Genomic DNA, 288358 nt, shown 5'->3' with positions numbered 1-288358 from the left:
AAACACAGAAAAGAATTCAGATCATGGGACGCTGTATAACACCCCTTCCTACTGCTCCCTTGAAGCTCATTCCACTTCGCATCTGGCCCCTAAGCTCCAGCCAAACATGTCATCTTCCATTATGGAACCCACTCAGTTCATTCCAACCTTTCTCCTTGTCACTTCTTCAGGCTGGAATCCATGTTCCCAGATGCTGTGCAGCTGACCCCCTTATCTCCTCTATCATTCCTCTAAAGGCCTTCCTTGACCTCCCAGCTTGGCCACACCCAGAGAATTGAGGCATTTACCATAATTCTCCTTCCTCTAGATGTAAATCGCTCAAGCATGCCTGTCTTGCCTTGTTCACCCCGTTCCCAACTGTGACTTGGCACATCAGATAAAGGTTTACTGAGTGAACAAATGGAGAAAAGGATGAGTCATGTCACTTCCTTGATTAAAACCAGTCAGTGACACACACTGGGAAGAAGCGCTCACTCTTTACCGTGGCAGGCAAAGCCCCCACCTCAACCCTGTCTACCTCACCACCTCATCCCCCACCCTTCCTATTTCCCACATTCTTGTACTTAGAAAAATACATGCTGGAGTTCCAGTCAAAATGGCAGAGTGGGTAAATGCTGTGCTCACCTTCTCTCACAACCACATCAAAATTACAACTAAACTACAAACAACCATCGTTGAGAATCACCTGAAATTTTGCTGAACCAAAGACTTACAACTAAGGACTTGCAAAAGAAGTCACCTCGAGGCTGCCAGGAAGGACAGAGATGGGGAAAGGGCTGATCCCACACCCACGTGTGACCATGAAAAATTGGGAGGGATATCTTGGCTGCGGAGGTCCCCACTGAAAGAGAAAGGGGTCCCAGTGTCAGAACAGGCTCCCCAGCCCAGTGTTCCAGTGCCAGGGAGAGAAGTCTCCATAATTTCTGGTTGTAAAAACAACCAGAGATTGTGGCTAAGTGAGACAAGAGTGGATGGAGTCCCAGTCATTACTCTTAAAGGGACCATGCATAAACTTGCTTACTGACAAAATCACTAGCTCGGAGCTCCAGTGCTGGGGCATCAGCTGGAGTGGTGTCAGGGACAAAACGGAGGTAACTGAGTTGTCTGCCTGTAGGATGAGGGCTGGAGAGGCAGCTTCCTCCTGGACAGAGGAGCTCATGAAAGCCATTAGTTCTTTGTTGAGCCGTTCCCCCTTCCCGGTGTGCAGAAGCAGGTGGCTGCCATATTGGAGTCTCCATCAAGCTGGCTGACACCATTCATTCACCAAGCCCTGGTGATTCTGAGGCCATACTCCACACTACTTTTGGGCACACCCAAGCCACTTCCAGTGGCCTTTTCATACAAACCATCTGCCTTGGCTCATGCTGCAAAGTTTCCTAGGGTCTCTCAAAAGTTCACAGAACCCAAAAAAGCAATTTGTGGCTTTATTGTGCTTAATACCTCTGGTTGACCAGTATTAAGCCCAGCACTAGCAGCAGCCAGCCTTGGTTTGCAGCTTGGCCTCTCAAGGCACTTCCAAATATGGTATGGGAGGTGACCATCTCAGATTGTTTTGTGGTTCCTGATAGGAGGACCTGGGTAGGGCACAGGCTGTGGTTGGATTTGGCCTGCAGTGGGTCCCCGTTCCAGTTTGTCCTGGGGCTGGCATGCCCAGTGGCCAACTTTGAAACAAGTTGGAGCATCACCCAGTTGCCTCCAAGAATGATACATGCAAGGGGCAGATCAGGTAGTCACCAGAGACCTGCTGAGGCAGATTTTGCTCTGTAGGGTGAGCCCTTGCACCACATCTCCTCCACTGTAGTCATGGCCAGTCCTCACAACCGATGAGTCCAAGGGTCAATCCCTCCTACTGATATGCAAACAGCACCCAAGGTTCAACTACAACAGGAGAGCACAAACAACCCACAAAAGGACACACTTGGTGTGCATGGCTAAAGTGACAAGGAAGACTGCACCACTGAGCTCCACAGCACATCTACTACATAAGGCCATTCTACTAAGACCAGGAGACATAGTAGCCCTACTTAATACATAGGAACAAATACAGGGATACAGCCAAAATGGGGAGAGAAAGAAATATGTTCCAAAACAAAAGAACAGAACAAAACTCCAGAAAAAAACTAAACAAAATGAAGACAAGCAATCCAGCAGACACAGAGTTCCAAACACTGGTTATAAGGATGCTCAATGATCTCTGGGAGAACTTCAACAATGAGATAGGAAACCTAAAAATGGAGATAGAAAATATGAAAAAAAGGATCTGTCAGAAATGAAGAATATAATAACCAAAATGAAGAATACATTAGAGGGCATCAATAGTAGATTAGATGAAGCAGGGGATCAAATCACTGATTTAGAACATAAGGTAGCAGAAAACACCCAATCAGAACAGTAAAAACAAAAAGAGAATCCAAAAAAAATGAGGAGAGTTCAAGGGTCCTTTGGAACAATATCAAGTGTACCAACATTCACATAATAGGGGTATCAGAAGGAGAAGTGAGAGCAAGGAACAGAAAACCTACTTGGAAAAATAATAACAGAAAACTTCCTTAATCTGGCAAAGAAAATAGGTATACAAGCCAGAAGTGCAGAGAGTCCCAAACAAGATGAACCCAAAGAGGCCCACATCAAGAAACATCATAATAAAAATGCCGAAGGTTAAAGACAAAGAGAGGATCTTAAAACAACAAGAGAAAAGCAGTTAGTTACCTGCAAGGGAGCTCCCATAAGACAATCAGCTGATTTCTCAACAGAAACTTTGCAGGCCAGGAGAGATTGGCATAAAATATTCAAAGTGATGAAAAGCAAGGACATACAAACAAGATTACTCTACCCAGCTAAGATATCATTTAGAATTGAAGGACAGATAAAAGCTTCCCAAACAAGAAAAAGCTAAAGGAGTTCATTACCACCAAACCAGTATTACAAGGAATCTTTGAGGGACTACTTTAAGACAAAAAAAAGAAAGAAAGAAAGAAAGAAAAAATATGAATAATAAAATTGAAATAACTACATGCCAATCAACAATTACCCTCAATGTAAATGGATTAAGTACGCCAATCAAAACATAGGGGAGCTGAATGGATAAGAAAACAAGACCCTTACAAGAGACCCTTACTGCCTGCAAGAGACTTACTTCAGATGGAAAGACACACAGAGACTGAAAATAAAGGGATGGAAAAAGATATTTCATGAAAGTAAAAACAAACAAACAAAAAAGCTGGGGTAGCAAACTTACACCAGACAAAATAGACTTTAAAACAAAGACTATAACAGGAGACAAAGAAAAACTTAGGAATCCCACTTCTGGATAATTATCCAAAGAAATCCATAATGCTACTTCAAGGGGACATGCTCTTCCATATGTTCATTGCAGCATTGTTTACATAAGCCAAGATATGAAGGCAGCCTGGGTGTCCCTGAATGGGTGAATGGATAAAGAGGAGGTGGTACGCATATACAATGGAATATTACTCAGCCGTAAAAAAAGAAGGAAATCTTGCCATCTGGGACAACATGGATGGACCTAGAGGTTATTGTATAACCTGAGTATAGTAAGTCAGACAATGAAAGACAAATGTCATATGATTTCACTTATATGTTGAATCTAAAGAACAAATAAACAAACAAAACAGAAATAAACTCATAGATACAGATAACATTTTGATGGTTGCCAGATGGGAGGCAGTTTGGGGATGGGTGAAAAAGGAGAAGAAATTAAAGAGTACAAATTGGTTGTTACATGTAGTCATGGGGATGTAGGGTATAGCATAAGGTATATAGTCAATAATATTGTAATAATTATGTATGGTGTCAGACGGGTAATAGGTCTATCAGGGTGATAGACGGGAGGGACAGGGTGAAAAAGGGGAAGGGTTTAAGAAGCACAAATGAGAAGTTACAAAATAGTCATGGGGATGTAGAGTAAAGCATAGGGAATATAATCAATAATATGGTAATAACTATGTATAGTGCCATATGGGTACAGATCAGGGGGATCACTTATTAAATTACATAAATGTCTAATCACTACGCTATACACCTGAAATCAGTATAAAATAATATTGAATGTAAACAGTAATTGAAAAGGTAAAAAAGGGTGGAAATGGTGAAGAGGAATAAGAGGTTCAAATTTCCAGGTATAAAATAAATAAGTCATGGGAACGTAATGCACAGCCTGGGGAATGTCGTCAATAATATTGTGATAGTGTGGTACAGTGTCAGATGGTGGCTGGACTTGTCATGGGGATCACTTCTTTAGCACAGGGAACTTAATCAATAATGTGGTAATAACTGTGTCTAGTGCCAGGTGGGTACTGTTGAATAACTATGATGTACACCTGAAACTAATATAATATTGTATGTATCTATATTCTAATAAAAGTCTTAAAATAATAGATGCCAAGTTTGGAAATAAGGCATAAAGATTTCTCGTGCCTTTCAATACCACACGAGCACAACTGCCTGGCAAGCCCATCTGAGGATCCCCTGATGTTCAGAGCAAAGTTGTTTTGTTTGACTTACTATTTCCTATTGATTAAAATTCAGACTCTGTGAAGTAGATGTTAACTTTAGAATATTGATAAGTTGTAAATGATTTTAATTTGGTAGAAATCTAAATGAATTTTGTCCAGTAGAAAAGGTAAAAGATGACCGTTTTATTGCTGTGTGGAACACTGACCAGTTTGGCATCTGATATAACAATCTATTTCAGCCTTCTCCTTTCACTGACAATACGCTTCAGGCTCTCATATTGGCCTTTGGACCAGCTTTACCATTCTTCTGGTTCCCTCTTTAATGTGTTACATCAATCTTGGACATGTGCTCACTGTATTTTGGGGGGTATTTTTGGATATTATGCTTTGACACTAAATTACTAACACACAACTGTTCCACGTTCTCACAGCTCTACAGTTTTTGGTTTTTTGCAACATGGCTTTTTTCAGTCCCACTGTCTATACCCACTGCCTTCATCCCCAAAGTCATTTCCCTCCAGGTTATCCCCTACTAATCCCTGTAGGCTATATTCAAATGCCAATTCCTTAGGAAGCCTTTACACACACACCCACACACCCACACACACACACACACACACACACAGAGCTAAAACACATAGAGTTATTCCAGGAAAAAAGAAAAAAAAACGATAGAATGGGGTAGGTCCGCCAAGCATGTGCAAAGGCTTAGTCTACCACGAATGCCCTTCAACTGTGAAAGAAGTAACCCAGCTCCTCGTGGGCTATTAGGGATCTGCTAGAAACAGAAATGCTCCTAGACAATCTCCACTCTTCAGAACCCAAGTGCATGGTCCAAAGGGTGGATCCATTGAGGACTTCTCTTCCACAGAAGCAGTCAGCTCATATGGCTCAGCGTAGCAGAGCAGCTGAGTGCACAGCCTCTGGAGCTGGCCTCCCCAGGTTCAAATGTTGGCTCTGCTGCTTATTAGTCGTGTCACCTTAAACAACTTACTTAGCCTCCCTGAGCCAGTTTTCCCCTCTGCAGAACAGAAATAATAATAATAATAATAATAATAATAATAGTATACTTGAGTCCTCATAGGCTACTGTAAGAATCAAACGGATTAATAGAGCTACAGTTGGTAGAAGAATACTGACATGCGAATACTACTTTGGTACTGTGGTTCTTATTCCAGTCTCATAAGCCCTGAGGGCTCACCTCTTCCCCCCAGTCTGCTGGAGCTGCACAGATGAGACCTGGGACACTGGGACTATAAGTGACTAAGTGGATAGGAGTTACTGCACCAGCAATGGAGATAAGGCCATATATTCCCATTCCAAACTTATTGTAACTGATTGAGAATCCTGAGTGCCTAAGAGCACCTGGCACAGAAAGTATTCGATAACTGCTGCGTCCTCCCCCTACCATCCTCTCCTACCTATTCCCAATCGCAACCTCAAATTTATAGGCAAGTAAAATTTGGGGTGCTTTCAATGCTTTTGTATAACAATGACTCAGGGCTAAAGGGCTGTTTCTGGCCATTATTCATCTTTTCATTACTGTCATGTATTTTATTGATTTTGCTTCAAAATATTTTTTTCAACATTTTAAAATGAGACTTTTGCTTCAGCTGATCTCAGATCCTAATATCTGGTGAAGCACAAACTGTTGCGTAGGTTTCTTTTTCTTCTTAATTTTAATTTTAAAAATCAATAAGCAGTTTGTGATGCCTTTAAAAGATATTAAATAACACAATCAACTTGAGTTTTATTATAAAGATGATATTTTCCACAGTATTTGCACAAAATCGCAGGATTTGTGAGAATCTGGGGTGCTGGGCTTTCTGGAAAACTTTCCATTAGGATCCAGAATAAAATTGAAAGAGCCCATGGAAAGCATCCAGGCCAGCAAAATTTTTGCATGACAACAAATTCAAGGAAAATTAACAGAGTTACTGGAAATCACTTTTGTTTTCCATTTAAATAAAAATAGCTGTTGAAATAGCTTTGGAATAATCCTATCTTTACCTACTATTTAATGAATAGCAGAACATCTGTCAGAACATGCTGCTTTTGGCCACTAAAATATTTAAATCTGGGCCATGCAAGAAGAAATGATGTGAAGATAGCTTTCTAATCATTCACCGTGGAAATGGATGGAGGCGTTATAGAGAAGCCAGGCCCTTGGAGAGCACGCAGCCCATGTGGGCAGGTAGGGAGGTGGTGTGAGGATATTGGGAAGTCTGAGGTTTGAGGCTTGGAGAAGCATGTGTCTCACCTGAATTTTTAAGCTTCTGGGGACAGGCAGAGGACAGACCCAGCCCTCCTGATTTCTTGCCTAGCACTCTTCCCATATCTATGCTAGAGATAAAAACCTCAGAAGCCCCATCATCTGCTGCCAGTAGAAATGGTGCTGTAAGCACCAGTGGGCTGACTGGGTGTGCACGTGGGGGTCAGGGCTGAGGACAGCAGTCCCCTGAACGCCCCTGAAAAAGACAAGTTGCCTCTGTAGCTTCAGAAGGTTCAGAAGGTTCATGACCAGCAATGAATTCAGTGGGCCCCTATGCTGCTGGCTGCTGGATTTGCAGGTAGGAGGAAAGATTACACACATACACTCAATTTGTGTTTCAATCGGGCTCTGCCAACTCACTGAACGACTCTTTCTGACCCTACAGCACTCTCAACCATGCACATGGCAGGATAATAAGTGGCCTTCCTATATCTCTTCCAACTTTGCTAACCCATCTCCCATATCAAATGTTGCCTAAGACCACTCACTAGCTTGCCCCAGTCCAGTGCCTTCTCCTTGTTGGAATTCCACCTTCACCCTACAGTTCACCTTCCCCCAGACCAGCCTGCAGCTTGGGAGCAATTTTGTCTAATGCTGTCAGTTTCTCTGAGCACCCAGCTCTGCCAGCGTCAGGCAAGGCGTGGGAGGGAGTCAAGGCCCTGGCCATTCCTCAGTAGCTGAGACAACACTGACATCTGGTGGTCTGGAATTTTGCCTGCCTCATGCATCCTGGGCCAAAGCCACCCCCAAGCCTGTCAAGAGGAGCCCTCCCCAGCCCTGCAGGTGAGAGTAGATCAGTCCTGTGCTTACGCACCTGCAGGGGGCTCATGGTCCAGCAGGACAACTAAGTAAGTAACCAACACTGTACCTCCAACAGGTAATGAGTCTGAGACAGCACCAGACCTGCCATACACACAGGCTCCAACCCAGTCAGCAAATAGTGTGCAATACCGTGGGCAGCTCCAGAACCAGGCAGCATGCAGACAATTACCACCCAATGAGCAAAGTGCCCATTAAGGTCAGTGAGAGCTCAGAGGAGGAAGGGACAAACACCCTGAGGATAAGCTAAGACTTCAGAAGCGACATTGGGTCAGAATCTCCAAGAATCCTTTGCAGTCATTAAGGAAGCAAGGTGAGGAATGAGCAAGTCAGAGTTTCTGAGCCTTGCAGAACAGATTGAATTTAGAGATGGAACACTAAGCTGGGAGATGGCTTTAAAAGTGGAGGATGCACGTGGTTTATTCAGGGAGAGGCAAGAGTGGGGGGCACAAAGAGAGAAAGAATAGAAGAATAGTGTGGGAAGAGAGTGCCTCGAATGCCAGAATAAAGAATTCAAATTGTATTCATTTGCTAGGAATCACATGATAAAGTTGTAACTAAGAAGAAATAATCGGGCAGAGATAAAGCGTGAACTATGTGCATAGAAAAACAACTGGAAAGATATTCACCATAATGTCAACAGTGGTTACTTCTAGGGCAGAGGACCACATGTATTTACTTGTGTCCTTTTTCTTTCTTTCTTTTCTTTTTCTTTCTTTCTTTCTTTCTTCCTTCCTTCCTTCCTTCCTTTCTAATTTTCTACTTTAATTAATTTTTTTGTAATGAAAGAAATAACAAAGCAAATTATTATATGAAACATATGAATGGTGAGATTTAGGGGGTACACACTGGCTCACTCTGTGATGGTCACTCTCATCCATGAGGAAACTCCTTATCCAAAGGGGGTAGGAGAAGGGATCATGTAGGACTCAGAATCCACCACACTGAAAGGAACCTTGGGAATCTACCCAGCTCCATACTTCAGACAAGGGAAGCAAGGTCAGCTGTAAGGGCAGTGGCCGGTCCAAAGACACACAGCCCATGCCGGATGTCGGGGTTCCAGCTCAGCTCCTGCTTCCCACCCCAGGGCCCCTCTTTCTTCCCCTCACACTCACCATCTCCCATGACCTGCATGGCCCGAAGCTCCAGGAGATCCCACAGGTAGCAGCCAAGCCCAGGTAGTGTCAGCAGGTCTGCCTTTTCACAGGCCAAGGTCAAGGCCCCCGCATCACACTAAGACATACTGTGAAGTCCCACCTGAAAAAAAGGAAACAATTGAATACTAGGACTTTCGTATGATTGCACCCAAAAGTTCTCAAAGTGTGGTGCAGGAACCCATGGAGATTCCCACAATCCTTTTGGTGGGTCCAGGAAGGCAAAACTATTTTCATAATAATACTAAGGTACAATTGGCTTCTTCACCCTCCTTCTTGTGTGAGCATACAGAGGATGTTTCCAGAGGCCACCTGACATATGATGTGGCAACAGATTGCATGGTGCTCCTGGGAATAATTGTCGATGATGAAAAGGCAGATGTGAACTGTACTCTATTGACTCTATTCAATTGCCTACGAAGGCAGAGAGGAGAACCCAACTCTCCTCTGTCCAGCTGGACATTAAAGAAAGGTGCAAAAATATGAAACAATGCCACTCATTTTATATTCTAATTTTTAATTAGAAAACATAGTTATTTTTAAATGTTATGTTTACAGCTTATTATTTTATTTCAATGAGTCCATAAATTAATATATTTAAATTTTTCTCATTTCTAATTTATAATATGGTAAAGATTGATACAACCCACATAAACTAAAACTCTTTGGGATCTCCACTAATCTTTAAGCATGTGAACAGGACCTGAGTCCAAAAAAATTGAGAACCCCTGATTTGACTTTCCAGTTTATCACACTACATACCCCTCTTCCCTCTTGGCTCTGACACCACCACCTGGCAGCTTCCCCCACCTACAAGAATAGTTCTCCTCTCTCATACCTTGCATTCTAAAAGGGATACCTGGCATATTTCCTCTCTCTCTCTCTGTCTCTCCATCCCTCCTCCCCACCCCTTGCTCTTCGATGTCCCCCTCCTTCTCCCCCTCCACCTCCCTCTCCCTCTCCCTCCCCCTTTCCCCATCTTTCCACCCCAAACCCCTGCAGGCTGTGCCCTTGGACCCAGGCAGGGCTGAGCTGACAGTATTCTGGGCACAGAGTGTCTTTCTTCCCTCTCTCCTGCTTTTCTGCCACCTTTTGCAGCTTTTGAGTCTGCATTCTGCTGGCTACCTGTCTTCCCTCCATCCAAGTGCTACTAAAATAGCACTTTTGCCCAGGAATTGCCCCCTGAACTTCATCAAGGGGATCACAGACTGAGGAACCTGATAGAATAAAGTTTACACCTGCCTTTTCATCATTCAGCAACCATTTCAGGAGCCCCAACTCCATGTCAGATTCTGAAGCTCCAAAGATGAGTAAGATATATTCCCTCACCCGGCTGACAGTTTCCAGGGAAATAAAGAAGGAGCTAATAGCTCTGTCTAGGAAAGCAAGGAAACGCTTCACAGAAGATGTGGTGTTTGATGTGGTTCATGCGAGATGAGGAGGAGTTTACTGGGTGAAGAACCAAAGACATTTTCCTGATGAGAGAAGAGTGCTTTCAAAGGTACACAAATGTAAAATATACGGCATGTGCAGGGGCTGAAAAGATCAATGTGGGTAGACTACAGTATGTGTGCATGTGTGTGTGTGTGTGTGCGCGCATGTGAGCATGTGTGCATGGCTGTGCATGCATATTTGTTTCTGTGCATGTGTGTGTGCCTGCATGCCTACACATGTGTGACCGTGTGTATGTGTGCATTGGCTGCATGTGTCTACATGTGTGTTTGCGTGTAAACATAGTGATAATGACAGGAGTGTTTCTTGGGAAGGAGAGAAGGTAGTGGGAGGAAAGGGAATTGTTCTAGATGGGGTCCACATGGTGTCTTAGTCCTCATCCTTGCACTCACCCTTCAACATGGGTGTTATCGTACCCATTCTACAGGAGGGATTAGTGAACTCAGTCCAAACCCTAACAAGCCCTGGCCACAGGGAAAGTCCAGAAGCCCAGCTCTTCCCATATGCCCACCTCTCAAGTGGAATCTCGCTGAATCCCTGAGGGCCTGACATTCCCTGAGAACCACAGTGGACCGTGTTTATTTTCCAGATAATCCCTCCAGCATGACCCAGGCCAACTCCGCAGGTCTGAGGCAGAAACGAATACTTGTCACAAAGCTTTTCTTGCAGTTCAGAGAGCCAATATGAAAACACAAAACCAGAATTCAGCCCTGGGGACTGGCCCGTTGGGGAATACTGTGAGAGGGCAAGGGTCTGAGGAAGCTGGGAAAGACCATCAAAGGCTCGACAGGGCTGCCGAGAGCTTGATTTTACTCGACACAGAAATGTCCAGAGGAGGTCAGCACTGGCAGGCTCGCTGGCGTGGGGCTCCTGCTGCCTCTGTTCACCCCGGTTCAGTGAACAGTGTTGACTCAGACTCAGTGCCGCCCCACAGCTGCTTCAGCTCAATGAAGAAGGAGGCGCCTCCTTCTGACAGGTGTGAGGATGCTTTTCTGCGCCAGACACTGTTCTGAGGCCTCAGATAGTCTCTCCCTTAAGCCATATACATTTTCTACAATCTAGACTATGCTTTTCACATCCATGATATGTAGACTAAAGTTGGATCTTATGTCACATATTACGTATTTCATGTACTTTTTGTATATTTAAATATTACATGTTATATATTCCCTGTTGCCCATTATGTAATTTATTTCTATTTTTAGTACAATCCTTTGAATTAGTTATTTGTTATCCTATTTTTCAGATGACAAAACTGAAGCCCAGAAGGCTTGGATAACTAGTAAGTGGCGAATAGAATTCAAACTTGCATCTTCCTACAACCCGGAATTTTGCCTTTTCCTCTGTCAGTTCTTTGGGTTGGTCTCATTCTCAGTCACAAAGAGGGTGTGTCCAGAGGCTACCAGGATGCCATGGCCCCACGTGTGGACGTCCTGTGCTGGGTCCTATGCCCGACTCAGCCAGGTCCAGCCACCAGGACACTTTATCACAGCCTGAGAGTGATCCAGCACTGTGAACATACTTTTAAAATCCTGGTCTCAAATCATTCAGCAACTCGTGGCTTGTCCAGAAATAGAATATTATGGAGCCCTAAAAAATGCATATTTATATAGTGTTTTTGTGGCCATGGAAATAAATGTTCAGATGTAAAATAATAATAATAATAATAGACACAAATTTGTATTCTTGGCACAAGATCAACAATGTTAAAAAAAATTTTCCGTAGAGGAAAAGTGAGAAAAGAGTCACCAAATACTAACAGTGGTTATTTCTGGATGCTGAGATTATGGGTGCCTTTTTTTCTTTCTTTTGACTTTTCTGTATTTCACAATTTTTCACAAGAGACATGCATCAGTTTACGATGAGGAGGGAAATATTTAAAACCTGACTATGGCTTGCAAACTGTGAGAGAGACCCCCTTTCCCATGTGCTTCAAAGGGCCCCAGTGCTGGAACACTCTGGAGAGCCTGCCAGAGCCTCTCAGGAAGCTCCCCATTGGGAGAACACAGCTGCCCACATGGGCATCTGGGTTTGATGTCTCTGCCCTCCTGTTCTCCATTCTCGCTTCACCTGGATTTTCCTGGAGAATCACAGACTGTAGCCTGAATCCTTCCTTCCCAGCCAGTCCGCGTTGCTCTGCCCGACAGCCTCCCAACCAGACACGGAGCCCTAAATGCTCTCTAAAATCAGCTTGCTGGGTCACAGACTCCACCGCTAGGGGCCTCGGAACGCCCCTAGCCCCCTTTCTGCATGTGTGCAGCCCTCTCAGAGGACAGACTGTCCCCTCCCTGCCTCCTTGTCCTTTGAGGTCACCCAGGACTACAGGTGAAGCTCTAGCAACTGCCCCGTCCACTCACTTCTTCCTTCCACAAAGATTTAATCAGTGCTTCCTGGGGGGAAGCTGAGCAGCCCCCTCCAGGAAGAGGTCAAGTTCCACGGGAGGAGAGACTGATGACCATACACTGGATTAGGGAGGGGTCTGCACCATGTCTAGTGGGCTGGCAGGGCCCAAGCAGCGCCTGTGTCAGGGAAGGCTGGCCCGGAGCAGCTGTGTCTGAGCTGGATTCCTGACACACAAGGAGTGACTGGACAGAAAACAGGTAGGTCAGCATTTTGAGCAAAGGAGCAGACACAAAATCGTAATGTTCGAGGACTTTGCAGGGAGGTAAGATGGTTAGAGCTGAACTACCAGCCTTGTCTGCAGTGCTGAGGAGATAGGAGTCCCTCCTTCTGGCAAATGGAGGCAGCAGGGTCGGTAAGCAGAAGGGCTACAGCCAGGCTTGCTCTTAGGGAGAAGACTGCGGCAGCACTGGTGAGAGCACCGGAGGCAGAACGCACGGGACATTGCATGGCACGTTTCGTCTGCCCAGACCCCTAGCACTGTAATGGACATTTGCCATGGAGTAAGAGTTGCGTATTTCCTCTGCCCTCATCCAGAAAGGAGAAATGACACAAACAGGGCACATTCCAGGCCCTTCTATGGTCCCAGCCCTGCTAGGGAAGCTGACCCGAGCTGGCTAGGGAGACCTATCCCTATGAACTTGTCATTGGGAAACTGAGAAGGTTAATTCCGTCTCCCTGGGGAGCCTGGTCTATGACTAGGAACATGAGAGAAGCTGTTGGTCTTATGTGTCAGGCAGACTGGAGCACAGAATAGCTATTCTGCAAGAAATGCTGCAAACAATAAGGGAGAAAGAGAAGAGAGGTCACAATTGAAGGCTGCATTGCCCAGTTTTTGTTTCCATTCCTGAGGCCAAAATTTAGCTCTTCCTTTGCTTTCCTGAGGTTGGTACTTTTTTTGTTGTTGTTGTAAAGGTTGCAAGTTTAATTTCTGTTACTTGCAACCAAAAACTCCTAATAAAGCTTAAAAAACAACAACAACAATTAAGCCTGAATTAGGCAGTGCAACGGGGCTGAAGAGAAAGGGGTTAATTGACGACTATTTAGATAATGAAGTCAACAGACAAGAGATTGGCTGCTTTGTCAACTGGCCAGGCTTAATTATGTAGAGAGGTCCTCCCTTGCACACCCTCCCAAGGCATCTGTGAGCTTCAAGAAGGGAGGGAGTGCATTGGCTCCAACTACCTAGAAAGAGTCCATCCAGAAGCAGGTGCCAAGGCAGCTCAGGAAAGACAGGCAGGGCCTCTTCTGCGTGAGAAGAGGACAGAGGGTTCTGGCGAGCACCTTGGCACCTGCACCCACAAAGAACATAGTTTGACAACTAGCACTGTTGAACCACCCCAGACTATGTTCTCTGGGGTCTGGGGATAAGATGACATCACTACCTTTGTGGGGTAGCAAATTGCCAGCAGCAAGCTAACACGCATGCAGACACCACCACTGCTGGAACAGAGGGAAAGATGACAGAAGCTCCAGGGCAGGATGGAGCTGCGTGTCTGCTCTGAAGACATCCGCCCATCCCCCACCCTTCTTCTATGTTAGTAAATGTCACTCAGAAGTCATTTACCCCTTCACTTAAAAATCGCTATAGTCACACTTTATCTGCTAAATTCAGTAGTTTTATTTTACAGTTTGGGAAGTTTTCCATATTAAAAAGTAAACTCTTGCCCAGATTTTTTTGTCTGTTCCAGATTTTCACATTTCAATGCAGCAGAATATTGGCTAGTCCCATAAAAGAGAACAGGAAGAGGTCTCAGCCAAGCTTAAGCCTGGCACAATTAAGCACCGGAGCCTTCTGGAAACAGGCTCCAAACTAAAGAAAAGGTGTAGTCTTTCCCAGGTGGTTGGAGTTCTGCCAATCCTGACCCAAATCTGCATCCCAGGTATGGTGGATGAACAGGGCAGCTGTGTGCACCTGGGAGCTGGGGTGGAGGGAAGGCTTTGAGAGAAGCCCATTCCTTCTCTGCAAAAGCTTGCCACAGTCCCAAGTCCCTCCAGAAATCTCCTTCAGAAATCTGGATTTCTGAACCAAAGCAGTCTCAATTTGAGCCAAGACAAGAATCCTACCTCACAGAACCACAGAATCAGACAACAGAGAGATAGCAGACTTTCTCCTTTTGGCACATTCTAAAGATTCAGCAAATATTTAAACATAAATGTCCTTCCTCCCTACGCTAGAAGTCTCTCTTGTGTCTTGTACAATGGAAGAGAAAGCTTCTTGTGTTCTCTCCTTTCCGGTTTCAGGTGGGTTAATCTATGAGACTCATTCTCCTAGTTTGTGCACAAATTCCTTCCTGGCCTGGGCTCCCAGTCCCTTTTCTATTAGTGTCCCACAGCCTTTCTTACAGAAGCAGCCTCAATAAGCTCAGAGCAGAAGTAAAGGCACTGGAAGGGTCCACACAGCTGCCAAGACAGCAGAGGGGGACGAGTTGCTGCCAGCCCCATGAAGATGGCCTCTTCCACTCTTGGAATTGTCCTCCTTATATTCTCGTGGGCATGTGTCATAAGCCCCTCAGGGTGGCTGCAGGCTGTGAATAGTCATGTCCTTTTCATCTCCTCTGACGAAGTCGCTCTTCTGTATATCGTCACCAAATGTTTATTGAGAACTTACTATGTACCTGATGCCTTTATCATTCCAACACACACAACAGTGTTTCTTCTTCCACTCCTAAGCAATCCAGAGTTTTCAGGACCTAAAGTGTCTTTTAGCCTTCTGACACCTCCAATGAGGAATACCACAGCAGGACTGGGAATACACGATGAATACATGTCTAGATTTGTCCAGAGGCAGCCAAATGGTCAGGCTTGTGGGGTCAGCCACAACCAGCCAAGAAAGAGAAGCTGAGGAGTCTGGCTGGACCTAGAGACTGGCTTGAAGTGAGTTGCTTCCCGAGAGCCCAGTTTCCTCTCTAGCCCCATGGCTGTTCCCACAGATAATTGCCTCCTTCTAGAAGCTCAGGGGACCCCAAGAAGATGTATTACAGCTCTTCCAACTCTCCAGGTGCTACAGCCTCTCCCCTGCACCACTGCCGGTCTCACGCTCACACTTGTAAGGCCTGAACCTAAAGAGCAGACCAGGCCTACCAGACAGAGGGCCGCCAAGGCTCTAAGATGACTTGTCACCTCCATGAGCGCCTTTCTCTACCCGCCTTCCTCCACTGGACACCAGGGAAGGACCAGGGCCTCTCCCTGTGACACTGGAGCAAGGGGACCCATGGGGCAAGAGCAGCACCCATTCCAGAAACACACAAGCCTGAGAGGAGCAGTCGGCTACTGAGAGTCAGGCTGAGGGAGGTTGAGCAGGTGACAGTGAGACCAGCCTCACCAGGGCCCAGAGGACACACAACTTCCAGCTGGGCCAGTTCCACAGAGCCTCTTCAACCCTTTGTTTTTTTATTTTTTTTTTTAGATTCATTCAATATTGTGAAAGAAGAAAGCAAAACAAATCCTTCATTAAGACAAACTGAATGTTTCTTTCTGTTCCAAATAAGAGGTTGCTTTTACATACAGAATATCACATAACATTTTAACAAATTTATGATTATCTCTCAATTCACAGCTTTTCTCACTTTTCTCAAAATCATTGGTTACACTCACAGAGGATGATAACTTACAAGGACACAGTTAGGAAATGTGGTTGAAGATGTATTTAAAAGTTGTTTTCTCTGGCATTTACCTCAGCAAAATAGTCCCTGTTATCTGTAGTTCTCGTTCTCTCCTTGGATGTTTATTTGTTTGTGGGGGTGTATCATTTTATGAAAGAGACACCCTCTCAAATTTAAAAATTAGGGAAAAAAATAACTCCCTTCTTCCTGGTTATCATGCATTCTTCGGTCTCAGGATTTCAGCTGACACTGACTACCAGCTTCAGGTTTCCATGTGTGTGTCACAAAATACACAGCAGAGACAGGCCAGCCCTGGCAGACACAAAGGGGAAAGGAGAGAGAATAGCTCTGTGTGGGGGGGAGAGGGGCTTGGACAGTGTGGGGCAGTGTAATGTGTGTGTTACGGGTGTGGGTGGACTGTGGTGTGCACATGGGTGTGGTGTATGCTATGTGTGTGCAGTGTGTGAGGTGTGTGTGTAGTGGGTGTGGTGTTTGTGGTGTGCGTTTGGTGTGTAGTGTGTGGTGTCTATGTAGTATGTAGTATGTATGTATGTGTAGTGTGTGTAATATGTGTGTGTCTGTGTAGTTCCTCCCTTGTGTGCTCTCCACTCTGAAAGCAGTGGGGCTAATCACCATTCAGTCTGCCTGGGAAAGCTGTTGTCTGACGTATTATGATCAGCTGCCCTGAGCATTCAGCCCCCTTGTAGCAGCTGTCCTGGGAGCTGCCCTGCAGGCTGACCGTGTGGGTCTCCCTGCCTGGTGGGCACCGCCTCCTGGGCAGAGAGTCCCACGCTGAGGCCGGGCTCACAAGAAAGCTGGAGCCGCCTGAAAACCCTAGCACCCTCCAAGCCCTCCTAGAGCTCACGGAGGGTGCATGGTGTCCTAGAGGAAAGGTCCTTGTTCCCTTGGATCAAATTTCCACACAGAGACCTGTGAGACTTTATCCCCATGCATCAAGGGGACTGCGCACTCTCCCAGGGACAAAGCCAATCCCACAGCATCTGGAGGAGGAAGCCTGCTGCCTGCAGACAGACTCTTGCCGTTTTAGCCTCCCAGGCCTCCACCGAGAAGCAGCATCTCTGGCTCAGGGCAGGAACCCTACACTGCACTTATTAGTTCTGTCCATGGACCCTCCCCGTGGGCCCCCAGCCTAGTCTCCACTCACCCCTACACCCAGGCCCCAATGCCTGCTGGTCCCTATGTTTTCTCCCCACGTACTCCAGGCAGTGACTGCGAGAGATGCATCCACATGTACAAACAGAGAGGGCAGCGCTTATCACAGTGATCGGTTCAGCTCCTGCTGCGAGACAAAAACAAGCAGAAGCCCCAGACACTTCCCGTACCTCCAGGCAAAAGAATGCCTGTCAGAAGGCAGCACTGTCTTCCAAGCATCACCCCAGTGAACTAGACAGAAGGTAGGCGGTGATACGAGGGCGGGCAAGGCTGGGTGCGCCTGCCTTCCCATGGCCTGACCTTTCAGAGGCACAGGCAGGGCAGAAAATCATGCCCTCTGCTTATGTAAATTCTTTCCCTCTCCCAAATACCATCCATGATCAACCAATTAAAGCAGGGGTCCACCAGGTGCCACAGATGTCTGCCCTGAGCCAGGCCTGTGGTAAGATGGAGCTGAGGGCTGGGACCAGTGCAGGAAGGAAGCTACTATGGGTGTCTCGGCCATGGAGAACCCAGGAGCGAAGACCTGACTTGTGGACCCAGGCTGGAGGCTCTCACCCTGCTCTGTCCTGCAAACCAAATAAGCTTTCACCCAACGCACTGGGGAAAGGATGCAAATGAAATAGGAACTGGCAATAAGGTTCCTAGTGGGGCGAGAGGCCAGTGTGCAGTCACACTGTCCCTCTCACACGGGGCCATGAAACCGGCAGCATAGGCCACCCTACCACTGAGACAATCTGGATTCAAACCCTTCCCCACCACTGAGGAACCAATTACAGGGAACGATGCTATGTCACAGAGAGGGCTGGGCTTGGGCTGGAAGCAACTGGTAAAATCGTGGCAGAATACACGTGGTGAGAAGATGAATGCTCACTGTGGAAGTATTTCATTGTTGCTGTATGTTTGAAAATTGTTATAATAAAATCTTGGGGGTGGCGGGGGGACATCGACACCTGCAAAGGACAGAGAGAATATAGCATGACGGCAGTACATGTGAAAACCACTGAGGTCCTCAGGCCCTGCTCCACGGCCCTTGCGACCAACAGATCAGCCCCTGGTCCTCAGAGGCCCTTCCTGCAAGCTCGGCCATCTGGTGGATGGACAGGCTTTGCCCTCCCAGACCCGTGAGTCCACAGCCCCCATGGTAACCGGGCTCCTGTAGAACCACCCTACGTTCTAAAACTGCACCTTTGATTTCGGCATTAAAATGTTATTCTTTCTGTTCAGTGATGGTGATAACAGATGATCGCCTTTTTTTAATGCTACACTTGGCAAAATTAAAGGTTGACGACCTTGGGTTGGTATCTAAAATTTATTTTGGAAATAGGACCGGCCTGTGAAAACCAGATCTGGGGACTTCTGACACAGGGGGGAACGTGTGTACTTGGAATCTTATAATCATGGCAAGGGGGCGTTTGTTCACCTCCAGGGGAGGGTTGGGGTGGCCTTGGTTCCCACACTATTACAAAAAAATTAGATGTTTCAATGCAAGAAAATTAGATCTTGATTTTTTTTTTAATAAAAAAGAAAAGACATTTCGGGGAATAACTGGGAACATTTGAGAATGGACTGAGTTTTAAACTATATTAGGGTATTGTTATTTCTCAGGTGTGAAAATACTATAGTAGCTACATGGGAGACGGTCCTTATTTTTAGGAGATATATGCTGAAGTATTTAGGAGTGAAGTTTTATGATATCTACAATTTCCTTTGAGATTAATTAGGGGGCGAGGTTGATAGAGCAAGAAGCCTATTCAGCAAAATGTTAACAATTGTTGAAGCTAGATGAGAGCTATATAGGTGTTCACTGTAGTATTCTCTTAAATTCTCTACAGTTTAAATGTTGGCATAATAAAAAGCTAAGGGAAAAGGCTTTAAAAACACCTCATTTACTGATTTGTTAGATTAAGTACAATGATGTATCAGAGAAATTCTTATGTGAGAAAAGTGTACAGAAGGGCAAACCTGCAACCTAGCCAGTGACCACTCTCAGGACCTCTGGCTTCCCCCACACCAATGAGATGGGCAGCAAAGAGGATCCTGATGAAAACCTGCCCAGGAGATTTATCACCTTCCAGGATATTCTTAATGTTCAGCTCCACCAATATGCTTAGCATTGTGTTTCTGGGATCCTAAATTATGTAAATTTTATGTATCTCTGGGGCAGGTTACCTGGACAAAAAGTCCAGGAAATAAAAAAGGACTTCTGAAGCAATTATGAGACAGAGATGGGCGGGGGTGGAGGGAGGGAAGGAAGGAAGGAGGAAATAAAAGGGGAGTGGGGAGAGAGAGAGACGAGCTTCAGAGTATACCTGAAAGTCATCGGAGACTTTTCTGAAGGCCAAATAATCTGATGAGGGCAGATTAAAAAATACCTCCCTCCTTAGCTTCACTACCAACTTTGCTTCTTGCTAATCCTTGTTGGTAACGCTCAGAAACCTCAGCCAAGTCATGGTCTCTGTGCAGAGCCCATTCTTCCCCCACCCTCAGCTCCCTCCCTTGGTAGCAGGACTCCACGAGCAGGGGTTGCTGAGTCAGAACTGGCTTCTCTTAACATCCCCCTCCACCTCAATGCCTGCCTTGGTCCCACCCTTCCGTTCTCGCCTCATTACCCCTAAAGCTGTCTGGGCCTGGAGCTCAGATAACAGGGGCCAGAATGCCTCTCCCTGCAGAGAAACCTCACCCTTCCTTTCTCTGTCCTTCCATTAACTCTGGTCCCTCCAGCTCCCAAGTTCCAAGTCTAAGTCATTCCAAGCCTAGCACAGACTCTGTGCTGAGAAGCAATTAAGGGAGAGGAGGAGTCTCTGGTTGTGGTCCCAGCATCTCCATAGCCCCACCTTAGAGGGGGACCCCCCAGAGATTGTGGTTCACCGCTCATTTCTAGTCAGTGCTTTCACTTCTCTGAAATGTCATGTTGGGCAATTTGTCTCCATTTGCATGTCCATGTCCCTAATTCAGGGACTGGCTCTCTTCTGAACTATCACTACAATGTGCCACTCCTTAACACACAGCTTCGTTAATAAGCCTGTGTTGAGTGGAGACTGCCGGCCAGGCCCTGTACCAGGCACGGGGGAAAACTGCATCTCCTGCCACCACAGACCAGAGAACAAGTGATACCACGTGGTTCTGTTGTCAGAGAATGGGCTCTTGGTTACGCCTCAGGAAAGAATTCAAAGGCACACCAAATAAGCCAAGCAAGTGGTGAATTTACTGAAAGAAAGAGGACAGGACAGTGTACTCCCAGAGTGGTGGGAGTGGGCAGGCTGGGAAAATAGCCACTGCGCCAAAGAGGGTTGGGACTTGGAAATGTATTATTTTTGAAATGAGGGCCTGAAATATTCAAGACTTAAGGGAAGCATTATAGGCATTCCTTGCTGGGTCTTGGCTGACCACTCCTTCCTGTCGGGAGAAGGGATTTTTTTTTTTCCCCTTATTTGGCCCTTGTTGGAACTGTCATGGCGACACAGAGGGTGGCGCTATTCCCTCCTTGTAATGCTAATAATAATACATCCATTACATTAGCTAAAGTTCTCCTTGAGGGGCAAGATGGCGTCCTGGGTCTGCTACTGGCCACCAAAATCAAGTCTGGCCAGTCAGGTGGCTGCACCTTTTCTTAAGAATGATCTCATCGTCTCCCTCATTTTCCCCTCTTCCTTCCTCTTTCCTTCCCCCCCCCCCCCGCCCTGTTCTTTCTGCCTATGGTAACAGTTCTTCCCAAAGATTAGCACTAAATTCTCACTTTCCCACTCAAAATTTCTAGGTGGCTCCATTTATCCCATGAAATAGCTCTGTACTGAAAGAAGTTACCAGGAAAGAAACTAGCTAGTGTCTGTATCTCCTTTCCCAATCCCCACACAGGACAGAGCCTGGCCTTGTTTCGGAAACCCCGAGCTGTCCTTCTGTTACCAGAAAACAGATTCTTCTTATCATCACAGGAAAGAATTCAAGGACGCATAGAATAAAGCAAGCAAGCACTGAATTTATGAAAGGAAAAGAAATAGTACATTCTCAAAATGGTGTAAGTGTGGGCAGGCCCAGAAGAAGAGCAACTGCCCCAAAGAACAAAGAAGCTTAGGATTTTATTCGAATAAGAGCATGAAGTATTCAAGATTTAGGGGTGACGTTGCAGGTGTTCCCAGGTGGGTCCTCACTGACCACTCCTTCCTGTTGGGAAGTGGGATTCCCTGTTCCTCCTTGGCCCTTGTCAGAACTGTCAATGGTGACATACAGGGGTGGAGATTTTTCCCTGCTCTCAATGCTAGTAGTGTTGTTACCCATTAGGATTAGCTGTAGCTGCACCTTTTTGAAGAATGATCTCATCTCCTCCTTCATTTCTGTACTTCATCCTTCCCTTCTTCCCGTCTCTCTCCCCAGGCCCTGTTCTTTCTGCCTACGGTAACACTTACCCTCACTTCTATACTCTTGGGGCAGCTGAGGAGTTTTGTATGAGTGGGTGAGTATGTATGTGAGCATGTGAGTAAATTGATGTGTGTTTGCATGTTTGAGGGATGTGCAGGTGTATCTGTGTGTGTGTATGTTTTAGGCCCATTAGAGAGAATTCATCTTTTGTTGGTTCCATAAGAGAAGAAGATGAAAGAGAGTTTTCAGGATAGAAGCAGAAGCCAACAGAGGAGGCATTTCCCTTTGAGAACAGGTACAGCTCCACAGCTGCATTAGCTGGGGGAACAGTGAGACCCCCAAGGGCAAGATGGACCTGCATCCTCTCCCAATTTTTCTGACACCAGATAAACTGGAGATCTTTGATGAAATCATGGAGGAGGGGATGAAGTCTCATTATAAGTGTTACTTGGTCTCCTGCCAGCCTGACAGGTGGGATTTCAGAGCAAATTAAATCTGATTAACAGACATAAAGGAACGTGACACAGTATATACCCTGTTGCTATGGACTGATTCTCACTACAGGTCAAATCCCCCTAGCAGAATGCTTACAACTCCCTGTGCTCAGATCCCAACCTGCATTTCTAGTCTAACCCATACCATCTACTACCTACCATCTATCACATACCATGTTGAAACATGCCCTGCGCTTTCTCACTTTTTACCTTTACAAATCTATTTCCCCTGCATGGAATGCTCTTCGTTCCTTTTCTACCTGTTGAGATTATACCCAGTTCTTCAAACTCACTGGGTACCAATTTTATGACATACGACTGGATGCTATGCCCACACAGAAGTAATACTCCCCTTGGTCTTACCCCAATCTATCTTTGTTGTACCACGATAACATCTGTCATGGTCTCTTTCATTACAGAGACCTGCACACTTGCCCCTCCTTCCCTACCAGCCTGAAAACCCCTTGAGGGAAGAATTAGTATGAATTTTATCTATATTAACTTTCAGTGCCAAGGGCAGTGTCCTGTACAACATAGATTCATAGTAAATATTTGTTCAATGTATCAATGAATGGAATGAACAGATGAATAGACGGATGGATGGATGGATGGATGGATGGATGGATGGATGGATGGATGGACAGATCGGAGGATAGATGGGTGGATGGATTGGTGGATGAATGGGGTGGTCTGACAATTCTATAAATGAGATAAAAATGGAGCTTAGTTTTGCATGGCCAAAACTTTGAGTTCAAAAAGACCTCCTTATGCAAGTGTGAAGCCCAGGGCTCAGAATATCTTATCTATGCATATGGGGGGAAATTGAAAAAAATATTTCTGCTCTTTCAGTTTGGGAAAACACAAGTTTGACATCATTTCTCACTTCATATGTTGACAGGCCTCTGACTTTTTGCCCAGGAAGGCTGTGTGAGAAAACAAAACAAAACAAAACAAAACAAAAAACTGTCTTTCTACAGGAGCGATAAATAAAACATGGGGACCCAGGCAGTAACCTTGCCAGACCTTCAGACACTGTCCATACACACAGAGCAAAGGGCACCTAGAACATAAGCCACAAACTGAGTGGATTTGTTTTGACATGTGGTCTTTCTGTACATGCTACAGTGTAATACTGCCAAATTCACTAAATCTCTAACAAAGTAAAGTAGCAATTTCTCAGGTTTTGTCTTGGAAATGCCACAAAGGCCCTGGAGCTGATTGTCCCCAGGGCTTGTAGCATTATTGTTTTAATCAAGAGCCATATCATTGTGTTTCATATGGTCCTGTTCAACATACGTAGAGGGAGAGGAGACTAAAAGGAGGGAATGAGATAAAGGAGTCAGAGAGAGGAAGTCAAGGGAAAATGAAACAGGAGGGAAGGGGCAGAGGGCAAGATGGCTTCACAGCAAGGAAAGCGGGAGGAAGAACTCCCCTCCTGAACCCCGCCAAGCACGTTTAGGGATGAAGGGACAAAAGAGATGGTGCCTTCATCTGTGTCTTCCAGAGCCAGGATAGTGTGCGTTGGGTGGGCTCACAAATGGGCACTACTTTATTCAGTAATTTTATTATTTTTATTCAATAATTCAAGTGGTAATCCATGTCAGGAAGAAAATGCACCGTATGAAGTAGGTATTATCATTTTTATATAGAGATAAGGAACTGGAATTTGATGAGGTCGGCTGATTTACCCAAGGTCACCCAACTACTAAGTGACAGTGTCAGAATCCATCTCCATTCTATCCCACTACAAACCACTACAGTGACAAACCAGGGCCACCTCATTATGTCCTAACCCATAAAGTAGGTTTGATGTGGGTTGGATAATTCCCTTTAGACTCAAACATTACAAATTTTTATGTTAAAAATAAGGATGGTATTTTGAAGCTACTAAATGATATGTTCAGGGAATTGGAGATGTCCAAGTCTTGCCCAACGCCAAGGATCCTTAAGAGCCAGACATGACAATAGAAAACAAGAACCAAAATATCACTTTGTTATTGGCAGGGACAGTGTCAAGAACCCACAGAGTGAAGCTTTAATAAATCTGGTTCCAAGATTTGGCTTAATGTTGAGCCCAAGCCTATCCTTCAATTCCTTCCTATGTCACAGAGCACAAATCTGGTCACCTTGTCACTGGTCACCACGTAGAGCTATGATCAGGACCCTGTAGTGATAGCGAGGAATTATTTGGAGTGGAATCAGAAAGTGTCAAAGGGGATTTTCCCACTACACGCATAACCATTATTAAATGATGACACTGGCCCTTAGAAAACTAGGCAAAATCAGTGTCTTTCCTCTTCCTCCCTCAAAGAAAACCAGAGAAGGTTATAAGCAGAAAGAAAGGCTTGGAACATGGGAAGGTAATCACGTGTTTCCCCAAACCCACTTTAATATTTACTTATTGTAATAGCATGAAAACTGGACTCAGAGACACACGACACATGTATAAATGGAAAGGAGCCCCAGAGAGGCAATACGGGGACAGTTTTGGTAGAAACAAGCTGGCAGTGTGAAACAGATAGTGTGTCTGTGAAATGGCTGAAGGACCACCATCCTATTTGTCCTACCTCTGAGAGCTGAATAGGTTTAACTCCCTTTAGTGAAATCAAGGAGCAAAAAATTGATTGAGGGAGTGAACCTACCTCCATACTCACTATAGTCACCAGCAGGGTGAGCTCTACTGCTCCCACAGGTGGATTCAGAAACACTCAGGGACCTGTGACCCAGCTAGAAGGATAAACCAGACAGGAATTGCCCAAGAGTTTTCAATATCTCAGATCCAGTGTGTTCCTTCTTTTTATTCTCAAATCAAACTTGTAAAATATATATATACACGGAGTCATTACACTCTCCAGAAACTCCTCCCAAACTGCAAACCAATTCCTCTCTCTCTCGTGATGGCCAGAAAATTAAAAACTCAGCCGCTGTTGTTGTGTATATTGTGGGGGAAAAGCAAAAGATTGTGTTGAAATCAATGAGACCTGGGGTTTTTCAGCATAAGAGAAAGTAGATACATGTATATATAAGTTGATCTAGTTAAGTAAAAACTCAACAACTCTGAATTAAATTGGAAGTAGCAGTATGAATTCATTGTGTATTTTATTTAAAAGCAAATACATATTTCCCAGCTATGTTTACCGAAAAATTCTAGAAACAGTAACCAACACAATATCAATGAGCATCCCTAGCACTTGGTCTCCAAATACCGTCATCCCATGAAAGGAGCTAGGGTTCCAAGGAGAAATGTGGATTCCAGATCAGGACATGAACAAGATGAGCCTGTTACATCTTGTTAAATCAGAAAGTAAGGGAGCTCTCAGTGACTAGTGGGTCATGTCTGCAGGACTCAGAAGCTAACTTGAATAGATGCTTCCAGGCAAAGATGAGACAATATGAGCATAACAAGGATAAGAGCTACAGTGGATTGAAATGAGTTCTATGATAATAGTCAACAGAAGAAAAAAACCTACCTTGTTCACCTTTAAAGAATATGATGGAATTAACTCACTGTTTCGAAAACATATAAGGGGAATAATCAAGCATATATTCTCCTTCCTATACAAACTATATTTCTAGGAATCCAATAGCCAATGAAGTGAAGTTTTTCTTTGTAGATGCTTTCCAGCTTAGAGATGAAGAAAAATGATAAAATTAAAATGACACCATGCTGCAACCCCTAAAGAATTAATGTGCCTAGCTTTGATCATCATGGCTGCTCATCAGGAAAAAGAAATAGCCAGATACTCCATGCCTCCTAAAGGAAGTCACAACACCTCCTAGGAAGTAGCCTTGCTAACAAATCTCTCCTAAATCGTGTCAAGCCTCTATCTAGATGTATTTGTAGGCAATAGAAAAAGGGGACAGGGACATGCAATCAATCCAGGAGGATGCTGTCATCCACACTGACTGTGGGGAACTCTACAGAAGCGACAACAATAAAATGCAACGAATGAAAAAGAGAGACTTAAAAGACATCAGCTAATCTCTAAATGTGGACCTTATTTGGATCCTGATTCCAATAAACTAAAAAGTCACATTTATTAAACTTTCAGGGATGTTTGAACATTGAAGTTGAAGGAATTATTGTTAAATTCTTGGATGTAATCATTATATTTTGATTATTTTTTAGAGTCTGTATCATTTATCAGGAATTTGCTTCAAAAGAATCCAGGAGAAAGAATGAACAAGGTTGGCCAAGGTTGATAATTATAGAACTAAGTAATAGATACAAAGAGAATAGGAGTTTCTTCTTTCTTCTTTTGTACATGTATCATTAGGTTGGTACAAAAGTAATTGCAGTTTAAAAGGTTAAAAATAATTGCAAAAACTGCAATTACTTTTGCACCAACCTAACAAATTTTTCATAATAAAATGTTTTTTAAAAGTAAAATAAAAAGACAGTCTCTTCCACTTTTTCATGTCTGCCTCTCTTAGTATATTGTTGACCTAGATACATTTGTCTGATTCAGTTGAATCTACATATTCTAATTCTACCCGTTAAAAAGCATAATGTACAACGTATCTCTAAACACAAACACCTGACAAGTTAAATTTTCCAATTATATTACCTAACCCAAAAGCTTCCTCTTATTTAAATTTCTTTTTTGATTAGCATCTCCCATCACCTCTCTCCCAACTGCTGTTACAGGTGTCTTTTGAATGTGTGATCATCCTGTAAAAAGGACCAGCTCTACTCCTGACAAATATCTCCCCATCTAGAAACACTGCAGCAGAAAGTGTGTCAGTGCTTCCTGAGTAAAAGGGATTGCTCATCACTGATCAGAAAGAGAAGCAGTGGGAGGCGGTGGCACCTCGCCTTTGCCCTCAGGTTGACCTGCATCTTCATTCTGTCTCTTGCCAGCTGTGTTCCTTGGGGAGGTAATTTTATCTCCCTTACCCTTCTGGAGATGATGTGTGCAAATATTAAAAAGAGGTCCAGACACAGAAAAAGTGTCCAGGGTAGGCAAGCCTCCTTCCCACTGGAAATAGAGGTCAGCAAAGCAAATGGGCGCCCAGTGGTGAGAAAGAAGCGGATCCAGAGACAAGGAGCCCCAGAGCCAGCATTGAAGACAGATACAGCGGCCAAGGTGACAGAAAAAGAAAGCTACTCAGGATATCATCAAGTAAATCTTAGTGGACCCACAAGGTAGGTCACCAGGTCCCAGGAGACAGGGTGGCCACCATAAGACGGGGTCGACTCAGGGAATAAGGGCCCACTGCTCATTCCCAACCTGCCGCTCACTTCATCCCCAGCCACCTTGGCACTGACCGCACACAGTTCAGACCCCAGCCAGCTCAGTCACTTCAGTGACCCAGCCTTTGGCCTTCTTCCCTCCCTAGCACTTGAAGACTCCAACTGGCATTTTTCCCTGGCACAACCTCTTAGTACCTAAAAATCGTATCCATGGTCTCAGGCAATAGAACAAAAGGCTTAGATAAACAAATTCAAAGGATCCATGGAATCCGCTTCTGAGGATGAAAAGCTACAGGCATAAATCACCCACACAGAGCCCAGCCCTCGCCACACACAAACCAGGACTGGGGTCAAGTCAGCTCCCTCCTCCCTCAGCAGAAGCCCCTCCCTACTCTGGGACGGATTCGCATAAAATATGCATAGGTTTCTAGACAAAGAGAAAAGCAGAAATGAAGAAACGAAGGCTAGATGGATGTCTTTTTCCAACTTACCCTGCAGGGACAAAGTGACCGCCAGTTAAAGCCTAGAGTTGCTTTCATGACCACTTATGAGGCTCCAGACGCAGGCAGGGCTGCCTCGGGCCGGGGGAAAAGGTGGCACAGAATGTGGCTCCATTTCTTCCTGGCACAGAGCCACTGTGATTCAGGAAGAGTGGAGCATGTGCAACACTGGAGAGCTCCATTTGGAGAGCATAGGGAGGTAGCAGCCAGAGGGAAACCAGGGCTCTGACAAAGCCAGGGACGAGCGGTGGGGTGACAGCCAGAAAGAACCCAACAAGGACACCAGAGCAAAAGAAAGTGAGGAGACTGGTGGAGATCATATCTGACATTCCCCACGGTCTCCAAGATTTCTAAGCACAGTTGCGAGACTGAGATCCTGCCTTCGCTGCGAGAGTAATCAGCCATCAGCATATGGATTTTTAACCTTGAAGTTCTCTTACTGTAATTGCATACTGGGGGCCATTCAGTTTACACACACACATAGGGTGAGTACTCTCTGGAGAGAGTCAAAGAAAAGAGCCACCGTCTTAGGCACAAAGCTGTGGTTCCAAGGACAGAGCTCCTTACAGGAAGGATAGAGTTTATATTTGACCAGGGAGACCAGTTATAACTACACACAGTGGCCCACGATCTAAGACAGAATGAATAACCCAGACAAGAAGAAATTTTAAATTCAGAAAAGTTCAAGGTCAGTGTGTCCTGGGGACTCCAGGGAGGCATCTCAGAAAAGAAACTGTTTGCCCTTTGCCTGCACATTTATGGAGCACCTCCCAGGAGTGTGCCAGGTGCTCCTCTGAGCTCTGGGGACACAGAGAGGAATCAGAGCGCCCTCAATAGGCTCAGAGCCTGGTAGGGAGATCCGGTTGTGGCCTTGTGACAATCTCTCTGGTGTAGGTCCCTAGTCCCTAGCAGGGCTGTAGGGGCACCCGAGGGCACCACTCATACTGCCCGGGTGGGAGGGAGGCACAAAGCCTTCACAAGCTGATGATTGCTCCAAGTTTAAAGCCAAGGAGCAGGGACAGTCCAGGCAGAGGGACCGAAGCAGCAGAGCTCCGAGATGTGATGGTCTGCTTATGCAGGTCTGTGGGTGAGGGGGCTGGGCTGGGGAGTAAAGGTGAGAGCGAGACCCCAAGGGTCTTTGAGCCCTGGTAAGGCAGAACACATCAGGAATGCCAGTGGAACTCCTGGCTCTGGGGAAAAGAGAGAATGAATCAGGTTCTTCAGTCAGAGGGAAGTGCTGGTGGAGTAGCCAGGGCATCAGGAATGAGAAGGCTCCATCTTTGCAGCCTCCAGCCAGTCTGCCACCATTTCCTGGGCTTCTGTCTCTTCCTCTGTTAAGCAGGAGACACCCTGCCCCTCCTCCTTCTCACCTCAAATATAAGAACCCAGTGAACTGTGGTTTGCGAGAGTCCCCGTACTAGTTCCAAGTACCTTGCAAGTGCTAGAGCCGCTCGCTGCTGTGAGCTTCAAGAGCCAACCCAATAAGTTGCGGGCAGCATCAAGCAACAAACAACCTGCTTAATAACCATCCACTCAGAACTGGGTCCAAGAGTGCCCGGCCACTCTTCTCTAGGTAGAAACCAAACCTAGCTGATTTATTTCAAGTGAGACTTACACAAGTCATCACTAAGCATGGAGTTAAGCTTTAAGAATTAATTAAAGGAAAAAATTGTAAATGTGCCCAAACCCCAGTCCAAATGATGCTTTGTCCTTGAACAATTGTCATCTGTGGGCCTGATAATGAAAAGGAGATGTTATCCAGCCCCTTCTCCAAATAATAAAAATTGATTTTTGACCAAGGCCAATCTATTGTTCCAGATCATTAACTTCAGAGAATAAATCATTTTCTGAGACAGTAAAACTGGTTTCTGGGGGTTTGACGTTTCAGGTGCCTAGTAAAGCAGAACTGAAAGCCTCTTTCAGCTGGAAGCAGCTCTGGGGAAAACAGAACAGCTTCCCTTTTCTGATTCTTTGGACTTCCTTTCAGGTATTTGAATTCCAGAGAGACCTGGGTGCTTTCAAAACAATGCCATTTAAGCCTTCTCATCCTCGGGCCTGAATTTCAGCTTTTCTTTCAGGAATGCCCTCTGCCCACCAGTCCTCCACGTCAGCCTCCGAATGTCCCAGCAGCTGCTGACCCATGGAGCCCTGGGCATGCCAACCTGACCCCCAGAGGTAAGCAGGGGACAGAAGGGTGCCCTCAGAGGCCAGGATCGTGGAGTGCATTCTGAACCACAAATCTGAGATGCCATAAGCAAACCCCATTATCATAAATAAGAAGTCAGAATTATAAGACATTTAGGAAAAAATACATTCTTCTCCTTCAACCGTGAGCATGCAGTGATATACTTCCATTTCTCATTCTAAATGACAAAGGTGTCGCTTCCCAGCAGGGGCACAGGAAACTAGTAGCAGGTATCAAACAATCAGCAAGTGACAGATGAAGTGCTAAAACAGACTAACCTGCCAGCTCACTTGATTCTCACAGTGATGCGATAAGAAGAATATTGTTGAATCTTTTGTACAGATTCAAACACCGAGGCTTAATGAGACTTGGTGACAATCTCCAGACTACACATCTATAGGTTCAGAGTCATAGTTCAAACCCAGGCATCTGGCACCCCAGCCTCTGCTCTTCCCACCAGCCCAGGTGGAATCCAGGAAGAAGGCACCTCTGTGCCCATCCATCTGGAGACTAGAGTGGGAGCAGGGAAGGTGCTCCAGGCACAGTGGGGTCAACCATGACAGGCTTCCTGGGGCCACTCCCAAGTGCCAACTTCTTGTCAGACTCAGCGTCACCTGGGTAAGACTGTATGAGACAGAGTCAGTGGCAGGGACCCATACACACTGTGAGAAGGCTGTGTTAGACCAGCTGCTAACGGGGAACATGGCTGAATAGTCATGCATCAACACTACACTCTCAGAAGACCTTGCCAGACTCCCACGTGACCCTGGGGTTGGCCAGCGTGTCTCCCTGGCTCTCGCTTTCTGAATAGCATCAACATTCAGAAAATAGAATCAACATTCACCCATAGAGGGGAATCCTGGTGAGCCATGCATGTGCATAGTAACCCTAACACATACACATATACTCGCACACTTAGCATCACACCAGGTGACAGCTGAAATAGTTAACCACCGGTATTACATAGGATCAATCAATCAGAACAGACAATGGCCAGGAAAACCAGGTCCCACCTCCCCAGGGCACTCACCAGCTGAACATGGCGCTGGGGGCACAGCTGGTTGCATGTGGTATGGACCCTGGAGTTAAGCTAAGCTGATGAGATTTTTGTCTCTAAAAATTCAGAATGTTGTTGAACCTTTTGTACAGACTGAAGAACTGAGTCACAGAACACGAATCTGGACCCTTAATGGAGAAGTGACCTGGAATCATGGACGACCAATATGTGACAACCAATGGGCCTGGAAGCAAACGAAGCCCAACTGCAGAGAGAGAATGGCCAGGCAGACAAGCGGAAGAAGGCAGAGGGCAGAGGCTCTTCTCAGGGCTTTGCACATCCTGGTTCCTATACACAGTTCAGCCCAGCTGCATTTCTCCCCTAAGAGTCCATAAAACAACACTTTACCCTTATTTTAAAGCAACAATTTCCCTTTGCTTAGGGTCAAAAATTACACCCTACAACTCAGATTTGAAAACAAAATAGCATTCTTATTTTCCATCTCTATCCTCATCTTCTTTGAAATCTCCCTTCTTGTTAATGAAGCAGCTCTTCCTGAGTCCCATACTTGTGCAGGTGTGGGCTGGGTGGGAGGAGGGGAAGGGCGGGGCATGGGGTGGGGGAGGAGGGGTTATACTTGCCAATCAAAGCTACATCAACCTCTATTGAGACAGAACAGTCTTTTTCAGATTAAATCTTAGGAGTAAACATTTAGCCTTGCAGTTTACCCCCTCCTCCTTCTCCTAGTCAGTCACCTGTGTTGGCCATTGGGGGACATATCAGGTGTGTACCTGTCCTCCAGGTCCTCATTGGTTTCTTCTATGGGGTGTTAAATGGCCTTTCCCTGTCCTTGACATCCTTGGATGATGCAATTTTTAATTCCATGAGCCTTTTGCCTCTTGGCTACATTAGGTGTTCCCAGCTTGGGAAGGCACTCTCATTGACCTCCCACACACCCGCACATGCTATGGGGATCCAAGTTCTGTCTCTGCCTAAGCATCGCATGCTGCCATTCTGTCCCTCTGCCACAACCAGCCCAGGTGGACCTGAGGTCACTTGGTTCCAGAATTTCAACTGTACTGTAACTACAAGCCTCAGCAGCCATGATTTCCTCTCTGCTCTACTCCACTACCCATCAGGCCAAGGAGAGTTTCTCAGGGCCCCAGTAGGATTTTCCCCAAACTCCCCCATCCTCACCACCATAGGGGAACAGAACAACCTTGCATCTTATCCTCCTTCCCACTCGGTGGGTGTCCTTGTCCTGGAACCCACACTTCATATTCACCAGACCTCTGAATCTTATGGTTCAGCCTTAGAGTCAGATTTCATGCAAGAGAAAAATTGCTTTATCCTAAGTGATGTTGCCAGAGGAGGCATTTAAAAATATCCCCACCCCCCACTCCAGATTTTCCAGTCAAGATGGCAGAGCAGGTAAATGCTGTACTTACTGTCTCTCACTAGCACATCAAAATTACAACTAAACTATAGAACAACCGTTAATAAGAATCACCTGAAGTCTAGCTGAACCAAAATTCTACAACTAAGGACATACAAAAGAAGCCACCTCGAGACTGGTAGGAAGGGCAGAGATGCAGAATAGCCTGGTCCCACACCCACGTGTGACCATTAAAAATCAGGAGAAACTGCTGTGAGTGGCCGACCAACGACTAGCGACTGACTGTCTCAGCCGGGGGAGCACAAGGCTCATAATACCAGCATGGGCCAGGGAGCTGTGTCCTACACAACTAGAAACAACTAGACTGAGAAACAATGGCTTGAACCAGAGTGGGGGTGGGGGAGGCCGAAGAAGAGGGGAAAAAATCAGGAGGGATATCGCAGTTGTGGAGGTACCCCCCTGAGGAGCAAGGGGTCCCAGCCCCTCCTCAACCAGAGTTCCAGTGCAAGGGAGAGAAGTCCCAATAATTTCTGATTGTGAAAAACAGTGGCGATTTTGTCTGAGTGAGACAAGAGTGGCTGCACTCCCAGGCACTCCTCTTAAAGGCCCCGCACATGGACTTACCTACAGAATCACTGCCTCTGAGTTCCAGTGGCTGGGTCAGCAGCTCAAAAGGCCCCAGAGACATACAGGGACGAACTGAATTGTCATGCATTAGAGCAAGAGCTAGAGGAACAGCTTTCTCCCAAAAAGAGGAGTGGGTGAAAGCTGTTGTTTCTTTGTTGAGCCCTCCTACTTCCCGATGTGCAGACACAGGCAGCCACTATATCCGAGTCTCCATCAAACTGGGTAACACTGTTGCTCACCCTGGTGATTCTGAGACAACACCCCACTGAATTTTGGGTAAATCCCAGCCACTTCCACTGTTTTGTTTTTTTTTTTCCTACAAACCACCTGCGTTGGCTCACGCTGCAGACTTTCCTAAAGTCTCTCAAATGTTCACAAAACCCAAACAAGCAGCACCTGGCTTCCACATGCCCTGTACCTCTGGCTAAGCAGCCCTAAACCCAGCACTAGCAGCAGCTGGCCGTAGTTTGTAGCTGGGCCTCTAAGGCACCTGCAAGCACAGCATGGGTGGTGACCATCTGCAGATTGCTTTATGGCTCATGCCATGTGGCCCCAGGCAGGTCACAGGCTACAGATGAACTTGCCGTACAACTGGTCCCCTCCCATGTGGCCCTAGGGCTGGCAGGCAAGTGACCTGCACGCCCAGTGGCCAGCTTCAAACTGAGTTGGAGCATTACCTAGCTGCCTCCAAGAACAACACACACAAAGGGCACACTGGGAAGCACCAGAACCCTGCTAAAGCAAATCCTGCTCCACAGGGTCAGCCCCTCCACAGCAGCTCCTTCACTGTAGTCATGGCCAGTCCTCACAACCAATCAACCTAAGGATCAATTCCTCCCATTGACATGAAAACAGCAACCAAGGCTCAACTACAACAGGAGGATACACACAACCCATACAAGGGATACACCTGGAGCACCTGGCTCTAGTGACCAAGGAGACTGTACCACTGCATCCCACAGGACATCTACTACATAGGCCGTTTTACTAAGACCAGGAAGCATAACAGCCCTACTTAATACATAGAAACAAACACAGGGAGGCAGCATAAGGGAGACAAGGAAATGTGTCCCAAATAAAAGAACAAAACAAAACTCCAGAAAAGAACTAAACAAAATGGAGACAAGCAATCCAGCAGATACAGAGTTCAAAACAGTGGTTATAAGGATGCTCAATAATTTCAGGGAGAATTTCAACAAAGAGATAAGAAACATAAAAATGGACGTAGAAAACATAAAAAAGAACCAGTCAGGAATAAAGAATACAATAAATGAAATGAAGAATACATAGAGGGAATTAACAATACATTAGATGGAACAGAGGATCAAATCGGTGATTTAGAAGATAAGGTGGCAGAAAACACCCAATCAGACCAGAAAAAAACAACAACAAAAAAAAAAAAAAAAAAAAAAAAAAAAACCAAAAGCATGAGGACAGTTTAAGCAGCTTCTGGGACATTATTTAGCACACAGACATTAGCATCATAAGGATACCAGAAGGAGAAGAGAGAGAACAAGGAATTGAAAACCTATTTGAAGAAACAATGACAAAAAACTTCCGTAACCTGGCGAAGGAAATAGACATACAAGTCCAAGAAGCACAGAAAATCCCAAATAAAATGAACCCACACAGGCTCATACCAAGACACATTATAATTAGAAGGCCACAGTTTAAAGACAAAAAAAGAATCTTAAAAGCAGTAAGACAAAAGCAGTTAGTTACCTACAAGGGAGCTCCCATAAGATTGTCAGCTGATTTCTCAACAGAAACTTTGCAGGCCAGAAGGGATTGGCACAAAATATTCAATGTGATGAAAAACAAGGACCTACAACCAAGATTTACTCTACCCAGCGAAGCTACCATTTAGAATTGAAAGACACATAAAGAGCTTCCCAGACAAGAAAAAGCTAGAAGAGTTCATCACCACCAAATCAGTATTGCAAGGAATGTTAGAAAGATTTTTTAAGATTAAGGAAAAAAGATCAAAAATATGAAAAATAAAATGGCAATAACTACATATTTATCAACAATTACTTTAAATGTAAACAGATTAAATGCTCCAATCAAAAGACATATGGTGACTGAATGGATAAGAAAACAAGACCCATACATATGCTGCCTACAAGAGACTCACTTCAAATCGAAAGACACATAGAGACTGAAAGTAAAGGGATGGAAATGGAAACAGACAAACAGAAAGCTGGGGTATAGCAATACTAGACCAGACAAAATAGACTTTAAAACAAAGACTATAACAAGAGAGAAGGAAGGACCTAGTAATCCCACTTCTGGGTTTTATCCAAACAAACACAAAATGCTACTTTGAGGGGACTGGTTGATCCATACGTTCATTGCAGCATTATTTACAATAGCCAAGATATGAAGGCAACCGGGGTGTCCCTGAATGGATGAATGAATAAAGAAGCAGTGGTACATATGTACAATGGAATATTACTCAGCCATTAGAAAAAATTAAATCTTGCCATCTGCAACAACATGGATGGACTTAGAGGGTATTTTACTGAGTGTACATAGTAAGTCAGACAATGAAAGACAAATGTCATATGATTTCACTTATATGTTGAATCTAAAGAACAAAATAAACAAGCAAATGTAACAGAAACAAACTCATAGATACAGAAAACATTTTGATTGCCAGATGGGAGGGGTGTTGGGAACGGGCGAAAAAGGGGAAGGGAATAAGAGTACAAATTGGTAGTTACAAAATAGTCATGGGGATGTAAAGTGTAGCATAACGAATATAGTCAATAATATTGTAATAACTATGTATGGTATCAGATGGGTACTAGATTTATTGGGTCGATAGATGGGAGGGGGTTTGGGGGCAGAGTGAAAAAGGTGAAGGGTTTAAGAAATACAAATTGGAAGTTATAGAATATTCAATGGGGTGTAAAATAAACCATAGGGAATATAATCAATAATATGGTAATAACTATGTATAGTGCAGGTGGATACTAGACTAGTCAGGGGGATCACTTCTTAAAGTATATAAATGTCTAAAGTATATAATGTACAGCATAGGTAATGTAGTCAATAATATTGTGATAACGTGGCACAGTGTCAAATGGTTGCTGGTGATAAAAGTGAACTGACATCTTAAGATGCTTAACCAGAGAAGACTATGGGTAGAGCTAGGCCCCTTGTTAACTCTCTAGTCCTGACTTCCTGTTAAACTTTGTGGTAACTTCCAGGGGAGGGATGCTAATAAATAAAATAGCATCTTGGACCCAGGGCTCTTATTCTTCACGTGGGCAGCTGGTTGGAGTGCTGGTGGGGATTGTGCATCCACACACTCCTGGGGTGACCTCGTTTCTTTTTCTGAATAAACCGTTCCTTTGGTGGGTTTTCTGGAGAGTTATTTTTTATCACTTCTTTAGGTATATAAATGTTGAATAACTGTGATGTACACCTGAAACTAATATAATATGGTACATTAACTATAGTTTAATAAAAATCTTAATAAATTAAAATAAATTAAATAAAAATATCACCCACCGCTCTTTTCATTTAAATGGGCTTGAGTCACTTTATTTTACTTGTAATAATTCTTAATGAGCACAGAACTGGAAAAGAAGTTCCTGATTGGTTCTTTCCAATGACAGTCCTTAAGGGCCCCAGCCTCTGAAGGCACCAGGATGAGGGGTGGAGGGACGGGTTTGACCTTTGATTCCATCTGACCAGTGTCTCCCAGGGCAGAGGGGTCCCTATATGCAAAGAGGAGGGTCTCTGCGCTGGCCTGTTATGCATGCTCCTTCGCAAGTGAGTAGGAAAATCAGGGAACCTGATCCTCTAGAGTTGACTAGACCCTGAACCCTGGATCTCTTTCTGCTTCCTGCACCCTGTTCCCTCAAGGGCAAAGTCCAGACTGTAGGTCCCAGAGTGTAGGTGCTGGTTGGGGGCTTTCCACCCTGCCCACCTGCCCAGTCCTCCCTGTCAGGATTAACCTTGTTCCTCATGAGCCACACCACCCACCACAGTGGCCCCTGCCTGCTCCATCGTCACAGACTTCATGGATTTTCACGCACCCACCTCTGGTCCCTCCCATCAGGACTGGGATGAGAACAGGATCAGGATTCGGCCCTGTCAGGCCTGTACCATCCACAGCTATGATGGGCTCTTTGGACACTGTCATTAGAAAGCTCACCCGTCTTCCCTCCGGGGTCAGGACTCTCTCCTGCTGCTACCTCAGGCTTGCTGCCAGGTCTGCTCACCCCAGCCCCAGCCATGGCCTCCCATGGCCATGCTATTCCCGGTCACGGAGGCCCCAGCAAGGCTCACATTTTCTAGGATGCAATGCTCCTGAGTGCCCTAAGAAGGACACCACCAAAGCTTCCCGCCTCCTCCCAGAAAGCCATTCTGGCCTCTGCCATTTGTGACTTGAGGGCACAGGAGCCAGGCCTAAAACTTGCTACAAGGTCCTCGGATCCCCCAAGTTCTCCCTCTCTCCCTGCAGGGTCTCTGTCCTTCCTCTTTGTGGCTTCACTTTGGCTAGGTAGGTTGAATCCACTTCTGCAAATTCCTGAGGCTTGCTCTGAGGAAGGGTAGAGGAGTGAGCAGGCAGGGAGGGCGTGGAGCAGCCGGAACACTGCACGCTGGCTCCCCAGAGGCATGTAGGGTCTCCAGCTGACTTCCCTGCACAAGCATCTCCTTCTGGGATTGAGAGTATTTGATTGAGTTTAATATCTAGACTCCACAATGCAGTACATTTATAAAGTCATCTTTAATAATTTCATACCATAATCTTCAAAATTTAATAAGTCCTCCAGAGATAGTTAATAAAAATGTGACCTAACTTGAAAAGTAAAATGTAGTGGTGTAATATCATTAGATAGTACAAGGCTGCTGTTCCCAGGTGTCCTGCCCCTGGACCTTTCCCCACCTTTCTGGGAACCTTGGCTTTTCTCAGCACTGCCCTGGGGGGAGGAAGGAGGGAAGATTCACAGCAGAACAAAGTGTTCAATTCTTACCTTTGAGTTCAATTCTAAGAGCTGGGTGCTTAAAAGGGAACTGGTTTTCCTTTGAATTTCAAAGGATGTATTTGGCTTGGATTATCTGGAGCCAGAGCTCTGAGAATGCAGCATGGAGCTGAAGTCCCGAGTGGAGGAAGTGAGTGAGAAGAAGGATCCAGGATAGGAGTAGAAACATTTCCCTGCCAAGACTGAGCTGAAGGCCATTAATAGGGTTTGGAAGTGGTGAGACCGAGAACGGGACTCTACCTGCCAAGGGACTGCGAGAACTGTTTTGTCGAGGCGGTCCTGAAAGAAGAGGACAGAAGGCTGCCTCATTTCCTGCCTGAAATTCTAGAATATTGTCACCTAGCTGCTTTACAGCAACATGGGAGACCCAGAGAGTAGAGCTGGTTGCACAGCATGTTTATTTACCAGGCAACATATTTACCAGAATTCTTGGTTTCAAACAAGAAGCCAATTCTGGCTAAATAATCAGAAGAAATGTTTGTTGGCAGGGTATCAGAAGGGATATGTGGCATGCAGGCCTCAGGTGAGAAGTCAGCTGGGTGATCTCTGGCCTTTGACCTCCGCCTTTGCAGTTGCCATGGCTAAGTGTCTGCAGCTGTTGACTTCGTGGTCTGTGCTGGCTGCATGAACTTGGCTTGTCTCTTTCTTGGTGGGTGGGGGCATCATTTTGATACTGCTGACCCTCTGAGACTCAGCCATGCCCAGCCTCAACCCCAGCTCACTCCTCAGTCCCAGGCAGGACTGTGCCCCACCTGACAGTAACTTCTAGCAGGCACACCATCTCAGAATCCCCAGGTACCGTCTGCATCCCTCTCCCCCAGGGGCAGAAATTGTTGTGGATTTTTTCCAGGATCTGTGGGAGCTGGGAGTGGTAGGGGAGGGGGTCAAAGGTTAGCTCAGGCCCTCTCTGGCTCCAGAAAATAGTTCTCATTTTGGCTACCCCGACTCCAAACATCTTTCCTATTTGGGGGAATCCCAAACAGTGGGAGGCCGCTCTGCTTTGAAGCCGGGGGATGGGGTGGAGTAGGTACTTCCTTTCCTCACCTGCTGGCCCATAGTGTGGGCATGTGACCCAAGTGTGGCCAACAGGACCTGCCGCCAGGTCTCGGCTCCTGAGCGACCCTTGGCTCAGGGTCAGGTAGCTGGTTTCCATGGTGGCCAAGGGGAATGAAGTCCAGCAACCTGACGGCTGCAGTGCCCGTGGCCGAGAGGAAGCAGACTCAGCTGTCAGCTGTCCACACCCACGGAGGGGCGGCTCCACGGTGGAGTCCTGCTGCACCCTGCCTCCAGGTACTTGTCTGAGCGCCGTCCTGCAGCCTTCCTCCAAATCCAGGACGACACAGAAACACACTGAGAAATTATTTCACCCCAGAGGTGAGTGAGGACAGGAGGAGGAAAATGTTCAGTCAGTTCTGATTTTGGCAGTATACTTAACCAAATCTACAGTGTCTTAAACCAGAAGAAACTGCATTACCAAGCTGAAAGTTGGTTGGCAGGTAGTGAGAGGGGGTCGTCCTGCCTTCAGTGGAAATGAGGGCTCCTGAGCATGTTCAGTTCAGTGACACAAAAAAACAAGACTGTATTATATCTGGTGTAGATAATGAGAATAAAAGTAAAAGTGTAGATAGCCTGCAAGCAGCGACCTAGAGAGAAGTCATTGCATATCTCGGTGGGAGGGTGTCTGCCAGCAGATCCATGGTGGGGACTCAGCCATGGTGGGGACTGGCCCACAAGCCTGGGACTATCCCCCAGGAGCAGAACGGATCCCTTGCTGTATCTCTAACAACAAACAACCTCCCCTGGAAGTTATAGAGGAAGCTTCCGCAGCAGCTGTCCCAGAGACAGATTGGGGCATGGAACCAGAGCAACACTTTTGCATTTTCTTGAGCTTTCTTGTCTTTTCCAACACCTCTGGGGGCTTCCCTGCTGCCTTGTACCCAGAATTGTACTTTTACCTGCCCTTGGGTTCTGCTGTTTTTTGCCCTGTGCCCTTGGACCACTCTCTTTAGTTCCATGCCCCACACTCCTGCTGTACTTACTCTGGGCCCACGCGCCAGGCATTTTCCTGACCCGTGAGCCCAGCCTGCCTGGAGAGGTGGTCAGACAAGTGGACGCCATCTCAGCAGTGATGAAGGAAGGAATGGGGCTCAGACCAAACCACACTGGACAATGACAGGAGCCCCAGGATAGCCAGAATGGGTGACTTCGACTCAGGAACGAGTATGGGTCCTTGAAAGTGAGAGAAAAGAGGACCAAACGGCTTCACAGGAGTCATCACCAGACTCCTACTCACCAGCAGACAGGAAAAGGGGACATGGGGCTGTGAACCTGATACCCTCGACTTGCGCTTCAGCAGAAGGTGTGGCCCAGGACAAAGGACTGCAGACTACCTAGGTACACCTCGGGTGGAGAGGATTCCAGTAGCTCTTGACTGATGTCCACAAATGCGCAGATGATGAGCACATGTGGGGATGAGGAGGGAGAGCAAGAAAACGGTGCTCTGTCCCCAGGCCCAGCCACCCCGACAGAGCACTGCCTCACTCCTGGGCAGGCCCCGCAGCTGGAGGTGACAAGGAAAGTGCAGTCCCTCTAGCAGCCCCGTAGGCGCCTGTCCCTGCCCTCCCACCATAAATGGGTACTGTTCAGTGACATTATTCCCTTTCCTGAGAATTCATGATTAGCGCCCCTGCTAAAAACATCTCCTATATTCCAAGGCGATGAAATTTGAATCAAGGTGGAGACTGAAGGTATAAATTTGGAATAAATGTTAATATCCAAAAGAGACCCATAGTTTCCAGAATCTTACTGAGAAGCTTCTCAGGACGGGGAACAGATGCGACAGAGCATGGATAGAAGTGACTGGGGAAAAATAAAACTGCACATGTGAACACCCCTCCGGGCTGAGTCTCTTCAACTACCAGTTACAGGGAGGCCTCAGCTCAGCCATCCACTCCCTGAAGCTCCTGACGGCCTGGTAAAGAGAATTTGCTCCCAAGTCATCATTTTCTTAAGGAACTGAAACCAGACACGTTCAGCCCCTTCCTTTTCCTATCTTCTGTGAAGGAGAGGGAGATGGAAAGAGGTGGGGAGAGGACAAGAATTCACATGGTGTTGAGCTTGGTGCTTCCTTATCCAGACAACCCGTTCAACAGGTGGCAAAACTGAGGCCCCAAGAAGTAAAGCAATCAGCCTAAATGTTCTTTCATTTGCATGCAGGTGTGTCTGACACAAAAGCCACACTCTTTCCTCTATGTCACAAGCAGTATGAGATTACACTGCCCCTGCCTGAAAACAAACCTCTCTCATTTTTCTCTTCTTTATTTTCCCCAGTTTGTACCACTCTGCACAGGACCTTTTTCCCTTCCTCTCCCCACCCTTCCCCCCCAAATTGTGACTTTAATAATCAGCAGCAATGCGTTTCCCAATATTTTCCTGGACATTGGAAATCATGCTGCGCATCCCAGAGTCTGATGCCGCTTCCCCGCCCCCACAGGCCCCCACAGGCCCCCACATCTGGCCTGCAGGGCAGATCTTTTTCATGAGCCACAACTCTGACCTCACTGGATGGTGCCTTTATTATTTGAAAACATGACAACTGAGAAAAAAAGCAAAGCAAAGTCTGCTCTATACAATGCCACTCAGTTTGTTTTCACAGGTACCACCCCACACTTGGTCAACCGGCCTAGGGACCATGGACCCCAGAGGGAATTTCCTCCACAATTACTAGGCCAAAACAGCTCATTTCCTTCCCAGAACTTTCTCCTGCCCTGTCTGCATAGGGCTCAGCTAACCAAGGAGCTGTGCTTCATCCATCCATCCATCCATCCATCCATCCGTCCATCCATCCATTAGACTAGTCTTTACTAAGCAAAAGGGGAGGTGGTGAGCCCAGAAGCTCAGGCTGGGGGAAATGGGAAAAGGACCTTGACCCATAAAGGGCCACAGCAGCCAGAGGCGAACATTCAAACTCAGTGGGCCGAGAAAGGACCCTGAGGAGGTGAGCTGTTGGCTGAGATTTGATGGACAACTGTAGTCAGCTAAGAAAGCGTCTGTGCGCCTGGTGCTTGAGCAGTGGTGGGTTGATGCATGTACTGGGGGTCGACTCTGTTCGACTTCAAACATGGTTCCTCCTGATTCTGGAAAAAATGGAGTAACAGGGACTGGATTTACACTCCTGCCTGAAACAACCAAAAATAAATAAACAGATAAAATGTATGAAACAATGGTTGTCAAGACACTGGCTATCTGGCTGTGAAGGACAGTGATCCCACAGGTGAGCTTCCTGCCTTGGGACAGCCCAAGCCAAGCCCACTGGGCTCTCTGAGTTGAGGAGACAACAGGGAGAGTCCAGGGAGACCAAGGCGGCTGGGGTTCACAGATAGAGTGCCGATCAGGGCAGAGCGGCACAGGGAGTGAACCCCAGAGGTGAGCAGTGGGTCCCCTCAGGTATTTAGCCGAGTCTGCTGGAATACGAAAAAAATCACATGATGCTCACAGAATCAAAGGGCAGGAGGTACACTCTGGACAGAGTATCAAAATTATAAACTTTGACAATTAAAATAATCAAACTATAGAAAACCACCATGAGAACACCACAGTAATAATTGCTTATGGATCAGACCCATCAGTGCATGCTAAAGATTAGTGGGCAAAACTTTCAGGAGAAACAGGGATATTTGCATAGCCTCACAGCATCTCCACCAACATATTACCATGGGGGTTTTAACATGTCCAGAAATTGTTTGGTACTCCTCCCTTCAGGTGGTGGAAGTTAATTCCCTGTTGAGTGTGGGCTGGACTTAATGACTCACTTTTAAAGAATAGACTATAGAAAGAGAAAAAAAGTAACTTTACAGTGGAGAAAACTGACAGCATCACCAGTAGCAAGTCATGTTGATATTATGTACCCCTGATATTATGTGGTAAGAAGGCCACTTCACCCTTCACTCTGTTGTACTCATAACCCCAGACTAATCATGAGGAAGTGTCAGACAAACCCAAATTCAGGGACATTCTACAAAACACTTGACCAATACTCTACAAAAGTGTCAAGCTCATGGAAAACAAGGAGACACTGAAAATAGTCAGATTTGAAGAGATTGAACAGATTGAAGGAGACTACAGAGACTAAATGCAAAGATATACCTTATATTGGATCCTGGAACATGAAAAGCACATTATTAAAAAACCTGGGGGAATCCAAATAAAGTCTGTACTTTAGGTAAAGGGGTGACCACCTGTCCTGAAGGGGCACTCTGGGCATAGGCCTTTCAGTTTTAAAATTAGGAAAGTTCCGGTTTGTCCAGAACTGGGGGCTTTCCTGGGATGCGATGCTTCCACTCCTAAAACCAGGAAAGTCTCAGGAAAACTTGCATGAATGGACACCCTACCAATGTTGGACCAAGGTTCACTTTTTCGTTTTGACTAGTGTATCATGGATGCACAGATGGTAACGTTAGGGGAAGCGGGTGAAGGGTGTACAAAATACTCCGTACCATCCTTCCAACTCTTTAACAACTCTAAAATTATCTCAGAATAAGAAGTTTAAAATAAAACAAAACAATTGAAATAGTAAAAATAGTGGGGAGGAGACAGAGGTGAGAGGAAGTATACACGTCCCAATATCCTCACTTTAAATGACAAAAAGTTGATAGATGCAGTCAAGGAGGGAACCAGAAATGGACAAGTCTAGCAGTAGACTCCCAGGTTACACGGTGAGATCTCCTTTCTCTCGGTCCTTTATCTCCCAGCTTTCCTCTCCCTGTGCCCACGGCCATCCCAGCACTCAGTACTAAGAGAATAGAGTCTCTGAGTCTTATTGTAAATTCAAGTTGAGCAAATTTGGGTCTTGTGTCCACTTCTGACTCAATCAGTTACAGCTGGGGCTGAGAGAAGGTGGGTGATACACAGGCAAAGGGTGACCAGGTCACAAATGTTGATAGTGGGGTGAAGTGAAAAAATACAAAGAATGTCATTGAGCACCTCACTGTTCACACCTCAGTTGCTTCTTGATAAATAAACAAAGCTGTTTGTTTTTTTCTTCTTTTTTAAAGTGCACAGTCATTACTGCTCAAAGCAAAGACCAGAGGCTGTCTAGCTCCCTGCCTGGATCACACAGAACCCCCTCCCATGGCAGACCCCCTTCTCGTTCCCCTCTCTATAGCCTAGGCCACCCTTCTCTCAGCTCCCAGGTGGCATGAGAGTGGTGGCCTCCTCCTTCCTCTGCTTTCTTTCCAATCGTATCACTGTATATAAATTCTGTACCCTGCTTCACTTGGATTAGTTCTTTTGAATCTTAAAGGCCTGTTTCGGGAATCAAATCATTGAAATTTGACTATTTCTTGCTGTTTTTCCTTCCACTTATCTTACTCATCCTAAAGACCACATGAGTGTCTTGATTATCTCGAGTTAGAGATTAGGAAATGCGTAAAAAGAAATGGCAGGGGAAATCATAAGTGTAACATTTCAAATTATTACTGTACACACCAAATATAATACTTGGAAAAAAAGTGTAATGTGAGAAAAACCTGCAATAGACCTATATATGTCAAGTGTGCGCAGAGATGGTTTCATCCTGGAGAGGAAAAATAAATATATTATGCAATCCCTAGTTACTTGTCTCAAAGATGCAAGATCTTTATCTCTTTTCCTCAATTTTGTTCTTTTTCTTCATAACCAAACTCATAGGCAACTGATTCAAGCCCAGTGAGAGTCTGATTCGGACAAGGGATTTACAACTTTGGTCACACCTAATGATTTCCATCCTTGATTCTATTGTTTTAAATTTATGAAACCTACACTTCCTATCTGCACTTTCATTTTTTCCCCCCATCTTTCCCTCATGTATATAAAAGAGGAACAACATGCCACAAAATTCTCAAGAAGCTGCATAAAGGTACACGGCTATATCGACAACGAGGCACTGGGGCCAAAATTGGACTGCTGGCCTGTGGTCAGTGCCAGCGGCACCAGCTGAAAGGGTCATTTATCAGCTGCTGGGCAAATGTGTAAGTCCAATAATGCCAAGTTTCTTCCCTTTCTTAAATATTGTATTAGAAATATTTAGTTTTACAAAAGTTTTATGTGCTCACTGTAAAAAGTTGGACAACAGAACTGTAGGAAGAAAAAGTTAATTCTCTCGTTCTCCCGCGTGCCCCTTCACCCCCAGTGCCATACCTAGAGATGAACAATGTTAATTGCTTGGTGTGTTTCTTTCCAAATCTTTTTCTACACAAACAAAAATGTATATAAGCATACATATGCAAAGATTACTTAATGCTTTGTAGTGTCATTTTAATCTCAATGGATTCATAAATTAAATCTGTAGAAATTACCTTGCAACCTGCATTTTTAGTGAATAGTACACAATGGACCACCTTCTGAATCTCTGCATAGAGATCTAGTTAATTTTACCTTATGCATAGTATTTCGTATTATGGATTTATCAAAATTTATTTAACCATTCCCCAAAGTGAAATTTCAGATTACTTCCAGTTTGTTGACACCACAATATATTGCCTTGTGTATTTACAGGAAAAAAAAGACCATATTATTTATGTAAGATAGCCAAAATTGGTTTTGCAGAGGATTTGTGTGTTATTTATATATTAAATATCACATATTATTATCCCAAAAGTTATAGAAATTCACACTCCCACGAGCAGTGTTTAATGCTGCTTATTTCTCACTATTAGAGTGTATTATCAATTGTTTTAACATTTGCCAATTTAATGAGTGAAGAATGATGTCTCATTGTTTTCATTTGCATGTATCTGCTTCATTAGAAAGATATACACCCTCGCGCGAGGGAACTAAGAGAAAGAATAAACATGTGGGATTATATCAAACTAAAAAGTTTTTTCACAGCAAAGGAAACCATCAATAAAACAAGAAGGGATCCTACTGAATGGGAAAAGATATTTGCCAGTGATATATCTGATAAGGGATTAATATCACAAATCTATGGAAAACTTACTCAACCCAACTCCAAAAAAACAAACGATCCAATTAAAAAATGGGCAGAGGACTTGAAGAGACATTTTTCTGAAAAGGACATTCAGATGGCAAACAGACATATGAAGAAATGCTCAACCTCACTAACCATCAGAGAAATGCAAATAAAAACCACAATGAGATACCACCTCACCCCAGTCAGAATGGCTATCATCAATAAATCAACAAACAACAAGTGCTGGCGCGGATGTGGAGAAAAGGGAACGCTTGTGCACTGTTGGTGGGATTGCAGACTGGTGCAGCCGCTATGGAAAACAGTATGGAGGTATCTCAAAATTCTGAAAATGGAACTACCTTATGATCCAGTAATTCCACTCCTAGGTATCTATCCGGAGAAATCCAGAACTTCAATTCAAAAATCTCTATGCACTCCTATGTTTATTGCAGCACTATACACAATAGCTAAGACATGGAAACAACCAAAATGCCCATCGGTAGATGATTGGATTAAGAAACTGTGGTACATTTATACAATGGAGTATTATGCAGCCATAAGGAAGAAAGAAATCTTACCATTTGCAACAACATGGACGGATCTAGAGAACATTATGTTAAGTGAAATAAGTCAGACAGAGAAAGATAAGTTCCATATGATCTCACTTATTTGCGGATTCTAAAGAAAAGAATAAGTGAATGAACTAATCAGAAACTGGGAGACAATGAGGAAAAACTGAGGGTTGCTAGATGGGCGGGGGGAGAGGGGGGTGGGGGGGAGGGTGAGGGGATTGGAGGGCAGTCGGTGACCACAGGATGGCCACGGGGTTTGAAAATTAATCTGGGGAACGTAATTTGGTGGTTACCAGAGCGTAAGGGGGTTGGGGGGTGGGGGATGAGGGTGAGGGGGATCAAATGTACGGTGATGGAAGGGGAGCTGTCTCTGGGTGGTGAACACACAGTGTGATTTATGGATGATGTGATTCAGAATTGCACAACTGAAATCTATGTAATTCTACTAACAATTGTCACCCCAATAAATTAAAAAAAAAAAAAATAAAAAAAAAAAATAAAATAAAATTTAGGCATTGCTTTAAAAAAAAAAAAAAAAAAAAAAAAAAGAAAGATTAAGCATCTCTTCAAATGTTAATTAGCTAATTCTATGAATTGTCTGGTCATATTTTTGGCCTGTTTTTCTATTGGGTTATTTGTCTTTTTCTTACTATATTAGTTTTCTATTGCTGTCATAATAAATTAACACAAACCTGGTAGCTTAAACAATACAAACTTATTACCTTACAGTGATGGAGGTCAGAAGTGAAAAACGGGTCGCACTGGGTTAAAATCAAGGTGTTGGTCAGATTGCGTTACTATCTGGAGATTGTAGGGGGAAATCTCCTTTTCCTTTTCCAGCTTCTAGAGGCAGCCCATAATTACTTGGTTCGTGGCCCCTTCCTCCATCTTCAAAGCCAGCAATAATAAGCCAAGTCCTTCTCACACTGCCATCTCTCTGCAGCCAGGAGGGGTTCTTTGCTTTTAAGGATGCAGTAGATTGAGCTCACCTGGATGATCCAGGCATAGCTCTCTACTGCAAGGTCCATTAATCACATCTGCAAAGCCCTTTTGCCACACAAAGCAACCTATTCATAGGTTCAGGGGATTAGGGTGTGGGTATCTTTGGAGGCCATGATTCTGCCTACCACTGTCATGCAGGGTGTCATGCGGGTTCTCTGGTCCTGCTCCCCGAACAAGAACACAGGATATGTGTCGTGCAGGGGACCCTGTTCGCTGCGCCATTTGTCATGCAGGGGGTCATGCAGTTCTCAGCTCCCGCTCCCCACATAAGAACACAGGACACGGTGAGGCCAAAAAGGCCCACTCCCAGAGCCATAGATAGGGAAGTCATACCACTATAGTCTCACTGGCGGCTGGGTTGGAAGCAGGAACCACACTATCCGCAGCCTGCTGTCTGCTTCTCTGCCAAGCAACCTCACTTGCTAACTGCAATCCGCCTCTCTGCAATCCACAATCCACAATCCGCTCTTGCTAGCTCAGCCACCATCTTCTCGCTAGCCCCCATTTGCTGCTACTGTAGCCACAGGCAGTTATATTAGTGGCCAATGGCTCACTGGTTACAGCTGACGGCCAACTAGCCACAGCTGATGACCATCCAATCACAGTTGATGGCCATTTACTACCCAATTGAGCACCTTTCCATGTGAGGGCGAGAGCCTGGAAACTGTACTCCTGACTCTGTCCCCACAACCACACTTAACAATGTATGGAAGTACTTCTTAAAAAAATGATATTAGCCCGTTGTCAGCATAAATGTTACACACATTCTTTAACCCTACCATTTGTTTGTTTTGTTTTTTTATATTGTTTATGACTCTGCTCTCTTCAGATTTGCAAATAACTTTCCATTTCACCCACGTTAAGGCTATATAATTATTGTGAAGTAATCAATAGTCTCCTGCAGTTTCCTGATTCAAAGCATAAGTAGCTTGAAGAGCCAGAGTCACAATGTAAGTTGAATTCACACACTCACCAGGCCTCTCGTGGGTAAGTCAGGGTAATAAATGGGATGGGCCTTGAGGATGGGGTCTTTGAGGTAAACTTAGATGAATCTGAACACCTAGAATTCCGAAATCCTTCTAAGTCATCCTTTGCCAAAAGACGTCTCCCTTCTCCCCTCAGTGCATGACTTTATAGATCTGACTTGCTTAATGATGCTTGACCTTAACTAGGATCAAAAGGATTCTAATTGAGAGAATAGTCTCATTCTCCTTAAGATCCGTCTCCACCAATTTGAAAATGTATTGCTAAGATCAGATACCAGCATAACCCACGGGTATGAGTCTAAATACGACACAATGTGGAGCTCTGCTAGTTTCAAGCTTGTAATTACTAAGAGAAAAACTATTCTGCCAGAGACACTGGGAACTGAGATTCCCACATAGCAATTTTGAGCGTCTTGTGCCATTAAACCAGCAAGTAATAGAGGGACTAACTACTCAGACTGGGTTACCTGATCCTGATTATCAAGGAGAAATAGGATTGCTGCTACCCAATGGAGACAAGGAGGAAAATGTCTGAAATGATGGAATAATATATGCAAAGAGCTAAAGGAAAATAACTGACAACTAAGAATTTTATACCAGCATAAAAATCTTTTATATCCTTCAAAATAAAGACAAAATATAGACTTTTTTTTTCAGATAACCAAAAACAAAACAGACCTGCATTAGATGAAACACTAAAGGAAATTCTTCAGAGAGAAGAAAAATAATTCTAGATGGATATCTGGATTTCCAAAAAGAGATGGAGAGAATTAGAAAGGATATACATGCACATAAACAGACAGATAGAGCTAAATCAATATTGATTTTGTAAAACAACAATAGTAATGACGTGATACAGGATTTAAAAATATATATGCAATTAAGATACATGAAGAAAATAGTGCAAAAGGAAGAGATACGTTAAGTTAAAGTATTCTATAGCCCTTGAATGATTGAGATGTGGAAGATAATTGGTTAGACTTTAGTAAATTAAGGATGCCTACTCTAATGTCTAAGGTAATCATTTAAAAAACTGTAAAAGAATACAAAGTCATCAAACTAATAGGGAAGGGAATAAATAAAAACTACTTGATGAATCTATAAGAAAGCAAAAAAAGGAAAGAGAGAGAAACAGAGAACTTCTAGAACCAATAGAAAAAAAGCCATTAAGGAGGGAGATCCAAGATGGCAGAGTAAATAAACACTGTGCCTGCTTCCTTCCATGAAAAAATTAAAATTATAACTAAATTATAGAACAGTCAACCTGGAGAACTATCTGAAGTCCGGCTGAATAGAAGTTTTATAACTTAAGGATATAAAAAAGAAGCCACATCGAGATTGGTAGGAAGAGCAGAGACGAGAACTGGCTAACCCCAAACCTCCAGGTGGTGGTTGGGAACCAGGGAGGATATCTCAGCAGTAGAGGTTTCCCCCAAGAGACCGAGGAACACCAGCCCCACATTGGCACTCCTAGTGCAGAGTACTAGTACCAGGAACAGGAGCCCCCACAACATCTGACTGTGAAAAACAGTGGGGATTCTGACGATCTGGGTAGGATGAAAGGCAAAGGGAAACCCAGGCATCCTCTTAAATGGCCCTTGCATGGATTCATTCGCTTGCAGGCACTCACCCTGGGCTCCAGCAGAGGGACAGTTACTCGAGGGGTGTTGGAGATATCTAGGGGGCAGATTGAGTTGTGTGGCTTCAAAACAAAGGCTGGAGGACAGTCAGCATTTTTCCTGTGAGAGATCCTTCTCCAGTGCAGCCAGCAGACAGCCACCATCTTTGATGTTTTGAGCCCTCCTCCCACACTTACGTCCAAATCTAAATCCGATTGGCTTGGTGAGCTCCAGGGATCCACCCTGCTGACTTACTGGAACCCCACCCCACCCAACTTCCCCAACACCGGAGGCACTTTTTCCAAGAGCAACTAGCCCCACCCACATTGCACTCTTTCTTGGAAAACTGTCAGAGTCTAACAGACCCCAGATGGGCAGTGACTGGCCTCAGTGTGCTCTGAGACTTTTGCTGAGTAGCTTCAGGCTCAGCACTGGCATCAAACCAGAATTTACAATAACCTGGTAATGACAACTCTTCTCACTCTAGTGACTCCCTAAGACCATGTGTCACGCAGGGTGTCAGGCGGGGTCTGTGGGGTCTCTGGTCTCGCTCCCCACATAAGAATGCAGGACATGGTGAGGCCAAAAAGGAACACCCACGGAGCCATAGGTAGGGGAGTCATACCACTATACTCTCGCTGGTGGCTGGGTTGGAGAAACAGGAAACAGGAGCCACACAATTCCCAACCCTCACTGCGCTGCTTGCAGGCTCAGCCACCATCTTCTTGCTAGCCCCCATTTTTCCTTTTTGCTGCTAGCCTAGCCACGGCAGTTATATTCATGGCTAATGGCTCACTGGTTACAGCTGACGGCCAACTAGCCACAGCTGCTGGCCATTTGATCACAGTCGATGGCCATTTACTACCTGAGCCAGCACCTTTCTATGTGAGGCCGAGAGCCTGGAAACTGCTTTTTGGGGCTCTGTCCCCACACTCCACCCCTACAGGGTCTCGCCTCACAATCTACGCGACAAGCGTCTTCCGCGAGGGGCCCTGTGCGAGGAGCCTGGAGGTGAATGCTATTTCCTGGACACAGCCAAGCTCTCTGGTCACAGCCAGGGTTTCTCAGGGCACCACCAGTACTTCTGGGCACAGCCAGACTTCCTGGACTTCTTAGGGTACCACTAGTCTCCCCAGGCACAGCCAGGGTTTCTCAGGGCACCACCAGTACTTCTGGGCACAGCCAGATTTCCTGGACTTCTTAGGGTACCACTAGTCTCCCTGGACACAGCCAGGGTTTCTCAGGGCACTACCAGTACTTCTGGGCACAGCCAGACTTCCTGGACTTCTTAGGGTACCACTAGTCTCCCCGGACACAGCCAGGGTTTCTCAGGGCACCACCAGTACTTCTGGGCACAGCCAGACTTCCTGGACTTCTTAGGGTACCACTGGTCTCCCCGGACACAGCCAGGGTTTCTCAGGGCACCACCAGTACTTTTGGGCATAGCCAGACTTCCTGGACTTCTTAGGGTACCACTAGTCTCCCCGGACATAGTGAGGGCCTCTCAGGGCACTGCCACTCTCTCTGGGCACAGCCAGACTTCCTGGGCTCGGCCAGGGCTTCTCAGGGCACTGCCACTCTCTCTGGGCACAGCCAGACTTCCTGGACTCGGCCAGGGCTTCTCAGGGCACTGCCACTCTCTCTGGGCACAGCCAGACTTCCTGGACACAGCCAGGGCTCTCAGGGCACTGCCACTCTCTCTGGGCACAGCCAGACTTCCTGGGCTCGGCCAGGGCTCTCAGGGCACTGCCACTCTCTCTGGGCTCAGCCAGACTTCCTGGGCTCGGCCAGGGCTTCTCAGGGCACTGCCACTCTCTCTGGGCACAGCCAGACTTCCTGGACTCAGCCAGGGCTTCTCAGGGCACTGCCACTCTCTCTGGGCACAGCCAGACTTCCTGGGCTCAGCCAGGGCTCTCAGGGCACTGCCACTCTCTCTGGGCCTCTCAGGGTACCGTGCTGGAGCAACAGCTGCTCACAGTCAAGGTGCTTACATATTCTCAATGGTGGCCAGTCAAGACACAATAGCAAACATCTGCCAGTTCCACTACATAGTGGTATGTTCCCAAACAAATAGTCAAGCTGTCCATTAAATTAGGGGTGGAAGGCAATTCCCCATAGTCCATAGTCATTTTCCAGGGCTGTCCTGGGGGTGAGGGATGACCTTGACCTCATCCTCAGCTCCCATGGAGGACTCAGCAAGACTTTCCTCCTGGGACTACAAGTCCTGCATCCGGGCTGCCTCAGCAAGCACTTCCCAGCCCACGGGGCCCAACGACCTTCGCTTTCTCTGGCCTCTGCTGGTTGGGGAACCGTCCAGGTCTTCCCACCCCTCCATGGGGTTCCAGCTCTCAGGCAGCTGCTCCTCCTGGTCTTCCTGCAACTGAGTGTTCATAGGCACAAACTGCTCCACTGCCCTTCGGGGAGCTTTGGCCGACACCGTACCCTGCTCGCTGCGCCATGTGTCATGCAGGGGATCCTGCCAACTACGCCATGTGTCACGCAGGGTGTCAGGCGGGGTCTGTGGGGTCTCTGGTCTCGCTCCCCACATAAGAATGCAGGACATGGTGAGGCCAAAAAGGAACACCCACGGAGCCATAGGTAGGGGAGTCACACCACTATACTCTCGCTGGCGGCTGGGTTGGAGAAACAGGAAACAGGAGCAACACAATTCCCAACCCTCACTGCGCCGCTTGCAGGCTCAGCCACCATCTTCTTGCTAGCTCCCCCTTTTTTTTTGCTAGCCTAGCCACGGCAGTTATATTCATGGCTAATGGCTCACTGGTTACAGCTGACGGCCAACTAGCCACAGCTGCTGGCCATTTGATCACAGTCGATGGCCATTTACTACCTGAGCCAGCACCTTTCTATGTGAGGCCGAGAGCCTGGAAACTGCTTTTTGGGGCTCTGTCCCCACACCATGCCTCACCCAACTTGCTTACCGCAGGAGGCTTTATCAGTGGCTGAACCTTATGGGAGTTGGCAGGTGGCAGCAGGCTTCAGGGTGTCCTGGCATTTTGTGGAGCTACCCAGGCCCAGTCCTGATAGCAGACATCCTTGGTTCACATTGTGGCCTCTCCCACATGCCTCCAGGTTAGCACAGGTAGAAAACAATAGTAGATCACTTTGTAGCTCTTACCAGGTGGTTTCCAACTGGTCACAGGCAGTGGGCGACCTGGGCCTGCACTGGAGCCCCTCCCAAGAAGACCCAGAACCAACATACTTGGAGGTTGCTTTCAGACTACAACAGAGCACTGCCCCATTCATCTCACAAGCAGCACATCCAACGGGCAGTCTCAATAGGCACCAGAGCCTACTGGGGTGACTCCCACTCAGTGGGGTAAGCCCCACACACAGTAGCCTGTAAGCTGTAGACATGGCAAAACCCCACAACCAATCAGCCTAAGGGTCAATCCCACTCACTGACATGCCAATCGCAACCTGTAACAGGAGAGCACACACAATTCACACAAAGGACACCTCTGCAGCACCCAGAGCAGGTGACCAGGGAAACTGTGCTACTGGGCCGCCTGGCCAAGACTGGGGGATGTAGCAGATCTGCCTAATACATAGAAAGAAACAGAGGGGCAGCCAAAATGAGAAAACAAAGAGATACATCCCAAATGAAAGAACAGGAGAAAACTTCAGAAAAAGACCTAAACAAAATGGAGGCAAGCAACCTACCAGAGACAGAGTTCAAAACAATGGTTATAAGGATGCTCAAAGAACTTAGTGAGAACTTCAACAAAGAGATAGCAAGCGTAAAAAAGGATATCGAAACAATAAAAAACAACCAGTCAGAAGTGAAGAATACAAGAACTGAAATGAAGAATGCACTAGAAGGAGTCACCAGCAGACTAGATGAAGCAGATTATCGAATCAGTGATTTGGAAGACAAGGTGGCAGAAAATATCCAGTCAGAACAGCAAAAAGAAAAAAGAATCCAAAAAATGAGGATAGCTTAGGAGGCCTCTGGGACAATGTCAAGCGTAACAATATTTGCATCATAGGGGTACCAGAAGAAGAGAGAAAACAAGAGATTGAGAACTTATTTGAAGAAATAATGACTGAAAACTTTCCTTACCTGGTGAAGGAAATAGACATACAAGTCCAGATAGTGCAGAGAATCCCAAACAGGATAAACCCAAACAGACTCACACCAAGTCCCACACTATAATTAGAATGGCAGAGGTTAAAGACAAAGAGAGAATCCTAAAAGCAGCAAGACAAAGGCAACCGGTAAATTATAAGGGAGCCCCCATAAGTTGTTAGCTGATTTCTCAACAGAAACTTTGCAGGCCAGAAGGGATTGGCACAAAATATTCAATGTGATTAAAAGCAAGGACCTACAACGAAGATTACTCTAGCCAGCAAAGCTATTATTTAAAATTGAAAAGCAGATATAGTGTTTCCCAGACAAGAAGCTAAAGGAGTTCATCACCACCAAATTAGTATCACAAGGAATGTTAGAGGGACTTTTTTAAAATGGGGGAAAGGGGAGATCAAAATTATGAATGATAAAATGGCAATAGCTACATATCTATCAACAATTACTTTCAATGTAAAGGGATTAAATGCTCCACTCAAAAGACACAGGAGGGCTGAATGGATAAGGAAACAAAACCTTACATATGCTGCCTACAAGAGAATCACTTCAGATTGAAAGACACACACAAGACTGGAAGTAAAGAAATGCAAAAAGATATTTCATGAAATGGAAATGAGAACAACAACAACAACAAAAACTGGCATAAAAATACTTATACCAGAAAAAACAGACTTTAAAACATAGACTGTAACAAGAGACAAAGAAGTGCCCAATAATCCCACTTCTAGGTATTTATCCGAAGAAACCCAAATGCTACTTTGATGGGACCTGTGCATCCATATGTTCATTGCAGCATTGTTTACAATGGCCAAGATGTGGAGGCAGCCTGGATGTCTGTCGATGGATGAATGGATAAAGAGGAGGTAGTACATACATACAATGGAATATTGCACAGCCAGGGAAGGGAATGAGTTCTTGCCATCTGAGGCAGCATGGATGGACCTGGAGGGAATTGTGCTGAGTGGAGTATGTCAGACAGAGAAAGACAGATGCAATGTGATTTCACTTATATGTGGAATCTAAAGAACAAAATAAACAAACAAAACAGAAACAAACTCATAGATACAGAGATCATTTTGATGGTTCTCAGATGGGAGGGCAGGTAGGGATGAGCAAAAAAGTGGAAAGGATTAACAACTACAAATTGGTTGTTACACAGTAATCATGGGGATATAAGGTATAGCATAAGGAATATAGTCAATTATATTGTAATAGCTATGTATGGTGTCGTATTAATACTTGAGCTGTTGGGGTGGTAAACAGGAGGGGATTGGGGGCAGGGTGAAGAAAGGTGAATGGATTAAGAAGTACAAATTGGTTGTTACATAATAGTCATGGGGATGTAATGTACAGCATGGGAAATACAGTCAATAATATTGTGATAGCACCATATGGTGTCAGGTGATTACTGAACTTATCATGGTGATCACTTCTTTAGGTACATAAATGTTGAATAACTATGGTGTATGCCTGAAATTAATACAATGTTGTATGTTAGCTATATTTTAATACAAATCATAAAAAATAAATTCAAAAAAAGCCATTAAGATGACAGATTTAAACCCAAATATTTCAATAATTGTATTAAAAATAAACAAGTTAAATACTCCAACTAATAAGAAAAAGTTACCATATTGATTAAAAATCAACTATTATATGCTTCTTACAAAATACATACTCAAAATATATAGATACAGAAATGATGGAAGTAAAAGATGGAAAAGAAAATGTGCCACACCAACACTAATAGAACTATCTGGTATAACCATAACAATATCAGACAAAATAAACATTAGGATCAATACATTATAAGTGATAATGTGGGATATTTCATAATGATGAAAGAGTCAATAATCAGTAAAATGGAAAAAAGTCTAAAGTTGCATGCACCTAATCTCATAGATTCAAAATATATAATTCAGTAATTGGCAAACCTAAAAGGAAAAAAAAAGGTATCCACAATTTTAGTGTGAAAAATTTTAATATACCTCTCTCCGTAAGTGAAAGAATAAGTAGACATAAATTCAGAAATAGAGACTATTTAGACTTACTTAGAACACTTTACCTAATCGACATATATAAAACACTATATACCAAACTGCAAAATATACTGTTATTTTCAAGTACACATAGAAAATTTACCAGTATCAACCATGTACGATTCACAAAGCAAGCATCAAAAATTTTAAGAGATCTACTACAGGCAAATAATATCTAGGCTTACTGAACAATGCCCATTCCTCCTTGAGTTCTGTATCATGTGCTGATATTCCATGAATGATAGACTAAACGGTAAAATTCAACATCATAACACACCCTCCTTCCATAAATTACAGAAGAAGCAAATTGAAAAAATAATATAATTAAAATAGACCATTCTATCTGTGACACTGCAAAGAGAAAACACCCACATTTAAACTTCCAAACAATTAACTTGCTTCTATCTAAAACAGTGCAATTAGTACAAACAAAAGTTCGCTATTCCTCGCCCCCAAAAGGGATGACCCAAAGCCCATAAGTTCCTGTATCTATGTTTGGATGATGTTTGTTCTACATATCATTTAGTGACAATTCCCCTTTGCTCTCCTGGGTAACTGAAAACTGTACTATAAGGTTAACTTCACCTAACACACATAATATAAGCTACTATGAAGAGAAGAGAGGAAAAAATAATTAACATGCAAAAATACATACATATCGAGGTAAGGAAGAATACGTAAAATCACTACAATCCTTAGTTCTCAACCAGATATGAAGCCATATTTAATGACTGAAATTTTGTTTCTACTACCCGTCCTATAATTTCTTTGCCTTCCGCCAGTCTTTGAGCCAATCATGGTTCTTTTCCTGGGTATTTTCCAGCCCTGCCTAACTCTGTCTAGCAGCACTCAGCAGGTGCTAAGAGAATGTTTGCTGGAAAAGAAGTCCTCAGTGAGTTGGGGAAGTATGAGACTGAACAGGTGGGATGTGGGGGACCAGCTCTGCCTGCTGCTGACACCTGCCCGCTGCATGCTCAGTCCTTCCCAGGGCCCAACCCCATTGGTTCAAGGCCTACACATTCCTGGAAGTACCCACTAGCACAGGAGGGAATCTGGTGGACTGCACACCAGTTCTGTGAAGCAGAAAACAGGTGTGGGCTTGGTCTGTTCTTTGTAAAATGGAAATAAAAATGGCAGCTCCTTTATAGAGCTGTTTAATCATGTGATTAAATGAGATAATGTACATAGTCTTTAGCATGATTCTGGGACATAGTAAATGCTCAATATAGTCAGTTACTATTAAATAGTATTGGGGCAGCCAGTTAGTTCAGCTGGTTAGAGCACCGTGCTCTTCACAACAAAGTTGCCAGTTCGATCCCCACATGGGCCACTGTGAGCTGCGCCCTCCACAACTAGATTGAAACAACTACTTGACTTGGAGCTGACGGGTCCTGGAAAAACACACTTAAAATAAATATTAATAGTATTTCTTTTTACCATTATGTGCACACAATAGAGTTTTCTTAACTTGATAAGTGAGCCTACATTCAGAAAGCCTGGGGTGCCTCCCTCAGCCTGGTGTGCTGAGGGCTCTCCCCAGGTCCCTGCCAATTCTATTTTGCTCCTAATAGAAGGTCTGGGTCTGAAGAGGATCCTTCCCCAGAACCCTGCCTACTGCCTTGGGCCCAGGTCACCTCCTCCGAGCTTCTGCATGTCCCAGTCTTGGCAAATTCTGGGTCTGGCAATCCTCCAAACGTGCCCAAGGCACAGAGAACTCCTATTGACTTAATCATCCATCTTACCACCACCCAGAGGCGCAGGCTTTTGGACCCTGTTTCCGACCCCCAGCTTTCCCTGCCCTAGCCCAGGCTGAGATGCAGGTGCTAGACCAAATGCCTCCTTCAGGCCCTTGTGTTCTGTGGACCTCTGGCTGGTCTCTCCTGATTGGCCATTCTCACTTCAGTCTCAGCGTACCTGAGGGCTAAGGTCATGCTAGGGAAGAAAATAGACCAATTCACTGAAAATTAGTTTGCCAAAGCCAATTTGTAAATGATTGAGTTACCCAATTATTGAAAATTAGTTTCAATTTTAGTTTTCTCATAGCTTTTTTGCAGCCATTTAACCACAGAGCAGCCTGCCCAGGTCAATTGAATATGGAATCCTTGTGTGTTTCACTCTGCAAAGGCCACATAAGTGGATGGCATTTAACTGGGAACAGCTGAACTTTCTCTTAAATCCAGGTTCCTATCCTCCTCATTTTTAAGGGTCTTTGCCTAACCCTTACCTTATCTTTTGAGTCTTCTTTATATGTGCTTCTTGATCTGACAGCAAGACGTCTGCAGCCCCCCATTCTAGCCGTGGTTTAGGCTTTGGCAGTTTTCAGTGAATTGGTCATTTAGTAACCTAATGATTCAGCAAATTTATTTTCAGCAAACTAACTTTTGGTGCATTGGCTTTTGGCAAATTAGCCGTTCAATAAATTAGCTTTCATTGAATTGACCTAGTTCCGTCGGCAATCTAAGATCCCAAGTGATATTTTAGAATAAAATGCCAAGTGGTAGCAAGGAAAGAGTCACATTTTTCTTACACGCTAAGGGAACTAGGGCTGACTAACTCTTAATCACTGTGTGTGCCAATATGCAAGTATAAACACATACACACAAATACACCCGTTTAACAAGCATGCAGTTGCCACATTACAGCAGCCAGAGTCTATCTGAACTGATCTGGCAGTCCTCAAGAGAAAGGAGGTGAAGAAGATGGAAGGGGGTCACTTGGCATGTTGCTACCTGGAAACAAGGGATTGTGGAACCCTGAATATACTCAAGAGTTAGTTGCTGGGAAAAAAAAAAGAAAGATTACCTGGTTGAGAATCCAGTTCAGTGGCTTCATCCTAGACAACTGAGTCTGATGATTACAACAGCCAAAATATACGAGCACTTTATAAGCAAGGCACCATCCTAACTTCCATTAACTTCCATTAACTCTATAAAGGAAGTACCATTATCATCCCCACAACACAGATGAAAAACCAAAGAACAGAAAAGTGGAGTAACTGGCTCAGTGTCACACAGCTAAGAGTGGTACAACCAGCACTTAAATCCTGAGCTTAAGCCACACTGTTTCTCAGGTGGTAGCCAAAGCTTGGTCTCAACTCAGATGGAGCGTTGGGAAAGATGGTGCCAGGGCCACAGTCCAACAGCACAAGGGTAGGAACAGGAGACCAGAGGGAAAGAGGAGAAAGAAGAAGAGGAACCAAAATGTACTCAGTTCCTGCTTTGTGCTAAGAATTATGGCCAGCATTTTCCTCCCAACTGTCCCAATGCTGAGGCACAGAGAAGAAAATGAAGTCCAGAGCAGGCGGCAGAATTATTCAGCGCCCACAGCTCTCAAGTGCTTGAGCCGGCCTTCGCATTTAAATAGATCTGACTGTAAAACCCACAAAAAGCTAAGAAGACAGAGAATGGGACCGTTATCTGTGACTAAGGCAGGCAAAGCCTGGTTCCATCAGAACCTCTTTTCCCAGAGGCAACATTTGAAGAAAACCCAAGACCAGAAAGCAATTATGACACTTGGAAGTGTTTCCCAAGGAGTCGAAGGATGTTCTAGAGACAGCCCCTGCCTCCTGGAAGCGGCCAGGCAGCCCTCTTATAAAGCCTCTCCCAGCCGTCAAACACAGCCCACCAAGCCATTTAATTTGGCAGAGCAAACATTGGTTATCAGTTAGCATATTTATCAAATGTCAATTAGTACTCTGCCGTAATTGATGTCTAATTAACATACTATCGGTTGTTGCTTGGTTGCCAATTAAATGCCTAAACATCCCTTTCTATTTTATTGCACCAACAAGACTGTAATTATACATTTCTCAGTTCAGTAACTTTGGAGTTAATTTTATTGCGAGCCTTTTGGAGTACCGAAAACCCAGAGAGAACTCTTAAGCAGATATTTAATTGATATGCTGCTTTGATATTGCTAAAGTCTACCTTATGTTCACTACCTTCTCAAGAAATCAAATTATTCCTTTCTGTAAAGGTCAAACTCCACTCAAGGTGTCAGTGTCATGCTTGGGTGAACACATGTGACAGGGAGGAGCTGGACAGGGTGAAGAGGGAAGGTGGGAAAGCATGGACTCCGCTCCCCTCCCTTCCTGCCTACACCCAATGTCTCTGGGAAGGGGACTGCTGACTGCCCCGGCCTCAGCAGTGGAACATGGGCCGTGGGTCACCGAGGAGGGATGTGGACAAGCCTGAGTCTCAGGCCCTGCACGCAGAGGACATCTTACATGTATTTCTCAGTTCGATTTGGAAAGAGACCTTGGCACGCCCCACCTGCACCCCATAAAAATGTAGCAATGGCTATGTGAAAAACTTAGGCATCGCATGGCTGCCCGAAAGTTGAGCCAAGCCCACCTGGCGTGTGAGAGGAAGTGTAAGAGGCATGTCCTGAAGTCTGAGTTACAAGGTATCATGCAGGGGTCTCAGCTCCCGCTCCCTGCACAAGAACGCAGGATATGGTGAGGCCAGAAATGAACACCCACAGAGCCACAGAGAGGGGAGTCATACCACTATATTGTCGATGGTGGCTGGTCAAGACACAAAAGCAAACTTCCACCAATACCCCGACAAGGGGTCTTCCTGCACCCCAGTCTCGCTGGCAGCCAAGTGACACACAGGAAATAGGATCAACACGATCCACAATGTAATTCGCTTGCTAACCGCACTTGCTAGCTGCAATCTGCTGTCCGCTTCTCTGCCAACCAACCCACCAACCCCCTTGCTAACCGCACTCCACACCTCCTAGCGTAGCCACAGCAGTTATTTCAATGGCCAATGGCTAACTAATCACAGCTGATGGCCGTCTACTACCCGAGCGAGCACCTTTCTGCGTGAGGCCGAGAGCCTGGAAACTGCTCTCCTGGCTCTGTCTCCACACAAGGGCTCGACCTTGGCCATGGGAAGATTTGCCAGTTATTAAGTGTTAATAATTGTCTTTTGCTCCCAACCCACACTTGTACGAGTATATCAGCTACGCTGTGCTGAAGTCAGAACCCAGGAAACCATGTTCCTGCTTTGCCAGCTGCTCCCCTTTGACTCTGCCAGTAGGGGCACTGGAGTGACACTGCGAGGCTGGGGGAGGGAGCAGTTCCTGCTCTCTCCTATTTACCTCCTGTTCCTCTGAGAGTCACCCCAGGAACACTGCTTCACCCTGGCTGAGGCAGTTTCTTCCTGCAGCAGCAGCTGAATTCAGTCTGCAGGTTTTTCATCCCATTCTACCCTCCCCCCATGCACTGCACAGACCCAGCATTGGCCAGTGTCTCCCCACCCCCGTCAGCAGGCTGAGTCCCAGCCCCATGAGGCTCTCTTCAAGCTTTGAGTCTTAATAATTCCGTTCTCTTCCCTATTCTTCTAGCCCCAGGAGTGGGTGCAGTTTCCTGCAGTCACTTCCTCTGTGATACCTAACAATCCACTTTGTACCCTTTCAGTTATGCAATTAACAACTTTAGATCTAGTACAGAGTTGTTTATATTATATGCCCTCTGCTCAAGTCACTGATGTGATTTCTGTATCCCAGTGGAATAGTGACTAATGTGGAAAAATGAACCAGAACTGGACGGACACCTTACAGAGAGCCCCCTGAAAGAACTTGTGCCAGAAGGAGAACAAATGAGGGGTGAATGTGGGTGGGGGTAGGGGTGGGGGATTGAGGAAACCTATGGCATTGAATCCAGCTCTGCCTCTTGTTCTCTGTGTGGCCTTGGGCAAGTTGCTTAGCCTCAGTTTACTCATCTGTAAAGTGGGAATGACACCAGTCCCAATCTCATAAATTTGCTTTGTATATTTAATGATATGTTATGTGAAAGCGTTTGGCAGAGAGCCTAGCATAGCAATGTGTAAAGCAGGCTGATTATTACTGTGATCATGATCGTGGTGACCCATCATCAGAGGTCGATAGGAAGGAGTAAGAAAAATGGTGCCCAGAAAGTACAATAGTTTGCCCAAGACCACATAGCCACCAACCTCCAGCTATCGCCTTGAGAGTCAAGGTTGTAATAAGAAAGTGATCTACTCAACCTGCCTGCTACTGAAGCCTGTGAGCAGGGGGAGCAGGGGCAGCCTTGGAGCATAACCCTGGCCAGCACTCCTAACTCCTCTCGGAGCCTGGGAGGTCCTCCTGCTGCCCCGTTCACCCCTCTGTCCTCAGGGCTTAGGGCTAAGTCTGTGGCCCGCGCTTCCTTCCCACATCCACAGGTTCCCCCAGTGGCATTTCCCACCTGGAACAGAGCCCTTGGGCAGAAACACTTGCTGATCACCCTCCCCAAGAAGCTGAGGGGTGCCCGGGCCAAGGAAACGCTCTTTCAAACAGCTGGAAGGAGTAGGGATAACGCAAACATGAGCATAGCAGGGGCCGCCAGCTCTGGGCAGTGTGGCCACCAATCGAGGGAAATTCTTGGGAAAGCCTGAGTGACATGGAGAAAGGAGCAGGGTAGTGTGGGGGGCCGCGTGGAGTGGACTCCTGTATGAAATGATGCAACGGTACATGAGATAAAGCAAGCAGCACACTGCCTGGCAGCTGTGATGCGTCAGCCCCCAGGAACTGGCCACTCTCGCTCCCTGAACTTGTGGGCATCGTGACCCTCTAGCAGGAGCCCACTGCAGCTCTCCCCCCGGGAACCACATGGTGCTTCTCAGCCTTTGCTGCACATTACACTTTCCTGGGAGTTAAAGAACTCCCTGTGCCCTGACTGACCTCAAAACTAAATTAGAATTTCAGGGAACAGGGTCCAGGTTTTAACACGTTCTGAAAGCTCCATCCCTGTCACCCCTCTCACCTCCACCTCGAGTGGTCTAATATGCAGCGAGGTCTGAGGACCATTGACCTAGGTTTCCCGCACAGCTAAAACTTCAGAATCCCCTGGGGAGCTTTGGGAAAACATCCCGACTTCTAGGCCCCACTCTCAGGGTCCACTCATGCACAGCTCCTCTGGCATGGGAAGAAGTGACCCCTTAGGCTGCTGAGGGAGCTGCTTATATAAATGCGCCAAGCTCGGCCTGGGTGTATTGGCCCTGAGGCTATTTATTTCTTCACTGCAGGCTGAGACCCCTTAGCTCAAAAGCCTGCCAGCACCAAACTCAAATTTTTATACATCCAATTAGTTTAAAAATAGTCCAAACAAGCATATTTTTAGCCTTTTAGAGACTACCTGCTTTGCATACCCTACCTCACCTAACAGCTGTTACCTAGATGGGGCCTGGCAGCGATAAGGCTCCAAACTGCGAAGGCCCTTCTGCTCTCAGAGCTCAGATGGCCCAGGATGCTTCTGAGCGCCTCCCCAGACACATAAGCCCCTCCCTGATTCCTCTCCCCCAGGGGGTTCCCTGCCCCTCCTCCCCTCTGAGTGGCGACCCTGAGCGGCCATAACCTCTGCACAGACCCCTGCACAACAGAACTTCTTTCCCCCACATGCAACCCCATCCAAGCGTCACCCAGCAAAGCTTGTTGTGTGTCCCTACCTCTTGTGGTCATACCTTTTTCCTGATTACGCCCAAATCCCTCACACCCCTACAGGACTGCAACCTCGTGGGCAGGAAGGGCAGGTGTGGACCCGTGGACCCACATCTGTCAGGAGCAGTGACCTGCCGTGACAGGCCCAAGAACCCTCTATTGAGGGGGCTGCAGGTAAGGAGCAGACTGGCCTGATGGGAATTGGAAATGAACTCTAGGAAAGCTCCCACGCCACAGAACCGGAGCTTGTTCTGGTGGATGGATGAGGCTGAACATCAACTCCTCTTGTTTTCCAAATAGTTTGCCAGAGGTTGTCACACCACCGGTCAGCTCATCGTTTTTCCACCGTATTTATATGCCATTTTTATTATGAACTAAATTCTGATATTACCCAAGAATATTTCTGCATTTAATATTGTCCATTAATATATCCATTTCCGTACCAGTACCATATTCTTTCAATTATTGTTGTCCCTTTATAATAGGATTAATAGCTAAAGGAAGTTTAATATCTGGAAATTTTTCATCTCAGGGTTTTCTTGGCTGTTCTATGTTCATTATATTAGATGAACTTTAGGAATAATTTGATTAAATGTTAAAAATAAATAAAACTCTGATAATATTTTAATTGACTGGAATTCTATTTATAGACAAACTCAGGGAGAGCTGCCAACTTTAGAGTGCTGAGTGTTCTGGTCCCTTCATTCACTGATTGAATTCATCATTACTGGGCCCTACTATGTGACAGGAGTATCGTAGGTGCTGGGACATTGGGCAAAGTCAGCTACGGTTGCTGCCCTCTCAAAGTTTATTTTGAACTTTATTCATTTAAAGGATCACTCACACAGAGGTAAGAGTTAAATTCTGGCTGCGCAGTGGCTGCAAGTGGGTCTTCCCTGATCAAGGACGTGATCTGGACTCAGGACGCCATTCCCACTTCTCCCGGGCTGAACACTGGAAGACAGAGCTGTTTGCTCACTGTGCCTGCAGAGCACCCAGGAGCCGCCCTCCCTCGAGTCTGTGTTCAAATGGAGAGATCCTGGGAGCCGGTTTAATGACTCAGAACAATAGCATGATAGGAAGAAATTAGAAATAAAATGTCTAACTGTGAGTCCCAAGGATTGTTGCAAATGGATTCACCTTGGGAAGGGGACAGATCCTGGCTTGTCCTGGCATACTTCTTACTGCCTCCCAAAGAGCTTCGGGACGCCTTTGGAATAACTTGTTAACAGAGTTAGCAAGACCCAGAGGCTCTTCGAGGAAGGTGGAGTTGAGAAGTTCCCTGGACTTAGCAGCCTCCCCACCCGCTTTGTCCTGGCCTCCTGGAGGCCACGAGCTCCTCGTTCTTCACGGGGTAGGCTGCTCCTGCTCAGCCCTTCCCTGACTTCTTCTCCCCTACCCTCTCCTCAACAGAGGCTTTCTGAAAGCACAGCCTTTGACCCACGGAGCAAATCCCTTCTCAGGGCCTCTGCTTCCATCGCCTTGTCCTGTCTGGCCATCACCTCCTTCCTCTCCACTCAGATTCTAGTCCCTAGAGCCTCATTTCTAGGCAGATCCATCTCCTGAACAGGCCCTGTGCTCATCCAGTCACGCACTCCCTTTCCAGCAAATGCTGGCCAAGGTTCAGCCTCGTGTCTGCACTGCGGGAGATTCAGGGACGTACAGATGGATAAGACATAGCCGAGTGTAACAGACAAAAGGTCAGCTCCAAGACACAGCGTGACAAAAAGCCATTGAGAAAACCAGCAACTCACAGAAGGGGAAACTTGACTGACCAACAAACATAGGAAAGAAGTCCAGCCTCATCAGTCGTGGGGAAAGGCAAATTAAACAGAACATCATTTCCTTCAAGTCAGAGTAACAAAACTTTAAAAGTTTTATAACAGTAAGTGTTGGTGAGGTTTGCGGGCAGCACGGAAGTGAAACACCTCGGGAACATGTAAACAGGTACAACACCCTGGCGAGAACTCAGGCAACACCTATGAAAGTTGAGGATGGCCAGGCCCTGCATACATATGAGCCAATAATTCCAGTGCTGGGTTATCTGCTGGTACCTGTGAGCTCAGGAGACACACATGAGAACACTTCCTGCAGCAGGTTTGTAATGTTGAAAAACCGAAAACAAATCCATTCATCAGGAGGGGAAAGGATAAGTAAACTACGGTTCATTTTTAACATCGAAAGCACCCCATTGCGGTTCAAATGAACAAATGACACAGATCAACACGGACAGTTTTCAAGAGCGTAAGGTTGAGTAGAGATTTCATCCAACTGCAGAAGACTGGGAGCAGAGGGAAAGGGGGTGGGGGAGTGGGGCTTTAGTTGTACTTTCTAATATTCATTTCTTCACAGAGAAAGTTAAAACAAAGGTGGCAAGCTGTTATTACCTACCAAGTCTGGATTGTGAAGAGCTGTTTGTTATTTTCTGTGGTTTTCCAATGTTTGAAACATTTCATAACAGAAAATGTAAAGAATATTTTATACCACAGTCCTTAAGGAGCTCCCGGCTCCGGGGGACATGAGACAAGAAGGAGGCTGTTAAACTGATAAGGAGTGAGCCAGCAAACAGAGAGCCGGGACATATGCAGACGAATGTCTGGGAGAATGTGGGGGAGGCAGCAAGGCATCTCGAGGGATGTAGAGGAGTTTTCTAGCTGCTTGGGCGGTGGGGGGCGGGGGGCTGAGCACCTCGGGCAGATGCATGTGCAAAGCACACGCATGGGAAAAGCATGATGTTTGAGGGACCTGGACCGGTCAGCGGAGGCCGGACAGGGAGGCAGAGGCCTCACCGGGAAAGGCTCTGTCGCCACACTAGGGCCTTGGGCCTCACACGCGGGAATGGGAGCCCCTGGGGTGTGGGAAGTGGAGTGTCTGCTCAGGTGTGTGTTCCTTAAAGGTTTCTCACACAACATGATTCAGGAGGGAAAAAAGAAAAAGGGGGGGGGGCACAGTAAGGCGGCAGCAACGCAGGCAGAAAAGGGGGCGGACCTAAGAGCTGTGTGGAAGGAAATCCCTCACTTGCGGAGCTACACTGATCTGCCTTCCTAAAACCTCCTCATGGGCTCTGGGCTGTCCCCTACTTCATCCAACTGGCCTCCCTGTCACCAAGATTATCGATGAATATGATACACAGACTTTTGGCAATGACTCATGGAAGGCCATTGTGTGGGGACCATGTGATTCAGGCGGAGTCCATGGCCCAGGTCTGGCTTAGCAGAAGCATTTTGAGGCACAGGGGTTGTTTTAGGGGTGAGCACACGGTCCAGTCAGAGCCAAAGGCAGGCAGTGACACTTTTACTGGGGGCCCTGGAAAAAGACTGTCCCTCTTTCCCCAGAGTCCAACAGGGGACTGCACTGCCAGGGGTAGAAGCCTGACTATGACAGGAGCCTGTGTGGAGGAGAATGGAGTGGAAAGAAATAAAAACTAGAAATGCTTCCGGTATGACTTCCTTTAAACCCAGATCAAGCCACACTTGAATCTGTTCTGCTTAAGCCACTTTGGATCTAGTTCTGTGTCATCCACTTGAATCAAACAACCCCAGGAGGCATCCCTTGCCTGCTTGCAGTCAGTTTCCCTGTCTTAACATCAAGTCCTGTGCTTGGCCCCTTTCGTCTCCTCCCCGGCCTGCTGGTGCCCAGGTTTGATCTGAGGGTCGCATCTCTCTAAGGACCTCCTTGGGTCGTCCCCAGGGACCCCTGCCCTAGGCCTAAAAGGCCAAAAGCCTGATGAGAGAAGACCAGAAGGATTGCTTGAGAGACTCCAGGGACGGGGGCTCAAGGGGGCACAAACACACTCTTCTCTAGGAAACACACTATCAGACGCTGTTCATCCTCCTTATTGAAATGCGGACTTCCATGTTGGCTACCTTGCAACAGGCATACTTCACATCACCCCTTTCAATCCGTGACAGCCACTCCTGCATTCTCGTCTCATCTCCATTAACATAGAAATGGCTCTGTAATGACACCAAGCCTTACCAAGCATCTCTCTCCGTTTATCTCATTATAAATGAAACTATCTTGTTATTTGGGTAAACTGGAAACAGAAACATTCTGTGTCAAATGTCACAGGGCAATTGTCTCTCATTATTTCATGACACCGAGAGGAGTTGAAGTGGTTGCTGAAAATCTGCTCCTGTTTTTAAGTTTTAAAAGCAACATTTCAGAAAACAAGCTTGGACAAATGCTGTGAAACCTACAGGGCCCCTGCATGAGGGCATGTTTTCTGACAACACCCGTTTTATTTTTTTTGGTCTTTGCATAAAACAGTGGCCCGGTAAGAGATGTGCGGTGCAGGGTGGGGAAAGGGTGGGACCGGGAGGGATGCGGAGCTGGTCAGAAACTCCCCCAGTCACCCACCATGTCCAAGTTGGCAGCAAGGGAGGACGAGGAGGCTGCAGTGTTGGCTACAGGCCAGATGTCAAGGCCCCAGATGCGGCTGACGGAGGGCTACGTATCTGTGAAACCAGAGGGTGGAATCTTGGAAACCTGCCTCACCTCCACTTTCTCTGAGTTCCAGCGAGTTCTCACGCTGAGTCTGCATGGGGTGCAGCCTGCTCACCACGCCTCTGCCTACTGTTCACTTAGTGGCTTTTCCTGGCTGATGACTAATTACTGTGGAATACCTGTCCTGGGTCCTCAGGTCCCCATCCACAGTGCTTTATGGCTCTCGGAAAGAAAACCACTTACCGGGTGTTTAAGCTCGAGGCGAACCGGGACCTTTACAACATGATGTTGTACTTAAATTACAGGCGGACCAGGAAGTCCATGATGCTTACAAACACTGATCTAACTGCGGCAGTACCTTCTGTGGCTTCAGAATGGAGAGGAGACAACTGCCCCATCTCTAGCCAACAGAGGAAAGAAAGCAAAATCAGAACCGATCTAAGGGTGTCAATCGTGCCGTAAGTGGAAGCTACAGGGCTGTGAGGCAGTGAATAATAATACTATATTATCAAGCTGAGCTTGTCTGTAGAGTCTCGGAGGAATTCCATCCCAGGGTGAGGCAGGGGGAAGCCGACCCCTCACCTTGCACGGCTGTGCAGGCTGTTTGCCTAAGCCTGACTGGAGATTATGTCCTCACCCCCGAAACACACACCCCCCGCATATAAACACACACATACCGGACACCTACACACACACTCACACCACACATGCACATCTTACATACCTCATACACACACACCACACATACATATCACACACACACACACACACACACACACACACACACACACACACACACCAAAAACTCCTCCACTTAGAAGGCCAATAGCAGTCTGGCCTGCATAAGCTTCAAAATATTACTGTCTCTATGATATCCTTTATGTTATGGAATTGGGCTGTAACTCATTCAGATCTGACTCAAAAAAAGGACACTAGTCAGTCAGCTTTGCTGGACGACCACCACAAACTCTCCATGGCATATGGCCATCAGCCTTCATTCTCATGCTTGAGTGGGACCCACTGAGGGTGCTGGTGGAGGCGGGCCTAGCAGGGCAGCCTTGCTTCATCTGTGATCTCTCCACTGGGCTCAGGCCTGTTCCACATGTTCCAGGGCCCAGGCTCAAGGGCAGCAGCGACCGGGAGAAGCTGGGCTCACGTCCGATCCCGAGTGCAGGAGGGCAGAGCCAATCCGTCACGCACATTACAAAGCCTCTGCTGACCTCACGCCTGCTAACCGTCCACTGGCCGAAGTCGGGGGCAGGAAGGCCGCTCTGCCACCATGAGGCCAAGGTGGAGTGGGATGTGGGCTCCTGTCACAGGCTGGTGAAGAATCAGGCCCGATCCTTCAGTCTACCTGGAGTGTCTTCTCAGAGTTTTCCTGGGTGAGAGCCTCAGATTTCTAAGCAGTCGGTTGGTAACTAGGTACTGTCACAAGAACACAGGGGACAATGTAGAAAATCAACTCTTTAATTGGGGTGACTTTTGGGGGACTTGGGCTCAAGAACTCAGACTCACAATGGGTCTTGGCAGGGTTAGGGGTGGGCACAGACAGCATGGGTTGTATATTAAGATGTGGGAGAAAACAGAGACCACACAACCAGCTCTGGGACTCTACACATATACTCAACAGAGTCTGGCTGCCCCGCTGGTGAGTTGTGGACGTGAGTGTGTGTGCACATGTGCGGGGCGGGCGTTGGGGGAAGGGGCAGAGCTGAGTGTACACTTGGGAGGCGTGGACAGACCTATCTGAATGGGGATCTGGGTCAGGCTGAGGCGGGGACAGGAGCCAAGGGGTTAACCTGGGCCCGTCTGACCCCTCCCAGCTGACTGCAGACTTTGCTCATGCCTGCCCCTTAAGCTCCCAGTGATGGACCTAGGCCAGGAGCTCAAGGAGAGATTGTGCTCCATGCAAATATCCTCCCAGATGGACGGGATGAGTCCCAGCTCTGTCACTGCTATAGACTGAATGTCTGTGTCCTCTCAAAATGTCTTGTATTGAAATCCTAATCCCCAGTGTGATGGCATTTGGAGGGGGTGCCTTTGGGAGGGGATTAGGCCGTGTGGGTGGAGCTCTTGTGAAGAGGATTAATGACCTTAAAAAAGAGAACCCAGGAGGTGCCCTCACCCCTTCTGCTCAGTGAGGTTACAGTGATTAGACAGCATTCCGTGAGAAAGTGGGCTCTCACCAGAACCCGAACATGCTGGCACCCCCTGATCTCAAACTTCCAGCCCCCAGAACTGTGAGAAATAAATGTCCGTTGTTTACAAGCTGCCCAGTCTGTGGTATTCTGTTCTGGCAGCCCAAACGGACTAAGACCGCCGCCCAGCATAAACCTCCCTCCCAGATAAAGAAAAACACGGTGAGACCTCCCCACAAAGGGCAGGAGGATGGTCTTCCTTGGGCTCTTTTACTTCTTCCCCACTTTTTCCTCATTTTCCAATTTTCTCTCTATTATGCCATCCTGCTCTCCTCCAGAGCCCAGGATGGGCCAGGACTGTGGCCAAGAGAAAGCAGGGTGCCCATGGAGCTTCCCTGATTATCCCTCAGCCTCCTTGCTAATACTGGCATCGGTGACTGTTGGAGGCCCCTCTAATTACCTTCCTCTCGGGAGCCCCAGGGAGTCGGGTGGAAAGCCTGGGCTTGGTGTCAGATGAGTCTGGGTTTGACCATAACCTGGTCTCACCCTGCTCAGCTGGTGGCCAGTCAACAATACTCATAGCACTTGCTTCAGCGACCTGCTGAGAGGATGCATGTGGACTGCAAACCCAGTGAAGCACAATTTCATGCCACCGGTGTCACTGTTCAGTGAGAGACGACTGCTAGAAGTTTGCATGCTTGCTGTTAAAATATCAACCAGTGGAGAAGAAGGACTTCCTTTGTTTAGGACATAGCACAACACCCCTCTGGTGACACCTGTGCCCACCCTCAGGAATGGGACAGTGGGAGAGGTCGTGTGGTTGGGATGAAGAGGAGGCAAAGCAGGGATGATGGTGGGACCAGCGAGTGCTGGGGGTACAGGGCTGCCCCTCAGGGGAGGCCGGGCCGGGGTGGTGGGGACAGAAGGTGCCCTGAGAGCCGATACCGTTCCTCCCCAGTTCCCCACACCAAAGTCATAGCCATCTAGAGACGAAGGAGAAAGGGGAAGAGCTCCCCCAGCCAACCAACAAAGGTATTCACACAAAGTGACTGCATTTAAATGAAAAGTCACTGATTTACCTCAGGTTGTCAAAGTGTCCGCTCTGTAGTGGAAATGGGGGCTGTGAGCCAAGTAGAATTTTGTTGCAGAGAAATAACGACTATTTCTGTACACCCAAGTCCATGAGGGTAAAATTCACATCTGTTGCTTCCTGTGGAGGAATTCAATGAGGAGAGCTGATGGTTGTACCTGAGCTGGGGAATCACTATATAGAGGGCGCCCAGGGTACCCCTCAGAGCCTGGACATAGGTGCAGGGACCAGAATGTCCAGGTGCTTTCCCTCTCGTGGGAAGGAGCTAAAGAGTTGGCAAATGAAAGCTAAAGGATCAGCAAAGAAGAAAACCAGCACCAGAATAAAGAGAAATGGGGATTTGCTCATCAGTGGAGCCTGAGCAGAGGAGGTGCTCATCAGGGACCAGCTCACGTGCCCGACCTGACAGATGGCAGTGTGGAGGGACCTCACCTGAGCCTATATGGGGTGTGAAAGGTCTGGGCCAGGCGGGAGGGGAGGGAGGAAGGGGACATTAGGGGCTAGAGGTGTCCCCCTGCTGCCCACGCCCTCACCTGTGGGCTCTGCCAACCTGCTCCCCCATCTTCCAGGCCTGCCAGATGTGCAGCCTCCCTGGGGTACAGAGCAGCATTTGGGGATGCTGGGGTCCTCTCTGTGGGAGGGAGGCCTGGCCCTTCCATCTGACCAAGGACCAACCAAAGGGACTGCACAGCTAAGCCAAGACTGATGTGGAGGTGGGCGACACCTAGAGGTCAAGACGGGAACTGACACCTGGAAAGCTGGGCCTGGAAGCCAAGGGCACAGAACCAAGGGCCCAACCTTTGCTCTAAGGGGTCAGGAGCCCACTGGCCTTCCACATGGCTGCCAACAAGTGAGGCCTGGAGTGCGGAGTGAAAAGCACTTTGGAGTCAATTGGACCTGATTTCAAATCTTAGCTCATTGCTTCCAGCCGTGTGATAGCAGATTAGGTACGCTTTCCTCCCAGGGGCCTCAATGTCCTTCTCTGTAAAATGGGATAACACGGGCCTATAGATATCGTCCCTGCCATACAAGTCACTCTGTGGCAGCACCTTGCACCCCTTCTCCTAGGAGCAGCCCTCTCCTGGCTGGTCACAAGCAGAGCCGTCCCTTGGGACTCCCACATCGAGGCTGGCGGAAACTTCTTCCCTTTCCCACCCTCACCTGGTGGAAGGGGAGACCAGGATGACCCCCAGCCAGGCTTACCCCGACACACTGAAAACCATCTGCAGGGGAGCAAAGCCACCATGCCCAGTGAGGGAGGAGCGACCAGGCACAGGGGCACCTGCTGGTTCTAGTGCCCGGAGCTCACACCCTGTGGCCAGCTCCAACTCTGCCCCTGGGAGCCCCTTCTCTGCTGAAGCCAGTCCAAACTGAGAGCTGGTGGTCTGGGGTAGCTTGGAGGAGGGGCCTCAGCAGAGTGCCTGACACAGAATAGCACAGGGAAAAGGAGGCCCCCTACCACCTCCCCCGACAGGCAGCCCCTCCGCCTTCGGCAGAGGAGGTAGCCAGTCAGAGACCCCATGCCTTATCCTGGGTTAAAGAACAGGAGGGAGGCTGGCCAGGGGAGTCCGGGCAGAATTGTCTCCCCCGAGCTGGCACTCTGGCTGCACATACGAGATCTGCGCCTGTCCTGCAGCCAAGAGAAAACAAGGCAAGGGCTGTGCCCTGGCCAGGGGCAGCCGAGATCTGAGAGGCAGAGTAGCCATTGTGCCCAAGGGACCGGGAAGGAGCCCAGAAGTTGCGGCATGGGACTGAGATGTCCCAGTGCCCGGCTTAGAGGCGGGGGCAGAGTCACGCCCCTTTGTCCTACATGGCCCAGCTCAGCCTCTCCCCTGGGTGTTTAGTATTTGTTTTTCTCTCCCTTTGCTTCCTGCAGTGAACAAGTGGGTGCCGGTGCCACATGAAAGGGCACAGAAGTGGGTCAGCTCAGCCTGAGGGCTGGCTCTGTGCCCCATCCCCTGCCTGCACCCTCACACTTCAGTGCTGGGGAGGAGAAAGCAGCTGGCAGCATCAGGACCAGGGCTGGGCACCCCCCAAACCCCGCTTACTCCCCATATAAACAGGGGTAAACCGGAACACCTGAGGCTGAGGAGTCAGAGGCTCCTGACCTCCGGCAAAAAGAGGAACAGAGCCTGACAGGCTGCACCCCTGCTGAGGGGCTGGGCTCACGCCCATGTGAACACGCACACACAGGACAAAGATGCACACACACTAACACACAGGAACACATCAGAGGAACACACACGTACTCTCACACAGAGAAACATACATGCATACATACTCGCACACAAACACATGAGGACACACTAACAGAGAAACACAGAGAAACATGAGTACACACTCACATGGAAACAAATGCATACACATTCACATATAAACACACACACACACACATAGAAACATGCATGCAGCAGAAACACACATATATAGAAACACATGCACACTAACCCAGAACACACACATACAGCAGCACACATAGAAACACATGTAAACACCCATAGAAACACACACCCCAAGACTCCATCTCCTCATTGCAGAATCTAGAGGCCCACACGTGAGGATACACACAGGCCCTGCATGCTCGTGAACCCCGGACAGTGAAACAGGCAGTGGTGTGGACGAGGAGCATCTGGGCGGTTCAGAGGCCACCGGAGCAAGGGCTACACGGAAAAGTGGGCTCCCACCCCTAGAAACCAGTGTCTGGGCCCTGATTCCAGGGCTGCAGGTAGTGAAGCCGGAGAGGCCTTTGACGTCAGCCAGAGAGAAGAAAATCGAGGCAGTTTCAGATCTCACAGAGTTAAAGGCTGCAGACACCTCACATGTGGACGCTGGAAAGCCCACAGTTCAGGTGGAGCCCATCTGCCTGGAGCTCGCAGGCAGGCTGCGGGAGGCAAACCCAGAGCCTGACAGCCTGACTGCCATGCGGGAGAGTGGGGCCGGGGCCAGCCCAGGCACTGGGCGTCCATCAGAGCAGGGGCTAGAGATATGCTTCCTGAACGAGGTGACGCCAGCGCAGAGGAGGAAGGTGGAGGCGTGCAAGTTACCTGCACGAGCGACGGCCACGCGTGCAGCGGCCCAGAGCCCTTCTTAGATGGGTAGGGGAAGGAGACCCACAACACTTCCTGAAACCCTCCTTTTTGGGCACTTTATTCTTGTTATTATCACAAGAATATTGAGGCTCAGAAAGGTTAACTAACTTGCCCAAGTCCCCACAAACAGGTTAGACATCAGTCTGTCAGTCTACAGAACTCAAAACCCCCACCCACAGCTCCAGTCTGGAGTGAGGTTTGGGGGACACTCAGCCTGGGGCTTGAGTTAGGCTGAGGACAGCCACGCGCACGGCCCTCACAGGAATGCAGCATCAAAGAGCAGGCCCTCGGGGGTCGTCTGTCGGTCACAGACCGGAGCTGGGCAGAGGCCCGGGGAGGACGACTAGTCCCCCATGGTCAGCTGGCAGCAGGGTGACCAACCTTCCATGTTTTCCCAGGACTCTGGGGGCCTCCATGGTGGTGGGACTTTCAGTCCCAGAGCCAGGCCAAGTCAGGACGAGACGGTCACGCTCTGGGCAGTCAGCAGAGGATTGTGCTGGACCTGGACTCCTGACTCTACTCACGGAAAGAAGGCTGCTCATGCCCGTAGGGCCAAGGGACGGACAGTCATGCTGGCAGGGAGCCCTGACTTCCAGGGCCACCGTGGGGTGACCCCTTGCAGGCCCACCCACAGGTGACCTCTGCATGACCCTGGGGGCACATACATGTATCTGGGGGCCTTGCAGCTGCCTCCTTGGCGCATTGGCTGGCAGAACTTCTAATGCTTTCAAATAAAACACTTCTTGATGATCCAATTCAAGCATTTCTGCCTGCTACCCAAAGTTTTAAATTCTGCGTGTCATACAGTCAAACATATTACAGTTGTAATCAGCTACTTGTCTCGAGGACATTCACCCTTGTGTACAGTTTCTTGTCTCCACCTCCGGGCCTTGTTTTTACAAGAATTGCAGACTCTGGAGCTTTCAACATCATCACCCATCATTTTTCTACAGATGCCACCACTGAGGACTCAGGGCCCTCGCAAAGCACCTCATCTGCACCAGGGCTTGTGAACGGTGCTTCTCCAGTCCTTGCAGTCGCAGGTCAGAGGGTGGGGTCACTTGGCCCACCACTGCCCACCCCTGGGGAATCAAGTGAAATGGCACCATCTCCGTGGGGCCCTCCCCCACGTCCTAATCAAAAACACAACCCCACACATGCACTCACCCCCACACATACTCCTCCTCTCCTGTTCTGCTGCTTTTTTATAGCACACATCGCCATTTAAAGGTCTGTTTATCTTATTTCTCTCACTTATTTTCTGTCTTTCTCACGAGACTGAGTTGCATGAAGGGCGGGATTTGTGTTGTCTCCCCTGCCTCCGCACACCCCCATGCACCCCCCCCCAAATGGAATCCCTACTCTGTGAGTAGCGGGCAGCTTCTCCCCCTTATTGTCCAGCAGGCCAGCAGGCAGCTGAACACTCACTGTGGGCCTGGACCTGCCCTAGGTGTCTCTCCAGAAGCTCGTCTCACTCCCCAGCAGTGCTGGAAGGCCTAGGTGGTGTTAGACGTGGATGCTGAGCTCAGACAGGAAACCTGAGAAACTACCTGCTGAGTCATCCTGGGTGTGTCTAGAGCTTGGAACCACAGCCAGGCAGCATCACAGTGGCTAAGGTCTGACACCAGAGCCCAGTACCCCTAAAGCTGGGCAGCTGTGGGCAAGTTCCGTAAATTGACTATGTTTCCATTTCCTCACCTGTAAAGCCATGACCCTGAGCACCTATGTCCGCGGGTGGTGGTGGGACTGAGTACCAAGGAAGCATAGCGCTCCCAGCTGGCAGTAAATGCCGGATGCCAGAGCCGTTACTGCGCAGGCCCCTCTTCCAGCCAGCACCCCTCGACCCTCTGTGGCCTGGTCTGCACCTGGGCAGGGCTTGGGTGCTCCAGCCTCTCCTGTGACAGCCTGTATCATAAGGCAGGACTGAGGTTCCCTGTATCATAAGTTCCCTATATCATAAGACAGGACTGAGGCTCAGGAACCCGTTTCAGGTGGCCACTTTGCGGCCAGCCCATCCTCTTCCGGTGTAGGCTCCCCAGTTGGGGACATAGGCTGGGGCCCTGCTGACCCCAGGCAGACAGACAGGCCCAGGCCCGGGAAGGGGGACAGCAGAGCAGGGACTGCAGAGGGTCCTTGGGGATGGCCCCTGCCTGGCTGGAGTCCAAGACCTCCTTGGCACCCTGCCTTCTATTCGGCCGCGGCCCCGCCGCCTGGAGGGCCACCTTCTGCTCTGGAACAGGACCCCTACAATCTCTCCTGCACTTGAGAAGGACTGAGCTGCCTTAGTAACTCTCAGAATCTTCCATTTCTCAACAGCCTGCAAGGGGGGCTCTGTCACCACTATTCACGGATAACAGTGCTGGAACCTGGTCTGCGCTGTGGGTCAGGTGGCCTAGGGGTCTCCGCTGGGGCGTCCCTTGGAAACAAAGTCTGAAGAGACCTCCAAGAGCAACAGCATCGCCTTTCAGATGCTCAAAGAAAATTCTGCCCTCAGACAGGCGTCCGGGGAGGGGGCCCAGGACTCCTGCGATTCTAACAGGAGACGTTCTGGGCCCCCGGCCTGACTGCATTTGTCGCTCGGCAACCCACCCAGACCCGAGGATGAAGCTGCTCCAGAGCGGGAGCCGCGCGCCCCCGTGTGGCCGTGCCTGGAAATGCAGGTCCCGGAACTGGGCCACTCCAGACTCAGGGACTGCGGGGGAAGAACCTTCGGGAGGAAGCGCCATCTAGGAGAAGGAGGGTGGGAGGCTCCTGGAGCCCCTTGACAGGCCTTAAGTTGGAAGGCCCTTGACAGAACTGGATCTCCTATGACAGGCACCTCCTGAGGGAAGGGCTGCCCTGTGGCACAAACACCACTCCTGAAAACCAAGGTTCCTCTTCCGCTTGGGGGCTCACGTAGCATCTAATGGCCCAGGGACTTTGCCTTGCATGAGCGTTCTAGCCTGAGCAGGGTGCAAGGCCTTCAAGGCTGCCCTGAAGATTTGGAGGCGGTTCCAAAGAAATGACCCAGAGTATCAGACAACAAGACAGAGCCCAGCTGGTTCTGCTCCACTCATCCATTCATTCAGCAGGACATACAAAGTGCCCACCAAGAACCAGCCACCCTGGGAGGCTTTGAAGCTGTATCCTCTACAGGTGAGGAAAGGCTTTCAAATTTACCCGTGGAAATTCAGACTTACAAAGGGCCAGCCCCCCAACAGTGAGTCCTATTTGCCTCCTTTCCAGCTTTGAGCCCAGGAAAAGGCCTCATGTACGTCTGACTCCCCACCCTCCTGTACCTCTGATGTGGCAACTCATATTTAAGAAGGGGTGACTTGTGGGAGGCACACACACCCTTCTGATATTTTGGGTGGGCACTGGTCCTGCTAATTTTACCCAAGAGTTGGAGTGTGACCTTAGATGTATTAGGAGTAAACTGCAAACTTTGAAGAAGCCCATCCAAGCAAGTCACCTTCACATTTTGACTGGCCTACCCAAGATACACAGAAGAGTTACGTGCCATCTTTTGGATTTTGCCAGAGATCCCTAAATCTGTGCTCTGTTGTCCCCTAATAACTCTCTCAAGGAATTTTTCTTCATTTAGTAATTATGTGGAGCATGGCACTCTGAGATCTGGTGACAATCACTTGATGTGACTGTGAAAGTTCATTATTGATATAATTGGTAGAGAAAGACCACTAAAACTTCTGGGAAATTGATTCTTAATCTTGTAACGCATGATGTAGAAAAAAACAGAATCACAGCAATAATGAGATTAGTTACGTGGTTGGGGACTTGCAGTTCCTGCGTGGTTGAAAATGTCTGCATTTGACGTGCTTGGGATTTTGATAATTTACAAAAAGCCTTATGATCTAATTTTCCCCTCTCCAGCCTCTTCAAAATTCAAAGGAAATTGGCTGAGATTGGCCTCTGATTGGTTATAACTGATGCGACAGCAAATCAGAGTGTCTTAGGGGATAGAGTCCAAACCTTTCCCAGACCTAGAACCTTCAGAAGACAGAGCAACATACACCTGGAGACTAGACACCCTTTACAAGAGAGACCGACCCACTTCAGGTAGACAGTGTGCTCAGTTCTGGACTCCAGAAAAACAAACTTGCTTTCTCTGTCCTCCTCTCCTCCCACTGTTGGCATTACCCTCCCCGCGGACTATTTACACACACACAGAGAATCAGGTGTCCCAACTGGCAGAGCAGTGTTTGGGACCACTGAACATTTCAGCTACAATTCTCAGACTCTAACCCGCGTTGCTGTGGTTCACATCAAGTCTTGAAAAGCCCGTCTAGAGCCAGCCTTTGTTTGGAGGACAAAACAAGTTTCCTCCCCTTGACAGCATGAAAAGCTCTTAGGCGTCCTGGTCATCGCACTAGGAGACGGAGAGGACAGTGCCTTGTCCACCTGCCCTCTGCTAGGAGCCTGGAAAAGCAGGGTAAATGATCTGGACTAGCGCTGTCTAACAGAAATGGAATGCCAGTCACATTTGTAATTTTAATGCTTTCAGAAGACACATTTGCAAATTTAAAGTGAAATTAATTTTAATAAGATATTTTGTTTAACCCAATATGAAATAATTTATTTCAAAATGTAATGGGTATAAGAAATATTAATGAGAGAGTTTACATTTTTTAATATGAAGTCTGGTGTCGATTTTATACTTACGCAACATCACAATACAGACTAGTCACATTTCAAATGCTCAGCAGCCATGTGAGGCCCATGGCTACCTTATTGGATCATGGAGGTACAGAGTCCAATTCTGGGAGCTCAGAGGGTAACTGAGCACTATCACTGCCATTCTCCAAAGTCCCAAGTCGGGTGTCAGGTCTTCAGTGATGCTTGCAAAACATAACTGGGCCAAAAGTACTGTAAATGTGGGAGCATGGGCTGAAAGGCTTAGTGGACAGAGTTTTCTGAGGCCTTAACAGGCATTCTTATCCTGGGAGCAATCACTTGGGAGGGGGAGAAAGAGGCTGAACCGGGCTCCTACATAAACAGGCTTACCTGTTCCATTGAGACTCTAAGTCTTTTCCAGGTAAATGAATGTCCACGCGGAGGGCACCTCCAGCACCTTTAGCACGGTTTTTGCTGAATTAATAATGAAGTCCAAGACCAGGACAACTTTTGAGATGAACTAATTTACTTTTTCAGACAGTGAGAACAATGGAACATGTAAGATTCCCTCTTTGCCTTGGCTGCCAGGAAACTCAGAGCCAACTCTGTTCTCAGTTAAAAGATACTGCCTCAGCCATACCTCCACTATTATCCAGTTGTTGCTCTTTCACTTAGTTTAATACTTTGGAGATTTTGCAGGGTTTCTGTCTTCTGAACTTTTAAGAAACTTTGAAGTCTTTCTGAAATGGGCAGGGTATGTAAGGAAGTTTCCAGAGTTTACCACTAGATAGCAGAACTATGTAATAGAATATATTGGCTTCAGCCCCACCAGGGCTTATTCTGCTATTTAATAGCTATGTGACTTTGGGCAAGTAACTTTTACCACCTGAGTCTGTTTTATCATGTGAGAAAGGAAGGGCTGTTGTGAAAATGAGCTGAGATGACATACCTTGAGAAGTGGTAATAGCCTTGCGATTAATTGTATGGACTCTGAAACCAGATAGTCTGGTTTCAGATTCTATTGTGTCTTTACATAGTTATGAGATCTCAGGCAGATTATCTACCTTCTCTGAGCCATAGCTTCCTCTCTGTAAAATGGAGACACTAGTGCCTGCTTCGCAGGACTGTTGCGAGCATTAAAGGCTAGTAACAGAGTACGTAGAAAGATGGCGCACACAGAACATCAAGGGTTATGGCTATTAGTATTGTAATTAATGCATAAAACACCCATCAGAGCGCTTGGCACAGGGCTCACGGAGACTCCAAGGTTTGTACTACTGTGCCTGTATCTAGTGTGTTTGAAACGGGCCCTCCCTTTCAGCTCCAGGTTCTCCTGTGTGTGAGGCTGTAGGATTGACTCCTGGCCACTGCGCTGGGGTGAGGGACTCAGGGTGGAGGGAAGTGGTGGGTGAACGGGGTGGGGAAAGATGTCTCCGAGCAGCTCAGACCTGGGGAAGGCTTGTGGGAAGTGGGGTGGACAGGTGAACAGACCGCTTTAACCGCTTTATGAATATGCAGACCTTGTATTTTGAATCCATCCAGTTTTGAACAAAGCAAGCAAAGAATTTACACTATTGTGAACTTACTTTTAGCTGTTGGACTGTGTTTTGTATTTTGTATTGTACACTGCATCAGCACTGAACAAGATGGGCCCTTCATTTATAATGGTTGCATTTATAAAACATTTAACCCTGTTCTTGGTCAACAGAAGGCCCTCAACAAATACTAGCTGCTGTCATGTGACCAAGCTTCCTCATTCCACACCAACCGCAGGCCAGAGGTATTTCTCCAGCGGAGTCTGCACCTGCAGAACTGTAGGAACGCATGAATTCAACGCTGCCTTTGAGACTCTTTGTAGCTCCTGCAGTATTTAATAACAAAAATGATTTTGCTGAATTTAATTTTTTGGTTTATATTGTGGCAAAAGAAGTTCAGATTTGGAAAATTTAAATTGCCGAATTGAATATTCTTTCTTTAAAGTATACCCCCGTCAGACATGTGACTCACACCAGTGCAGGCAGCGTAATCTTCCCAGAATCTCCTCGGTTCCCATGAAAAGTAATTCCTCCCCACCTCCATCTCTGTATCTCTTCCTGTGCCCTACACTCTGGCAGGCTCAGCTTCCCAAATGCCTCTAGGCCTTATTCCTAAGATTCCTGCTATTTTCCTTAGTGATAAGGGAACATATAAGATGAATTTTATTAAATAATTTAGGGTCACCATTTGGGGCCCAGGCAGTTGGCACCTGCTGCAAGGTGTGTTTGGAAGAACGAGACAGGAAAAAAAAAAACACACAAAAAAAACATTTAACATCTTCAGCAAGGCTTTCAGAACTTGGGGGACCTAAACTAGGGGATCCAGATGCCCTGCACCCTTTATGTGCTTCCTGGCCACATGGCCCATGTGACAGGCCTCTGACAAAGTGAGCATGGGCTTTATCTTCTCTGCCCCCTAAAACTGGAATGCTGTATTGACTCTGCTGCTGTCCCCTGGGCCGCTGAAGGCCACAGCAGGAGTTTGAGGACATAAGGACTCTCTCAAGTATGTCCCAGCATGGTTAGCAGCATCGGCCTCAAGAGGGCTGTGCAGTCAAACAAGAAAAAGGTAAAAAATAAATAAAAAATAATAAAATAAAGCATCCACATGAGAAAGTAAAACGGTCTTTATTTGCAGATGACATGATCCTATGTGTAGAAAATTCCATGGATCCCCAAAAGCACTATTAGCACTAATACATAAGTACAGTAAGTTGCAGGATACCAGAGCAATATACAAAAAGTAATTGTATTTCTATATATAAACAGTGAACAATCCGCCATGGAAATTAAAAATAATTCCCTTCACAATCGCACCAAAAAGAATAAAATACTTAGGAATAAATTTAACAAAAGAAGTTTAACACTTACACACTGGAAATTACAAAACATTGTTGAGGGAATTTAAAGAACATCTAAATAACTGAAGAGAGATTTCATGTTTGTGGATTGGAAGCCTCAGGTTGTTAAGATGACCGTTGTCTCCAAATTGAATAGACTCCATGCAATCTCAATCCAAATCCTAGCGTACTTTTCTGCAGGACTTAACAAAATGATCCTAAAACTTATACAGAAATTTAAATACCATGAATAGCCAAAATAATTCTGAAAAAGAAGAACAAATTTGGAGGACTATAACTTCCTAATTTCAAAACACTACCATTATAAAGACAGTATAGTCTTGGTATATGGGCACACACATGGATGCACAGAACAGAACTGATTGTTCAGAAAAACAATTATTATATTTATGGTCAACTTATTTTCAACAAATGTGCCAAGGTGGTCAGGACAATTGGATATGCAAAGAGATGAACTCAAACCTTCAATTCATACCCTACACAAAAATTAACTCAGACTTAAATGTCAAAGCCAAGACAAAATTTTTAGAAGTTGACATCGGGGGATATCTTCAAGCCCTTGGGCTAGGCAAAGATGTCTTAGACACAATACCAAATCACACTATATTAAAACAAAATTAATAAATTTCACTTCATCAAAATCGAAAACTTCTGCGCTTCAAAAGACATTGGCAAATGAAGACAAGCAACTGACTCGGAGAAAATATCTGCAAAACACTATCTTATAAATGACTAAATGACTTGGATCTAAAAAATCAAAAGAATCATTATACCTCGATGCTGAGACAAGCAAGCCCACCAAAAAAAAAAAAAAAAAAAAAAAAGACAAAGATTAGAATAGACATTTCATTTTATGTAAGTAGATCTATGAATGGTGAATAAGCACGAGACACTAGGAAACTACGAAGTTAGTCACTAGGAAACTACAAAGCAAAACCAAGAGATACCATTTCATACCCAGAAGAACGGCTATACTAAAAAAGATGACCAATAACAAATGTTGTCAAGGATGTGGAAAAATGGGAACCCTCGTCTGTTGCTGGTATAAAATGGTGCAGTAACTTTGGAAAACTGTTTGGCAGTTTCTTATAAGGTTAAACATAAATTTGTCTTATGGACCAGCAATTCCGCCCCAAGCCATCTACCCAAGAGAAATGGAAACGTATGTCCAAACAAAGACGTACAGATGAATGTTGTTATCAGCATTATTCATAATAGCCAAAATGTGGAAACATAAATGTCAGTCATTGCTGATTGGAACGACAGACTGTGGTATGTCCACATAATGGAATATTATTTAGCAATAAAAAGGAATGAACTTAATTCATGCTCTGACTTGGATGAACCTCAAAACATTATGCTAAGTGGAAGAAACTATACACAAGAGGCTACATCTTGTATGATTTCATTTATATAAAGTCCAGAAAATGCAAATTTATAGAGCCAGAAGTAGATTAATGATGTCTCGGACATTTGGGGTGGGGGACAGGGATTAACATTAAATAAGCATGTGAGATCTTACTGGGGTGATAGAAATATTCTAAAACTGATTTTGGTGAGGGTTGCCCAACTTAGTAAATTTAACAAAAAAAATCATTGAATTGTACGCTTGGAGTGGTGAATTATGTAATAGGTGAAATAAGCCTTAATAAAGTTGTATGTTTTTAAAAGAGTAAAATGAGGCTACCAAACTTTGGAAAACCAACCCACCTTACCTCCGTACCCGTGAGTGTCAAGTCCGGGGACGAAGGGCGGGCAGGGGAATGGTACCTTACTTACAGATGCCGACTCAACACGCGTTACGAAGAGGGAAGCTGGGCCAAATCCTCTTGCCTCTCAGAATACTCAGAAGCTGGAGGGAGACAGTATGGGCAACATGGATTCCAAGGGAATAAAAGAGTGCGTGTCTTCTTGCCCACGTCAGGCAGAGGAGTAGAAGTTGCAGCTCCTTGCTCCCACCTCCTCCAGCTACACAGCCCACGGCACAGAGCCGCCCAGGCCCGGATCTGCACAGCTCATCCTACTCTGAGCACAGGCTCTCTTCTCAGGCTCAGCAGAGACCACACTGTGAGTGCACAGGGTGCAAAGGCATCATCTTTGCTGTTCTGAACTTGTCGCACTGGATTTGCAAGTGTTGAGTGGCAGAACAACAAGATGGTTACTGTCGACCGGAAAAAAAAAAATAACTCTCCAGAAAATCCACCAAAAGAAGTTTATTCGTGAAAAGAAAAAAGAAACAAAGCTACCAAGGAATGTGTATACGCACACTCGCCAGCCAGCGTCCCAACCAGCCGCCCCTGTGGAAAAAGTCCGGAGACCAACACGGCGTCCGCCTTTAATCGCATTCCTCCCCGGGAAGTGACCACAAAGTTCAACAGAAAGTCAGGACTAGAGAGTTCACAAGGGGCCCAGTTCCACCCCATAGTCTTCCCAGCTCTATGGTTAAGCATCTTACGATGCCAGTTCACTTTTATCATTATGCATGGGGGGCTTATTCAGAAAAAAAGGAACATTTATCATTTTCTTAGGTGGCGAAAACTCATCGTTGGTCGAATAACTTCATTTGCAGTTAGAAGCTATTAGAAAAACGACTGTGAGGTTTGGCCACCAGCTACAGAAAAGTGAATATTGGTAAGAGGAGATGAATGGTTGGCGGGGGAAGAATTTCCTCCCTGTACAAAATGAGTGAATGCACGTCTGGGTTTTCCCCAGGTTGCTTGCTGTGGATTCCCTGTCCTCTGCTACCTGTGGACAGTGTGCAGCTGTGTGGGGTCCCTCAGGGGCGGGAGCTGCCACCAGCCCTGTGCTGCTGAATGCTGGGCAGCTGGACTGAGGCAATTTCCTATGGGAAAGCTCAGCGTGAAGAAAACAGTAAATGGTACGGTTAGAGGCTGGGGTCTCCTCCCTTGGCTCAAAACAAGCAGAATTGGGTGGACTGTTTTCAGCTTGTCCAGAAATTGGAGGCAGGAGGCCAGCGGGGCTGCAGCTGAGCAAACGGCATTGTCCTCACGTCTGCAACCTCAGGGTAGCTGCGCAAACGAAGCCCTGAGATCTGCCAATTCTGGTTTCTAGCATCATTCGACTATACTTTCAAAATCTATCCAACTGAATGATATATTTCTTTATGCCAGGCATTCCACAGCCTCATAATGCAGCAGAACCCAGGTGAGGATTGATCAATCTGTACAGTTGCATTTGGGAGGGTGTAAATGGACCTGATGTCTAATTAGAAAACACTACATGGAGATGGGTTGGGGTAAGTTAATCTCGTATGAATATCTCCAGGCCTTGCTAGTACATGCTAAGGGTGTAAACTATTCAAGTTTGGGAGAAATACATTGGGTCACTTTCTGTGGATCTTCCTCTGAGAATAGTGTTCCCAGCCCCAAATACCTGAATACAAAAAGGAGCAAAACAATTTCAGTGTCAGGTAGATCTGCCAGTAGTTGTGTCTTTGCATAAGTGACTTAAAATGTGCTGACACACCATCCAGTAATGGGCCATGGTGAACAAAGACCGTTCACTCATTGGCTGCCCTTGTTAGCACAGACTGCTAGGCCTGGGGACCCCGCAGGGACATGGAGGAGGGTTAGGACTCCTACTCCTGCTCTAGGGAAATGGGGGACGCACAGGAGACAGGACACTGGCAACCAAGGGAGGGGGAGGGCACAGGCAGATTTCACAGCGGGTAGGGGGTGAGAGGGATTGTGTGTGATGGGTACTGAGGGATACTGACAGACACCGAGGGCCACCAGGATGAAGGGCACACACAGGCTGGGGAACAAGACCTCCCAAGCTCTTGCTGTTTTCTTCTGGCTCTGCCTCTTTCGATATAAGGATCATCACCACCTGTCTCATCTCTTCTTTTGAGTGCCTCCCTCTCTAGGGTTTTTCACTCATTTTGTTGAGGCTTCACATGGTAAATAAAGCTAACAATGAAAGAAAACGCAACAATTTGGATGCCGTGGATTTTGCTAACATTTCTAGTTTGTGTCAAGTAGCCCCTAGCCACACACGTCCTTACTGCAGACAAGTCTGAGGGGGTACAGGGCACAGAGTAACATTTTGCTGAGGCCAATGTGACTATGTCGTTACATGCTAGTGACATATCACATCCTGATACATTACGTACTGGGATAGAACGTTCTAAATATCGCCCATGTCAAACGTTTTAACTTGCTATTGTGAATTACTAAGAGAAATTTTAGAGAATCGAATGCCCTGCTCCATCCCTCACCTTTCCCACCTTCAGCTCAACTGGCTGGGTCAAATTCAGGGTCACACTTTGTGCAGATCCTAACCTGACCTTACATTTGTCCATTCATGTAACAGATGTGCCTGTGACCAGACAGAGAGGCATGCGTATCAGGCCTGGAGGCCCAGGGTGGAGGGGGCTCCCACCAAGAGGGCTACTTCCAGGTGCTGGGCAAACCCAGGGGGTAAGGGAAGGCTGGACAGAAGATGGAATCTTGCAAACTGAGTTAAGAGTTTAAAGGCAGACCAGGCAGGACCAGGGACCTAGAGAAAGCCTGGCTGCACTGAAGTTAACTGTGGCTTTCCTATTTTATCCCCCTTTGTTTTACTATGTCATACCCATGTTGGCTGGGTTCAGGGAAGGTTCTGGGGTAAAAACTTAAATGAGGACCGTGAGATTGTGGTGACAGCCATAACTAAAGTTAGAAATCCCTAAAGACAAGGTGACTTAACTCTCCTTTCCCATAGGACTTCTCTAGGTTCAAAATAGTGTGTGTTGGGGATGGGGTTGAGTAGGGGGGGACCAATTATTGAATGCCTATGTGCCAGGTGCTTTATAAATGTTGCCTAGGCAATCGAAATGACCCGGTTATTTAAAACAAAAACAATATTTCTTTGATAAGTGCACAGTCTCATAATTAAATAGAAAATGTATAAGGTAAAAATAAAACCACCCATAATTCTACCACCATTCTTACCATATTGTTTTTATATAGGAATTTATACGTTAGGATTGCACTACATTATTTTGCTTTTGTCCCAAGTTATGAGAATATTTTGAGTAAGTGTTGTTATAACGTGAATATTCTGAATAAATATTCTTCAAGAGCACTGACTGTAGAAATATTGTCGTTGGATGAAATAATTTAATCATTCCCCTACTGTCAGACGTTTATTTCTAATTTTCCATCCTTTCAAATAGCTTTTCACATAAAGGTATATAACTGGCCCGTCATTAGATTTTTGCATCTCTCTACTTGTAAGGTCAATATTACATGTTTTATTGTCCTCTTTTGGGGTCTGTGGTTGGTCCCCTCTGCAACTTAAGTAATGCTTTTTGCAATATTCACAACCGAAAGTTCATGGTTTCCTCTGCTTCTCCCTTAAATTCTTGGGGAGCTCTGAGAGGCAGATCACTGCTCGACTCACAGGGGTGTGGGAGTGAGCTGAGCTGTCCCTTTGGGCCCAAACCCTTTCCTGAACACCACCTCCTCTAAGCTGTCTAGACCCGGATCTCTGAACCTGACTGAAGTAGCAAGGACTTTGGAGTGCATGTGTTTGCATCTTAGCATTAGCCTGGAACGCAATTTAAGAAACAACATGCATTAATAACTCGTAACAGGTCCCATTCTTGCTTTTCATTGCTATTCATGTTTGCACTTGAACTACCCTTAATTTACTAAGTGTAAAGCCTCATCTAAAACTTGTCGTGAAAATTTCCTGTAACCCCTAAGTATTTTGAACCGATCACGTGCTTGAAAATACCTCAGGTTGGTTGAATGTATTATTACCTACCACAGACTACATGATAAAAGACCTAATTTTGTCTGGCTGTATTTTTTTTTTTAATTCTAACACAAATGCACATTTTGGTTTTGGAGATAAATTCACATGTGATTACAAACACCTTTACTGTTTGCCCTCTTACAGTTCTTTGTTTGCGAGTCTGTCTGTCCTGCTGGGATATCCTGATGGCTTCCATGGAGGGGACTGTCTCATTCGCCCCCCACCACAAGATTAAACTTAGGCCTTGGCACACAGCGTTTATTGTGGCACACAGCGTCTTCTATTGTGAAGAAAGAAAGAAGTTACCTTTTACTTCAGCAGACTAACATTTGAGATGTACTTTCACAGAAAACTGTAATCACCTAAAATATTACCACGGAGTGCATTATCCATACTCAAAATGGATGTATGGATGAATGAATTTGTGTGTGGATTAAATAATAGGTCATGTTTCTGAATCTTGAAAATAGCAATACCATTTCTGTAGATGCAAAATCAGAGAAATGCCTGTGAGGAACTGTTTCTTTCTCGTTTTATGGGATAAATGGTAATTGGAGGGCTCTTTGGGGGAAATTCATGAATGAGGAAAAGGCTCTTTTAGAAGACCTACATTTCTCCTCAGAGACCACAGGGCAAAAAATGCCAGGTAACCAAAAATATGAACTAGACCACATTATGTATGGACGAAAAAGGGGTCACATACTAAACCTGACAAACTCAGGGGAGGAGGCGAGCATGGCAGGCCCTATAAACTCAGAGACTAAAATTAGTCACATAGGATGGTCTGAAACATAAAAAATCCTAACTAAGGTGGGCCATGGCGGAAAGTCACATCCTTGGCCTGTAGCTTACTTGATAATGGTCAGTCTTTACCTGAAGTACCATCTATTGTCTCTTTGCATCTAAAATAACACGCTCTTGGAATGTCAGAATAATCTCTTTTTTTGAACCCCTCAGGGCACAGCCCACCACACCAGAGCGGGAGACAACAGAACCTGTTATCTTGTTCCCACATACCATCTCTCTGTGCTGTAAATGTTAATTATTAACTATCATGTAATGTAATGTAAAAGAAGTATGTCTCTCCATTTTACTTTTTGTCCAATCCCAGATTTCCCCGCTTTGCTTTCTCCCACCCCTTTAATCTACCCCCAATGGATTTCACATAACCCAGTAACCCTCCTTATATGTCTCCTCCTTTGATTCTAATGTGTAAAACAAGCTGCAAAACTGCCATTCTCGAGAGCATTTTCTTAATCTGTGGAGATACTGCTTCCTGGCAATTGTCGTCAGTTTGGCTCAAATAAACTCATTAAAGTTCTCTACAGGTGTGGACGTTTCTTACGTTGAAATATATTTTATGTACATACAAGAGAATGGGATGAAGGAAATGAAGATGACATAAACTGAATGTTAAAGGTAGCCTTTGGAAAGTGCGGTCTTATGAGCTGAGGTCTAAATGGGAAGGTGGCTTAAGATAGTTGAGAAACCTCAAAATTAAATCCTGACTAATCATCTAAGGAAGAAAAGGCAGAGTAAGAACACCTAATACAGCTAAAGTTCTTGAATCAAATCAGATTATAAAAGGCCAGGTTTTCAAAGGAAAATGAAGGCATGTATCCAAGAATGAATATAATACAGAAGCAAAGATGAGAACAATGCAAGGGAATTAAAGCTCAGAATGAAATGAAATGAGGGGGAAAGGAACTTTACTGTTATATTCAAAACAAGATGATGAACAGGGAATGGAAGGGCATTCCTGAACTGGATGACAGGATGTTAAAAGTGTCCTGTGGGTCCCTTAGCTACAACTGGCAGGGGCCATGTGGTCTTCACCTCAGTGACTGACTAAGTTAAGACATTCCATCAAAATTACTTAAACCTAACTAACAGAAGTCAGAATTAACTCATACTTGCCTTTTCTGTGGGGAATTTTTTTTTTTTTTCAGAGTGTAAAACAACATAACGGGAAACAACTGATATGACTACACTTGACGACAGACCAAAAGGGAAAAATTTTGAGTTATTCTAAGAAAATACTTGCTAATAACTCAGAGAGCCTTAAAACTAATACAGGTATCTTAATAAGTGGTAAATGCCATTGTCAAATTTATTACTAATGAAATTTCCTTCACTTTTCCCAGCATTTATGAAACCATTTTGGATGAATAACATACCAGTGTATCAACTTTTTGTATCCCATTGTATGATTATCACATATAAATTCCCTATTCCTTTTGTTCCTGCATATTATGTAAAATTTCATTAAACACACGTCTTGCTTCAAGTTATTCCGCACATGTACTGTTTAAAAACAATGAAACAAAACAATTAAAATTACGTTTCCCCCTTTTATGCAGCATTCCAATTCAAGGTGCTAATATTTTTTAAGTAAAAAATGTCCATTATCCCAACATTTTTCTAACATAAAGCACACATTTGATTGACATGGAAACTGAAGTATCAGGTAACTTAAAGAGTCTGTGAAAACAGTGTCAATGAAAAAAAACCGGCCTAAGGGAAAGCTTATAACAGTTTATTTGAGTCAGACTGAAGACAACTGCCAGGAAGCAAAATCTCAACGGACTGAGAAAATGCTCCAGAAAATGGCAGTTTTGCAATTTATTTTATACATTAGTATCAAAGGAGGAGGGTTACATGAAATCCACTGGTTGTAGAATAAGGGCGTGGGAGAAAGCAAAGCATGGAAATCTCGGATTGGATAAAAAGTAAAAAGAAGACACATAATTAATTTACATTGTTGGGTACAGGATAGTTAACAGCATTTTACAGCACATAGAGATGGTATTTGGGGAACAAGGTAACAATGAGGGATTTTGTAGTTTCCTGCTCTGGTGTGGTGGGTTGTGCCCCCTGGGAGGTCCGGAAAAAGAGATTATTCTTACATTCCAAGGGTATGGTAGATGCAAACAGACAACAGACAGGCTCAATTAAGGTGAAGACTGACCTTTGTCAAGGACGCTACAGGTCATGGCCCACTTCGTTAGGAATTTTTATGTTCACGCCATCCTATGTGGTTATTTTCGGTCTCCTGAGCTTGTCAGGTTTAACATGTGGCCCCTTTTCCATCCACAACAACAAACAATTGTTCAACTCCTATTCAATCAAGGCTTGGAGTATGACCTGTGTGTAGAAGAGTGTGTAAAATGACAGTCTGTGCAAAACAAAACAAAAACCCACCAAATGAACAGTATTTTAGATCTTTGTGGAAAAAAGAAAAGATATCCAAGAAAAAGTACACAATGGAAGTCAATGTTGAGAAGGACAAGAAAAATTTTTTATAATTATGAACTTTATTTTTATTTATTATGCCAACATTTTCAGGAAAGAGACTTTACATCCAGTTTTTATAACTCATTTTACAAGCAAATTCTAATATACAGTATTTACTCTGAACTTTTTTATATCAGTGGGAAAAGCAATACTGCAGACATTAAAGACTGTGGTGTTTTTGCTTTTAGCTAGTAATGACTTAAGAGATTTTAAATTCTTAGGGTATTATTTTGTTACAGCAATAATTTACCAATGACAAAGTGGATAGCTTTCCCCCAACAAGGTTAAAATATATGTTGCATCTGTAGTTAACAGCACAGTTGTAGATTGGCACCCACCATCATAATCATTTATCCAAATGTATTCTTTTCAAATTACTGCAGCAGAAAAATTGAAGGAAGGTGTGGAAAGAAAATTAGAAAACATAACTCAAGCATGAGAATTAAGAAAAACAGTAAGGTCATCCTCCCCAAGGAAAAACATCAGGTATTTGCATTACAGCTATAATTAATTTTCAAATGTGTGAGTAAGCATGCAAACATAACCACCCCAACTAATTTATAAACACGGAGACTACAGTGTAGGATTGACGGTAAACTGAAACTGTGCTGCAGTATCACTCATCCTCATTGCAAGCCTATTTGGTGATTCCAAATGGCAGGCTCACTGTCCTGGAGACCCGGAACCCATCGAGACAACGCTGCCCAGAAAGTAAATGTACCTCCGTGTCTGTGACACTATGTACGCTACAGGAAGACTTAGAAGTGACAGCTATAGGAGGATCTGTTCTCTTTGATGCATTGATTAAAATACTTAAGGAGACAAGGAAACCTTCAAAAAACTTAGTGCTTTAATGGGAAAAGTGACCTGCCAAGGATATCAATCTGTGAAAGGCTGTACTTCAAACAGCAACAATTATAAACTTATTTCAACAAAAAAAGCCACACCCAACAGGAGGCATTTTGATATTTCAGGCACAACTACAAGCAGTTAAGCTCATTTAAAGTGCAAATCTGATTCTTTTCTTTCATATTCAGATTTTTGTTAAAATACTTAGTAAGTTCCCTAATACCTATATAAATACAATGAACAGTAGTCTATATGCCTGAAAATATTGCACAAATTAAAATCAGACTCCAAAACAAAAATGCTAGAGGGTCTCAGTCTTTAGAAACATTCTAAATGATACAGCTATGTAATCCTTCAACGCTTGAAAATCATCTGCACCTGTACTGAGAAACTCCCTAGGCCAAGCTTTCTTTAAAGAACTTGATATGCATCCATTAACAGCCAAATGTATAATTCTACTCTAGGTAGTAATTTTCCTTTTCACAAATCAGAAACTTAACCCACCCCCAGAAAATGTCTTCCTCAGGACGTGGAATTCATACACCGCAACCATCTTCAATGAAATCACAAGAACTAAGAAAAAAGTGATCTGAGTTCCTGTGGAAGGGGAATTTGGCACAGAGTTGATTTACAGAACCACTGACCACAAATTAAGCCAAATCTGAGAACAGATCTGATTACTTAGGCGAGCTACATCCTCCCCTCATTTCTAACTGAACATTTACTATGGAGCAGCCTAGCATAACATTCCTGCAGTTTTAAAAGAAAACTGCAGGCAAATACTTGCCTGTTTTGTGCAAGCATTCCAGATTGTTTTTCTCTTAAATATATTATGCTTCATAATTATATTGATGAGCCTTCTGCAAGATTAAAGCTCAACAAAGGTACAGACAGGTTGAACTGATGGGTTCATAATTCAAGGAGAAAACACAGAGCAGAAAAAGATTAGAATAAACAAATTGCAGAAGTCAACATTTTTATATAATAAACAAAAACATTTCCTTCAGACTAGGAGATTAAAAATAAAGTAAAAAATTAACTTTTCCCTTAAAGGCCTACTTGTAAAAAATGTTTCATAAGTCTATGTGTGTGTTACGTGCTGTTGAGTTGGCTCCAACTCCTGGTGGCCCTCTGAATGTCCTCACAGCCCTGCTCAGCTGCTGTCGACTCACGCCTATGGCTTCTTTTATGGAGTCAATCCATCTCATGTTTTCTTCCTCTTTTCCTGCTACCTTCTATTTTCCCCAGCATTACTGTCTTTCCCAAAGAACCCTGTCTTCTCATGATGTGCCTGAACAGTCTGTATCAACTTGTAAATCAACTAAAAACCTACTAATTCATCAGTACGTTTTACTTTTGGGAAATACAAATATGTGTGATAACATCGCATATTCAATTATGAGATCAATTTTCTTTCTCCTTCAAAATGAAAGACCACATGTACCCACTTGTAGCTAGCTGCAGCCATGACTGCTCAAGTCCTGAACAAACAACAGCTCTGCTGATACAAATGCCTGATCACTTAATACTAACAATAGCTGGACTATGTCAAAAATCTTTTTGAACTTCGGTGCTTCTCCTGCAGAAGTGTTGAGAGTATGATACTAGATTTGTGATGCTCACCTGCGACCAAATCCAAGAACTGTAACCAATGAATGGCAAATTCACTTGAAGTGGTAAGGAAAACGGCATCAAAATGGTAGTAAACGCCTCTTTTGGAATTTCCACTAAAGAACTTGCTGCTGTTTCTCTTAAAAGGGGCAGACAATTTTACCAACGTACATTTTTAAAGGAATCCCTAGAAATTTGAGTGACTAACTTTTTGGCCATAATCCCTTGTGATACATTTTTGGTCAGCGGATCACACACAAGAAAAATGTACATTGTAAAAGGCTATCTGTCTGAAAGACATTGATTCTAATTAAAGCAGCAACATGGGCACAACCTAAAGATGACATGATTTGGGAGAACAAGGGGGGGCACATTTACAGAACCACCTGACGAGCAGCCCACAGCATGATTAGGTCAGCACATCTGGTCCCTTGGAGGTTCCACAGCTACTTTCCTAGCACATCAAAATAAATAAGCATATTCCCATTGAAATATCTTTTAATACCTTTTAATAAAACACAATTTCCCCTCTTTAATTCTTTTTTTCTTCCCAAATCTACTTTTCAAGAAATTGTCATTCAAACATATACCAACATAAAAGGGAAATCTGGAAAACTCAGCAAAACTATTATGAGTTCTAGCTTTCACAAGATAGTCTTAAATTTATAATTATTCTCAAAATATCTTTACTTGTTTTGCTACAGAAAATAGTTTTAAATCCCCATGTATGGGATCTTTACGTCCCATCAAAGTTTTGTGCAAACATTTCAAGTCCATTATTCCAGTCTTCAGATATTAGCACAAAGTCAATAAATATACACCTTACAATCAAGACTTAATTTAAAATATATGCTGTGGAACTTTAAAACAGCTATCATGGATCCATAAGCCTATAGGGTTCAAAACGGAATTACCAGCAAAATTCTAGCACCAACATATGTTCTAAATGAATACATCTTTAGGTACAGGTTTCAAGATGCATCTCAAGCTTTCCAAAATTTATCCAGTAGCAAAAACACAATGATATGTGTGTGTGTGTGTGTGTGTGTGTGCGCGCGAAACAAGATGTTAAAACAACATGTGATTGGTTTATACAGAATAGAAAACATTTTTGAGTGGGGCAATTGTCTGGTAAATAAAAATTGAGAGTAGCGTGCTGATACTAGCAAGGAAAAATAAAACTTACATAGACTTCCCATTAAAAGCCTGATTTCCTTTATTCATCACAGAGCTTTGCATAGACCTTTTAAATATACAAGTCACTGGCCAGATCTCTGCCTTCAGACTATCATCTTCCATTATCACCAAATCTTTAGTTAAAATAACAACCGTATTTACAGGGACAAGTGAAAAAGGATGAGGCTCTGAGAACCACAATTAATACAGACCTTAAAAGGACTCAATCAGCAAAGCATATTTCTTGCCTGCTAAGTGTAATAATATGTATTTTCTGATGTACAGGAGGATAGATAACATGATTAGACCTCTGAGATGGGTAAGCAAACTTTTGGGTTTACCTGAGACAAATATATGTACTTCAACCAGGATATAAAATGGAAGAGCCCAAACTAGTAGAAGCTTCCACATTTTTATTTTTAAGATTTGCAAGCTTTCAATGGAACCTCCATCATTGCAGCAAACTGCATGTGAAGCTATTACAGAACAGATGGTTTTTTAAAAAAGCAAATTGGCAGGTGAAGGCTATGTACTTAATGTATCTTTGGTTTAGGAAGACGAGAATATCGATTAGAGGCCAAACAATCCCCAGAATTCAAATTGCCATTTGGATTCTGCATGATTTCTTTTCTTTTTATTAGTGGCCTTGGGATGCTTGTCTTGATCTGGAAGTTTTGAGGCTCTAGTCGAGGGCTGCTTATTTGTTTTTGTTTAAAAGAGCCCGAAGGGGGGCGGAGCTTAGATGCTTTGGGATTTGGATTATTTGCAAGATTTGTTTGACTAGATGTTAGCTCAAGTTTTGCTGAATTACATGGTGTGATTATTGGTGAGTTCTTACAAGTGGGAGTCCTACTTGGAGATGATTCAGAAGCTGAAGGAGGTACCAAAGAATTCAAGGTGGAAGGTTTAAAAGGCTGCAAGGACTTGGGCTGAGACGTGTAGTCTTCCGGTGAAGATTGATTTCTTCCAACTCTCTTGGCCTGGTCTACTGTATCTGCCTGGGTAAGTGTGTGAATAGAAGTGGGTACAAACTGCATGTCACTAATTTGATTATTTGCCAAATGATAAGGCTCTTGAACATCCGTGGTCACGTTCAAATCTGCTTCCAAAGGTGTACTCTTAGCCACATCCTTAGTGAACTGCGGGCTTGACGAACGAGGCCGGTCTTCCAGACCACAGTTGCTGTCTTGTTGTAAGCCGTGTGTAAAGCTTTCATCCAGATGTGCAGCACCCTGACGTATGCTCTGGGCTGTGTATTCACTGTGGGCCTCGATATGTTGTGGTTTTATTAGTTTTCCCTGGGCGTGGTCTGTGGGTCTGGGAAGGCTGCTGGAAGGCTGTAGTACTTGAGGCTATTTTAAAATTAAAAACAACATAAGCAACAATTCATTTTAAAACGCCACCCAGAATTAATGTAAGTTCCAATTAGGCTCTGTTGGTGCTTATTACGTTTTAATATGAGAAGTATGTGGGGTTCTTTTAAATTAAAGAATAAATTGCAATATCAAATGAATTCATGAGACAAATACAAGAGTGATAATGCAAACAGAAATGATACAGGCAGTAAACACTAAACAAGATCCAAAATCAAACAGAAGAAAAGAAAAATCTTAAAGTACTGATTTATTGTAAAAAAAAAGATTCCTGTCCTAATTGATTCACTAATGTATTTAAAACTTTATACTGTATATGAGAGCTTGACAGAATGATTTCTATAGTACTTTGGTTTAATCTCCATAAAGTATTCAGATAGTAACTGTGACCTTCAGAATATTACCAATTTTTAAGGTTTTTTTGTGTTTTTTTTTAAGGAAAGCTGTATACCACTTTATCACACTTAACTAGAGGAAGTATTAATTTAAGTGTCAAGGTGCTGTACCTCTATTGAGAATTAAAATTACCAGCAGATAAATAAGGTTTAGAATGAAGATTATATTCTCAGTTGATTGAAATTCTAATTAAACAAAAATAGGGCAATACACTTAGCTAACGCTAACCTACCTTTAATACTCTTGTTGAAAAGCTTCAGAATAAAATGTCTTCATACCTTATTTGTTATCTCAAAGCCACATGAGGGATCACCTAAGGTTCTGGTATAACTCAGAGGTAGAAAACAGATTTACCTTGCCCAAGAGTGAACATCCACTTAATAAAATTAGAAATGATCAGCCTTTTGAAAGATGGCTGAGAATAAAATATGTGAAATTACCTGTAACTTGAACCAAAGCTCAGAAGTCTACACTAGCCAAGTTCTCACACTTTTCTGGAGTTCACTGAGTGGTTATATTCTATACAAATCAGAGGAAACGTACAACTTCCATTACTTTTGTGCAATGGAAGTTATCTTTCAATGGCCCAAACAGGTGACATGGGGCAGAGCCTACTGTTCATGTCCTGCTACAGGAGTGGTTGCTATAAATGTATAAACACACACTCACACACACACACACACACACACACACACTTTTTATTAAATAATGTCAGCTAAAATATCGAAGTTTGGCAAAGGGCTTTGAAACATGAACTTTAAAGGAAAATTTTTTACTAATAACTTTTTTTTAACTATGCTGATCCATAAACAAATCTACGTAGTATCTAAATTCTTCAACAGAAAGGGCGAATCTATTTATACTGCATCATTTATTTTGCCACTTTTTTCACCTCCTTGACCAGCCTGGGTCAACAATCAGGGATTAGATTACGGCAGGATTACCAGGAACTGAGGACAAAGTTCCCTGACTCATGGGGGTCCCAGAGGGTTGGCTGTGATGGTACAGCGCTGACTTGCTATTTAAATAATAAAATCAAGACAATGACTACTCAAAATTAACCCATACAGAATATGTTACGGTAAACTCTTATTTTAGAATGTTTTAAATAAATAAGCCATCTCAGTCTTTACTTCAAGCTACATGTCCTAGACTTTAAAGTTGGTGGGCATTTTCACAGTAAATTATCATGTAAATGAATAAATTGTCCTTCAGACTGAAGGCACTAAAATCACTATGTAATTAATTCAAAAGACTCTCCTGGGGGTTTCCTAGGAAAAAAAATGACCTAGCTAAAGTGCTCATACATTTATGAAAATTTTAAAAAATACAGACAGCACGAGCCTATTAAGCAACCAAAATCTACCAAAGGAAAAGGAAAAGGAAAAAAAAAAAAGCAACTAAGGAGGAGAAAGGTGCAGCAACAAATGGTTGATTGAATGGGGATTTGTCTTCCCTTTTTACCTTCAAAAACTATTAATAAGATATTCTAGTCTTGAGTTAAAAATCTTAAAGCAACTTAAGACCTTTGAAAGTATCAGTGACAATTACAAAAAATTACTTTATTGTAATATGTTTATTGCCAGTAAGAAAAAAAGGTATAAACATGTGCTATCAAAGAATACGAAGGTATGATTTTCTAATTAAGACTAAGTAATAAACTGATTAAGATAACCAAACCTGCAGAAAAGGAGCACTGTGAATTACAGATAAATCATCCATTTGGACTGTGCTGATTATTTATATTACCCAACGCTATCAGAGAACTAAACGGAAATACAGCACATAGAAAGATGTGCTGCTTGCAGTAAATGCCATGAATCTCCACATCAAATACAAGAGAATTAGAAATAATCAGGTTTTAAAAAATAACAAAATTTTGAGTCTTTTAACTGGTTAGATTGAACAATTATATTAAAAAGTCTAAACTATCACTTAATTACATTAAATGTATTAGTAGTTACTAAATGATGAATAAACAATGTCTATTTTATATTTTACTAAAGGATTGTTTTAGTGGAGTGATATAATTTCCCTATCCTAACAGAAATGTATTGTTTTATTGTTTCTTTGAAAACTAGTTTGGAAATCAATTCTACTGCAAATAAAAAAGTCTTTTGAAGAAGATCAGGAAATGATATAGAAAGGCCAAGGACTTCCTCCTGATTTGTGGAAGATGGCGTAGAGCTGGTTACCCACTGAGGACTGGATCATCATTACTTAGCTGCTGGCAAGTTGAACAAGTTGCCTCCCAACATCCAGCAAGCAAAGGAGAGATGTTTTCTGATAGTTTGTTGCTTGCAGTATAGTTTTCCCAAATTCTAAACACTCAACTTGTATTAATGTAAATGCAAACTGTTAACAACTCATCTTGCCCACATTCACCACTGTTTCTAAGCCCTCAGACATCTTTAGAATGCATCCTAGGTATAAAAAGAAAGATCCCAAGTTTTCATGGATAATAAGACCAATAGGAAGGAATATCAAAGAACATGCATTCATTTTAAAAATGTCTGTGATTTACCACGCACTGTACTTTGGCGTAGGAAAATACACAGCTGAACACAATGCTATTCCTGTGGCTGAGAGGCCCAGTGAGGGAGAGAGCTCAACAAATGATGAGACCATTTCTCAAGTGTAACAACACGGGAAAAAGAAAACATGTGCTTAATCAGAGGTCGCAGAGGGCATCAGGAATCACAAACATCTGAAGATGAGCAGGAGTTTGCCAAGTAGACAAACAGGAAGAACGCTGAGTGCAGAGGACCATACAGAGCACAGAGGCAAAACAACAACATGGTATGTTCTAGTAACTTCAAATTGTTAGACTGAATTTGGAGAGCATAATACTGGTGAAAAGTGTAGGCAAGGTCCAGCTCATAAAGAAGCTCGTGTCAGGCTAAGTAGGTCTGACTTGTGCAGCAGACAATGGGAGGCGCTGATGAATTTTAAGCAGCAGAATCATAATGATCCAATGCATATTTCAGAATGTCACTAGTGGAATCTGTGAGGAATGTAAGCGGAGGGGATGAGACTGCAAGCAGAACAGCCAGGTAGTATGCTACTGCTAACAGCACAGGTGATAAATGATAAGGGTCTAAAATTGGGATACTGAAAGAGAAACTAAAAAGGACTAAAAGAGATTTTGAAGATGGGAGAGGTAAGTGGTTGTTTGGGAGGATTTTAAGATGAGTTCCAGGTTTCTGTTTGGAGATGCAAGATGAGGTATTGCCTTGTATCAAAAAAGTTCTCTGGGGAAGGTGCCCATTCACTCTATAGCCTCAGCAGCCCATAGACTCAGGGCAAAAGGAATTCCCCCTACTACTGGGGGGACTTCAGGAAACTCCCAAAGTCACAAATAAGTGGAACTTGAGTTGTCCATCCTTGCAACTTGTAGAAGGGTTGGTTACTGAGGCTTTAAAATGTGGACCTATCCCTCGATTTAAAAAGCCAAGTGCTTCTAACTGGATTCAGTAACTTCAAGTCTTACTTTAGTTAGATACATACACTTCAGCACACTATTCTGAGAATTCTCAGATGCAAGGTCGCAAGTGTCAAGGTCAAGAATGCCAGCCATAGGCACTACTGGGTAATTAATTGTGGAAGGGATTAGTAGGCCTCTTCAATGATTATTTTGGGCTGCTTACAAAGATAACCAGAGACTATGAGTCCCTTACAGGCAAGTAGCATGCTTTACTCATTTTTTATTGTTGTAGTTGGTATCCCCAGTATTTGGCACATAGTAGGGGAAATATATATATATATATATATATATATATATATATATATGCACGACATAAATGAATAATTAAATGAATATTAGTGAATGGTATATTCCAGAATTGCTTCTTTGGAAATACATTATCAAAGTGATATTTCCTATTAGGTCAATGATGCAGCACTAATAATCAAATAAAAACAAGTTTATAAAAACAGATGGAAAAAATCTGGTAATAGAAAAAATGTTTTCTCTAAAGAAGTTTAGGATTAGCTTAATGAATCATGTTTAGGAGGATCGCAGGAAGGATTAATTGCATTTTAAGTTGAACACATCACTCTCATATGGCCTGCCAGCTAAGCCACAAATGTTTTTTACTTGGAGAGAAATTCCTGGATAAAATGAGTTGTGAAAATTGTCTTATCAAGCATTCAGCTATTTTCCATTTCTAATTCTAATAATTCAATGTATTTTACATTACACATGTGAAATATTTAACATAGGCCCTCTTAGCACATAATAAGTGCTACCTATGGTTATTAAAAGGTGAAAATGATGGATTTAAGTCATGGTCTTTTTGTAACCATGGTCTTGGGGGGAAAAAGCCAGTTATACAGCAGTATAGTAATAAACTACTTGCTATTCAATAATGTCAGTCATATCTGAATGTTTCAAATGCATAGCAGGCATAGCTGATGTAACACAGAAGCCAAGGTCCCATCATTGTCTTTCGGGAGATCAACCAGAGCTAGGACATGCCAGGCACTTTCAAGTTTAGAAAGAATTTCCATACGGCGTTTATGAGGAGCTGGTTCGACATAGTACTGAATCACTTAGCTCTGGGGAGTCAGTCTCATTGGACTTTGAGTCCTGGGTCTATCACTTACTATTGGTGAGACACTGAGTAAATTATCCTACTACTCTGAGATGGAATTTCATAATTCATAAAATGTGGACAAAAACACCATCTACACCTCATTGAATCGCTGTAAATAATAAACAATAGCATGCATACAAAATGCTTAGTATTATGCATGACACATTACAAGTACTTGAGAAATGTTATACCCTGGGCAATAACAGGCTTTCCCTTCTTTGATCTCTAATTATTACAAGACCCTAGGTGAAGGGTAATGTGTTCTTTTGGTAAACGAGTAAGCTGAGGTTAAATAAACTTAAGTAACATGTCCAAATGCACACACTTTACCAAATGGCAAAGCCAGAATTTGAACCAACAGAGAATTTTAAATGCAGTGCTAAGACTTTATTATTCTGTGAGACTTGGGTAATTCCAATACGTTTATAGATTTTTAGGATATGCAATATAACCAGATGACTATTTTTTAAAACTCAACAGGGATACTCAGTACCAACATTTAGGTACTAACTTTTGGATAATGCCCTATTTCTTTCTTAGCTGATCTATCCTACACGCTAACTTTCGAACACCAAACTCAAGCCACACAGTGGAGCAGTATTTCTGGGAAAAAGTGTTTCCAAGTGACCCACCTGAAGAAATACACTGCACACAAGGAAAGGCAAACAGGCACTCATCACTAAGGAAAACTTCACCTTCACCATTTCATACCACTTCAAAGACTTCTAGCATTACCATAAGAATGAAATATTCGTATCACTTTCTGTAAATACTGTTGTTCTAGAGTCACCAACAATAATAAGATGGCAGCCAGAAACATCAAGTCCTGATGGTGTAAAAACATGTCCAAAGTGTAAAGTAAAAAGCAGGAAACGTCCTAAATTATAATAAGGCTACTGCATAAACAGGAATTACCTAGAATTATTTTCTTGGTACATACACAATTTATTATTATTAAATACATTTTAAAGGTTAAAAGAAAGATGGAAATGGCACCATCTGTAACATGCCTGTAATTTCATGCAGGCTCTGACATGCATCATGCAAACTGGAAAAACAAAACAAAACGAAACAAAAAGTGATTGCGAAAAGTGGTAGGAAAAAATCTGAAATTGTACTGTACCACGCTTTGTCAGAGAAGTAATGGACTAACTTCTCAACTCCTTGCCAATGGCATAATGGGAGAGCAGAGACAAGAGAAAGACAGGACAATGGTGTGAGAGACCACACACAACGCCAAGGATTGCCACGACTGGGCAGCAGCCAAGAACATCGGCTTGGCCTCTGCTGTGTTTCCCTCGGTATTATTATTGAATATATTTGTATGAAATGAAAATGTATTTTAATAATTTATACTTTCTTGCTGAAGTGCTATATACTTTCTTGCAAGTTAATGCAAATATTCATATGCACAGAACGGTGTACATAAAACTTCTCACACTTTAAGAATTTTACCAAATAGAATACTGAAAAGAAGTGTGACACAATTTAATATTCATACTCCAAAATCTAAAACATTGTAGCTGCATGTAATCCCTTATGAAGTAGAAATTATTTTTTATAGTTTCAGTTTTCCACATTATAAACTAAATACAACTCAGTATTTGTTAGTTTGCTTTTCTGACCACTGCTACATTAAAGACCAATACAAATATAATCTGCTCTTCATATCCATCTTAAAGATGATGTTCGAAATTATAAATGAGGCTCCACACATCACTGTAGAGGTGGAAAACAAAACTGGATCCCTAGTATAACTACAGTAGTCCCCCTTTATCCGCAGTTTCGCTTTCCACAGTTTCAGTTACCTGTGGTCTCTTGTTACCCACGATCAACCATGGTCCAAAAATGGAAAATGGAAAATTCCAAAAATAATTTGTAAGTTTTAAACTGTGTGTTGTTCTGAGTAGCATGAAGAAATCTTGTGCCATCTGCTCCATCCCACCCAGGATATGAATCATCCCTCTGTCCAGTGTATCCACGCTGTGTACGCTACCTGACAGTCACTTAGTAGCTATACTGGTTATCAGATCAACTGTCATGCAACAGTAGTGATGCTGGCAATTCAGATATGCCAAAGAGAAGCCATAAAGTGCTTCCTCTTTAAGTTGAAAAGGTATGTTGTATATATAGAAAGAAAAATAGTATATATAAGGTTCTGGCACTCTCCGCGGTTTCAGGCATCCACCAGGGGTCTTATAACATATACTCTGAGGATGAGAAGGGACTACTGTAGATAAAGGAAATTCTGCTCTATAATTCATACGAACCCACTTGCAGCTTCCAAGGTTTCTTGGGAACCAAGATTGCTCTCATTTCCCTCTACCTCGGAATGTTGCCTCTTATCTCAGAGTACTTAGGGAAAAAACCCTGATTGGTAAGTTTAAATTATAAATAAACAAATACTGAAACAAGGAGTTCAACAGCTCTTCTAAGTTGATGAGTTATTGCTTTTAAAAAACTATCAAAGTGAATAATAGTGACTTAAGCAAGCATTTTACTACATATGCACAATCAGTATAAGATGCTCAATTTTCATGGGTCTACCCCTCTAAGACAGAACCCATCCACTGCTGGGATGCACAGTAATTCAAAACTAAATAACATCATCTTAGTGCAATTCCATTGCTATATCCAATATGCATGGTGTATTTATCCAGAGTAGTATACTGCAGGCACAAATACAGCTAAAAGGACCCCCAAATTGGCAGAGCAGGTTGTTATAAAAGGCTTATACAGAAAACAGTAATTGCTGTGTATCTCATTATTGCAAGGTGTTGAGAGAGAAACGAACTCATGCCTAGGTTTATGGGACGGCCTCCTCGACCATGAATTTGATGCACATTTCTAGTCAATTAACCAATGACTATATAAATAGCAGTTGAATTTAGCTGCAGAAACAGATACAGTGCACAGTCTATATTAACCATACTTCAAAGAAATAGCTTAATGTAAAACTGAATGGTTCAGTTTTTACTGAGTTACCCAAGATTCCATTTCACTGAAAAATATTTTACTTTTATGAAAAGTCACTCCCAGAGCTAATTTCTCATTAAAGCACTGAAGCTGATGTGCTCCTTATATATAAAATTGATTCCACTCCATGGTGGAACCAGTCAGATTGAGCCATGTTAATGTATACCTTATGAGCATGTTTCACAGTTCAACAATACACATCAAGCATCTCTAGAAAGTGCACACCTTTTAATTTAGTAACATCCTTCTAGGAATCTACCTACGTAAAAAAGATGCTATACACCAGGATGACGTGTATTGCAATAGTATCTCTATTTAATAGGGAAACATGGAAACGATACCAATGTCCAACAACAGGAAAAGATTAAATAAATTAGAGTACATCCCCATGATAACGTAATATGAAGCCATCAAAATTATATTTTCAAAAATATTTACTATATGAAAAATGTTCACACGATACTAAGTGGAAAAAAAAAAGAACTCAAAATCGAGAAGAAAATGAGAGTATGAGAAAACATGTCCTTAGAGAAAGCACTGTAGTACTGTTTCATGAATCTTTCATCTGAATGTTAAATATACACACAAATGTGTGTTGGGTTATAAATACATAGTTTCATTCAGTAAATACATACTGGGTTATAATGTAAAATGAATTTATAAGTGTGCTTGTCAAAAAGGTTTATGAAACTTATAAGAGAAGGAGGAGGATTAAGACAATATACTCATCATTCTTAATGTAATTCTGGTAAATGCAATTAGTTATTGTAATATAAATTTCAAAATCAGTAAACACTACATCAGAAAACTGAAGGGCTATTAAGATATATATATGCATTTATATTATTTTTGGTGTTTCAAAACATTTTTTTTTCTTCCCACCTAAGTCACTGCATATGGAAGGTAAAGGTAGATAAGATTTCTAAATTGTTTCAAGGTGTTAAAGAGCAAATTTTAAAAGTTGTTTTAGCATGAAGAAACCAGTATTATTTCAAAATATACTTTTTGAAAAGTCAAGTATTCCTACACGCATATACTCTAGTGAGAAGTGCTATTTGAGATTAACATTAAGATTTTTTCCTTGCCAAAGTAATTATTTTTATTCAAATTTTTTACTATGAGGTAGGTTATGGTTCCTAATTTTACACAGTTGGAAACTAGAAAGACTAAACCAATACCAGTTAAATCAATTTGGACAAAAGCTGAGGTGCCTACTGACAACAGAAAGACCCCTGTATGTCTACATGTTGGTATTTTCTGCTAACCCAGAGAAAAATTTAACTTGAAATCAGAAGACAAGCATCCTTAAGGTGCGACGAGTAATACACTTGAAAAAAGAAATTTAAGTTAAGATGTCCTGAGAAAGAAAAAAAAATACTAAGGACTAGAACTTTCCTTTTATGTCCATTTTTCTACAGTTCTTAAATTCAGCAAGAACATCCCTGGCCAGTGCAGCTTCTAGAGTGACCAGAGCTAAATATTCCCTGTAAACATTAGTTATTTCATTCTCTGCATATTTAGAACATGCTACCTTTTTTATGCTGGAAGGGCAACTACATTCATACATTAAAAAAGAGCCAATAACAGACTGCCTTATTGAAGACTAATAGCCAAGCCTATCTGGTTCTACGATTAGAAGAAAAGTGAACATCACTTACGTTGATGTTCAAGAGGATATCAGAAAGAATATATTAATGAAACAGATTATACTCGTAACGTAGGAGAACTCTCTCAAACGATCTACCATCATTTACAGAATTAAACTCTCTAAAAATCAGCACTGGGAATTACGTATGAACTAAACATGGAGACAAATATTATTTCACTAAATATATTTAGTGGAGGAAAAGGGGAGATCTGAAAAACTACTGGATTTACTCCCATAATTCCATACCATTCTCTTTCTCTATATTTTATCACTAAACAATAAGAAGAAGAAGAAGAATTTTATTTGTAAACTGCTTCAGCTGTTCTCAGGGTAAGTCCAACATAGTGGACGTAGTAGTTTAGAACATATTTCTCCTCTAAAGGAACATTTCAAGCTCCCTAAGAGCTGTCAAAAAGCTACGAACAAGTCTTCTAGTGAACGCATTCCACAAACAGGGTCCTAGGAGCCTCAGTGATCAAGTCCCAGGGCCACCAGGTCTCTTTGCTGCATAAGCCATGAGAACTTACCCAGGAAAAGACTTCAATGTATGTATCTTCTAGGTGGCTAGCACATCCAAACTCTGGAGAACCAAAACTTTCTTTTTACTTACTTGGAGTCGCAGAGAAAGAAGGTTTGATGTAGAAAGACCTTTATAGCAGTGCTGCAGAGCAGTGCTGCTTCACAGTCGGAAATGAAAAAGGTAGCTCTGAACTCCAGAGGAAAGGAGGAAGAGGCATTCGAAAATGGAGAGCCAATGACTCAGAGGAGGGACAAGAAAGTTTTAAAGCTAAACAAGAACTAGTGAAATGGGTGTTTCTCAGAAACATGTTTTAAAAATAAACCTAAAACTATTTGCAATACAGAATAATTAACCTTAAAGTTCAAACCCATATTACAGCTAGCTGAGAGGAAGAAGAATGGGGGAGAAGAAAAGCGGGGAAAGGGTAGGGGCTAAAAGGGGGCTTCAGAAAATTCAAGGTAGGTGTGTTAATCTGAGGTAATTCTGTCAAACCATGCATTTTACTGGGTACAAGCCTAAATATATATGTAATTATCATTTGCTATAATTGCACTTGAAATTCAGATTAATTCAGTAGCAATTTAGTGTAATTCCTTATGTGTTAGGAATCTTGCAATAGAGAAGAGAAAGCAACTTGAAGACAAGAGAAGTAAAAAGGAGGATTTACAGAGGTGGTGGGAGATGGAAAAGGAGATACAGGAGGAAAAATTCCCCTTCTCACAGCTTCTACTAAACAAATTAACTTGCTACTAAATAACTTGATATAAAAGCCAATACAAATTCTCTATTCTATTTATCTTTAAAACAAATAATGCAAAAGGGAGAGGTACAATAGTCAAAAAATAAACTTCAAAATCTGTCTCAGATTTATGTTCATACTTAATAATTTTAACTAATTAAAAATAATTTTTTAAAATAAATCACATTTCGTAATTTTAATTGCTTAAAATTTCCCCCTTTTGGACCTTTGATTCTTCACATAGATAAGGATAATTTGAGAAAAAAATTGGTATGAATCGCAAATCAGGGTAAATCTATGGAGAAGGCATAAAAGTGACTCTCATTAATATATTAGCTTTTTGGGTGACTTTTCAAAAAAGATAAAATATAACCAACTTACCAGATGTACTTAAGTACATAATATAAAATAGTAAACAATGTTTTTGAAAGCAGATTTAATGTAAACAAAGTTTTTTTAAGTCAAACAATTACTAAATCATTAGAAATGTTAGTAAACCATGCATATTTAAAAGCTATTTCTTGTGTACTTGTAAAGCAGCTGATAAATTACAAGGACGTATTAGTAGTTAAAAACACCCTTGAAAAGTGATTTAAAAGATTTTTCTTTTAGAAGACAATGAAATGTAATCAAAGCCTTCTGATTAGGAAACATTTAAAGAAATGTGCACGGTCCGGTAAGCCTGCTCCCTAAACAGTATGCATCTGTCCATTATACCACTGCTGGCAGTGTGTACATTTTCAACACAACTAGATAAAAACAGTTTTTATTCACATATCTCAAGGTCAAGAAAAAAAGAGAATGCATTAAAGACAGATGCACTCAGTAGGTTTAGGGTCAGTGGCAATAGGTTTAAATGGCTTTAGAATGAAATTAACTTCAGAGAGCTTAGGTGGAAGTCTATTTACATGCAGTCAAAGGAAGTGTTAATTGAGAGGAGAGCCCGGGGAGTGCTGGTTTAGCACATGCCTGCAGGTCACTCTGAACAGGAAAGGAGGTGGTGGGGAGGGAAAGATCATGCAGAAGGGAAATACCAGGAAGGGGAAGCCAGGATAGGAGTGAGAGACACAGACTCACTCTGTCTGCGGTGCGGCGGGACAGTCCGTGGGATCCCCTGGAAGGAGCCCTGCCAAGGAGAGAAGGAGGGAGCAGAATACCCACCCTGTGTAGAGAGAGACGGGTTGGGGAGGTATAATAAAAAAGGGAACCGAATAATAGAGAAACCAAAGTCATACTTAAAAAAAAAAAAAAATAACAATAGTGTTAATGAGAAGACAGATTTCATTTTTTTAAAATATAGGCAGCTCAAATTACTAAAAACTAGAACATAATTCCAAACCTATTTATTTTTCATATAATTTAAGTAAAAATATTATTTTTCTCTAATAAGTTAATGCATAAGAAAAATATTCTTTCTGGTATACATTTATCATCATACATGTCTTTTTAAAGTAGCAGATTCCAGTCTTTTGCATAAATAAATAGATAGATAGATAGATAGATAGATAGATAGATAGATAGATAGATAAAGCATTTAAAAGGGAAGATGGACTTTAGGTGTTAAACACACAGACATTGCATCAATTATAAATCAGGGAATAAAATAATTACCATACAAAAATTTTGTGTTTCTGTTTAAATCATAGGTTTTCAGAGGATTAGCAGGTAAAGAACATTAGCTGAAGACAGCAGAACCAACACAGCATTTAAGAAGACTTGGGATGTTGTGTGAGAGAGTACTATATCAAGGATGTGACATAGAGGCCACAAGTTACACAGGCGTGCTTTTTAATTTAAATAACTTGTGGCTTCTCAGTTTTAGTTATTTTGATCTCAGATTATCAGAATTAAAATATATCTGGAATGCCATTTACTTCAGTTTCTTCACTTTCCAGATAAAATTGGTTCTTCAAGAAAAAGTATTTGTTCAATGTCACACAAATAGAACCAGATTTGCTATCATGTCTCTCTGTTCCTAGCCTCCTAAGTGACTGAAATATTCCCACGAATAAAACCATGGAAACACTGACTTTCACCCAGGAAAATGAGCCTGCAAATCATCATACCCAGTTCAACTTGCAAAAGAAAGTATATATAATTTTTAGACCAATTAAATCTGACATAGAAATGATGCAGTTTATTGGTGCTTACAGATTTTATGAACATTGGTCCATAAAAAAATTGTTTGCCCCCTCTGTATCCACATTATTCCCTGGCTTAGTTCAGTATAATCAGATACTTTAAATTTAAGAGTAATCCTACATTGCCCACTATAAAACAGAAACAAAAAGATCCATTTTCTATGTTGACAAAGGGAAAAGACAGCTACAAGAAACTAAGTAAAATTAACAATCTATAGATTAATGATCTATAGAATATCCTAGTAAATAAAGTGCCTGTCTTGAAATTATTACACTTCCTCCATTAGTTTACCCACAGATATTTGTGAAAATAGCTTACAGAATATTTAATAGAGTGATGACTCCAGTTACTCTCCATAGATATTACCTGATAAAACTCCATTTTGCTGTTTCAGAAATGTTTTGGTTCAAAAGCTTTACACAAAACAAGTCCTCAACCAAGAAGGGGCATGTACTTCCCTCTCTGTGAGTTTCACCAGGGCCAACCTTCTACCCACTGCACGGGGTAAAGAAACTTTCAGATAGGGATTTTTGTACACAAGTTAAACCAGCAGTCAGAATTCCTTCTCAAAGAAGTAAGTTCTCTCTGGAGGTCTGTGGAAACAGTACTCAGTGGGAGTCAGAGGGACCGTGTTTCTCCTTGGATCTTCCATAAGCCCTGTTGCCTTGAGAAAGTCACTGATCTTCTGTGAGCCTCAGTTTCTTCATTTGTAAGAAGCAGGGTTGGAATGTGCTACCGACTGAGTATTGGTGTCCCTCTAAAATTTCATATGCTGAAACCTAATTCCCCCAGCATGATGGTTTGAAGGTGGTGCCTTTGGGAAGTGATCAGGTCATGAGGGTGGAGCCCTCATGAATGGGGTTAGTGCCCTTATAAAGGAAATCCTAGAGCCCTCCCAGAGAGAAGCCTGCTGTCCAAGAACCAGGACGTGGGCCCTCACCAGGCACTGAATCTGCTGGCACCGGGATCTTGGACCTCCCAGACTCCAGAGCTGTGAGAAATACATTTCTATTGTTTATATGCCATCCAACTCTACGGTATTCTGTTACAACTGCCTGCCTGAACGGACTCAGACAGAATGGTTCATCTCTAAGCAACTTCGTAAGTTTAGTTCTTATAATTCAGTTACTCACATAGCTATCCTTATTCCCACTTGTCTGGAGTTACTGCTATCTTTTAACTTTATAACTCTATTTATATGGCATTTAAAACAATCATCTTTGTATTAAATTGTCACTCATAATAAATTATTAGTTCTTTGAAATAATTTCAGTATAAGTATCTGTCACAATACCTAGAATCTGGCAGTAGTTTTAAAAGATGTTAAATGTCCACCATCTCTGCCTAATAATCCCCAGCACATGGCAGACTCTAAATAACTGTTTACTGATTTAAACTGAATTAAATTAAGTTATTGTTTGTATCTGGCGTTGAAGATATAACATCTGTCAGGCCTGGGCAAGTAATGAAGCACCTAAGAATCTTAAAAAACAAAAGCAATGATACCCATCTTCACTGCCCCAAGACCAACAAATCATTATCTCTGGGATGGACCTGAGTATGAGAAGGAGAGGAAGACAACCTTGTGAAATAAATACATAAACAGCTCTGCCTGCTATCGCCAAGGGCACCCATTTATTAAGCTGACTGAACAGCTGTCATCTGAGTTTATGACTAGAAAGGCAGGGAATGTTATTCATTTTATTTCTGCCACTTAAAATGCCTCCTTCCACTTCCCTACATTTCAAACCCATTTCCTAAAAGCTTTTACTGATCCTATCTAAATTAACAGTCATTCTTGTTTATAAGCTTCCTTGGTGAATACTTGTCTCAGGGAATTTTTCTTCCTCTGTTCATCGTGTTAATTTGAATATTTTCTTATTCTTCTATTAAATATAACCACCCTTAGAATAATAGCTTTCCTAGTTTTCTTGGTGTCAATTATAGCTTCTTGCTAACTGACTTTCACAGAGTGGAAACAGCATACTATGATTAAAATTTAAAAGAAGAGAGACTGCCAGTACCAGCACAGGATGGAACAGATACACTTTACCCCCTTTTCTCCTGCAAAGTGCAGGTAAAAACTCTGGACATTGTATATAAAACAAACATAAAACTCCGAAAGGTGGAGCCAAGAAAGACCCGCTAAGGACTTTGAAATCTGAGGAAAAACATGGTAGAGCATTCCTGGTTTTCTTTTTGCCTAATGTATCCTGGACTAGGTGACAAACAAGCCAGCACCCAGAAATGCTAATGGGTGCAGACAAAAACAAAAGCAAAACAGTCTCAAGTAAAACATGCACCCTGCCAAAGGTGCTACCAGGAAAGAGGTAGCCTAGTAGTACACAAAACTTGTATACAATAATTTGCTAAATAAACCCCATGGGAAAAACTGCAGCATCAGCCTCCATTAACATCAGAAAAGACCAGTTGGGAAGCCTCTGATTCCACCCTAGCCTGGCTCTAATACTGTCTTCTGTGGTTCTTAAGGTCTGTATAGGAAATATTCAAGACACATAAATGGAGAGAGCAAGGAACTTAAAGGAAAATAAGGTTTCTATACTTAGCAGACTACATAAAGATATATATATATATATATATATATATAGTTAAAATTTAAAAAAAAAGAGAGAGACCAGCCTTCAACATTCCCTGAGCAGACAAAACCTAGTGATATAAACAAAGCTCAATTTAGATTATTTTGCAAGACTAGCTGGATCATTTCTTGCTTATGCCTTTGGAAATCGTAAGTAAAACTTGAAATGTTTCCCAAGGTTGATAAGAGGTAAACACTATTCTAACATTATAACCAAACACTGTGAAGAACAGTCACTGCTTTCTCACTATATAAGCTGCTTTAACAACGTACCCTAGACTCATTCCATGTTTTGGTTTGAGCACTCCAGGTTTGTAACCCCTCTTTTTGATGTTTGCATAATAAACTTTTACTGATTACTACTTCGGTAATTCACTGGTTTTACTTTTGTTATTTCTGAACCTTTAACAATATATAATACCTAGACCAACTACAACATTTCCATAAAAAAAGGTACACTCCAAACACTATAGGTAAATCAAAATGGAATTCTAAAAGAGGTAGAGGGACCCATACAGAAAGGCAAAAGAGAAAACAGGAACAAAAAAGAGAGGAAACAAAAATAAATAAAATGGTAGACTTAAGCCGTAACATATCAATAATTACATTAAATATAAAGGGTGTATAGACACCAATTAAAGGACACGTTGGCAGAGTGAATAAAAAATCATGATCCAATTATATGCACGGTACATGAAATTCACTAATATATAAAAATATAGGTATTCTAAGTTAAATAGGGAACAGATATACCATACAAATAAATCAAAAGAAAGCAAGAGTAGCTATATTAATATCTGATAAAAGAATTCGGAGCAAATTACCAGGTACAAAGAGAGAACTTTTTAAATGATAAAAGGGTCACTATGCCAAGCAGACACAGCAATCCTAAATGTGTATGAGCTAAACTACAGAACTATACATGATGGGAAACAGAACTAAAAGAACAGCCAAATCCACAATTACAGTTGGAGACTCCAACACCCCTCTCTCAACAACTGATACAACAACAAGACAATAAAATCATCAATTACACAGAAAAAACTCAAGGACACCATCAACAATCAGAATTTAATCAACATTTATAGAGTATTCTATCTAACAGCAAACTACATAGTCTTTTCAAGAATCCACAGAACATTTACCAAAACAGACCATGGTTGAAGCCATAAAACAAACCACAACAAACTTAAAAGAACTGAAATGATACAGAATGTGTTCTTTGACTACAATGGAATCAAATTAAAAAATCAGTAACAGAAAGATAGGGAAATTTCCCAAAACTTGAATACTGAACAACATAATTCAAGGGACAAAGACTCCTCAAGGGAAATTAAAAAACCACAATCAAAAGAAAATACACAGTATCAAAAGTTGCAGGACACAGTTAAAGCAGGACACAGTTACAGAAAAGAGAAAAAAATCTCAAATCATTAAGCTAAGCTTCCACCTTAAGAAACTTGACAAAAGACCAAAATAACCCAAAAGTAAGTAGAAAGAAGAATACCATAAAGAGCAGGAATTACTGAAATTGAAAACAGAAAAACAGAGGTAATAAAATGAAACAAAAAGTTGGTTCTTTGAAATGGCCAATAAAATTGACAAACCACTAAAAATGACAAAGAAAAACAGATAATACAAATTACCAAAATCAGGAATTAAATGGGATATCAATACAGATCCTCCAGCCATTAACAAGATAGTAAGGGAATACTAGGAACAACTTTACAGTCATAAATTTGACAACTGAGAAGAAATGGACTAATTCCTGAAAACCACAAACTTGCAAAACTCATCCAAGATGAAAGAGATCATTTGTATAGGTCTACAACAATTTTAAAGCTTCCCAAAAAGAAACCTCCAGACCCAGATGGTTTCACTGGAGAATTCTACCAAACATTTAAAGAATTAACACCAATTCTACACAATCTCTTCTAGAAAGTAGAAGACAAAAGAACACATTCCAACTCATTTATGAGGTCAGAATTACCCTAACACAAAACCAATGATAGTACAAATACACACACACACACACACACACACACACACATTATCTTTCATGAATATAGATGTAAACAATCCTTAACAAGATACTACTGAATAGAATGCAGAAACATATGAAAGAAATATACAACATGAAAAAGTGGGGTTTATGTCAACAAGACAGATTCATTATTCAAAAATCAATCACTGCAATCAATATGCTGAAGTACAAAAATCACATATTTACATATATTAATATAGCAAAAGCATTTAACAAAATCCAACACACATTCATGATAAAAACACTCAGCAAACTAGGACTAGAGGGGAAGTTCTGCACCATGATAAAAAGCATCTCTCAAATGTCTACAGTCAACATTTACCAAATGGTGAAAAGACTGAATGTTGTCCCCCTTGTATCAGGAACAAGGCACGAATGCCCTTACCATTCTTATTCAACAAACTATGGGAAGTCCTCACCAGCAGCAGAATACAAGAAAAGGAAAAAAAAGACACGTAGATCAAAAAGTAAGAAAACTTCCTATTAGCAGATGGCATGACGGTCCACAGAGAAAATCCCAATCTGCAGAAAACCTCTCAGAACTAGTAAGTGAATTTAATAAATTCACAGGATAAAAGATCCATATACAAAAATCAATTGTATTTCTGAGTAGCAGCAATGAGAACATGGGAACTGAAATTTAAAATACAATGCCATATATAATCACTCAAAAAAAATCAAATGCTTAATAAACCTAAGAAAGCATATATAGAATTTGTATTCTGAAAACTAGAAAATGGTGATTAAGGAAATCAAAGAATACATAAATGAATGGAGAGATATACCTTATTCATTATGGATTGGAAGAATCAACATACTAAAGATGTTAATTTTCCCCAAACTGACATTTAAGTGTTAACACATTTCTTGCCAAAATCCTGTCAATTTCTTTTTTTTTAGATATAGACAAGCTTATTCAAAAATTATGTGGAAAGGCAAAGGAACCTGAAATATACTATAAACAATTTAGAAAAATAATAACGTAGAAGGAATCACTGTACCTCAATTTAGGATTTATTAAATGGCTACAACAATCAAGACAGTGTGGTACTGGTGCAGGGGTAGAAACACAGACCAATGGAACAGGGAACCCAGAAGTAGATGCACACAAATACCGTCAACTGATTTTTGACAAAGATGCAAAAGTAATTTAATAGAGAAAAGATAGTCTTTTCAACAAATGGTGCAAAGCAATTGGATATTCGCGGGAAAATAATGAACCTTGACCTAAACCTCGTATCTTACATAAAAACTAACTCAAAATGGATCATAGATTTAAACGTAAAACTATAAATATTTTAGGAGAAAACAAAATTTTCAGTGTCTTGGGCTTGGTGAAAAGTTTATATAACACAGAAAGCACAATCTAGAAAAGAAAAAGAAAATCGATAAATTGGACCTCATCGAAATTAAATCATTTTGCTCTCTGAAAGACTCTGAAGAGGATGAAAAGACAAGCTATTTGAGGGAAAATACTTGCAAACCATATTACCTGACAAAAGACTCAAATAGTGAGAACATATAAAGAACTGTCACAATGCAACAGTAGAAAAATAAACAATCTAATTAGAAAATGGAAAAGATATTTAGAGACATTTCAATGAAGATGGCAAATAAGCACACAAAAAGACATCCACATAATTAGCCATTTAGGGAAACAGAAATTAAAACCACAATCAACTATCACTACACATCTACCAGAGCAGCTAAAATACAAAACAATGAACACTAAATGCTGGTGAGGATGCAGAGAAACTCGATCACTCATGCAATGTTTATGAGAATCAAATGGCACCACTGCTTTGGTAAACAGCTTGGCAGTTTCCTTAAAAACAAAACATACAGTTATCACATGACCCAGAAATGGTACTACTGGGCATTTATCCCCGAGAAATAAAAATTTACATCTACACAAGACTCTCTTCAGAAATATCCATAGTAGCTTTACCTGTATAGCCCCAAACTGGAAACTACCGAAATGTCTCTGAACAGATGTGATTAAACAAATGGTGAACATCCATAACATGGAATCCTCTCAGCAATAAAAAAGGAACAAATTATTGACAGACAAAACTATTCGGATGGATCTCTCAAGTGTTACGCTGGGTGAAAAAAGCCAATCTCAAAAGCTCACATACTACTATATAATACCATTTATATAAAATTCTTGACAAAATTATAGATATGGCTGCCAGGGATTGGGAATTGTAGGCGAGGGAGGGAATGGTCGTGACTATTAAAAGGCAGACAAAAGGGAGAACTTTGTTGTGGTGCAATAAGTGTGCATCTAAAACATGCCGGTTGTGGCCGGCCCGGTGGCTCAGGCGGTTAGAGCTCCGTGCTCCCAATGCCGAAGGCTTCCGGTTCGATTCTCACATGGGCCAGTGGGCTCTCAACCACAAGGCTGCCGGTTTGACTTCTTGACTCCCTCAAGGGATGGTGGGCTCTGCCCCCTGCAACTAAGATTGAACACAGCACCTTGAGCTGAGCTGCCGCTGAGCAGCTCAGTTGGTTGGAGCGCGTCCTCTCAACCACAAGATGGCCGGTTGGACTCCCACAAGGGATGGTGGCCTGTGCCCCCTGCAACTAACAAGGGCAACTGGACCTGGAGCTGAGCTGAGCCCTTCACAACTAAGATTCAAAGGACAACAACTTGACTTGGAAAAAGCCCTGAAAATACACCCTGTTCCCAAGTAAAGTCCTGTGAGCCTGTAAGCATGCTACTGCATAGAACAACATGAGATTAAATCATGCACAAGAGGAAATAATGCAATCAAGAGACGCAGTAATCACAGGCTGTGGCTGTGTGAGGCTGCTGCTAGTGTAACACGGCATACTTTTTACAGCAAGCTATTTTATAAGTAGAAAGAGTACACTCTAAAATAACAAAAGTACAGTGTAGTAAATAAACCAGTACCATAGTTGTTTATTACCATTTTCAAGTGTGTACCCGCTATACTTTTATATGACCGGCAGTGCAGTACACCAGTAACACTGAGGGTTGCGTTGCTCCCTGACTGTATGATGGCTATGACGTCACTGGGCAATAGGAATTTTTCAGCTCCATTATAATCTTATGGGACCACCGGCCCTGTATGCAGTGGGTCATTGACTGGAAAGTCATTATGGCAGCACATGACTGCATTCATATGCATACCTACTGCTTTTGTGTTCTTATACACAACCCCTGTGGTTTCTCTGATAATGAGAAAGCATCTCATTATCAAAAGTCATCAGAAAATTTAAAGTGGACTCAAATGAGCAAAAGGTGCTTTCCTGGCCAGAGCTTAGAGATCTTCATGGGATCAATTAAGAAAGAATTAAGTCTTTGACATCTGGGGTGTATTTTCCAAGTATAGCACTTTTCAGTTCAGACTATCCATATAGCCCCATGCGTCTACAGCAACCATAGTGGACAGTGCAGCTCTGTGGGGAGGTCATTGGATTAGGTTTTAAACCTGAACTAAGGAGCAGGAATTGACTGACAAAAAATCCCCAGTAAATTCCTTCAGCTTTTAAACCATAGCTCCATTCACTCATTCAGTGAACTCTGACTAGTTTTTTCTATATTTCAATCCCAGGCTAAGGACTTGATACTCGATCAAAGACATTGCCTGATTCTTAGTTTATGATACTCATGGGCAGACAGCAAAGGGTAAGTGAGAGATGATGGGACAGTGGGACCCTGTTTCTGGGTCAGAGGATGGTCGCGACATGCCTTCCAAGTATGGGGGACTCGACTTTCCAGCTCTTCCATCTGTCTTCAAACTGCCATGCCTTTGCTGGCAGCCCTCAGTTGAGGAGCTAGTGCATTCCCTCTCTTACTGCTGGAACAGATTCATTCATCTGGGAACTTTCTCTTTCTTTCTTTTTTCAAGCTGTCTTTTTGCACAAGCTCAGATCTCACACCCATTCTTTACATCTTACAGATCCTAGGTCTTCTAAGTTTCTAAGTTAGGATTTTCCTTCCCAGTTCTTTTTTTGCAGAAACATCTCCAGTTGAAATGGAATCACGGGGAGCCAGTGCATTCTGTTCTTAGTTCCACTGCTCAGGCTGGCTCTGACTTCCGGTGTCTCAACTTGCCTGGTCTCGAGGTTTAGTCAGTCCTATCATATTTTATAGCTATTTCAGTTGTTTTTTTACTACTGAAAGGAATAAATAATAATCTTTCTTCTTATTCTTTAGTTTATAGGGATGAGAATGTCCTTAACGTGTTCTTCTTCTCTCCCCAAGAAAATATGACCCTACCAGTATAGTCAGCATTTCAGATAATTTTCCTCTGGATTACTCTAATGTTCATTATGGTTTTATTACTCTTTATTGTTTCACTTTTTATTTTAAATACTTAACAGATTTCTAGGAAGTTGCAAAATGGTATACAGAAAGAACCCTTGTATCTTTCACCCACTATCCTATAGTGGTTATATAAATATAATTATATAGCACAAAATCAAAACCAGGAAATTGACATTAAGTGTATTCATAGTTCTATGCCATTTTATCACTTATGTAGATTCATGTAACAACCAGCATATTTTATTTATTTTTTATTTTTTTAAAGATTTTACTGGGGAAGGGGAACAGGACTTTATTCGGGAACAGTGTGTATTATTTTCAGGGCTTTTTCCAAGTCAAGTTGTTGTCCTTTCAATCTTAGTTGTGGAGGGCACAGCTCAGCTCCAGGTCCAGTTGCCGTTGTTAGTTGCAGGGGGCACAGGCCACCATCATTTGTGGGAGTCCAACCGGCCATCTTGTGGTTGAGAGGACGCGCTCCAACCAACTGAGCCATCCGGGAGCTCAGTGGCAGCTCAGCTCAAGGTGCTGTGTTCAATCTTAGTTCGCGAACTTAATTGTCAGACCTCGAAGATTAGTCTTCATTCCTGTTGCCTGGCTCTTGTAATAACCTTCCCTACCTTCATTCTGAGCTCACTGGGATTTAATTCATTACTGCTGGATCCCTGTGCTAGGCACACACAAAGAAATGAGACACAGGCCCTGTCTCAAGAGACTCAGTTTCTTCTCTCACATTACTTTTCCTGCAGCAAAATATGGTTAAGCCTGCTCTCTGCCAGAACCTCCTGGCTACAGAATTAAGTGAAAGTTCTCAGTCTAAAGTCTGAGTCTCCATAATGTGATCCATGTATAACCCTCCAAATTTCTCTTCTCTCACAATATTCTCATGTAATCATTACTTTTACCATCACCAATAACAAACATGACAAAATACAGTAAGTGGTTTAAAAATACAGAGCTAACAATGAAATGTTAGTTTTAATAGAAGAAAATTCATCTGGTTGGTAAAATTTTATTTAATCCATGCCAGGTATATTCCTTCTGAGAGATAACAAGTAGTCCCATGACCAGAACTGACCTCATAAACGATCTCACAGAATACCAAGGTTATATTGAGACCATGATAACATGAAACAAAACAAGACCACTTCATAGTTTTGTCTACGTACAGAATAAAAGAAGGTCACTGAACCAGTCACAAAATATCCCACACTTTGCCACTTTCTGATAGCATCTAATCTGAGCAAACCCCTGCTTCTTTAGACCCTCCCCCAATCACGCAAGAAAAGCTCAAATCCTGTACAGGGTTCTTTCTGACACACCTTTTTGAGACAGTCCCTCATGTTGTGTCTTCTCTCTGGCCACAAGTAATCCACCCAACCTGTTTCACAAGTGTATTCCTCGGGGACTCTGGCTAAATGTCATTCACGCTTCACTGCTCTGAATGATGACGACAGCTCTATTTGTTCAGAAATTTTAGGACTGGGTGAGAGAAATGGTATTATTTTCTGCTGTAACAGGAATATTAATGTAACTTTTTAAAGGAACCCTCAGAGCAGACTACTAAAAAGACATTCTCTAGGGGAAAGAAAAAACACTTTAGTTACACTTGACATTTAAGAGACATAATTTTTAAAACATCTGTAGAAATGTTTTTGTAATTACCTAAGAAAAAGAAAAATTAGATGTTCCAGCAAATAAGGCCTAATAACTTCTCACTCTGCTGACACAGACTAAAAGGGAAACATCTTTTGTTACCTCTTTTATTACCTCTCAGGGAAAAAAATTATTTTCTTCTGAATGTCTAGCTTGATCACGATCCTTCTTGGAAAGCTAACAGGATCATCCATTTCTCAGTGACTGCTGTCTAACATAAATCTTAAGAGTAAAACCTCTCTACGTCCTGCCTACACTCTCAATGTACGAGTCAGTAATTTAAACTGTACATTAGAATACACAAATGAAATGGATCCTGGTAGTAGAAAACTGCGGTGCTGTCCTTTGTTTTCCAGTTGCACTGCAGAAAAACTTTGCTTCTTTCAATGGTTTCAAAAATGCCTTCTATAGTTCTAGTATTTGGTATTGGAGGACACAGATTTAGATACCCTTAAATGTATGCCCAGATAAATAAATTGCTATAATATCCATATGTAATTTGTTCCTAGCCTTGAAAAGCAATTCTATCCCTCAGTTACTAGTTTCAGATGTACCTATGAAAGTCACAGTACTTATTGTTCATAAAAAAATCAGTGTAAAAGACACATATAACAGAATTCTTAGCGTGTTGTCATAAATACATGCATGCTAGAATGTAATGCCTCAGCAACACAGATGGCTCCTGTCAGCTTAGCTTATTGAAACACAGGCTGTATTCAATGGTCAATGTCTAATATTGACTAAATATTAAACAATTTAAAAATAATTGCATGACCACATCATAAATATTACTTGTTTAAATAAAGTGTATGTATATTTCACTTAAAATGCTTCTAGTGGCATACTTTAAATAGAAGTAATAGTGAATATAAATAAGTAAAAGACCTAGGCAAAGAGATAAATTCCTTAATTCCCTTTGGAAATACATATGAGCAGGAATAGTAGTGTAACATCTCTCCAATTGGGAGAAAATGGCACATCTGACTTTAAAATCAGGACATTACTCTCACATAAAAATTAACCAATAATGTTGCCCACTTCCAAATAAGGAAGGCATATGGTATAAAAGAAAAAGGACTCAGGAGAAAGTACTCTTAGGACAAATCTTTGGGTTACACTGTTCCTTGCATTTAACATTTCATCTTATCTCCTAGGCAGGAAAAAAAAAGGAGGAACAGGAGAGAGGGATGGGAGAAAGGGAGGGGAGGAGGAGAGGGGAAGGGGGAAGAGGGGAAGGAGAAGGAGAAAACAAGGAAGGAGAAGGCGGAAGAAGAGTTCTTTGCTACTACATATATCAGCTGCTAAGTAAACTCCTCCCTTTGGAAATTATAAACAGTTGATATGGTTTTTGTGATATGTCTGAAATAAAATTTTCTGATTTTACATTTTCTACTTTATAGATAGTTATAATAGGAACATACTTGACTATGGTGTTTTGAAATATATGCCTCATCCAATAACTCTGAGGCATGAGAACCTAATTCTAAGCACAAAGGACTGGTGACCATGTTGACCTCATTTCAGTTGTTGAATTTATATAAATTATATGCATATCTATTAAATACACTATAAAATGGATTACTCTTTGCTTCAGTATTAGAAAGAAATGCCAAAAGAGCATTTTAAAATTTATATAAAATCAACTTTCCTTACCTCTTTGTTGTATGTAATAGTTAGTTCTTAAAATGAGAGAAAACTTGTATCAGATCAAATTATGCATATTCTGAGTTTTAAATGGCAGGCAGTTTTCCCACTAATAGTGGTATCTCAGTGTTTATTCCTATACTCACTTTTCGGAGTAATTCAGGCTGGACAATTATGTGACATGACAGGTGGATCCTTTGGGTCCATCTTGTAATCACTTCTTTAAGATTCAAGGGGATAAACAATCAGAGATTTGATGGTGTGAGTCTAGAATTGTTTTTTTTCCTGATATTTTGGCTTCCTTAGTTAATTTCAGATGTTTAAACAAATGCTCTGTAAAAAGTGTGTATCATGAAAATTTAGAATTTGCTTTATGTACAAAATAACTATCCAAATCTTTACCCCACTATGCCATTCCTTTCCCAAGCAGAAGATAGCCTCGCATACCCTTAGGTAACGGGTGCTTCATATTGGTTCTCAATACTAGATACAAAGTTCTGAAACACAAACTACACTTAAAAATGTCCTGTAAAATCCCTACAGCATGTCTTAGGCAGCTCCCTGTAGGAGCACACACCTTTGTCATACCCTAAAGTAACAGTACCCAGCAGGTGGTTTATTATTTTTCCCTTACTAGTGTTCAATTTCACAAATAACACCCAATCTAAACCCATAACAGTGTTTATCTTTATTAGTAAAGCTCCAACACCTAAAGTACCTAGAACATGAAAGCCAAATGTTACTACAGGCAGAAAGACACTCCCAGAATTCAAAGGATCAAAATATATAATGAATATATACAAGCTGAGTTTGGATATATGCTAAAAAGAGCCTAATTAAATGGTTCCTGGGCCAGGAAGAGAAAGGTCAGAATTTGTAAACTAAGAAAACATCACAAAACAGAAGAATTATAACTAAAATAGTTGGGCGTAGCCTCTCAGTACCACCTAAAGTGACGGTATAGGGATCAAGGGGGAGCCATTCTGGCTGAGATGTTACCTGTCCTGTCAGGGCAGCAGGTGTTTCTCTTTTGTGAGGTAAATATCTTAGGCTCTTATAACCTGCTGACATCAAACACTTGAATCAGACAACCTAACACCATGGCCACCAAGCAATTTTCTGATTATAACTTAGCTGGTGGTAGTATAAACTGTATAAATCTTTCAGGAAAAATAAATGTGGTAATGTATTTCAAGAACCTTACAAAAAACCATCCCTAAGGGAATTCACTTCCATTTTTTATTAAAAGTAATGCATTCCCTTCAATGTTGATTTAGATAAATAAATAAATAAATGTCCAACTACCACCACCATAGCAAGTTAACACAGCTTGTACAACACAATTCCATCTAGACAGAGATGATAAGTCAGACCTGTACAAACACATATACAGATATCACCAAAAAGTCTGGAAGACCATATTCGAAATGTTAATAATAGTTGTCAGTGGTTAGTATGGTTTGAGTAATTTAAAATTTTCTTAAAATGTTTTGCTTTTTTATTTTGTATTTGCTATAGAATGAATACATTGTTACCTCTCAATAAAAAGACACAAGGAAAAAGAAAGCCACTTTAGTGTGTTTTCTTAAGCACATACTTGGCTTTATGTCATTCATAGAGTCTCCTTAGTATTCTGTTTTTTTTTCATTTCCTTAAGAGGTGTTAAATTTTATTATTCTTTCTACTGAGAAAATTACTTATGCAATCTACTATGTCTACAGATTTATTCATACCAACACTGGATTGAACCTAACTTGGTTGCGGAGCATTTTTCTTTTACACTCATACTGAAACTATGCCTTTCCAATTCATAAATACTTTTCTCCCCGGAATTTTAAATACTACAGCTCTGTTCAATGGACTATCACAACGGACTGCGGACTGCTAAAATCTCTCCCACATAGCATAAATGTGGGCAGCTGGTTTTCTCTCAGGGCAGTAAGTCCTTATCATGAACTCTCACTGAGATCAAGCCTCTGTCCTCACTTCCCAAAGCTGTGGCCCAGCTCTCTCTGTTCCTCCTACTCACCTTACCTCCTGTGGCCATTCCAAAGGGAGGCAACCAAGATGTCACCTACCAGTTAGAAAACCTGGCTTCTGGCATAAGACTGCTGTATACAAGCTGCCTAAGTGCTCTCACAAGTCACTTCTTAGTCTTAGCTTCTTCACATGCAGGGAAAAAGTCAGCTTGGTACCATTTAGGCACCATTGAGGGTCCTGGAAGTATCCTGAGGGCTGGGACTGTATGTATCTTGTTCATGTTTACACTCTCAGATTAGCACAGTGCCTGGAATAGAGCAGGCACACAATTAAATTATCTGTAAATGAGTAAGTGATTACCTACTTTTCTTCCTTTCCCCATGTTCTACTACCTATTTTATCCTCTTATTTCCTGTTGGCTCTCTACTTTTAAAAAATGTATCTGTAGCAATTAGGTATTACCAAAATTATTTCAGATAAATTTATGAAAACTTATGTTGGGCTCAACACATTCAAATTTCCATGGCTCTGTTGCTATTGTTGACCTATCATTCTTCTTCTGGCAGGTCCTGACTGAGATGACTGTATTATTTTTTTTCATATTTCTTTCCATGTCCTAAATGGCTGCTGACAAATATTATACGTAGCATCCTTCTCCTTCACCATCCTTCTATCACAAGTGGATTTCTTCCTCCAATTCCAGGAAATGTTCAGAGAAAATGCTTACACGGGTCTCACAAGTCGCTAAGGTAGATTCTACAGTTCTCAACAGAGTGTCAAGAATGGCATTTAAATGCCCCAAGTTACTACAGGAAATAGGGAAGAACAAGTACTCAGACTGTAACTTTCTGAGATTGTAACTCAGATTGTAATCTTCCCAAAGGCTTAGCCAGATCAAAAAAACTTTACTTATACTAAACTTCAGGATTTTTACTATAACATGCTTTGATTCCCCAAATCACCACCTAACAAACTAGATGTTGCCAAAGAAGAGTACCACTGCATCTTTCCATCCCCAACATCTTGTTTAAATATGTTGGGTTACTGCTAAAATAAAAGAACATGTAGGGGTGGCCGGATGGCTCCACTGGTTGGAGGTGAGCTCTTAAAAACAAGGTTGCCGCTTCAATTCCCACATGGGATGGTGGGCCGTGCCCCCTGCAACTAAGATTGAAACCCGCGACTGGGCTTGGAGCTGAGCTGCGCTCTCCACAACTAGACTGAGGGACAACGACTTGGAGCTGATGGGCCCTGGAGAAACACACTGTTCCCCAATATTCCCCAATAAAAACTTTTTTAAAAAAAAGAACATGTAGAGTCAAGTCTAACTTTTTAAAAAAAGAAAATCTTTGTTATTATAGTAAATAGTTTCCAAAATAATTTATTTTAAATGAATCCAACAAAGTCTGAAGAATGTAAAAATCAGAGAATAAACCTGATATTTAATGTTAATATTTAATAATTAACATTTAAATAAATATATGTAACTATATCTTTAAATAAATACGACTTAATAAAACTACTTTTCCAGTAATTCCTGGATAAAATTTTGAATTCTACCTTCAAATGAACTTTAACACTCATTTCAACTCTTTCCCTAAGCACACATCTGTGTTCCAGCCAGTCTTGTACTTACTATTGCCCAACTGTATCTTCTTTGTCCTTATTCCTGTTGTTTTTTTTGCCAAGCATATTTCCCCCACTTCAATCTGCAAAGCCTCTCTCAATCCTACATGGCTCCTCAAGGTGCTGTTGCGGGTAGGAGCCTTAGACTAACAGCAATCTGAAGTTAATAGTACTATTTTACAACTGATTAATTATGGAAACTTTAATATGCTATTTAATCACCCTGGCTTTTGTTACCTTATCTATAAAGCCAAGTGATTCCTACAGTAAAAGATAACAAGAAAACCTAAAGTCTGGGTTTGTCTGGAGTGCTAGGCTGAAAATCTGACCTTTACTTTACCCAAGACCATAGTAAAACTAACTCAGGAATATATTCCGGAACGTCTTGGAGTGTTTTGCACCATTTACTTTTGGTGAGCAGGCTACTAATAGCCAGTTTCCAGAACAGTGAAATTGAGAAAGCCAGACACAGTATAAAGACTCCCAGGAGGATGGCAAAATGGCACTTCTCACACTTAATAAAATCATCAATCTACTTAGTAACCTGTCAGAAGGCACAAACATCCCTGTGACGAAACTGGAGAAACCTGGAAAGTTCAAACTTCCAGCTAGAAGAAAGAGGTATAGTCTTTCATTTTGCAATTGTTTCCAAACAGGTAAGTTTCCACATCTTTTGACGTCAAAGAAATATCACATCATCTCTGTCTACTGCCATCTTTTGCTTTCTATGATACAATCACCATCGTCACCTTTTTCACCAAGCACCTTGATTCTTCCAGCTAGACTTTCCCAATCTTTTGAACCTTATAGAACTTTCTACACTTCAACTATACCACATCACCAGTTCCTTTAATAAGCACTTATTAATGGAGTAATCCGTATTTATCTGTGTATTTCCTTCCCCAATTTTCCACTTTTACTTCAAAAGCCAAAAACTGAGATGGGAGAGGCTCACCAAACTTCTGCTGAATAAATTGTTAGCATCGTATTTACATAGAGCACACACAAATTACTTATTACATAAAAATAAGTTAGTGTTTTTTAAAATTTAGAGGCCTATACCTAAGTTTTAAAAACTGGATTGCTGATTACCTTGACCATTAGAGTTCCCTGTTCATTTGTGTTACTGGATTCCACTGCTAACATAAGGCAAAAGAAGAGCCAAGGCTGGCTTATTAGGCATTCTCTTAACAAGCAATGCCTATTACTGGGTACTACACAATAGGACAACGATGACTGATAGCCATAGAATGATTCTCTGGCTCAGGCACATCCTGAACTGAGTTCAGAAAAACTCAAGATTAAATTATGGTCAGTGTATTTTAGCACTGAGTATGTTTTAAGATGTAACATTTTTGGAAAACAACAAAGAAGCCTTGACTAGATGGTTACTTTCTACTGTTGAGCATAAACCATTCCCTCACTATGCCCACAACAAAACCTTTACTGTGTATATCCTAATGCATTGATACTTCCTAACAGCCTTAACATTCATTTGAGTAATTATAATAGAACATAATGGAAGAGTTTCAACACAAAAAAAGTATGCTGTATCATATATTTTCAAAGATAGTTATGTTGCTAAAGAGGGGAGACTATTATATTTTGGACTTCTGTTTCTTTTAGGATATGGGGAAGTAATACTCTCACAAACACATACAATGGAAGGAGACTAGATATGCAAAACAAAATGTGTTACAGTGTGCAGAAAGGAAAAGCTATTAAATGCACATTCATTTATTTAAGACACACAAGGGAAGCTTTAGAAAGCACATAAACACCTAAGAGACAAGAAAAAACAACTTACTTAAAAAAAAAATTAACAGCCATGACAGATTCAAAATTATTAGAGATTAGAGAAAAAAGGGTGGAACAAAACCTCAAAATAGTAAATGACAAAAGAAGGGGTTAAGGGCATATGCTACTCACATGAATTCTTCTCCAAGGTGTTTGGGTATATTTATCGGCATACGTACATTTTCCTTCTTTAGATTTTTGGTGGCAGTTACATCGAGTTGCCTGAACAAAAAGACAAATTTTTACACTGGTGTAATTCTTCATACACCCATATATATACAAAGTGATTAGGGTCTCTCTTAGAGCGTAAAAACGAACCTGACAAAAAAGGGCAAACATCAAGGTCTATTAGATAGTCTCTCATTTTATTCAGAGATTGGGTTCTACAGTCAGCCAGAAAGACTAAAATTTTGAATAGCCAAAATTACCTTTGGCAATCTCTTATATTATTCATAAAACACGTTACCTATGATTTTATGCACATAAATCATACAGTACTATGTATATGGATGTAGAATATATACAGCAATATACAGCATTTAAAGAATACAACTGCAAAATTTTAAGTATTTCTCTAAACTTTCATGGTACTACAGTCACTGCAGCACAGTGTCTTAAATTCACTTTTGATGGTGCTTCACTGGATATTAAATATCACCAATGCACAAGTTAAGACTGTCCCTTCACACATTCAGTGCTTTTGAGCTTCCTTAATGATGTACTGACTTCATTGGACTGGACTATTCTGAATGATCTCTGCTCTTTGATAAGATCCATCTGAGCATCTCAGTTCACAAATGAATTCTCTACATGATTCCACTCAAAGAATCTTTATTTAGTCATTTATACAACACAAAGTGATGTACCTACTCTGTAAGCTTTTGTCTCTCAAATAAATATAATTAAAAAAGAAAAGACTGATCATGAGAATTTCTCCTTAGTGTGAAGTTGGAATATGACCATATTATTTGTTCAACAACCCCAATGGAGATAAATACACTTTCTTGTAGGGAAACCTATATAACAAATTACTGATTATTGCATCAAGTTAAAATTATGTTTCCACTTCAGAAATATTTATCAGTATTCAAAATTTATATTAATTGCAACTAGATCGTTCCAATTTCCACAGACAAAATAAAATCTAATTAGAACCAAAAATCTCTGTGTACTGACCTAGTTCCCATTCCTAAGAAATGGGACAGTCATTAAAATAAAATTCAATAAATATTGACCCTTGAACAATGTGGGGTTTAGGTGCACCACAACTCCCTGTACAACTGAAAACCTGCGTATAATTTCTGACTCCCCAAAAACTTAACTAATAGCCTACTGCTGACCAGAAGCCTTAATAATACTGATAACATAAACAGTCGATTAACACATATTCTGTATGTCATACGTATTATATACTGTGTTCTTACAATAAAGTAAGCTAGAGAAAAAATGCTATTAAGAAAATCGTAAGGAAGAGAAAATGCAGTTAATAACACTATGCATTTATTTTAAAAGATTGGCGTATAAGTGGACCCACATAGTTCAAACCCATGTTGTTCAAGGGTCAGCTTAGAATCTCTTGAAATTCACTATAATACAACTTTTAACATACAAGGGAGGTATGTAGAGAAAAGATAATATACAACATTTATCTTAATGCAAGCACAGTACTTATACTATCTTGACTACTGCAATTCCGGAAATGATTTCCTTTCTGTGCCCATCATATGAAGAGTAAGATTTGGCAAATATTTGAATTTTTCATAATTTGGAAAACATACTTTTTAGTGATATACTTTTGACTTCCAACACAGATTTTCCTTGGCCTGTTTGAATTTTTATGCCATTATGTTCTTGCCACCCTGGCTTTTTATATTATTACAAACTAAATTATAATTAACTTCAAGACACAGCACATGTTGTTTTCATATGGGACCAACATTTGAAATTGTAACAATTAAAAAATTATAAGGATTCTGCTCTCAGCAATCCCGCAACATCATCCATGGGGAACAAACATTTTCTCAGAGTAGCCTTTACTGTAACAGACAGCTGTACAGATACCTAAGTCTGATACCCAGTTTCATTCTGTTCTCAGAGAGGTAAAACGCCCTGTTTTCAACTCACCAGTACTCATTCTTTAAATACACGTGAAGGAAAGAGATTTACCCTTTATTACTAAAAGGAATGTAAACTGGTGAATTTCAAAACCCCAAACAGAGACCACTGAAAATGGATGGACAAAGATTTTCTTTTCATCTTGAATATTTACTATTTAAACTGAATGTTAAATCACATACTTTACAATATATATGATCTAAAAATAATACAATAGTGCAACTCTGAAAGCCAAAAATAAAGTCAAATTTAAATTCTGGCTACACTTTAATAAAAAATACATATTTCCCAGTTTAAAAAGCCTCCATTTTACATCCTACATTATACTTACAAGCTGATGTTCTAATAGCTGTATTTTTTCATCTTTTTTCTTTATTTCCTCTTTAAGTTGTTTTATTTCATTTAATAAATCTTCATTCTGAAACATCAAAAAAATTTTTTTAACATGAAATATTTAACTGTATTTAAAATACCCTAATGAGAAATGTTAAGTCAATGATGAAGATTGACCAATGAATGGTTTGCTCATGTACAGGAAAAACCCTTCTGAAATATGCCACCTATTAAAACTTTTTAAAAAACCTAATTTGGTCTTCTTTGAATTTATAGTCTAATGGAGTCTGACATGCAAACAATGAGCAATAACAGCAGCAACAGTTAACATTCATCAAGTACTTCTCAGGTGCCAATATGTAAGCATTTGATCCTGACTACAACCCTCAGGTAGGTATTATTATCCCCATTTTACAGGCAAGGAAACTGGGACATAGGCCATACAGTAAAATAAATATATTACATATAGAACAGTAAGCCCAGCTAGATTTCAAGGGGTGTATAAGAGTGCCTGTGATTGAAAATGAAGCGTACAACAAGCAGATGGAACCCGTAATTAAAGAGTTGTTTCATGGCTGGTTCAGAAATCAGCAGAAAGACAAATGTGCCTGAAGGGTAACAAGGGAGATGTTTTTCCATGAACCACTTTCCTGAGAAGAACTGCCTCTGTCAACTTAATGTGTAAGAAATTCCTAATAGTATTAAATGGACACCTATTGTCAAGTTAAACGGGAATCTGGTTACATTTCTAAGTGTAAAGTATCATTACTCTATATTAGCACATTCTGTTTACTACTATTCAACTATCCAGAAATACATACTGAGGAAGAAGTGCAAGCAAGGAAATTAGAATATATATGTGAATGATACATCATCTTTCAAGACAGAAAAATATGTAAGCAATAATTATAATGTGTTGTTACTGAGCAAAGTATGCCAACTCCTTCAGATATGTTGGAACCAAAAATAATTGTCTCTTTAACAAAAGATCAGAAACAGACATTTTACAAAGGCTTAACATATCGAATAAACATCACAAACAATCGGGAAGACAATATTTTTCTAATGCTATTATGTATAATGCAATTGGGAAAGACTATTATATATAAAAATTATTTCCGATTGAATTTAAAGAGTTTAGGAATTTTAAACATTCATACATCAAGACCCAAAAACGACAAGACTGTGGATCATGAAATACCTTTTTAGGCTATGTGGCAAATGTTATTAAGAAATGACGAATATATTTAATTACAGAAAATTTTAGGGTGGCTGGAGGGCTCAGTTGGTTAGAACACAAGCTCTGAACAACAGGGTTGCGGTTCGAGTCCCACATGGGATGGTGGGCTGCGCCCCCTGCAGCTAAAGATTGAAAATGGCAACTGGACTTGAAGCTGAGCTGCGCCCTCCACAACTAGATTGAAGGACAACGACTTGGAGCTGATGGGCCCGGAGGAACACACTGTTCCCCAATATTCCCAAATAAAGTTTATTTAAAAAAAATTTAAAGCATCTATACAATTAACATTAAAGTCAAAAGCTGGTAAAAACCTAAGCAAACATGACAAAAGATTTATATCTCAAATATATTAAGAGCCTGTTCAAACATATAAGATCATTATTTCTAGGCCCGAAAAGACAGCCAGTTCTCACAAACATATATGTAATTGGAAAAATGGTCTATTTGACTTGTTGGAGAAATATAAATTAAAGTATTATTTTAGCAGTATTAAAATTGGGGGAGAAATACTCAGTGTGATTAACAAGACTTCCAAAAAAAAAATCCTACATTATCAGACATCACAGTTGATCTTCCTGGACAAACATATGGCTGGTTATAAGAGTCATAAAAATACTTGCAGTCTTTGATTCAGTTATCCCACTCCCAGGAAATCTATGCCAAAGAAATGATCCTAAATATGAAAAAACCTATTACAAGATATTATCTAAAAGTTTACAAATTTACAATCGTCCTAGAAGGGAACAATTGAAATACAGTGCAGCAACTTGATAGAATACTATAAAGCATCATTCAGTCACTGAATGATAGTTCTGCCATCTGTTGGAGAAAATAAAAATACAATGTAGTAACGACATTCATAGCCAACATGTAAACAGATAGCACTTACTTAACGAAAGGCATTGTTCTAAGGATTTTACACATAAAGATAAGAAAAGAGAATACAACAGGAAATGGGTAACTTCAGAGAGTCTTAAAGGATGAGTGAAAAGTTCTGAAGACACAGAAGTGTGAAAGGCTTTGGATTTTAGGGTAAGGGATTCGAAGTCTGGCACACACGACAATATAGAGATTAAGAACAAGCACAGCATAATCTGGAGAACTAGGAGGTGTGCCGCTTTTGCACAAAGGCTGTGGTGAACAGTGGGGAGCAATGTGCTTAATGACCAGGAAAGGGCCAGGTCTTAGAGGGCCATGACTATCAAGCATGGCCTAAGCAGGAAGTGACTGATGAACCTGCATTTGAGATGGCTTTGAAAGAAATTTGACAACAGCACAACTATCTAAGGAACTGATTATCAAGATATAATACTCCACATGAGAGTAGGAGCCTGGACCAATTGAATGATAACAGGAGAGGAGAAGGAAGAGGAGGAGAATCAAAATTAGGAGATTTTGGTGATTCACCATATGTAAGAGAAGAGGAGTCAAGAGTGACATATGTATTTCTAGCTTTGGCGATATTATGAATGGTTGTGCCACCAAAAGCACTGGAGAATAAAGGAGGAGAAATATGTCCAAAAAGGAGTATTCGTGAGTTTTAAATATATTGTTAGAGGTATCTGTGGCTAGTACAGTGGAAATGTCCAGCTGGCAACTGGATTACCAAGTATGAAAAAGATTTTACACGTTATCAATGTATTTGTCATATGTGAAATCATGACAGTAAAAAGTTAAAAGAGGACTGGACTAAAGATGTAAATCTACATTCTAAAAAAGAAAAGGAACCTACAAAGGGAATGGAAGAAAAATGTTGAAGGGTATAAGGGATTTTGGAGAGAAGTGACACAGAGACCAAGATAAACCTTTTAAGATAAAGGCCACATCAAATGTCTATAACATTAAAACCAGTAGCTATTTTCATTTTTTTCCAGGTTCCACATTTACTGGAAAGGGGTTTAAGGAGAACCAAAGAAAGACTTGATTTATTGAATTTAAGATAGGTAAGATACAGAGTATAAACTGAGGATGAAGAAGAAGTCGAGCACACTGAAGACAGACAGACAGGCGGGTGCAGTTAGGTCCCTAAGCGCCGCAGTACAGTCAGGAACACATGAAGAAGAGTGGTCTTCCACAGCATTGTGGCCATTTTCCCCCCGTAACTGGAACAAAGTGAGTGAGAATGGCAATTGATACTGTTAAGTCAGAAGGCAGGTAGCAGATCTTGCTTGATGAACACCAGGCTGCCTGTGGAAATTGAGAAGAATGGCTGAGAATGGGTCTTGAGGAGTGTTTGTTTGGAATAGTTCATCACGAGAATGGGAGCGGTATATGTCCTGAGATAAAGGATAGACTGGAGACATGGCAGGTCCAGTGGAGATTTTAGACACTAAATTTGTCACCATATTTGCATCATTTAAAACTGAACTACTAAACCATTCTGGATGAGAAGCAGACACAGCTGGGGATCTGCTGATGAAAGTGTAAGAGTCTGGTGTACTGGAGAGACACAACATCAGCTATTGCATCTCACCTTGGAAAAGAAGGAAGAAAGACTAGGAGTGATCTGCCTGGAAGGAAATGGAGCAGGGACAAGAAATAAATCCTGTGTAACGGTATGTCAATCATGTAATATTAAATATATAGACAAACTAGAAAGGAACATGGAAAAAATGAAGATACTAGTTGTGTAAAAAAGAATTAAAATTTTTTTCTTTAAAAAAATTTCTTTACTTGCAAAAAACTATTCACAAAAAAGGAGGTAGAAGAAAAAGTCAACTTTGCTTTTAAAATGGTAGTCACAAAACTCTAAAAAACTGAAGTGATAAAGATTATCTAAGTCAATGGTTCCCAACTCGGTATGTATGTAAAAGTTTTTCTTACCAAGACATATTCTGTTGCAGACTGGCTGATTTAGATTATTATTATATTCACAATAGTATGGAAGCCGAGATGGGAAGAAATTTATGCAGGTTGGTTAGGTAACATGTTGAAAAGCCAGGATTAGATAACCCGAAGTGCACGTTATCCGAAATTCCTTTGACTTTGATTGTTTTACATACAGTCTTGTTCCCAATGAATCACGCCCCATCCCGAGAGAAAATATGCTTCTCTGACCCCTAATACCGTGTTTCCCTGAAAATAAGACCTAACTGGAAAATAAGGCCTTGCATGATTTTTCAGGATGATATCCCCTGAACATAAGCCCTAATGCGTCTTTTGGAGCAAAAATTAATGTAAGACCTGGTCTTATTTTCGGGGAAACACGGTAGCAGGCTTGGCCACTTGACTTTAGAAGCAGCATATGCTACATCCAAGCAGAATCCACATGGTCCTGCCAATGCTCTTTTCCCTCAAGTACAAAAGACCTACTGTATTTTGCCGTGTATAATGTGTATTTTTTTGCCCAAATCTGTGAGGGAAAAATAAGGCTGCGTGTTATACATGGGTAGTATTAATTCCACATCTATATGTTTTCATTTCTTTTATTTACGCTTATGAGTTAAAAATGTAACTCTAGAAATCAATAACAATATCCATATGCAAAATAATACCCTGGAATATGATCATCAGTTTTGTCGAACTTACGATGAACTTGCAACGAGGAAGAGTTCGTGGTCTTGGCCTTCTATAACGCATAAATGTTGTAAATTTGTTACCGATACATAAAATTTCTTGTACCGTGTATCTGTTCTTGGGTTTTGTAATTATTTGTTACACAAAATTTATTGTACCATAATGTTAAAAAATAAATGCTAAAATTCCTTTATAATACAAAAACCAAGTACCTAAATGTAAACAAATAAGAATTTGAATTAAAAAATTAAAATGAAAGATTTTTTCCCCCTGAAAGTTTGGGTCAAAAACATGTATGTGCATTATACACAGGAGCACATTATATACAGCAAAATAGGGTATGTCCCAGGGCAGGGGCTGATCCTTCAGCCTGGGTCCTAGAATGAAGAAGACATATGAAGCAAGAGTCCCGACTAATCCACAGCCAGTACGTAACACACTGGGAAATAACAACTGAGAAATACACTTCCTATTGTAAATCACCAATATTTCAAAGTTGGTTGTTAATGCAGATGACTAGCAAACACTGACTAGCATATTCTGAAAACAATGTAAATGCAAAAAATAATTTTACTTGGAAATATTAAATAAATCAAGAATACTTGTATGTACTTAAGAAATATATATATGCTTCAGAAATAGTTACAAAAGAAAAAAGCTTCCTTCAACTAAAAATAAACCCAAAGATAAGAATGATAAAAAGTATACTTTTAAACACTCACTAAAATGTATCTGCATTCTATAACTATATTTTTAAACATGAAAAAGATAAAAAATCTCATTTTCAGTACATTTCTTCAACGCTGCGATCTGTGATATATGAGAAGTAGCTATTAACCACTTTAAGTTTTATTGAGTCACATATTGTTAATTCATAATTATAAAAAGAGAATTTTTAAAAATTTAAAAAGACATTTTTAAAAAGGACCCTTACCGGTAGTAATACAGAGACAAATGATTGTCCAACTGATAAAAGAAATTCAAATTAAAGCCCCACAGGAATATCATTTTTAACTTAATAAGGTATCAAATGAAAAGCAAACCTATTAATCAAGACAGCAGAGCTGAAGGTATTAATACATTTATTAGTAAATGTTTTCATTGTTGCTGCTTTATAATTTTGGTAATAGAAAAGAATTCTGAAAAACTCAGCACGCCCACCTAGCCATACCTTATTTATCTGGTCAGCATCTTCTGGTTCTGGACTAGATGGCAACGAGAGCTGGACATCATGCCATGAACCACTTCCATCGTGCTGTCAGAGAGAAGAGAAGGACAACAGGAACTAATACAGTAACTGCAGGCACTCAGTTCAACCTGAATTCACCCCAAACCAAATGCGAACATGGTCAAGAAGAAACAGGAAATAAGATATCAGAAATCTTTTCATGTCTACGCACTTACAGAAGGAAATGTGGAAGAAGAAAAAAGAGGGCAAGAATAATTTGTGGAAATAAATAATATACTATATAATTGGTGAAAAATAACACACTGTAAGAGTGGGTGAAGCATAAAGCCATTAAAAGTTTCAGAGTGGGAAAAGATATATGAAAAGTTTCCTAAAGAATTTTAAGACTATCTCAACTAAGAAAAATGTAAAATAAAAGTCAAATTAATTCTGCTTTAAGGGTGGTGTTTTGGGTAAAAAGGAGTCAGAAACAGTAATATTAAGTAACTCAACAAGACTTGGCCAAAAATAACTTGATTAAAATTATTCAAGACAAAAATAATTTGATTAAAAGTGCTAGACAATTGAGTATACACATTGATTATTTACATGAAGTCTGAAAACAGGCAAAACTAATTTATGGTGCTAGAAATGAGAACAGGGGTTAACTTGGGCAGGAGGTCACTCAGTGGGAAGGAACATTAAGGGACCTGCTAGGTAGGATGCTGGCAGTGTTCTGTGTTGACTGCATGGTGGTTACTTGGGTACATACATATGCAGAGTTCAGGCTTTATACTCAACATTGATACACCTTAAGCAGTTTACTGGATGTATGCTACACATCAATTAAAAAAAAGTTGAAAAAAATTAAACTTGTGGTCCTTAAACACAATGAAGCAAATGACAGGATAGTAGTAAGTTCTACCCCTTGCCAAACTGGTTTAGGAGCAACCAGGTAAGAAATGGCATGTTCAGTGATTCACAGACAACCTTAAGAAAGAGGAACCAGTGAAGGAAATGCACGGGATGGTGCTGAGGGACTGCGCCCCTGACCAAGACAGTACACTGCGGTCTGGCACTTTGTTCACATGGTACCCCGTTGCCTTGGGACACCCAATGAATCGACAACCTTCAAGGAGCAATGCCACTGCAATCCTCCTCAGACATACCTGCCCTGAAGGAAACGGAAATGTCCTGCACTGAGACAAGAATGCTAAAATGGGAGACATAAGCATGTAGGTAATTTTCTTTATTTACTGCACTGTATACCTACTAAATCAGAATCTCTAGAGGGGACGCCTAGGAAAGTGCATATAGGAAAAGTTCAATAGGTAATACCGACTGACAGTGAAGAATACGCGTTTACCAAATTTCCAGCATGGATAAGGCAATAGCCTAATGAATAACAAATGCTCTCAAAACACTACCTCAAAAAATACTCAAAAGAAAACGAACTTTATATGACTCATGTCAATAAAAAGGTTATCTCTGCTGTAAATGCCTTGACATAAAAAACCAGGCCCAGTCCTACATACAAGTATGCATCTGAGAAAAGAGGGGCTATAAAATTTGACTTATTTCCAAACATCTATAATATTATCCTGTCCACTACAGAGCAGGAAGCCCAAGGAACGGGAGAGAACACAAGCCCACACCACTTTGCCCTGGGCAGGGGTGTAGTTGGAAATATGCAGCAAAAGAAATATAAAATGTCAGCTTGCAGCACAGAAGAACAAAAAGGGGAGCCCAGGGAAACAGATAATACCAGAGATAATGAAGTGACTCCAGGAAATTGTATGTAAATTTCTAGGTTCACCCATGAGCAACACTTGCTTGGATCTGATTCTAAATAGCATATCAAAGACTGAGAAATAAATTAAGATCACTGCCCAGGTCCCAAACTAGCCCCTGGAAGGTGTACATGCAGAACAGATCCGAAGAGTATGGCAAAGGCTTTGAAAACAGAAGTAATGTTAAGACCACAATCCGAAGGTGGCCATTTGGAACTTGTAGCCCGAACCCACCCAGACTGTTTGCCTGCTTTAAAAAAAAAAAAAGAATCAATATCCTCCATAGCATTTAACAAGATCAAGATCCAAAATTACTCAACATACAAACAAGGAACATCTCAACTCACACAGAAAAAGACAACAGACATCAATGCAAAAGTAACACAGATGTTGGAATTAATTGGAAGAGATTTTAACAGAGCTATGATAAAAATTCTCCGAAAGTAAGGGCAAACTCTTGAAGAGAATGAAAATAGAAAGTCTCAGCAAAGAAACACAATATAAAATGAAAACAAATGGAAATTTTAGAACTGAAAAGATTAAACAAGCAAAATTTCAAAGTCCATTAGATAGACTGAATACCAGCATTTGAGATGACAGAGTCAACTTGAAGGTAGATCAGAGAAATCATCCATTTAAACAATGAAAATTTTAAAAGATTGGCAAAAATAAACAAACAAGGGCCTGCTATGGGAGCTGTAGGAAAACAATAAAAGATCTAACATTCATGTAATCGAAGTCACAGAAGAAACAGTGTGGTACACAAAAAAATATTTGGAGAAATAATGGATAAACAAACCTCAAATTTGTAGAAAGACATGAACCTTCATATTTGAGGTCAATTTAAACTAATAGAAAATAAACAAAGTGTGTTCTTTGAACATAAGGGAATTTAACTAGAAATCAGTAACAGAAGCACAATCTTCAAACAGCTGGAAAGTAAACATCAAACTTCTAAATCATCTCTGGGTCTAAAGAAGCCTCAAGGTAAATAAGAAAATATTTTGAGTTGAAGGAAAATGAAGACACATCAAAATTTGTGGAATAGAACTAAAGCCAGTGCTTACTGGGAAAAGTATTGTATGTGACGCTTATAATAAAACAAAGGCATCAAATCCATAACCAGAACAAAATAAACCCAGAACAAGCAGAAAGAAGAAAATAATAAAGAACAGAAATTAATGAAATTGAAAATCAAGAAATAGAAATCAATGAAACCAAAACCAGGTTCTTTGACAACTGCAAAGTCTCTAGCAAAACTGCCAAAGAGCAAAAGATAGAAGACACAAATCAGACACACATCGGGACACAGAAGACATAAACCAGGAATGAAAGCAGGGATATCATTACAGATGTCTGAAGCATTAAAAGTAAATAAGGTAGTAATACTATGAGTGACTCTAAGCACACAAATTTGAAAACTTATATGAAACAGAGAATTTACTCAAAAACCACAAACTAAACTCACCTAAAATGAAACAGACAACCTGAGTAGATCTATGATTACTAAAATGAATTCATAGTTTAAACTTTCCATAAAAAAAAATTGAAGGCCCGATAATTTTCCTGGCAAATTCTTCCCAAATTTAATAATACCAGTTCTATACAATCTCTTAGAGAAAACATCAAATTCACTATAAAATTACTCAAATCAATTAATGAGGGCAGCATTAACCTGATACCAAGTACTACAGACCAATATCCTTCATAAGACACAAAAGTCCTTATTTAACATACACACAAAAAAAGTCCTGTGAATCAAATTCAACAACATGTAAAAAAGAAAAAACATGAACAAGTAAGGTTGATCCTAGGAATGTAAAGTTGGTTCAATAGTCAAAAAAAAAATGTAATTCACCATATCAAGAGAAAAACTATCAATGATTATACCAAGAGATACAGATAGTTTCTGACAAAATTCAACATCCATTCATGACAAAAACTCAGCAGCAAAGTATGAATAGAAAAGAACTTGCTGAACCTGACAAAAGTCCATCTGAAAAATCCCTACAATTGACATCAGATTTCACAGTGAAAGACAATGTTTTACCCCTAAAACCAGGAACAACAAGGCACTCCTATTCAATATTGTACTGTAGTTTCTATCCACTGCAATATGGCAAAGAAAATAAAAAGACAAGTAGGAAAGGAAGAAATAAAACCATCTCCAGACAGACAATATAATTTTGGGTATAAAAAAATCCCAAAGTATATACAGTACTACTACTACAACTAATATATGAATTAGGAAAGTCACAACATACAAGGTTAATATACAAAAATCCAATTTCTATGGCAAAGAACAACTGAAAATTGAAATAAAAAAAGACTACCATTTATAATAAACCAAAATCCACCAAAAAACACCAAGAAAAATCAAAATTAAAAATTAAAGATATATATTTACAAATCTAACAAAATATAGACAAACTCGCTATATTAAAAACAAACATAAAGAGATGCGATAAATCAGAGACGACCTAAGTAAATGGAGAGATACATTCTGCTGATGGATTGACAGACTCAATGTTGTTGAGATGTCCATCTGATATGGGAGAGCTCCCTCAATACGAAAGTTTTAAGCCTCCCTCATTATAGAAATTTTAAGTCTCCTTTTCCCTAGTTTCTTAGCTCCTTAGCCCGTGGCTTTGATTACTCTTCCAATCAGTTTCTGAATCCTAGACTAAAGACTGCTCCTGGCCTGATTCACAGAAAGTCTCTCAGATAACCACTTAAAAGCCTATGACTTCCCAATATCCCCTAAGCCATTCCAGACCCCCCAGGCCAGTGTACTTGTTGATTGTAATCACTGAAGCCTAAAGTTCTTTCCAACTCATTCTGGGCCCAGCTCCTGGACAACTGATGCCACCTGAATGACTGGTTGAATGGACACAGGCTCTATAATAACTAACGGATTTATTAATTAAAATCTTTGTCCTCACGTAGGGGTCTTGAGGATACAGAGGATACCCCAGCAAGATTGACAGTACCAACCAAAGAGGCCAACGCATTTTTCCGGGCGGACCTCGAGATCCCTTCCTCTCATCTGAGATCAGATAGGGTGAGAGTTCCATGAATCCCCCCATAGGTGGTGACAGCTCTACGCCACTGCCCAGAGGAAGCAGATAACAGAAGAACAGACCTCCTGTCCCTCAAGTTCCCATAGAGATTTTATGGGGATCACATCTCTCAAGGGAAAAACAAGGCAGGCAGTTAGAGATAGGTATTGGGTCTCTGCATTACCGTCCAAAAGACCTCCCCTCTCTGTCCAAAACTTCCCCTTTTCATTGTAAACAATTGGGTACAAAATACCCAACTAGATTAAACTGGCCACTCACACCAGCGCAGTTTAAAAAGATGAGGTAATAGCCTCTTGTCAATCGTAAGTGTCAATCAAGTGGCCCCACACCTGGAAAGGAACAGCCCATTCTAGAGAAAAAGGATAAAAACTCTAAGTCCTTGCCAGTGAGGGCCTTTATTTTGAGCCTGGGCCCTGGGCCCTGGGCCCTTTGGGCCTTTTTGCCTTTTGAGCCTCTTCCTTTGTTCTACCTTGAGCCCCTGGACCTTTTTTTGCCTTTGAGCTCCTTCTTTTGCTCCTAATAATCCCACCTTGGGCCTTTGAGCCATTCTTTACTGCTCAGGTACCGCTCCTATTTCCTTGAAGTGTATTATCTCTTCTAGTAAACTGGTTTTTCACTACTTGACCTTGTTATCTCATTCAATTCTTTGTGCGAGACGCCAAGAACCTGGACTCCACCCCGACAAGGGCCCACTCTCCGAAAACAAATCTCTTCTGAATTCACTACAGATCGGTGCCCTCCCAACCAAAATCCAAAAAAATGTTTTTGCAGAAATAAAAAAGTTGCTTATAAAATTTATCTATCAAGGCAAAAAATAAATAAATAAATAAAATAGTCAAACAATTTTGAAAAGGAAAAACAAAGTTGGAGGAGTCACAGTACTTCGTTTCAAGACTTACTATAAAGCGACAGTAATCAAGAGTGTGATATTGATGAAAGGACAAACACTGATCAAAGGAACATAACAGAGTCCCAAATAGACCCACAGATATATGCTCAAAGACAGTTTTGACAAAAGTACAAATGCAATTCAACAGAGAAAGGACAGCTTTTTCAACAAATGGTGCTAGAACATCCATATGCAATAAAGTTAACTTTGCTCATACTCACATCATATACAGAAATTCTCAAAACAGATTGTAGACCTAAATGTTTAACTTAAAACTATGAAACTTCTCCAAATAAACATAGAAAATTTTTGTGACCCTGGGTTGGGCAAAGATTTCTTAGATATGATACCAAAAACATTATCATAAAAAATTGGTTAAGTTTGACTCAAGAGCAGAACTTCATCTTGAAAAACGATTAACAGAAGCAACCGATTAGCTCAGTTGGTTGGAGTGCAGTGCTCTTAATAACAAGGTTGCCAGTTCAATCCCCACATGGGCCACTGTGAGTTGCGCCCTCCACAACTAGACTTGACTTGGAGCTGATGGGTCCTGGAAAAACACACTTAAAATAAATAAAAGCTAAAAAAAACACAAATGATTAACTGAATGAAAGAAGAAGCCATGGACTGGGAGAAAATATTTGCAATAATTCAGACAAAATACTGGGCATAGTGCCTAACTCATAGAGAGCATTCATAAAGTGGCAGCTACTTTTAAAATAATAGCAACAACAAAAATAATGATAATGTGAAGGTCTAGGGTTTGAAACTGACTTCATTAACTCACAATTGCATACAATTGCCAAAAAAGTTAATTCCATTTTTTTAATATTCATTTGTGTTATCATTTACGTACCTGACAAAGGACTTCCATATAAACATATAAAGAACTATCAAAAATCAATATTAAAACAGATAATATTTTTGTTAATGGGCAAAACAACAGACACTTAACCAAAGAAGATACACAAATGGCAAACAAGCATATGAAAAGGTGCTCAGTATGATTAGCCATTAGGCAAATGCAAATGAAAACCAGTGAGATACCACTGTACACCCAGGAGGAAGGCTTTTGAAAAATACTGTCAATACCAAGTGTGGACAAGGATGCAGAACAATTGGAACGTTCATTAATTGCTAGTGAGAATACAGAATTACAGAGCCACTTTAGCAGTTTCTTAAAAAGTTAAACATATACTTAACATGCTACCCAGCAATCCTACCCCCAGGAGAAATGAAAACATGCACAAACGAAAATCTGTGCAAGAGTGTTTACAGACTTTATATCTAACTGCCAAAAACTGTAAAGTGACACAAATACGTATCCTTCAACTGGTAGGTAAATGGATAAACAAATTGTGGTACATGTATAGAATGGAATACTACTCAGCAATAAACAGGAACACGTTACTGATACATGGAGCAGCATAAATGAATTTGAAATGAATTATCGTTAAGTGAAAGAAACCAGACTCAAAAGGCTACGTACGATTCCACTTATGTGACAGTCTTAAAAAGACAAAACTACAGAGATATAAAACAGATCAACAGTTGCCAGGAACCAGCAGTGGGTGTTGGATCGACTATAAAAGGAAAAAAAAAAAAGGAATTTTGGGGCGGCAAATGTAAAAGCTGCACAATTGTATGAATTTGTAAAAGCTCACAACTGTACAACAAAAAAAGGGTGAATTTTACTGCATAAATTATGCCTCCATAGAACAGTACTAAGTAGAATAGTGTCTTCCTAGAAATTCATGCTAACCCAGAACTCCTGCATATGACTTCATTTGGAAACAAGGTCTTTGCAGATGTAATCAAGTTGAAGTCATACTGGATTAGGGCGGGCCTAAATCTAATCTGACTGGTGTCCTTATAAGAAATTTGGACACACAGACACATAGGTCACATGAAGGTCATATAAAGATGGAGGCAGAGATTCAAGTGATGCACCTACAAACCAAGGAATGTTCAGTACTGCCAAGAATCACCCAAAATTAAACAGGTAAGGAACATTCCTCTCCTAGAGTCTTCAGAGAGTGCATGGCACTAACGACTCCTTGATTTCGTATTTCTGGCCTCCAGAACTGTGAGAAAATAAATTTCTGTAGTTATATGCCACTCAGCTTGTGGTACTTTGTTATGGCAGCCCTAGAAAACTAATATGAGACCTGACTAAAAAAAAATTCAAAGCAAACAAAAAGAGAAACTCCATGGGCCGGCCGGGTGGCTCAGGCGGTTGGAGCTCCGTGCTCCTAATGACGAAGGCTGCCGGTTCGATTCTCACATGGGCCAGTGGGCTCTCAACCACAAGGCTGCCGGTTCAATTCCTCGAGTCCCACAAGGGATGATGGGCTCTGCCCCCTGCAACTAAGATTGAACACGGCACCTTGAGCTGAGCTGCCACTGAGCTCCCGGATGGCTCAGTTGGTTGGAGTGCGTCCTCTCAACCACAACGTTGCCGGTTCGACTCCCATAAGGATGGTGGGCTGTGCCCCTTGCAACTAGAAATGGCAGCTGGACCTGGAACTGAGCTGCGCCCTCCCCAACTAAGACTGAAAGGACGACAACTTGAAGCTGAACAGCACCCTCCACAACTAAGATTGAAAGAACAACAACTTGACTTGGAAAAGAGTCCTGGAAGTACACACTGTTCCCCAATAAAGTCCTGTTCCCCTTCCCCAATAAAATCTTTAAAAAAAAAAAAAAGAGAAACTCCAGATAAATCTCAACATCACAAGAAAAATAAAAGTGATACAGCAATATTATTATAACAGAAGAGGCAAGGTAGAATTAAACGTTAAAAGTATTAATAAGGATAATTTAATTAGTGATCAGAGGAACAATCCATCAAGAAGATGTACGAATCATAAAAACTTACATACAGTAGTCCCCCTTATCCATGGGAGATACGTCCCAAAACCACGAGTGGCTGCCTGACCACAGATAGTATTGAACCCTTATATACACTGTTTTTTCCTATACATATCTATCTGTGGTACAGTTTAATTTATGAATTAGGCCCAGTAAGGGATTAACTACAATAATTAATAATAAAATAGAACAATTATAATACTATACTGTAATAAAAGTTATATGAACGTGGTCTCTGTCTTTCAAAATGTCTGGAATTTTCCATTTAATATTTTTGGAACATGGTTGACAACAGGTAACTGAATCCAAGAAAAGGGAACCCGCAGATAAAACAGATTGAAGATACTAAAACAAAAATTGACAGCATCAAAAGGAGACACTGAAAAATCCGTAAATATAGCAGGAAATTAACAATACTCTCAGAAACAGATCAAAGACAATAATTTAGTAAGGATAATTAAGATATAAACAATACAATTTAAAAGCTTAATATAATAGACATACTGCGACCTAAAATATAGAAAAGACACGTTCTATTCAAATAAACATAGAACAGTCACAAAAATTGATCATGCTCTAAACCAGAGGATAACAAACTGTAGTCCACTGGATGAATCCAGCCATCTGGCTATTTTGATTATAGCCCATAAGCAAGGAACGGTTTTTACATTTTAAAAAGTTGCATTTTAAATGATTTTATAAGTATCTACATAAAACATCTCAAATTTGCCTCTTGCCTGAAAAGGCTAAAACCATTTAGTATGTGGCCCTACTTTAAGACGAAGAAAATATCAACACATTTCAAAGAATTTATATCGTATAGATATTATTCTTTATTATTAATGTACTAAGATTAGAAATCAATTAAAAAAATGAAAGCCTCATAATACCAAACCAATATTTTTGAAAATTGAAAAAACATTATTCTAAATAAAATAAATGTATAATACAGCCCAAGAGTTATTAATGATTTTTAAGTTATTGTTATGCCTCAAAAAATAAAAATAAAAAAACCTTCTCATTTTTTAATAGTCTAGCAGTCTAGATTTAGGGAATCAAAAAGAAAAAAGCTATTATTTCCATCAAAGCACAAGAATTTAAAGACCATGAATCTCTAACTAAATCAATTAATAAAACCATCGCTCCTCCAAATAACTCTGTGACATTAACCAGTGGTAGTCTTCTCTATTAAATCTTGACTACAATGAAGTGTCCAAGCCAAAATTAGGAAACATTTTGAGAAAAGATTCTTTAGCACTATAGGGGGAAACAAACCACAAAATAGAAAAAAACAAAAAAACAGAAAAACCTGTTTTTAAAAAAACATTGAATCATGCATGAATGTTCATGCTTCACATTACACATACTAAGAAGCTAATAGTTACTGACCAGTGTTAGGCATTGTTCTAAGCATTTTGCATAATAAATGCGTAAATGCAAAAATAATACATAAAATTACAACACATCACTGTACAAAAACTAAGCAATTCATAGTTAATTAATTGTCCAAGTATTCTGGGCTGCTCTTCTGAGTGAAGTGCCTCAGCAGTTTCTATAAGTTAGGATTTTTAAATTCCAACTGCAATTAACCTTAAGTTAATTAACTCTTATGTCATAGCACTTTATTAGGTTCAAAAAGATAGATAATGCTTCCTCTATTCTAAGAGCATTCAGGAACTACTGTAAGCAAACCATCTTCCACTTTAATTTTTGACACAGCTTAAAAGTAAACTTGTTCTACTATTGTAACTCTTCTACATATTAACTTGCTGGAAAAGCCTATTAATAAGCTCCGTCTTACCCAGGTGGTTCTTCCATGAGTTTGCAGAAACTGGGATTTTCCTACGAGTTCCAGAGCGGCTGCAATGGACATGGATACTTAAAATGACTAACAAACAAGTTTGGCAGTGTTGCCTAATCTCTGCTGACAAGCATCATCGGTGATGTCAACAAAGCTGCCTTGTGTTTCAGATATGCTACAACACAATCACAAGAGGCATCCTAGGAAAGGGAGTAGCGGAAGAGGAGAAACTGACTTTTTCATTTTGTTTTCAAAGTCACTTTTTAAAAACAAAAGTATATGAATGAAAAATCTTACCACATCACACAGACTCTAGAATGTGCACTAAGAAGAATTTTTGAGTAATGCTACAATTCACCTATGGGATTTAAAATCTAATGATTCAAGCTACATTTGAGAGGATTTAAAAGACACAAAGACTGATTTTCAGTAAGTGCTTCAGAGAAGAGGTGATCCTAACAGATGGTTGGGACAAAGACATTTTTAAAACAGAAAAATCTCCCACGCATTCAGATCGACTAACATTGTTATATATGAATAGACTCTATAATATCCTAAGCAAATATTATTTACAAATGCCTTCTGTTTAGATTTTTAATTACACCTACGTATTCAATTTGTACATATTCGAATCATGATATCCTTTTCCATTGGTTTCTTTCGACATTTAAAAACATTAGTTGTAAACTTCTTCTAATTTGTCTACTTTTAATAAAAATACTCAACTTGTTTGTAAAACAAGAAACTAAATAATTGCTTCTGTACTACAAATTTTTTTCTCAACATCACTTTTAAATCCTTGTGTCCAATTGTTTTTTAGTAGATACTTTAGCACATACCAAGGATGCCAAAAAAATGTCAGGGGTGCCAAAAAAATGTATACAAGTGGACACTTTGGTCAAGGCTACTCAAGCAGTAGTTCACCATAATCAGAAGTGACTGGAAACTGATGGGAACCACTTTGAGCACCTCTTGTAATTGCAGAAGTCAAACATGTCTTGTATTCATCATTTGCTATTGGTGTATATTGAGTATTACAATTTCAATACAGTTTTCCTTTCTTAAAACGTGTATACATTTTTTTGGCACTCTTGGCACCCTCTCTATTTCTGGGTTTTCTATTATCTTCTGATCTATATTATTGGTGTCAATATTATATCCTGCTCTAAAGCGTCCAATCCCCCCCCCTTTTCTTTTTGTCCTCAATGTACACAAATTTTAGTCTATGCTGTTAATAATTTTGGAGTCATATTGATGAATCAGCTGTTGTGATTTTCCTGAAACACTATTACAACCATAATAGTGCTGGGAGAAACTATGGTTCTAATCATACATTTACATTGTATCTTATCTTTGCCCTTTGTAACACATCATTCTTATAATTATTTAATATTTGTATGTCCTCCTAGACCACAAGGTAGCTGTCTTGGTTACTACATTAATATCCACGGATTAAGTTAATTTTTATAATGCTCAATCTTCCTACAGAACGTAAGTATTTTCTTTAAATCTTTTATATATATAAGTTTTGCAGATTTCTTTATAAAACGTCACAAATTTATTAAGATATAATGTTTAACTGATACAGTGATTATTTCCAATTTAAATCTATGATTTATTATCCTTGGAATCTTGACTATAGTACCGTATTTACCCGAAACAAAGACCTAGCTGGACAATTAGCTTTCATGAGTCTTTTGGAGCAAAAATTAATATAAGACCCTATCTTATTTCACTATATAGTAAAATAAGATTGGTCTATATAATGTAATATAAGACCTGGTCTGATATGATATGTGATATGATATGATATACGGTATGATATAACATACCAGGTATGATATGATAAGATATGATACCGGGTCTCATATTAATTTTTGCTCCAAAAGACGCATTAGAGCTGACTGTCCAGCTAGGTCTTATTTTTGGGGAAACGGGGTACTGCTTGTCTACTAGAACAGGTTTGTTTGTTTGTTTGTTTTTGGATCATGATCCACAATTAGAAATACATTTTATATCACCATCAAGTACACATATGCATATACACATATACATGAATGTGTGTGTGTGTGTGTATCTAAATAAGGATGGATGGATGATGGACAGGTAGACACAGACATCACATTAAAAACAAGCTTCACAAAAAAATATTGTACTTATTACATGTGATGCCCCCTGATAGCTTCTATAACGTTCTACTTTATTAGGAAAAAATTATAGTTACAATGGACAAAATTTATTTCAAAATCCACTAACCAATAATAATATGCAGTTTAAGAACAATACACTAAGTACAGGATGAGAATTGGTTTTCTTTCTTTTTATCTTCACTACAACCACAATCTTGGTACTCAACAAGTGCTTAATAAAGTATACTGAATGATATAATAGCAATAACTAAATGAATATTAAAGTACATGAAATTAGCTTTGGGTAGCTACCATAAAATTGTGAGCAATAGAAGCAATTAAAAACCTTTGACCTTCACAGTTTTATTGTTGTTGTTGCTATTATTGTTAGTAATATAAAAGCTAACATTTATTAATTGCTTTGTACGTAATGGACACTATGCTTAAGTACTTTATCTGAATTTCCTAATGTATTCTTTACAAGTCCTGAGATAGGAGCTATTACAATCTCTATATCTTTTATAAGGAAGTTGAGGCATACAAAGTTTAACCACCACACAACACACAAGTGATAGAACTGGTCTACATTCAAACTTTTTCACACAAGTGAAAGAACTGGTCTAAATTCAGACTGGTCTAAATTCTAACTTTTTGAAATTACATATATTCTTATTAATTTTCAACATTAACATCTAGATATGCAGCATTACCCAATTATCCCATAGCTAAAAACAACTCAAATATGTATCAACAGGTAGAAAGATAAAAATAAAATGTAGTACATATATATTTACAATGCAATGCTATTCAGCAATAAAAAGGAATGAACTTATACAATGTCACAGTAGACTGGGGGAGTGGAGTAATCACTTTGTGAGGAGAATAAATGTCTAACTATTACACTGTTTTGTACACCTGAAACTAAAAAAAAAAAAACAAAACAAAAGAAAGAACTGATGATATTCAAAAAACAGATGAACATCAAAAAACCATTATGGTGAGGTCAAAAATCCAGAAACAAAAATGGTATATACAGAAAGGACCAATTCAGATATAATTCTATAAAATATAAAACTTATAGTAACAGAAAGTAGACCAATGGCTGCCTGGGCCAGTTTGCGAGAGGACTGACTGCAAAGGGACATGAGACAATTTAGCAGCTATGGAATATTCTGTATCTTGATTGTGGTGGTAGTTATACAACTGTATACATTCATCAAAAACTGAACACTAAAAATGAACATACTTCATTTAATTGTAAATTCAACCTTACTAAAGTCAATATATGTTTTAATTTGTTTCTTCTTCCTCTTCACTTCCCTTCTCTTCCTGAACATTAGGTGAGACACAGCGAGATAGGTCTCCTCCTCCCCCACCTCCCTCAAAAAAGATAAACCAGTCTGGCCTGGGGTTTCAGAACCTAGGTTTGAGGAACATGTCCCCAGGCCGGGAGTGTGGGGTGGGGAGCTTACAAAGGCATGTCGGAGCCCCAAACTGTGAAAAGGACGTCCATCAAGGGGGTGGGGGAACAACTGATACCAGAGTCACGCCTGAGTAGGATGAGGAGGGCACACACACATAGGGGCAGCCTGATGTGGGCTGTCAGAGTCCAAGCAAAGTGTGCTAGGCATCCACACGTGGGGTGACCTGGAGAGGATTACCAGAGCTCAAGCAGCAGGAAGAGCAATAGGCACACCCAGCTCCCAGATCTTGGCTTCTAAACACCATTCTCCACTGGGCTCCTTGGAAAAAATGGCTGTCTTCGGGTTGGGTTAGGGAAAAGGCTAAACAAGCCCAGGACATCTTGTATTACAAAAAAGGAAGGTACTACTCAAAGAATAATGGGCACAAGTCAAAAACAGAGACATCAACCTGAAAGAGTTTTCAATTGCCAACAATTGAACAGTTGTTCAATTGGACAGTTGGAGCATCAAAATAAATTATATTCCCAGATTATAACTGACTGCATAAAAATAAGAAACCACAAGTGCACACTAATTTATAAATAAGTCATCGAATAAATTGGAAATTCGACAAGGAATAAGATAGTTATATAGTTTCAAAATTCCTCCCTACAAAATATTAATTACACAGGAGAAAAACCCTTATTAGTAGGAAATACACTCTTAATATTTGGGAGTGAAATGCTTCAGCAGGCAAATTACTCTCATGTGGTTCAGGAAAAAAAGTTCATGAAACCTGAAGTACTTGAAATGGTTTTATAAGAATGAGAAGATTTTCGAAAATTTATATTAAAAAATAAATAAAACCAAATTTCCTTTATCTCATATAAGGCAAGGGAAAAATACAAACAATGGAAAGGAAAAACATAACTACTATTTCTGCAGATTATATGCTATCTAAATTAAAAATTCCAAATAAATCTAATGATAAATTATTAGAACTCATGATAACGGTATTAAGGTTGCTGTATACAAACTTGATAAATCAAAGTCTATTACATTTCTGTATACCAGCAACATTCCATTAGAAAATGGACGCACTTAATAACAGCAACAAAAACTTTAAGTACCAGAAATATATCTAACAAAATTGTAAAAGGTTTTTAAGGAAAAAAGTAGTTTATTTAAACTAAATCAATGGACCTATATATCACATTTTTGGGTATATATAGTCTAAATATTCTAAGATGTTAATTCTTCCTGAAATTGTTCTATTGGTTCAATGCTATTCTCATTAAAATCCCAAGAGTTTTTCATAGGACTCAATAAAATGATTCTACCATTTTATGAAAAAGTAAAAGACTAAGAAAAACTTCAAAAGAACAAGTTAGGAACCATAATATACTATCAATTCTTATAAAAGCAACAGTTAGATTACATAACTTGGCACTGGGATAATGTCACACAAACGGGTATCTGGTTTTATAAGAGCAGGCACTGACTGCATATCAGAAGACAAAGAATGGACTTTTAATACTTTTAGTATTGCACCTATTGATTACGCATATGGAAAAAAAAAGAAAGTGGATCTCTATCTCATAACTTACATATACCAAAATCAATTGAGGTGTTTGTAATTTAATTGTAAAGGGGCAAACTCTTAACTTTTTTAGAAAAGAATAGGAGATTATTTTTGTGACCTCAGACCTAGGAAAGATTTCTTAAATGAGGGTTTCTAAAAGCACAAAGAAAAAGTCTGAGAAATTCAGCTATATTAGAGTTGAGAACTTTTGTTCATCAAAAGATACCAAACAGTGAAAAAAAGCAGGCCACAGAAGGGAAGAGACATTTGCAACACATATAACCAAAAAAAAAAAAAATTTACATCCAGAATAGTAAAAAAACAAAAACCACTGAATCACACAGACAAAAAACACATGTGTTCGCGCACACACACCAACAAAAGACATGAGGAGGCAACAAACATTCCATAAACACACAAAGAAGCAACTTTATGATTGAGGTTTTGCAGGGAAATGCAAAATATAACTGCAATTAAATATCACTATATTCCAATCACGTGACAAAAATTAAGAAGTTGGATAATACCAAGTGTTGCACAGATATGGAACAATGGAAAGCAGTATCTAGTCCATGAGGAGAGTAAGACAGATTAAACAATTTTGGAAAACAGTTTGGTGTTTCGAGAGTAGAATATTCCCATGCCCCACGATTCACTATTTCCACTTCTAGTTATTACACCAGAAGAATCTTTGCACATGTGTACCAGGAAAATGTTCATTATCAGTATTATTTGTCATAGCAAAAAAAACAAAAAACAAAAACTGGAAACAAAGTGGGTATCAAGAGTAAAACGGACAAAAAATTATTGTTCGTTCACAGAACAGTACAGAAACGAACATTAATGAAGTTGAACTAAACATAAATATGAATGAACCTTGCTGAATGAAAGAAGCAAGTCACAGAGGAATACTTATAATGTAATATCATTTACATATAGTTCTAAAAGAAACAAAGTGAGTATTCATAGGGATACAAACATAGGTGATTAAAAGTTAACAGAAAAAAATGGAAATGCTAGATTCTGGAAAGGGAAGGCACTACAGACAGGAAGAATGTAGGGAACTTCTTAATGTCTCATTTCTTAACCTGGGTGGTTGAGTACAAACCTGTTTCACGTTATTCATTACATTACACCCTCATGTTGTGTATGCTCTTTCTGTGTATACTTCATGAACTTTTGTTCCCCCTAGAGTAATGAGAACAGTCTGGGCCTACAGAAGCATGAGCTCGCTGGCCTTTCTGTGGTTCTCCGCCACCAAATGGCATTCATTCAGCAGCTCCTTAACTCTTAGTGCACTCACTCACCAGAACGCTGCTGCTGCTGCTTTAAATCTTCACACACACACACACACACACACACACACACACACACACACACACAAATACACCCGGGGAAGGAGAGAAGAATTATGTGAGGGAAAATTATTGGTTTATTCTCAACACTGGAGGCAAGACGAAATAATAAAACAAAACATCTTTGTATCACACTTTAGTTTATAAAACACTGTTATGTACTTCTTTATTTTTAGCCCCGAAACAGGTAGACAGGGTATGAATTATCAAGATTAATCTCCAAAAATATGCCAGAAAGAGGTATCATCACGCTCTTCTCATTATTCTACCTCAGATTTTTCTTTTCCTATTCCAAGGTCAAAACAGATGTTGAATGTAATAATATGATAAAAGTGAACAGGGAAAATAATGAAATGATCTGGAAGAAAATGGACGGGTATGATCACTTTGAAAAACTGTTTTGAACTAAAGCTCTACTAAAGCTGAATTATCTACACACCTTATGACATAGCTATTCTATTCATAGGCATATACCCAACAGAAATGCACACACATGTTCACCAAAATATACTGTAATACTGTAGCAGCACAGTTCATAATAACCCCAAATTGAAAAACTGTCTGAATGCCTATCAACTGTAGAACAAATGAAATAAATTGGGGTAATTCACATCATGCAATACTCTAGAACGATGAGAATGAATGCAAAATATGGATGGCTCACACATATAATGTTGAGCAAAAAGAGCCAGATTTTTAAAAAGAATATACATGATTTCATTCATATAAATTTCAAACACAGATAAACACATCTCTGTCTTCAGAAACCATTCAGTCACCATGAGAAAAGTAAGGTAATGACTTGAAGGGAGCTTCTCTTCCGGGGTTCTGGTTATGTTTTATTTCTTGCTACACCAGTATTTTCAGTTTACAAAAATTCACTGAAATAGACATGTATGAACAGTACCCTTTTCTATATGCAAAACATGCTTCAAGTTTGAAATGGGATGTAGGGAATTAAAGTAAAGAAACAAGATACCACCAAAATTTTTTTTCTGTATGTCCACATGTTCTTCAGATCAGGATGAAAGTTCTTATTTAAAATCCTCTAAATTAGACAATACAATAAAAGAAGTAGTAAGCTGACAGCATAGGGCCTATAGTCAATATTGTAATAAATGGGTACTAGACTTACTGCGGTGATCACTTTGTACGTTATATAAATGTGTAATCACTATGGTGTACACATGAAACTACTATAATATTAATATGTGAACTGAAATTGAAATTTAAAAAACATTTTTTTAAAGAAGTTAAATATTTAAGCTAAAATATTTCAAAAGTCCTGGGTTTAAAATATATTCTGTCCTAGGATGCAAGTGGGTGACCTTGAGACATGCAGTTAAATCTGGGAGTCTCACTTTTCTGACCATTAAAATAGGATTACTGCTGTCCTCCCTATCCCACAGTGTCGCTGTGATGAAGAAAATAAGGCACCTGAAAGTGCTGTTTAAACTGTGAAGTAACCTTGAGCTGTGTATAACAAGGACAAAAAATAGATCAAAGGCCAAATACAATGGCTTACAATTTTTAAGTTTTATTTGTGTGCAATTTAGAACTGTGTTCAAGGGAACTCTTAAATACAGAGGCCTATTTAATCAAATAAAGACGCCATGGCCCTGGGTTTGTCTGAGGGATGCAGGATGATGGTAAGCAGCGCTGGAGATGCCTTCCCAGCCTCCTCTCCCTGCTGTGCCCAAGGTTTGTCTTAGAATACCACTGTGTACACAAGGGGTTGGAGTCCCGAAGACCAGAGTAAACAGTCCTTGTTTTAACACTAATTAGCTTTCTGAGCCTCAACTTCTTCAACTTTTCAAGGACTAGAGATAATGTGTATTAGAGAACGTAGGAAAAGGCCCAGTATGCATTGTATGACCACTACATAAAAGTTTTACATACACAACTCTTGTAAGACACATGCATGAAGAGAGCACCAAAACTGAACTATTTTCAATTAACTTTAACAATTTTAGACTAAAACCTGGATGTCTGCAACAGCCTCCTAAATATTATGGCTGAAAAGTCATTCTCTCTGCTATTCATTTTCCACAAATCCCTTCAGTAATATTTTTAATACCAATTTGTCCACTTTGACCATGTCACTTGTCCAGCTTACTATTGCCTACAGACTAATTCCCAAGCTCTTTTTGAGGCACACACGCCCTTTACAATCTGCCCGAAGCCTATGTATCATTCCTGCCTCTTCTCTTACACCCTACATTTGAACTATATCCAATTATTAACTGATCTTTGAGTAAAACACGTACTTCTCAATAACCTTATTTTTTCCCAAAACAGTAGTGGTGAAAATTAGAAATTAGAAAATGTAGATTTAAAAAAAAAAAGACATCACATTCTCACTATCCAGATATCATCACTATTAATATCTTAGTGCATATCCTTCTGGAGATATAGATACATAGGTATCTATGGATAAATATATATGATCATGCTAAGCAAAAGAAGTCAGACGGAGAAAGTTGAGAACCATATGACTTCACTTATATGTGGGATGTAAAACTGAAAACAACAAATGAACTTCAAGACAAACAAAAACTCATAGACACAGACAACAGTTTAGTGCTTACCAGAGGGAAAGGGGGGAAGATGGGAGGTAGACAAGGGTAAAGGGGGTCAAATATATGGTGATGGAAGGAGAAGTGACTTTGAATGGTGAACACACAAGACAATATATAGATGATGTATTACAGAATTGTACGCTTGAAACCTGTTAATTTACTAACCAATAGCACGCTAATAAATTTAATTTAAAAAAATGATATATGACCTTAATGTACATACTGTTTTATAACCTGCTTTCTTTAGTCAACAGTCTCTATTTTCCCATTTCAGTCAATTTCTACTTTATCTAATACGTAGGCCATGTTCAAATTTCCACAATTGACCCAAAATGTCCTTTACAATTGATCTGTCCAACCAATATCCAATTCAGAATCTCATATATCTAGTTGTCCCTTAAATTACTTTTAATGTAGCATTGTCACTTCCCTGCACCAACTTTTTAGGATATTAACACACTAACAAGTCATTACCATTTTTCCTACTGAATTTCCAATAATCTGAATTTGTCTGGTTCTTTCCTCTCTTATTCTGTTATCACCTGTTTATCCTATAAAAGGAAGTTGTAGTGACTTGGAGAATTAAAAATAAATGTTTTTGACTAGAATATATTACACACAATTCTGTGTATTGTACAAAATTATTATACATATTTGTATAATATTGTACAGAATTATTATACATAATTCTCTAAATCACATGAGAAGATATATAGCATCTGGCTACCTGAACTCATTAGTGATGGGAAAACTACTCACCGGATTAGGGTAATGACAGTTTGAGCTCTCCAATGAACAACTGTGTTTCTCTTGCAACCATAAAGCAATTTATATGTGTCACTTTGCCACTGTATGAATGGTCTGGGAACCAATCCCATTCACCTACTGGTTATAACACCAATTAATAATCCTGGCGTAAAGCAGAAATTTCATTTGGGTTTATAAAATGATGTTTCTCTAATTCTATCACACTTTCTAGACTTAATTTGTTGCCATTCTTCAGCAAAGTTGAATTATCTTTCATCAAGGGCCTCTTTAGTTACTAAAATGTAGATCCCACTATAAATGCAGCATAAATGCTTAATTCTTTCATGTTAATAAGCATTTTTAAGGTAAGAAGTTGTATTAATAGTCACCTAAAGTGTATCAAGTTGAACACTGATTTTTTCTAGCTTTCTCTTTGTTGAGCATCTTAGGTAACTCATAGGGTTTTCCTTCATCACTGAGAAGTACAGCTCATACTTTCAAGAACCTGCACCTTTGCTCCTGCTAATTCCCCTGAGCTCCCCAAAATCCTTCACCTGATAAGCTCAACGTCCAGTTTCATATCTTCTCTATAACGGCAAACAGTGAATTTCTTCATCTCCATTTCCTATTTTTTCTCTCTTGCATACTACATAAAGGTATATCTGATACTACATTTGGTTGCATATCTGATACTACATTTGGTTGTATATCTTTTTCACTCCCTGGGCTTGTCTTCTACTGGTAAGAACAGTACCTTACACCAGTGTTATTCACAGTTTGATCTCAGATCAGTTCTCATCCATAAACTCTTTCCTCTCTGTGACACAATAAAAAGCTTGCACCAGACTATAAATCAAGAAAAGTAGTCACTAAACACAATTTAGTTTGGCTCAATTTTTTTCTCTGATAGCAGGAATTTGTGGAACAAGGATGTCGATTTCTATTCTGGCAAGAGCTACTTTAACTCTCAATGAACCAGTAACAAACACTTCTTGTACAAGCCACTTTGAATAGCACTGTCCAACCATTAATTTACCCTTACTGCCAGGAACACAAAATGAACAAAAGGAATAGAAACACCTGTTTGTACAGAGAGAAGGCAGTGTAGGAAGAGTGGGGACCACTGGCATGCCAAGATATACCTTCTAAGGTGAAAGGTAAGTTGCTGCACTTAATCTTCCTACAACCAGAAAAGAGGTACAACACCTTGTGGGCCTCTAGATTTTGGAGGCAACATATCCGTCATCTGCGTGTGTTATTCCGGCCCATTTACCGAGTGAGCTGAATAGCGGCTGGGTCTGAGGAACACCCAAAAAGCACTTCGACAGGCTGCTGTGCAAGCTGCTCTACCACTTGGGTCACATGATCCAGCAGATCCCATGGAGCCTGAAGTGGCCATGGCAGAGAGGGATGCTGTCTGGAGATATTCGCAGGCCTCATAGGTGAACCTCAGTGCAGGCCCTTAGGAACAAATCCCTGCATCCTCCGTGGATAACTACTCTCCGTTTAAGACACAGCTGTTGGCCTGCTCCTGGGTCCCACAAATGACTAAATGCTTAACCTTGGGTCACCCAGGTACCAATACCAAGCTGCCCACCAAATACTGAGTACTATTCGACACATAAAGTCATCAAGTTGGGTGCGCCCAGCAACATTCTATTATCAAATGCAAGTTGTAAGCCGTGATGGGGGCCGAGCAGGACCTGAGGATGTATGTAAGAAGTGGCTCAAATGCCCATGGTCCCCACTCCTGCCACTCTGCCTTCTCTCTTCCGGCCTGCACTGTGGTCTCATGAGGGGGGTTCTCTATGATCAGCTGACAGAGGAAGGAGAGACGCAGGTCTGGATTACAGATGGCTCTGTACGATATGCAGACACACCTGAAAGTGGACAGCAGCAGCACCGCAGTCCCTTTCTGGGGCTCTTGGAAGAACAGCAGTGAAAGGAATCCTCCCAGTGGGCAAAACAACGAGCAGTGAATCTAGTTGTTCACTTTGCTTAGAAGGAAAAATGGGCAGGTGTGTTGTTATGCACCAGTTCATCGGCCGTGGCCAGTGGTTTGACTGAATGGTAGGGACCTAGAAGAAACAACTGATTGGAGATCAAAACAACAAAGAAAGAAATGAAAGGCCACTGGATTAAGACATAACCAGCAACTAAGGCAGGTAAGGGACTTGCAAAATTGCTGGATTACAATCAATTTAACATACATTTACTGAGTACTAGGTAATACAAATTTTACATATTTATATGTAAAGTACTCAGGAGCTCTATAAAATTGTTGTTTCCAATAAGAATCAGGCTGTAGAAATCATTTTTATCCTATTTGTATTTTCATTAATGATTTCTCTTTAGTTTCCTTATATGAAGCTAACTCAATCTTATAAGGGAAATAGCCTGATTAAACTTTGCTAAAAGTAATCAAGGACAAGAATTCTGAGTTGAAGGAACACTGCCTTGGCATAAGCCACTTGGAGAACAAGAGATTATGCAACTACCTCTTTATATGTGGACATTCTTCCTTCTGAACTAGTATTCAGTCATGCCTTGTAAGGCTTCAAGTTTACTGAAGTAAAGGTGACTCCTCCCTGTAATACCAATCCCTTCTGTGTAGCCCCAAGCAGACACTGGTTGCCAGCGCTTATTTAAATTCTTACTCTTGCAAATGAGCGCACCCCCCCCACCACCACTGGTAAATCCAGCACACAACAATGTGCAAGGATTAAATCAAATTTTGAGCTGTGACACACTGAAGTTTCAGAAGGAAGCAATCACACAACTAAAGTAATTTTAAAACATTTTCTCTATATTTTAAATAGGGGAGGGCTTTTGAATAGTGATATGTTTATTTTCTCTTTCTCTTAAACCTACACTAAAATGATAAGAAAGAAATTTTAAAAACATAAACTGCAATGATGAAGAGAATTGGGGAGGGGACATAGCAGACAGAAACTTCAGTCAGTGATTTAGGAGGACTGCAGGAAGTCACAACTACACTGTGTGCAGCTGGAGAATATGGATAAAATTTACCCTGCAAAACCCCAAAAGGGATCAAATTGCTAGATAGAGGAAAAGCTAAGTATCTGACCCACCAGGGTTAAAAATGTGGGAGTAGATTGGAAGTCTGCACAAGGCAAGAACAGACTCCCAAGTCTTCCACCTCTGTATCAAGCAAAAAAAACCACAGAGGTTTTCTTCTCTAGAGAAATTGCAACAACCTCAGAAGGAAAACTCCTCCCCTTAGTGTAGATATTGAGGCTCCACCAATATCCATCAATCACTATAAAATAAAACCAGCTGGTTGACAAGCCAGCTCCTGTACGGAGTCCTGAATCAACTCTGTAGTTCCTCACTCCTAAATAGTAATGAGCAAAGTCAAATGGATTTGAATGTAGGAGATTCTCCTCAGTGGCTAAACTAGACAGAAGACACGTTATCCAGGAAATAAGTGAACCCAGCCCAAGAATATAAGGAAAGGAAGTCCCTGCACAACAGCTCTAGAGATGCTTCAGACAGTAAACTGCTCAGATCAGAAAAGGTTGACACGTGGGGCGAGGAACAGACATACTGTTTTTTCAAAGCCTCTGGATACTAAGTGAATATTTTTAAGCCACGTAAATGCATCACACTAAACTTTTTTAAATTTAGCAATATTAAAAGGGAAAAAATAAGAGGCAATTACCTGAAATCTTGAACTCATTCAGCCTTTAACAGCTATTTGCATTTGGGGGAACTTTCAAGATGCCCTAAGATTCTGCAATTTTCTTCTCATAATTTTGTTGCCACTACATAAACAAAGTCAATTTGATCAGTGTGTACTACCTAAAATTTCAGAGGTCGTAATGACAGAAAGCCATTAAGAGATTCAGTTTTTCATAAAGTATCTCAAAAACCAGTTTATTATTGTTATGGTACTTATGGTAAGTACTTATGGTACTTATCACTGGTTACCAATTCACCTATTCTGTCCTGAATTATGCCACTTCTGTCATTACTACCAGTGGCTTAGTCTTATTAGCTGACATTTAATCACGCTTCTTGTTTCAGGGCCATTAAGCCAGGCACAAATGAGGGTATGTGGTATAGCTCTCTAACCCGCGACTAACTCAAAGAAGATATTTAATATATTTTAGCTATTTCCCACCCTTCCTATCTCCTCTTTCCTTTGACTCTGAAGTTCCTGATCAGAAAATCTTCTCCCTAGACTGGCGAGGAGACAAATACCATAAACAGTGTATCTCCCAGGTATAGTTAAACTAAATTGGAAGCTCAATGTCTGTGTATTTCATGGAATTTCTATCTCAAGAGGAATCCAAGAATCTCATATATGAAAAGGATCCTCCACTTTCTTGCTCTCAGCCTTAGCACAGAATTTATTTTCAATATTTAGCTAAACATTCACAAGAATGGAGAAGAGTAGTCCAGAAAACCTATAACCAAGTAACTTCAATGAGCCTTTACTGAGTATATATCATTGATCACAACCAGAAATTCTAAGACTTGGTCCTTGGTCCTAAGAAGCTAGCACACAACCCTGAGGAAGATAACCCAAAAAGTAAGTTGAGCAGAAAAGCTAGAATATTCTTTCTCAACCACAATTCAAGCTAAATTTTGCTAGCCTACAAAAGACAAATATAGATTTAAAATTCAATAACAGATATCCACATTTTAAAATTAGTATTTTATTCCTTAGTTTTCTGCTATGCATCTGACCTTGTCTGTTAAATGCTATATGTTCAAACAAAAAAAGTACTATTGAATCAGAAGCCAGATTCAACCATCAGCTCACCCAGTGTCTTTGGACAAGTCACCACTGCTTAAGAGTCTAGATTCTCTCAAAAAAAAAAAAAAAAAAAAAACCAGAGAAAGAGGACTGAGAAGATTAAACTTGAACGTTTTAAGCAAAAGTGAAATTATATGACTATGATTATGAAAGTAAAACTTTTCTATTTCTCACTTAGCTGAAATTATAGTAGCAGTCACTGATGACTGAATACCTGCTATGTTTCAGACATCAGATCTCTCAATTTACAACTACTATTGCTAATTCTCTCAATAACCTTAAGTGTAGGTACTATAAAAATGAGGAAGCAGAAGCAGAGAGGTTGGTTTACCAAATATCACACAGCTCCTAAGTATCAGGGACTATACTGAGACCACTGTGCGAAATCCCATGTTTATGTCTCCCACAGAAATTTCTATTATACTCGTATACTATTTACAAGCATTATTTCTACAGAAATCTAGACATTAAAAACAATTAACTGTTTCTTTTTAAAAATAAAAGTCAATCCACCTTGCAACTCAAAATATCAGAGCCAAAATGTTCATTTTGTACTCACCTGATGCAGCAGACGTTTCAGTTTGAGTAACTGAGTTTTCACAGCAGTACAGTCCTGGACCATGTGCCGGAGGGTCATCTCATCCAGTATCACTGTATTTTCAGGTACATCTACAAACATCTTCTGAGCCTGGAAAAAGGGGGTCCCTCCATAGCTTTCAAAATGACCCAAAGGAGATTCTCTATAGGGAGAGCCTCTGGAAGGGCAGAAGAAGTTGGAGGGAAAAGATACACAACACAATTTCAGAAAGAAATAAAGGTAATGAAATCACTGCAGTGATTATTACAAATCATTTATCATTGTCACAAAGCCTCTGACTTTTACTCAGCATTTGGTTCCATTGAAAGGTCCAATCAGATCTATTGTTATTAATACAATTATTTTCTGCACTCCCCCCTTTTGTGTATTTTACACATTGGTTTAACAAATCTCATTCCTTAGGAACATGAATAGAAACAACTCAGGAAAAGCCTGGCCTGGAAAAAATTATACTTATTTTTCTTTCTATGCACTGGTATCTGCCTTTTAGTTTTTTACTTTAATTGGCCTCTTACACTTCACGTCTTTTTTTTAGCCCCATAACTATGTTACCCATGTTAATACCCACATTGGACACACCCCTGGACTCCTACTGCTAGAAGGTCCCAATAAACAGTTAAGGCAGATGAACTGTTATTTCTTCTTTTGTTTTTAACATTGAAGATAAATAATCTTTTCCAATAAAGATTAAACAAGATTTTATACAAATCTTATACATACCACATATTTCCTATATCTTAAACTGCATTTAAAAAAACTGCATTAAAAAAAATCTGCTCTAAAAAATTTAAACTTCCTTTTAGTTTCATACAATAATATAAATTCTGAGTAAGAGGGGGAAAAAAGAAAAAAGAACTAGGGATACTATGTTTCATGGATGTGAAAAAACACAATGTTTTTCAGCAGAAGTCATAGCTACAGCAATTTGAAAAGTACTGCATTCACATTACACGTAATTTCCAGTTGGTTCTTAAGAACACACTGAAAAAATATTCTCTCCAATATAACGGCTATATTATACTAAGATTAAAGTTAAATTCATGATGTATTAAATTTGGAAAAGTCACAATGCACTAAATTTCAACCATATTGAAATAGTAGAAAGATAGTTTCTACTAAATTTTCTAGCTTCTAACAAATACTCCCAAATCTCTAAATTCTCAAATATTCAATATGAACTTCATTTTCACAAGATTGCTTCTCTCTGAAACTACGTCAGGCCTGATTTTTCTTTTAACCCCTCAAAAAAAAGTTTAAGAACTTTTCAATTGCTGATCCACAGGTAAGACCCTAATTGTTCACATATCTGCTTTATTTTTAAGTGTTCACAATATAGTTGAATTATTAAATTTCAAAAACTGATTAATTAGTATAAATTTACCATCCATGAGTGATTAGACAATCTATCTATACACAGAGTGATGAAAAATATATAGTAATAAAAAGAAAATAGTAAGACAAAAATATACAATCAACTGGCAAATGAATAGGAGAGATAGTAAAAGTTACGTTTTTAGAGGAAAAAAGCTGATATACTTTGGGAAATTTTCTTGGATACGAAAGAACTCGGGATGAACTATAAAGTATGAGGTTTGAGTTTGACTGAAATTAAAGGTGAAGGCTTTCTAGAAAAAGAAAATGAAAAGTAATGGCACAAAGTGCAAGGCATGATTTTCAGGGACAAGGAGACTCTTAAATATGGCTTATGAGGCCAAAGAGAGCCTGAATCCAATTTATTCTTCGACTTTATCCCTCAACACATCTGCCTCCTTCAGACTGATTTCTTAATCCGCAGCAAATTATCTGAGATTGCCAAGGCATGCTACAATCTCCCCCATCTACACACCCATGTCTTCAACTTCTCTACTTTTGGCCCGTCTACCCATCCTGCCCTCCGCTGTACACTTGATCTGGAGAATGATAACTCCTCTTCATCTTAAATTAGTTGGCATTTCCTCAGGGAAAGCTTCCTTAATCCCCTAAACCATAGGTGCCCTTATACAGCCCTATACTGTGCCCCATTATAGCACCTGTCAGAGTATATTGTGTTCGTTTGTAACCATGCAAGTTAGAAACTCCACGACTACACAAGCTGTGTATTCTGTTCCTCTGTATCAGAGACAGCTGGTTCTGTTTGTTTGCTTGTTTTTGTTGCTGTTGTTTTCACTGAATGAGTAGGGAGCATGGATTTTAACCCATGTTGTTGTTGTTTTAAGTTTCCACCTGTGAGATTCTAAACTTCTTTAGTTATGACATTAAAAAGTACTACTTTAATATTATCTGGAAGCAGTCACATTCAAAATTCCCAATTAATAATCAAGTCAAAGTTTACTTTTTATTTTCCCAAGTGAGTAAAACAAAGTTTAGAAAGAGACGAGACTGAAGGAGACTGGTCTGCAGTCTACAGCATGAGAATCAGGTATGACTAAGGGCTTATATTAGCTTGACATAAACGTGAATCACATCCAAGTAACTGATGAATGAAAAAAATTTCAAAGGAAGTCAACAAGCCTTGATCACTAACTAAATATAGGGACAAAGAACTGGCATTTAGAAAAACTACAACTGTGTTAAAGAGACAGCTCTGATCCAAGATTTACTGGCTGACATTAACTAGCTATTGAAAACGCTTAATATCTTTGGGCCATAGTTTCTTTAACTTTCAACGTTTTCCACTGCCTGCCAAATAAGTTCATATGCCCGAGGTTGCACTTCAAACACTTCCACCAGCAGATCCAAACTAAACATATCTCCTTCTAGTACTGAAATGCTACTTTTTTCAAAAGCCCTCCCTAATCCCTTCCACTGGATAAAACTACCATTTTATGATCCTTAATTTATTTTACAACATAAATTAAAGAAATTTGTATACACATCACCTCTAATTAAATTATAAACCCTTTGAGAACAGGGCTGTATCTTATTAATTTTTGTATTACCTGCACAGATTATCTTAGTCAAATGTTAGTTCGACCTGTGTAACACACAGGGCAAGTTACTTTATCTATGCTTCATTTCCTGATCTATAAAATGAGGATAGTAAGAGTACTCACCTTATTAGGTTGGTATATGGACTGAATGGGGTAATATATGTTAAAATTCTTGGAACAATGTCTGATATATATACCGTGTTTCCCCGAAAATAAGACTTAGCCGGACAATCAGCTCTAATGCGTCTTTTGGAACAAAAATTATTATACCAGGTCTTATATAATATATAATACATAATTATAATATAATACCAGTCTTATATTGTAGCAAAATTAGACCGGGTGTTATGTTCATTTTTGCTCCAAAAGACGCATTAAACCTGATTGCCTGGCCAGGTCTTATTTTCGGGGAAACACAGTAGCAAATATTAAATAAAAACTAATTACTACTGTATTATTATTGTTATTATCAATAATTTCCAACTTTTTTATATTGAAAAAATGTTCTAACATGTCAAAAGAATACTGTAATGCCATATCCCTTCACCTATAGTCCCGAATTGGTAAATGTTGACAAAATTACTTCATATCTGTGTATCTGTTGCTAAACCATCTGTCAAGAAGTAGGAAATAACACCTCACGGGAGGACTATTTGAAGCCTCGTGGGGGGAAAAGTGAGTATTACTGAGAACAGGCAGAAGAAGACAGATACACAACAGAAAGCAAATAAATAACAGGTTATTTTCAGAAAACAAAAGGACACTATTAAAATAGGAGAGGGGAAAAAAAGGACAGAACGATAATGAAGATTTTGAGATTTCACATTCGAGAAGATGAGAATCTGAACCTTTGAATTAGAATGGGAGGTAAAATCACCTTCCAAGAGTGCAAACACAAATCCAGGGATGAAAGACATCAAGAAGATGAAGAAAAATAAACATGAGAAATAGGAGGAATTACTAGACACAACACCTCATATTAAGGTGAAATGCACGATTTTTACTTGTATACAAATATTAACAATTATGGATTTCTAGTAGAGAAATTAGACGGTGAAAGCAAACCGCAAGCCGCTTTGGGGAATCCACTGGAAGGTGACCAGTGTGTCAGTAAAGGCAGAACCTCTGCTCCTTTGTGGCCCAGGTGGCCGATCACAGGCTAGGTGGTCTAGGAGATATGAAGAACTTAACTAACATAGGTATGGGTGAAGACAAAAGTGAGTTCAGTGTTAGAGAAGCATGAGAAAGAATGTCCGCAATCACCAATATTATTTCACATCATTCTATAAGTGCAGCCAATAAAATCAACAAGAAAAAAAAAGAGGATCAGAATAACTACAAAAATAAACCTTTACGAGATCAGCCTTTTTTTAAGCCACTTAAATTGAATCCACACACAGTAGCAGCACCTGATATTCAATTCACATGCCTAATAATCACATTGCTGCATAATCATTGTAGCTTTAAAGGAATCTTCCCCAAATTATGTGGCTGCATCTATATACTTCTCCACTTCAATCCAAGCTTTTTGATTACTAAGATGTGTGATTTTGTGCTAATCTTAAGGCTTGTGATTCATAGGTTAGATTGACAAGTAGAGATTTCTCTCTCTTTCTCTCTCTCTGTGTGTGTGTGTGTGTGTGAGAGAGAGAGAGAGAGAGAGAGAGAGAGAGAGACAGAGAGACAGAGATTGATTCTTTTGTTTTCATTTATTTCCTAATGTGAGCTACAATTTGATTTCACAAAACCTTTAGTGTTTCTTTCCTTACCATTAATAAAAATTGTATATTAAAAGTTAAACGTGGGACGGCCCAGTGGCTCAGGCGGTTGGAGTGCACTGCTCCTACACCTAAGGCCACTGGTTCGATTCCCACATGGGCCAGTGAGCTCCGCCCTCTACAGCTAAGACTGTGAACAACAACTCTCCCTGGAGCTGGGCTGCTGTGAACAGCTGGAGGTCGGTGTGAACTGCTGTGTGCTGCCGTGGGCTGCTGTGTGCTGACGTGTGCTACCGTGAGCCACCGGTGGCCACGCTGGCTGGCAGCCAGCATGAGTGGCCGGCAGCCGACAAGAGCTGCCATGAGTGCCAACCCATGACCAGGGACCAACTGCCTCAGCCGAGGGGAGCGCAGACTCATTAATATCCACATGGGCCAGGGAGCTGTGCCCTACAACTAGACTGAAAACAATGGCTTAAAAACCAGAGGTGGGGGAGTGGGTGGAGGGGGTGGGGCCCAAAAAAAGTTAAATGTGTGCAATATGTTCATGATTATATTTTTTTAAATGCTTAATGCAACACAATCTCAATCAAAATCCCAGCAAGGTATTTTGTGGATATCAGCAAAGTGATTCTAAAGTTTATATCAATAGGTAAAAGACCCAGAATAACCAACACAATACTGAAGAAGAAAGAATACTGACTCTGACTTACTCTAAAGTGACAGTAATCAAGACAGTGTGGTACTGACAAAAGAACAGACACATCAGTGAAACAGAACAGAGAGTTCAGAAATACACCCATTCGGTCAACTGATCCTTTACAAAGAGAAAAGGCAATTCAAAGGAGAGGGGACATACAGTCTTTTCAACAAATGGTGCTGGAACAACTGGATATCCGTATGTACAAAAATGATCTTTACACCTTTCCCAAAAAGTAATGCAACAAAAATCAAAGTCCTAAATGTAAAATGCAAAATTACAATATATCAAGGGACAAAGTCCAAGTGACCCTGGATTTGGCAATAAGTTTTTAGAAACAACATAAAAAGTATAATCCATGAAAGAAAAAATTGACAAGTTGGACTGCATAAAATTAAAAATGTCTGTTCTGTGAAAAATACCATTAGGAGAGAATGAAAAGGCAAGCTCAAGACTGAGAGAGGGCGGCCGAATGGCTCAGTTGGTTGGAGCACCAGCTCTGAGCAGCAGGGTTGCCGGTTCAATTCCCACATGGGCCAGTGGGCTGCGCTCTCCACAACTAGACTGAAGGACAACGACTTGGAGCTGATGGGCCCTGGAGGAACACACTGTTCCCCAATATTCCCCAATAAAAATTAGAAAATTTAAAAAAAGACTGGGAGAAAATATTTGTAAAATGTGTGTCTGATAAAGGACTGGTATGTAAAATAAAATTAAAAAGGAAAAAAAAATTGAAAAATGAGCAAAAGATCTAAACAAACACCTCACTAAAGAAGAGGTACTGATGGCAAAGAAGCATATAAAAAAATCTTCCACATCATATATCATTAGGAAATTGCAAATTAAAACAAGATAATCACTACACACCTATTAGAATGGTTAAAATCCACAACATGTCACCAAATGCTGATGAGAATATATAATAACAACAGCTCTCATTCACTGTTGGAAGAAATGCAAAATGTATGGCCACCTTGCAAGACACTTTGGTCGTTTCTCCCCAAACTAAACTTACTCTTACTACTATCTGGTCCAGCAATAATGCTTCTTGATATTTACCAAAATGAGTTGAAAACTTATGCACAAAAAAGTTTAGAGCAGCTTTATTCATAACTGCCAAATTTTGGAAGCAATTAAGATGTCCTTCACTAGGTGAATGGATAAATAAACTATAGAACATCCATAAAAATGGACTATTATTTAGTGACCCATGAAAAGACACGGAGGAAACTTAAATGCACACTGCTAAGTGAAAAAAGCCAATGCAAAAAGGGTACATACTGTCTGTTTCCAACTACATGGCATTCTGCAAAATGTGAAGTTATGGAGACAGCAAAAAGATCAGTGTTTGCCAGGAGTGAAGGAAAGGAGAGATGAACAGGGGCAGGATGTGGGATTTCAAGGGCAGTGAAATTATTCTGTATGATCCAGTAATGGTAGATACATGTAAGTGTGTATTTCTCAAAGCCCATAGAATGTACAGCGTGAACTCTAATGTAAATTATGAATTTTAGTTAACAATCATGTATCAATTATTGACTCATCAGTAGTAACAACTAATGGATGATGTTAATAATAAGAGAACCTATGTAAAAGAAGGTGAGGGACTGTAGGAGAACTGTACTTTCTGCTCAGTATGTCTGTAAACCTAAAACTGCTCTAAAAATGAAGTCTATTAAAACAAACAACAACAAAAATGACAAAAGGAAGAAAGTGCTTCCAGAATGGCAGAATAAGTGTCTCCAAAAATTCACTCCTACATAAAAAGCACTGAGAACTAGCAAATTTGCCAAAGTCAACTTTTTCAGAACTCTGGAAATCAACCAAATGCTTGCAACAACCAAGGAGCACTTATTAAAAAAAACAAAAAAACAAAACCACACACACACACACACACACACACACACACACACACACACACACACCCACCCAGCTGTATCTTGGTGAGAACTAGAAGGTCTGTGGTATTTTAATTTATTCTACTGCCATGTCTATCTCCTTAGTTCTGTGGCAGCTTGAAAAACCAGGGCCTTATAAGCATTGTAGCTATGAAATTCAGCAATCACTAGGGGGTGGGCTGGGAAGTAAACTGGGTTTGAAACTGCAAAAAGCACCATTTCCAGAGAACTGTTACTATTTGATCTTAACTGGCACCTTCCTAGAAAAGCCCCATTCTCAGAGGTTGTTTTATTTGACTTGATTCAGAACTTGTTCTGTAAAAACAGGCTTATCTCTACTACATTTGTTGGGGGAGAAAAAAAAAAAATCAGTGGCAATTATTTAAAATCCCAGCTGCCTAAAATAGTGACACCAATTGGGGCAAACAAGAAGACCAAAAAACTTCTAAGAAAAACATGCGTAATTAAATGTCCACAGGAGGTTTTGAAATGTTCCAACATACTCTTGGGAATAGAGAAGACCATATACATGTATAGGGCTGTGTGCGTGCCAAGGAAATACCTGAGAAGGCCTTAATCTCTCACCTGTGGCCAACTTTGAGCCTCTGAGCAAACAAGAAATGAAGGCTAAGGCAGAACTTCAAATTGCTTATCAGGTTGCTAAAGGCACCCCTCAAAACACACACACACACACACACACACACACACACTTTGGCAAAGGCTGGAGACTCATTGGTTCAAGGCATTTAAGGAAATCACTGTCTAATCATTAACTCAACAAACGCTAAAATATCATAAACTAAAAGAGAGACATAATCACAGCTAAACAGTTGAAAGCCAAAGAAAAAGTGAGAATTCTGAACACAGCAAAAAAAAGTGACCTACCATGTAGGAGATACGCTCAAAAAGATTAACAGCTGATTTTTCATCAGAAAGCATGCTGGTCAAAATGCTAAAAGGAAGACCGTAAACCAATAATTCTATGTCCAGCAAAACTATCCTTCAAAACTGAAAAGAAATCAAACATTCCCAGATAAACAAAAACTGAGAGTTTGCTGTTATCAGACCTCTCCTACAAGAGACACTGAAGATGGAGACTTCAATACCTCCTTCTCATTATTGGATAGAACTAGGAAGAAGGTCAGCAAGGAAACAGAAGGCTTGAACAACACTTCAAACTAACAAAACCTAACAGACATCTACAGAACATCTGTAGAGATTAAATTAATATTCAAAAAATTTGTTGCAAATAAAAGCCGAGGCCCAAATAAATTCACTGGTGAATTCTACAAAATATTCAATGAAAAATTAACACAAGTCTTTCATAATTTCTTCCAAAATTAAAGAAACACTGATTCAATCTATGTGATCATAATATTAAAACCACACAAAAATTGTCTCAGGAAAACTACAGACCAGTATTTATTATGTATACAGAAAAATCCTCAACAAAATACTAACAAATTAAATCTAGCAACATATAAGAGGATTATATACCTGGATTATCCAAGAAATGCAGAGTTGGTATCAGCCAATGTCATACACCACATTAAGAGAATGAAGGAGAAAAATACAAATAATTATCTCAATAGACACAGAAATAGCATCTGACAAAATCTAACTCCTTTCGTGATAAAAATACTCCATAAAATATGTATAGAAGGGACTTTCCTTAACCTGATAAAGAGTCTCTATGAAAAACCCATGCTAGGATCATATTTAACAGTGAAAGAGTACGTCGCTCCTCATATCAGAAACAAGGCACAGATAGCTGCTCTCACCGTTCCTATTCAACACTGTACTGGAGGTTCCAGCCACAGCAATTATGCAGGGGAGAAGAAAAAAGAAAAGTATCCAGATTGGAAACAAGACAGTAAAACTATTTCTATTCTCAGATGACACGATCTTGTATGTAGAAAAGCCTAAGAAACTCAGGAGCCAGAGGGTTATTTGAACCAGGTACGTGAACATTAGAGGCACTCAGGATTGCAACAAAGGTGGGGAAAATGAAGAAGGAAAGGGAGCCAAGGGCCAAGATTTTTGTGAGCGAGGGGCAGGCAGGGACCGGGAAGGAGAAACTAACACAGCCAAATGCCCTACATCTCACAGGACAGAGACTGGAGAACACGTCACTGAGAAGTGACAAGGGGAGTAAAGACAAGACCCCACCTCTACACAGTACGGGTACAAGAACGGCGGAAAAATAAGAACCCTTCACTTAAGAATGCCACTGGGGAATTAGCACATTTAGGAAAGAGTTCAGTTTCAGTTACTATCAGGAAAATGTAGTAAAAGAGGCCCGTATGTGAGTTTGTTAGAATGTAAGAGAATTCCACATAGCATAATGGAAGGTACAGGAAAAAAAGGAGGTCTGGAGAAAAGAGCAGTGTAAGGCTAGGCCAGATAAAAAGATAGCACACTATTATGATAAAAATACAGACAGTCCCTGACTTAGGATGGTTCTACTTACAATTGTTCGATTTTATGATGGTACTAAAGTGATAATGCGTTCAGTAGAAACTGTACTTTGAATTTTGAATTTTGATCTTTTCCTGAGCTGGCAACACGTGGGGCAATACTCACTCATGATGCAGGGCAGCCTGACTCCCAGTGAGCCACGCAGTCACGAGGATAAACACCCAGTTCCCATAGTGTACTCACGGTGTGAGAAGATTTTGCCCAACTGTAGGCTAATGTCAGTGTTCGGAGCAAGTCTAAGGTGGGCCAGGCTAAGCTATGATGTTCGGTAGGGTAGGTGGATTAAATGCATTTTCGACTTACAATATTTGCAACTTACGATGAGTTTACCAGGACATAACCCCATCTAAATTCAGGAGAATCTGTGTAGAGGAAGTAGATCACTGGTTCTGAACCACCAGTCCCGAGTTATGGATAAGACATAATCCTTTAATTAACTATGACAATGCCAGACAGGAATTGAAGGACAGACAGGAAAGGGAACCAGCACTCCAGACATCACAGAATGGGAAGAGGGACTTTCACCCATGTCATACTAAAAAGGCCCTGGGGTCAGTGCAGCCATACCGTTTACAATCAAGGCATGGAGAGAAAAGGATAGTCTGAAGGTATGCCGGAGTGAGGCTTCTCTCTCTCATCCCCATAACTGACTCTAAGGGGTCGAGATGTCCCAAACCCCACACAGCCACCCCAAAGCCTGAGGGGATCTATAAACTGGCTAACCTATAACCCTTCATGCCAAACTGGTATGCTCAGCCCCCTTGTTGGGAAGTTCTGTGCTAAGCGCATCTGATTAGAAAGCCCCAGAATGCTGTACATTTATCTCTCTCTTCACTGAGAATTACCAGTGTGGATGATCCACCAATCACTAGTCCCTCAAAACACACGGTGCAGGTGAGATTTGTGGTCATATGGTTTGGGAAATGGTTACATATCCTTTCACCATCTTTTGTAAAATCATTAATACTATATTTATATATTAAGGCACTGGGGAGTCTGCTATTTAAAAAAATCCATTTAACTTGAACTTGTCATTCCTACACTCATTTGATCAGAGAATCTCTCTTTTCTATACATATTGATATCCAGGAATATAGTTTTTAGAAAATGTTGCTTAACTTTTCTGACAGTTAATCAACCTCAGTCATTCTCAGGGACAGAGATTACTACCTCCAGGTAAATCCACTCCATCTTGGACAGTCTGATTAGTAATCTCACTTTAAACTGAAGTTCGCCACCCTTCATCTTAAAATGCATAGATAGTTTTGCTATCTAGAGTTAGAAATCACACCTATTTATTCCCCCGAAATGACCTAGCAATCCAACTATAAATGCCACACCATCCCATAAAGGCTTTTTTTTTGCACATGCTACTTTTTTTCCATCTGAATACTTCTCCTACAGAAACCACTGCTCTGCAATCTCTCCAGTCATGCTTTTCAGGTCAGGAGTAACTTCCTTATATACCACTACCCCAGACAAAACCACTTGCCACATGCACCTAGTGTCCTGCAGCCTTCACCGTACTGAGGCCCCCGTCCTCACTGCACTGCAGTAAGACTGTGTTATAACTGTCTACGTGCCTGTCTCTCCCAGACTCAGCATCCTGGCAGAAGGAAGTATCCGCTACTCATATTCCTATGGGATGGTAGAAGCACATCATCTTCTACCTAATAGATAACTGCAATTATTCCAACTGAACTCAGGCACTGCGTAGTTCCTTTAATTTTCCTCAAAACAATGCTCCAAGAAGCTGTTACCAATCCACAACTTTCACCTCTCACACAATGTGTAAATTCATCCCAGCTTAAGAATTGAGCAGCGTTCACCACATAGGTTCTCAATGAGTGTTTGTGAAATGGATGGAAAAGATCTTATCTGAAGTATAAGCAAGGGTCCACGTTTTAGATGTCTAAATTAGCCTTAAATTTACCTTTGTATAAACTAACCATCAAAGATGAGGGAAGCGTAATCTTTATTATAAGCAATGAAGATCATCTATCTTTACGTCAGATTTTTGTCTGATAATACCAACTCTCTGACGTCCATTCCTTATCAAAAGCCCAGATATGAGAAGCAGAACAGCTAAAATAAAGCCTGGAAGGTATGTATTGAATGCATTCTTTTACATTTCCTCAATTTTATCTTTGCATCAAATTATACCAGCAAAAGGATCTTTAGCTGGACATCATCTTTTCATGAACCACTGTAGAACCGCCTTTTCTCACTTGGACTAGAATTCCCTGTAGCTTGCATTGAAGAACATAAGTAAGAAACAGACTTAAGGAATCTGTCATTATTTCTACTTTGGAAAGCTGCCTGACACCTGTCCACTGTATCACAGGTATTTCCCTTATAAGAATGCATACAAAGCAACCTCTTACAGGTTTCTGTCTCATAAAAGCTAATCAATTCAGGAGAAACATGTCATTTATCTTAAGCACACTGTAACTCTTGTAATGGATCAAGTTTTGTTCTTTGCTTTTGTTGCAAATAATCAGAGCCACTTTTTTTTCTTACTGCAAGAACTATATGGGGCAATGTTTCCCTCCCATTATTTATTTATCCAAATTTTATTATCTGTATTGTAAGTTGGCTCCAAAATGACCTCAAATCCCCAGTAGAACAAGATGAGAGTGAAAAGGAAAAAAATAACAACTACCACTGGGGGCCTACTGTAACACAGATATGGCTCCAGGCACGTTTATCCCTGATCCTCAAAAGGTGAGAAGGAAATATAAGCTACGTTCTACAGATGGTAAATGAAGTAGAGAGGGGTTAAGTACATTATCTAAGTTCACAAAGCTAATTTGTGCCAGGCCAGGGTTTGATCCTAGCCACATTACACATAAGGTCTCATCAAATTAAACACTATGCTACATTTCAAAAAAGGAAAAGAATTCTAGCATTGCACAGTTCCTTCTTTTGTTTCTAATAGTACTCGAAGAATTTTAAATTTTCAATTTATTATATAAGCAAAAGAAGACAAATCACTTGGCACTAATTTTACACATTAGTTAAAAAAATAACATTTAACAAAGTCAACCTTTAATCATTCCTAAATGAGAACTGGAAAAAGCACATCAAAACTTAAAAGTCCAAATAGTAGACATAAATAAATATTTATATTTACGATAAAGTTAATGAAAAAAGACTTGGGCCAAAGAAAAAAATTAGACATATTATTCCAATTAGGACGACATGAAACTTGCACTATATTTTTGGTGTCTCTAAAAACCAGACCCCAAAAATGGTTTTAAGGAAGCAAGGGAAAAATTATGACTCAAAATGAATCAGAAGATAGAAAATCAGACTCACCTGCTCAAGTCACTTTTCCCGTGGTTGTGATAGTGGTCAGGATGGCTGAGGTGATAATGGTCCTGTCCACTCCACCTCTGGGATGGCCTTTTCCAAAATCCTTCCTGAGACTGCCGGACATTTCTGTCTGATCGATCAAAACGGTTCATATTGTCACATTCCACTAAACAGATTCAAAAGTAAAACATTACAAACGTGTACACACTCTAAAAAGTTAACTATCTATAATAGTTTGATAATTAAATGCTGCTGAAAATATAAAAGTAATATACTAAAAAATACCAGTCATTTATGTTAGCTCATCAAAAAAGATCAAGATTTCCAAAAGAAAAATAACCAGTTCTGTTGGTTAAAAACTGAAGTTTATATTATTCGAACTTAAAATTACAAAACTTTATCAACGGTTCCACTGTTTTAAAGCAAGCAAATTATATTTGAAATCAACATTATACATTTTAAACACCAGTCATCAGTTTCACAGTGGTTTTCATCATTATCACTAGTTGGTTCTGACTTCTGAATGAAAACAAGAAAAAGAAGATTTTAAGTCTAGTGGAGAATTCATTCCTCGAAATGAATGTCACAATTAATTTTCCCAGACTTCATGAAGCACAAATTAACTTTTTATCACAAACAAATCATATTTTTTAAATTAAGCTCACAGTTTTAGAAAGTAAGACGCTTCAAATCTGCCTGCAGTGGAGCTTGTTCAAAAAGTCTAAAATGCCACTGAAAACAAAGCCAGTACTTTGCAGCAACAAATAGTACACTCCCTGAAATACAAATGCCACAAAAACGCGAAAAGAATCTCTTTGAAACACCCCAAGCTTCTCCTTCACTTACCCAAACACTTTGTCCTCACATATCTGAGCACTGGCTAAGAGAGTTACTTTGTACAAGGGAGACATTGTGTCGCCTGCTGCCTACTCAGACATAGTTGCACACTAGGCACTGACAAACAGGCCTTCCTTCCTGCCGGCTCCCAGCCCTCCCTGTGGGAAGCACGCCCAGTTTACCCTGTGACTCCATCTTCGCTCACTGCTTACATAGCTACTGAGTTAGGACTGTTACTAAAAATACAACTCAACACTAACCCAAGCCAGGAACTGGGAAGGTTTCTCTAGTCTGAGAATTATTACATGAGCAAGTTCAAATCCTGCAATGTTCAGAATTCCTTGTGATAAAAAAAGCTTTAGCAATCAGTGCAATCCCCAATTGAAAAACAACATTATTTAAATGATTGTTTTCACTTAACCTAAAATCTGAATTTGAAATGTGGAGAGTGTTTCATTACAGTATACCCGATTTAAAAAACAAAACAAAACAAAAAACTTCCTCATTCCAAAGAAAAGATGATGTAAAGTATGGATATTCAATTCTCATATATACTAGACTCACTATAATATATTTCTTCTAAATGTATAAAAAATAAGGTTTTAAAAGGTATTGAAATTTTGTTTAAATTCATTAGAGAAATCAATTTTAGAGAAAACTATGTTTTATAGTTTTTTAAAAAACTTTGCAATGCAAAAATGTTTAAAAAGCCTTACATTTGAAATTATTTCGAACAATTTCTTGTCATCTTATTGAGATAAATTAGTTTATCTCATTGATAAATTGAGATAGAGATAAAAAAAAGTTTAGTTATAGAAAACCTGGCTGTTAGATACATAAAAGCATGTTGACCATTATGCCGAAAAAAGAAAATCATGAGTAGAAAATGAGATTGCAAAAGAAAATAAAAAACAACCCTACGAAGGCTTAAACTGCTTTTAGTTCACATTTGTATTATACTCATAGATTTGGTTAAGTTCCTTAAGTATTTCTACAAGACATTAAAATGTTCCTTTAGTTTAAGCAACTCTTATAGCTGAGGGATAATCTATAACTACTTTTAAATGTTCTGAATTCATATTTTTTTCTTAACTCAGGCAGACAAAATTCTACCCACTCCTCAAACAAGAAATTCTGTTATAATAAGAAACTGATCCGTAATTAGGATATCATCAACAGAGTGCACACAGAGCAACAAGAAGCAAACAAATCAGGCAAACAGGCCAGGAGACGGGGTTGGATACTGAGGGAAGTTACAACGCAGAAACTAAAGTGCTGCTTTTGTGTGTGCTATGGTTGTTGGCACAGCCCTCAAATTAAAGCACCTTTATTGAAATATGAACTCGAATATGGGCAAAATGGCAAATAAGCACTAGAAATAAACATTTGCAGGACCACAAAGGACTAGTGGTAGAAACAGAAGGAGCTACCTTCTTAGAGATACGACCGCTCCAGACTCTGTAGAACGGGCCCTGCTTATACTCATACCTGAGGCTTCCATCAATCATGCGGCTACATATCTTAAAACGTTACTAAGAAAATAATGTGAAATAACATTAGTGATGGTTTCTGAGAACAGAGTAAGCGTTCTCTGACAGAATTAAAGAAATAACATAGAAAAGAAAATGAAAAGCAATAAAATTACAAGATGGAGATAAATCAAAACCTGCTTCCAGAGCCAATGAAGGAACAGGCAAAGAAGACTAAGAAAGGACATAAATCCCTCTGAATGTGTCATACCATCGGGAATGATGGGGCGAACCTAACGGCATCCCGGTTTGAAAAAGTTTTAACCTAGTACACTGATCCAAACCAACAGCACTCAAGATGTGGCCCTCACTGTGACGTTAGGACTAGAGACAAAGGCCTTCTGAAGGAGGTTTCCAGCTCCAGACATTAGTATGCTCCAGATTTTAGTATGTAATTGTTTTTTATTATTATTATGAGTAGGAGACAGAGATAATACCAGGATTTCTACCCTCTGGAGAGGAGAAGTTAACTGAAAGGTATGGGATGTGGGGATGCCTGTGTCTAACACACATCGTACCCCTTCTTCTGATTCGATAAAGGAACAAAATATGACACCAAGAGCTACTGAGATGATTTCTCTGGTAACTTGTCTTAAGCAGGTAATGGATGACACCTGTGACTAACAATTGGCAAAGAAGATAGTGGGAAGAAATTACTCATCACAAAGCCTGGAAAATATGTGTTTTGCAGGAGGTTTTACAAATCTTATCAGAAAAGCTTTTAACTGAAATTTGGCTTGAGAGAAGAAACCCTTGTGTTAAAAAACAAAACAAACAAACGAAAAATAAACCTTGTTATTACTAAACACAATTAGTACTGAGAAATATAAAAATAAATTTCCAGAAGAAAATATAGGAATTGGAAAGTGGTCAGGGACAACACTATGAACCTCATATGACTGACTATATTGCAACAAAAAGTTTAGCGAAAATGTGTCCTTGGGAAAAATAACATGAAATAAGGGCATTTTAGTAGGCACCGTAACTTGGTTTGAGGTGGGATTCCGGAAGTAAATAGACATCTTTTTCAACATAGAAAAGTTGAAAATCAAAGTTAGCAGAGGAAACAGCACATGTAAGAAGGTATACACTATGGAAATTTTATAAACCTGAGTATTGTACCATGAAAGTGCCAAATGCTAGGCTTTAATCTGCAGGAAATGAGTGACTATTAGAAATTCCTGAAAAAGAGAATAAAGCAATACAACTGTGCTTTTGCAATAACAAAATTGTTCATTTAGAAAACACTTTAGAACAAATCTCAAATACCCAATGGTCTACCAAAATTAATTCAGATTCCAAAACTGCTTCCTTAACAGACTCCTTGACCAAGGTAAAAGAAAACTATAAAAGAATTACAAACAATTTATTTTTCACATCCTCCCAAATTGCAACTCAAACCTGAAGCCCTTTCTCCTTTTATTCCTCTTCCCTCATTCTATGCTTCTCAGTTTCTCTCTGCCCAATCTCTCCCTTTGACCTGTTCCCCTCCCCCCCAAGATGGCCAGAAACCTAGAAAGTTCAATACCTCTTCAAGTTAAACCTGCTTCAGAAGAGGGAAAACCCATTAGGGTTGATTTTAAGACCTGGTGTCTCATTCTGAGCTGAGAGCCATTGATTGCTACATACTTTCTAAGGTCTAAACAAGATTGGGAGCAATTTGCCAAGGAATTTGGAATATTGTTAGGAATTGATGATCCAGAGTCGCCAGAACTATACCAACTAGTTCATACATTAGAGGGAACTCCAGAAGCAAAAAATAGAATAGAAAAGGTAAAGTGTGAAGAACCTAAAAGTAACTTAGGAACCCGTGATTGTGTAGAGGAGGAAAACGTTTTTCTCAACCCTTTTAGGGTCTGAAAATTAAACTGACACAACAGATTTAAGAGGAGAAAAGCATCGAGGTATATATATATATAATATAATACGTGTAATGGGGCCTTTATAAGGAAATGAAGACCCAAAGAACCTTTAGACTTGGGTGTTTTCATGCTACTTTTGCTGAAGAATGCACAGCCAGGGAGGACTGTGACAGGTTAAGGAGAATGAGGTGACTGTAGTAAACTAGGGGAAACTTGGCATGACCTGGTATGACTGACTCTTCTTGGTGTCCCTCTGTCTTCAGAGACGAGGATGAATAGGGAAGGCGACTCACTGGAGGGTTTTATGACCTGCTTCAGGGAAAAAGGGGCGGGGGGAGGTCAGAGTGACTTTCCTGCTTCTGCCATTTTCTAAAATCCCTTCAGCTTAAAATATTCAATTTGCCAGGGCACCGTATTTTGGGGTAATGTGTCCTGAACTCAAATGCACAGAAAAGGAAGAGAGGTTAAAAAAGGCCTTTCAGAAGCTGTCATAAAGTCTTTTTTTATGAACACATATTGGGCTCTGATCCAGTTGTTTAAGAAAAGAAAAGATAAATTCACTGCAGACTTCAAGGATAGACTAACACCACTAGAGAACATTCAAGAGTAAATTCTGAAAGAGATGTGACCCTTTCTTCTCACTTTCTGTGAAAGATTTTAGGGTAGAAATACCGCAAATAGCCTCCTTGCCAGACTTCCAGTGCTTGGAAAGAGCCTTAAAAAAAGACAGAATAAGATTCAGAATAAAATGATGTCCTTCACATATAACAACGAGATGCCTCCACCAGTGAATTAAACATTGGAAGAAGGAATCTCTTAACACATCCATAGATGCTACAAATAGCAGGGCATTCGAAAAACAAATGTCTTCTACTGCATTAAGAAATAAAAGAGAAAAAATAAAGTGGGTGATTAAAGTGTTCTGAGGGAGAAATCAAGCACTCAATTTCTGGTTTTACCCTTAAACTCAAAAATAAATTTCTCTAAGTAGTAAAGGACAGCCTTGAACGTGTTTTATTGATACAGACCTTACAATATCAACCTTAAACCCTGCTGTTGCATAACCGCCCCCTCACTGTCACCAAACCACTCCGTGTGGTCATTCCAATAACACTCCAACAGCTCCCAAATCCTAGCTATTAACTGTCCCAAAAACATTTGTCCAACAAACATTCTTTCCACCTCTGTGCTACCACCCTGCTGGCTTCATGGTAATTATTTACTACACAAAGACAATGCCAGACGAATGTTGTCCTCATGGCCTCTCCGTTGAAATAACAGAAGAGTCCCCTATTCATAATGAAGTCATAGCAAACTCATGCCCAAATTTAAGATCTCAATGAGGTGCCATTCTTTGTATTGTCAAAAATTCTACTGATTTTGGCAGAATTAGTGAGCTGAACCCATCAAGATCCAGAATGAGCCATCTAAAAACTCCACCCAAATTTGCAATAATAGCCTCAAAAACCACAATCTAAAGGGAACTAGAACCAACAGTCAAAAGAATATTAGAAGTCTTCTTAAACCTTGCTCCCGTCCTTGTAACATTGCCATCCCAACCAAAACACTCAACAGGTGGGCATAGTGTCATGCAGGACCTCAGAGCTATAAAGAGACAAGTCATTCCCTACTCTCCAGCAGAAGCAAACCTCAATAATAGTTTCTCTTTGGGTGCCTCTAAAGGTAACATACTTTAGATCCACGATCTGCTTTCTTCAGTGTCCATTAGCTCAAAATAGTCAATACTTGTTTGCATTCTAGGAAAATCTGGAACATACGTGATATACCTCAGTAATACCCTCAAACTTTTCACAAGTCCCCAACCAAGACCTCAAAGACTTTAAATTTCCCTGTGATTCTACTTTTATCTAATATGTGGGTAAATTTTTGCTGTGCTCTCAAGATGAGGAAGGTTCTAAGACCAATTCCATCTCTCCCCCTCCTGTTTTAGCTCAGATATGGTGTAAGATTTCCTCTAAAGAGAAGTGGTTGTAATTCTTAGTAAAATGCTTTAGTTAGGATGTGATTTATTCCAACAAGGTAAATCCCTCATTCCTCACTACCAGCCCTTAAAACTTCACATTAAATTTCCTGGACCATGAAGACTCATTATTATTTCCCTTATAATTATCGATGCTTTATGTTTTTCCTCTGTGTTCCACAATATTTTTCTACTTGATCTTATAGACCACTAATCAGATTTCAACAGCAGCTCTGCTTTCTGTCATCTACTGAAGTGTTCTGTGGGGAACTCTTTTATGGCTCCGGAAAGCATTACAGTGCGATTAACTCTCCCTAAGTGCTCTCATTATTACCTCCTTGGGCCTCTCTAATCCTGGGAGTTCTGTGGTTTTCCCTGTTCTTCTTCCTGGGTGTTGACTGTGATTTTTCTTTCACAGTTGACTAGAACTCAGCTCTGGTTGCTGGAGCATCCCAAGTGACAGCAGAACCACAGAAGGTGCAACCATCTCTACCCCAGGGGTAGGTAGAGCAGCTATTGTTCTCAGTTCCTCACTCTCTCGTTAATAGAATTTAACATGCCACGTGCTCTGCTGCAGGGCATCTCCGTGTGAACACAGTACCTCCCAGTCCCACTGCTGTAGAATTAAGTGTGCTGGCGCTAAGTGAAGACTTGAAGAGACATTATATATCATGCTTCTGATCACCCTATTGTCCTTCTGCCATCTGTCACCAGAACAACCTGCTCCAAGCAGTCCTGGTCTCCAAATGAAGAAACAAGTAGACCTGAATTCAGTCGCACAACCTAAACTGTCCAGGCTTATCCACAGACCCAAGAATGAGAAAAATAAATGCCAATTTTGAAAGGCACTGTGATTTTGAGATTGTTACAGGGCACCCTGGCAGTGTAACAAACAAGCCTGATCAATATGACAAATGTGAGCAGCGACACGTTCCTAGGACCTCAACGACGCACTAAAAACACACACCTACTCTCTGTGAAATATCCTTGCATTTCCTGGCATCACATATAAAAAGGACTTCACCACAGTTTTTACTTCATCCCTGGTCCCTAGGAGGCCCAAGACCAGGAAAATGTTGACTGACAGGGAATGTGCAGGTCTCTGGATCCATTCCTCTTCTGAAGAGGATCCCCATTACAACCCTTGTCCCAGGGGCTTTCCTAGGCTGGATCAGTCCCTGGTTCTGGATCAGTCCCTAAGACAGAAAACCCTACAAATGCTGTGTCAGTGGGGGAAGAGCACCCCGGCCCTCTTACAGATGGATTATCTAAAGCTCTGCTACAGCAGTTACTGGGATCTCCACAGGAAGGCAGAATGGATCTGGAAGTAAAAAAGGGTTGAATGAGGATATAGTCAAGATGGCAGAGCAGGAAAACACTGTGCTCACCTCCTCTCACAACCACATCAAAATTACAGAACCACCATCATATCATTTAGAATCGCCTGAAGTCTAGAAGAACAGAAGCCCTAAAACTAAGGACATATAGAAGAAGCTGTTTTGAGACAGGTGGGAGGGGCAGAGATGCGGAACAGGTTGCTTCCACATCTCAGTGCTGGGGACATTAGTCCCCATAACTCCTAGTTGTGAAAACAGTGAAGACTGTGGTAGAGTGAGACAGAGGGTGGCTGCAGTCCCAGGTGCTCCTCTTAAAGGGCCCGTGCATGGAGTCACTCACTTTGAGCTCCAGCGCTGGGTTACCAGCTCGAAAGGCACACGGGGAGGAACTGAGTTGTCTGGCTTTAGGGTGAGGGCTGAACGGGAAGCTTTCTCCGGGACAGAAAGGCTAGCAGAAACAATTGTTTCTTTGTAGGACTCTCCCCCACTCCCGGCATGCATGCAGAAACAGAAGGCCACTATATCTCAGTCTGAATCGACCTGGCTAAACCATTTATTAGCCTTGATTCCCTGAGACCCCACCCCAACCAACTTTGGGCACAGCCAAGCAACTTATAGTGGCTATTTCATATAAACGGCTTGTCTTGGCTCATGCTGCAGACATTACTAAAATTTCTCAAAGATTCACAAAAGCCAAAAGAGCAGCATCTGACTTCAGTATGTCGCATACATCTGGTTGAGCAGCCCTGTATCTGGCATAGTGACAGCTGGCCTTGGTTTGCAGCTTGGCCTCTCGAGGCAACTCCAATCCGAGCATAGTCAGTGGCCATCTGAGGACTGCTTTGTGGGTCATGCCAGGTGGCCATGGGCAGGGGATAGGCTGAGGCTGAACTTGGCCTTCGGTGGGTCCCTCCCAGGAGGTCCTGGGACTGGCACGCCCAGTGGACAGCTTCAGACGCAGCCGGAGAATCACCCAGCCACCTCAAAGGGTGACACATCCAAAGGACAGACTGGGCAGGCACCAGAACCCTACTAAAGCAAACCCTGCTGTGTAGGATCAGCCCCTACACAACAGTTCCTCCACTGTAGTCATAGCCAGTCCTCACAACCAATCAGCCTGAGGGTCAAGACCTCCCACTGATGTGCAAGCAGCAACCAAGGCTCAACTACAACAGAAGGGCACACACAACCCACACAAGAGACGCACCTTAAGTACCTGGCTCAAGTGACCAGGAAAACTATACTCTGGGCCCTACAGCAAACCTACTACCATAAGGCCATTCTACTATGATTAGGAGACAGAGCAGGTCTACCTAATACTTAGAAACAAAAATAGAGAGACAGCCAAAATGGAGAGACAAAGAAACATGTCCCAAATAAAAGAACAGAACAAAGCTCCAGAAAAAGAACTAAACAAAATGAAGACAAGCAATCTCCCAGACGTGGAGTTCAAAACACTGGTTATAAGGATGCTCAATGATCTCAGGGAGAACTTCAACAAACAGATGGGAAACATAAAAATGGAGAAGGAAAACATAAAAAAAGAACCACTCAAAAATAAAGAATGCAGTAACTGAAATGAAGACTATTATAGAGGGACTCAACAATAGATTAGATGAAACAGAGCATCGAATCAGTGATGCAGAAGATAAGGTAGTAGAACACACCCAATCAGAACAGCAAAAAGAAAAAAAGAATCCAAAAACATGAGGATAGTTTAAGGGGCCTCTGGGACAACATCAAGTGTGCCAACATTCGCATCACAAGGGTACCAGAAGGAGAAGAGAGAGAGCAAGGAATTAAAAACCTATTTGTAGTAATAATGGTGGAAAACTTCCCCAGCTAGACAAAGGAAATAAATATACAAGCCCAAGAAACACAAAGAGTCCCAAACAAGATGAACTCAAAGAGGCTCACACCAAGACACCTCACTATTAAAAGGCCAATGGTTACAGACAAAGAAAGTATCTTAAAAGCAGCAAGAGAAAATCAGTTTGTTACCTACAACGAGCTCCCATAAGTCTGTAAGTGGATTTCACAACAGAAATTTTGCAGGCCAGAAGGGATTGGCAGGAAATATTCAAAGTGATGAAAAGCAAGGACCTACAACGAAGATTACTGTACCCAGCAAAGCTATCATTTAGAATCAAAGGAAAGATAAAAGAATTTCCCAGACAAGAAAAAGCTAAAGAAGCTCATCACACCAAACCAGAATTACAAGGAATGTTAGAGATTTCTTTAAGACAAGTAATAATAATAATTATTATTATTATATAATTATTATAAGCATAATAAAAACTATTATTATTATTGTTATTATTATTATTATTACTATATGGTAATAACTACATATCTATCAAAAATTACTTTAAATGTAAATGGATTAAATGCTCCAATCAAGATAGGGTGGCTGAATAGATAAGAAAACAAGACCCTTACATATGCTGCCTACAAGAGACTCATTTCAGATTGAAAGACACATACAGACTGAAAGTAAAGGGAAGGAAAAAGATATTTCATGAAAGTGGAAATGAAACAACAAAAGCTGGAGTAGCAATACTTACACCAGACAAAATAGACTTTAAAACAAAGGCTATAAGAGAAGACAAAGAAGGACTCAGTAATCCGAAAAAAGAAAATAAAAACAAAATGCTACTTTGAGGGGACATGTGCATCCATATGTTCAGTGCAGCACTGTTTACAATGGCCAAGATGTGGAGGCAGCCTGGTGTCTGTCGATGAATGAATGGATAAAGAAGAGGTGGTACGTATACACAATGGAATATGAGTTGGCAAGAGAAGGAAATGGGCTCTTGCCATCTGCATTGGCATGGATGGACCTGGAGGGTATTGTGCTGAGTGGAGTGAAATTACAATGTAATTTCACTTATATGTGGAATCTAAAGACAAAATAAACAAGCAAACAAAACAGAAACAAACTCATAAATACAGAGAACATTTTGATGGTTGCCAGACAGGAGGGGGTTTCAGGGCTGGTGAAAAAGGGAAAAGGATTAAGAAGTACAAATTGGTTGTCACAAAGTAGTCATGGGGATGTAGGGTATAGTATAAGGAATACAGTCAATAATATTGTAATAACTATATAGATTATCAAATTTAGAGTAGATTTATCAGGGTAAAAGATGAGAGGGGTTTGGAGGGGACGGGTGAAAAAGGTGAAGGCATTAAGAAGTACAAAGTGGTAGTCATAAAACAGTCATGGGGATGTAAAGTAAAGCACAGGGAACATAGTCAATAATGTGGTAATAACTATGTGTAGTGCCAGGTGGGTCCTAGACTAGTACCTACCAGAGCGATCACTTCTTAAATTATATAAATTTCTAACTACTATGCTGTACACCTAAAATTAATACAAAATAATACCGAATATCAACTGTAATTGAAAAATTTTAAAAGGGGGAAAGGTTAAGGGGAATAAGAGGTTAAAAAAAAAAAAGGGTAGAATGATTCATTCAGAAGATCGCCATTTTCCCAGAATTGATCTTAAAATTTTTTTCAATTTAATGATATTTACTGATGTTTCATAAATCATTTTATTTGTTTCTCTAAATGCATTTCTTAGAATTAAAACGAAATAATGGGAGGAAAAATTGGGTATGTATATAGGAAAAAAAGGTCAAATCCTATCTACCACTTACTTCATGGTATAGGTATATAAAATTATTGCATCATATGGAAATTATATCTAAGACCTACAAAATCAGGTTTTAAACACTTAATAAATTTACAATGAACCTATATAACATCTCTGAAGATTGATTCTAAGTCTGAAAAGGCCTCCTTTTCAGATTGAGATTGGGAAATCTGTAAATAACAAATATCAAATTGGCTATAGTCAAGTGGCTTAACTATGTGCCTCTGGAGGTTCAATATGTCCCCACTTACCATTTTCAAGAGGTGCATCCTCAGGCAGATCCACATCAAGCATAAGGTCATCATCCTCAAGGTCACACGATTCTAGATTATTCAGAATATCCTGTAAACAAAAGCGATAAAAAATGTTATAATTTAGCTCAAGAATGTATATTATCATGAGTTGTGAAAACATGACTGTATGATAATCTGAATTCACTCAATTTTCTAAAACAAAAAGAATAGATTGAACTGGTTTACCTGATTAAGCTATTTGTAACATCTCTAGTCTTCCTCCCCACCAGATTTTAATTTAAAAATCTTACACTGTGCTCACTATCTGCAAGACACTGTTCTAAGCATGTGACAAATATCATTTATCTAACCTTTAACACAACCCTATGATTTCATGACTAATGCAATTCCCATATTCTAGGTGATGAAATTAATGCACAGAGCGCCTAAACACCTGGCCAACATGGGCTATGAACACAAGTGGTCTATCACCTAAGTCCACGCGTTTAACAACTTCCCTGACAACATGAATAATCAAAATTAGTAATGTATCTCCCCAAATTTATTCGTATTTGGTGTGGGAGGTTGTGTTTTATTATCTCTAGGGATTGGGCAACGTATGCAAAAATAACAAACTAAGCCTTTAACGATGTGATTATTCCACTCCTTTTTTGTGCCAAACCTGCCTACTACTGCCTTCAGCACCACTACCAACTCCTTGGTTTGCCTTAAATCATTATTTTCTATAATAGAACTGGACCTGTCAAACTGGTATAAGCAGCCCCTCTTGTGTTCTATTTGCAACCTTGCTAGTTATCATCTGTCCTTAGAAAAGTAGTATTTTGCTTTCAAAGACTCTTGTTCTAAAGTCTAAATAACTAAATAAACAAAAACTAAGTTGAAGGTAAACTCAGTTTGACTTACAGCCCACCAGTAGTGGATCCTTCCAATCTAAGAACTGATCCAATACTGTATGACCATTCCTTAGTATATATAAGAAGATCCCAAATTCACAAAAACAAGTTAGATTATGGCCTTTAAAAACTCTTATAGAAGGGCCGGCCGGGTGGCTCAGGCGGTTGGAGCTCCGTGTTCCTAATGCCAAAGGCTGCCGGTTCAATTCCCACATGGGCCAGTGGGCTCTCAACCACAAGGTTGCCAGTTCAACTCCTCCACTCCCGCAGGGGATGGTGGGCTGTGCCCCCTGCAACCAACAAAGGCGACTGGACCTAGAGCTGAGCTGCGCCCTCCACAGCTAAGATTGGAAGGGACAACAGCTTGACCTGGAAAAAGACCTGGAAGTACACACTGTTCCCCAATAAAGTCCTGTTCCCCTTCTCCAATAAAATCTTTAAAAAAAAGCAAAAACAAAACAACAACAAAAAAAACTCTTATAGAAAGGGTGTATCTACATTATTACAGATATTCTGAAGAAAATTAGAAATGTTCCCTATGTCAGGTATTCCATCCAAATCTTTTCAAGTTTGTGTTGCTGGGCCTTCGTTCCAGGATCCATTGATCCTGGATCCAAATGACTGGAATAACTGTATTTATTAAAACAAACAAACAAACAAACAAACAAACAAAACTCTGGGTAATTATTTAACCTAGGGACAAGAAAAGTATTTATTTCATATAACCTCTTTTGATCATGAAAGATTTACTATCCTTAATACAGTCTTCCTAACAACAATCAAGAAAAAAGATGAACATGAAAAAAACTGGCAAAGGCCGTAATGGACAGTTCACAAAATAAATATGAAAAATAGCCAATAAATATGATGTAGGAAAGAATACTAACACTAATGCTGATTTATCACGATTGAGAGAAATCTAGTACTCATCTATACTCCAGATAGTATTAGATTCATATAAACTTTCTGGAGTCCAATTTGCCAAATTTTAGCTAAAACTTTCCTTTTAAAGGTAAATTTTCCTTCCTAAGGATTTATGCCTTAGAAATAAACAAATGCAGAAAATGTATGTATAAGTATGGTTATTGCAGCATTGTTCAGAATGACAAAAAAGTAGAAACAGCCTAAGTGCCCAACACTAGAAAAATGGAATAGTCATATAACAGAAAGAATGAAACAGTCATATAGCCGTCTAGTTAATAAAAAAAGATAATAAAAATATATCTATAGACACGGAAAGATGTTAATTGGGGTAAAAACAGACTGGGTTGTTTCTAATGTTTTGCTCTTAAAAATAATGTTTCAATAAATCTTTGTAAGTCAAAAGTAAATTGAAATAAATGAATCTAACTGTGTATCAAGTTGTTGGCATAACACTTAAAGAGAAACTATTTCAAGTGAGGGAAAAAAATCCTCAAACTATTTTCAGTAATTGTAATATGGATGGTAGTACGGTTATTACTCTAAGACGGTTGTGTATACATGGGTATAAATGAAAGGAGTTGTATTGGTGTTTGTTGAAAAATGGGTTCTCATGTTAGGATAAGTAAACTAAAATGTAAAGAACACTGAAATTAAACAAAAATTCTACGTTTGTGAATGTAAGTGGGAAGTATCAGTATGAACACAAAATGTTTTTCATCTTAAACAAAAAAATAAATTTCTTCCACTGGAAAGGACTAGATGTTAACCGAAGGGGGGAAAAAAGGTTCTAACACTACAAATTCAGTACAGAATTATCCATTTTATGAAAAAAAACCACATTGTATAATATGCATACCAACTTTTTTGTAACTTTGTATTTTAGGATTATGGGTTTTTTCCTTCTTTTTTCATTTAGAGTAACTGTATTTTCTCATTTTCCGCAATAAGCACTGAGTTTCTTAATTTCACCCCTCCCCCGCCCCACAAATCATATGCTCTACAAAAACATTTGACTGTGTATGCATGAGTATGTGTGAAACAAGATGATGCTGGGTGCCCCAGGCCAGATTTGACAACTAAGGACACAGCAAAGAATCAACGATAATAGGACCTCATTTTCTGTCCAAAGCAGGGCTGGCTGAGACTTACTGATCAGGAAAAGGAGCATTGCCACCACTGCGCAAAAGGTGCTCAACTTCTAATAACTAAACTCTACATTTGTTTTGTGCAATTTTCTGTGCGTTTCATTTTATAATGAAAGGTTAAAAAAACAGTCTTAAAGAATGGGAACGAGCCTGTTCTAATGAACGTAGAAGTGATGGTATAATTATAACATCACTTTGAAAAGTTACTAAGAAAGCCCAGTGGAAAAGGAAGGGAAGCATAATTAGCAATAGTTACAGGGAGAAAGGGAGGGAAAACCCTCCATTTTTATGCCTCAAGTTAACGCTCATCAATAAATCATTATAGTTTCAGAAATTTATTCAGTAACATGGAAAGAGCTCTGTAAAATGGGAGTGGGAGGAGAAGCAGATTACATATGCATACCATGACTACCTTTCATGCTAAAAAATATACCCAACTATCTAGATGATGATAAACCAAAGAACTGTTATACTTTTCCCTACATGAGATAGTATGTGCTTATGTTCTTTATATTCTTTCTGCTTTTTCTATAATAAGGACATAGTGCGTTTATAACAAGCAAAACTTCATGTTGGAAAAAGTCTACCTCCCTTGGCAAGTCCAAATCACACAAACAGAGCCGGCTCCTGGGAACCCTGAACCCAGCCCATCCTTAACCACAATAAAAACCAGAGCCACCTCTTCCTCCTGCCTTCACTCAAGCCATTCTGGCCTGGTTTTGGTACCTACTCTGCTCTCCCCACAAACATCTCAGTATGTGAGTAATACATCTTTTCACACTCTCTTAGTACGTGTGTGGCACCACTGGTCTTGGCATCCAAACAAATTTTGGAGGAGGGGAGTTGCCACTGCCCCTTCATGTGGCAACCATAAGATACAATTTCAGTAATTCAACACAGATAAAAACCAAGGTACAATTCTGAGCACAGGATATACTCATGTAAAAAAGACAATCCTTATCTTTGTCAAAAGTTTAAATAAATTACTCCATGATACTGCTGCCTGGGTATCCGTTTTGTGTGGTCAAGCAGCCTGGAGGGGCCTTGAACCCAAACTAGCCCCTCACATGAGTGCACGCGCCAGACAACGGCCCTGGAGTCACAGGCAAATGGGAGTTCCTGATACAGCTTCCCCAGCAGCCCGTGTGAGCGACGGTCTCCCCCACCTCCCCGGACCCCCCCGGGCACCGCTTGGAGAAGACCCCTGGGGAGCCTACCAAAACCCAGCTGTTTTTGGTGAATTGACCCACGCAGCCTTAGCCCAGGAACCCCAAACACCCCAGCCACCAATGCTAATGAAGGCACGTGTCCCCCATCCTACCACTCTCTCTGCACCGGTACGGCCCTTCGAGGCATGCTGTGTACCTTCCCACGTGGTCCCCAGAGGTGTGTCGTGGACTTCTCCCAGGACCTGTGAGTAATAAACTTCTCTATTTCAATTTCCCTTGTGGTCTACTGTTGAATCAGCGTTCACCATCCAACAACCCGGAGTTCTATTTAACAAACGCTAATTTAACAAAGTCACACCAACCCTACAAGGCTACTTTCTCCCCTCAAACAGTTCCTTTACGGTACGGTAATTGCTAAAGTGCCATAAGTGCACATTGGATGGATATCTAAGTTTGACAACTGAGAGACAACCTAAAACAACCTACATAAAAGCTAAGTCACAGACAACTGAAAGAGAAACCATATGTGGCCTCTACAACATGAAAGAGGAGAGTACTTTCTGCATAAACAATATCATTAAGGGCAAGGAAGCAAAAAACATAACCTATCCCAGGGATTTGCAAAACTTTTTTAAAGGACAGGAAGTAAATACTTTAGACTTTTCAGGCCTACAGACAAAATCATGTATATTGTGTAGGTACTTACTCATACATAATAACCATTTAAAGTATAACCACTTGAAATGTAAAAAAATATAGTTTGCAGGCTGTGAAATAACAGGTAGTCAGTCAGATGTGGCTTACAGGACATATTTTGCTGACCTGCTCTATTCACATAACTGCAAGTAGCTCATTAACACTTACTACGGACTGATGTTTGCACCACCCCACCCCACCAAGTTCATACGTTGAAGCCCTAACCCCCAATATGAGGGTATCTGGAAGTAGGGCCTTTGGGAGGTAATTAGATTTAGACAAGATCATGATAGCAAGTGAGGACCCCATGGTGGGATTAGTATTCTTATAAGAAGGGAAAGAGACCAGAGCACACACTCTCTCTCCCCCTGCCACATAAAGGATACAGTGAGAAGGCAGCTGTCTGCAAGTCAGGAAGAGAGTCCTCACCAGGAACTGAATCTGCCAACATGTTGATCTTGGACTTCCAGACTTCAGAACTGTGAGAAGTAAATGTCTATTGTGTAAGCTACTTTGTTATAATAGCCCAAGCTGACTAAGACAATACGCAGATACAGTGTGTAAGGGGAAGAGATAAGCAGTTCTACATTATTAAAGAGTATGAATTCACTTCAATGACAGAGTATGACTGTGGAGTTTTAAGAAATGACAAATTGAAATTTGCATTAAAGAAATATTCTGACTGCAGTATAGAGAATAGATTTAAGTGGGAAAGAAAAATCAGTTTTGTGGCTATTGCAGAAATCATGTGACATATGATCGTAGCCTGATGCTAATCAATGTCAATGAAAACAAAGAATAAGCAGTTATGAAACATACAAAGGAGTTAGGATCTATAGAATCCAAGTTAACTGAGAAGTAAGAAAGTAGCCATGAATGGACTCCTTGGTTCCTGGCTTGAAAATACATGGATTCCTATTCACTGAAATAAAAGTATAAAAAAAGAAGCCCAGATCTGGTAGGAGACGAAAGAATTAATACACAATTTTAAAACCTGATAATTTTGACATGCCTGCTGCATCTTCAAGGAGACATGTCCAGCAGATAATTGAATATACAGGAGTATGGAATTGAGTGAAGAGATGTGAGGTGTGACAGTCACCACCACAGATGGCAACTGAAAGACACTGAACAGTGAGTTTAACAAGCGAGACAGTGCAGAGTGAGAAGACTGGATTCTAATATCTGTGTTACAAAATCTTTACCACATTCATCTTTATAGAAGGTCTACGTTTCTCCAGTATCAAATGTTGAGAAGAGCTATACCAGAGATAAGATTAAACCTTTCAGTAAGGGTCCAGGAAAAGAGAGAAGGAAAAAAATTAATCTAATTTTTCTTCACAAGTCATCTGCACAGGCTAGGAACTGCATTATTATAGGAAGAAAGGAAGTCATGTAGCATGGAGATTGATTAACATGGGAAAGACTTTCTGCTCCATGTTTGTTGTTCTTTCTTCCTCTGACTGGAAACCAACATGTACACACACCTGTTTTAGTTGGGAGGCCACGTAGCACAACCGTGAGCTGGGCGTATGACAATGTAAACCTAAATCTGTAAACTCACTGGCTTCCAAAGGCTCCCCACAAGCCTCACTGGAATTAAAACTCTGAGTACATATTGGTAGAATTGTCACAGAATTCCCTTGGCCTCTGGGAATGCTGTCCCCTTCCAATGATGTAAATGGTGGGCCAGTGCTTCTTTCAATGAGTTTTTCTCTCACTAATAAACTGCAGGAGAAAGCCTAAATGTTTTAGACAAATGAATGGCACAATCACCAGTTTAATTATTATGTAATAAAATTAATTTTTTCTTTTGGTATACAGTTTATGGATTTTAAAACAAATTTGTATAAACATCAATACAATCAAGACACAGATGTTTCTTCACTCAAAAAAACCTGCCTTGTACTAACCAGTTATAGTCACACCCTCTACCCACACATAACCCCTGGCAAACAATGTTCTGTTGTCTATCACTATAGTTTTGTCTTTAATAACGTCACACAAATGGAATCATACATCATGTAACCTTTTGGGACTGGCTTAATTCACTTAGGAGAATGTCTTTAAGATTCATCTAAGTCACTGAATATATCAATAATTCATAACTTTTTACTGCTCAGTAGTAATAAAAAGTACCAGTTTGTGTATCCATTTACTCATTGAAAGACATTTTGGTTTTTCCAAATTTTAGCTACTTTAAATAAAGCTACTGTGAGCATTCATGTACAGGTTTTTGTGTGAATAAGCTTTCATTTCTCTAAAGTAAATAGAGAAGAGTGAGATTGCTGGGCGGTATACTGAGTACATGTTTAATTTCATCAGAACCTGCTAAACCATATCCAGGAGTTGCTGTACAGTTTGCGTTCCAATCATCAATGAGACTGGCCTTTCCATATGCCCCTCACAACTTGACTGCAGACTTGAAGACTGCAGACCTTGTTCCCAGTCTAGAACCCTGGTCTCTGGTTTCAAAGGGTGCCGTGGAGACCTTATTCACAAATTCTGTTTGTCTACTCTAACTTGCCCGAGTTACGTGAATGACTGACACAGAGTACTTATCTTTGTTTTGCCTAACTTGGAATTCTTGCCGAAGTGAAAAGCTGTCTGAAAAGCTATGGGCATTGTTCAAAAACACTGTAAGGCAAACAAACAATCCACAGTCACCCTGGGCCAAAAGATGGCAATTGAGACACATGCTGAAAGACAAAGAAAAGGCTGAAGAGTTTCTTTGGGAAATTAGGTGATTCAAAAGTGCCATGGATACTAGGGAATTTGGAAAACCACAAATATGCCCAGGGCAGGATGCATTCTGAGTAATGACCTAAGAAGACCCAAAGTTTTCAACTCTGGCTGATTTCCAGGCTCAGAAGTAGCAAGTGAAGGCTAAGGTAGAATGTAAACGGTCAGGCTAAGCACTGAAGAACCTCAACATAGAGTCAATATGCAAAGACAAAGACAATGAAAGGTTTTCTATAAATTTTTACTTTGAGATTTTTTTTAATTTTACTTCTTTATATTTCTTTGTTCTTTCTCTACCTGCCTCCCTTCTTCTTTCTCTTCTTCCCTTCCTCTCTCTTACTCTCACTCTCCTTCTGTTCCTCTTTTTTTCCTTCTTTCTTTCTTCTGTTTTTTTTTTTTGGCTTTTGGCAGTCAACAAAATCTCCGCATAAATCACTAAATAAACACAAGCTATGTAACACTGCCTTCACAGATCCCACATAAGATGAGAGACTTTACAAAAATACTTTAGAAAAGTCACTAAAAAGCAAGCAGCTATAGCATACAGCAAGTAACAAAAACAAACCCTAAGGAAAGTGAAGAATATGATTTCCAGTGTTACCACATTAAAATACTTAAAATATTCAGTTTTCAACAAAAACTTAGGGGCATGAAAAGAAAGTATCATCCATTTACAGAAAAAAATATATTAACAGAAATGATCCCTGAGGAAGTCCAAGCACTGAACTTAACAGACGAAGACTTTAAATCAACTGTCTTAAATATGTACAAAGAGCTAAAGAAAACAATAGGCAAAGGATATCTAACTAAGTACAGAATATCAGAGAAGAGTACAGCATAAAGGAAGAAAAACAGAAATTCTGGAGGTGCAAGTATAACAACCTAAATGAAAAACTCAGTAAAATTTCTGGATATATATCCAAAATAATTGAAAGCAGGATCTCAAAAAGATATTTACACATCCATGTTCACTGCAGTATTATTCACAAGTCACGAGGTGGAAACAACCTAAATGTCTATCAAAAGGTGAATGAACAAATAAAATGTGGTATAGCCATAAAATGGAGTATCATTCAGTCTTAAAAAAAAAGGGAAGCCTGCCAGAGTCAACAACATGGATGAACCTTGAAGACATTACGATAAGCAAAACAGGCCAATCACAAAAAGGCAAATATTGTATGATTCCACTTAAATAAAGTATCAAGTAGTTAAACTCAAAGTACAGTGGTGGCTGCCAGGGGCTGGGGGAAGAGGGAAAAGGAGTTTGTTCATGAATATAGTTCCAGTTATGCAAGGTAAAAAAATGTTCTAGAGATCTGTTGCACACAATAATTAATGCTACTAAACTATACACTTTAAAATGGCTAAGATGGTAAATTTTATGTACTTTTTTTAAGCACAATTAAAAATTTAGAAAGAAAAAAACAACTCACAATTCTTAAGAATTAAGGGATTATACAGTTGCAACTTACATTTATTGAATACCTACTTGATTCAAGGTACTGTGGTAAGCATGTCTAGTATTTCATTTAGTCCTCATGAAAAAAAGAAATCACTAGAGAGTTTCAATAGCAGATTTGAGTAGGGAAAAGAAAGAATCAGCAAATCTGAGGAGTGGTAAATTGTAATTATTCAGGCTGAGAAAAAGGAAAAAAAATGAAGAAAAGTAAAAAGCCTAAGAGACTTTTAAAATACAGTAAGGCATTCCAATATATGTATGATGGGAACTTCAGGAGGAGGAGAGAGTGAAAATCAGGTAACAAGAATATTTGAAAAAATGATGGCCAAAAATTTCTCACATTTTCAAAAAGCATGAAGTGACACACTGAAGTGGCAAAATGAATTACAAAAAGGATGAATGCAGACAGCCCCACCAAGACACATTATATTCAAATTGTGAAAAGCCAAATCAAAGTGAAAATATTTAAAGCAGAGAGAAACAAGCATTACGTTCAAAGGATCCACGGTATGATGAACAGCCGAGTTCTCATCACAAAGCATAAAGCCAAAAGGCAGTGGGATGGCATTTTTGAAGTGCTAAAAGAAAAAACTCAACCAAGAATGTAATGTCCAGGAGAACAATCCTTCTAAAATAAAGAAGAAATGAGGAATAATAAGATTGAAAAACAAACAAACAAAAAGAGAGCTGACAACTAGTAGACATGTCTTATAAAAACACTATTAGGAATCATTTAGGCAGAAATGAATGGACAATAGAAAAAACTTGAAGCCACACTGAAACAAACAATAAAAACTTTAAAAAACAAAAAAAATCTAGAAAGTTTAAATCATAGATTATAATAAAAACCAGTATTATTGTACATTTGGTTTATAACTGTTCTTTTTATTTCCTACATGATTTAAAAGACAAATACATAATAGAAAAATTGTAAGTCCATGTTAATGGGCACACAATGTATTAAGATAAATTTGTGTGACAATAACATAAAGAAAAGGGAACATAATTGTATAGGAGCAGACTGTTTCTATCCTGTTGAAGCTAAGCTGGTATCAATTCAAACTAGACTGATATCAATTTAGGATTTTCATTGTAATTCCCAGATAACCAAAAAAAAAAAAATTTTTAAATATGAACATAAAAGAAAATTAGAAGAAAATCAAAATGGTACACTGCAAAAAATCAGTTAAACACAAAAAAAGGGCAGTAATGGAGGAAATGAGAAACAAGAAAAGTATAAAACATACAGAAAACAAATAGCAAAATGATGTAACTATGTCATTACTTATCAGTGATTAAACACTGATGTAAATGTAAATGGGTTAAACATTCCAATCAAATGGCAGAGATTGCCAGTGTGGTTCAAAGTTAAAAAAAAAAAAAAAGATCCAACTACACAGTTACCTTGGACTCACTTCATATCCAAAGATACATACAGTTTAAAAGTGTATGTTCTTTGCAAATAGTAATGAAAAGACAACAAGGGTGCCTACACTAGTATCAGACAAAATACTTTAAGTCAAAAACTATTACAAGAGACGAAGAAGGATACTATGTATAAAAGGTGAATTAATCAAGAAGATATACAATTATGGACACATACAACCAATCAACAGAGCAAAATATATGAAGCAAACATTGACAAATGTGAAGGGAGAAACAGAGTTCCATGATAATACGTGAAAAAGTCAATCACACTTTGAATAATGGACAGAATATCTAGATGTAAGAATATTATGGAAATTGAGGATTTGAACAATACTGGACTTGAAAGATACATAGATATATAATAAAAACTCACACAACACAAGCAGAATACACATTTTTCTTACATGCACATGAAATATTCTTCAAGATATACCATGTGTTATTCATAAAACAATTCTCAATGATTTTAAAAAGACTAAAATTATAAGAAGAATCTTCTTGATCAAAATGTAATGAAATTACAGTCCAGCCCGGTAGCTCAGGTGGTTGGAGGGCCATGCTCCTAAAGCCACGGTCACCGGTTCGATTCCCACATGGGCTAGTGAGCTATGCCCTCTACAGCTAAGATTGTGAACAACGGCTCTCCATCAGCTGGGCTGCCGTGAGCAACTGGAGGTAGACGCTGGCTGCTGTATGCTGCCAGGAGCGGCCGGTGGCCAGCATAAGTGGCCGGCAGGCGGCAAGAGCTGCTGTGAGCTGCTGTGAGCAGCCACCTACGACCAGTGACCGACCCTCAACCCTGGGGGAGCGCAAGGCTCATAATACCAGCATAGGCCAGGGAGCTGTGTCCTATACAACAAGACTGACAACGGCTTGAACCGGAGTGGGGGGCGGGGGGGGGAAGCGGAAGGGGAAAAAAAAAGAAATTACAAATCATAACAGAAAGAAATCTGAAGAATTTACATATGTGGAAACTGAACAACATATTCTTAAACAACCAATGAATCAAAGGAAACATCATCACAGAGAAATTAGAAAATACATAGAGAAAAATTAAAAAGGAAACAAGACATAGCAAAATTTATGTAATGAAGCAAAAGCAGTCCTCAGAGGAAAATTTATAGTAGCATATGCCTACATTAAAAAGAGACAATATAAAAAACAGTAACCTAACTTTACAGCTTATGGAGCTAGACAAATAATAAAAAGCTAAACTCAAAGGTAGGAGAAGGAAAGAAATAATAAAGATTAGTGCAGAAAAAATAGAAAACAGAAAAACAGAAAATCAATGAAACCAAAAGATGATTATTTGAAAAGAACAAAACTGACAAACCTTTAGCTACACTGACAAAGAAAAAAAACACACGCCAAAGCATCTAAAATCAAAAGGGAAACAGAGGACATTACTACCAGCCTTAGAAGGGGAAAAAAAGGATTTTAAGAGAATATTATGATCAATAGTACACAAATTAATTAAGATAAATGATCAAATTTCTGGAAGCATAAAAATTACCAAAATGATTCATGAAAATATAGAAAATCTTAAACTAATAACAAGAAATAATCAGTAATCAAATATCTCCCAATAAAGAAAACTACCAAATCAGTAGCTTAACTGTTGAGTTCTATCAAACATTTAAGGAAAAATTAACACCAAACCTTTCCAACCTCTGCAGAAAAAATCAAAAACACTTCCTAACTCATTCTATAAGTCCAGAATTACCCTCATACAAAAGCTAGACCAAAATCTACAAGAAAACTACAGACCAATATCCTTATGAATATGGATATAAACATACCAATACAAGCAAATTCAATCAGCATACCAAAAGAATTACATAACATAAAAAGTGGAATTTATCCCAGAAATACAAGAATAGTTTGATATATGAACATCAATTAATGTAATACACCACATTAAGGAAAGAAAAAAACACCCCATCATGTCAATTGACATTCCATCGTGTCAATTTTATCAGATGCATGATAAAACTGAACATCCTTTCATAATAAAAATAATAAAAATACTCAGAAAATTAGGAACAAAATTAAACTTTACCACAAAAGGAATATGAAAACGTATGAAAATTAGGAACAAAATTAAACTTTAACATAAAAGGCATATGAAAACCCACACTTAACATATTCAATAGTGAAAGCTGAAAGATTTTTCCATAAATCAGGAACAAAACAAGAATGCATGCTTTCACCACTGCTATTCAAGAATGTACCAGAAGGCATTATTTTCCCCCCATCGTGCGGTGCGTGTCCGGGAAGTGACGTACGGCTTTGGCTGGGCGCCGCCCTGCCCCCGCTTCCTTTCACGCTGTCGCTTGTCTTGCTGTAGGTGGTTGTGGCCACCTTGCCCAGAGGGAGGCGGTTGCGACGAATGATGCCTGGAAAACTTCTCTGGGGGGACATTATGGAGCTGGAGGCACCTTTGGAGGACACCGAGAGCGAGAAGAAGGAGAGGCGAAAGAGCTTTATGGATATCGGAATTTCGGATAAGGGATTATGGACCTGTACTTCCCTTATAGGGTTGTTATGAAGATTTAAACAAGAGTGATAGAAGGAAGTCAAGGCACCATTGTGACTCAGATGACAAATCAGAAACAAGAGAAAATGGTGTTGCCGAGGACCTGGATGCTCGCAAGTCCAAAAAAGCTAAAATGAAAGAGAAGCTAAATGGAGACACTGAAGAAGGATGTAATAGACTTTCAGATGAATTTTCTAAATTTCATAAGTCAAGAAGAAAAGATCTATCAAATGGAGATATTCATGAATATGAAAAAAAATCAAAGCGAGTGTCATCCTTAGATAGTTCTACCCATAAATCAAGTGATAATAAGCTAGAGGAGGTATGGATACTTTTTGTTTTGCATTTGACATTATTCCGAAATATAGGCTAATTTGATTCTTTTTAAGACTAATTAGAATTGATTCTATAATATTTCCTGCTTAGTGTCCAATACTCTCAGTTGAACCAGGGAGTCTGTACAGCCAAAACCTAAGCTTTTTTCCCTTTGTCCCTGTTCCATTTAAGGTATTGCCTTTTCTTGAGGCAGAGGAGTGAGGTGGTCAGATTTAAACCTTTCCTGTCCATTGGGATCTTAAAACAGTTTTTCCAAGTTGTTGGTCACCTAACTTGCATTTCTTATGGTTATTTCAGGCCCTACCAGTACTCATGAATTGACTTCTGATTTCCTCTTGACTGTATTTTGCCTTCTGGTTTTTCTGCTCCTATAACAATGACAACTTTAAATGATCTTTAAGTCTTATTATAACTTGATCTTAAAGCTGTTTGCATTTTAAAAACAGAAATGATACATAAAAATGATCTGAAGAAATCTTTTCTCCTGAGTATTTTTTGGGAAGTTAGAAACACATGCTTAGTATAGAATCTGCATTTCTTTTGCCAGTACCTGCTAGAGCAGATATTTTCATGCACAGAATTTGTTCAGTTTGTTTTTGCAGTTTTCCTTTAGCAGAGATTGTAGACTTTTTTAGGTATTATCAATTGGCAGTAAATTACTTGGGTCCTCAGAAAGAAACAACTTTGATATTTTTAATAATTCTTGGTAATTAATAATTCTTTGTTTTTTAAATGTGGTACTTGCTGATAATTTAAATACATTTGAGTTCAATTTGATGTGTAACCTTTGGGGAGCTTTGGGAAAAGATATTAAATCCTTGCCTTACAATATGGTGGTTTTTAAATTTGTGAATTTTCTATTGGTCAGGACGCGTATATATTAGAGAGTTGATCTAAATAAGGCCTTACAGATCTGTATTGCTAAGAGCAGAATGTACAGGTTGCTCTTGCTTACTCTTGCTCTGTTGGGATTTTGCATGGTACAATGCTCTGTATAGGCTTAAGTGTTTCTAATTTTGTTTAGATTATGTTAGGGTTCGGGAATTCTACTTCTAGGAATTTATCATGAGAGATGTGCAGAGATGGATGAATAAGTACTCTTATCACAGTGACATTGTTGATAATAGCAAAAAAATTTAAACATCCTAAATGTCTGGTAGTAGGCAGTTGGTTTAACAAAATATACTATATCCGTGCAGTAGCATACATCTATCCTAAAGGTCAGAGAAAAATGTTAGAAAGGCATTCAGTGTATCTTATTAGATGAAAAAAAGATTACAAGGCAGCATATACAGTATTATCTTATTTTTACTTTAAAAAATTTATATGTGCCTAGAGTAAGGATTGTGGGCGTGTCTGTTTCAAATGTGGCTTTGGCTGACTGGATTATATATAATTTTTTTATTTCTTTCTGTTTATATGTGGCTTCTAAAATGTTTAATGAAAATGTATTTTGTAATTAAATTTTCTTCCCTTTAATCTTAAAAAGATTGAGGTTTACTTAAATGGCTTACAATTTGAATTTGATATTATGATTTTTATCTGATTCCCTATTTGAAAATTGCTGTTGTATGTGGTTCTAGAGCTACTTTTTAAAAAACATACCAATAATAAAGTTTATGGGTAGATATATTGTCTTTGTTTTATATACACATTGACTAGTACATAAAGCTTTCAATAGATGTTAAATGATGTTATGCTAATCTGTATATATGTTAAAGAAATTTTCAAGCTTTCAGGAACTTTTCTTTGTATTAGTGACCTAAAAAGTGCTTTTTAGAGCCATAGAACAACTTTTTAATTTTCATTTTTGGAAACAGTTTACTTTCCTCATTGTATAATTTCTTTTAGGGCTATTTTATAGGCTGGTGCTAATCTTTGTAATTAATATTATTTGTACCTGTGAATATTTAGATTATTAAATAGCTCTTTTGTAATATCTCAGTCAAATGGAAATATATTTTAATTTATGTAGTAGATGTATTTCTAAAGGGAGTTTTATGTGTGACTTGATCATTTTTTAAGTGTGTTACGAGAAAATGTATTAAGTAAGCTTGCTATTTAAAGGGATACTTTTGAAATTAAAAGAATTTCCCACAAAAAAAAAAAAAAAGAATGTACCAGAAGTTCTAGCCAGAATAATTACACAAGAAATTGAAATAAAAGGCAACTGAACAGGAAAGAGAGAAATAAAACTATCTTTCACAGATGACCTAATCACATATATAAAAACAGAAAATCCCAAAGAATCCACAGAAGAACTACTAGAGGTAATAATAAATTCAGCAGAGTTGCAGGGTAAAATATCAACACACAAAAAGTCAGTTGTTTTTTCTATATGCCAAAGGAACAATCCAACAAGGAAATTAAGGAAACTATTCTATTTAATATAGCATCCAAAAGAACAAAATACCGGTGACCCTTGAACAACACAAGCTTAAATTGTGTGAGTCCACTTATACGTGGATTTTAAACATCTCTGTTTAAGTGGACCCCCACAGTTCAAATCAAACTAGTATCACATGACTCAATGCCCCAGCCCTCTAATCATGTTTGGTTTTTCTTGTGTGGCCTACCCTGATCCTAAGTCACCTCATTAGCATAAACTATAAGAGCCCACCATGAACAAAAACATTCTAATCAATTGGGAAATTCCAAAGATGTAGAGGTTTCCATGCATGAATTGGAGATAAAAGCAGCTAAATTCCTTATCATACAACACAAGACTTACTGTAAGACAAAACAAGACAATAATCAAGACAGCATGTTATTGGCAAAAGAACAGACACTTAGATCAACAGAACAGAAGAGAGCTCAGAAGCAGACTTGCACAAATATATTCAACTGATTCTGACAAAGGAGTAAAGGCAATTCAATGCAGAAAGTCTTTTCAACAAATAGTGTGGGAACTCTTAGACAAAATTACACTTGACCCTTAAAACACAGGTTTGAACTGCAGGAATCCACTTATATGTGGATTTTTTTCAATAAAAATTGTAAATGTATTTTCTCTTCCCTGTGATTTTCTTAATAACATTTTTTCTCTAGCTTACTTTATTGTAAGAACACAGTGTGTAATACATATAACATGTAAAATAGGTGTTAATCGACTATTTATGCTATCAATAAGGCTTTTAAGTCAACAGCCCGCTATTGGTGGTTAAGTTTTTGGGTAGTCAAAAGTAATAACGCAGATTTACAATTGTGTGGGTGTCAATTCCCCAACCACCACACTGTTCAAGAGCCAACTATATTTGCAAAAAAAAAGAAAAAAGAAAAAAATCAACCTAAATGCAGGTGTTACACAAAAATTAACTCAAAATGGATAGGAGAACAAAATGTAAAATACAAAACTGTAAAACTTCTTGAAGTAAAGAAAAGTACAAGAAAAACAACATGACCTTTGGTTTGCTGATGATTTTTTAACTACACCAATAGCATAATCTATGAAAGAAAAAAACCAGTAAGTTGGAATTTATTAAAACTTCTGCTCTGTGAGAGACACTTTTAAGAAATGAAAGAACAAAGCACAGCCTGTGAGAAAATATTTGCAAAACATATCTGATAAAAGACATATGCAAAATTTATAAAGAACTCTTACAAACTCAACAAAAAGAAATCGATTAAAAAAATGAACAAAAGACCTAAACTGACACTTTATCAATGACATACAGATAACAAACAGGCATATAAAAAATGGTTAACATCAATTGTGATTAGGAAATGGCAAATTTAAAGCACTGACTACCACTGTACACCTCGTAGAATACCTCAAATCCAAAACACTGGTAGGAAGGGTTCGACTGCTGGTGATGATGCAGAGCAATGGATGTTCTCACAGCTAGTGGGAAGCAAAACAGTACAGCTACTTTGCTTACTGTTTGGCACCTTCTTACAAGGCCGAAGATAGTCTTACCATATGATCAAACAATCTCACTCTGGTATTTTCCCAAATGCGTTGAAAACATCTATCCACACAAATACCTGCACGTGAGTACTTAGGGAAGCTTTATTCATAATTGCCCCCAAACTGGAAGCAACCAACATGTCCTTTGATAGCTGAGTGGGTAAACAAACTGTGGTACATCCATAGAAAATAGTATTATTCATCAATTAAAAAAAGAGGTATTGAGCCACAAAAAGACATGGATAAATATTAAATTATTGCTAAATGAAAGAAGCCAGTATGAAAAAGCTATATGCTGTATGATTTCAATTTTACAACATTTTTAAAAAGGCAAAACCATAGAGACAGTCTACAGATCAGTTTGCCAGGAGCTCAATGAGGGAAGGGACAAATAGATGAAGCCTAGGAAACGTTTTAGGACGGTGAAACCATTCTTTATAATACTGTAACAGTGAATGAGACATTAAGCATTTATCAAAATCCACTGAACTTTACAGCACAAAGAGTAAACTTCAATGCATGCAAAATTAAAAAAAAAATTCTTTCAGGAGGTCAGGGTCCTTGGAAGGAATGCAGAATGTGATAAAAGTTTAAATACATTATAAATGTATGAAACAACCTCACCTAAGTAGCTCTGGGAATGGCTGGCGTCTGTAAGACTAAAGGCAAAGGAATTCTATTTGTTTCCTGTGGGGATATAAATGATTCCCCACAGTTCTGAAATGATTATACACATATACTGGAATTGAACAATTAAGTACATAAACGGCTGATGGTAAGCAGCAAGTTTCTTACTGAGTGAGAGGTAACAAACAAGCGAGGAGAAGAAGCAAGAATGATGCATATAGTAATGAATCAGAGTTGGAGACATCAGCATATTAACTCATATTTAGTTTAAAATACAGGTGGTTATACACAGAAATATTTACAGATATCTGTATGTACATACTCGACTCACATACAAAGGTTAGTATACACACATCTCCTTGCTCTTTCAGCTGACAGAGCCTAGAAGCACACCTCACGTCCAAATTTTAGTTTCTATACCAATCTCCAATTAAAGGAACCAGGGCTCTTTGAAGAAATAGCTGAATGGACCACTGAGGCAGGAAATATACATGATGAGCCTGGAGCAGCTTGTAGTGTCAGAAAGTTTAAAAAAAAAAAAAGTGTTCAGAAACAAAATAACAAAAAAAATAATAGGGGTATAGATTAGAACCAAAAATATATAATATGTAAGTCCATACTGATATAAAGAAAAGATTAAGGCCGGCCCAGTGGCTCAGGCTGTTGGAGCTCCATTTTCCTAATGCCCAAGGCTGCTGGTTCGATTCCCACATGGGCCAGTGGGCTCTCAACCACAAGGTTGCCAGTTCGACTCCTCGACTCCCACAGGGGATGGTGGGCTCCGCCCCCTGCAATTAGAAGTGAACAAGGCACCTTGAGGTGAGCTGCCGCTTGGAGCGCGGTTGCAGGTTCAACTCAACCACAAGGTTGCCGGTTCGACTCCCGCAAGGGATGGTGGCCTGCACCCCCTGCAACTAGCAACAGCAACTGGACCTGGAGCTGAGCTGCACCCTCCACAACTAAGACTGAAAGGACAACTTGAAGCTGAATGGCACCCTCCACAACTAAGATTGAAAGGACAACAATTTGATTTGGAAAAGTCCCGGAAGTACCCAATAAAGTCCTGTTTCCCTTCCCCAATAAAAAAAAGAAGAAAGAAATGATTGAATAAATAAATGAGGGAGAAGAGACAAATCTCTTTCAGTTTCACAGCAGAAATCCAAATAAGTCACGTGGATACTCCACCCTTAAAGAGGTGGACATAGTAACTAGCCACTCCTTAAACATGGACTGCTCTTAGTGATTTCTTCCAAAAACTACAGCACAGAGAGGAAAAAACAACAACTTTATTGCGGCGAACCTGACAAACACTACCTCAAATGAAATCAAGTGGTAAGTCATATGGATAGTATGTAGCCTTGATATGATGTAATGAGCATGTATTTTATGTCTGTGGTCTTCCTTCCAAAAATATACTACCCCAGTCTAATGATAAGAAAAGCATCAGACAAATCCCAGTTGGTCAATACTCTACGAAAAACTTGACTAGTACTCCTCAAAACTGCCAAGGCCATCAAAAACAAGGCAAGTCCGTGAATCTGTCACAACCAAGAGGAGACATGACTACTAATTATAACACAGTACCCTGAATGGGATCCTGGACAGAAAGAGAAGGGAAAAACTGAGACTGTCTGAATAATATGGACGTGAAGTAATAAGATAGCAGTATTATTTCATTATTGTGACAAACGTACCATATTAATGTAACATGCTAAGAACAGGGGAAACTGGATGAGGGCTATATAGGAACTGTCTATACTATCTTTGCAATAATTTGTAAATCTAAAACTGCTCTAAAATGAAGTTTACTAAAAAATGAACATTTACTGGATTCTTAAGATATTAAGATATTACTGTTAACTTTTAACAAGTACAATAATGAAACTAATTACGTTTTAATAAGAATACTTATCTATTAGTAAGGCACTCAGAAATAATTAGTAAGAAATTCAGAAATATTTACATATAAGTACACATTTACACATAAATACTTTATATGACATTTAAATCATGACAATGTCTAAGACGTGCTCAAATTAATCCCAGTGGAGGAAAGGAGTGGGTGAACAGGAATATAAATGAATAAAGATCATGGTCTAATCATTGTTGAAGTTCAGTAATTAGTAAAATGAACCCCCATGAATTTTCTCGCTAGGTCTGAGTATGTTTGAAATTTTCCATGAAGCGTTAAGTAACTGCCTGATTTAAAAATTTAACAAAAAGGGCCAGAAAATAAACTCTACAAAAATCTCTCAAAAAGACAAAAGACAAAGGAAAAAAAAGGAAAAGAACAAAGCTTAAAAAATGAATAGAAAATAAAGGAGGCTCATATGAGATCTAATAATCAATTATCCAGAAGTTATAGAAAAATGGCACAGAAACAATGGAGGGGATAAAATAATCCAAAAAAAAAAAAAAAAGAAAGAAAGAGAAACTTCCAGATCTGAAAAGGACAATGGCGCAAACTCCTCATTTAAGAAGGGTTCAAAACAATATTTTCTTGTTTACAATTATTAACTCGTAGGTATCCAAAACATATTTAGTGAGTGAAAATAAATAAATCCAGACTAACGGTCCCAGTAACTTCCAATACAGTGTTGTTCTTCATTATCTCCCACTCCCATCATGACACCAAAAAATCCCTGCCTAGCAAAACTGCAGACATAGTATTGCTATGAGACTCTTCCTGGAAAAAGGATGAGGCAGTTAGTCTAAACCTAAGGAAAACTCAAACGGCCAGATGTGGTGAGAGTGATCAAATTGAAAAAAGCTTATAAAGTATCACCACAATACAAGCATTATACAGAAGAAACTTCCTTCAAGTAGAGCTGGTTCCCAGACCAAGAGAGCAGAACAACAGGGCTCTGTTGGTGTGATTACACCTTTACAAAGAACACCCTATGAAACAAAATCTTTACTTAAAAAAAAATACTGCTCATCACTGTATGCCCTATGAATAATAACTAGAAAGAGAAAACGTCAGTTGTAGCTCAGTTCATTATAAATTTCTCTTTTGCTCTCAAGAAATGATTATCTTAGATTTTCCTCCATTCTCCCCAGGAACAAATCTACCTTAACACCTAGGAACACCTTAAAAAAAATAAACACAACATATAAGGTCACAAACCTAAGAGCTCCAGAGACAGAAATAACTACTCGCTACTTCATTTTGAGGTCTCCATGCTGAAATTATGATGTCTTACAAAATACTTTATTCTACTGCAATAAAAATAGGGATTCCAGAGGAATGAAATGATTTTCCTGACAAACAGAATAACTCCTGAAATCTGTGAGTGTCAGGTTACATGGCAAAAGAGAAATTAAGGTTGCTGATGGAATTATGGTTGCCAATCAGCTGATCTTAAAATAGGAATATTATCCTGGATTATCTAGGCAGGTCAACATAATCACTCCTTGGAGTAAAGGAAGAGGCAGGAGAAGAAAGGAAGAGGAAGAATGGTCAGGGAGATGCAGGGTTGCTCGCTTTAAAGATGGAGGAAGGGGGACCATGATTCAAGGGTAGCTGCCTAGTATTTGGAAAAGACAAGGGCTCTGGAGCCTCCACAAAGAAATGCAGTCCTGCTGACCCCTTGATTTTAGCCCACTGAGACCTGTGTCTGATTTCTAACCTACAAAACTATAAGGTAATAAATTTGTATTGTTTTAAGACACTAGTTTGTGGTAATTTGTTACAACAGCAAGAGAAAACTAATATATTCCATTTTCCTAAATTGTATAATTAGACTTGTTTCTTCTGTTTCAAATCCAATCACATCCCCATTGCCCATACTTTTCATAATTTAAATATTGGTTCCCTCCTTTCTGTGGTGCTTTCCAGTGGGCTGAAAGAGAGGCAGGCCAACACATAGGCAGATTAGCACCTGAAAAGAAAGGATGGAACTTGTTTGGGCCTTGTGCTGGTTGCAGATAAACTCTCCCTGCACTTCCAGTCTTGTAATGTGTTGTGGACCTCAGCAGTAAGCCCAAGTCATGTTCTGCTTGACCTGACTTAATCCTTTAGTTTAAGTTTACTTTAGCCATTACAGGTTTCAGATGAATAATTTTAGCTACATTGATTATAATGGTGGGTGGCAGATTTCAAGTAATACGTATGTTTGTCAAGAGTTTAGCTCAGCTACTCCATGGTTTGCTGCCTTAGCATCCATTTTGTTTGGCCAAGCAGGCTGCAAGGGCCTAAAACTGACAGTAACCCTTGTGTAAGTGCAATCCCTAAATACAGCCTGCAGTCACAAGAAAATGTAAGTTCTGCCTCTCAGCACCTTCCCCTGGAGAGACCAGCCCTTGTGAACTGCACCCTCATGGAGCTTACTAAAAACCAGCTCTTAGCTCTTCGTGGTTTGAATTGACCCATCCAGCCTTAGCCCAGGAACTCTAAGGCACTCTAATAAAGGTATGTGTCCCAGGTTCTGTCACTGTCTCATCCTGTACCCTGCCTTGACCTTCCAGTGTGGCCCCTGGAGGCATGTAGTGTACTTCCTTCAGGACCTGTGACTACCGTGTTTCCCCGAAAATAACACCTAACCATCAGCTCTAATGCGTCTTTTGGAGCAAAAATTAATGTAAGACCCGGTATTGTATTGTATTATATTATATTATATTATGTTATATCATATTATAAGACCTGGTTTTATATTAATTTTTGCTCCAAAAGACACATTAGAGCTGATGGTCTGGCTAGGTCTTATTTTTGGGGAAACACGATAGTAGTTTTCTCTACCTTAATTTCTTTTGTGGTATTTTGACTCACCATCCAGTACCCTGGGGCTCTACTTAACAAACATTGATTTAACAAAATCAAAACTATGTTTAATAAATCATAATGTAAATGCATCAGTGATTTAGTGTAGTCCTCTTGTTGGATGGAAAAATGAGTGTATTAGTGATTTAATACAGTCCTCTTTTTGGATGATGTAAAAATGAATGTATTTAATGGCCCAAATTCCTTTGTTGCCCGAATTTCCTTCTTTTAGATTCAATTTTCTGTACTTAAACCAGTCAAGTTGCAGTGTATCAGTGTGTGCCTATTCTAGCTGAACATCAGACTTACTGCATATTACATCTAATGGAGCGTCAGAAATATGAAGGGAAGTTATTTCTTTTTGTTTTATTACACTGTAGAATTTCACATCTTAAGGACACTGTATGTTTTTCTGGGGGGAGGTGGTTGTCATAAAAATATCATAGGATGAAATTTATGACTATATATTATGGTAACCTCATAGATTTATTAATTATAGTATTTAAGATTTGCCCGTAAGTTCTGGATAAAAGTGGAAGGTGACTGGAATGTTCTAGGAAAACAGAATATGAGGAGTAACAACCATCAGATTTTAATACTGACTAGTACTTTCATAGGCAGCAGTTTTTAAAAGTTGACTAGGAGCTGGTATGGACATAGGTAAGGTGACAGAAACTTTATTTAAATTACAAAAATAAGTGTGTATTAGGATAGTTGTTGCAGCAGTTTATAACTGCACAATATAAGAAATAAACTTAATGCCCATTACTGGTGGAGTAACAATGAATAAATAATGTAATCTACAAATAATGTAAATGAAGTACTATACAGTAGTAAAAAACAAAACACAAAAAACAATGAGGAAGATCTCTATGAAGTGATATGAAGTAAATCAAGAATTTAAATGAACCATGATGTGTGTGTGTGGGGGGGGTCCTCAAAATGAAATATAAACACTAACAAATGAAACTACCAGGATTAGAAATGAGTAACACAACCACACTGAAAGGGTAAGAACTGAAAGTACTAACCTAAGTAAATCTCATGTGTCTTTTCAGTTTGAGATAAAAGATTTTCTTCCTTTCCGCCTTCTTAATTCCCTAGTTTTGTCTCCAACTATTCTCCATCTCACACTTTACACTCTTAGCAATGCTGACATTCTAGTACATCATGATTTTGTGTTACCTCCATGCCACTGTACATGCTGTTCCCTATGCCTAAAAAGCTCACCTTCTCTTTTCCTTGGCCAGTTGGTCAACTTTCTATTCATTCTTTGAAACTCAGATGTTACTTCCTCTTCAAAATCTTCTGGAAACACACACACACACAGTTAAACCTCCCTTCTGTGTTGCTGCAGGACCACATGCATACTAACCATAGCATGCATGATATCACTGATAAAACTATACTCTGACAATCTCTATACATCTGCCTATCATATCCAAGTGCCTACAACACTTAATTTAATGAATTCATTAAACACAAAGACAGCCGTATCCATATCAGTATCTTCAGCACTTAACAATATACCTGGGACACAGTAGAAACTCAAGAAATAATTACTGAATTGAACTTCATATTCTAATAGACTTAATCTACAAGAAACAACATAGAGTGAAGAAAATTATTACGTTTGAAGGGTCACAACAACTATATTTGATAAATTTAAACTTTTTTTCAAATGTAAAAGCTGTATTAACAGGCCAAAATGAAGTTATGCTAATAATTAAATGCACCTGGAAGACTCACTAGTTCAGCAAAAAAATATGAATTAGGAAAAATTTTGTTTCCTCAACTCATTCTGTCCCTTATCTGTAAAATGAATGAGTTGGATTCAATCCCTTCTCTGCCTTTGTTCTGTATTCTGTATCGGGGCACAGCTGAAGTGTCAGTATCAGTTTGAGATTTTAATTTACCTATATTATGACGGTCTCAACGTTCTGTGAGCTGTCCCTCCACTATCACATGTATGCCAACATCACATTTTTAGTTATTTGCACCTTGCTATTATGACACGCGGTACCCTTAGAGACTTACTTTGTAAATAAGTTATGTCACAATGTGTATGGGGAAAAAACTGAGTAGTATTAAATAGTACCTTTAGTTTAAGTGTTTTTATTTATTTTGAATGAAATGGTACCCATTTCAACAAGTATATATTTTGTCCTTACTTAGTGCCAGAAACCTAAAAGAATAATGAAAGAGATAATGAAATATCAACTATATTCAAGACGCATGGAAAGTGGATATTAAATAGCAACTAGACAGACAAGTATAAGGTGAGAATAGACCACGGGGAGTCAGTGAAAAAAGAAAAAAAAAGGAGTTTAGATTTGACATTACAAGGAATGGGAAAACAAGTCAAACTGGCAATTTAGGATGATTTGGTCAGGATACTGGATCACGGTAGCAACAGTACTAGTCTTAACTTATAAAAGTGAGGTGACACTTTTCTCCCCAACAGTCAATGAATAACAGAATTTTGCTAACTGTACCCTCCATGCCCATTTTCAAACTTGCCCACCACTCTAGATCTCTCCTGTCACAAAACAGCCCAAGCGACTAACATCCCTCACTGGAGCGGGAGCTCCTAGCATCCTGCCAGGGTCCCTTCCAGTTAAATATTCATACAGAGCATTTTAAAAATATAAATCAAATCATGTCCCTTTCCAGCTTAAAATCCTCCAACACCTTCCCTTCAATTTTTAGGATAAAGCCAAATCCTCTGAGCTCCATAAAAGCTCTTACTAGTAGCCTCCAGTCCTGCCACTCCCCTCTGTGTCAGGACTCAGGTAGGGAACTCTCAAATGGCTCAAGGAAAACAATCGTCATTTGTGCTGTATGCTGTCACTGTTTCACATGTACAACTACACTGGTCTCTGCATCACTTAGGTATATCAATACCATGTATCCTACCCTTCTCACCATTATTTCATAAATATGAATAAATGGGGAAAATAACAGTCTCCACAGTAGCCCCCTTAGAAAAGATCATCAGAAGGCTATTAATTCACAGTGAAAGAAAGGACAAACATGAGTTAGGTCAAAAGGTGAGCCATAAAAATAGCGTTATGGACCGCGGGCCAAAGTTTGAGACTTTGTTCTCAACTAAAACAATAGAATTTACACATAAATAACAAGGAATTGAATACTGATGCAAGATCTCTGGTAAAACTTGGAGGAAGAAGGGTGTACACATCAGAAAATGAGAATTTTACTAAAGTAAATAAAAAACTTCACATATAATTCACATCACTGGCACTTCACTTATCTAGGTTCCTAATTTCACTTCAACAGGTCTTGGGATAGGAAGAAAGATAAGTAAGACACAGTACAGTTGTTGCCTTCAAAAGTACCGCAGTGTTATGTGGGCAGACCAATAAAAAGTAGTACACTACAAGCAAAATAAAATGCTAAAACTGGAAGGAGGCAATCGGTTAGAAGCAGAGAGGAAGGAGTGATTAATTCTAACTGAAAGGAACCATTTACTTAATACCTATCTATACACATTAAGTCAGTATTGGGGGTGGGGGATGAAAAGAGGCATTCTTCACTTAACTATCTAACAGGAAGAAGAAAAGCAGGAAACCAGGGTGTGTCTGAGAAGTGCTATAGGGTCTCATCATTGAAAGGTTAACTTAGAGGGAAGAAAAGTCTCAATGCTATGAGCTTAGAGAATGAATAAACTTGATAGGCACAGGAATCCTGGCGAGAGAGCATGCTAGGCGAAAGAACAACATAGACAAAGGTAGAGAATGGGGGGCATTTAGAGAAATGCAAATAATGTCAAATGGTCTTTGCACAGGTAAGAGAAGCAGCATGATAAAGGGCCCCTGAACACAGATTTAAAGCAGCAGCAGCATAATTTCACCAGAGTTTAATGAAAACAGTCTCACAGTGGCATGAAAGGCTGTTAAATGAGGGTTAAAAACAAGCAGAATGGAGACAAATTGCCACCCTCTCTGAGAAAATATATGTGAATATACTTTAAAAAGATTAATGCATCCCCGGTCTTTCCCTTAAAGTAAAATAACCCAGGCTACACGAAATGACAGTAATTAGACATTAATTTAAAAATTCCTGGGATTTCCTCTGATATTAAAAATAACATTAAATGAGGCAAATACAAGCCAGATTTGATATTCCTCTGCTGTATTTTTGGACTACAGACTATTCCAAAATTCAGCACAAATAACCTAGGGAACTCATATTCCCACATATACTGCTAAGATTAATAGTATTCCATTCATCACACATTTACGTCTCAATAAAGTCTAGCAGTTATCAGTCACCAAGGTAGAAACCCAAATCTAGTTAGTTGCTCCCTTAGTGAAACATAGGTCAAGAAATGTGTAATTAAATGTGTTAGCATCATGAAAAATGAAGGCATAACTACTTATTGGTGTGTCAACAGCATTCAAGCAAGAGTGAATCTAAATTTTAAAGTGAAAAAGATTCTATTCGAATGATAAGGAGGTTAAACTTGCCTACTATGTGAAGATAAGTCAAGGCTGATAAAACAGAGAAAAATAAAGCTAGACACTTGCAGGAATCATCTGGTGCCGTTTCTTTAGGCTTCCTATAAAAATCCTTCCGAAAGTAAAAGCACTCCATGTGATGATTTCAAGTGATCCATTCGTACATATTTTAGTGTTAGGAAATCAGTCACGATGACTTGTAGTTCAAGACCTCTTCAATGAGAGCTCTCCCATTGGTTACAGCATTGCAGCAAGAGGATTCTAAGTATGGTTCACTGTGCTTACAAGAGGGAAAAGTGTTTCTGCCGAAAATTGTGCACGTACAATATGATTTTGACCGTATTTACCTGAAAAAAAGTTGCTGTACTTCATCTTCGAAAAAATTAAACTTCAATGATATTAAAAATTTACTGAGTTAAAAATGCTCAGAAGGGCTGGCCTGGTGGCTCAGGTGGTTGGAGCGCCGTGCTCCTAAGGCCAAGGTGGCTGGTTCGATTCCCACATGGGCCAGTGAGCTGCGCCCTCTACAGCTAAGATTGTGAACAACAGCTCTCCCTGGAGCTGGGCTGCCCTGAGCAGCCGGAGGTTGGCATGAGCTGCCCAGGGCTACTGTGTGCTGCCATGAGCGGCTGGTGGCCAGCGTGAGTGCCAACAGCCAGCGTGAGTGGCCTGCAACCATCGTGAGCTGCCCGTGGACTGCTGTGTGCTGCTGTGGGCTACTGTGTGCTGACATGAGAGGCCAGCGGCCAGCGTGAGTGGCCGGTAGCCATCGTGAGCTGCCGTGAGCTGCTGTGAGCAGCCGACTGATGACCGGTGACCCGCTGCCTCAGTGGGGGAATGGGGGACACAAGGCTTATAATATCAGCATGGGCCAGGGAGCTGTGTCCTACACAACTAGACTGAGAAACAACGGCTTGAACCAGAGTGGCGCGGGGGAGGCGGAAGAAGGGAGGAAAAAATGCTCAGTTATCCTGAGTAAGGTTAAAAATCAAGAATACCAGAATGAGAGTATAATTAGTAAAGTAGTTCACAATCTATCAGTATCAATTTACTCCTCTGAAATTCATCCAAATCTGAAATAGGAATTAGTAACTGGTCCATAGCTACTTCAAAAGGTTATTATAAAAATATAAAAGATGAAGAATAAAAAAAGATATTGTCATGCAGTGAACAAAGATAACTTTGACTCAGTACCTACGTCAGGGTCCTCAAGCCCTCACCCACAGGTTGGATGATTCATGAGGAAGAATCACAGGACTCAGCAGGCACTCATATTCATAGCTTTGCTCCAGCAAAAGGACACGAAACCAAAGGTTCATGGAGCAGAGCAGAAGGCAACCAGGTGTAAGCTTCCAAGAGTCTCCTCCAGGGAAGTCACCTAGTTTGGGTTTAATTCGTCCAGCAACAAGCAGGGACAACACATGAAAAGTTTTGTCTATTACAGACATTCCTAAGAAATCTGGTGGTTTTAATTGGGGGCTGGTTACATGGGCACTTACCTAGCACATACCAAAACTCCGTAATTCCAGAGGAAAGTGCGTGCTCAGCATAAACCACATTGTTTGTACACTTCAAGCACAGTAAGCCATTCTTGTCACTTAGGTTAAGTTTTACATCGCTGTAGGGGAACTTTTCACCAGAAAGTACTGGACTTTCTAATGGTAGGCAATCTCAGGCCTGCTGTGTTAAGTCTTTTCTGCACAGTACCCCAAGTATATTATGGAAGAATATTAGAGAGGGCAAATTATCGTGTGTCACACCAACTTCAGATGGATTAAAGTCTTAAACGTAAAATAATTAAACAACTAGAAGATAATAAAATATTAATAAATAACTAACATTTATTGAGCCCTTGCTATATCCCTGGCATTAAGTAGGAAATCAATTCTAGTAACGTTTAAAAGGATAATACATCACAACCAAGTGAATTCATTCCCGAAATGGAAAATCAAGAAATGCAATTAACCATACTAACAGAAAAAAAATAATTATAATAACCTGATCGTTTCAACAGACGTACAGAAAGCACTGGTAAAAATTAATATTCATTTGGAACAAAAAGTCAGCAAACGAAATAAAAGAGAACTTCCTTAATCTGCTGAAAAGATATTTATTACCCACCCCCCCCATAGAAACTTTGATGGTGAACTCTTAAAACTTTCCTGAAATTCTATCACTATTTCAATTCAGCATTATATTAGAGGTCCTAACCAGTGCAATAAAGGCGAGGGTGGGGGAATGGAGAATTTGCAAATGGTATGATTGTATAGTACATATAGAAATTCCGAAAACATCTACAGCAAAGTATTAGACTAATAAGTGAATTTACCAAGGTCACTGGAAAAACAGGTCAAAATACAAAAGTCAAGCATATTTGTATATACAATAAAAACTTTTGAAATATTTAAAAGTGGTACCATCTATAACAACAAAATCAAATGCCTAAAATAAAGAAAATACATATGAAATTTTACAGAAAAGTACAAAGTATTAGCAAGAAATATTTCTAAAGCCCCAAAGGAACTACAATATTCATAAATTTGAAGACTCACCATATTAACTAAAATTTCCCCAAATTGTTCAATAAATTCAATGCAATTCCATTCAAAACTCTCTGCGGGTTTTTTGCAGAAACTGACAAGTTCATCCTAATATTTAAATAAATTTAAAAAGGCAAACTAATCTTGGAAAAGAATTTATTTTAAAGCTACAGTAATTAAAACAGTATAGCAATGACACAAGGATAAAAAATGAGACCAATGAACTAAAAGAGAGTCAAGAAATACAAATAGTCATGAATTTATAATAAAAATAACCCTGCAGTAGAGTGGGGGAAATAACAACTTTCCAAAACAGAAAAAAAACTGATCTTGACCTCTACCTTATACCATGCACAGAAATAATTTCCAGATGGCTTTGTAGCTCTAAGTGTGAAAGGTAAAAAACAAGTCTTTTAGACGAAAAAACACTGGAATATACATCATCATGACTTTAAGGTAAACAAAAATTTCCGTTTAAAAAAATACTAACAATAAAGAATAAAATGGTAAATTGGACTGTATTAAAATTATTAACTTCAACAAAAGACATTAAGAGATTTAAAAAGCAACTCATATATATTATACACATATATAAACACAAGTATGTATATATGCATGTGTGTGACACACATAAACACACACATAGGCATACCTCATTTTATTGTACTTCACAAATGTTGCATTTTTTTTTTTTTACAAATTGAAGGCAAGACGCCCCCCACCAGCAAACAGATTAGAACTTGCTTCATTGCGGTGGTCTGGAACCTAACCTGCAATATCTCCCAGGTATGCCTTATATGAAAGATTTATATCCAAAATATATGAAAGATTTTTACAACCAGTAAGGTAAAAACAAAACAAAACAACAACAACAAAAACCAACATATAGCCCAATAGAAGGCACATCACAAAAGAAAATACCCTAATGGCAAATAAATATGTGAAGGTGTTCAACGTGTAATTATCACAAAACACAAGTCCAAAATCTCCATGCAATACTACACTATACTCCCACCAGAATAGCAAAAATGCAACAGGTAACACCAAGCGTTGACTAGAAAGTGGAATTTCTGGAATACTCATTTACTAACAGTGAATGTAAACTAGTACAACCACTTGGAAAACTGACAGCATCTGAATCTATGCATAAGTATACTCTATCATCCAGGTATTACCCTCATACATATTTTACCAATAGAAATGCATAAATGTTCACCAAAAAACCTGTAGCAAAATTGGAAACAACCTAAATGCCCATCAATAATAGGATAAGTTGTAGTACATTCACACAAAGGAATGTTATATAACAAAAAATTAAACTACAACCAACAAATACATAATACTGATTCAAAGAAGCCAGACATGAAATAGACATGTTTATTACTTTACTTATATGGAATTCAAGAATAGGCAAAACCAATCTACAGTGATAGAAATCAGCATAGTGGTTGTGCCTCTGGTGGGGGTTGAGAGAATGACTAAAAAGCACAGGAAACATGTGGATATAAACAAGTATATACACACTTTCAAAATTCCTTGTGCTATCTGCAAAAGATTTGAGCATTTTATTGTAAGTAAATTATATTCTAACAAAAAAAAATATATAGCTTAGATTCCAGACCAGTGCTATGCAAATAAGTCAGTGGACAAAGTGTTGTCAGGGTCCATGACAGGATAAGTAGCTTATACCACAATGGATACCAACACACTGCTTTCCTCAAAGAGAAAGTCTTACTATGAGAGCAGTGCCCACTGAACTAGATAGTGGGTTGAACTAAACTGTGTTAGTAGTCATACAGTTGACTGACATTCCAGTAAAAGCTCCTTGCCTTGACCTGGACTGGAATGGGCACTGTTGTAAAGAACCACCATGGTGGTGTTTTGGTTTTGTTTTGTTTTTGGGAGGATGGAGGGACACAGGATGAGAAAGGCCTTTGGTGAGAAGTAATGGAGAGACCAAGAAAAATGAGAACACATTAAAGTTCTTTTTGGGTTCAGTTAAAGACATCTATTTAAACTACTTTAGAAGAAAAGGAGAAAGAAAAGAATAAGTGAGATCATTTAAATAAAAATAAGTTGGCAGAATGAAGTCCAAGTGTGTCAACAAATGCAAACAGAACTGGACTAAACTCACCGGTTAAAAGAAAAAGACAGATTTTATTTTTAAAAAATAATAACCTATTTCCTATGTATCAACAAGTTTGACAATAAAAGGACAATACATATAAATAAAACTGGTAAAATATACTGATAATGGGAAAAAAAGAGGCCTTGCGACAAAAAGTAAATGAGGAACAGAGAACATCACCAACTTAAGTCCAATTCACCACGAAAACAATTCCAAACAGGCACACACCTAACTAAAAAAACCTTAAAATATAAAAAGCAAGAAACTGATAGAATTTCAGAGCAAAAATGTAAATTCACTACCAGTATACTAACACACGCTTTTCAATTTTGCCATCATCAATTCTCCCTCCTTTCTCACACTGTCTTCCTCTTAGATCAGGAGATCTAAGATCTTAACAACTAATGGTCAATCCAGGTGCATTCTGAACTCTTAGAAGCTATTTTGTCATTAAGTTATAGAAAAAGTGAACTGACGATGGTGAATCTTCAGAAAAATGTCACATAAAGTGGCTTGTTGCTGCCATCTTCTGGCCACAATGGTAATTTCCACTTCAATCATATTTGCTTTAAAAAGTCCTCGCACCAGTAATAAGAAAGCACATAAAACTAAACTTTTTTAGTCAATCTCTCTTAGCTTCCTTTATTTAACGGGATAGAAATATTCTCTCTAAATTAAATGTGTGCCTTTTCTGTGTGTGTGCAGCTTAACAAGCCTCTGGTAACAATGTTTATTTTTTCCAAGTGATAGATTTATCTGACTGTAGAAAATTACATTACCTGATATCCACTTGGAATTTAATATATCCACAAAGACTACCAATTTCCCCATATACATACTGGAAAATCATATTTTATACATTGAGTATGTACAATGAATCACTTTAAACACACCAACTACGCTTTACTCATATGCATGTCATTCCCATTACTTGTAAAGTGTCTTAAAATATACATACATAAATGTATGGTAGGTCTTCTAGTGCTCACCCATATCTGGTTCCCTTGCCTTCCAGGTACACCGGAAAATTACACTTCCAGCTTCCTGCCTGCTTAGTAGACAAAATTAGTTTGGGTCGACAGGTTGCATGTGAAAGTGCCAAGTGCCATCTGCAGGCCAAAGATAGTAATTGCATGTGTTGAGACCCTCGGGCACTTTCTTCAGTGACAAGGCCTCAAAAAGGAGATGATAAAGCCCCAAGGTTAAAATAGCTTAGAATACTGAAGGCAGTTGTCCATACCTACAACAAACTCTGTAAGAGTACAAAATAAATTGTTATTGTGTTAAGCCCTTGAGTATTGGCATTTAAATGTTACCTCAGCATAGCCTAGTCCAGGGTTTCTCAACAGCAGAACTACTGACAGCCTGGGCTGGATATTTCTTTGCTGTGGGTGCTATCTTGTGCATTGTAGGGCATTAGGCAACATTCCTGGTGTCTATTCACTATTTGCAGTAGCACCCCTCAAGTGACAACGAAAAGTGTCTCTTGACATTGCCTTTCCCCCATTTTGAGAACCACTAGCCTAGCTTAACCTGAAGAATATAGTATGTCTATAATACGCATGTACGTACTGCAAATGAGCGTGAAAGTATATTTAACTCAAGTGTCATGTGATACAAATATATGCTTTATTATGTATTAAGATCAGATGTTTTGTAAGCCCTGGATAGGAATTAATTTTCATTTCTCAAACTAGGAGAGCTCACTCAGTAACTTAAACATAATGCAATCAGTATCTCAAGTCTCTCTACAGTAAGATAAACAAACCTTTCCAAAAGGGTATAGAAATCCATACATACTATGCTGTTCATTTCGGACGACTCATAGCTCCCAACTGGGTGGACATTTCCAATGGGCTCCAAGCCCTCTTCATCCCACATGTATGTTCCATCAGAGCTATCAGATGGAGAGAGTTCAAATGAAGAACCAGCTCTGTAGTCTGTATCTGGTGAAATCAAGTTATTCCCAGAAGTATGTTTTGTGCATTCACTCCCGTCTTCAATTGGTTTTTCAAAGAGAGAGAAAAATAAACAGTTATTAATTCACAAAAATATAATTATTTCTCAGGTTCTGAAATATAATTTGTATTTTTATAAATATTACAAAATAATTTGATTTAGCAAAAAAGCGTTAATTAACTATAGCATTTTCTAACTCCTAAACAATAAAAAAATCAAGAGGTAAAAATCTTAAAAATAACATACAGAAATGTTTCCCAACAGACATAAAGAAAATGTATTGAGCCATCTTTCACTTCTACAACATTTCTAGAAATATAAATAAAGCCTAATATTCTTTTAATCTTTCCTAAGATATTTACATTTCAGTACCGGCCTGGAATCCCCTCACTCCTGCATATCATTTAATCTCAAAGTTGCCTCCTTGTAAGGAAAACGGTTGTCCTGGCAGTCCCTACTCACCAGACCTCAGAGTCAGGGTGTACGCTCTGCACATCTCTAGGCCTGGCCTGGTCCCCTCACCAGACCACATGCCTCTACCCGGGCCCTTCAGCTTGTCCTTTTTTCAGCCTATGTGGGCATATGGATAAAATTTTCTCTGGCTGTTAGTGCAGGATAACCAAGTATAAGAGGGAATATTTAACATGTGCTATTTTATTTTCCTCAATTAAAAAAATGAAAGCTCCTCTGAAAGTATTAACTAGAAAGTTTGCTAAACAAGAAATCTAAGTCTTCCTTTAAAAAAATGAAAATATCCTAGGATAAAAAAAATTCATTACATTAGATATAACATATACTAACTCATTTATCCTTTGGTACAGCTTTCCTCTTAACAAATAACAAAGATCTACTGCCCTAAGGGAAGAGATGGCTTAAAATGGCATGCCATTGGTTGGGGAAAGTGGGGAAAAAAATTTCTTTTGAAGCAAGTAGGATTATGACAGTCAAAGGAGAAAAAAGGTAAGATACCCTAGAAGAATATTTTATAATTGATGTTGTTTTAGATAAAGTGAAAAAGAGAACAGGGAACAAAAGTTACAAGGAAGATAAATGTTACCCCACTCCAATTTTATCTAGATCCATCCCTCCACGGAATTGATAGTATCTTAGAATTCATCAGAATATAACCCTAAATGTAAATTCAGTCGTATTATCTAGGAGAAAACAAAGTTAAGGATTTTAATATTTACCAGAGACACTTATATCTATCCACTCATCAGTTTTACTGAAGGATTTTTCATTTTCCTTGGCTGAATCAAATATATCCTTTGGTGGCACATTTTCCTGCTTTTCTTCGAGAGAAATTTCCTCTGGAGTTATTCTAGTTCTGTTGGAGTCTTCTATATCTATAAAATCATCGCTGAAGTCTTCACTTAAATCATTCTTATCAGAAGATGACAAAGAAGACAAGGAAATATCATCCACATCATCACTCAGGTATCTAATTTTAGCATCATGTTTCATAGTTTGGTCATTTTCTGTTCTATAATTATCATTTTCGGTTAGTTCTTGGTCCTTATCAGTAGCTCTGTCCTTAGCCAAAAGTGCAGCATCTTCCTCTACACATGTGCCAGCAGGTGAATTTTTCTTACCATCAACTGTGATAGTCCCAGAAAATGGAGATCGGCTAGATTTCAGTAGAGAGGGATGAACCATCCTATAACCCAAAGTGGAAGTCACACCTGGGCCATTTGATAAAGCCAACTTCTTTCCACCAGCAGCATAAGGCCTACTAAATCCATACCCCAAATGTTCATTCCCATTGAGTACTTCTGACTGCCGGGAATTTCTCGTGAGCATACTTGACCTCAGAGGCACTCTCATGGGTAGCTGTTGGTTCTGATAAGGCTTAATAAGATCTGCAGCTCTATTGAAGGAATGTGATCTGGTTATAGATGAAGGTGGAAGGAATGAATTCTGAATGGAATGTGAAAAACTCTGTGACCTTACCATTTTTTCACAAGTAAGAGATTTAATATTGTCTAGGGATTGTGCTAAGCTTTCTCCAGAACTGCTTCTGGTTGCACAGGAGTTTGCTCTAGGCCTTTGTATGCTACCAGCTGATCGATTTCCATAAAATCCATTCAACTGCGATTTTGGAGCATTGACTGAAGAATATGAAGTCCTTGCTAATAATGTACCTTTGGTGAATTTGCCCAAATTAGATGGTCCAGACAAAGGCTTTTGTTTTAACACCTCTGTAGATGACACAAACATAGTGGATGGCTTTGCTAACTTTGATGTGAATAAAGAAACACTTTTTAAACCACCCTTTATCCCATTTTTATCAAACATTCCTTGAGTACATGCATGTTTTTCGGAATCAGTTACTTGGCCATGTGAACTCTGAGTATCATTAGGCTCTTCCACACTTTGTGCACTAAGCTGGTATTTAGTTGCCGTTCTCCAATTGAATGAATGGGATGGTGGACAATCAGTGCCATTATTTTTGATGTAACTTTTGAGGTGGCTTCTCTTGGAAGTTCCCAATAAATTAACAGGTGTCCCATTTGGCATTGGCTGCAGTGTACTTCTTACAGATTTTGTTCCATACTTTGGCAACTTAGAACCCAAAAATGTCTTGATTTGTGTTTTTTCTTCCATGAGCTATAAGGTGCATTTGTTCTTAAAATTTGACAGAATCTGAGGAGACAAAAAAGTAGATTAAACATTCCTAAATAAGGATAATTGCATAGATTATTACATAATGTGAATGTGTATTCTCATACAATTAAATGCAACAAAGCCCAAAAGCTACTCATGATTCCTATAGAACTATTAATAAATATTGAATATACTAACTAAATTAACAACTTTATGTTAAAAGAAAGTAAAGAACATTTTTATAAACACTTTTATAAAATTGGGCTATGCATCATGATCCATAAATAATAAATTTAGAGTAACAAAGACTGTATAATAAGAAAAAACAAAAAAAATCTTCTATAGCACATCTTCCAATTTCCAATCCAAATTAGTTTTTCACTTTGGGTAATATTATCTCCTTTAAAAATATAAACACGTGATTTAGGGTTTTTTAAAAAGCATACATATAAAAACTAGAATGCATTTTTAAAGTTTCATTATTAAAATCATGGGAAGAACATAGGTAAAGAATACAATCACACCAAAAAAAGTCTGCTGGCATTAAGGGCTGAGATATCAGTTGTAATTTTAAGCAACAATCTCAAAAGAATTTCCATCCAGTAATATAAACAGACACTACAGTCAATGCCAGGGTGAGAAGTATAATGATTTAAATAAGTTGTACAGTCCATTAATCTCAACCTCTCAAATTTATTTTAAAGGTAATATGAAACAACAAACACAAAAAGGTTCAATGTGTACACAAGAGCATGAAACTTGAAACGACTGTCCTATACTTGAGTAACCATTTAATAAATTATGACATGTCATATGATGAGACTGCAAAGATGAGATAGAAATATTAAAATGTTTATCCTAACATTAACAGAAATATAATATGGTCACTATATATTCACTGTGATTATATAAAAAAAATCTATAAAAGCACACACAGAGCAAAATGCAAATAAAAGAAAAATATGTGCCTTGGGGTTGATTTTTTTAAATCATGTATCTTACGACACTATCTTTAATTTGTTGGTTTTATTTTTTAATTTAAAAAATTGATTCCAAGTCATCCCTGACCTTAAGAACTAAAGAGTTTCTAGAGCACATATGTGTTATTAATTATGTCAAAGTAATACTTAGGAAATCATACTTTCAAGTATAGATGGTGAGGTAAAGCAGAATTACAGAACTTCCTGTCCCCAATAACTAGTAAGTGGGAAAGTATATACCTATATGTACGTAGGTATGATTTTTTTAGCCAAAAACCCACCAACTGCAGTCAAACAAGAAACTGTTTAAACTAAGAACCTCTAAACTTTAAAAAGTGGTGGCGAACAAGATTCTGTACAGTATGGTCCGGCTCCTAGCCTGATTACACTGCCTGAGAGCAGTAATGAGAAAAATAGGTGAGTTTATAAAAATGGAATATTTTAATGAATATCCATCCTCCAGTTTGGACAGAACAATCCAATTTGGCATGACCTAGAAAAGTCCAGGAAAATATCTTCAGGACAGAAGGTTTTAAACCTCAGCTGAGGCAGAGTAGCCTCAAAACCTGTTGATTTCCTAGGCACTATTCTGAGTTGAGGGAAGGGTCTAAGCCCCTTGAAATATACTCAACCCTCAGCGGGATGGAGTGAGGATGGTACAGGACACTTGACAGAATCTAAGGAGACAGGAGAACCTGAGGCCCTGGAAAAGCTCTCCGCCAACACCATCCTCCAGCAAGAGAAGCAGACAGAGAATAACACACACGCTCAAAAGGTGTATTCAGGGGGACCAAGTAAAAGAAGGAAACAAAGTCACAGCTAAGGCGAGAAAGGCTTGGGGAATTCACTCATGTTATATCAGGGCAAAGAAAAAGTCTTGATCTAGCTATCCAAGTCTTTACCTAGCAAGATAAAAAGAAATGGCCATTCAACTGTATAAACAAGGGGGTGAAAGCGGAGAAACAAATAATGACTATAGCATGCAAAACAAAGGAAGAATCCAGTCTGAAAGAAAACATAGAAAGGAAAATAAGGAAACCGCCATTGAGTTCTTTATAACAGAGAACAATATAATAAAAACATACATTTAATAAAACAAAAACTCAAAGATGAAAAAAAAAAACAGGTACATTGAAAGTTATAGAGCTAAGGAAATCAATTCAGAACAATGGATTTGAAAAAAGCAAAAGCAAAAAGAAAACAAAAAAACAAAGAATGAAAATCAAACTAATGCCAAGGACAAAAATTTTAAGATAACCTGAGTAGTGAGGAGAATAACAGGCAAAGATATCAAAGCAATTAGATAGAAGATGTAGGACAGATTGAACAGAAAGATTAGTATCCCTGAAGCAGAATAACTAAACAAACTGAAGAAAAAACAGACAGACATAATAGAAAATATCCCTAAAATAAAGAAAAAACTCTACAGAAGGAAAAAAGAAAAACTAAACTATAGATCCAAATACATATCTGGATCCAAATACATATTTTGATAAAATACCAAAAACAAAACAAAAAAAACTCTCCAGGAATACAGGCAGAAAAAAAATCACTTTGTAAAGAAAATTTCATGACTCTGGAATAAGCAAAAGAGATTACAGGATATCCTTCCAATGAAACGCTGGCGCCTCTAGGAATAATTTAATCCTACAGGAATTATCATTGGGCTATTTTACAAATCTGTAAAGACATAGGTTAACATGCAGAAAACTAAAGGTAATGCAAACAATTCTTTTCTATAGACAAGCAAATAAATTCTGTCCAGTTCAATTGACTTCCCTCCACCACTGTGGAAGAAGCCAGTTTTACATCCATTTGCAAATTCACTTTAATATCCCTGATCTATAAATGTATCTGTTCTTTGCACTCTCCTTTGAACCAGCTATAACATCTCTCTGACTGCCTTGTTAATAATGAGGTAAATAACATCTTCATCATTTGATATCTGAATGGGAGTCACGATCTGATTCTCTTCCAAAATTTATTCTTTAGCAGTTTTGGAGATTCCACCAAGATACCCAGGGGATCCGCCTGACAGAGGTGGGTAACTTCTTTGCCACAGTGGAACATCTCACAGGCAGCTTACACCCAAACATCTCTCTTCTTGTCTTCCAGAAGTGAATCAAGAGTAGCTAGCAATGGAACTTTGCAGATAACTCTATCTTTCTATTTTAACTTCCCTCTCTTACAATTTTGTTCTGTTTTTATTTTTAGTTTATTTATGGTCAATAAGTGATTCCCCATTAACGATAACAATGATTGAGAATTTGATTTTATAGACTGCTATTTAGTGATCTCTGTAAACAAACTAATGGTTTACACAGATCTATTTTGTGTTGGGTGAGAGAAAATGGAGACTGATTCACTAGTCACTTATTTGTTCATTTATCTCTTTTGTTTACCTATTTTGAGCTCAAATCAATTTAGAATGTCATGCCAACAGGAAGGAGAATTGCTCCTTGGTATTTGGACAGGTCAAGTTTTGTGTTTCTGTGTTTTAACTCTGTAGCCATGGCTAAAATTATAGAATTGGAAACAATAAACTCGCTCAGTGTCTGTAGGGCTATGTGTCTATAATTCAGAAAGGTCTATATCTTTTATTGTGAGTACATAATGCTTTCCTATCTCCACGGGGTACCAATAAATTGTATTATAAAGTCTCTTAAAGCAACTCTGTTCTGATAGGTTTATAAATATGCACTTATATAAAGTGAATATTACCAAAACTGCCAGAAAATAAGTAAATTGATCTTTTAAATATGTTTAATGTGTTATACTTTTAAAAGTTATTCTTACAGAAATTAACTGAAAAAGATTTCAAGAACCAAGTTCACATAATTAAGGTAAATGTCTGGAAAACAAAACTAGTTTAATAAAATGGGTTTGTCTTCTGATTTTTTATTAGTGTTAAGCATACATTTTTATTCCATTTGAGTAACTTTTCTGAAAAGTATATAAACTTACTGATTAAGCCAGTATTACTCATACACAATGTTTAAGATTATGAAAATGTAAACCTCTGTTTAAATAATTATTCTGACAAACTTTTTATTTCAATAGTAATTATGTTTTACAGCTTGTCAGCTTACAGATAATTTCCAAGAACTTTAAAGGTAACTTGGACTAACATTAAGTTGAATTAATTGATAATCACTGGCTCACTAGATCATTTCTTCGTAACAGAGAATACTAAAACATTGATAACTAAGCATAATTTCAAGTTTATGTTTTGCTTCTTGTGTATGCTACAGAAAGACTGTATTTTGGGGACATAAATGAACAACATATGTTCATTTTTGCTACCTTGAGAAACTGTACACTGGGTCCCATTTTTATAAAAGTAACGAGAGAGATAGAAATCACATAAAGATATGTGTGTACATATATTTAAATACAACAAACTGTTATAGTGGTTACCATTAGAGAAGTGAGAATTAGGTGAAGGGAAGACTTCTTTTTACCTTTAAATCATTATTTTTAAATATGTAAATATGCCCGTATTTTTTTCCATTTAAAAAGTTTTAACTACAAAAAAAATGCATTTTAAAATAACCATTTATTCAATACCAAAACAAGACTCTTAAACAGTTCAATCTCACCCAAAAAAACTATTATTTAAAATTAAGTTTAATATTATATAAAATATATTTAAAAGACATAAAATTAAAGTAAATTCGGATAGAAAACAAAAAGGATTTTTTTTTATTTGACAGATATTACTTCTTTGTAAATTACCATTTCAAGTTCTCCAGACCTTAACCTCAACTTACGAGTGTTTCACTTACCAATTCTGTCTTAAAAATTGATTCTAAATTCACTATTTCCATTCCACAATTCTACTTGTTACCCTCATCATCTCTTTACGTATTACTACAAAGGCTTCCACATTATCAAGACTCTATCTCACGTCTATTCAAATTGGCAACAGTTATTCTCTTAAAGGACAGATCTAATCATGTCATTTTACTGATTAAAAACCATGTGTGGCCCAAGAACAACAAAACAAAACCCAAAACCCATTGTACAGAGATCAAGCTTCTCTCCTTGGTTCTATATCCTATCTTTGCAGTACTATGCCTGCAAGCCAAGATGCACTGTTTATCATTCCCCAAAATCCATCCTGTATTTTCTACTCTCTATACTTTTGCTAAAGTTAAGACCACCTTAAAGGTCCTACCCTCAAGGTCCACAATCCCTACACCCACAAACCTTCCCAGTTAAAATTAACCTAGCATCCTTCTCTATTTCCTTCACACCAATACTACAGCTGAGTCTGTATTACAATTCTGTGCATGTCCATAAGGCCCATAAGCCTGCTGAGAGCATAAACTGAGTCCTGTGCACTTTGGGGCCTGCTCACAGGACCACAAATCTGATAGAGCCTCAACTTCTAAGTAAATGCATAATCTCTTAGTGCAAATTAATTTCATAAATAGTAAGTCAAGACTGAAAAATAACTGTTTTGTGGTCCTATGATTCACTGGTAGTATACATGCCATGGGCAATGTGTTGACAAAGATTCTGAAGTCAAATGTAGATTACATTATGAAGTATCATGATCAAACAGGAATATCTGCCATGAGCAGAAAAAGGGACAGTGGCAAAATCCATGCCAGATAACTGCCATTCCATTTTTGATTAACGGTCTGTACCACGAAACACACTCCCACACCTACAAATATTTCAGGACTGCCATAAGGAAACTGGTAATGATATTATTAGATGTAAAGGCCATTTTGCAAATAACACACATTAAAGATTCTGTCCTCCGGTGAGTCAGTCTGTGAGTCAGAAAGGCTCTGACATGCCCTGACTGTCACAAGTAGTCCGAGGACAGAACATTCTGTTCTTTCACTCCTCTGTGCCTCTATTTTACTGTCTAAAATGAGGGTAATGTATGTTGTCTCCCAAGATCATCTAAAGTATTAATAACTTAGAGGCACAAGGTAACACCACAAGAAAAGACATACTGTTACTACAAAGTGTCTGGGGTGCTACCACTTGGAAAAATTAAAAAGATTAGAGTCTGAATGCACTATTTCCTACCAAGAATATTTATTGATTTCTAAAGGCACAAATAATTGCAACGTAAGTGATATCAAACATCTTGGACTATGGTCTGAAATCTAAGCTAATCTGAAGGCTCAGCTGTAAAATTCCATATCTGCTTCTATTATGAATCTTGTCACTTCATTTACTGATGAGCTACCTTCTGTCTAAATATTCATAACACTTTCTCCTACATTTACTTACAACTTTGAAATGAAATAAAGCAGACATTGTGAGTCTAGGTCATTTTAGTAGCTATTCTATCTCTGATGCACTTTACCTGATATGTCAACTGATGAATGGTAAAAAAGATGTGGTATTTATAAATAATGGACTACTACTCAGCCATCACAAAGATGAAATATTGCCATTTGTGGCAATATAGATGGATCTTGAGGGTATTATTCTAAGTGGAATAAGTCAGATGGAAAAGAACAAAAACCGTGATGTCACTCATATGTAGAATATAAAACAAAAAAGTAACCAAAGAACTAACAAAACAAAAATAAACTCATAGATTCAGACAACAGAATGGTGGTTACCAAAGGGGAAGGAGGATAAGAGAAAGCAATTTGGGTAACACAGTCAAATATATGGTAACGGAAGGAAACTAGACTTTTGGTGGTAAGCACAAAATATAGACATACTGAATTATAATGGTGTATATCTGAAATTTATGTATTAACCAATGTTACCTCAAATTTAAAAATAAAACTCTTGCTGAGCAAAAATATGTATTCATAATAATTTGAAAGAGTACATGCCAACTACAAAATCTAATGATATAATCTTCTCTGAAGTACTTCAATATTGTCTGCAAACTTTAATGTTGAACTAAGAACAATACCTGTTATAGGGCTTGGAAATGTCTGAGATTTTCAGAGCTAGATTCTGTAAGAATAATTTTTAAAAGTATAGCACATTTATAGTATTAGTATTTCACATTTGAAAGAATTTTCCAAATTACTTATAAATTCCTTTTTAAAAATAATAAATCAAAGTTGTTTGCTTTTAAAAGGAATGCACAACTGGATGAAAAAGGAAAAGAAGGAGACACTACTGAGCATTTACACAATAGGTACCATGCTTACCCCTCTATCCTTATTTAATTTTATAACAGTATAAGGTGGTAGATTTTATCCCATTTTAAATACAGAAACCAAGATTCAGAAAGGCTAAAATACTTGGCCAAAGTCATAAATTCCTAAACTGCTGAAGAAGATCCAGGTTCAAACCCACCTGATTCTAGGGTCCACGCAGACTGCCTTCCTGACAAAGGAATGAAATATTCTGGGAGGCTAACTGATGACGAGGGAAAAGTGTAAAGGGAGGGACTGGATAGCTGAGGTTAGAGAGGCATGAAGACTACCAAGAACCTAGGTATTCATTAAAGAAGTTTTGCAGAGAAACAGTAAGAGCTTTCACTTTTTCAAACTCCTTTCATATTCATAACCTTATCATCTGAGGAACCACCCACTCATATTCCTTTTTTAATTTTCAAACAGCTTTTTATAAGGTATGAATTGCCTGTATTTTAGGGACTTACATACACATTCTGACAATTAAGTTCACAAACTCATCCTAGAAAAAGTGCTACATGCCTCATTGTTGAATATCACTACGGTCACCTTCGAAGTACTCCCCGTGGGAAGCTATGCACCAACGCCAGTGCCTAGTCCATCCTTCAAAGAGATTTTGGGACCCTTTTTGGAATGGCATCAGAACTGTCATCGTATAACCCTTGATGTCCTGAATGTCATCAAAATGTCTTACTTTCAATATTTCCTTTATCTTCGGGTAAAGAAAGAAGTCATTGGGGACCAGATCAGGTGAGTAGGTTGGGTGTTCCAATACAGTTATTTGTTTACTGGCTATAAACTCCCTCACAGACAGTGCCATGTGAGCTGGTGCATTGTCGTGATGCAAGAGCCATGAATTGTTGGTGAAAAGTTCATGTCGTCTAACTTTTTCACGCAGCCTTTTCAGCACTTCCAAATAGTAAACTTGGTTAACTGTTTGTCCAGTTGGTACAAACTCATAATGAATAATCCCTCTGATATCAAAAAAAGGTTAGCAACATTGTTACAACAAGTTTGCGAACTTAACTGTCACACCTCGAGACATCAATTCACTACTGAGTCCAAGAGCAATTCACTGAACAACAGTGCTGACCAGGGCATGTCCGTCACCAGTCACTTCTTGCGACCTGCTTTCACTTTCAGGTAACTACATCTTAATTTTTTTTTATTTTTTTTTTTTACCTTGTGGTACTCAAGCATTTCCCCCATATCCCTTTTTCCCCTGTTTTTCCTGGTTTTCATTTATGGCACAAGCTGATTCAAAGGCTTGATTGCAGCAATTAGATAAGCAAAAACGATACCTTTGGCTGAAAGTAAACGTTTAAAACAGTACAACTTCATTGCAGATTCTTCATGGTTTTAAGCACACCAATCTCACAAAGCCCCACTATTTTATCAAGCTGACCTTTTTGTCCTGCAGCTACAACTTCTACTTAGACAGACAGGGATCAAAGCAATTTGTGAAAGTTAGGCTCTAAATGAATTTGTGGCTTAGGAACATTAAATAACGTTACTAAATGTAGATTCAAGGCTTATTACTTCCTGAAATTTTAATTAAGGGACAAGGACAATACTAGCAGATAAAGAGAAAGCGGAAGTGCCCCTGAATAAACCACAAAAACTCTCCCTACAAATTTTACCATTTAGTTCAGGTAAAACTCAACTGTGTGGGGCATGCAAATGACAGTAAGGTGCTGAGGGCCAGGTAAGGACCATAGGGCCCGAGCCTTCTGAGTAATGACCAAACCTAAGAACGCAGCAGTTACACTGCCTTTTAGAATAGTATATAGGCATAACAGATAATCATTTCACAAACACTGGGTGCTTGAAAAATCTTAGCATGCAATAGTTTACATTTGGGTCTATTGAGGACCTGCTGGAGTAAAGTTCCTAAATTAAACTAAATAGGCAATGAGACCTGGGTTTTGGGGGCCAAGTGTCAGGGAGAAGAGTGACTGGGTAACATTAACAGGGATGGATAATTACTAGGCTGTAAATTCACTGAGAGCACAGACGGGGTTTGATACACCAGTATACATTACCCAACCTCAAGCCTGTTCAGTATATGACAGACACACAATAAATATCCCAAAATGAAACATTTTGTTAAGATTTACATGTATGGAAAGTACAGTATCGTTCAAAAATAAATTTTAATAGTAATTTTGACACAGTAGAATACAACACAGTAAGAAGGAAAAAGAAAGAGCTAACTATTGGTTACCTGCAACAACACAGATGAATCAAGTAAGATCCCCTAAAGAAAGAACAGATACTTAAGAGTACGTAGGAAGATAAGACTTCCATTTCCACTGAGGACGCACACAGCTGCAATGAATTTCACTACTTCTTAACAACCTGAAAGAGTTAGATAATCTTCAAATTCCTAACTTTTCTTGAGCACATCAGAGAGTGACATCGTAAGGCAACCAAATAAGACAAATTCCAAAGGGAGCCAAGACCCTCCAAGGAATGACAAGGCATTTTAACATTTCCACTCTTGGCAAAGCACAAAGCAAAGAGGTGACCACCATAAGAAGGCGTGGTAAGTTAACATTTTCATGGATGCTTAAAAGTCAAATGTGGACTAACATGTTAGTTTGGAAGAGCAAGCTGTTCTCCATGGGTCTTAGGCTAGTGCTCATGGGATGCCACGAGACAGCTTCCCTCTCACTAGCACAAGCACGCAGGAGGCCGTAAGAGGATATGCTGGGGACGAGGACAAAGCCCTGCTCACTTCCCCGCATCCTTCTAGCCCACAAAGCAAAGCCCTAAACTGCTGGGGAGCAGGCAGCAAACCCTCCTGCCTTTCCGTATTTCAAGGTATCAAATAATTGATAATGAAAGGTCTCTCTATAGAAGAATTGTGACTAATAAATGCAGGAAAATGATGGAATCACAAAATAAGAAAATCAGATCTATCTGGTCTTGGTTTAGCAAGTAACAAATTGAACTAATACATCCAGGTAACAATCATTAACGACTGATTGCTAAATTCATTAGGTGAAAAAGGACACCTTAACCTGAATCAATCTTAAGGTCCTATTATGAGAAAAGAGGAAATACACAGTACCATGCATGAAGTATTTTTGCCAAAACAAACTGACCCTGAATCTATCCATGCCTCTAGATCTAGCAGCTTACAAGAATGATAAAGAACAGAAACACACGTCAAACAACACAAGGATACAACCAACCAAATCTAGAATGTGTAAATTCTACAAGAGGAAGGATTCAGTTTCTTTCCTCAACAAATAAAAAGGGGGGGAAATGTTACAAGTTTAAGAGACACATTAATCAACTGTAATGGGGGGCCTTGTATGGATCCTAATTTAATCAAACCCCCATTAATAAAGAATTGTTTTTGAGACAATTATTTTAAAAAGTGTTACAGATAAAACAATATTGATAACTGTGAAAAGCTGAGTTATAACACACTGGGGGGTTCACTTTTTCTCTTCTCATTATGTTTAAAAGAGTCCATATATAATTTTTCCTTTAAAAAAGGAAACCCCAAGTAAGGATGCTTCCATAAGAGGAAGAGATACCTGATAAACTACAGCACATTGTACACTATCCTCCTCCGCGTAGCGTCCATTCCCCCTCCCCCTCCCCCACCTCCCCCTCTTTCCCCTCTCCCCCACTCTCTCTCCGGCCTACTTCTACTCAGAGAACTCAAGATGCCCACATCTCTACAATTAACCCCTCCCACAAAGGATAAAGGGCTCTCCAATTATAAGTACCATAAACCATAAATTGCTCTACTCAAGGCTGGAGAGGTTCCAGCAAGAGGAAAACTATCTTGGGAAATGGTAAAGGGTAATGGTTGTCCAGCTGCCCAGATTAGAAACTCAGGCTCACCACTTCCTAGGACGATGGCCTAGGGCGAAGTACTTGGTCTCTCATTAAGTCTGTTTTTTTTTTCATATATAAATTGTGAATAAATAACAGTACCTAAGCATGGCTTTTATCTTAGGCTGCACTGTTTTCACATTAACAGAGTAATCTGATGAAGCCAACCTTGCCCTGTTGTTTTGATGTTTGCCAAGGGATATTTTGTGGAAACACTATCAACAAGTAATATAAACAACAGGCATCCTTGACCTTTACCACGCCGAGTGCCACTCTGAACAAAGCTCAGAGATGATGCAAAAGTGGCCTTGTCACACATTACTTTGTGGTTTACACAAGTGAGATATTTAATAATTTATTTTTTAAGTACAACAAAATGTTTCCACCAAAATGGCCAGGTCAAATTGCAATGAATCCAGCCAAGTCACGATGTGACGCATCCATCGGCAGTTTCATACCAGCACTGCACAAGCCTCTCTGTAACACCCCAGTTCCCTTATATTTAAGCTTTAAGAGCACAGTATTTAACACAAGCCACTATATGAAATTACAAAGCTCATATTTTAATATTAATTTCAAACATCACTAAACAACAAATGTTTAAACAAAAAACCAATCTCGCGAAATTAGGGAAACAAATATTCTGATAATCAAATACTGAGTAGTATTTAAAATTCAGTAATATACATGGTGCTAGACCCATAGTGACACGCAATGTAAGCTTTCTCTAATGATACGGAAAACACTTCAAGTTCACAGGATTGTTCTCAGAGTTAGTATAATGACTCAGTTATTTCACTGAATCACTGATTAGAGATTTCTAGCTAAAAGGATAATTGGATTGCAGTCCTCCATTCTCACAAAATTTCAGGAAAAGGATGTACGTTCATCTTGTTCTAGATCCATTGGAGTTGCAGGTGCCCATAAAGCAGATAAATCAGGTTCCCTATTAATTCCTAAATTGTATAAAACATTGTTAGTACAGTAATGTCTAAATTAACTAATCCTTTGGACTTCATAAATTGTGTACCATGTTTCCCCAAAAATAAGACCGGGTCTTATATTAATTCTTGCTCCAAAAGACGCAGTAGGGCTTATGTTCAAGGGATGTCATCCTGAAAAATCATGCTAGGGCTTATTTTCCCGTTAGGTCTTATTTTTGGGGAAACATAGTAAATGTCTAACCACTATCCTGTACACCTGAAACTAATATAAAATAATACTGAATGTCAACACTAATTGAAAAAAATTTAAAAAGGAGGAAAAGATGAAGAAGAATAAGAGGTTCCAAGTTCCCGGTATAAAACAAGTAAGTCTTGGGGACGTATAGGACGTACAGTACAGGAAATAGTCAATGATATTGTGATCGCTGGCACTGTGTCAGACGGTTCCTGGACTCACGGGGATCACTTCTTCAGCACAGGGAATACACTGTAATAGCAGTGCCGGGTGGGGCCTGTTGAGTAACTATGGTATACACCTGAAACTAATATAATATTGCATGTTAGCTATATTTTAATAAAAATCTTTTTTTAAAAAGTCACCTCTGTGCTGAGTTAAATGCTCCCATCACTTTGAATCAATAACAGTGGAAGGAAGTCACAGGCATCCTTTTGAGGAACAAACTTCACAGAGCAAATCAGGATCCCAAGACCATGAGGAGATAGCAAATGCTGAAGACTCACAGATTCCCAGACACAGAAGCTCCTCCACTCATTTTCAACTTACTAGCTTTTGAACATGTGAACAGAGCAAAAGGAACATACGAGAGAAGGTGTGAATCTCTTTCCTGCACTGAGTCTCAGCTTGTACGTGCCACTCAGCATGAGCACGTTACCAAGAGTGTGATGCTCCTGTCCGAAGGGAGGATTTTCTTGAATAAGTCACCAAACTTGAACTGATGCTCAAGCAGAACTGCAAAAAAAGGACTAGATTGATCTTTGGTCACCATCTGATTTTTCAAGGGCAATTTTGACTTTACAAGATTTTTAACCTATCTGCTAACTAGAACCTAACCTCACACAAGATGTCTTATTTTGCAGTTATACATGCCCTCTGAATCACCGGAGGCAGGGGAAACATCGGTAAGCAACTTAAGAGACAAGTGTGTTCTCTGTGAAGTCTAGAGGGCTAAACTCCATCTAGTAAGAAAGGGGAAAAACTGGGTTGAAATAAAAAAAGAACCTATAGCTAAAAATATGGACTAAGTCACATTCTCTTCCCCGACAAAGCTATTACTATTATCCATAATACCATTTATTTGTTGCCTAAATATTTACTGAGCACTCATTATGTGCCAGCCATTGTACAAGGTACTGGGGACACAGCTGTGAGTAAAACACATGAATCCTGTATTCACAGAGCTAATGGTCCAGCAAATACCAGACAGTAAACTATGTATAAAAATAAAATTAATGTTGTCAAAAGGTTACCACCAGGACATACATTGGGAACCAAGTTCAATGGAGGGGAGGGGTCAGGGAATTTTCAAGGTTTCTATGGACAGTGGATTATTCCACTATTTACAAACGCTCATGGTTGAGTTGTTGAGGAGTTTTAGGACTCACAGCTCCCACAACGGACCACGCTGTGCCACCAACATGTGTTTGCCCATAGTTCTTCTGCCTGGAATGCACAAGCCCTCACCCCTCACACATTCTTCACAGTGTCACGCAATCTTTGCAGGATCCAGGCTCACCAGGCTAGGTTATGGGCTCGTGTTTCTTGTCAACAAGCCAAGAAGTTCCTCAGACTATTCCAGGTTTATGTTCTCTTCACTGGAGGCCAAGTTCTTTAAGAACACAGACTATGTCTTTCACTCACTTTTTTTCTCATTCTGAGGCTAGGACACAGCCTGGCATATAACTGGTGTTTTACAAATGTAAGTTGAAAGCCAGAACGAATGGTGCATGCCTTAACAGTGTCTTGCTGAGAATTCTGTCAGTTTTACCTCAAATCCACATTATCAACATGTACATATATAAGGCCTGACACAGCTTGACACAAAATAGGCAGTCAGTATATTTCAACTAATATCTGAGGTCCTATAGAACTGGCTTCTAAACTTCTGTCTATAAGCTCCTGTTTTCCTAGGTAAAACAAGTACCCAGATTCATGATATTGATTTTTCCCCACCCTTCCGCAAACCACACTGGGTTATTAAACCCAATTAGCTAACCAATCTCTTCCCTGATGGCTTCCTTCTCGCTTAATAATTTATTCTAATTTGGAATCTCAATCTCTACCCATTCCCATGATGCCTAACTCTTTATGGGACATGACACAATCAGTCCAGTCCGTCTGTGCTTTGAAATGCTCTTTGTCTGATTTAATTACAAAGTATTTTAGATAATTACTCCACAACTTTTAATAGCAAGTAGGACACCCATATTTTAATATTTTTTATAAGTAAAAATACTCAAATTAGTTAACAGGATTTAATCAATTCCCAGAGTACTGACACTGAGAATCTTCTTGATTTGGCAAATATCAAAGAGATTATTAAAGCTAGGTGCAATGTTTCCATCTTTAAATTGATCATGACCTAAGAAATGAGGACCGGACCGTGGAAAATAAGAATATTCTTATTGTGTTTAAGATCAACACAACTCAAGTTCTTTCTCAGCAGGGAAGTCACTGCATACCTTCACCTCACTTTACTACACTTTTTTGTTAAGCACCTAGGACAAGATCCAAGGTAAGATATAATACCTGCTAGGAGAAGCTCATCATCTGGGAAAGGAAGAAATGTTCTTACTACAGTAATGACTTAAGATCTCTTATTAGTCATCAAACATTTATTGAAAGCCTATTATGAACCATGCTCTGTGCTAGAGGTTGTGATACAGACACTCCAATGCAGAGAAAAGACCAAGAAAAGGGCAATGAAATGCTTTAATTGCTATATACATGGGGGCCCAAAAAAGGAAAAGTACCTAACTGGAGAAGGGGATATCATAAATGGCTTCGCAGAGGAGGCAATGCTTGAGCTGCGTCTCAAGTGATAGTAAATAATGGAATCAGGAAATTAACCTATTCTTTCAAAGACAAGAAAGAAAAAGGCAATAATTTGACAGGATATAAAGGCAATCGTGTTTTGTTTTCTTTTTCTTACTTTGTGCCCTCTTTTCTGTTTCTAAGATGTAGGAGAAAAGCTAAAAAAGAAGATTAAAAATAAAGAAAATGGTGGGAACAATAGCTGGAGCAAGATCGGACAGGATATATGATGAAGGTAAGCTTCCAGTGCCGTTATGAGACCTGGAATGTTAGACAAGAAAACAGAGCAGAGGTTCAGATTTACAGCTGAGTCCAGACAAAGGTGCAGCTCGACAGGCACAGTGCTCAGGGCGCCAGGCCCAGGAACACAGGACCCCGCAACGAAGTGCCCACACTAACTGCAGGCCCCCTCACCCACCTCAGCCAGGACTGGTTCAGTCTGCAGGCTGTGGGAACTGTGCTTGCAGCCTAATGGGGCTGGAGAAAGCAGGCAACTAGGTCTTCTAAATGCTATAAGCAAACAAAACCAAAAAGAGCATGGGGAATTTGGACAATACAAACAATTTCAAAAATATAAGTGTAATTAAAATGATACACTCAGTAACTTAAATAAAAGATGAGTTTTTTTAATTTTAATTCTCAGCATCTAGCACAGCATCTGACACATAACAGACATCCGTGTACACTAATGACTGATGTTCTGGGGCTGGTTCAGGCCGATATCCCAAGAGATGGGGACACCTGTGGCAGGCAGGTCTGCAGTATCTCCCTCCTATGGGACCAGGAGGGTGGAAAGACCTAACTGTCCCTGTTGAAGACAAAAGAGGACAACATAACTGTGAAGGACCTTAAGGATGACAGCTAATTTTATCAAGAACAGTGTGTGCAGAGCACTGTGCTAAGCAGTTTTTAAGAATTATCATATCTCAACCTCATTACAACACAGGAAAGGTACATTTATTCCCATTTCAAAGATGAAGTAACTGAAGTTTGCAGAGGTTTGCAAGTTCATAGAGATAAAAAAGAACCAAGACTACTGAACCCGAGTCAGTGGCATTCAATACGGTGAGTAGTGACTGTAGGAGTGGCAGCAGTACCGTAGTAGTTCACACGTTTATACCTCTTATCACGTGTTAGGCAGTGTTCCAAGGGTTCCATATAGATTAACCTATTTAAGCCTCATAACTACTTTATGAAGTAAATGTAATGTTTATTTCACAGACAAGAAAACTAAATATAGGGAGGTTAAATAGTTTTTCCAAGGTCATACAACTAGTAAGTGATGGGGCCAGGACTGAAATTTAACTACCCTGTTTCCTGGAAAATAAGACCTAGCTGGACAACCAGCTCTAATGCATCTTTTGGAGCAAAACTTAATATAAGACCCGGTCTTATTTTACTATAATATAAGACCCGGTCTTATTTTACTATAATATAAGACCCGGTCTTATATTAATCTTTGCTCCAAAAGACACATTAGAGCTGATTGTCCGGCTAGGTCTTATTTTCGGGGAAACACCGTATTACCCTAATGGCCTCTCTCCAATTCCTTTTCTTAAGCAAATACTCAGTATACCTGTGTTTTCAGACTGCTGATCATGATATCAATTTATTACTTTAGAACAAGCAAGTTCGGTTGTAAACGAAAATCCTAGAAGAGAATGGGCTACCCCATTGATCTCCCAGTGTCTTCTCTAGTGCTGGACCGCACAGCTGAGATCCTGGGGGTGGCAAACTTCAGGAAAAGACTATGTAATGGATCTGTTTAGTCTGTAATGGGTGGAAAAGGAAACAATAAAATTAACAATAAAAAATATTCAAGAACTATTCCTGGAGCACAAATCAGAAAATCTCTTCTTTTATAGTGTAAAAATTGTATAGAATACTAACAGAAAATGTTTAAGAATTATTCTAAGTAACCGTAAAGTCAATTTCAATGGGGAAAAAAGAACAAACCCAAAGAATAATCTGTTTTGTGAAGAAATCAACACTTCAGTGAAACTTTTAGAAGAATGTGAGGAAAAGGGTGCGGGTTGAGTAAAGAAAGCTGAAAAACATGCTCAATTTAACTCTAATAAGAGAAAAAAAATGTAGCTGCCAAACACAAGCACACAAAATTGAAAGAAAAAAGTTACCAGAGCCTCCTAAAGAACTAAAAGTAACAGTATAAAAATTGCAGTTTTTCTAAACAGAAACAGACTCATAGAGAACAAACTGATGATGGTTGCTGAGGAGGGGATGGGATGAAAAAAGTGAAGGGGAATAATAGGTACAAACTTGCAGTTATAAAATAAATAAGTCATGCGGATACAATGTACATCACAGGGGATATAGTCAATCATATCATAATAACTACCATGACATATGGTTACTACACATACGATGGTGATCCCATTATAAGGTATACAAATGTAGACGCATTAACTGTACATCTAAAACGAATACAATATTGTGTAACTACACTTTAATTTTTTTAAAAATTTCATTTTTCAAGAATATCAGTTAGAAAAAAATTCATGTTTTAACAATGAATTATAACGTAAGTAGGAACTGTATCTTAAAATAACCCCTTACGCAAATAGCGAAAGCCAAGAGAATAGAACATGGAATGCAAAATCAGACAACCACTACAAACAAAAAGTCTCTTGTACATTAAGTCAAAGACACTTCTAACCACCTGAAGAAATTAGAGGTAGCTAAGCAATCAACAGAGGAAAATGAAAAGCAATACTCTAAGCAGGACGATGACTTAAGAGCACTAGAAGAACAACTGGCTGATTCAGGTGACACAGAGATTTCCAGACCTGGCTGATTCAGGTCTGGAAATCAGTTTTGAGGAAGAAATCTTAGTAAAAGGACGGACGCTGAACTGGAAGCCAGTCGGCTTCACCACTAAAAGGAAGCTGAGGAACAAATAAGGAAAAAAGTAGCTAATAAAATGTCAACTGGAAAATTTTCAGTGAGACAAAAGGACAGATGAAGGAAGACTGGTATTTTTGAAAAGAGGAAGCAGGTGAAGTTCAGGGAAACCTAAAATTCTTTACTAAAGAACAAGTAGAAGGAAAGAGATGCTGGAAGAGTACGTAAATACACGTATGCATTAATTGTTTAAATGAGAAAAACAGCAAGTGAAAACTCTGACTGATGTAACCGAGAAATCAAAATCAAAACTGTCTGAAGGTGAAAAAGAATTATCTTATTTGGAGTGAATTACAAAATAATACTGGAATGGACCTGCATGAGGGAAAACTCCAGCAAAAGAGGACAGACGTTCTGGGTTACTTCAACAGACTTTATCTGAATTCTGCAATCCATCCATCCAAAGATTAAAGTAGATTAAAGACTATAAAATAGTAATACTCGGTCCTTTCATGTGGAGGAAGTGATTCCATTTCTGTGTGGTAATGGTCTTATTTGTCAGATCAAAGAAACAAGGCTCTTTGCATTCGGTGAACTTAAGAGTAAAAAAGCTTCACTGTAATGTTTTTTTAAATCCTGAAGCAATACTCTAAAATGTAATTATGTTATGTAAACACTGTTGCTTTTTTAAGTGTCTCATGTAAGGAAAACCAATAGAGAACAGCTTCAGCTGGATATAATGTTCATATAATATAACGTTCAGTTGGATTTTTAAAATTAATTTTGCAACATTTCACAGAATCACTTTATATTTTGGAAATTATATTTATTGTAGTAATAGCCTAAAACAGTCTTTTCGTACTTAATAATGAGTCAATTTCCTTTCTACACACAGAAATAAGAATAGAACAAAACAGAAAATATCAGAAGGTATCACACATGGGTGTTTCATAACACTTTATAGTTTTAGTTATATGTGTATATTATGTGTGCAGCATGTATAATGTTCTGAACATTATAAAATTAAAATACACAAGGATAAAACTTTTATGTAATGTCTAAGAAATGTTTCCACATAGGCATTCCTTAAAATATAAAAACCCTGCCAACAAACTTTTGCATATACAGAATCATTCTTGCACACTAGCTGCCACTCATCCAGAGAGCTGCTCCCCTCATTCTTCCCTGTTCCCCAGTGCTTCCCCCATAACCGGCTGACCTGAGTAGACACTGATACCAGTTGGCCAGTGCAAAGAACTGTATGTCTTGGGCACCCGTTCACACACTTCCTTTCCCTCACCCCACCTTCAAGATTTAGCCTCCTTCACCTTAAAAGGGGTGTGTGCATACTAGTCACCATTTTGTCTGTTTCATTCTCCTGAGTAATCCCATCCCAATCTCTTATTCTAACACTGTCCATAGAACTTTCTGTGATAATGGAAATGTTCTCTACCCGCCCTGTCCAATACAGTAGCCACTAGTCATATACATAGTTATTAAGCACGAGAGTGACTAAGAAACTGAATTTTCATTTTTATTTAATTTTAACTCATTTAAATGTAAATACTTACATGTGGCTAGTGGCTATCATAATGGACAGCACAATCTTATACACAAACAAAAAAACAAAGTATTTATCCTTCTCTCATCTTTTCAAATCTTGCACAGATATTTCAAAGAAAAAAAAAGCCTCTTGTTTCATAAATTCATTCCACTTATGAATTTAAAAAATGTGCCTGAGGACGACAGATAAACCTTGAAAAATAGATAAACCGATAAAAAGTTTCTTGTACATTTTTAAAAATAAAATTAGATGTAATAAACAAAATTGCTATTAACCGCTGTATCCTTGAAAAATGCCACTCTGTCATATAGTGTATTTTAGTAAACCAGAATTTTAGAATTGGGATACTACAGATCACATATGAAATTAAGGTCAAAGAAGTAAAGGGAATTACTATTCAGTTTGTTGACCACAAAGCCAGCTTTTCTGACACAGGATGTGCCCAGAAATTCTTTCAGAATTCACTCAACAACCACTTCCAGCAAATTACTAGATACAAAGAACAGTAAGACAGAAACCCAACTCTCAAGCAACTCATTCTTTCTAAATACACACCTGTCTCAACGTTCATCTAATAAAATGTGATTTTCTTCACATATCAATTAAAAGAATAATTTCAATCAATTTTATTTTCTGGATTTAATTACTAATATTCAACGATGTTATATTTTTATTATTTTTGGTTGACAAATATAAAATAAAACTTTTATGATAAAAAACCTTTCCAAGTAGTAAATCAACATCTTTAAGTTTGGACATTACTATAATTCAATTCTAAAGATTTTTTCTGTAAAAACAAAGTATGAATTTATTTTTAAGTTTGCTTTTAAATATGCTAGCTATAGCAATTAAGTAAGCCATTTCTCAGAAATAACACTCTAAACTGTAGTTATAATTAACACTTCATTACTAGCTTTAATTGAAAATAATGTTATTTTCAATTAAAGATATTTCAGGACAGTAGGAATTAGTACTGGTATAGAATACTCAAATAATATACTAGCAGTCTTGAGGTTTTGGTACCTCCCAGGAATAATGTAGACAGCAAAGAAGCCCTGAACAATCCCTTGGCGATTCCGTCTATCTCAGGTCTCTAAGCCAATATGATATGTCACTGCGGAAAAATTGAAATGTTTTTAAGTCCCAAGGAAACAAATTTTGTGCCTCAGTTTCACTTTAGCAATTTTAGTTGATAAGTTCAAATGGGTTAACAGTGTGGTGAGGCCACAAAACAAGCAATCTTAGATCATTACACTGAAAGAAATACAGTATCTAAATCAGAAAAGTTAATGCAGACTGCTGAAGTCTCACTTACCTCTAGTTGGAATGACATTAACAATTCTGAACATAAATACTCTTTTGTTTAAAAACTTCCTATAATTTCACCACCCTGACACAACTGTTCTCATTACTTCAAGTACCGTTCTAAAAATCACATCTACATACCCGTCTGCTATAATAACTACCTAGATACAAATGAATGTTTTACTTTAAAAATGTCATTATTTTATAAAAATTTCCCACATTTTTCTCATGTGATTTTAATAACTACTGTGTATTACATCAAACGAATATGTTATAAATCACTTAAGCATGAATCACTGGACCAATTCTCAGTATCTTTATCCTTTAATATGCCATTTTTAGAGTTACCAGACAAAATGGATATATATAAAATGCGTGAAGAACTATGTCACATGTGAAAAGTAAAGCATTTACAAAACCAAGAGAATATATGATTGTTGCTGTCAAATAGTTTAAGGTATCAAAGAGGGGCAGAACTAGGATCAATGGACAGAAAAAACAGAAAGGCAGTTGTCAACCCAAAATAAGAAAAACCTTTCAAACTATCAGAATTAGTAAAGAAGGTAACGGGGCCACCACATAAAACACTGAGCTGTCCATGTCTGAAAGCATTCAAAACCAAGCTGGGTAATCACCTGTCAGAGACAGTACAGATTCTACACTGGGTGGTCATTAGGATTAGATAACCTCTCAGGTTTCCTTTCATTCCTGTATTCAAATATTTATTAATCATTTGCTATGATCCTAGCAGTATGTTAGGTGCTAGGTATACAAAAGCTGACAAAACAGACATGGCTCCTATGGTTTTTGTAATTATAGCTTAGGAGACCAAAAAAAAAAAAAAATCCATAAATAAGCAAATAATCATAAGTCCTATGAAGAAAACCAATGAAATGCTATAGGAGAAAATGGCAGACTGGGCACCTCAGAGGGGGAATATTTAAACTGTGACCTAAAAAGAGGAACTAGCTATGCAATGAGGACTCTGGAGCAATGAAAAGCCACTGAAGGCTATAAGCAGGAGAGTGACATGATCTGATTTCGATTCCTAAGATTATTCTCACTGTTATATGGAGAACGAACTGGAAGAGAGAAAACACGGAGGCAGGGAAATCAGTTAAGAAGCTAAATAGAAAGGAGCCCTACCCAGGATAAGAAATGATAGACTAAGCAGGTCAAAGTAGATGGATAGAAAGGAATAGAAGAGTTCAAGATTCATGGCAGAGATAGGAGCAACAGCACTTGGCGATAAACGCAAGGGATGAGGGAAAAGAAAAAAATAGAACTCAAGAATGACTCTCAGGTTTTTGGCCTGAAATACTGATTGAAAGGTGATGCCATTTTCTTGATGGAAAGACTTGGGAGACAGACAGGTAAGGAATACAAGGAGACTCCAACTTTAAGTCTCCATGATTTCTTTAGACCATTAATAGAAAATTTCTACCAAAATCTCTCATGACTGACTGTCTGCTCTTTAAAAGGTAGTCTGTGGAATGAGGAAAATGCTTTAAAGGAAACTTGGTCAATTGGAAAAAAAAAGAAATACAAATGGTAGATTATTGTATATCAATGTTAAATTCAGTCAAGTCCATAACTGTACAGTGGTCACATTTTTTGAAATCCTTCTTCTTAGGAAATACATATGGAAGTATATATTTAAGGATAAAGGGTCATGGTGTATGCAACTTACTCTCATATGCTTGGCTGTGCGTGTGCGTGTGTGTGTGTGTGTGTGTAAAAGAGAGACACCGCATGTAGAGACGTGTATATGCATATACACGTACGCATACAAAAGAGCAAATGATAACCACATGGCATAAAATACTAACAATAGGTGAATCTGAATCAAGACTATTCGGATAGTCTTTGTACTATTATTATTCTTACAACTTTTCTTGAGTATGAAATTATTTCCAAATTAAAAACACAATTTTAAACAGTCAGTCTTAGACTTCTCTCACTCATGCTAAACACGAGTAATTTGAATTCTTTTCAACCCATGTCGTACGTGCTGGCCACCAGCCAGCCATGCTGTCTGCCGTTCCCGAGTGGCGCCCCATCAAGGAGACAAGCAGCACACACAGCAGCTCCATCAAGAGGAGGCGTGGCAAGAGGTGAGCCCTGTGACAACAGGCCTCTGGGAACTTGCAACGTCACAGGAAGTACGATGTCTGTGTCTCTGCTCCCTGGAATGCACTATGTCCTCTGGCCTGATCTATAGCAGGCTGCCAGATGACAGACAGCTCTTTGGTTTGGTATTTTCTCTTCTCATGCAATATTTTACAATAAATCTCACTGTAGAATTAGCGAGCTCTTGTGACATCTGCCTGAATTAAGCGCAGCTCCTATGTGCTCCCACACCTGGGAGCTCCTGGAGAACAAGGACCACCCCCTCTTCGGAGTTCTGAAATTCCTAAAAACTATCAGAATACGGAGAAAAGAGAGTGAAAGCTACTGGGTAAAGAACAAAGAGTTAGTGAAAAAGCTAAGTATGCTATGACTGCAGTTCTACTAAAACTTTGTTTGTTTTTAGTTTTTGATTTTAGTTTTTGGTTTTTACCTTGAACAAAGCAGTACAAGCTCTTACTCTAATTCCATAGCAAAGAAGACATAATATGTAGGGGCTGCTGATAAAGTGAAAATGCCAATGACATGCAAAATTCCAAAACTGTGTTTACCTCAATAATACAAGTAATTTTAATTTTATAAAATATAATTGACAAAGAATAAAAAGGAATCTTAGGCTGAGGCCTGAGTACCAACCACATCTTAAAATCAAAGTGCATTTATACTTAACCTATACCAGCAACTGGTCCATACAATGCAAGAACACTTCACTGGTAAGAAAATACACATTGTAGTACCGCGTTTCCCCGAAAATAAGACCTAACCAGACAATCAGCTCTACTGCATCTTTTGGAGCAAAAATTAATATAAGACCTGGGACCAGGTATAATATAATATAATATAATATAATATAATATAATACCGGGTCTTATACTAATTTTTGCTCCAAAAGACGCAGTAGAGCTGATTGTCTAGCTAGGTCTTATTTGGGGGGAAACACTGTATTCTAAACAGAACTTTGTTCTCTATTTTCAAAGAATCTTTAAGCAAAATTATGTAAGGTAAGAATATTCAACTTAGTATACCAATTAAAAACTAATCACTTTACTGTGAGAGGCAGTTTTTCCAGTGTTACAATTAAACTTGTCAAAGAGAATATATATAAAGTGCTCCAAAAACAAAACTATAAAGTAGAAATGCATCTTTGCCCAAAATGATTATATGGTAATACTATCAAGTGTTAAAATACCAAATGCTTAAAGGATACTTCTGAGCTTGTCAAAGTAACAAAATTCAGGTGCATCCCTAGTAGGACCTGATCCTCTTTCAGCACTTAGAAGGGGCCGAAGCCAGAGATTCAAATCCAAATATGATGCAACACTGTCAGTTTATCCTTCCTGCCCTTAGCAACTAGCCCTTCTTCTGCTTCATGCCTGGTACTGCTACAAGGCGACTTGTGGGTTATGAGTGTGTCTCTCCTGCACTCAGGAGAGCTTCCTTATACTTGGCACCGTCTCTGTGCTGCATCAAGTTAGTGCTGCTGGCCACATCTGGGGAATGGCAGGCAGCCCAACTCAGCCATTAGACGCCTGGCAATAATGAGCACGTGCCTCTCACCACGCTCTTCAGCCCTCTCCTCTTAGGAATAGGAGAATGTTTCCTACTTAGCTGAGTCTACATCCTTGCTGTCTGTTCTCCGACTTCCCTTCAGATCTCCCCAACTCCTAGAATACAGTGTGCATGTTGATTTGTAGTAATTCTCAAATCCATCCTGTCTTCTCCAACACTTTCTTAATCTAGAATCTTACCATCTCTAGCCAGGATTCCAGCAAAAGTGTCCTTAATTCCCTACCTTCAACTTCTTCCCCTTCAATCCACCCTTTATACCTTTCCCAGAGCTAATATTCAAAATTGTAAATCTGGCTCTTTAACTTAAAATCCTTCAGTGACTCTCCAAAGGACAAATGCCACAAAATAGCACTAACAGCAGCAGCTAACATCTACTGAGCACTTGTGTGCCAGGTACTATGTTACCTCATTGAAATCTTACCATGCTCCTACAATGTAGCTATTTTTATTATTCTTCTTTTACAGATGTTGAAACGGAGAAATCACAATCAGTTCATACACACACAGACAGTAAGCGAGTGCAGCTAAGAGTGTAGCACAAAGGCCTTCAAAATCTGGCTCTGCAGATGCTCTCTCCCACCACTACCCAACAAACCCTGCCTTCCATTCACACCAAACCACCCAAGGCACGTGACTACACTATAACCTTTCAGGACTCCTTACCGGACTACACCCTACTCCCTGCACTCAAAATGGCACTCACCCACCTTGGTCCACCTTGGGAACTCTCTCTGAAGCCTTTTTCCTTTCTTTCTCGCCTCTTCCACAGAGGAGCTTGTAGGCAGAACAATATAAGCCAAAATGATACACCCCACTCTCAACTCCAAAATATGCAATGTCCAAACAGCCCTTCCAAGGTAACTTCCAAGTGAGAATCTGGTGCCAGCCTCACAAACCCTGAATTCGTCAGAAAGTAAACAAAGATGAACAATATAGCAACAGAAAAAGGTAATATAAATACTCTTAATACTTTTGCAAAATATTCACAATAAATAAAATTCATTTATTTTGAAATGCATGGTAAATAATTTAGAATATAAGGGACTCAAGTTTTAAACTGCTTTCTTCTGCAGATTTAGACTTACAAATATTACAAGCAAGACAAATTTCATCTAAAAGCTGTTTGCAAACCAAGAAAACATTCAAGAAACTAAGAGCACTTCTGTAACTATATCTACATTCAGAAAAGAATGATTCCATACTAAAGGACTTGTGCTTATGAAACATATTAGATGATGTAGAGGTACAACGATTATGTTACCACAAATGCAGCAACAGCACATTAGGCCGGCATCTTCCAGGAACATGAAATAATGGTATGAGGAGTCTCTCCTGGGTATTAACTGACAGTTAAACAACATCTCTTCAAAGCACTGCTCAAATATATTAGCTTGCAGTTCCCCACACTAAGGCGCTCGTTTTTGTCTATTCAGCCTCAAGATCTTCCTGCAGGTAACTGCCCTCAGCCGGCACTTGGACAGAAACACCAAGAGGCACTTTCAAACTTGGAATCCCTTTTCTAGCTCATTAAGAAAATGTCTTCTAAGATCATTTCTGGCACTTATCACAAGCAGACTTTTGTTTCCTTATATCTTTTCTTGATTTTCCCCTCTAATCCTTATAAATCATATTCTTAATCATTAGGTAATTTTGGGGTAAAAAAATATAAATCATTTCCTAACAATGTTATTAATAAAAATATTTAGGAAATTGACCTTTAATAGATACACAAGGATTAGTCCATGGTTCAAGCACTATTCTAGGGTGATGGACCCAATACTATTTTGCCTTTGGCATTCCTACAGAACACAACCAACATGCATTTCCCACAGAATACCCAGGACCAGGCAAAAGACTTTAAAAGGGCTTTTTACAAGTCTGCTCAGATATTGGAGACTGGCTGAGGGAAACAGTAAAGGGAATGGAAAGGAAACAGCTCCATCATCAGGACTCTACAGCTAATGGAAAATGAGGGACAGGAAAACAGAAGTCAAGATGATTTGGGGTTTATAATTTGGGTAACTGAGTGACTGGCAGCATCATTAATCAAGATAGGAAAACGAGGTGAATGCATGGGTCTGGAGAAGACCATGCACTTAATTTTTGATGTTCTAAGTTTCAGGTTTTCTACTAGACTATCAGATGGGCATCCTAAGTAGCAAAACTAAGGACTGGAGTGCTCAAGAGAAAAATGGGCTGAGGTAATGAACCCCAGGAAGGAGATAATGAAAAACAACATGTGTTCAAAAAAGCGTGGCAGAATGAAGAAAAAAGCGGCCAGCCTGAAACCTCAGGAAACATGAACATTAAGGAACTAGAGTCAGTAAAGACAGCTGAGAAAGAATAGGTAAGAAAGAGAAACAGGAAAGAGTGATGCCAAGAAGACAAAGGAAGAGAGGGTGGTTAAGAACATGGACCTGATCATATAAAAGATTCAGAATGGATTTACCAATTAGCAACTATGTCCAAAGACAGATACAATTTCAGTAAGTACAGGAAGCAAGGAAAAAAAACAAAACACTGTTGGGAGAGGGAACGCCTCAAACAAACAAGGCAAAAAAGAAAAAATGTGAAAGTGTGTTTAGAACAGGAAAAGTGTGAAGTGTGTTTAGAATAGAATGTAGAAGAGTTTTGCTGGAATGGAAGGTTCACAAAGCAAAAGACAAGAAAGGAGGTCTAGGCCAAAGGCTATGCATTGAAGGTTTTATTCTGTTTTGGACTTTATTCTGTGAGCAGGAAGAACAAAGACAGACAGCTTTTTTTCTTTTTAAGAGAACTACTCTGGTGACAGTGTGGATGATGAACTGGAATGACAAGAGAGTTGACAGGGCAAGCTAGTAAGCAGTCTTAAAATTATCTAAACACAGTAACAAGGGCCTAAAAGAGGTTGGCAATAGCCAAAGTAAGAATTAAGGGAGACACGAAAGAGAGGGTGTCCTAGATATTCCACTATTACTATATTATTCCACTCACCACTGTATCGTAATAATTTTGGGAACCTCTCTCATTCAGCCTTTCATCACTACTGCTAACAAATTAAGAACACGGGAAGTGGCCAAAAAGTTGTTTGTTGAATTATAATAGAACTCAGTAATGATAAGATATAGAAGTGAGACAAAGATATTGCAGAGAAACCTAAGTAACTTACAAGAGTGATATAGAAAACACTACTGGAGAAGTCATGATTAAGTTTAGGGAATGAGTTTAAGACAGAAAGTATCTAAGGCCAATATCCAAATAGAAATACCAAAGAGAAAAAAATGAAACCACAGAGAAAGAAAAACTCAGATATTTAGACATTTGAGAAATCATCAACAGATCTCATTATTTGCTGATAAAAACAAATATTTAATAAAATATTAATTTCCTAAGACACTTTGGGGTATGACTATCTTTAAGCATGCTATCTGAATTGCTCATTTGTGTATTTTGTACAAATTAAATTGATGTAAAAGCCCAACCAAAAGGGTCAATCAAAACTAAGTCAATCTTGAGAAATTATTTGCTTGACTCAAATAATTAACTCAACAAAAATTTACTGAGTGACTATAACTTTGTGTTGGGGCAAGGGGGACTACATATGAAAGCAAACAGAGTAAAATACAAAATATACAAAGAAATAACTGCGACATGTTATAGGAACACAGGTAACGGGGTACAGAGACTATAATGAAGGATAGGTAGAGGAATCATGATAAAAATATGCCTAAAAGCTTTCCTGGAAAAGGAGACATCTATACTGAGCTTTTAAAAAGATGAAGTGATTTAACAAGATAGCTAAGAAGTTGAATGGTATTCTGGAAAAGGGGAACAGTATGTGCAAAACACAGATGTCAAGGAGTTTCTCATCTTCGTGGAACCATGACAGAAGGTGAGGGCCACGGGGTATGGGGGACTTTCCGTACACTGATAAAGAATTTGACCATTATCTTGTGGTCCTGTGGTCAGAAACGTCAGATGTACATTAGAACCTCCTAGGGAGCATTCCAGAGCCCCTAAAGCAGAGGGCAAGAAGCAAAAAAGAGGGTGAACTAACTTGCGTAGACAACGAGGAGACACAGAAGATTTTTAAGCAATAAGAGGACCTGATCATATCTGTGCTTCAGAAATCCAAAATTAGGAGCATGGAGGAGGGGCCCAGGGAAGAAAATCTGGAGGAAGACCAACGAGGAAGATTAAGAATCGACTGCAATGATGCTCCAGCTCTAAATATTGATAACTACTTACTCAAACATAAATGCACCACTAAAAGAGGCACGTAAAGTGCTGTAACTGTAAAATGGGCTTTCAGCGTAAGTTTCTGAACTCATCTCAGGTATCAACTCAATAATCAGAAGCAATTACAGTAAAAGTGTGGTCAGGTACATTAGAAAAAAAGAAAAAAGAGTGGCCATCAAATTTTCCCCTTAATAGTACTTCATTTATACTTTAATTTAAAAGCATTTTTAATTTTATTTTTTAAAAAGTACTTACTTATAGTAAAGCTATCAGATCAGACAGAGATTAGCAAAGAAAAATTTATAAGCTACCACAAGGCAAGCATGTGCAAAACTGCTGAGAATAATAAACAGGTAAAAGTTACCAGAGAAAAATAGGTTGGGGAAAAAAAAAAAGATCATTTAACTCATTTCCTAATAACTCATTAAAAAAAGTGTTAACCACATAGAAAAACTAGTTTTGAACTGATGAAAATGCACCAAACTGGGGGGAGTGGATATTTTTTTAACACTTCTCCCCCTAGCCACTGTCTTCATTTGAAAGAAATAGGTTAATACACAGGACATAGGTATGATACTGACAAACCTTGGGTACACAGATTAGGATAAAGTTAATTTCATTTAGTTTTCAAAGAAATGGTTACTGTAACTTTTTTTTTCTCTGTGGGATCATTCCATCAGCTATAAATACTTCTATTTATAGAAATATACTAAAAAAAAATCCATCTTAAAAATAAATAAAAATTCCTTGACTCCACATCCCCTCCAGCTATCACCCTGTTTTTCTCAACTTCAATTTGTAGCAAACTCCTTGAGTCCCTGAGAGAACCCGCTCTCTCCAATTCCTCTCCTCCAACTCTCTTAAACCCACCCAATCACGTTTCATCTCCACCACGTGTTAAGATTAGCAATGGTTTTCATATCACTAACCCTACGCCACATCTTAGTCCTTCACCTAACAGCGTCTGACACCGCTGTTCATTCACTCCTTCCTTCTTCAAACCCTTCACTTGGCTTCAGGGGTACCCTTCACTCCTAATTCTCTTCCTTCTTCATTGGGATGCTTCCTAGTCTCCTTTGCTAGCTCTAGCTCTAACTTCTCTCTCTCTCCCTCTCTCTCCCTAAACATTACAGAATTCCAAGGCAAAGTCTCTGGTCTTCTCCAGCCACACTCACCCCCTGGATTACCTTAATCAGTTCTCGTATCTCTATGCCAATGACTGGAAACGTATATCTCCAGCCCAGACCTCTGCCCTGAACTGTAGACTCATGTATACCCAGCTGTCTAGACAGTATCTCTACTTGGATTGCTAATTTAACATGTCCCAAACTGAACTCATTACTTCCTTCTAAAAACCTGCTTATCCTGCAGCTTCCCCATCTCAGTAAATGGCACCTCCATTCTTCCAGTTGTTCAGGCCAAAACCCACAGCTTCAGGCCAAAATCCACCATCAAATTCTGCTGGCTCTGCCTTCAAAATGTATACAGAATTTGAGTACTTCTCCTAAACCCTGCCTAAAATCACCATCATTTCCCACCCAGGGTTATTGCTGGAGCCTGCTGAAGGATCGCATTATGTCCTGCCTCCGACATTCTCTAAATAGCAGTTGAGAGGTCTATTTAAAACCACCCAAAACCCTTAAATGGCTTCCCACTTGCAGGGTACAAGCCAAAGTCCTACTGGCCTACAAAGCCACGTATGACCTTTCAGGCCTCCTTCTCCCATCCCCCTCCACTCATCTTCCACCCGTCATTCCCCTCACTGCCTCCACAGAGCCGCCTGCCACTCCTCAAACAGAATAGGCTCGCTGCAGCCACAAGACGTTTGCACGCTACTTTCATCTTCCTCAAATGCCTGTGCCATATCTCCTCCAATACCATCCATCACTACAGCCTTCTCTAAAACAGCAGCGCCCCTCTCTCACATGCTCTTTCCAACCTTATTCTGCTTTGGTTTTCTCCACGGCACTGGAATAGCTGACACATTACATATATACTTGTTTATTTCCTATATGTTGTCATTAGGATAGAAAATGTTTTCTTCACTGCACATAACAAGTGCTCAACGTGTATTTCTTGAAAGGATGTATGACAAGAATAAGGAAAATTCAGAATTAGTATCTGGCCCCAGGCCTGGGTTGAGGAAATTTACAGCGAGTAACCTAAGTCCTGGAAAAACAGTGACTGCAAGAAAGGCCACAGCAATGGCAAAGTTTACAATAATCGCTGATGCCAATAAAATGAAGGTTGACAAGCCCAGACTATCCCAAAATGAAGAAAATAAACTTGAGAAAAATTTTAAGAATAAAAATAAAAGGAAGAATAAGAAAACCAATGGCCATCCCTGCCTCGCCACTCCGTGTAAAGAAATACTACCTGGATATGTTTCCTGTACACTGGCCTACCAACTCACACCCAAATATCACCAGACCCATTCTACACATCAAAATAGCTGTTATGGAAAGTTCCTGCTTTTCTAAGTTATGATCTTCAGAGAAAATTGTAACTCCCAACCCTAACACTGGCTGCCAAGACCTAATGGTCAGAGAAAGCTCTCCAATTTCCCCAAAGCACTCAGGCTGCAACCAAATAGCATTAATAAGATGACGACAACAGCAAATCAAGTACCTTCTGGTGTCCGCCTATCTTTGTTGTCCCTAGTGTATTCACTAAAGGCTCAGGCATCAAAGACTGTGATATCTTGGGATGGGGGTAGGGGTGTGTCAGAGGGAGAAAGAGAAAAAGAGAATGAATTTCAAGAAACGGGACCTGGATTGTTTTTTGCATTTTACAGAGAGGTAGACTGCCAGGAACTAGAAAGCACCAACTAAGATATAAGATGTCACCTGGACTTTTCAACACCAGACACCAAGACAGAGATCGCAGAAGGACGAAAACCCTGAAATGTCCAGCAAAAGAGCTGTCTTGCATCTCCCATTCCCATACATGGAACTGAAGCTATGGGGCAGGAGGCCACAGCGACAGATATGAAAGGAAGGGAGGAGAGGAGTAATTACCCATGTTTGCTTGTTTGTTCGTTTGTTTCCCGTTCTTTTTTCCTTCCCATTGTACTTACTAAGTACAAAAACCAGAAAAAAACTGGGAAGGAGACGGCAGAGTGAAGGGTGAGAATGCTCGGAAGCAAATGGAAGCAGAAGAAATCAAGCACAAATTCCTTTTCTAAGTGACTCTTTGAAAAACAGACATATGAAGTTAAGAACCAACCAAGGAAATTTTTAAAAAGCCCCCACACCTCAGATAATAGAACAACAGAAATTCTTAATTATTTGGAATAATGGTGTTGGGGCATTGTTAAAAATCAACAAACCTCAAAGATAATCCAACTACATTCAAACTAACCGACTGATCAATATGGAAAAACAAACAGGTGAAAATCTTCAACTTTTCATGGATCCAGCCTTTCAGAATCTTCTGGGTTCCTAATGGCTCCACATCTCAAAATAACCAATTAGAAGTTTTGAAAGTCAGTGAAGTAACTCAACTCAACAGAGAAGAGCTGAAAACTCAGAGATTACACCTAACATACTCTGATTGGTCAATTCACTTAAAAAGAAAGGAGGGTTCTGATTGGTTGCTCTTATTAGGTTGAGTCAAGCCCCAGCATCAGTACCCACAGCAAGCAGATGTTAGAAGCTAGAAAAGGCAGGAGGTGACAGGATACACTGAGAAAGGTATGGGGGAGGGGGTGTCTGGAACAAAGGAAAGACAATTTAGCTCTATACAACCTCTGGCCATCAGCCTATCACATTAGGGCACACCAATCATAACCAGTTGTACCTGGAGGTGTGGCATGCTGTGTTTACTTCTGTGCTAAAGCTTCCCTCTCCTTAACATTCCTCCCCTGATCTGAACTGATGGCTCTCCCCCCACCTCCCTGACAGCTATCACTTTCTAGAGCTCCTCTTCCTCCATCCACTCTTAGATTTCAGTGATCCGGTGTTTGGTGTTTCCCAGAGGCCGTTCAGTCTCTTGCCCTCTTCCTGTATTAGCTCATCTTGTATTAGCTCATGCCTTCTACTCAGTCCCATCCTTGACAAGCACATAATCCAGTGGGGGAGGCAGATGTGTAACCAAATTAGGTACAATACATCACAATCAATGCTATGAAAGAAATAGAACAAAGTGCTGTCAGCGCATCTTCATCTGTCATTACCTTATTCCACATCTTCCAAATCAACACTCCAGCTTCCCACTCTCTTCTAAGTCAGTTACCAGGTCCTGTATCTTTCCATAATATCCCCTCATCTCCAAATCCACCTTGTGGTTCAGGCTTTGTTTCTCATATGACCTATTTCAACCACTTCCTACCAGGAACACAAATCAATATATTTCCACATTGCTGCATCAGCCATCTCTCTAAAAGATATAACATACCATATCAACCCCTTGCTTTGAAACATCTAATATTATTACAATGCCTAAGAGATAAAAGGTCAAATTCTTAGCACAAAAAAAATAATATAATACACTTTTCAAATAGAGCTTTTAAAAGTAGGCAGACTAAGTTCTGGTTCCACTGCTTACTAGCTGTGTTACCTCTAGCGGATCACTTTACCTCTCTAAGCTTTCCTATTTGCAAAATGAGGATACGAAAAGAACCTACCTCTCCAAGGGTTGTTAGGAGGATTAAGTAAGAAACTCCATGCCAAATACCAACACAGTACCCAGCACTCAATCGATACTATTAGCCTGGGATGTCTTATATATCTAGAATATCTCACTCTCCAAAGGAAGCCGATAATCAAGGCCTTACTTTCATGTATTTTAGAATGATTAACAGTAAGAGTTAAATCAGAAATGGCTTTCTGGTTAATCCTGAACCCCAAAAAAAATCAATTAACCAAAATACTGCTTTTATGAAAATTTTGGTTTGTCCAAATTTACTATAATTTATTAAAAAAACAAGTACCCATTTATTTAAAAAATAACTAGGTTTTCTTTTGTTTCCTAGCTGCTTACCAATGGAAACTCACTTAGATATTTATAAGAATGTGATTCTCTATAGCATAAAATCCACATAAATTAAATTCAATCTCAACTGCATATATAATTTGCTAAAGAAATATATATATATATATATATATATATATATATATATATATAACCACAAATTCTAGAAGCTTAAGAAAAATAAAGTGTGCATCCTATGTGGACATTCATTCATTCAGACCTCACAATCAAAAGATGAAATCACAAAATTTTGTTTAAAAGCTGGTGATTTTAATAATTTTAAAAACTGCAAAATTACAACAATAAAAACACCAAAAAAAGATCAGAAGCATATTTTAGGAGATTAACATATTTATGATGTTAGGCGCTAATGAAAATTAGTAAGAAGATTCCAGTGAATTTATATGCAAAGGACAAACAATTCATACAAAAGAGAAAATAAGACTAGGAAAATACTGCATTTGCTTTTCTATTATGGATAGAGATGTTAGACAGCAGATACCCTTACACCCATTTTTTTAAAACAAACTTTTAAAAACAAGCCTATAAAACTGTGATAAAACTGGTCAACCAAACTGCAGGAGGCAGTATAAATCAATACAACCTTTCAGAAATAAATCTGGCAATATTTTTCAAAAGTTACAAAAACCTTCATATTGTTTAACCTAGTAATCCCCCTCCTGAAACTTTAGCCTAAAGGAAAGAAGCAAAACGAACGACAGAGACATATCAACTGCATTACTTGCAAAATGGGAAGCAACTTAGATGTCCAATTATTAAAAATAAGCACCTCAATGTAATCAATAATGTTGTAAAGATTTAGTAGGGTATCCGATGGACACTTGTCTCACTAGGGAGACCACCTCAGGGATGATGTAGATGCCTGATCACTGCACTGTACACCTAAAGCTGAAGCTGAACAATAATGAATGTCAACTACATGTGTGTGTGCGCGCGTACTTACAAGAAGTGGAGTACAGCATTAGGAAAAGAGAGTGGAAATGTAATGGCTGTGTGCGATGTCAGAGGGATAGTGGATGGGGGTAGGGGGGTTCACACAATGTGAGGGATATAAAAGATAAACGTCTAAGTATCACTTTGTCTTGTGCACCTGAAACTAATAAAAAAACAAATAAATAAAAAGCACCTCAACTCGTAATATTCTATAATTTAAATGTACAAAAACTATAGCAAAAAATATTAACCATGAAAGCAAATATTAAACGTTGCATTTATGCTTTGATTAGAGTATAAAATCATGTATATATGGTGAGAAATAAATGAGAATAAAGTAAAAGCTTATTTTGATTTTTTCTTATTTATTTGACTATTAAGTTGTTTGTAAAATAAGCAGCCTGTTGGAATTAATCAGGCCCACCACAGTAAGTGCACATTTTAAAATTGACTTTTCAGAGGCATGAAACCACAATCATCAACTTTTTTCCCAAAACAACCTATCACATAGAGTAGTAATCAGATACGCTCCTCTCACATACAAAACTAGCTAAACATGTAATTTTAGCCATGCTATTAGCCAGCTGTAACCTTGTTATATTAAAATCTCATTTTACCATCAAAATGTAACTGTATGTGGGATCTCCATATGGTGAGCAGAAGCCACTTGTTATGGGGTATTTGGAGAAAGGGCCCCAAGAACTGATGTTAAAAACTATCTGACCAAATGGAATGGTGAAGCTTAGGTTTCCCTATATCCCCAGATGAATTATCATGTTTCTCAGCTACTCAAGCGCTCTAAGCCCCAAGGAGTGGCAGCTAAGTAGTCAAAGAGGGAGAAAGTGCAAGCCAATCTGCTCTCCCTCTGAAAATTAGCAATGTCCTAATTTTCTCCCAAGGAATAATGAAAAACACAAGCATGAAGTCAGGAATTCTGGGATACAGGTTATTAACATCAAGCAAGTTATTTGATCTTTTGGGCTTTAGTTGTTTACTGGGTAAAATTCTAAAAGCTAAACCAAATAATCTATTCTTTCAAGTTCAATATTCTATTAATTTAATAGCCCTCCTTTACCAATACATGCCCAAGCCTCTCAAAACCTCCCACTCAGATTGTAACACAATTATTAAGACTTAGCATTAGGAAAGTGGGGGCAAAGGTAAAATACACAGATACTCAAAAGAACTGGATGGATTGTGTGCCGACTAACTCTGTCCCTTTCTACCTGTATGACCTTAGGCAAATTACTTTACCTCAAATTCCTAAGATCAAAGATCCTTACCAGCCATTCCCCTTCATTCTTACATAAAACAGAAATGCACTGCTTTCTTTTTTGTTCTTAACCAGCAACAAAAATTTTGACTTCATTCTTGGAATTTAAAAGTACCTTGTTTGTACATTTACCTTTTCTAAGTTTTCTGATATTGAAAGAGGTAGTGAACACATTTTGCCTATCTTACAGCTATATTCGAGATGAGAGCATTCCTCAAAAATGTATTCAATAGTTTTTAAGCAGGTGTGCCACACAACAGTATGTGCCAGAGTTGCAAAGGTCCCTTCTCTTAAGAAGCCCAAAAGTCTTGTGGACACAGAAATACAAACAAATCATTAACCACCAATTGACAAATGCTAACTGTATAATGTACAATGTACTACTGGATCAGTCAAGAGAAGCGGGATAAAATGTCTGGACAAGATTCAGTTGATATTTTGCTTAGGTCTTGAAGCGCAACTTGTTTACTAAGTAGAGAAGAATTCTCAACAGAAGGTACAGTGTAAAACAGGAAAAATGTCATCTTCAGAGACCTCTGAGTAGTCCTTGAATGGAGAGGAAAGGCAAAATGGTAGAAGATGAAATTAGAAACATACACAAGTACCAGAAATTGTGAAGGGCTTGGACTTTTATCAAATACAGATTATGGAGGGTCACTGGCAGACTTTCAAATATGGAATCAAAGTCCCCCTCTTCTATACAGACAAAGGAATTGAGTCAAATGGAGAGTTCGCTCTTAGGATGGCTTCTAGCAGTTTCTTACTATGGCACATTAATACAGCACTGAAGTAAAACAGTGTGAATTACAGCTAAAAGATTAAAGAAGCAAAACAGTATGAATTACAGTTAAAAGATTAAAAAAAAGATTTTTATTTTTTAACCTAAAGATTATTTGAAATCAATATTGTTGGGAACACTAAAGAAAACCATCATTTAAGAAAATACTAAACAGCTATAATGAATTAAGAGAGCTGAACAGTAATAACATCTGAGAAGAAGACTGACTTCAGGCAAAACATTCAGAAATGTTTAAATGATTACCATATATTGATTTCAGAAAGACATGTTTTAGGCCTATCTTTTACAAGAGGAGAGCATTTTAAATTCCTTTTGGTTAAAGATGAGCTGCCACCACTTAACTCTTTGAACTAGTTTAGATTTTTTTTTTAATGGCAAAATGCCATTATATTTTAATGCTCAGAAAAATAAGGAGAAAAGGAATGTCTTTTCAAATGGCTATTTTAAGGAGCCTAAAACTCGATTTATCTCACCAATGGGAGGAAACATCCACATGTCAAGCTGGGACCACTGAGAGTCCCTGCATCCGTAATTTCCACACGGCTAAGGCCTAGTCTTGGAACAGCAAGCCTAATTGGCTGGGTAGCCCACAAAGATGAATTTGCAATTATTTAAATTCACATTCAAGTTTAGTCATCAAAGACTACCTCAAAGGAGTCATTCCTCCTTTTAATTATACACAGACACAGAAAAAAGGTGCATAAAAAATATATATAAGGTACTATAAAAACAGCAAATGTCTAAAAAGAAGCAGCCGAACCTGTGGAAACGGTGTTATCCACCAAAGTTTCATCTCAGGATGTGTTTTACGGTGTGTCTTTTGTTTTGGCCCAGTAATTTAAAAAAAGAAAAAAAGAAAAAGCAGTCCTTTGGGCGCCCAGGTACTTTCGCCTATCAATCCTCACAGCATCCTGACTCTGAAATCACTGGGCATCTCAGCCTTGCCCAGATTTCTCCTGAGAAAGGCGGTAGCCCCAGCTGCTGACGCCCCCGGCGCGCCTGTCACAGCCCTTGGGGCTGGGGGTGGGGGGCATCCGGCCTCCTGGCTTCACACCCGTGTCACCTCAGGCGGCTCGCGGGGTACTCGAGAGGGTCACCCGAGGGCAGGAGGCCAAAGAAGGCCACTGCCTCACCCAGGCTCCAGGGCCTGAGCCCCCGGCCGCGCCCCCTGCCCAGGGCAGTCACAGACGCACGCCCCGCCCCGACTCAGCCCCGGCTCCCGCCCCGACACCGGCTCTTACCCTGCGGAGGTTGTGCTGTCTCCACGGATGCGGCCCAGCTGCGGCTCGCCCAGCGACCTACGGGCCCAAGGACCGCTGGCGAAGCGAGAAACCGCCGATCATATCCCCGGCGGCCTTGCCGCGGGACCCGCAGCTGCCAGCATCTCGTCGGCTGCCTGAGGGAGTGCTGGACTCCAGGGCCACCGCGCCCCCCCCTCGGCCGGCGCCCGCCTGGACTCCGCCCTCCAGGGCCCAAGCACCGCGCGCGCGCAGCCCCGACCCGAGACGCCCCTGCGCAGGCGCGAGCCTCACGGGGCTAGACCCCGCCTTCAGATCCGCCCCCGCCGCCTGCTCCGGCCTCAGCCCACCTCTGACCCCGCCCCAGCCCTCTAGCCAGCCGTTCCAAGGCTCCGCCCCCACATCGAGACCCGCCCCTCTCCCCTGACCTTGCTTGTCTGCCCCCTGACTCAGGTCTTTGCTCCGCCCAAACGGTAACATCAATCCCGCGGAAGATACCCACCTCTAGCATTGGTGGATTAACATTTGCTGCTTGACCTGAGTGGAACTTGTCAACTCCGCCTCCTGATCCAGAAAATTTAGAAGTTGTTTGAGCTTTGGAACTGACATGTGCTCCCCTGCCATCTTTTGTTTATGTAGACACAACATTTTGTGTTTGCAAATCCATTCCTGTTCCCTGCCTTCCAGTGCTCTGGGATGTGCCTGAACCATGCACCCTGCCTACCGTGCAAAAATAGGAGATCTTACTGAGCCTGAGGAAAGGAAGGAGCACTCCCAAGTGCTGAGATTTACAGCAACTCAATGGTGCTTCCAATCTGGGTTCTTTTGGCCAAGAACCAGGCCTTCCTACCCTTTGTGGCTTCCCACAGGACATCCCCTCTTTTCTTTCTTGATGGCTGGGCCTACCTCGAGTGCCCTTACCATGGAGGCCTACAGAGCTTGGTTCAGTTTAAATTAAAGCCCTGGAGCTCCCCTTTTCTGGTGGTAGACTAGCTGCTCTCTAAAATCTTTGGGGCCGCATATAAGTAACGTCATTCGGTTCTCAACCTTTTCTGTCTGATTTATTTCACTTAGCATAATAATCTCAAGATCCATCCATGTTGTCACAAATGGCAGTATTTCCTCTTTTCTATGACACAGTAGTATTCCATTGTGTATATATACCACAACTTCTTTATCCAATCATCTATTGAAGGGCACTTTGGTCGTTTCCATGTCTTGGCCACGTGAATAATGCTGCAGTGAACATCGGCATACATGTATCTTTACAGATAAACGTTTTCAGATTTTGGGGGTCTATACCCAGGAAAAGGATTGCTAGGTTATATGGTATTTCTATTCTTAATTTTTTGAGGCACCTTCACACTGCCTTCCATAGTGGCTACACCAATCTCCATTCCTGCCAATAGTGTATGAGGGTTCCTTTTTCCACACAGCCTCTCCAACACTTATTTTTTTCTTGTTGACAATAGATAGCCATCCTAACAGGTGTGAGGTGATATCTCATTGTGGTTTTGATTTGCATTTCTCTAATAGCTAGTGAAGTTGAGGATTTTTTCATACATGAAAAATGCTTGTATGTCTTCTTGGGAGAAGTTCATGTCCTCTGCCCATTTTTTAATGGGATATAAAACTGAAAGCAACAAAGGAACAAGACAAAGAAATAAAGAAACAAAAACTCATAGACACAGACAACAGTTTAGTGATTACCAGAGGGTAGGAGGGGAGGGGGAATGGTAGAAGACAGTAAAGGGGGTCAAATTTATAGTGATAGAAGGAGAACTGACTCTGGGTGATGAGCACATAATGCAATATATAGATGAAGTAATATAGAATTGTACACTTGAAACCTATGTAGTTTGATTGACCTTTGTCACCCCAATAAGCTTAAATAAATAAATAAATAAAATCCTTGGGGCCACACTTAATCAACACCTTGACTACAATAAATAACATTTAAGGAGAATTTCATAAAAAATATCCACTTCTCTCATCTCTCCAGATTAGTGATACTCCAAGCGGAAAGGAAGTGTGACTGAGATGAGGAGGCATGCTTGATTTGTAGAACCGTATTTCATCTAATAATATACTTTTATATTTGGAAAATTAAGTGTTATTTTTAATATCAACTCCAAGAAATAAAGGTTGAATTTCTCGGATGATAAGATGCATGTTTAAAATGTTGAGAAAGACTAGATCTAAACATTCTACAATTTATTTTTGGATTAAACCAAATCATTAGAAAGGCAAACACCAGACTGAACTCTTGAACACACTCCTCAAGAACATCCCTCAAGAGACGCAGTTACTAATATAGATTTTGGGGTTTATGCCATCAGCTAAATTGAGAAATGGCATAAGAAGAAATGGCTCCCCTATGGGAGCGCTATGGGAACTTGTCAATGGGAATTGGGGAGAATGCTACCCACTCAACAGTCTCCATATGAGGATTTGGGAAAGGAACAACTCCCAGTTCCCAATACCTGTATGCTTCTCCAAAGTGCTAGGTTGTTATCTTGTGACTCCCGGATCTTTCCCTTCTTCCTCTACAAAGGTTACTGGGTGCTTGCTATGTAGGAGTAGTTTCCAGCTTCATCTAATTTTTCTTACTGCTATTTTGTGTTTGTCCCAATTTCCTAATTTCCTTGTCTGTTATCATATCACATTATTTCTATTAATATCAGCCACATTAAATTATATGTAGAAAATAATTTATTATATAATACCAGGGGTGCCGAAAAAATGTATACGCGTGACTTGTATTCCTCTTTTGTTATCGGTATATATTATTATAATTTTAATACAGTTTTTTCCTTTCTTCAAATGTGTATACATTTTTTTGCACTCTCTGTATATCATATCGTACCAAAAAATGTATATGCATTTTAAGAAAGGAAAACTGTATCCGGACACTTCTGATTATGGCAAACTACTTACTGTTTGAGCAACGTTGACCAAAGTGTCCACTTGTATACATTTTTTGGCACCCTCGGATATATCCCCAGAAGTCTGACCTCTGAGGGTCTGAAGCCTGCCTATAACTGAGGTGAAGGGTAAGAGAGCAGACCAAGCTGAATAGTGGTTCATTAATTTTAGCATGCATCAGAATCCCCTTGGGAGCCTAGTAAAGCACAAATTCCTGGGTGCCACCCTTAGAGTTTCTGATCAGCAGGCTTGGGGTGGCACCTACGAATTTCTATTTCTAATAAGTTTCCAGGGGAACAATACCCCGGGGGAACAAACCTTGAAAACCACTGCACTGAAGTAACTCTTCATCGTTACTAATCAATTAGTATCATCCTAATCAATTAGGTAGGAGATGACCATCTCTCAGGAACCCTTGAAGACCTGAGGAGAGACAACGGTTTAAGTGTCACATACTATCACAAATGTGGCAACCTTCAACACAAATCTAGGCAGAAAAGATAATAACTGAAAAGGGCAGGGCATGACCCCAGCCCCATGAGCTGAGGGAGTAAAACAGAAGATGAAGAGTCCGAGGCAGATGGTTTGAAATTCTGTGGTGGAAATGTTCGTGGTTTGCCAAATACTCCTGTGTGTTTTTTTGGATGGACCCTGTAGTATCAGAGCACAAAAACAAGGAGTCAGGTGATCTTGCAGGATCCAGAATGTGCGGGAAATAAAGCTTCTGATTTACAGATGTCTGTGTGGAGTCTAGAGAAGAGTTAGCAAGCATATTTACACACTTTTTACTATGCATTTTTTGATTAGAAAAAAAGGTACCTATGGTATAAACAGTAGAAAAAACAAGGAAAAGACTTTTCTCATAATTCTCGTACAAACATACTTAATACAATCACAAAAGCATTTCAGCATATTTTCCTAATTTATAGACATCCCTAACATGTTTTATTAATTTGGAGTTAATATTCCTGGGAACTTTTTGTACATATGTCTGTATATATGTATTTATTTGTTTATTGCTTAAATAATACAAATTTATTATGTTTGAAAAGGTGCTCAGCATCACTAATCATCAGGGAAATACAAATCCAAACCACAGTGAGATACTACCTCGCACATGTTAGAATGGCTGTTGTCTAAAAGAGAAGAGATAACAAATGATGGCAAGGATGTGGCTAAAAGAGAACCTTTGTGCACTTTTGGTGGGAATGTAAATTGATACAGCCACTATGGAAAATAGTATGGAGGTTCCTCAAAAAATTAAAAATAGGACTAACATATGACCCAGCAATCCATTTTTGGTGATATAGCCAAAGGAAATGAAATGGTTATCTTGAAAAGGTATCTGTGCCCCAATGTTAATTAGTGACAATAGCCAAGACAGGAAAACAACCTGAATGTCTATTGACAGATGAATGGATGAAGAAGATGGAGTACATACATACAATGGAATATTACTCAGCCATAACGAAGAAGGAAATACTGCCATTTGTGACAACATTGATGGATCTTGAGGACATCCTATGAATAAATCAGACAGAGAAAGACAAATACTGTATGATCTCACTTATGTAAGTGGAAGGTAAAACCAGCCAAATTTGTATAAAAAAAGAATGGAATGATGGTTGCCAGGGGCTGAGAGATGAGAGAAATGGGGAGAAGTTGGTCAAAGAGTACAAACTTTCAATTATAAGATGAATAAGTTCTGGATGCTTAATATACAGCATGGTGACTATAGTTAACAATATTATTATATACTTGAAAGTTGCTATGAGAATAGAGCTTCAATGTCCTCACCATAGCAACAACAACAAAAATGTAATTATGTTAACTAATCTTAATAATTATAGCAATCATTTTGCAATATGTAAGTGCATCAAATCATGACATTGTAGACCTTAAACTTACACATTGTTATTATATGTCAATTATATCTCAAAAAAGTTGGGGGAAAATAATAAATTTATTCTCTTAAAATTCTGGAGGTTAGAAGTCTGAAATCGATCTCACAAGACTAAATCTTCTGTTGTTCACTTTAAAAAATGAATGCAATTTTCTCTCTTTTCATATGGCTATCCAGTTATCTCAACACCATTTTTTTAAGTACATTCTTTTCAACAGTGTCAGAACAACTGAAAATCTACATAGACTTTTTAAAAATCAACTTTGACATCTACCCACAAATTAAGTGTGAAAGTTAACATAAAGCTTGTTGTAGAAGAAAATATCAGAGATTTGTTTACAATTTGGGATAGGTTAATGTTTCTTAGGCAGAACCCAGAAAATACTAAACATAAAAGAATAAATTGATAAATTGGACTTCAGCAAAACTAAAAATCTGCATTCATCAAGACATAATCGAGAAACTGAACAGACAACCCACAGAGTGCGAAACAATATTCACAAGATAACTAAATCTAAAAAAAAATTTGTGAATCTGAAAAATAACTTGTTTTAAGAATATTTAAAGAACTCACTCAAATCAATAATACAAACACAAAGGACCCAAAATTTTAAATGAGCAACAGTCTTGAATAGAGTCCATAAAAGAGGGTTTGTGAATGAGCATATGAAAAGGTACTTAACAGCACTAGTCACAGGGGGAAATGCAAATTAAAATGAAATACATTTCACACCCACTATAATGGCTAAAATTTTAAACGATTGATAACACCAAATGTTGGGAAGAATATAGAGCAATTGGAACTCTCATACACTACTGGTGAGAATTAAATTGTAGAAACATTTTGAAGCTCATTCTGGCAGTTTCTCATAAGGTTAAAGAAACCCCAGTCTATGACTCAGCCACTTCCATTTTAGGTATTAACTCCAGAGGAATGAAAACATGGCCACAAAATGACTTAAAGAAGAATACTCACAAAGGCCCCAAATTGGAAACAATCACATATCTATGAACAGGTGAATGGATAAACAAATTGTTGTATATTCATAAATGGAATACTAAATCAGCATTAAAAAGAAATGAACTATTGATACATGTAGAAGCAGCTAGGTGCAAAAGAGTACATAATGTATGATTTCATTTATATGAAATTCTAGAACAGGAAATATTTATCAATGATGGTAGAAATCAGAACAATAGTTGAGTGGTTACTTTAGGGGTGGGCATGGGGTGATGTTGAATGAAAAGTGGCAGGAGAAAACTTTGTGGGGTTCTGGAAACCTTATGTACTTTGATTGGCATAGTGGTTCCATTGCTGTATAGATTTGTCAAAACACATGGGACTATATGAATAAAAGCTGTGTAATTTCATATGATAATTATTCCTCAATTCAAAGAATATTTCTTTAAGTCCATCATTTCCTCACTGATTCTAGATCCTGCCATTGTCATGTATTACCTTTTCAAATGCAGTGGAGTCTATTTCTGGATTTTTCAATTCTGTTCCATTGATCATTCTGTATATAAATAGGCCATTGCCAAAATGTTTTAAATATAGAAGCTATGTAATATATTCTAATGTCAAAGCAATTAACTATTGCTCTATTTTTTTTTTTTACAGGGGGTTTCTGGCTACTTTTGTTTCTCTATTCTTCTAAATATATTTTGTAATCAACTTACCTGGGTAAAAAATAAAACCATAGTATTTTATTGGAATTGTTTGGAATACAACTGTCCCTAACATTTCTATGAGGTTGAATCTTCTTTTACAGTTGTCCTCCTTTGGACATTATCTGTTATACATATACCTTGGTATTTTGTGAATCATAATAAATGGGGACTTCTTTTCCATTATGTCTTTTATCTCTTTCTTGTTTGCAGGTATGAAGGTCTTTGTGTTTTATATGTTAATTTGATAAAATATTTTTGGCACTTTAATAAATTATCTTGTTTGTACTAGTTTTCCCATTAATTCTTTGGGTTTTGCCAGATATATAAGCATGCCCTCTGTCAATAGCCCTGGCTAATGCCTCCAACTCTACATTATATACCAGTGGTGCCAAAAAAAATGTATAAAAGTGAACACTTTGGTCAACGTTGCTCAAGCAGTAGTTTGTCGTAATCAGAAGTGTCCAGACGCTGACGGTAACCACTTTCAGCACCTCTTGTAATTGCAGAAGTTAAACGTGACTTGTATTCATCTTTTTATCAGTATATATTGAGTATTACAATTTTAATACAGTTTTCCTTTCTTAAAATGTGTATTCTTTTTTTGGCACCATCTATAGTGGAGGACATAGTGACATCATTGTTTTATTCATTAGTTTAGCAGAAAAGCTAGTAAGAGGCTGACTTTTGAACTACAGTATATATATTTTTATCATCTTAAGGACATACTTGTAATATCAATTTCTAGTTTACTGAGTGTTTTGACCTAAAAAAACACAAATAGATGTTAGATCTTGTCAAATGCCTTTTTCTACATCTATGAAAATGATTACATATTAATGGGTTTCCTAACACTGAAACCCTTTGCATTCTTGAAATAGATGTCACTTGGTCTCAATGTATTTTTAAAATTGCTGTTAGATTCTATTTTAAATTTTTTGCATTGGCATTCTTAAGTGAGAATCGTCTGTGGTTTCCTTCTATTAGAATAACAATCTTTGGGATTTATTCCAAATAAATTTGAAATTTATTGGAATAAAAACCTGGCAGTCTTTACCAGGTTGGGGAATTAATATTGTATGTGCTTCCTAAAACGAAATGCTCTGAAATATTTTAAGTAACAATGGAATTATCTGATCTTTAAAGACTACGTACAATTCCTTTGTGAAACCATTTGGCTTAGAGATTCTTTGTCTATTTGTTTTTGTGGAATAACTAGCTAGCCTTTTCATTTCTTCTACAATAATTAGTTTGTTTAGATGTTCTGTCTGTCTCTATTAGGACCAATTTTGGTAAGTTGTGTTTGCCTAAAAACATACCTTCTAAGTTTTCACATTTATTTGCATAGATTTGCATAAAATATTTTCTTAAAAATCGTTTTCTGTTTCATGCTATTTCTCCCTTACATTTCTATTTTTGTGTATTTGTGCTTTCTTCTTTATTAAAGCTTAAGTTAGCTAATGCTTTGTGCATTTTGTTGTGTTTTTCAAATAACCATAACCAGCTTTTGGATTTTCTAGTATTACTATTTTCTATTTTCCTAATCATTATTTATAATTTTGTCTTTATTAATTCCTTTCTTCTTCTTTCTTTTGGTTTACTTTGTTATCTTTTTTCAAGATATCCATTTTAGATGTCAAATTCATTTATATTTATGTTTTTATTTTTATTGCACCAGGTATTTAAAGCTATAGAATTTCCTGTGAGAACTGCTTTGGTGGTATCACAGGAATTCTATGTCACATTTTCATTATTATTCAAGAAATTCTACAATTTTTAAAAAAATTTTCCCTTTAACCCAAGAGTTGTTTAGCAGAGTATTTTTAAATTACCAGAAAAAAAGGAAGTTTAGATTTTTAAGAAATTCTGTCATTAATTTCTAGTTTTATGGCATTATGATCAGAGAATGTTAGTTGTATATTTCTATTCTTTGGAGTTTCTTGAAATTTTCTTGGTGGCCTAATACTTGGTCAATTTTCATGATTGTTTCATGTGCACTTGACAAAAAGATATAGTTTCTTTTATACAGGTACAGAATTCAGTATAGTTTTATAGGATCTATTCATTCCCCTTTTCCATTTAACAATGAACAGAAAACCAAAATTGCAAGACACTAGAGAACAACCTCTAATATGGAAGACAAAGACCCAGACAAATGGACTGAAAGGAACCAGAAACTCTGTAGAAAGAAGAAAACTACTCTCCATACACTCCCCTTCTTAAAAACTATAACTAAAATGTTCGGAGAAATAAGAAAGAATATTACATCCATTAAACAAGAATAGATGTCATAAAACAAAGAAATGTTCTGAAAGCACAAGTTCCTTGGAAATGAAGATATAGCCACAGTGAAAACTCAGTAAAAGGGATGGAAAACAAAGTTGAGGAAATCTCCCAGAAATTGAAGCAAACAGAAAAAGACATTGAGACTAGGAGATAAAAATAATTTAATTAGATCTCCTGAAAGCTTGCCAGATTCCTGGGGTATTAAGAGGAAGCCTCTCTCACTGGCAGATGATTCACTGGGGGACTAGGGTTTAATAGACTCTTTCAGGGGGCTGGGCAGGCGCGGTCTTAGAGCCCAGACAGGGGAAGTGCGCACTCCCGCAGTTTCCTCCCCACTCTGCAGCCTGCCCTGGCTAGTTGCCTCTGGGTGCAGGACCGAGCTCCTCTGGTCTAATATCCCTCCTGGGCACTCTAACAGAACCCACTACAGTCCTTGGTCCCCATTCACACTAGACCTGACCTTTTCCAGTCACACACTACGGATGGAAACACTCAAGGATGGGCCAGGCACTGGACCCCAGGACCCAGAGGTCTTTTTCCGGCCCCCTAACCATAGCTATTTCTTAGGGTGCTAGCTCCAAATCCATGTAATACTGAGGCAGAATAGGTAACCTAGGAAATTGACAACCCCCTTCAGGGTACAACTGAGGTGCCTCACTGCTTACTCAAGTAACAAGTGACTGAATCCAGTACCTGCAGCTGGAGAAAAACAAGAACAAGTTTCATCCAGCTAGGCTGATCCCCTTGACCTGGACCTGACCTTTAGCTAATTATAAGGTCATTATAATGTCATTTACATTATGGTTACCAAGACTCCCATCATGCATCTGACTCCATGACAATTCCAGAGGAACCAAATAAAGAAGAAAAAGTGTGAAATGGAGGATTCCCTCCAGGGGAAGGAGATGAATGGACCATGTCAATGGGATGTCACCAATTCCCACCCCAGGAGGGATAAATACCCCCGACCATGACTTCTTTGGTGAGACTCTCTCTCTGAGTTCGCCCCGCACTTTTCTCTCAAGTGTGTACTTTCATTTTGAAGAAATCACTTTTGCTTTCCTGCATCTGTCTGGCTCTTGAATTCTTTCTTGTGCAGAGACAAGAACCCAGTCACTGCTGCTCCAGGTTGGGTCCTCTCTTGGACATCCTTGTGAGCCTTTGGCGACAATACCTCTCCTACAATCCCTTATTTTGCTTTTTTTCTGTCAGAATAGGGCTTCAAGTGCTTTCAGGCAAAGCTTCTCAAAGGGAGCTCTAACTGTTAGCAATGCAAAAGTGTGTAGTAAGTTATGCAGCGCTCACCAATCCTTCAAAACACAATGGCCTCTGCTCCTGCAGGGGTGACAGGAAATGCCTTAATTCTTTCTAGATGAGTCACTATTCCTGAGGATGGACAGAATACTACTTGAAAAAACAGCGAAGACACCAATGAAGCTTTAGTTTTTATACCCTGGAATAAAACACAAAATTCCAAGTGGCTCTTGAAACAAATGCAGTAGGTGTATGTGTACTAACATGGAAAACTACAGGGAAGTGAAGTGCGTGGAGTGTGTGGCTCTGAATCCTGGCTTTTTGCCACTTACACTTTGTGAGGCTTTGGGCAAGTTACTTTCTCTGTCCCTCAGTGTTCATATCTGAAAAGGGGGATTAAATGAGGTTGTTATGAGAATAAAAAGAGTTAATATATGTAAGCCCTTAGAACAATGTCTGGCATATAAAAAGTGCCAAATAGCTAGATATTATTATAACATACTCAAATTTATGTGAAAATTTAAATATATCACTTAGATGTAAATTTATTTACACTACAGATATGTACATGTGTTAGCCTACTCAGGCTACCATAACAAAGTACCACAGACTATGTGACTTAAACGACAGAAATGTATTTTATTACAGTTCTAGAGCCTGAAAGTCCAAGACAAAAGTGTCAGCAAGATAGTTTTTTCTGAGGCCTCTCTCCTCGTCTTGTAGATAACCATCTTCTCCCTGAGTCTCCACGTGGTCTTCCTACTGTGCCTGTGTCCTAATCTCTTGTTAGAAGGACATCAGTCATATTGCATTAGGGCGCATGATAACGACCGCATTTTAACTTAATTTCCATTTTAAAGATCCTATCTCCAAATACCATCACACTCTGAGATACTGGGTTGAGGACTTCAACATACAAATTTTAGGGATCATAATTTAACCCATAACAGCAGAGAAATTTACGTTTCTTTATTTGGCCATAACTAATCTTACTTTTCCTGCTGAGTCTTTACTTGTTGATTTTTAAGAAAAAAAATACTAAAATATTACATCATCTATAAATCACATTGTGTATTCACCACCCAGTCAATTCTCCTTCAATCACCATATATTTGAGATGATGTAATACAGAATTGTACACCTGAAATCTATGTAATTTTACTAACAACTGTCACCCCAATAAACTTTAATTAAAAAAATATTAATCTGCTTAAAATTTGGACATAGTAGCTGATTTTTTAAACATCACCTTTTAAGAAGTCTTCAATCATTTCTGGGTAAAAAGACCCAATATCTCCATGACTGCCTCCATTCTTTACTTCTCTCTCTAAGAAGGTGTCTGAGAAGGTATTCACGGGAAGGGCTAGAGCTTTCAAGATGTTATGGTGCTAGGGAAGAGTTGGGGTCCTCAAGCATAATGTCTCCTGCCTCTTCTGGTCACTGGAGCAATGTTTCTGGTCTAACCTTCCAGGCAGAAGATTCCTGGTGAAGTAGCTAGAGGTACAGTTCTCTTGGCTTATTCAGGGTTCAGTATCTCTCTCTGGATGACTCAGCCTAATCTCACCATAGACTCTCTAAAATCTTTCTGTAATCCTGGGGAGTTGGCTCAACAGAGGGCCAGGGAGGAAAGGATTGATGGATGATTCCAAGTCTTGGGTCATCGAGGACATTGTAGAGAGGACTTCCAATAGAAGGGGCAGGTATTCCAAATTAGCATGCAAGGTACATAACAGATATGAGTTATTGGGTGCTGGCATCCATCTCAGTCTGACATAGTGGATGGATTCCTGAAGCAGCTTCTACAAACAACATGGACACTTTAAGTCAGTTAGGAGCAGCCGAACACTTCCAAGGGACCCATCTGCTTTAGAGATGGACAGAGTACAGAGGGCCAGAAACATGCAACTCAGAGAGGCTTCTCTCAGAAACTAGACAAATTGCTCTGGACTTAAACTGGGAAATTGTGCCCGTGCATCATTGGTGGTGCCAGTGATAAGAAATCATCTGCTTAGTGACCTGTGAGCTGCCTTCCTCATCTCTTCCCAGCTGGCTCCTATGGCAATATTGCTCCTGGTTTCCCTGGTACTTGGGACCAGTTATGGAGCAAATCCCCGTAGAGAGAATCCCCACTGACCAGTAGCCAGTTCTTCCAACAGACATAAGAAGAGGACGTGTGCCCTTGAGGAGCAAGTGACCTGTGCATGACGGAGAAGCAAGAAGTCTGTTTCTGACACCATGGCTCAGGCAAATGTCAGGCTGAGCATCTATGAGCATATAGCTGTCCAACATGTCACCTGGGTAACTGGGTATATTGGAATCCAACCTCTCCCAGAAAAATTCCAAACTGCTCTGTATACCCCTGCCCTGCAACTCATGCCCACCCCTCACCCTTCTTTCGTGCTTGCCCACTGACTAGGGCTGAAGGATTTATGATGTAAGTTGGAAAGGCAGGGACTGAGAATGGCTGATAGCTTTTAAACCAACATCTATAAATTAACCATTGTCATTACTAGCAGCAGAGATTTAAAAATAAACGTTAAAATCTGTTTCTTGAGAATTGAGTGGATGCAGCTTATTACTTTGGATAAGATAGAGATGAAAAAAAAAATGAGCAAAATTCAACCTGACAGAGGTTACAATGAGAACAAAATTTATTTTTCCCTCATGGAAAAGTCAGGAGGTATATGGTCCAAGGTTGGTATAGGGGCTTGGTTCTATCAAGTTCTCCCGAAGTCCCTCTACCATCCCTAGAGTGTGGCTCTCATCTTCAAGGTCTAAGTCAGCAACTGTGTTCTAGGCAGTAGGGTGGAGAAGGAATGAAAAAGGGCAAAAGGCATGCTACAACATTCTCCTAAGGAAGATTCCCGAAAGTGGCCATGGGACACTTCCTCTTATATTTCCTCAAGCAAGTGTTAGTTCATGGCCACACCTAGTTACAGGAAGGTTGGGTATGCAAACCTATTCTTTCTTCTCTGCAGTTCTGTGTCCAGATACAAAATCTATGGCTATAGAAGAAAGGGAGAAAGTGAACTAGGAACAGTTTCTGTCACAGACGACTTCAGTGCGGTGTGTACTTCCTTCTCCCTTTAACTCCCTACTTTACATTATCCTGAGCATCAGGGCACTAAGCTAGGAAAGCCTGGAGGCTTTGCTTGACATGCCTGATCTGTGGAAATCTCTGGGGAAAGGAACAGGGATTGAAAGCAAGCAGGAAAATTCAGCCAAATTTTCTATCCTTCCCACCAAGTCACTCTCCATTGGAAATATAAAAGAAGAAGTCAATAGGCAGGTTTCAGAGCACATAAGAGGGAAGATTGAGGAAGGCAAAAAACAAAAACCAAAAACCAAAAAACAAAAACATAAGCTAGACTGAGAACAGGGACCGTACCTTGCTGTATGTAATTATATCCTGGGTGTCTAGAACACAACCTGTAATATAGTGAAACATTTGTTGAATTGGCAAGAAAAAGGCTAACTTTTTAGGGAGTATAATGCAATGATCACCTTTATAATTGAGGAGTAAGGAAATTGAGATATCCTGCAGCCCTGGCCCTGAAAAGGATGCTGACTGTTACTTGTGGAAAGTGGCTCCTTGTTTATCTTACAGGAGAAACATGCAGATAAAGCAGGCTTTCTGATTTTCTATTGCTAAGCCTTGCCCTCCCTGAATAAATGCCATTTGTCTGCTATGGCTGGCGAGGTTTTGTGACTCTGGGCTCTTTGCCAGGCGTCAGCATGTCATTATTGAAGGTCCACAGACTCCCTTCCAGAAAGAACCATTTCCTTTTTGAGCTTGGCTGTTCTGTGGAAGAAATAAGTGCTGTGGCTAGAACTGCCTCATTCCTTTCCACCACTGGCAGGAAAGTCAGGGGGAGCTGTAGGGATGGTGCCAGTCCCTAAGGATGGGGTGGACTGCAAGGTATATCTCTTACTGGAAGTTGCAGTGTGGGAGGCAGAGGGTAGGTTTTGGGGGTCCCAAATGACCCAAGACATTTTCCAGAAGTCAAAGCCAAAACCATGTAATGGCATTAACAAGAATGAGCAGCTCTCAGTGAGCTGAAATGGAGCTCCGTCCAAGTAACGACATCAAGGGGGGAAAGCCCGGTGTAGAGTAGTATGTATAGTAAGCTACAATTTGTATAGGGAAAGAGAAATATTTGTACACACAAATATTTGTACCTGCAAAGCCATCTTTTGGAAGATACTCAAGAAACTGCTAACAGTGGCTGCTTTTGCAAAGGGGGATTCTGTTAGTAAGAGATGTGGAATGAAAGGAGTCTTTGTTTCCACTCTATATCCTCGTGAAGCTTTTCAGTGCTGTATCATTTATATACAATACCTGTTCAAAATAGGAAATAAATACAAATTAGAAAATAATAATAAAACACAATTGAAAAAGAAAGTAGCAGAACCATTGGTTGAAACAAGACTTGAGGGAAGAAATGGCAGACAGGATTAGGAGCCAAGTGTGAGAGATGCAGAAAAGCCAGGCGGCAGGACCACAGTGTGATGTGAGCAAGTCAGAAGGAGAGCAGTGGGTCAGCGAACATCAGAGACAGGAAGCCATATTGTAGGGTTGGGCATTCATGGTGTAGGAGGTAGACGCAAAATCAAGTGTGTTTCATCCCACAGTAAAACCCCACCATAATTCACTTCGAGGGATCTAACAAATTCAATTTTATAAAATGTACAAGGTTATGTTATTACAAGTTTAACGAGATAATAAAACGAGGGACGAGGTTTTAGAGCTAGGACTCCTGCAAATCCACCCCGGTCTTGGTTGCATTCGATGCTACCTGCTAGCAGGTGGCTGCCCCAACCTAATCACAGGGGTGATTTTGGGTTCTGTGGCTGGTTCGGAAATCCATGACAGGAGCAAAAATCCCAGGATCACTTAGCTGGTTCCTATCCAACTGACCTGGGGCAATGGGTCAGGAAAATCCCAGGAAGTTGGAGGTCATATTCTCTTCATTTTACGGACTAATCTCACATCTTCTAATATCCCCCTTCCACTGAGGCAGATAAGAATTTTAGCTTGCTCCATTTGAAAAGGAAGAAGAGGGATGAGAGGAGGGAAGAAATGGAGCACCAGTCTCAGTAGATCAACATTTGCATTATGTCCAAATTCACATTATTTATGGGGTACACTACAGTGGGATTTTAATGTCTATAGAAATTAAAGACACCGAGAATGCTACATGTTGAACTAATGGGATATAGCCAGACTATATCAAAAGATATGCTTCTAGCATCAAATGTTTTATAATGTAAGAAATAAGATATAAGGGTTGGTGCTGATATGAAGGGATGATGCAACTGAGGGTGGCAGAGAAGGTATATGCCATAAAAACAGCACTTATGACATGATCCCATTTATGCAAAATTAAATATTTATGTGTGAGTGTGAAATATATAGTATATATTTTTTATGAGTGTGAAATATATTTTTAAAATTCAAGATGATGAAAACAAACATTCAAGATGTTACAAAAAATAAGAAAAAGCATTTAAAAAAATGAAGAACATCCTAAAGGTAACAAAATTATTGAATCTGAAAATAAGAAAAGAGTAGAATTAATAAATAAAACCAAATAAAGAAGCATAAATAAGCAGACAAATGTCTGGCAAATGTAATAAAGAAAAAAGATAGCACATTTACTACATGTATTAGGGACAATATTTTGAAAACATTAAACTATGTGTTTTTTAATATTCTCTAAATCATGTTCCCCAGAAGCCATCCTGCCATTATGGCCCCAGGGAAGGTGGCCAAATGTCCACCACAGGAAAAAGGAGGTATTAACAATAGGGAAACAATTTCTAGACATGAGAGGAAGTAAAAGAAAGCCTTTCTGGTCTGGGAGGCAAAGGGCGCAGAGAGAGAGATACATAGTCAGATGCCAGAGACTTTGTGTTTACCCCTCTCCACCTTTGGGTTCCAATGTTAAAATGGGGGAAGATGAAAGAGAAAAATTACACCTTTCCATCAAAAGCCTACAGCAAAAGGTGCTGGTATTTTCTTCTGATTTGGTACTTGGGAAGACTGCCTCTCCACGTCATTTTACAGGAGAGGGGGAGTCATAGAATGCTCATCAGATGGAGAGCTAGAGGAAGCATTCCCCCACCCGCCATGCCACCCCTGTTTCTCCGCGGAATGCACGGAATCCAGAAGTTCTCTTATGCTCGAAGTCACGTGAGGTAGGCAGCTGAGTTGAGAACCAGTGAGCCAGCCATAGGAACACTGGAGAATGCTAAGTGACCCCTAAGCAGAGGCTGTGGAGACTTGGACTGAGGCTCTGCAAAGTATGGCCTTTGGACCTGCTTCGCTGAGAGCTTATTAGAAATGCAAACCCCAGCCCAGACCTACTAATCAGACTCTCTGGGTGTGGTGCCCAGGAATCTGTTTTGACCAGTTCTCCAGGTGATTTCTTTGCGTGCTGAAGTTTGAAACGCACTGTGAAGACAGCTTGGCCATGACCCTGACAGAGAGTTTGCAGGCGGCGGGGTGGAGGGCCTCGTCAGGTGCCTGCTACACCCCGTGGCCTGACCTCACAGAGCATGCACCATAGAGACTACCTATGATAATTACAGAGGAATTTAAAAGTTGTGCTCTTATTCCAGTAGACAGTGCAAACTTTTCATTCCACCACACACACAATTTGAAAAAATAAAATGCTGTTTGGAATTGACAGTGGGCACTAATGAAGAATGATATAAACATACAAAGGAATACCATGCAGCCACTAAAAATTATATGGTTGACTTTTTTCCTTACAAGTGTTCATGACTTATTTTTCACTGATTAAAAATATTATAATAACAGTATCACAAGATTTACTTTGTAACGTGGTGTATGTGTGCGTGTGTGTGTGTGTGTGTGTACATGGATAAAAGACTTGAAGTATATACACTAAATATATTGTGGTTATCTTTAGGGGGTAATACTACGAATAAATTTTGTTTTCCCTTTTTACTTATCTACATTGTCTATTTTTTTCTATAACAAATATAACTTACTGTGTAATTAAGATTCACAAAAAAGTGCTACAAGGATGTTTATCAAAGTAAGCTTTAAGGAAAACAAACCCTAAATTTAAAATGAGGATGGCTCATTAAAACGAGGATAAGTTCATTTAACAGAGGCAGAAACTGACACTCTGTGTCCCCAAGGTCACACAGCTGGAAAGTGGCAGAGTCGGGGTTCTACCACAGACCATGGGACTGGTACACCTGCACTCTTAACCAGCACAGCACTGTGTTTTCGGATTTGCCACTAACATGGTATACCCACCTGATGAGTCCAGATATCACTTAGACCAAATTTCCAATGGATATATATTGTATGAAAAAAAAAATGCCCATAAGATAATGTTAAGTGAAAAAAACAAGATACAGAGTTGTGTAAACATGAGGGTCTACCTTCCCAATTCAAGGCCAGCTTCCTCTCCCTTGCAGAGGTAAGAGAACGTTCCAGACATACACCTCTCAGGAGGGGTGCTTGCAGGCTGGGGAGGTTTCTCAGCCTTAGGAGCTCTTCCCTGGCCATGATCTGCTGGACAGCTAGCTGGTTGCTGCCAGGTCACCTGGGGCCTGACTGCTGCTCATCCTCCAAGACTGCACAGATATGGCGGGGTCCTGCGGGACGCCCCTCTCCTCCACCGCCCCCCTGTGGTCCCCAGGACCTCCTTTCCCAACACCAGCCAGACAAGCAGGCACAGTTCCATTTTCCTAATAATTTCATAGACTTAAAGTTGTTTTATAGAAGTAAAAGACAAATACAGCTAAGAGCACTAAGAGGATGATGGTGATGAGGAGGAAGATGAGAAAGCAATACTTTGCGTCACCTCTGATCACACCCCAACTCTCCCTAGACAACCACTTTTATTCATGATTTATTAATTTTAGACATTCTATCTTTACTTCCTATGGAACATGATTTAGCTCTTTTACACCACCTTTCCTCCTTCCATTCTCCCAGTATAGTTCTATTACTATTTTTGGTTAAATCATTAACAGAGGCTACCTTATTTTGTCTACGTTGACAATATGCTTTGTAAAGCTAGGGAGTGTGTTTTGACATTTCCTTTCTTGTACAGCTTTGTGTTTTCCTTTCCTGGAGTCCTAATGCCCTTTCTTCTCTTCCATTAAACAATAACCACAAAAACAAGGCCTCCATGGTATCAGATATGGAGTTATTCTCCCCTTTTTCCAGGAGGCAGAGACCCCTCCCAGTGGCATCTGTCTGCCTACTCTAATCTGGGCCTGCTGCCCTGATGTCATTCAGGGGATTTGATTAGGGCGATGGAAGATTTGCTACGTAACAGGCAAAAAGTGGTAATTAGCACTTCTCCCCAGAATCCAAAGGGATAGAACCTAGGAGAAGAGCCCCTTACAGAGGGGACCCCTCAGGTCACCGCCCAGGTCCTAATCCTGTGTTGGGCCTCCTGCTCACATCTGCCGCACTATGGTGATGCCTGTTCCTTTAAACCTTCTTTTGAGCAACACAGTCCCTATCTGAGGAGCAGGAGCTTGCTTCCTACACTCATCCCTTCATATTGTTTCAGTACTTTTCCCTAAGTCTTTTATTCCAAGCAGCCCCCTGGGCTTCTGAAGGATGTTGGGAAACTCCCACCCCACGGCCTATTCCCCTGAGCATTCTGGAGGCTTTGGCCCTCCATTGGTCCAGGTGGATGCTGCCATCAGGTCAGCTTTCCTTTGCCAAATCCCCACCAGTAGGACCTGGCACCCTTCTGATTCCTCAAATTATGCACCTGTTAAATCCAGCATCCACACCCACATGTCCCAAGGACAAACGGCAATACTAGTTATCAGGGACAGTGCCCAAACCCACAATGAGGAAGTTTCCCTGAATAATTAGCGGTACACCTCCCTTTTATCCTAGGAGTCAGTATGCTGCACCTTACGCTGTGTCACGCGTGCCTTGTTTCCTGCCTCTCCTTGGGGCCACATTACGCTCAGTGGAGGCTCCCTTGGTTACCCCTAGAGGGGCTGTGGAATAACCCTCTAACAATGCCTTCATTTCATTCTCAGCCAAGAGCCTTTGTTCCCAAGTCCTTCCGAAAGAAAGGGAGATAATGGGCAATTCTTCCCCTTACAAGGATGTGTGGTGTATTTCAGAAATTATGTACATTGGGAAAAAAGAAGTGGGAAGGAAAAACACTAGTATGTTACCAGTTGTTATCTCTGGGTATGGAGGCAAACGTGATCATTTTTCTTTTTTATACTCTTCTACATTTTCCTATGTTTAAAAATTATGTCTACCACAAGATGCTATTTAACAAATGTTTTGTGTGTATGTGTATATATATATATATATATATATATATATATATATATATATATATATGTATGTATCTTGAGTTTGAACTGGAAGCAAACCTATTTGGACACATCTGACCACAGCAGTGGTAGCAGCACAAGTCTATTTGCAAGAATGGGCACTCCAGGATAGCAGAGACTGTGTGGTCACTGCTGAATCCCCAACACTTTCAGCAGTGCCTGGTGCTTAACAGGCGCACACAGTAGGTTTTTAAAATACTCTCATGAGCGAATGAGAGGGGAGGCACTCCTGCAGGTGGAGCCTGATCCAACCAGGAACTTGGTCATCATGGAGGTGGCCAGACCTGGCGTGTGTCAGCCCAGCCCTTACTGTCCAAGTCCTGGGAGAACACGATGTTGTAAGTAAAACAGAGGGAGCTGTCCTTTTAAAGATAAACAGCCCGCAGGAAAGTGCCCCAGGAAAGTGCATCCCAGGACGTAGGGAAACCATACTCATTGTGCTGCTTCTCTGAAGATCATCCACAATCTTCGGCAAGAGGGACTCCCCTGTGAGACTGAGGCCAAGCCCTCCCAGGGGAGCAGATGTGCTTGATGCAGCAGAGGCAGCATCAGGGACGTGAGCATGGTTCTGAGAGAAGAGCTTTCACTACATGGATTACTGTTAAGTTTCAGCAGAGCAACGACACGTCTTCTCACAATTTCCCGTTTGTGGAGACAATGGTGGTGGTTTCTATCTGTGTGTTTTTTCCCCACCTTGTCAAGACTAAAAGCTCATTCCTGAGACAAGGCAGAATGGGAATGGGACTTTCCACTTCAGTCATCCCTGTTTCTTAGGTCCGTGGCCTAATACTTCCTTGTCCTTATCTCCAAATAACGTCACAAAGCCTACACTGCTGTTAGTATTTTTGCTAAACGTCAGCTTCCTGGGACTGAGTCCCTACTTACAGGTTCAGGTGACTATTTCTTTCCTCTTCTTGATAATGCACCTGTATGAAATGCCCCAAAACATCATTGTTCAGCAGTCAGAGTCTGAGGTGGTCCCATGGCACTAGGTTTCTGGATATAAGATGTCAACTTAAGGTAAAAGAACACATATTTTCTACCTCATTTTTATCTCTAGGTTTTAAAAAGAGGTGTGTTTGAGAGGCAGGGTCCTCTGCACTCTCTTCTCTCCACATGGGATCAGGAGACTGGTAAGTGCCCTCAAAAGTCAAAATGGACTGAACAGGCCCAGCTGGGCTTCCCCATACTTTCTTTAGATCCTGTCATGGTTAATTTTATGTCAAGGTGGCTAAGCTATGGTGCCGGTTATCTGGCCACATGTTAATCCATTGCTGTGAAGGCATTTTGCAGATGTGATTGACATTTATAATCAGTGGACTTTAAGTAAAGCAGATTACCCTCCATAGTGTGAGGGGCCTCATCCCATCCGTTGAAAGTCTCAAGGGCAAAAAACTGAGGTTTCCCAGAGAAGAAGAGATTCTGCCTCAAGACTGTAACTAGAAATTCAGCCTGGGTTTCCAGCAGGCTGGCCCACCATATGGACTGCAGATTGGCCAGTCTCCACAATTACACAAATCAGTTCCTTAAACGAAATCTCTTTCTCTTTCTCTTTCGTTTTCTCTTCCTTCCATCCCACCCTCCTCTCTACCTACTTCCTTTCTTCTTCTCTTCTCTTCTCTTCTCTTCTCTTCTCTTCTCTTCTCTTCTCTTCTCTTCTCTTCTCTTCTCTTCTCGTCTCTTCTCTGTCTCTCATACACACACACACACACACACACACACACACGAGGTCTGACAATTAAGATTGTGAACTTGTTGCAATGATGCTGCTAACCTTTTTTCACATCAGAGGGATCATTCATTATGAATTTGTATCAACTGGATAGTTAACCAAGTTTACTATTTGAAAGTGCTGAAAAGGCTGCGTGAAAAAGTTAGACGACCCAAACTTTTCGCCAACAATTCACAGCTCTTGCATCATGACGATGCACCAGCTCACACGGCACTGTCTGTGAGGGAGTTTTTAGCCAGTAAACAAATAACTGTATTGGAACACTCTCCCTACTCACCTGATCTGGTCCCAATGACTTCTTTCTTTACCTAAAGATAAAGGAAATATTGAAAGGAAGACATGTTGATAACAGTCAGGACATCAAGGATAACACGATAGTTTTAATGGCCATTCCAAGAAAAAGAGTCCCAAAATTGCTTTGAAGGGTGGACTAGGCACTGGCTTCCGGAGGGGAGGACTTCAAAGGTGACCATAGTGATATTCAGCAATGAGGTATGCAGCACTTTTTCTAGGATGAGTTTGCAAACTTAATTGTTAGACCTCGCGAGCGCGTGTGTATCCTATTGGTTCTCTTTCTCTAGAGAATTCTGACTAATTAACACTGACAAAGACTCCCTCCTTGACCAAACTTGAGTCAGGCTTATCTGAGCCTTCTTCTTGACTAGTTCTCATCCTTGGCCTGCTGTTGCAATAGTGTTGGATAAACTCTGTTTTGCCATTTTCAACAAGTATTCATTGAATAATCCCTCGTTGATAGTACAGACCCTAAACCCAAGGCCAGTTATTATAAAAATTTTATAATATTCCAGAGTCAAACTCAGTTTCTCATGCGGTTGCCATTCCCCATGTTCCTGTAGCATCAGAAATACTGAAATTAAGACTAGCACATGGGCTTGCCTGGGGCACAGCAAGCAGCGGGAGGAGAGAGACTGCCTGTTACTATCTCCACTAAGGAGTGTAGTGCAGAAAGGGCGGTGGCAGCGCTAATGGATGGGAAAGCTTCTGAGTCCCTCTGGCCTAAGTGGGTAAACCAGACAGCTGGCTACAATCTGGTGTGAATTAAGGCCCAGGAACTGAAGAGAAGGACTGCTTAATTATAAGCAGCTTCTTATGTGTATGTCTGTCCTTTGTGAGACCCACCGGGATCTTAGCAACATTGTGGGGAAGATTGGAAAGCCAGATTTGGTCATCACAGGACTGGAGAAACTCTAGAAAGATCCACATGGGTGTGGCAAGTGCTCGTCTGGGTGAGGGAGTCACAGTGACAGCTGTCATCTTCAACAGATAATACCATCAGTTCTCTGAGGTTAGGGCATGGGAGCCTCTTCCCCTCAAACTCTGGGCAAAAGACCACAAGACCCAGATGGGGATCTAACCAGTGCCCAGCAGACCAGTCAGAAACCAGGTCAGATGGACAAGGACAAGAGAAGGGGTGGCCTGAGATTCAGTGGACCCAACCGTGGCACAACTGGTGGGCTGAGGCCACGCTGTCCTCCTGTCCTGACTGGGAATGGTTCAGGACAGGGGTGGGGCTGCCTCAGCAGAGGAATGTCGCTGACACTCCAACACGGAGGGCCAGGTCAGTGAGACCAAGTCCATCCTGTTTTTCCAGCTCTGCTTCAGGGAATATGGAAACACGCTAAGGAGTGGCCCCCTTTTATTGTTAAAATTCTGCAAATTTCCTTCACTGACGTGCATCACTGCACAGTAATGATAGTAATAAAATAGCTAAAGTTTACTATTTTCCATCGGCCAAGCACATGACATATATGAATGCATACAATTTACCAGATGGGAAATTTACCAGATGGGGAAATATTATCCCCATTTACCAGATGGGAAAACTAAGGTTTGTGGAGTTAAGTAAATGCCCTCAAATCACACAGCTAGTGGAAATTTAATGTTCATGTAGACAATCTGAATTGACACTGAATCATCATCTTGCTATTATCTTGGCATAAAACACTCTTCCCAAAGGGCAGTTATTGTTGAACTGACGACATCGGAGTCATGGCTTCAATGAGGCTCCCCATCTCCTATTCACCGGGGACCTAACCACACACCAGGGAATCCTAGGTTGCTGTCAGGAGTTGGCCCTATTTATCTGAAGTCACTGTCGTAGGGCATTGTCAGTCCAAGTCTTAAGGGATGGCCTCACTTTCTCCCACTGAATAGGAATGTAGCTATTTGCAGGCTCTTTCCATTGCCAAGAGGAGCTCCCCTGAAGGCTAGAGAATGGGGTATGAAGGTAACAGTATCCCCAGCTTCAAGCAGACCACTGTAATGATAGTCAGCAATATTTATTACCAAATTCAAATGCTCTTCAGCTCTCCTTAGATAGGTCAACGGTCTGCAGTGTTGACTTTTTGGAAATAGCAGCATTCGCCAGAGTTGAGCTGGGGCTTTGGACTGAGAGAGACCTGGAATTAAATTCTTTCCCCACTGCTGGTTTGCTAGGTGATCTACAGCAAGTTACTTAAATTCTCTGTGCCTCAGATTCTCTGTCAGTAGGGAAACAAACATGTGATGTAGACCAAATAAAATGTTTACGAAGTAATAATCCAGTGATAAACATAGAACATAAGTTCTACCAACGTCTACTCCTTTCTTTCTTCTTGTTAAAAAAGTATGTGGTGCAAAGGCAGCTCACATCAGGCCAGCAGGCCTTGGCTGATTCAGGTTTTGTTTCATTTCATTTTAAGAGACTTTTTATTCCTAGGGATCCCCAGCTCTGCTGGCAGTGTTCCCCATGGCGCCTGGGAGGGGGCTGAGTCCATATGCTGCTGCTGGGCGTATGGAAGTGGAACCCATGGGGTTATGCAGCCCTGCTCCCTGGGCTCCCTCGTTCCCACTCCTGGGGAAACAACTCCTGGCCATGGTGCTGAAGGACACTTTTCGAGATTCCCCTGACTACTCTCTCCCTTCTATTTCCTTGGGTTGCAAGTTGGCTTATAGGTCTTGGGGTCAGCCTAGGTCTGGGCTGTGGTCAGTCCCCACAGTTAAGCTCCACAACTCTTCTCTGGAGTCATTTGCCCAACTGAGGAAGATGTTGAGTCAGGTTGGAAATTAGGAGACAGGCCAGTTTCCACAATTTCGAACTCAGCATTCATCCTAATGACCAACTCCTTGCTCAGGAATGTCATAAGAATAACAATTCTGACAGCTAGCATTTATTGTGCCTCTACTACATTTTAGACACTATACTCAGTGCTTTACCTATATAATTAAAATTAAGCAATAACATATAATACACTTGGACTCCAGCCTGCTATACACTGAGTACTCAATAACTATTGTGTTTAGTGTTGTTCATTTTAATTTAATTTTCTCAAAATGCTGATGAGTGTACATTGTCATCTTCATTTACAGATGAAGAATCTGACACTTATGAGTAAGTAGTATATATGGAGGACACTCGGCCAGAAAATAGCAGAGACAAAGTTAGACCCCAGGTTGTGAGGTTCTAAAGCTATTGTCAAAACATTAGGCTACTTTTTAAGATGTGACTTGCAACATGGGCAGAGGTCAGAAGGAGTACCTCACCTCGTCTATTTCTACTGCGTTCAGTCGAGTGGTGCACTGAAGCTGACTCCTAGGGGCTTTCGAGAGCTGACTGTGTGCGCCTCTGCACCACTGGCTTGTTAGCATGGCATCAACTGTGGAGGGAATATTTATACCACAGAACTCAGTAAACAGTACAAATCAGGGCTTCCTAGATTTTTCTAGAGATACAGCTTATCAGCACACCACTGGTCCAGTCTGTTAGAACAAGACCTGGGCAATGTCAAGGGCTGTAATTTATAGCTGTGGTTTTTATCTGTGGTTTTTAGACTACCGGTATTCCACACAAGGGAAGTGGGAACTAACATGATTAATTTATTAATTACCTATTGCTGCATAATAAATTACCCTGAAATCGTGGCTTAAAACAATAGTATATATGTACTATCTCTCATATTTTCTATGGGCCAGGAATTTGGGAGATACTTAGCTGGGTAGTTCTGGTTTGGAGTTTTATGAAATTTCAGGCAAGATGTCAGTTGGGCGTCCAGTCCTCTGCAGCTAGAGCTGGAGGATCTGAGCAAAGTCGGCTCTCTCACATGGGCAGCAAATTCAGCGGGCTGTTGGCAGGAGGCTTCAATTCCTGGTCACATGAACTTTACCATAAGATTGCTGGAGTATTTTCACAATGAGGGAGTTGGCTTCCTCCAGAATGAATAATCCAAGAGAGCAAGATAAAAGCTACAATGTCATTTATGACTTAACTTGGAAAGTCAAATTCCAATTCTGCCGTTTCCACAATATCCTGTTGGCCACACATCAGCCTACACAAGGCTGTGAATACCAGGAGGTGAGAATTATTTGAGGATCTCTAAGGCTGCCCTACAAAATTTGTAGTATACAGAAATTGTAATTCGTTCATCTGTCAGGGCTGATAGCAAATCATTCTCTCCTAAATCCCATGGCCACCTGCCTGATAACTGTAGCAAATAGTTGTTTGGGTTTTTTTTAAGCAATAAAGAAGGGGGAATGGCTATCAGATAGGCAAACAAATGACATTGTCTGTTACCTCATTATACACTCTCCAGACAAGAAGCCTTTTTTGTGCCCACCATACAATTGGCCTCTACATGTTTTCTCCTAGCTTATTAACCAGAATAAATTGTTCTTGTGTCTTTTACGCCTGGTTTGCACAAGCCAACTTTGTGTTTCTCTGATTGAATAGATAGCCTTTTACTGGGGTGGAGCTGGATCTCTGGGCGGACAGTATGGGGAAAAAAGGAGGCTGATGTGCAAAATAGAGTTTCTGCCTCTCTGAAGAGACAAAGGTAAATGATGCTTCTACCTCATTTGGCCTGATCACAGGTGCACAATTCTGAAGTTGCTGCTTGCTAGGTTCATATCCAGGTTCAAGGAGAATGTTCAGTGACTGCTCCCTGGGCTGTTGTCTTTGGAAGTATTTGAAACATTTTCAGAGCAGTGTACAATAATAAGAGAGGGGAAAGCAGTTTTTATAACAAAGTATTTATGATTATTAACACTTCATAACACAAATGACCCAAGTGAGTTCTGAGGTATCAGATGCTGTCGCCCTGACATCACAGACTGTGCTTTCACTCAAAGTTTTAGTAAGAAGAGCTCCAAACAATATGTAGTTAGTAAATCTTCACCTTGTTAAAAGATGGCAGATGCCACAAATTTCCTTCCTTAAATCTAAAGTTTCTCAAATGGAAAACGTATTTTTCTCCTACAGGAGAGAGCTGGGTCTGGGAGAAAAAACACTTTGAACGTAGTTTTCTTTATTTATTAGATCATTTGTCGCATCCGCCTGTAATTAGTGTACTGTGTAGAAAATCACACCAAACACAAGGCGTGCCAGGCAGTTGAGGCATTTGTGATGGGATTACTAGATAGGCCAATTAAGAGCTGCTGTAAAGAGTGCTGTGTGAACTTCAGCAAGGCACAAGATGAGTACCTTCTAATTACCACGAAGACAGACTGAGGGATGGGTGCTAGGTGACAATATCGCGGAGAGTCATAACTGGTTGTTTTGAAAGGGTCCAAATGACAATCTCTATCCACCTGAAGTGAAGTACCTCTTTTTTCTCCTATAAACTGTTAAATGTGTGCTTGTCAAAATCCCTCTTAACAGGGTCATTTGCAGAGCAAAAGTTTTTAATTTTGATGAAGTCTAATTTATCAGATTTTCTTTTCATGAATCATCCTTTTGCTATCATGTCTAAGAATATTTTGCATGGCTTTGTATTCCGTAGATTTGTGATTAAGTCTTTTTCTAAAAGTTTTAGAGTTTTACATTTATGTCCCTGATCCATTTTGACTTAACTTTTTGTATAAAGTGTAAGACCTAGGTCACGTTTCATTTGTTTGTTTCTATGGACACCCAATTGCACTATCTCTTGAAAAGCTTATCCTTCCTTCATTGAGTTGCTTCTACGCTTTCACCAAAAATCAGTTGGGCATATTGGTGTGGGTCTTTCTCTGGGTTCTTCATTCCATTCCACTGTTCTTTGTGACTATACTTCTGACAATACTCCACAGTTCTGACGACTGTAGTTCGTAATAAATCCTGAAATCAGGTAGAGGGATTCTTCCCAGTTTCTTCTTCCTTTTCAAAAAATTTCAGGTTCCTTTGCCTTTCCATATACATTTTTGAAAAATCTTTATCTACAAAAATCTTTGGTAGGATTTTAATAGGAATTGCATTTTACCTGTATATCAATTTGGGAGAATTAACATCTTTACTGTGTTGAGTCTTCCAATTCATGAACACAATGTGCCTTCTTTGATTCCTTTATCAGCATTGCATGGTTTTCAGCATACATGTCCTACATATGTTTTGCTAGATTTACACCTAAGTATTTCATTGTCTTTGAGCTGCTGTACATGGTATTGTGTTTTAATTTCAGTTTCCACATGCCAGTTGCTAGTATATAGAAATAACAGTGGAGTTTTGTATGTTTTTCGTTTATCCTATAGCCTTGCTGAACTCACTTATCAGTTCCAGGAGTTTATATGTATATTTGTTGAGATTTTCTGCATAGACAATCTTGTCATCTTCAAGTAGATTCAGTTTTATGTCTTCCTTTCCGTTCTGCATGCTGTTTATTTCCTTTTTGTGCCTTGATTATACTGGCTAGAACTTCCAGTGCTACATTAAATAAGAGTTATGAAAGCAGGCATCCTTGCTTTGCTCCTGCCCTTAGAAAGCAAGCATTCAGTTTTTCACCTTTAAGGATAATGTTAGCTGTAATTTTTGATAGATGTTCTACTCCTGTATCAGGTTAAGGAAGTTCCCCTCTATTACTATTTTTCTGACAGTTTTTATTATGAAGTGGTGTTGAATTTTATAAAATGCCTTTAACTGATATGATGGTGTGAATTGTATTCTTTAGTCTGTTAATAAGGTGAATTACATTGATAGATTTTCCCATATTGAACCAGTCTTATATCCCTGTAAACACTATTTGATCATGTTGTATATCTTTTATGTATTGATTGTTGATTTCTATTTGCTGATATTCTGTTAAGGACTTTTGCATCTATATTCATGAGGTATATTGGTCTGTAGTTTTCTTTTCTTATCCTGTCTTTGTCTGGTTTTGATATCAGGGTAGTGATAGCTTCATAAAATGAATTGAAAAGTGTTCCCTCCCCTCCTGCTATCTAGAAGCGATTGCATAGAATTGGTGTTATTTCTTCTTTAACATTTGATAAAATTCTCTGGGTCTGGAGATTTCTATTCTGAGAGTTTTAAAGTTATAAATTCAATTTTCTTAATAGTTGTAGGACTATTCAAATTATCTCTTTCATATTGGGTGAGTTGTGATAGCTTGTGATTTTAAAGGAAGTGCTGCCTTTCATTTGTTACTTCAGCCTAAATGGCCTTAGATCTCAAATGCCTCCTCTCTCATCTCAACTGAAAGGGTATGACTTTCTCAAACCGTAGCAGTGCTATAGTCCAGAGAGTCACAGGGGAGGCTATTTCCTGTTCCAAAGATAAACACTTTCTGCTCCAGGATCTAGAGTTAGGGCTCTACTCATCCCAGCCCATCTTCAATTCTATCCTGTATCCATGGTGACCTTGAATGCTTCCAACACTGTTAGTTGTTTCTGTCTCTGTACTCTGTCTCCCATTCAGATCAATACACAACCTAATGAAGCCTGGCACTGGGCCATGGTTTCCATATCAGCATTGCTTCTATGGCACACAACCATGGTGCAAGCATAGTGCTTGATAAAACCATGCTACAAGTCACAGGAGAATGCCCCT

The 288358-nt window shown here is 40.0% G+C and overlaps 1 protein-coding gene across 1 annotated transcript; it reads right to left on the bottom strand.

Annotated features, from left to right (window-relative positions):
• Window positions 1-95172: 95172 nt before the first annotated feature.
• CCSER2 (coiled-coil serine rich protein 2) lies at window positions 95173-259704 on the bottom strand. Its single transcript, XM_033131432.1, has 10 exons — window positions 259442-259704; window positions 220192-221644; window positions 218843-219039; window positions 185273-185363; window positions 173824-173986; window positions 160743-160938; window positions 135178-135261; window positions 129249-129335; window positions 126935-127024; window positions 95173-96128 (listed from the first exon to the last, which is right to left on the bottom strand). Exons 2-10 carry the CDS (start codon window positions 221603-221605, stop codon window positions 95310-95312), a joined length of 3141 nt encoding a protein of 1046 aa, XP_032987323.1. The 5' UTR covers window positions 221606-221644; window positions 259442-259704; the 3' UTR covers window positions 95173-95309.
• Between the last annotated feature and the right edge of the window lie 28654 nt (window positions 259705-288358).

Source organism: Rhinolophus ferrumequinum, chromosome 16, assembly GCF_004115265.2.
Source record: "Rhinolophus ferrumequinum isolate MPI-CBG mRhiFer1 chromosome 16, mRhiFer1_v1.p, whole genome shotgun sequence".
Classification (NCBI taxonomy): domain Eukaryota; kingdom Metazoa; phylum Chordata; class Mammalia; order Chiroptera; family Rhinolophidae; genus Rhinolophus; species Rhinolophus ferrumequinum.
This window is presented reverse-complemented; position numbering and strand designations above follow the sequence as displayed.

Coding starts and splice junctions, on each gene's coding strand:
- CCSER2 (XM_033131432.1), bottom strand. CDS start 221,605: ATGGAAGAAAAAACACAAATCAAGACATTTTTGGGTTCTAAGTTGCCA. Junction 185,364..218,842: donor CGTCCGAAATGAACAGCATA/GTATGTATGGAT, acceptor TTTTGTTTACAG/GATATTCTGAATAATCTAGA. Junction 96,129..126,934: donor CACCTTGGAGAAGAATTCAT/GTGAGTAGCATA, acceptor ATTTTAAAATAG/CCTCAAGTACTACAGCCTTC.